Source organism: Rhinolophus hipposideros, assembly GCF_964194185.1.
Source record: "Rhinolophus hipposideros genome assembly, chromosome: 12".
In the NCBI taxonomy this organism is placed as follows: domain Eukaryota; kingdom Metazoa; phylum Chordata; class Mammalia; order Chiroptera; family Rhinolophidae; genus Rhinolophus; species Rhinolophus hipposideros.
The window spans coordinates 64,944,321-65,232,678 of record NC_138058.1 but is presented as its reverse complement, the minus strand read 5'-3'; the positions used below and the strand labels follow the sequence as shown (position 1 = coordinate 65,232,678).

Below are 288,358 nucleotides of genomic sequence, written 5' to 3'. Positions count from 1 at the left end.
TCATTAAGGTAGGAAATTAAAACTGTGAGTGCCATCTCATGGAGAAAGCAACCAATACGGCATCCAAGTTATTCTTGTCACAATCCTCCAACTATGTAAAGCCCGTGGTATCTGACGGGACATACAGCTACAGTGATACAAATAGTATGGAGCACAGTAAGAGCTGCTAGATAAATCACTCCGACATAAAAATATATGGCTGCATTATTTGATAAAGGTGGTAATGGACATTCGTGAGGAGAAGAAGAATTAAGTAAGTAATGGTTAAGTGGTTTACTTTTGAGGGGAGAAAAAATTCTCAATTCAGTTTTATGAGAAAGTAACTCCAGATGAAAAAAAGACTTTATCTGGAGTTAGATTAATGTTACAAAAAAAATCTACTTAGAAGAAGATAGAGAAAAATAGCAGAAAGCATTGAAACTCCATAAGAGCAGAGATTATTAGTCTGTTTTGTTTACTGCTGTATCTTCAGTAGCTAGAATAGTGCCTGCCACATAGTAATTGCTCAATAAATTTATTGAAAGGATGAATTAATGAATAAATGAATGAATGAAACTTTTTTCTCTATACATTTTCTGGTTATATTGTTTGTCACATTTTCTATTCGTTTTTTTTCTTAGTTACTGTAATTTATGTTTTGATCCTGTATCTTATATATTAAAGATGATAACTCTGTACATTATAATTATTGCAAATAATTTCCCAAATTTATCCTTTGTCTTTTCATTTATTTGAATGATTTCCATACCAATAAAAAACTTATTTCTATGAGGTCAGTCAATTCAATCAATTTTTTAAATAACTTCTTCTGATTGTTATTATCTGCAGAAGGATGTACAAATTGCTAGATATTAAAACAGTCACGGGATGTAAAGTACAGCACAGAGAATATAGTCAATAATATTGTAATAACTATTGTAATAACTACTAAACTTATTGGGGCGATCACATTATAAGTTATATAAATGTCTAATCACTATGTTGTATACGCAAAACTAATATAATACTGTATGACAACTATAACTGAAAAAAAATTTTTTAAATGAAAGTCCTTTCCTATTCCAAATTGTTACCGAGGCTAAGACCCTCAGTGGTCTGCTCTAAGTTGCTTCAATGCGGGGCTAGTGCATCCCCTCCCAGGACATGGGGACCTGCCTCAGAGGCATCTGATCCTGAGCATTTCATACCCCCACCAGATTCATCAAACCCCCAAATCTTTCCTTTTGCATAACCACAGGGTGAAGTCATATGTTTAGGACACCATTGTTCCGTTGCCATGGAGATAATGAGAAGTCAGAGCACTGGAGAGAAGCCTTCCTTGCAGAAAGGAGCCAGAGAAGGAGGGAAGAGAGGAAGAACCCGCCAATTAGCCAGATGACCAAAACGACCAAAACGTATCCCAAGGGGCTCATCAGGTCATGCGCAGGCACACGGTTTCCCAGGTGTCCCATATGTTTGGAAAGCACATGACCTTCCAGCCCCACCCAGCATTCAACTATAGCCCACAGGCAGAAGATGAGGTTCCCAACCTTTTAACCTCTGGGCCTTCCAGCCTGACTCTGGGCTGCCCGATGGCCTCCTCTCGAATTTTCAACTTAACTCTGTTTTCCTCAGAATATAACTTCTTGTTCCCAATCACTTCACTACATCATTCTTACCCTCCCTGCCCCATCCTGATCCAATTCCTCATCTACTCTCCCCTCTGCTTCCAGGACAACCTCTCTAAGGCAAGAGTCTGATTGCCTTACTCATCTTCTAAAATTAATTCAGTGATTAACCATTGTCCTAAGGGGGAAAAGAAAATCTAAATTCCTTAGGATGCTGTTCAGACCTTTTATAATCTGGCTCCTGCTTCTCTCTCCAGCCAACTTCTTACCACAGCCTTCTTTATACTCTGCTCCAACTATATTCTTTCTGCCTGGCATTTGAAAATGCTGCTTTTTTCCCCATCTAAATAACTATCTGTTACTGATACCACTGGGCTAGGCAGAGTTCTATTTATGTCTTCATATTTCAGGTAAGGAAATTAAGGTTCAGAGTGGTTAAACAATTTACCCAGGGTCACACAGCTTTTAAGTAGCAGAGCTGGGATTCAAACCCAGGTCTTTCCAATTCTAAAAGTTCTTATTCTTTCACTACCTAGGGTGGCCAACCATCCTAGTTTGCTCAGAACTGTGTCCATTTCAGTATAAAAGTCTTACGTCCTGGAAACCCCTCATTCTCCAGCAAACCAAGATAACTGACTACCCATGCTGCCGCCTTTTCCTGTTAATGCCAGTTCATCTTTAACACATGGGTTCTTTCTCTGTCTCCTCCAGGAACACTTCCAGAACCACCCCGTACCCACAGAAGTGTATTTCCTCTGGGCCTGCCACATTCCTGGGACTGCCTTCATCCAGAAAAAATCACATGTGTCCAAATGACCTTCCTAGAATCTCTTGCTGGAGGAAGAATTTCTGAAGGTTAGAACCAAGGCTCAGCTACCTCTGTGGCTCCAGGGCATGACAGGAAGCAGGGGCTTGATTAGCATTTGTATGATAAATGGGCAAATCAGATAAGAGCTGTTTTGTGGGTCACCTGGAGGCCATCATCTCCTGAGAAAGCGGTTTCCAGAAATAACTCTGCAGCTAAAAAATTCAGGACTGGATCATGTCTGGAGTCCCATATTCAGCAAAAATGACCCAAGCGTTTGTTCCTTTTGGCATTCATGGGCCCTCTAAAGGTGTACAGGCACAAATCCAACGCAAACCCCTCTGCTGCTGGTTTCTAAGCCCATTGGTATCGCCAATGCCCTCCTTACAAACCTCTGGGACTGTTAGATGATGGGAGCCATTTATGAAGTGTCCTGGGGAGGTGGAGGGAGAGGAGGAGGGAGAGAAGTAGATACGCAGAATTCCCACTTTCCAAATGATTACTGCTCTGAGGTCTCAGAAACGATGCCGCTTGTACAGCACCCACTGGAAGAAACTGCTTCTCCCCCTACACCTACACAAAACCTGTTTCATCCCAGCATGCCCTCTGAGAAGACCCGTGTCTGAGACAAGGAGAATGAGGGTGGCTTCACTCCAGCTTGGAGGCTCCATCTTGGTGAACAGGCAGACGGGAAATTCAGGAAGAGACACAAGAAGAGAAGTGCCACGGCCTGCTGTAAGAAGGAATTCAGATTCAAGCTGGTTCTGATTTATCCAAACATGTGCTACTGCAGGGACATGCACCTTGTGGAATGAAAACCACCTGCTGCGTGTCAAAACACCAGCATCCCTGCCCACCGGCAGCCGCGACATCTCTCTCGGTGCAGGAGGCACCGATCCTCAATTCAGCCACCACCTTCTCCTTCCCGCCTTGCCCGCGATGAAAGTATGGATGGGCTTGGGGAAGCATTCATGAATAATCAGAATCTTAGCTCTTGGGAGAATACAGAAGAGAAGCGATTGGGGGGTGAGAAAAGAGTAGAGGTGACAGAAGAGGGAAAAACTGGTGCCCAGAAAAGAGTGAGGCCCACAGCTGAGTGGGCCAAGCATATATTTACATCAATAATAATCAAGAGGACAATATTTCTGTCATCCCTCCACAGGCACAGCACCTGAAAGTTCACAAATGTTCATTAGCTCATGCTGAGCGCTACACCCAACGTTTGGGGTAAAAAGGACCTTGATTACTAGTATTATGGTATAGAGGCCAAATTCCAGGCACAGAGAGGTTAAACAATGTACCAGCATGTCCACAGCAGGTAAGAAATGGAGCACACACTTACATCCACTTCTGTCTTACTCGAGATTTGATTTCTTTAACAAGCCTTCTTATAGCCCTTCTTCCGTTCCAGGCACCGTGCTCGTCTTCTCTCACGTGGTCATTCAAATGGTCCTGGGCTCTCCTCTCTGCTCCACTGCCATCTTCTTCAGCTCCTGCCTTCTGTCTCCTTCCTATACTACTCAGGCATCTTCGAGATAAGTGAGCACTTCCTATTGAGTGCAGAGGGTCCCTTGGGAACCAGATGGGCAGAGGGAGACTCTCTATGTCCTAACTGGGCTTCTGCAGGTCATTCCACACACTTGAACAAGTATTCTGAACACCCACTGTGTGCCAGGCACGGAGCCGAGCGACCATGAAAGCAGAGCTCAAGCCCCCCATCCCAGGACCTTGGCGAGTTCCCGCCCAGGTGCCCTCTGAATCCCAGCGATCCAGTGAGCTGATCTGGAACCTCCCAGGAGGGACATGTGGGAAGTTCAGGATGCTGGGAGAGCCCAAGGAGGAAGAGAGGGATTCTGAGGTCAAACACCAGGTCAGGTCAAAGGATTACATGCAGTGCCCTGGCTGGCAGAAAATTTAGGTGCCCAACGGCCACGGAATTGGTTTGGGCATTCATGACCAAATTTCTCGCTCACACCACAGGATGTAAACATCCATTCAGCGACACAGAGCTTCTCACCACATTTGGAAGAGCTTCTTTTCTCTGAATCCCATTGGTTTTTAAAAATGTATTATACCTTTTCAGGTTCTTTAAAAGAGTTTAAAGCAGATGGACCTATGAACAGATCAATGGTCTCTCTTCTGTAAGGGCAGAGCAAGGGAACTTCTACCAGTAGATACGCAGTAGGTACCCACCCCCTGCAGGGGCTGCCGCAGCTTCTCGGGTGACAGGCATACTCCTGGAGCCTGGGCTGAGCCTGCAGGGCTGGGTGTCTCCTCGCCCCTACTCCAGTTTCCACCTCTATGCAGATACCCTGCCCCAGGGACCAGCACAAAGGACCGCATGCTGAAGAGCGGCTGGCAGGGCCATAAGAAGGGACATCACACCAAGAATGAAGCAGCCCCAGCAAGCTTTCCCAGCCCCATCCTCTCGGTGACCTGCTGCCTGTTCTGATCCACTGCGAATTACAGGCTCATACATAGCCTTGCGTCCTGCTCTCTGACTGGGAGAGCAGGAGAGCTCTTCTGGCTGCAGTGTCTCCAGCAATTAGAGAATGCCTTGACTTCTCTATGAGGCCACTGCGTGCGCAGGTGGGCAGGAAACCTCTTACCCAGAAAATGCAGAGGGCCCTCTGATTTGGGGCCCCCGGGGGTCTGCTAGGAACCAGTTCCAGGGGAAATCTTGGCAACTGAGTCTCCATCAGGCACAGTCGGGATACACGAATCAGGGCCAGATGGGTGAAATTACCCTTGAAATGTGAGCAAGATTACAGTCCGGGCTAGCAGGGAGGGCACAGGCATTCAGAGGTGAAAATGCCTGGGCCGTATGGTGCTGTGCACAGCCGTGGGAGAGAACCTTCGAATGTGGTAACAAAGCTCCCAGCTTGGCCAGATTTGGACAGTTAGCTCGGGGCTTTGCACTGGAGAGGCAGAGGGGGTATTCCTGGACAGCATCTGAGATTGGGGGGGGGGAGGGGCAAAGGGGAGCACCCCAAAGTCTCTGTCACCCAGGCCATGGCCTCCACGCCAAGCTCAGCCCACAGTTCAGCTCATAAGGACCTTGAAACATGCTAGAACTTTCCATTTGCCTTCAAAAGATGTTACTTCAGGCCAGGGCTACATCCAAGGTTTTTACTACTACTGACTCGGGGATTGGCTGTGGATGCCGAATCTCTGTGCAAAAGGAAGGAAAACTAAAACTCTGGGAAGAAGGAGCCCCGCTGTGAGCCCACTGGAACGCACCTGGGCCGGACACATGACAACGCAGGCAGGCCAGCCAGCAAGGAGGAATACACGGGCCAAGGGTCAGGAGGCAAGGCGGGCAGGAGAGTCTAGGTGCTGGCACAGAGCCTCTGGTCAGAGGTGGACGCTCACGAAGAGAGGCGTGACAATGGGTAGATAGAGGCAGAGGGCAGCTGCAAGGGAGGGACCAGCTTCTGAGCCAGAGGACAGCTGAGCCAGATGTCCTTCGTCTGGGACCCGGCCCCTTGTTGCCCCACTCACCATGCATTTGTTCCCCGATTCACTCACATTTCTATGTCTGCCCCACCAGACAGTGCTTGTGTGTGTGTCCCTGGATAGCAGCAAACATGAAGCCGAGCCTGTACTCAGTACAAGGGTATTGAACCCTGATTAATACACGAGTCCAAAGTCCTGGAGTCATCCTTGACTCCTCTCTCCCACACCCAACATCTAGTTCAACAACAAATGGTATCAGCTCAACCTTCAAATAATATCCAGACTGATGGCTTCCCTCCAGGTCCTCTGCTAGGCGCCCCCGTGTGGGCCACCGCCGTCTCCCACCTGGACGACCACAATTGCTGACTGTGCTCCCTGCTTCCGCCAAAGTCATCCTTTACAAACCCAGGGCATGTCCCCCCTCTGCTCAGAAGAACTCCACTTCGTGCATTTAAAGCTACCATCCTAACATGGCTCTGAACAATCTGTCTCGCACCTCGCCACACCTGTTACCTGTCCATCTACATCCGCATCTTTGCTATTCCTTGAACATGCCAGGCATGTCCTACCTCAAGGTCTGCGCACCTGTGCTCTCTCTTTCTAGATGCTCTTTCCTCAGAGATATTTGTGGCTCACTTGCTTCCTTCCTTTTGGGTTTTACTCAAAGGTCACCTTCTCAGCGAGGCTGCCTCTGACCAGTCTGTCTATAAAACTGAACCCATACACTCTCCCAACACTCCCCAGTCATTGCCTTGGTTTGTTTTCCATCAGAGCCCGTATCGATATTTAATGGACAATACATGTTGCTAATATTATTCCTGTTATTCCAACTAAAACACAACACCCATGGAGGACAGGAGGCTCCATCGCTGTCGCTCACTGCTCCATCCTCAGGCCCTAAACAGTGCCCAGCAGGGAGCAGGCGTTCAATAGACTTTTGCTTAACAAATAAGTGAACAAATGAACCAGCTACCTACATCCCAGCATGTATGAGGTGGGGGTCTCTTGTTTTCTCCTTCTCAGACCAGCATTTCCGTTTCTGAACCTGTATGGGTCACATTGATCTTCCGTTCCAGCCACGGGGCGGGGGCCAGCTCCAGGGCTGGACGGAGCCTTCCCCCCGAGTCTCATGCTTGGCGGTACGCCTAATCAAAGTTCCAAGTGTCACATGCACTAGTAATTAGCATCTTGGAAAAAACTCTTCACCCGCCCTTCTTCCTAATCTCTGGGACATTCTGAACACTCCGCTGGCAGTGTTGAACACTGAAGGGCCTTGATTGGGCTTTTAAAAACAAAGTGATGCTGACAATATGTGTTCTTCACAGCCCTCCCCCACCAGGCCCTGCCTGAGCAGCAGCTGAATTGCACAGCCCTGTAACCCTCCACTTCCCAGGAGACTGGGTCTTCCCTCAACATACGTTCTATGTGGGGAAAAAAAAAACACTGCATTTCCAAATCTCGGAGTGACTTTTTTGTTTTTTTAAGTCATCTTATTCTCTGAGGCAGGAGACACAGAAATACCCCAAGGCTGAAGAAAATAGCCAGGACCTAGGAGAAACACTAGAGACAGAATTTTAATTAATTTTAAACCAAAGTCCAAATTGTTCCATTTTATTCTGTACTAATAATTAACTTTTTCTGTGCTGCCTCTGTTGCCATGATAATCTGTCAACAAACAAGTGAATAGGAGGAACTGGACGGGCTCAGGGCCGAGGCTGGGCCTTCAGGCTGAGAAGAGCCGGTCTTCCTGCCCAGGGAAACTCTCCATCACACCCGCACCTGCTCCATGGGCCACCTGGGTCCCACACTCAGGCTGCAACCTCCTGCCTGGATTCTGGGCACTCTGGCTGTGCCGCACTTTGGTACCTTCTCAGCTTATAGTGTGGCTGGTGTCAGTAGGAGAGGGTGCTGCCAGAGTCGGGGGTCAGCTCAGACACCAAAACCTTGACTTCTGCTAACTCCATCCAAGAGCTGTGAGTGTCCAGCACCCAGCTGGCCCAGCCAGCACACACTACACTTTTGATGAGTGAACTATAATGGCAGCTAACATTTCCATGCACTTGGAATTCGCCAGACGTTTACACGTAATAACATATTTCATCTTCACAGCAGCCCTATAAATAGGGTTATTATTCCCAGTTTACGGATGTGAAAACAGAGGCACAGAAAGGCTAAGAAACAGCCCACAGGCACATGGCTAGTGGGTGGACTAGGATTGGAACACAGGCAGCCCACACCAGGAGCCTGAGTGTGCAGGCACCCCTCCGTGCTACAGCTCACAGATGCCTGAACCCATTGGTTGCCTGTGAGAGGCTCACTGGGCTCTACCCACAGGGCCCCCTGGTTTTCAAACCCCCAGGGCCCGCACCCTGAGTCCTCTCTCTGACTGGCATGCGCATGCCCTCTGATCTTCACTTAGCCTCAGTTTCAGTTCCAGGTGCCTATCCTCATTGAGGCTTCCCTGACCGTACTCCAGAAGTTTCTACTCCATCAGCCCACTCACTCAATTATCTCTACTTATCTCTTATTTTCTGCATTGCACTCATCACTCTCTGAAATGATCCTGTTTATTTGTCTGCCTACATATTGCCTATCCCCTCCAATGTTTGAGTAAACTAAGACACTTTTCTTAATGCACTGCCATATCCTGCCTCAATTAATTTCATCAAATGTATGAATTAATAATTGTTCAAAAGAGAATGAAAGCCTGAGGAGCAGGACTCTGGCCTCCTAGCTGCACATGGAACAGTGGGCAGTGAGACATAAACGCTGCAGCTACACCGAGGGGGAGGGGAGCACTCTTTGTACCTCTGCCTCCAAGCCCCAAATCACGTTTGCTTTAGGGTCTGTCAAGTGACACCCTACATCTGCACTGTCCAGCCCAGTCACCAACCACACGTGCTAAGGAGAACTTGAATCACGGCTACTGTGACTATGGAGCTGGACTTCTCATTCTATTTCAATTTAGTTCATTCAGAATTAAAAACTGATACTCAGGTCCGTTATTGGAAAACTTTTAGGTATGTTTTGAACAATTTTGTGAATCTAGTTTTTCAACACTCAATTTTATGAACTCTAAATCCAGATCCAGGTATTGCCAAGGAAAATTTAGCATCTGAATCAAAATGTGCTCTAAGGGTAAAATACACACTGGATTTTGAAGACAGAGTACAAAAAAAAAAGGAATGTAAAATATCTCATTAATGTTTTTGTACGGATTACATGTTAGGATAGACTGGGTTAAATAAAACATATTATTAAAATTAATTTCACCTGTTTCTTTTTACTTTAATGGGGCTACTAGAAACTTAAATTATATATGTGATTCGTATTATATGTCTACTGGAGAGGGCTACTGTCCAATACCACTGAACTTCTGACTTCAAAGCAGACCCAGTTTGAGTTTTAGTGGGAGCAAAACTGTAGGATCATTAGAGAAAAGATCCCTTCGTTTATGTTTTGTCCCTGGGATAGTGTGGAGAAAGCCAGGTGTGCTAAGGGCAGTGGGACAGCCTTGGCCCAAAATCCACACCATGGACGCGGCCCACACTAGCAAACTGACCAAAAGATTCATGTTCAAAGCTCAAAGTCCCTCTGGGATCAGGCCAAGTGTCCTACTGTCTCTCACAATCAGACTGTTGCATTTCTTCTCCTAAAAAAAAATTCTTCCCCATACGACTTGCTGTACTTTTTATTTAGCTTAAAAGGAACTCTCACATTAATCTAGCTATATAAAAATGGGCTTCACCTAGTGCCAACAGGTCTGTAGAGGAAATTTGACAGCTCCCCCAAAAGCACCATCTAAAGCCAGTGGAAAAGAACACCAGCCTTTGGAGCTAGAGCGCTCCCCGCCCTCAGTGGGGAGACTCCAGTCACAAGCACCTCCCCAGCAGCAACTAACGGGTGACATTCCTCCTGCTCTCAGCCTGCAAAGGACAGAGAAAGCAGCCACAAACCCATGAGGAATGTCTCACACTTTCTTAGGTGAAAAGAAAGCCAAATTATAAACTTATTGACGCTCCCATTCATATGAAACTCCTATTGTGCAATGGAGCTCTGAAGAAAATTAGCCACATAGAAGAAAAAATAAATAAACAAAACCTGAAATTCTTACAGAAAAGACTAGAAAAGAGGTTTGAGAGGCGAGAGGGGTCCAGAGTCTGGAAAACCTTTTATGGCATCTCTCGGACAATAAATTTTGCTGAGGAAAGGCCCCTTGTTTTTGAGTTGTTGACATTTTAAAAGGAGTTAAGCCTCACACAGCAGGGAAAGAGTTAACAGACTTCAATGGGTCTATTATGAGTCTCTCTGTGTGGAATGAATGAACTAAGTTCGCCTGCCATTTGGCCCTCCCACCTACCCACCCCCAAAAAAGGGGGTAATGGCTGAATGAAAGATCTCCTTCAGCCTGGGAAAGTTTGCTTTCCAGGTGTCAACAGCCCTGAGTACCCACAAAGGCTCGGGGTGTTCAATGGTGTAGTGACAGCCTTCCTGTGGGAAAGAGAGGTCCTGGGGAAGGCACCTGGCCCGAGGCAGGGCGAGCAGAGTGCCCCCAACTCCTTAGAAGGCTGCCTAGGAACCAATTTTGGGAATGAGGCCACTGTCACTGGGGCCCAGTGGCAGTCTGGGGTTGGCATTACTCTTTGCGAATTAACATCTGCAGTAGGCAGAATAATGGCTGCCCAAAGATGCGCATGTTCTACTTCCTAGGACCTGCTCCTGTTACATTGCACAGCAGAGAGAAATCAACTAGCAGATAGAATTAAGGTTACTTAAGTAACTGACCTGAAAATAAGGAGAGTAGCCTGGGTTATCCAGGTGGGCCCAGTGTGACCACAAGAGTCCTTACATGTGGAAGAGGGAGGCAGAAGAGTCAGTGTCAGAGTGGTGCTGTGTGAGAAAGACTCATGCCTCCATTGCTGGCTTTGAAGAAGGAGGAAGGAGCCATGTGCCAAGGAATCTGAGCCGCCTCTACAAACTGGAAAAGGCAAGGAATCAGACGCTTCCCTAGAGCCTCTCAGAGGAACACAGCCCTACCCATTCCTTGATTTTAGCTCAGGGAGATCCATTTTTGGACTTCCACCCTCCAGAACTGTAAGACAACAAATTTGTGTGTTTTTTAACCACCAAGTTTGTAGTAATGTGTCACAGCAGCAATAGAAAACTAACACAGCCTTCCTTCCTGAGATACCCCAAATACCCACCTTCCTCTGGGAGTAGATGGCAGAAGATGGGGACATTTCTCTGCATGAAGCAAAACCTGTTCAGAGGTTTGGTTGGATGTTGAATGCATCTGTTTTTGAGAGGTTCTCCCCTCTCCCACTAGAGTCTTGTTCCTAGAAGCCAGTTGCCATAGCCTGTGTGGTCCAACCCTGACCATTCAGCTTTATGCCGCAATGCCTTCCTATGTCTTTCATTTCAAACTTACCTTCCCCCTGTGAAACCAAGGGAGAGGGAAACAGTACGGTCAAAGAGAAGAAATATACCCATTCTATTTCCTCTACTGCAGTGGTGTGGACCAAGAGCCACTTTCCAATGGGTCCTTCAGAACATTCATTGGTTCTACAGATGAGGCTGTAATGTCCAGAACGAGCAGAAACTTCTTCAAGATCACACGGCCAGTTAAGGGCAGGGCTGGCTTAGGACCCTGGCCACCTGACTCTCAGGCCAGGACTTCACATTCCCCTGTTCTGTTTTCAAGATTTTTTTCAAACCAAAGATTTCCGGAATCTTCTGAGCCCCTCCCGCCGCCCCACCCCCCAACATAAAGGAGCTGCTCACCAGGTTAGTGTTTCCCTTGCTCTTGGTATAGGGCTCCTTCTCTCCTTCTCACCTGCTCACCCTTCCCCCAGCACCATCCACTAAGGGTCTGTCAGGCTCTGAGCCCCCATTCCACAATTCAGAGGCCTCACTTATGCAGGCAGCACAAAAGGCTGAGGACACTTTAGCTTCTAGCAAGAAAGAGCTGCTGCAACCACAGCCTTTAGTGGGAGAGCTCGGGTTCCTGTCCTCAGCTCTCCCACTTCACAGCTGGGTCAAGAGGAGCCCTTAACCCTCGGCACCCCGTGCCCTGACCTCCTTCAGGTCCCTGGCCAGGGCTGCACAAACCCATCCTCACTTCCCATGTGGCGGGTCTCTGTCCATCTCCCAGCACCAGGGAATTCCCTTCAAACATCATCACATCATTGGAGACCTCAGGATTCCTGTCTGCAGCCTGACCTCAGAGCAGAGCTCATTCTTTTCCAAAACTAAGTCCACCTTAGGGCAAGAGGAGCACTAATCCTTTGAAACCACCCAAACTTGCCTAAGGCAGGACTGCTTCCTCCTTCTCCTTGCCCTTCCCCAAGGAGCAGAGGCCGGCAGGTCCTTCCCTGTCAGCTTCAGTCCCTGGGCCCTTTGTGTCCAAGAGCTGAACATTTGACCTTGGTGACTGCTGCCCGGTGTTCCTTAGACAAAGGCATTCCAGTTATTTGCATTTGGCCTTCCCATTGCCTTGCTCCCCACCAAGGCTGCTCCCCCTTCCTCTTAATTATGCAGTAACGAACAACTGTGCTAACCGAAATTGGGGCGGCTACTTGCCTCTAAAAGTCAATAATTAGCCCCACGGGAACAACAAATACTTGCAGAGCTCCCCCACCTCCTCTTGGCTGCCGCTGGAAGCAGGCCGCCTCTCCCAGCCCAGCTCTTCGGGTCCAATCTGGAATGCATATGTTTCCTTTCAATCATTCACTCCATCAAACGCAGGGCAGGCCCGAGGGGCGTGGAGCCCTCTAGACGTCTCTGAAAGTCTCCCTTAGCATGAGCGTCCTCGTTATAAAGGGATGTTGTGTTCACAGGTAACCAACAGCCCCCCCACACCCCCCCACCCCCACCCCCAGCGCATCTGGGAACACTTTGAGTGATTGCTGGGGAGAGAAGAAATTTGGGTCATAACTAATGATCAACATCCCCTTTTAATCAAATGAAGCCGTCATAATGTGTCTATCCTCCAGGGGAACAAGGCCCTTTCACCTCTCCGAGGTCTGCGGTAGCATTAACCTCTTCGGGTAAAAGTCTTGCCCAGGTAGGAGGGAAGAGGGAGAACTGTCATGTCCTGAGCACCTACTGTGCCCCAGCCCTGGGCTGAGCAGCCGCCTGGGCGTTCTCTCATTTGTCCCTGGGCCTGTATCAGCTCAGTGGTTCTCAGCCTTTAATCATCTGGAAGGCGCATCAAAGCCCAGAGTGCTGGCCCCCACCTGGATTTTTGATCCAGTAAAGTCTGGGATGGAGCCCGAGTATTTGCATGCCTGACAAATTCCCACGTGACGCTGACACTGCCAGCTCGGGGACCACACTTGGAGAAACGGTGTTCGCAACCAGAGGATAAAAATATCTCTATTTATTGTCTTCTCTGTGCAACACCCTTTACAAATATCATGTAATGCAGTATAATTCTCATAAGAACCCTATGAAGTATGTGTTGTGGTCCCCATATTACAGAAAAAGAAACTAAGCATCAAAAAAAGGGAAGCACTTTCCTAAAGCCCTGTGATCACACCGCTGGTGTGAAAGAGTGATGATTTAGAACCCAGGTGTGTCTGATGTCAAAGCACTTGGTCCTGCCACAGAGACAAGAGAGATTCAAAGTGCTATAAGGGTTCAGAGAGGGGAACTCATCTCTCCCTATGGGATCGACGAGACTGGTCCTTGTACCCCCTCGCCCTGGAGCCTGGATTTGGTTGCCTTTTGCCCACATCTGTGCCTGGTCTACTTTAGCATCTGCATGTGGAACGCTGCAGCCCCGAATCCTTCAGGAAACACTTCTCAGTCTTCGCCTCCCTCTGATTTCCCCTGCTCAGAGACAGGCCTCCCCTCCCGCCCTCTGCACCCTATTAGTTTAGTTTCCTGTCCTCCTCCCACCCTCCCTCCGTCTGCTTATACCTGGGCCTCCCCACCTTTTCCCAGCTCCTCCCAGTGCTGCCTGTCCACCCTAACCAGTTCTAGAAGCCACTCCTCCCATGGGATCCCAAGCAGTCTCCAGGAAATGGCTTTGGGTTGTCCAATGTGGGCAAGCTTTGTGCGGCTGCCCAAAGCACCACTTGCTTTCCAGTGTGGTTGCTGAAAGAGCTGCTGTCCTCACACCCACGTGTGCCCAGGTCCCCACCGAGCCCCTCAGGCATATCACTCAACACTCTTGATCCTTCCTCCCCGTTGAGAGCTTGTGCGAGCCTGCTAAGACAAGGTGCTACCACTGCGGATGGAGGACAAGAAAGTCACTGTCACATGGAGCTCTGGCTGTGCGCCGGGGTCATTCCAAGTGCTTACCTAATGTGTGCTAACTCCCTTAATCCTCACAGCAACACCAGGAGGTAGGCATGCCATGAGTACCACGATTTGCAGGGAGGAAACTGAGTCACAGAAAGATTGAGTCACCTGCCCAGTAGTGCACAGCTAGTAAGTGACAGAGCAGGATGTGAACATAAGCAATCTGGCTCCAGAGCCCATGCTTGCAACCATGCTATATATGCAGGAAGGAAGGAAGGAAGGAAGGAAGGAAGGAAGGAAGGAAGGAAGGAAGGAAGGAAGGATGGAAGGAGGGAAGGAGGGAGGGAAGAAGGAAGGAAGGAAGGAAGGAGGGAGGGAAGGAAGGAGGAAAGAAGGAAGGAAGGAAGGAAGGAAGGAAGGAGGGAGGGAGGGAGGGAGGGAGGGAGGGAGGGAGGGAGGGAGGGAAGAAGGAAGGAAGGAAGGAAGGAAGGAAGGAAGGAAGGAAGGAAGGAGGGAGGGAAGGAAGGAGGAAAGAAGGAAGGAAGGAAGGAGGGAGGGAAGGAGGAAGGAAGGAAGGAAGGAAGAAGGAAGGAAGGAAGAAGGAAGGAAGGAAGGAAGGAAGAAAAGAAGGAAGGAAGGAAAGAAGGAGGGAGGGAAGGAGGGAAGGAGGGAGGGAGGAAGGAAGGAAGGAAGGAAGGAAGGAAGGAAGGAGGGAAGGAAGGAGGAAAGAAGAAGGAAGGAAGGAAGGAAGGAGGGAGGGAGGAAGGAGGAAAGAAGGAAGGAAGGAAGGAAGGAAGGAAGGAAGGAAGGAAGGAAGAAGGAAGGAAGGAAGGAAGGAAGGAAGAAAAGAAGGAAGGAAGGAAGGAAGGAAGGAAGGAAGGAAGGAAGGAAGGAAGGAAGAAAAGAAGGAAGGAAGGAAAGAAGGAGCGAGGGAAGGAGGGAAGGAGGGAGGGAGGGAGGAAGGAAGGAAGGAAGGAAGGAAGGAAGGAAGGAAGGAAGGAAGGAAGGAAGGAAGGAAGGAAGGAAGGAAACAGAGAGAATAATGAATTCCCTAATTATTCTTGCCCTCCAGGAGGTCCTGGCCCAACCAGGAGGGTAAGAACAGTAGCAGAGGGGCCTGTGTAGTGGTCGGTGTGGTCACAGCATTGATACTGAAATCATTACCATAACAACAGTGACAGTAAATGACTGCCATTTGTGGAGAGCACCTGGCAAGACAGGAGACGGGGTAGCACGGTGGGTAGCAGCACAAATCCCAGAGCCAGACTGGGATCAGATCCCGGCATGGATTGTATGATGTGAGGCAAACCGCTCAACCTCTCAGCCTCAGAATTCTTGTTTATGAACTGGGCTGAAACTACTACCGACCTCATGCATTTCTGGTGAAGAATAAATGAGAGAAGCCATGTCAAGTACTCAGTCCCTGGGACACAGTACCTTCTCCATCAATGTTGTGAGGCAGGAGGACGATAAAGGCAGACACACGTGACACAGGGCAGATGCCTCAGTGCTGGCAATCGAGACACATGCAAACACCATGTTCACAGAAGGAAAAGTTCAGAGAGGACAGCATGACATAAGGGCAGCTTCCGCTGTGTGAAGGACCTGGGAAGGCTTCGGGGGATAGGTGGGAGCTGAGCAGGACCTCGCAGCAGGGTGTGATGCCCTGGTGGGGACCCCGTAGACTGCCAGGACGAGGCTGTGGTAGACAGGTGCCGGTCACCAACGCGGGCCTGCACCCTCCCACTGCTGGTCCACACAGCCACCCCACCCCACGCGCAGCCTTTTCCCCACGTCTGCCCTCCAGAGCCTCAGCCCAGCCACCACCCCTGGCTCTTACTATGGCCCTATGCCCTCCTTGCCCTGATTTCATTATCCCTCATCTCTAAGAACACTCCTCCCAACCCCCAACCCCCACCCTTTTCAAACAGCTAAAGTTCATCATGCAACCCTGGTGTTCTTTGATGGTTTTGGGGGGACTCAGGCAATGCTGTCAGATCAGCTGGTTAAGACATTACCAGTCAGGCTCCCTATTAACTGTTTTCTGAGCCCCTGGGGCTAGGCCATGCTTTGGAGCCAACCTCTTCCCTATTCTAGGTCCTGTGGGGATGCCGAGGTACTTACTACCATCCAGGGCACAAAAACGAGATACTAACATCAGCGTTATGGACACAAAGCCTGAGTGGCACTGACTCAGCCTTCATGGGCATGGTTGTGATGTGGCAGGCTCCTAGTGCTTCCTTTGGAAACCCATCAAGGTTTTTTCCACGCAGTCATTCATCTGCTCAGGTACTTGGGCTGAGAGGCTTTTGATCTGCCTGCGCTGAGCATTGTGGGAGATCAGAGATGAGTTCCCACCTCTAAGAGCTAGAAGCCTATGAACAGGTTATCCTATAAGCATAATTATTTCAATGTAGTAATTGCCATAAGCCGAGAACCAAACTAGAAGGGCCATAAGGTGGGAAAGAGACATTCTGAGTGCACCGGCCAAGTGCTAGATGCTATGCTAATTGTGTTCATCTAAATTATCTGGACACAGAAATTATGCTGGACCCAGCAAACTGCAGTTGGTATGTATGTCCCCAGTGTACAGATGAGGAAACCAAGAATCAGAGAGGTCAAGTAAGTCACCTGAGGTCACGCAGCAAGCTTCAAACCCAGGGCTGGGTGACTCTTGCCAATACCCCAGTCGCAGCTCCACAAGGTCAGTGTAAAATCAGAGGTGGGGTAGGGAACGTGCATGGGGCTGAGAGGAACAAGGAAGGCTTTTTAAAAGGGGTGAGACTTGTTCTGGATAAGGGGTGAGCTGGAGGACAATGGGTGAAGGTGAAGGGGTGATGGAGAAGAAATAACAGGAAATGTAACAGCATAAACAGAGATAAGGCGGCTGAGGAGCCCCCGCGGTGGTAGGGAGACAGTAAGGAGGCCCCCGGGGCCTCAGGAGGCTCCCCACCTGGCAGATGGGCTTGGAAGGGCTCTGCGGGGCTGATCAGCAGGGTCTGACTGAATTGGCTAATGGCACTTTCTTCTGGATGCAGGGGGGAGCCATTGAAGGCTTTTGAGCAGAACTATGTGATGGAAGTAGCCCCTTAGGAAAATCACCACGGATGGGGCGGGCTGGCTGGGTTGGTGAGCAAGGATGAGGAGAAGAAATGCCACTTAGGGAAACTGCAATCATCCTGAAGTAGCAGCAGATTTGTTAAATAAATTTCAAGGTTTTTAAAATCTAAACTATATTTCATTAAGGTGTGATTTTCCAAATGTCAGGAAAAACAATCCACGTTAAACTCCAACTGTGAAGCAATTATACGGGTAGTAAGGCATCTTACTTCTGCCCAAACTGCAATAAAATATAGTTCTTGGTTCAAGAAGTCAGGGCAAGGAGTAACTTCTGAACCAGACTTCCACTTAGCCATGCAGCTTTCTGCTGGAGAAATTCAGTCTCCCTTCACTGGATCTATTTTAATAACATAATGAGGGCCCTGCAACCCCGTCCTCCAACCTTCCCTGAGAATGCACCCCTAAGTGCCTCAAGATGTGCAAAAAACATCAAAGGAAAGGAGAATTATTCTTTGGATATACCATAGGATACAAATCCTGATATCCCACTGTTGGAAACAAAAACCCAGGACAGCTCCCGCGGTGCCCATAAAAAATATGGACTCAGAAGATTAACTGGCTCCAATGTTACAATCCTTTAGCCAACCGTAACCTGGCATCTTACACTAAAGAAAGAAAGGGGGCGGGGGGAAGATGCCTTTATTAACACTGCTTGCCAAATTTCCCATGAGTCCTTAGGAAGGACTCACTTTAGCTTTCCTCTGCTTGGAGCCCCATGCCAAAAACTGCTGTCTCCTCTTTAAAGTAAGGCCAACCTGAGGTGTCTGAAAAAGGTTCCCCTTGGAAAATGAAGAGCCTCCTTTTCTGCCAAAATGTTTAACTCCTTGTTACTTCCATGCTGCATGCCAAGCTGAACACACAGACCAGACCTCATAACTTCTCGGAGCACGTCCCATGAGTTCATCGTGTCCCCACACTGTCCCCATGAAGTAGGGAGAAAGAAAGATAGGATGGGGATTGTTTTACAGCTGTGGCATCTGAGTCTCGGAATCACTGCTATTGAGATGTTTATAGAGACAGCTAGAAGAATAGCATTCCTCGGTGTGAGCTGGAAGGAGGAGAAGCAGGCCTGGCTTCAGCTGTCGAGGTGGCTCTCACTGTCCCAGTTTTAGAGATGGAAACGACGAAGTCAGAGAAAAGATGAATGCTCTGCCATTCCTGCGGCTGCTAACAAAGCTCAGTTGAGCTCTGGGACTTTGGTTCCTCCTTCCGTACTGAGATTCCAGCAGCCTGGAATAACACAGCTGACCTCACCTGGTCAGCATATCTTTCAGAATAGCCACTGTGCAGCAAGTTCCCCAGAACATGCACTGTGGACCAAAGGATGTTCCCAAGTCAGAGAAGAATAATTACCTTTAAAAGAATATATACTTTTAAAAAAGTGAAACAAGTAATACAGAACCTCCTTTAATGTGAGCCACTTTGTCCGAATGCCCAAATCCTGCAATGCTGCCTTGGGACTCCAAGCCTTCCCACCTGCCAGCCCACATACCTGAACACCTGCCCCTTTCAGGGGGACACCACACAATGATGGCCTTCCCTCTTATACTGTGGATGCCACTGGACACGAGCAGAAGAGGCCCAAGGAGCCCGAAGTCAATATTTCCCTTGAACTGGCAATATTTCCCATCCTGCTGGCACTGTCTTTCAAGTGCCTCCTTTCAATCCCACTCCTTTCCCTCCTCTCTTCCTCCATACTTGCGGCATTCCAAACACTTTCCCTGTGGAGTTAAGCATAGAGCTTTACTCCATTCCCATAGCCCTTATTGCCTATACCACTTCAATGGCATTCTGTAGTGGGCCCACTGAGCTCAAGGGCAGAGACTCTCTTGCCCCTTTATAACTCTAACGAGAGGATGGCACAGAACATGCTCCATAAATGCTTGCTAAATAAATGGATGCATGGGTAGAGGGATGGGCGTGTGTGTGTGGAAGGAGGGAGCGGGGGATTAATCCATGGGTCGATGAATGAATGCAAAGATGAATCCCCCTGGCAGCACCGAAGTCCTGATGGTCAGAAAGTTAATCCCCGAGGCTCATTCAGAGCCATACATCCTGTCTTCATCAAAAGGCCTTCCCCAGGACGTCACTACTTTGCCATGGCAGCAGCTTAAGGAAGGGAACAGCTAGTATTGCCCCGTCACACCAGCCTGGGACAGGTCTGACTCTGCTCCCAGAAACAAACGTGGTTTTTCTCTTTGGGGGCCCGCAGTCTCCTCAAGGGTCATCTTCTGAAACGGGACCTCCCCCATCTGTGCATAAGGTTCCTGGACTGTTTCTCATAGAGGTCAATGCTCACCACAAGTGTGGGCAACAGACAGGGGTCTTTACCTGGGCCTGCCCCTACCCAAAGCCACCTTCACCCACAACACTTCCAAGAATAAGAGAATTTGGTTTTGGAGGTAGTGTTATTTTCCAAGTGTGAAATGGAAATTCTTCCATAAAAGTAGCCTGTGAAAACACAGCTGCCCTCGAGAGTTGCCATATGACCGTGACAATACATGTGGACACTGAGGACACCTCTTATGATTGTCCCCTAGAGGACACCAAACCTATCCCTCCCACCAGCTCACCCTGCCAAGCAGGGAAGTGGTGGACATCCACCTGTCCTAGAGGCTTCTCCCTGAACTCCCTCAAGCCCCTGCCGTGAGGCATAGCAAAGCCAAAACCACGGTTCCCAGTCTGGGCCTCTCCAAATCCAAGAGTTCCAAACCAAAAAACAGCAGTGTCACAATATTTGTCTGTATCTCCCAATCCACACTCCCATTGTACAAATGGGGAAACTGAGACCTGGAGAGTACTCAGTGTCCCACCTCTCAGCCAGGCTCTCTGCCCCTGGAGGACGGCTGAGGCTAGACATGGCATACAGTGTGGGGATCACCAGTGGTCGGGGCTGGGGTAAGGAGGCTGAGAATCTTCGGAAGGCCACCATTACCAAGCACGGGCTTCCTGCTGAGACCACTGAGTGGAGGAAATAATAATGGAGATTGAAAGGCATTCTGCATTTGACCTTCTTCAACCCCACCGTTTTTCAGTAGAACCCGATAGGGATCAGTCACATCTGCTCTCAATAGCAAATGTAAAAAATGACCTGCAGCTTGAAGGTCTGAAAAACATAAACTTGTGTTAAAAGACTGACAAAAAAAAAATTCATGCACTCCATAGCATGATGTCATTCGACTGCACACACATTGAAATAACAATCGTCCATCAGGGCCCCGGCCCTGGGCTTGAGCTCTGCCCTCCTGGGAATCATAAGCTGCTCGGGTCCCCCGGCCTGTCAGCCGTGCGGCCGGTCACATAGCAGCCTGCGCAATCAGGGCTGGGCTGCTCGGTCGACTAGGCCCTGAGCTACAGCAGGTATCAACTTACCTCGCTCCCCACTTCAAACGCTTGGGTGACACTCGGGTGAGCTACAGGAAGGCTGACGGGAAGCACAATCTGGAAAGCGCAGGACAAGCTCAGCTCTGCCAGAGACCTGGAGAGCAGCGCAAGCTGCTCAGAGGTCAACAGGTCTTCAGAAGTCGGGAAGCTCCTCACCAGCCCATGGCTGAGGCCCTCCAGGCCACCACTGTGTGTAGGAGCGACCAGAATGCTCCTTAGGCTAACCTGAAGGCGGCCATTGCCCCGTGGAGGTACGGTGATGGCAACTTCACCCCCATACACTCCTGCCTCCCCACCCCCATGACCTCACGGCCTCACGTGGGCTATTTGAAGAGCTCCTGACTGACGGAAACTTAGGGGACTCCAGGTAGCTCATTAGATCGGCTCCAGTGTGGAATCTTCACCCCACACTCATCAAAGTCACTATCCTTGGCCAGCACTGTGCCCGGGGCCCGGGACTGATTGGCCAGGGTCTCGGCCTTCAGGAGCTCACAGCCCTTATAAGGAGGCAAGACTCACCCAGATCACACATGTCCGGGGCTGAACTGAGACATCCTCGGACCCAAGGAGGGAGAATGGAGAGCCACAAAGGAAAGAAAACTTACAAATTCCAGACCCCACCAAACCCCATGATCAGATCAGTTTTCTAAGCTAGACAACGCTGTTTCCCTGAATTCTAAAGCAGAACCCCCAGGGGGCAATGGGCATTTGTTCTCATTTGATTTCCTCAGGATGGAGGCAAAGGGAACCAGAGTTCTTTAAGCACCTACTATGTATCATATACAAGGCTGAGCACCTTCACCTGTGTTTCTTACTCCAATGCTGCTGACAACCCAGGCGGCAAGGTGGGACATGGACGCTTTGACAACTCATGAGGCAGCTGTTGGTAGGAACATCTGTTTCTGCCTCCCCTGGAAGAGCTCCCTCATGCTTCTCAAAAGAATCAGAGCTTGGCCAGACCCTCCCAGGCAGGAGCGCAAATTCCGGACCACCTATGTTCTCTCCAGTGCAGTTTGTTGGGCAGCACAGCTGTCTGGGTTCAGAACAACGTGTTGGCCTGAGAGTCCCTCTACTGAAACAGGACTTCAGCAGCCCCATACGCAGTTCCTCTGCCTCCGGAATATGGTTTGATCTGTCAGTTCATTACACAGGGACGCCAAGATGATTGAAAGTGTCGGCAGGATCCCCATTGTCTTCAAACGGTTCATAAGTCATTAGAAGGAAAAAAAGAAACTGTTAACAAACAAATGTCCCCATGTATGAGAGCTGAGAGAGGCATCTACGCAGAGAATGCTCGAGACACAAAGGACGGAGTGATCCCTTTGACCTGGAAGCAACCGAAACCTTTATGGTCAGATGGCTCTGAACCATTCATAAGCTTCTGGGAGGTATTACATGCCCAGGGCTGTTGGGACTGAATAGGGCATGGTCTCCATCCCCATAGGCCCCCCTCTCACTGGAGAGACAACACTCACTCATCAGAGGAAAGCAAGAAGTCAGCTGGGACAAACGAACAAACATCGCTAGAAGCCACAGTAGAGAGAGGCCAGAAGTCCAGCATGTAATAAGGTCACAATATGACTGCAAAATTGAATAACATTGGGTAGAGGAGTCAGGGGAAAGTTTCCAGAAGAGGTGAGCCTCCATGAGTGATGTTTAAAAAGGACTGATAGAAAAGGATTCCAGTAGGAACATGCTAACGGAGCCTACGCTGAAATGTCGATAGGTGGGCCCACCCAGGAGATGATTCAGGCATGGCCGTGGAGCTGTGCTAGAGACCCAAGCTCTGCTCTCAGCCCCTCACCTGGGTTACCTCAGCCAGCACCTCAGGGTTCACCCTGCAGTCCTGACGCCTCCCCAGTGGTAAGTAGTCTCCAGCAATTGACAGCAGCTGAGCTCTGCTCAGGCCCCCCAGGAGAGCTCGGGGGCCATGGAGACTTCCCCAAATTTGGATTAAAAAAACAGCTATTCACTGTCTCCTCCACAGGATACATAGCTTCTCTCCAAGTCAGCAGGAACCCATCACTAAGACTATGAGAAAATAAACAAAGGGAATCTAATTTCAAGGGACACTCAGGCTCCAAGAAGGAGAACAGCGTGCTCAGACGAGTCCTTTCCCAGCAGGGCACACTGACTTGGGGGAATCTCTCAGCTCCTGTGCCAGCAGATTCAGGAGCACTTGCTGCCAATGATGGAGTGATAGAGACATACTCAGGGCTCCCTGGGGACACGCCAGCTCTGGGGGCTCAGGAGTGTGTCCACGGAAACCCAAAACGAGAAGCCAGAAGGCTCCAGCCTTGTCCTGAGCCAAGAGCTGTCCTGAGCTGTCCTCTGTGTGTCCGAGACCTGGGCCTCCCTCTATCGGCCTCTTCAGAGTCAACTGACACCTGAACACCAACTGCCCTGCTTGTCAAATGCCTGTGCTCCCCATGAACTCACCAGCTTCCCTTTATTAGGTTTTAGCCAGGTCTACATGGTCAGCAGGAACCCCAGTATAGAATAGAACCCCAGTATTCTATTCTAAGTTGGGTCTCAGAAAAGATTGTGAGTCACGTGCATCAGTGACAAAGCACACATCCCAGGATGGGGGAGCTGGATTGGTCTTAGAAAGAAAGCAAGACTACAGAAAGCATCAAAGCCACCGGCAGAGCAGAAGTTACTTAACCTGGGAAGCTTTTTTGACGGAGCTGTTGGCTGGTCTCAGAATGGTGCGTTAGCCTGAGCGTTTCCCTATGGAAGCAGGACTCCAGCAGCCTGGTGATCCTGCAGCACGCAGAGGATGGTCCAGCTGTTGGCTCGTGAAATACAGGGAAGCCAAGGTCATTCAAACATAGCTCCTGTCCTCCAACAGCTCACAAGTTATTAGAAGAGAAGAGAGGGGCTGTGATGGTTTAACAATTTCAAGTCTATAGAGGGAGGTTAGCAAAGGCTAATGCTCCACGACTCTCTAATCCCACGGAGGACTCACAAATGTCAACAGCATCAAAGAGCATTTTGAGAGCTCTGAAACGCAGAGGGAAGAAGGGCTCCCTGGCTCTCAGAGAGTGGGAGGCAGTAAATGGCGAGAGCTCAGGTCCCAGAATCAGGCAATGTGAGTGGTGGTCCTGGCTCTGCCAATGACCTGGGGGCATAGGGAGAAGTCCCGCCCCTCTGTGAGTTCATTGCCTATGTCTGTATCATGATAGGCCTGGACTGGCTGACATCTGAGAGCCTGCTTAGTGATGCTCCATAGGTCTGCAGCTTAGATAGGAAGAGTACTGATGAATCTGACAGCAGGTTGGAAGAAGGGTCCCATGCCAGGCCTACTGAAGTGCTCAGACTGTGCTATCTAGCTCCTCGAAAGTGTGTGGTCTGTTAGGTAGTCCTAAACGAAGGGACTTCTAAAGACATTTGTGTAGATTAAAGATGGAGAAAGATAGAGATAGAGACAGAGACTTAGATATAGTAAAGATTTAGATATAGAAATATAGATTTTGATTTAGATATACAGATAGAGTTAGATGTAGATTAGATTAGGTATATGTACAGATATACAGGTATAGACATATATATGCACACGTGTGTGTGGTGTGTGTGTGTGTGTGTGACCCCCTGAGCACTTTCCATAGTTATGGATAGAAGCACAGTACTGCTGATTTTATTTATTCATTTCCGACATTCAGCACACCAAAATCCCCTTCATTCATCAAAGCCCATCTCAAGAACCTCCAACAAGGACCCTTCCTTCACCCACAGGAGCGGCTCTTCCCCTCTAAATTCCTACAGGTTGCCATCCGAGCCATCCATGACCCCAGAATAACAACCAATTATTTAATTATCACCTATGGAAGTGATCCCACAGGTAGAAATTATCTTACACCTGCAGAGGCTGACAAGGACAGCTGTGCTTGTGGCTGTCCTCAGTGAAGATGCCGGAGACCAGCCTGCTTCCTGTAGCAGCAAAGGTGCTCAGCAAATGTTTAGCTGCAGGATTCACCCTGCCCTCTCCATCAGAAAGTGAACTTTGACGTACCCCTTAGTTAACTCAAGATTTGTTTACAAACCTAAATGTAAAGCTAAAACCATAAAGAAAAAAAGAAAACATAGGAGAATGTATTTAGAACCAAAGACTAGACAAATTTTTTCTAGAGTGAACACAAGAAACACCAACTATGAAAAAAAAAATTATAAATTGGATTTCTGCTCATCAAGAGACGCATAAAAAATGAAAACCAAGTCATGAGAAAATATTCACAGTTACATATATCCAACAAAGAACTAGAATCCAGGTTATATTGTTAAAGTCCCATAAATCAATTTTTAAAAGAAAGCCTACAATTGGGAAGAGACGTGGGTGCTTTACAAAAAAGAAATTCACATGGCCAATCAACATGTAAAACGATGTTCCATGTTGTTAGTGATCAGAGAAATGCAAATTAGAACTACAATGAGTCACAACCCACTAGAATGGCTAAAATTAACAAGACTCTCAATACCAAATGGTGGCAAGGATGCAGATTAACTGGATCTCTCATACTTTGCTGGTGGAAAATGGTACAAACACTTTGGATAACTGGTTGTCAATTCCTGATAAAGTTCAACATACACCGACTTTACGATCCCGTCATCTCACCCCTGTGTAATCACTCAAATGAAATGAAACCATATGTCCACAGAGAGACTTATATGTGAATACTCTCAACAGCATTATTCACAAAAGCTCCAAACTGGAAACAACCCAAAGATCCATCAAAAGGAAAATGGATAAACAAACTGAGGTCGATTCACAGGATGGAATAGTATGCAACAATGAAAAGGAATGGACTGCTTATATACAACAAAATGAATACATCTCAAAAATAGTATGCTCAGCTAACGGAGCCAGGAAAAAAAAACAGTTCCTGTTGTTTGATCCAATTTTTCTATGAATTCCAAGAATAGGCAAAATGAACTTATGAGGATAGTATTCAGAATAGCGGCTTTTTTTTCCCATGGGGGAGGAGGGCATGCAGGAAAGGGGTACAGGAAACTTTCTCAGGCGATTAAAATGCTTATATCTTGATGGAGTTATTGGCTACATGGGCATCGACATTTGTTAAGACTCAATAAATTGTACCCTTAAGTTCTGTGTGTTTTATACTATGTAATTATACCTCAATTGTTTTGAAAAAGGAATTTGTTCACTTAATAATTATTTATAAAATGCCTTCTATGTACCAGACGTTGGGCTGGGGACGTGGCCGTAAAAAGGAGGCATGTTCTCCCTCAAGAAAGAACGTATAGAAAAAGAACGCCTTGGTATTTCCCACATGCCCACCTTCCCAGTGACTGAAGCCACATCTAGGCCTTGTCAAGCACCTTTTGTACATTCACACACACACACACACACACACACACACACGCGCGCGCACACACACGCAGGGGCTCCTGCCCTGCTGCCCTGGGTCTCTGAGGTATGGCAGTACATAAATATCTGGATCTCAAGGAACCCACCACAACAGGACTACCTGCCCAAAGTAACCTGGACAAGAAGCTTCCAGAATCAGTCTTCCAGGTCAGAAGGAACCATACTTCAGCATAATGTCCACAGTCTTCAAGCGAGCAGCCCTCCTCTTCCTGCCTTTCTTCCAGAGAAGGCACCAGCTCTTCTCCTTGGGCCCCGTCTATGGAGCCACAGAGGCCACGGGAGGAGAGGAGGGCAGCCCCGGACCTGCTAGATCCCAGCCCCCCACCTACTCCTTCAGGGAGAGAGAAATCCAAACAAAAACCCATTCTCACAGGCAGTCCTTCCAAGAAAAACCAAGTTCTAGAGATGCCGGGTCTGGTGTGAATAAGGAAAAAATGCAGAATTCCAAAAGACAAGGTCCAAAAAACATTTCTCCCACTGAGTGTGCTATGGAAAGAAAGGGGACAGGAGATGGGCGGGAAGGAACCCCAAGGCACCCACAGCCAACGAGGGTGTTGACCTCCAGCCATCACCAATTTTCCTGGCCTGAATCTGATACTTTCAAAATTGTAAATCCTACACGAGAGAAGTTCTTAGTTCTGAGCTTTGATTCCCCATCTGTGTGATGGGAATAACATCCCCACCCTGCCGGCTCCCGGGGGTGACACAGGGCTCCACAGGGACACGTATGTGAAAGCACTCTGTAGACTCTGAGACACTGCACCTCAGCCCTGATCAGCACGCATCCTGTCTCACGGTCTTTGGATATTTGTATTTTATAAAGAGAAGAGCCTGGGTTACACTTCCAGCTCCAACACATTCTAAGTGTGTGGATTGGGAGACTGACTCTACGTCTCTGACCAGACCCCATGTCTGTAGACCAGCAATTATATCTCCTGTGAAGTTTGTAGCAAAGTTTAGAAAAATGCCAATGGAGGCTTTAGGAGACTCCAGGACAGAGTCGGCATTTGGCGAGTGGAATTTGCTATAATCCTTACTATGGAGAGGGGTTTACCCACTCTTGCCTCCTGTAGCCTTTAGAAGGGGACAGTGGCAGAGTGCTCGGGCTGGCCAGATAAAAACCGCACACATAGGCTCAGATGGCTCTGAAAGCGTTTGTTAGGCATCCTGTGAACATTAGAAGCTGCTGCCATATACCGAGTCCCTGGTCTGGGCCAGGCAGTGTGCTCAGACCTGTGGCCTGCGTTATGGCACTCATGGAAACTAAAGAAGGCAGGAGGATGTCATCCCCACTTACAGAGCAGGGTGCTGTACCCTTACTCAGGTTCACAGTCTGGTGGCAGAGGCGGCACACACAGGTAGGACTGCCTGAGTGCACACATGTCCAGGGTGGGCAGGAGCTGCGCTGAGTCCTAAGGACAAATTCAGGGGAAGGTTTCCGGGCAGAAGAAACACTGTGAGTCCAAATAGTGAGCAGAAGAGCAGAGCTCAGTTTCCGGAAACTCCGGAGAGTTTAGTAGGGTGGTTCACAGAAAGCAAAGGGCAAGCTGGGCGACGTGAGTCAGGACACATGGGCAGGGTCACGTGGGTGGCACGGTGACGTTTCAATTTCCTTCCCTGAGCAGTGGGAGGGCATGGAGGCAGGGGCATAGCACGGTCAGATTCATGCATTAGGGCAGCACCGTCCAATGTGGTCGCCATCAGCCACCCATGACTACTTAAATTCACTAAAATTACATCAAATTTAAAATTCAGCGCCTCAGTGACACTAGCCACATTTCAAGCCCCCAACAGCCACCTGTGGCTAGCTAGTGGTTACCGTTTGGGTCTGCACAGATCTAGAATGTTTCTATCATTCCAGAAAGTTCTATCGGAAGGCACTGTTCCAGAACAGTCCCTCTGCCTCCATGGGAAAGAAAATGAATTGGAGGCCTCCAATTGAAGACGAGCAAAGGATCCGCCTGGGGCTAAGGTAGAGCACTAGATACAATCAGACTGGGAGGCTTTAGGGGTGCAGGGGTTCCAGGCTGTAAACTATAGATTTTGTGCTGCGTGTCTGAGGCTGTTGGGCAGGGGAATAAGGGTTATGTGATTGTGGAATTGTGTCCTGGGCCAATGGACTTAGAAGAGCCTCCCTCTTTCCCTGGGGTGGAAACTGTGTTTTTTGTTTACCTGGGTAAACCCACAGGAAGGACTCTTGCTGATAGCAGCCTGGGAGTGGGGAACAGATAGATGGGTGGATGGCGGGTTCAGGCAGAGGTAGGCACCCACTTTGGGGCACCTGGCTCTGTGACCTGGCCGGCCACTCAGGAAGGAGGCCTGGGCTAGAATCCACCTTGTCCCTACCTTGTCCCCGGGCATGGGGGGCAGGACACAAGAATGTTGTTCTCCAAAGCCACTGGGACACTTCCTGTCAGTCCACGTAATTGAGTATTACAGTATTTAAATTACAAATTGAAGATTATTTTTACAGGTGTCATTTTAAATATAACACGAAATTTCTTGACATTACATCAGCCCCACCACACAAACAGCTGCTCCGGGCTGCCTGCATGTGTGAGGCACATGGCTGAAACTGGCAATGAGGAGTGTGTGTGTGTGTGTGTGTGTGTGTGTGTGTGTGTGTGTCCAAGTGGAGTGTGTGTGAAATGGATGTGAGAGTCCCCGGTACTGTGATCAAGTGTGTGTGACGGGGGGTGTGACGAGGAGTGTATCACGTGTGGTTATGAACGTGTGTAAATGGATGTATGGTTTGTGTATTATGAATGTGAGTGACAGTGAACATGGGGTGTGTGTGTATCCACATGAACAGGAGAGAGAAGAGGGGAGGGAGTGGGGCACACTGCCATGCTCCTCGGCCTCAGGTGATAACCCTGACGGCAGGTTCTGCCGGGCCTCTGTCTCCCTCTAGAGCTGCCCTGCAGCGGTCCAGGAAGTGCACCAGCTCCACTCCGGGGCAGAGGGGCTGCCGAGGAGGCCCAAGGTGGTGCTGCAGTGCCCTCCAGTGGACACTTCCCCCCCAACCCCCAGCTAGATTCACAGCAGAAGCAAGAGATGCTACCTTGTGCCCTTCCTGTGCCTGGCCAGACCATGTCACAACTCCTTGTCACCCACCCACCTTGAGGGGTGCAGGAAGAGCCCACTCTGAGGCTCCCTGAGCCCGGAAAGGCAAAGACTTAGTGGAGCTTTCATCACGGCTCAAAGCCTTCATCTGGGGCCCTCCCGCTTTTCCCCTGCTGGGCCAGGCCCAGCCCGAGCACAGCCTACTCCTTTCCACCACGGTGATGCCCCACCTCAAGGCTGGTCCCCAGATAGGCCTCTTCACCAAGTTGTCCCTGAGCTCCCAGGTGAAAGGAGCTCCCTTCCATAGGACACAACTGGCTCAAGGCACCACTTTCTCTCCCACGGACTCCAGTGACCCTCCAGTCCCTCTGGGAGGCCCAGAGGATGAGGCCTGGGCCTGGCCCATCTCCTGCTCCCCCCACTGGGCATAGAACAGGCAGAATGAAGAGAAGATGCTCTACAAAGTAGAATCTGTCCATTTGCTCTTTCGGGTAAGAAACGGTAAGAGTCTTTGGAGAGAGAGAGAGAATGCAGGACTGGTTTCACCTAGTAAAGTCCTGTTCTGGACGCTGGTCCACAGAGGCAGGGCGCCGTGCTTGAGCAGTGAGTGTGTGTCTCAAATATAGCAACAGTTTTAAGAGGCTATTTTCAGAGTGGAAAAGAGGGAGCTCTCAGGGAGAGACTTAAACCTAACAAAAGAAAAATTCTCTGGGCTTCTACATAGCAAAATGATATTCATGGCAACAGCAATCTTAATCTGGCTGTGGGTGAAGTACAGTGTGAAGCACTGTCCAGACAGCTGCCTGGGTGCTGGCCGGGCCTCAGCCAGGTCTCCCACCGCGCAGGGAGCTGTCATTGTAATGCTCCAAGGAACAGGCATCACAGAGGGAAGCATGGCATCCAACCACAGGGAGCAGGAGAACCAAGAACAGCCACCCATGCCCTGACTGCCCTCTCAGAATCACTGGCTCCATTTGTACCAACACTGAGTCCGGTGCCTTCTGGAGTACCAATAATGAGCTTGATTGATACCCTCTGGGCCCACTCCCAGCAGCTTAACGGGCCAGGTCCAACCCACAAGGACCTACAGCCATATGGAGCCGACCACCTGAACAACCCACCCTCGGAAGGCCTAATCCTCCCAGAAGCCCAGGCTTTTCCCTGCCCTGACCCTTCTCCCAGGCTCAGCTGGCATTGTTGCACTGGGACACCAACATCCCAGGCTCACTTTAGGGGAAAGAGGGAAGCCAGAAGCTTCTGCTCAACGTGAGCAGCAAAGGAAAAGGGCAAAGGAGTCAGTTGTCATTACAATGCTCCAAACCTACGACACGGTTTGAGTGTGCAAGCCAAGGGCCTCCAGAGAGGACTTCTGGAGTGTGTCCAGAGTGAGTAGGGATGTTCAGCCCCGAGCCAGGTTACCAGCCTCTCCTCTGCAGGCCTGAGAGGGCCCTCTCCAGGCATCGGACCTGCATCTGACTGCTTCTGGCCCCAGCATGTCAGGGCCAGGCACTCCGCAGCCCATGGTTGCCTTGCCCACTCATCTCCTTGCATCAGAACCCCAGGAGGTCAGAGCTCAGGAAGAGAGATCCAGGGTGGGCCAGGGCGGGGCGGGGGGGTCTCAGAGTTCCCCACTGCACAACAAAAAGCCAAGAACAAGCATGAAGAAAGGCTCACTGAAAGCACAGGGCAACGTGGTGGCGACTACTTGCTCTGACTTCCGGTCCCCCACTATTTTCCAGATAGCCCCTTCCAAGTCTATGACCTTTCTCGCTGCCATTTCTGACTAAAGGCTTTTCTGCTTCTCTATGTTGCTGTCTCTTGTCTTCATCCATGTATCTATCCGGGGAAGTGCGAGCAAATCTTTCCGTAGTGCGAAGACATTCCAGAGGATACTAATCCAGGTCTGTCTCGACAGCGGCCTCCTCAGAAAGCTGTGATTCCTCATCATCGTCTTCTCAATGCACATCTCACTGCTTTCCAACAGGTATGAAAGTGGCTGACAGCCTCACTCCAGCAGTGATGGCTGTAAGAAAGGAGGCTAGAGCCACGGGACTGCAGGTGCTTTGACCGTCTAAGAAGACAGAAATCAATGTTGTCATCATCTCTGTCATCATCTCTAATAGTTCTTAATGCTTAGTATGTCAAGCCCTTATTATGCTAAGCACTTGACACCTATTATCTCATTTAAATTTTACAGCAAACCTACGAGGGGGGTCTGATTGTGTTCCCATTGGGCAAATACAGAGGGCAAGGCTGTGCCATCCCTGCCAGGCAGCTCAGCCTTGCCTGCTCTCTGGTCCAAACTTTCCATGTGCCTGACCTGCAGTTTTCAAACTGTGGAAAGCAACTCATTAGTAGGCTCATGAAATAAATGCAGTGGGTCACAACTGCTGGAAACATTTTTTAATGAAAGAAGAGAAGAGAATGTTCTGAATGCAGCCTGCACAGCAGCAACAAGCATTGTTTCCTAACACTTCTGTTTCACTTATATGTATGTATACATATATGGATATATATCCACGCACAGGATGCAATGGAATGTGATTTTAAATCTATTTCTAACTGTGGGTCACAGTCAGAATCTCTAAAGGTGTTGTGCTAGACTATCTGTGCACACTATCTGTATGGAATGTCTGTCCTGCTCTCCCCACTTTGGCTGTTACGGCATCTCCTTGCCACCCCCCTCCACACACACAGTTCTCTGCTGCCCTGGGCTGCCCAGGAGCCACCACTGGGTCCCAGGAATGCTGCCGAGCCTGTCATGGGGCAGGCTACCAGCCAGACCGACGGGGTTCAGTTCTAAGGATGCCTTTGCCGTCTGCCTCCTGCTTCGGCGAGGTGCTTCTGTCTGCCCTGCAGGACTGATGGTTCCCAAAAGAGGCGTAACGGCCCCTTCCTCTCTGAGCTGTCAGGTTAGTGCCTTTGTCTACAGAATTAGCACAGGTGCACCTGCAGGCTGGCGTCCTCATTAAACTATTTTCTACATCTCCATCCCATAAGGATGGCTCCAGGGGACCTTTCAAGTAAGCACTTCATTTGCAGTGGCCTCTCCAGATTGCAAAGGGTGGTCCCAGTTTCATCAACAGAGGCAGAGGGAGGCCTGGGCCTCTCTGAATTTTCTCTGCCAGCCAACTGCAGCTGGACCAGCTCTGGCACAAATGGAGAAGTCAAGGGAGGGGATCTGTCTATGCCTTCTCCTTGCCTTGCAGCTCTGCGCAGCTCCGATCCTGTTCCCCGCTGGCACAGCAGAGTTTCTCCTAGCCATGGACAAACCCCAAAGCAGAAGCCTACCTTCTATTCTGGGCTGCTTCTTCTTGTTTAAGACATTCTCAGTGAGAACATAGTTTCACTAATGTGGCATTCCAAGTGGAGGGGATAGTATTGAATGGAAGGTTCCTGAAATCACCCCATACCAACCACCCACCTACTCCACTCTGGGAACCCCCATCCCTGTCCTCTCTGCAGCTCAGGGCCCCACTTTCCCCGAGCAGCCTCCCATGGCTTCCAGTCCAAGGAAGGAAAGATTCCAAACGTCCCCTAACACTCATCAGGGACCAGGCTGAGGAGCCAGGGAGACACACAGGGGTCTTGCTCCAGCAATTCACTTACCATTCTCCTAGGGAGACAAGAATCCACAGGGGGCATTTATCAATGACAAATTGGGAATGCTGAAGGACAATGTGGAAGATCAGAGTCAGGACCACCAACATTGAGACGAGAAGGAGACTCGTGGGCAGGGGAGATATGGAAGTTTAGGGTTCCTAGAAATGGAGGCTCAACTAAGATCTTCGAAAAGGTAGATAAAGAGACCACACAGAAGCCAAGGGCAGAAACGAGTGCTCCAGGCAAAGAGGGTAACATGAGTAAGGACGAGGAAGATGAAAACTATGGAACATGTTGGGGATTTGGCAAGCTACAGTAGGGTGTGCTTATAGAGAAGGAGTAAAACAGAGACTTGAGTGCAGAGAGATACAAGCACACAAGATACAGAGACTGTATACGCTGGGCTTGGTATAGGAGTGCAGCAATTGAGCCCTGGGTCAGTGCCTCCAATTGACATGAAGAGGGTCTGCAAGCAGTGAATTAGAGCATAACATTGAGCTCACACTTCATTCCCTACAGCTGTCCCCCCAAATCTCTCTCTCTCTCTCTCTCTCTCTCTCTTTCTCTCTCTCTCTCTCTCTCTCTCTTTCTCACACACACACACACACACACACACACACATACACACAAATATATTGACTGAGTACTCCCTCTACTGGGTATTGTGTCGAGTGTTGGAATTCAGCAATAAATCAGACACCACCCCTATACTCAGAGGTATGTGGTCTAGTAAAGAAGACAAACGAGTGAAAATTCCATTTCAATAGAATGTACTCAGAGCTAGGATGGAAGTACCTACAGGACCTAATGGGAACTCACAAGAGTTGCCTCACAACCTGAAGGCCAAGGAAGACTTTCCCCAAAAGCTGATGATTGAGCTGAGTCAGAAAGGGAGATGGGGAGTCAGCCAGGGGCGATAGGAGAAAAGGACATTCCAGGCCAAGAAAACAGCATGAGCAAGGGCAAGGCAGCTGGGGGCCAGGAGAAGCGTGGAAGGATCTAAAACAAGTCAGGCCTGCTGAGTGACACCAGCACTGGGCGCCGCCCTGCTCGTGGTAGAAACACATTGGGAAGATGCAGGAAGTCTTCCCCAGAACCAGGTCTGTTCTTAAAGAAGAGAAATATACACCTGGACCCAAGGGAAGGTGGGCTTCCCTTGATGGGGTGTGGGTAGAAGTGGCACGGGGCCCCCCAAGGCTGAGACTGCTGCCCCTCCTGCTGCTGACACCCCAACTCCCCCAGAGGGTGAAGCCTCACTGAAAAGTCCAGGCCAAAGCATGCCAAGTGCCCTTCCAAACAGCTTATTTTTAGCAAAGGTTTTCCTGTGACCTTTCTTGGAGAGGAAAAGACAAACACTCTTTACCATAACTGTTCCCTGTCCAGCTTTCCAAAGAACTACTCCCCCACTGACCTTAAAAGGGGGTAAAACCTCCAGAGATCAGAGTTAGGAGTACTGAAGGAAGATTTCCGGGGATCAGGGAAGAGAGCTCTGATTAAAGTCTACCAACGATGAGGCTGTCCTCAATGCAATCACACCTGGCAGGCACATTCAGGTTCATTCAGGTGGTTCCACTGACAGACCCTTTTTAAAAACTAGGGGATAGAATAACCTCCGTAGTGTGGTAAAAAATGATTCATTAAGACCACCACAAAGCATTTATTGAATTTGGAGGGAAGGTGAGGAGAAAACCCCACAATTTCACACATAGAAAGGCAAAAGCACACATATCTGTATCTCTAATATCTAAGTAATCATCAAATCTAATATTTGAAGGCTCAATCTTATTTTTTTGAAAGAAAGTATAAAACATGGACAAAATCTGAATCAGTAAGAAAGGAAAACAAGAAAAGCATCCATAAAACCAACAATCACCAGGGAAAGTGGAAGTCACAAAGGTAGGTGGTTGCCTGGTCCTGAGCTCCACCATCTGGCTCCAGCAGGTGCCACCACCAAGAACATGTGGTAGAACTCAGAGATCAGAGAAAACGACCCCTGTCCAAGTTCCAGAAGTCCCCCACACCCTTCTCTACTCACACATCCATGTCCTACTTCCCAGAGGGATCACGCAGAGAAATGGGTCTATGTGGGTTTCCAGTCCTGACCTAGAAGCCCAAAAAGACCATCGCACAGACACACTTGACAAGCTGATTCTTCCTCCAGCCTTTCCGCCTGCTCCACAGGCCTCCCTCCTAGCACCAGCATCCTGGTGCCTGTTAAGCCCAGTGACATTTTCAGGTGGGATGCGCTGGGATAGAAAATCAGCTGCAATTCTGCACCAAGAGGAAGCCAGGCCAGCAGGGGCCTGCAAGCCTCCTGTTCATTCCACCCTCCTGCGTGGACCCCCTGATTCGAGACCGCGGTTTTGTTCAGGATATCTCTGAAAGCTTAAACAGCTCCTGCCTATTAGACCTGCTACTTCTTGTGTTGCACCATTTTTCCTTGCTTCCTTCATTCCACAGCCATTTTTTGAGTTCATTGTGGGAACAGAGTCATGGACACCTGCCTCCGCTATAGGCTGGTCCCAGTGAGGAAGTCGACCCGGAATTGGAATCCAGGTGGTGGATGGTGTCTCCTCCTTTGTAAACAGAAGTAAAGTTGACCCAAATCCCTGATCTACACATTTTGAAAAGTCCAGTGACATCTCTGAAGTTCCTGTTTATTCCAAGGAAAGCTAACACCCCTAGGTTAGTTCATCCACCTGTGTCATCCTTTCTCTCCTGAGTTCTGATTCTTTCCTCAGTGTGTTATGGCTGTTTGTTTATTTCCACCATGGAAGAGACCCAAATATGAACCCATCTCCCTTTCTGGGTTTATACTACACACCCACACAAGTCCTTAGTGTGTGGGCTAAATTTTACTGGAGATTTGGGGAAGGGTGTGGGGTGAAGGATGTTTATATCTCAAAAGTGCCTTGAGATGCATTGAACATGAGATGTTCTCGTCTTGCAAGTTATTTGGTCCAGCCCACTATGCTAATCAACCATCTTCTTTTCATCTTATTGCCCCAATCTGTTCTCATCAAAATCTATATTTTCATCCAATTCTAATATATAACAGTTTAACGATCTCTTTTGTTTCTTTGTCTCCTGCTAAACCAGGCCTCCAGAGTCCTACTTTCTAGCCAAGTGGCTTGTCAAGATATTTTTCTAAACAAATGAAATTCTGTACCATCTACGAAGAAAAAAAAAGTTTTCCACTGCACAGTCATTTATTATGTACTGTGATCAGTACCAGCATGGGAATATATTGAATGCCATGGGAACACAGAGAAAGACAGTGAGGGAGTCAGAAAATATATCCCAAGGGAAGCAACATCTGAGCTGAGACCAGGAAAAAGCGTCAAGATAACCAAGAGATGAGGGAAAGGGGGGCTGAGAAAGAGGAAAAGTACACACAAAGGCCTAGAAGCAAGCGAGAGCTTGGCACGTTCAGGGGACCACAAGAGAGCCACTGTGGCTGGAAGGAACAATGAGGAAAGCTGGAGAAGACGCTGGACCAGCCACACCTTATCAGTTAGGCAAAGAAGTTTGGACTTGATCCTGAAGGCAATGGGGAGCCACTTGCACTTCAGAAAGATAACTCTGGCTAAAAGATGAAAAGTCAATTATTAAGAGCAAGGCTAGAAGCAGACACCAGTGGGAGGCTACTATGGTCCACGTGGGAAAGATGACAGTGCCCTGGACAAGGGAGGTTCAAGTGGGAAATAAGAGATGGGCACAACCTCAAGAGATATGGAAAAGAAAGAGGACGGCCATCTCGTGACGTTGAATGGGGACAGGGGAAGGAGTCAGGGACAACACCAAGATCTCTCAATGGGGCAACGAGGTGGCAAGAGGTGCTGTTTGCCAAGATGGAGCACACAGAGGAGGAGCAGGAGCCTTTGGAAGAGATCCACCGGTCTCTCTCCCTGCTTTGCACAAAGGTACGTGTGACCAGTCCTGCTCACTGCATGTGCCACTTGGAAGTCACTTGACTGAAGGGGACCTAAAGAAGCCTAACCAGGAAAACACAGCTACATATTTTTCTCAAATATTATGTATGGGAAACCAGTAAAGAAGTCTGTTCCGACTCTGCCCAGGCTACCCACTCTGGCCCTAATCCTACAGCTTCCCTCAGAGGGGAGTTCCGGGTCAGACCACATCTGGGTCTTGTGAATCTAAATCACAGACCATGGCTTTTCCCCAGCCTGAGGAAGACGCCTTGGTTTGTTCTCTTGAACAGGCCTAGCCATTCATCAAGTCCAAGAAAGCCAAACACAAAGGTAATATCACTTAGCCAGGGTGCAATTAGCAGATTAGCGGCTTGTTGCTCTTGTCTTGTGTCCCACTCTATGACCTCACGAAGGCCCAGAACGCCTCAGCACCGGCTGCTCCAGGAAAGGGCCATCTACTTCTCTAGCAAAAAAAAAAAAAAAAAACAAGCCTGTCACCGTGAGTTTCCCCGTTGTAGAGCTAAACTACAATTGATGTTCTGTCTCTATCAATTTCTCAGGAATGCCGGGACGCGAGCCCAGTATTAATGAAGACAGCAGAAAGGAAGGCATGCGCTTGGCCCCACTCCAGAGCTGACGGAGAGCATGGATCCTGAGTAATTCCCGGAGACCTGGAGAGGCCCGAACAAGGCAAAACAAGCGGGCCCTCGGGTCACACACAAGGCTTGGTGGGGCAGACAGATGCCAAAAAGGCTCAAGAGAGACTTTCTGCTGGGAAAAATAGCCTCACGATCCCCCCATTTATGATCAGGTATCATTTTCACCATCTGAGAAAGGCAATTTTGCTCCAGACTAACGGGACACCCCCGTAGGTCTATGCATATGGTAGTACACAATACCACACATACGCACACTGTCATTCACCCTCAGACACTCTCACACATGTTCACACACACTCACACACTTTCACACCCAGAGTTTCTACGACACATTGGGGGACCAGGACAAACCCAGAACCACCTCTCAAGAAAGGGCGAATGTTGTACCCCCATATTTTGACTAAATCCCTCAGCACCTCTAGGAATTGCCTCTCAAATCAGAAGCCTTCCCAGGTCACAAGCGGGGGAAAGCCCTGATTAGTGTGGGAGGCCGCACTAGTATCAAATTAAAAACCAATAAAAGGCTTGTCTTCATCTCGGTTTGAAAAATGAATAGAAACTGGTCCCTGGCTCCTGTTTTTCAGACAGTGTCATTTGGGGGCTTCTGGTTTCAGAACGTTTTTTTTAATCACATATAATTCCTTAATCCTTCCAAACTGATCAGCTCCTTCTAAGTTTTAACTGGCTCCAGTGAAGCTGGAACCATTCCGCTAAGCCATCAATCACATCAAACCAATGTATCGCCCCTAGGATGTGGATCTCTGCAGAATTGGAAAACTACAGCAGGCTCCATGGGCATACGAAGTAACCAGGGGTGACGGTGGGACCTAATAGTGGGATCTACGGGGATGTCTATCGGAGATAGCCACACCTGCCTCACAAATTCTCATGAGAAGCAAAAGAAGTAAATGGAAGGTGCAGCTGCTACTCAGTAAATGAGAGCTAATATTATTAAGGATATGATCATTTTAACCCTGCCCTGAGGTGGTTGGGGAAATGGAATTTATTCATGTGCTTCCTGGAATGTATAAGCTGCATTAGAAAGAAGCGGTATGCCTTCCTCCTCTGAACCCCCTCACCAGGAATGTGCAATAAACACTAGATGGTCGTAATATTCAATGCCTTTTATATGTGCTGTTAAGAGACTTTCATGGGAATTTAATTTATAACATTTATAACTATCGCAATGGTGATGGTAGAAATGAAGGATGGAAAGAAAAAAGGATAAGAGCTACAAAAAGCAAGAAAGAAAAAGAGGAAAATGCAGAAGAGAACATAAGACCTTACACATAGTAAACACTCAACGATTATTTGACAAGTTATATGATCACACATATAAGAAAAACACCATATAATGCAAAACACTGAACTTAGGTTTTTATTCCAAGCTTGACCTCTGACCAGCCTGGTAACCTTGGAGAATATTTAATTTCTCTCTTATTGGGGCTGCCACGACAAGGTACCATAAACTGCGTGACTAACAATCAAACATATTTCTCACCTTCTAGAGGCTAGAAGGCTGAGACTAGGGTGCTCTCCCCAGCGTAGTCAGGCTCTGGCGAGAGCTCTCTCCCTGGTTTGCAGATGGCTGCTTTCTCACGGTGCTTGTGTGGACCTTCCTCAATACATGCACACAAAGGGAGACAGCTCAGGCTCTCTGGGGTCTCTACCTACAGGGCCCCAATCCCACCAGAGAAGAGCCCTGCCCCCACGACCTCACCACCTCCCAAAGGCTCCATCTCCGCATACCATCACAGTGGGGGTTAGGGCTTCCACATAGGAATCTGGGTGTTGGTTAGCGGGGCGGGGAACACAATTCAGTCCTTGGGGAACACAATCCAGTCCTTGGCAACTTCTTAAACTTCAGTTTTCTCATTTGAAAAATGAGGGTGATGATTCCTACATTTGTTTCATCTATTTCCTTCTACTCAAACATCTCTCGTCTGGGCTGCTATTGACAACAAACTCTGAAACTTCCTGATGGGTAGGACACGCGGAAGGTATGCCCCGTCTCTGCACTTATGTGTTCAAACGCTCTTGGCTGCTGAAACCCAGGGTCATGACGGAAGCAAGCACTCAGCCTCAGCACTGTGAGCACGGCTGAAGTCTCATGAGCTTCCAAGAATCTCTAAAGATTATTTCAAAGAGCAGATGCTAGGACACGGGAGTGAATGACAGGTAACACTTAGGAGAGAATGTAGGAGATCACAGACTTACATTCTGATTTCTGGGAGAAGATTGGAAAAAACATTATGTTAAAGAGATAGGGAATGCCTGGATGGACCCAGGACTATTTTTTATGGAGCGAACGCCTGAGCCAGTGTGGAGCCACACAGCGACTTCCTGCTGGCACCCTGAGCTATCAGAACGACGTGACAGCAGCCACTTTTCATGCCATTTCTGTAAGTTAGAGCTCAGTTCACCTGTGGGCACTAAACTTGGGGAATTCTGGGGTGTCTTAGTTGCCCAACCGCTGTTAGAGACAAAGCAGGACAAATATGTGCCCTTTCCAAACGGCATTGCATAAGGGAACTCTGTGAACGAAGACCGCCCCACCAGGACCCCAGCCCTCTGACCCCCATTTTTCACTCCCTCTGTTCAAATCATACTCCCCATTAGGGAGACAGGTCAGGTGAATGGGGTTGCACAGGGCCACCCCCTCTAAGCAGCACTGGCAGGGACCCCCCGTGGTTCTGACTACACTTTCTGTTCTCACTCTGGGAAACGAGCTCTCACCACGAGGATGGTGAATCCCTATCCTCCTTTAGCGTCGGTGACACTGGGGACGGCTTGTTTGCTTCCTAAGGCCGTGGATGTTCTTTGCCTCTAGTCCCTTACTGAAAGGACAATGGTTGCTGGTATGTGTAAATGTAAATACTGAAGGATGAGACCCAATGTCCTTCAGGCTAGAATTAGGGTCGGAACTGGGCACTTTCAGCTGTATTCATGCTTTCTTCAGACCCCACAGTGTGCCTCTATTAGAATTCTACTAGTGTCATGGTTGGTTTTTTTTACATGTCTCTTTGTCCCCCCAAGACTGTGGGCAACTACAGGGCAGAGCTCCCATCTTTAGCCTCTGTATCGCATTAAGGACTATTTTTGTCTTGAAGGAGTTACAATTTTGTTAAAAAATGCAAAATATGCAGTAACAGGATGGAGTGTGGGACTTCGCCTATTGTCTCTGAGTTGTGGCTAAGGCCCAAAGTGATGGACAAAGATGCTGAGTATCCCACATTCTAATTCAGAGAGTCGCCGTCTCCCCTCACTGTTGGCTTCAAGATACCAAAACCAGCTCTACACCACAAACTATCAACCTCAGTCAACATAAAAAAAAAAAAATTGGAGTGACAGATAGCGGTGGCCTGCATATTTAAGGTGCAGTATCCAGGAAGAAATGCCATGCTCTCCCCACAAAGGAAGAGAAGAAGACTCCAAGAATCACTTATAAAGATTGGAAGTTGTTATGGGCAGAATTGTGTGTCCCCCACCCTGAAATTCATATGTTGAAGTCCTGACCCCCAGTACCTCAGAATGTGACCTTATCTAGAACTGGGTCATTGCCAATATAATCAGTTAAGAATACTGGAGCCTATCAATATGACTGGTGTCCTTTAAAAAGAACATCATTTGAAAACACACACACACACACACACACACACACACAGAGAACATCATTTGAATATTGGAGTTATGGCGTCTAGAACTGTGAGACAATAAGTTTCTGTTGTTCTACAACACCTGATTTGTGGTGCTTTGTTAGAGTCACCCTAGGAACTTAATACAGAGGTATTTGCAAGAACAGGAGACTTGCATCTCATCTATTTGTGTGATGTCTGCTTTGGCATTAGACTTCCTGACCTACCCCTTTGTTACCTAAGCAAGGAGAAAGAAAACTGGAGAGAACTGGTTGGAAGATGCCAGGAGGAAAGGGGGGGACAGAACTATCTGCCCGACTCCCCAGGTTCCAAGAGGTACAGAAGCTGTTGGCTGCCCTGTGGTTGGCTGCAGAATAGATGAGTTCCAGAACCATCCAATGGGATGTAGCCTGAATACTACCACCTGGGAATGAGCCAGAAGGGCTGCCAAATCCTGGAGGGACCTCCAGTGACTAGTGGGCTCTCTTAGGAATAAGCCCTTGCCCACAGGACACATTGGAGCTACCACCCTTCCTCTTGGGACTCATGGTTCACGAGCTAGAAGTTACAGCCAACCTAGAACACCACACCTCACCCGGCTTAGGAAGACATCCACCCTTATTAGGCTCTCTTCTTCCCACCCCAAGACATCTGAGGGACCAAATGCCACCCATTCACACACACACACACACACACACACACACACACTCACACACACACACACACCACATTATCTTTTAAAGCCACTGGTCAGGACAGTGGGGCTAGACACCACTAGACATCTACTGAATGAGTAGAAGAGCTGTGAATCCAGCTTGAGACTGCACTATGTCTTTCTTTATTCATTACTGGGAATAAATCTTAAATCACAAAATAAGATTGTTCTAATACCATATATAACAGGAAAGTTGTGGCATTTCGGCTAGACCTTGCCACTACCTTGTATGAAAAGGAGACTCCAGATGGTTTCATTCAAAGTAATGACTGGAACAAAATAATAAAAAATCATACAGGGGTCACACTGAATGAGTGGAGACTCCTCAATAAATAAGTTACTTGTATACAAAGTGATAAATGATGATCTCAGCTGTTTCCGAGGCGGTAACGGAGCAGGTGAGACACCTGAGGGTCCGAGGGGGCCTAAAGAGCACCTGGACCAGAAGAGTCAGGACAAATGTCAGGCAGAGCGGGAGCCGCGCCTCGGATGGAAGGAGGGGCCTTGGGTGAGTGAAGGAAGAGGGAAGATGGAGTGACAGCTGCCTCAGTGAAGTGACTGGCAACGGCCTGGCTTCGGGTTGGTGCTTGTGCAGGACAAGTGAATAGTGTGTGCAAAGACCCAGAGGGGGGCAAGTATCGGGTCCTTGGGGGCAAAGGGGCAAATATTTTGGAAAGGTGAACCACGGGGGAGAAATAGGAGAAGGAAGATGGGGACCCTGGTGGGAATGGCTAGTGCCAAGCCAAGTGGAATGGATCCAACTCGTCTGTCCTCAGAACACAAATGGCCTGCCTAGGCTTCTGGTGACTGGTGGCTTTCCTGCCCTCACTTTGTTTTCTCTCCTTGCACAGGTCTGGCCACAGGAACGTTGGAGTGTCTCTAGGCCATGATGTGGTGGGTGAAGGAATAAGTGGAGGGCACTACTGGCCAGGTCTCAGGGACCAGCCAGAAGCCCCAGCTAGACTTCACAAAGCACCTGAACTGCCAGAGCCCTCGGGAGGAGATTCAGAGCCGAAAATGCAGGCCACTGCCCACAGCCCCACTCCCGGCTGGGGAGGCAGAATCGGCTGTTGAAGCCTATGAGACAGTGTGTTTTATCTGGCTTCTGGCCACCAGAGAAAAACACAACAAAGGAAAGAGGAGAAGATATGGATTATTGGCGTGGAAGGCCTAATAGCAAACACATTTGCATGTATTTCTACAAGGGGAGCCTGCCCTCCCTGTGGCCTGTGTGGTTTTTCTGCCGTACTCCAAAGGGCAAAACCAGGTGCTCGCTCCAGAGATAAGGTTTCTTGTCCTCCCAGGACCCTTGGTTTAACATGGCACCAGATCCCAGAATTTGAGCCATGGCCTCACATGCCTGATCAACCAGCTCCTACATGTGGTTTCTCTGTCTATGCAGAGGGTTGGCTGAGCTTTCCCAGAAAAGCATGGACCATACGAGGTGAATGGCACAGAAGACAGGTCCTTTGTTAGCACCATGAGCCAGGTACCATATGAAACACTTCATGTAAATTGTCTCAGTTGATCCTCACCATTCCATACAAGGCAATGAATTTTTATTCCCATTTTAAAGATGAGAAAACTGAGGCTCAGAGAAAATACTCTTTCTATGTCACCACACTGCCTCTCAGTGTGGGAGAAGAGCTGCAAAAATTACTAAGGATAATTACAATTAAGATTCATGGACTTCAGAGCTGAAGGAACTTCGAAAAATATCTTTCCCAATCTCATTACCACACAGCTGATGAACCTGAGGTCAAAGGGGGGAAACTGACTTACTCAAATTTGAACAGAGCTGGGGAAAGAATGTTGTGTGCACTCGGCCCCCAGCCCCATTGTGATTTGGAGGTATCCTACACAAAGGCAAGATATCGGATGGTGGGAGGGGCTGTGCATGGTGGGCTTGGGCAATCACCCAGCTTCCTAATCCTGCATGCCCCAAACCCCTGGGCTATGGACATTGAGAGGGTGCTGCTATTTGTGGGTGATGAGTAAACATCCTCATAGGGCGTCCACACATCTGTCACTTTGAGACCCCGGATTTCATCAACATCCCAGCATTGGAAGACCTGACCTTTGTTTTTCTCACTCTGTCCCATCCAACGCCAAGCACACAGAGAGAACACACTGGCCACAGTCAACAAATGGAAGGAACTTGCTAAAGCTGGAATGTAAATTACAAATTATAAACAGAGTGTCAGCTTGGATAAACTCTTTTAACTTACCAGCAGACCTTGTCCACAATGTCAATTAGGAGGAAAATAAAAGGATGTCAGAAGAAACAGTGAGAAAAGGGAACAGAGAAGCAAAGGGAGGGAAGACAGCAAATAAAAGACTTCAGAGACTGTCATACAGTGATAACCAGGAAGATGGGATCCAGCCTGGAGTCCAGCCAATGGCTTCTTATGGTGAAATCCCAAACCCATCCCATCCCAGGTGGACCAGTAAGCCTGGGCGGAGGGTCCTGGTGAGAAGCTGGCCCAGTAGCAATATTTCAAGGCCAGCAATACCACACCCACTATCCCCATTTCCCCCATCTAGCTCCTGTCAGTCCACAGGCACGCATAGCCCTAAGATCCACCAACTTCAGGTTGGCTTTGGCCAGGTCCTGAACTGATGAGAAACAGACAGAGCTGTGTATAAGGCCTCTCTATCCCATCAAAAGTTAAGGTCCTGTTGTCCTATGCCCAGAACCCAATGGGTCTGGGTGGGCCCCTGGTTTCAAGGATACAAATAGTGCAGACTAGCATGCGACCTAGTACAGACTAGGGGCTCAATACCTGGTGTTTATGACTATTTACTGTCCCATTTCCTCTGCCTCTTGGTCACACACACCCTACCCCCCAGCCTTCTTTGCAGTGAGGTGTGGCCATGTGTTGGAGTTCTGACCTGTGGAATGTGGGCAGAGTGCCCCCTCCACTTCTAGGCCTGGCCCATTAAAACCTTCCATGCGTAATGCTCTCTCTTTTCCCCCCATCTGTCAGCCAGATACAGACAAGCAGCAGAACTTCCACAGCCCTAGGGAAAGGCAAAACCACAGGATGGAGGAGTTAATGTCCCAAAATGAACACGTCTGAGGTCACCTGGAGACACACCAGGAACGTCATGCTCGACTTTGTGTGATGAAAAATCAGCCTTCTACTATATGAAGCAACCGAGATTCGGATATTTGTGTACTGCAAGCATTAATATTACTTTCCCTAACTAACACGCCTAGACCTTGACCTCTTTTTCCTGAGAACACCCCACAAGATTGGAGCCATGTTCTGTCTGATTCCTCCTTTTGATGAAGCTTCAACCTTCTGCCTGGCTTCTGGAAGTGTCTGTGTGAGGACTCACCCTTTTCCCTCTTCTCTAGACCACTGTCCACTGTCCTTTTGTCATTGGGCCAGACCTTCCTGGCCCTACATCTTTACTTCCTGACAATCCAGGAGCCATCTGCTGAAGGACAGACTCTCACATCGCCACCACACACAACTTCATACGCGCTGGACTTAGCTCGCTCCTGGGAATGCCTTACCGCTGAGGCTAGGGGTTAGAACCGCAGACTGTGTGTTGGCCATATGGGCAACAAGAAGTAATGAAAGAACGCTAGCTCCAAAGTCGGTCAAAATCAAAAGAAAAAATGCCAAGGCTGGGAGTTAGAATGTTAGACTGTGGGAGCACAGGTCATAATCCGGGAACAGAGCTGGGGACACATTCAATATGGGGGTCTTCTGGGGCTCCTTCCCAATCCTGATGTACCCCTCAACCCAGCCTCACAGGTACACCTATTTCCCATCTCTTTTTCAAGGCCCAGCACAGACTCAGTTTGACCTCTTTTGAGTAACTACTGCCCTAAGGATCCATTTGTTTACTTCTCTTTAACTGGAGGCGCTGCATGGCTCTACCTCTAAGACAGTTATAGCACTCAAATTCTGTTGGCTAACTGAGGGTGTGTGTGTGTGTGTGTGTGTGTGGCTTGCCTTCCACTCTAGACTGGCAAGGATTGTGTCATACACATCTTAGTGATTTCTCCTGTGAGCTGCCATGTATGGTCTGGAACAGGGGTTAACCAAGAAAGGACATTAAATACACCGTTGGAGTGGGAGAAACTAGGAGACCTCAGGAAAGACATGTTGCCTGAATCAAGTCTCCAAAAAGAATTAATAGACATGAACCAAACGTGGGAAGAGCATATGTAAAATCCAAGAAATGTGGAGCACCACAGAAGATGGAGCTCAAGGAGGATGGGCAGGGTGCGCCAGGGTAGGTTGCTGGTAGAGAAGGGGGGACACCTGCAGATCGGTAGATGTGTAGGGACAAGGTCTGCCACTACCCCTGACCAATAATGGAGAGAAGAGCCTGGAAATCATGACCTTCAGCTTGGCCTGCAGCTTTTTTGCCACTTCTAAATCCTGTGATTCTGTTACTCTTTGCCCCAAGGTGGTGAGTCCGAAAGTCCCTAAAAACCACCCTAGCTTTCTCCTGGGCAGCATCTGGCTTAGGCACAGGCCCAGGCAGAGGTGGGCCGCCTGGGCTGTCCAGTGGGTGCCCTTTCTCAAGTGTACTCTGTCTCCCTGCCAGCCGGAGGACAGCACCACATTATTTCAGCCCCTGCCTCCTTTGTGCTCCATATTCATATTTTCTTGACACAAACCATACAAAGTTTCAACACTTGGAGCCTGCAAAGTAAACCGTTTGTACATACCAGGTCTGGTAACACTTTAAATAATAGGCCAGTTAGTTAATGCTGCACTACAATAAAAATTCCTGTCCAAGTACACATTACATCCTCATTAATGCCAAGTGAGTTCAGCGTGATTAATGTTATGACAATAAATAACTGGGAGAACATGATAACCGCCAGGCTGCAGCACCACCGTGGGGCCCACAGCGGCAGGCTTCTGCCACCCTGAGCCCACTGGGGTGCTGCCTACCCCTCCATGGGGTGCCCCAGCCCCTCCAAAGCACAGCTCCAGTGAGGATGGGCCATGCCAGGGATCCCAAGCATAGCCAGCCCCACACATGGGGCCAGTCTGGAGGCAGCTGGGGAGGGGACAAGGAGCTCATCAGAGCATGTCCTTCCCTCCTGAGAAAAGAACACACAAAGGGAGCTGGAAACCATGCCCTTGTGTCCATGGGCAGAAAGAAGCCCTTCTCCCCCTCCTGGAGGAGACTGGGGCTGGAGGGCTGGGCAGCTCTAATTGCTTTGGACACCACCATGAGGGGCTCAGGGAAGTGGGTAGCTCTCTCATGGGGACAGTGAACACTGTGCTCAGGGAAGAGGCCACTCAGTCATCACCACTCTGCCTGAGAGGCCCAGGCAGACACAGGCCCTGCCCTCAGTGAGCTTCCGTCAGAACCCGAGAGGGAAACCTACATTATGGTTGGTCAAAGGAGGGGCCCTCTGCCCTTTCTCAGCATCTGTAAGCCACGTGCGGGCTGCTCGTTGGGATAGGAGATCAGGAGAGAGGGGATGGCTTTGAAGTCTGAGATGGTAGGCTAGCAAATAAGATGTTGACAACAGAGAAATGAGAGTTATATTAGGAGACAAGCACTCTTTCTAAACCATGGAAACTGCCTTCCTGGCCTTTGGAGGATGGAGAAGACTTAGTAACCCAAGGCCAACTTCAGCTCCTCCCCTAGTGCTCGAGAGTTGGCGTGGCTCGCCCCACAAGGCCCAGTCCACACTCACGGCCCAAATGGCTGTGGATTGTCTTGTAGGCTGTGGAAGCTCCTAGGCTATGGCTCATGCCAGACCCTACTGAGTGCCGGCTTCTGGTTTGTATCCTCCTCAGCGTTGCTGGGGTGGGTCTGGCCTGCTATGAGCTCCCCTAGGCTTTGGGGCCTCTGGGCTCAGTCAAGTAGATACTCAGTACATGAGGGAGTGGGACTCTGGGTTGGTGTGGGGGGACAGGACTCTCCATCCTTTCTTCTGTGACATGTACCACCACCTCTAACATCACCCCAGCCCAGTGTTTTCTCAAAGCTCATCCATCAAGGGTGGGGATCCAGGCTAAGACTGGAACCCCAGATGGACATGCAGAGGAGAGTGTGTGAGTGGTCACTCCAAGTTAGGAAAGACCAGCTCAGACTTTCCACTTTGGCATCAGAAGACACCTCCATTGATTAATGGGGTTGCTGGGTTGACCAAGAAGTAAGGATGGGAGCGGCTAGAAGTGGGTGTTGACTTTTCAAACAACCATAAATTCCAGGAGGGTGACAAAAGGGCCTGCTCTGTAATTGTGTTCACTATTTACACTAAAACCTAATTAAAGTCATTATACTTTTTATTCATTAAACACACTTACTGGCTCACACAGCTAGCCAGCACAAGTGCTGCTGGGATCACTGTGCAAGTGGAGGGCCTCTGGTCCAGCCAGAGCCCAACACCCGGCCATCTCCTGAGTCCAACTTTTTCTGGAAAAGAAGACTCAGAAGAGGGAAACATAAGAGGAGAAAGAAGAGACAAGTAAAGCATCACAGAGTTCAGCTGCAGCCTTTTTCCTGTCTCCTCCTCTGATGCAAGACAAACGATTCCTACCCAAGGACCATTATCACTGCAAGGAAACTTGTCCAGGCCATGATGGGGGCAAAGCCAGGCACTGCCACATAGCAAGGGAAGACCAAGGCCCAGGATATGGATAAGAGTCAACTTAACTGGCCAATATTTCCTGATATCTTCTATTATCAAGTTTCAGTGGAAGGCTCTTTTTAAAAAATGAGATCTATCTCTAAAGTCATTGACATTCTATTATGACGAATGGGAATTTAATCAATATATAAAGCAAATTGGGAGCTCTTAGAAAAATACAAGGGGCCAGAGGAAGGTAGAAATTTTCTCTGGTTGGGTTCAGGACAGCTTCATGAAGAAAGTTGTACATGACATCAGTAAAACGAAAGAGTAGCTGGCTCCAAATGTCCGTCCCTCTACAGAAACATTGAAAAAGCAGAGAACCATATGATTTCACTGACATGTGGTATATAAACCAAAAACAACAAAATAACAAGACAAACAAATGAGAAACAAAAACTCATAGACACGGACAATAGTTTAGTGGTTACCAGAGGGTAAGTGGGGTGGGGGGAGGGAGATGAGGGTAAGGGGGATCAAATATATGGTGATGGAAGGAGAACTGACTCTGGGTGGTGAACACACAATGGGATTTATAGATGATGTATTACAGAATTGTACACCTGAAATCTATGTAACTTTACTAATAATTGTCACTCCAATAAATTTAATAAAAAAACAAACAAAACAAAAAAAAGAAAAACTATTATAACCACCATCATCAGAACTCTGAAAAATAGTCAAAGCTTTATAGCTACTAAGCAAACACTGAATCAAGAAAAAAAAACAAAATAATAGAAAAACCCTTGTACCATACACACAAATCAATTCAAAATGAATTCAAAACTTAAGACCCGAAACCATAAAACTCCTAGAAGAAAACATAGGAGAAAACCTCCTTGACATTGGTCTCGGCAATGATTTTTTTGGCTCCGACGCCTAAAGCAAAGGCAACATAACCAAAAATAAAGAAGTGGTACTGTATCAAGCCAAAAGCTTCTGCACAGCAAAGGAAACAATCAACAAAATGTAAAGGCAAACCTATGGAATGAGAGAAAATATTTGCAAACCATTTATCTGAGAGGAGGTTAATATCCGAAATACATAATGAGCTGCTATAATTCAATAGTATAAATAAATAAACAAACAAACAAACAATCTTATTAAAGAATGGGCAAAAGACCTGAATAAACATTTTTCCAAAAAGCACATACAAATGAGTAACAGACATATGAAAATGTGTGGACCAGCAGGGTAAAAGGACATCCTTGTCTTGCTACTGATCTAAAAGGGAAAACGTTCAGTCTTTTGTCATTGAATGTGCTGTTAGTGAGTTTTCATCAATCCCCTCATGTATTCCATACCATACAGCTCAGTATGTTCTGCTTTTGTACTTGCCCGAAGTTCTACCTAGAGCAAATAGGAAACAACAGTAAACAAAAGGCATCCAAGTTAGGGAGAAAGAACTAGAACTATCTTTAATCATAGATGACATGATCTTACATAAAGAAAAATCCCAAAGATTTCACAAAAAAAGCTACCAGAGCTAATAAACAAATGCAGCTAAGTTGCGAGGTACAAGACCAACATGCAAAGCATCAGCGGTGTCTGACTACACCAGCAATGAACAATCTGAAAATAAAACGAAGAACACAATTGCATTTATAATAGCATTCAAAAGAATAAAATGTGTAGGAACAAGGAAGGTAAAAGACATGTACACAGGAAACCACAAAACATTGCTGAAGGAAATTAAAGGAGACCTGAATAAATGTTAGGACATCCATGTTCGCGATTTGGAAGACTTAATATCATTTAGATGTCAATATTACTCCAATGCCATCGACCTTCACATTCCTAAAGGTACCTGGAAGTTGTATAGTGAGCACCTGGTTCTCCAAAGTGTTCCTATCATTCGGTCTCTGCATTAAGCTTCTAACTAGAACCTTGGTGCATGTCAATAGATTTGTTTGTTGTGAAGTCTGAAGGTGATAGCAAAGTTGCATTTTAAATTGAGATTAATTTCTAAAGTCAGCATGTTACATAAATGCACATAAAACAAAAGTCCACTATTTACAATTTGAGACCAAGGGAATCTGTTCATATGCACACACATCTGTACATGTCATATACAGTAGGACTTTGTAAATAACATTATATTTCCAAAACCTTCAGCAATTCACAGATACACAAATGCAGACATGTTCGAACAAGCTCCTAACTTTCTCCTGTATTACATTTCTGAGCAGAGCTCGTATTTTCTATCCCCTCTCTCCCCACTCTGGTTAACAATCTTTCCGACTTTCACTGGAGTTTTATCTATCACTTGATAAGAGACAGGAGAATGATTTTCAAGAGCCTCCCAAATTCCTTTTCCGTTTGTCCAGATAAAGTATATGATGAGCCCTTCCACATCACAGAACTAAGCCAGTGCTAAGTTCAATAGTCTACGCTACACGTTTTTTCAAAATTCTATTTCTTGGCTAAGTCAGAGCTGATATGTTCAGCTGTGCAGGTTTTACACTGCACAATTTCAGGAGGGCCCATTCACTCAGAATGCAATGTGAGTCTCTCTCTCTCTCTCTCTCTCTCTCTCTCTCTCTCTCTCTCTCTCTCTCTCTCACACACACACACACACACACACACACACACACACTCCTCGGTGTGTGTGTCATGAAAGCAGAGCACACGATGCATGGAGATGTGGCCGTGGGTGGCCAGCTCAGCTCTGAGTCTGGCTGCAGGGTTCATATAGCTCAGGGTCTATTCCAGCCTTGCAGTGAGTCCCATTCAAACTCTTGTCTCAGAAAGATTATAAATGACTGCATGCCTTGGACCTCTAGTCAAAACCATAACTGTTAAATCTACAAGGGCATGCTGTAATCCCCAAGTGGTCCTGGAAAGAATCACCGATTCCCCCTCCTTAGGGCACAAGTGAAGGCCAAGACCAGGCAGGGCGGGGGTGCCATCTCCTGGTCCGCCCAGGCCTGGACCTTCACGCACATTCTGCACCTCCTCTGCCATCTTTGGTCTCCTGTTTCCTCTCTGCATCCACACATGTCCCCGTTCCACTCTGTCTCATGCTGATCCAAGTGTCTGGCTGCACTACACTAGTCTGTTCACTTCACTGTATCGGGACTGATATAATTATTGGACTGGGTCCTCGGTCCATCCGTCATTGCCCTGAGTTCAGTTGTGAAAGCACAAAGCCCTTCTGCCTCACTTACCCAGCCTGCCATACCACATCTGGACTGTTCCAGCTTTCTGTAACCAGACACTGAACACTGCTGTCCAAACCCACGCAGAGCAAGGAACACTGCAGGTGTGGCTTTCCTCCGGCTCACACTCCCTGTACTCATGCCCCTGTAAGAAAAGCATCTGGGGTCACAAGGCCTGAAACACCGTCTCCTACTCTCCAGAATCCCCTTCTTCCAGACTTGTTTCCTCCTCCCACTTTCAGACACCCCGTCTCCTACTAAGAGATGCCTTGTCAATCTTTCTATGTAATCGTGCCATTTACACAATTACACACTTGACTTCACCCTTCCCATACAGGAAAGTTGCAGAAGATGCAAATGCCATCTGTAAATGTCACTGTTTGTTCCACACTGAGAAACCCTCCCATTTCAGAACCCTGAGAAAAGAGTGTATACTGCAGGCTGCCTGGAGGGCCAGGAGGGTGGCCTGAGCCACATGCACTGGGTCAGCTTAGAAAACCCCCTTGAGAGGACAAACCAAAGCATGAGGCTGTGCTGGCAGGCCCTGAGTGTCACCTGTACCGAACAGCCTCAGCTGAAGGCCAACACTCCTGTCCCCAGAGTCCCTCTCCTCCCAGCCCCAGAGCGGGCCTATTTATATACTGGGAGCCCCAGTTTTGTGGCCAAGCTAACTATGACCAGGAAAGAAAGGGTCCCTCTGGAGATGAGTCCCTCTGGGAACCCAGGCTGTGTGGGTCCAACGTAGAACAGACGGACTCCAATAATGTTGTCAGGGACCAGTTTGAGGGTTATGAGCTATGAAGGGACCCAAGTGTCCTCTAGAGGCCACGAAAAGAGCCAACTCAGCCTCAACTTCCCGGTACGAACCTCACGGACACGTCTAGGTACTATTTTCCTATCACAACCATCTGGGATAGAGGACACACATCCCCTAAGCCACCTAGGGAAGAAATAAAAGCAGATTGGAAGAGTCTATCTGCAGAAATGTCTGCTGTTTAAGTGTAGGTGTTGGAGCGGGACTCTGGCCTAACCCCTGGGAAGAAGCGCCTGGGGAATGAAGGCAGCACTGGTTCAGGATTCAAGAATGCTGGGCGACGCCCTGCCTCCTATTAAGGATCTGGGCCAAGACCCTGTCCCCCCTGAGACCTCATCTCTTCAGTTATAGAAGCAGGAGGATGGTCTAAAATGGTGATTCTTAAGCATGCATCAGAAATAACTCAAGAACCTTTTATAAATCTGTACAAGCCTGACCCCCCCCCAGAGAGTACCAATCATGAGATCTTAGGTGGCCTAGGCACAGCAAATTAGAAAAGTTCCCCAGTTGATTCTATGTGTCCCAAGAGCCTGTAGTTCCACGAACAGAACACTCCACTCCAGGTGAAAATGTGGCCACAGCGTGTTTCCTGACACAGCCTAACTGAGGTGCTTGACTATGGCCAAGAGCAGCCTGCACATCAGAGATAAAACCACGCCTTCAGGGCTGATGCTGACCATCCTATCCAGTGGGGCCACAGCCACTTCTGCCCAGGTCTGCATAACGAGGCTGGAGGTGAGGTGTCTTTTGCCTGTACCCTCTTCCATGCCTCTCAAGGTCCCCTGAATTCCTCTCTCTGCCACATCCCACTGGACTGCCTATTCCTATGTCCCCTTTCCCAGTCACACAGTGGTGAAGGGGAGTCTGTGTCTGCCGTGTTTTTGGCACCACTCTCCATCTGGTCATCCAGACTAGAAAATTCAAAGTCTTCCTTCTTCACCTCCTCTTCGCCATCAGATACCATGAATTCTACTTCCGTCCTCTCCATCCCAATGACGGTATCTTTTTGGATCGCCTTCTCCCTCACCTGGAGTAATACAAAAGCCCACAGATGAGTGTCTTTCAAGACAACCCTTTAATCTACCCCCTTGGATGGACTTTTCAAACCAAAGTTCTGACTTTAGGGATCTCCTGCACCGGTATAGAAAATACAGTGTAGAGAGGTGTATTTGTATGTTTTAAAAGTGAATCCACTACTTCCTTGGGAACCTCAAAAGGTTAACAGTCCAAAAAAAGTGGATCAACACTGCCTACCATGCTGCCAAATGACTTTTCTGCACCACGACTTTGTGTTCTGGCCGAGATGACCTTGCGAGCAGGAGCTATGTCTGAACCACCCCTGTTACCCCATCATCTTGTTTGGTGTCTGTCACAAAGGAGGAAGTCCCATGCATGTTGAATCGAGTTATTAGTCACAGCCTAGTATGATTTCAACAGCATGGGAGTGACGCCTCCCTCATGGGCTAGAACCCAGAGAAAACTCTTGGCTCTCTCCTAGCAAGATAACAGCCTTTAACTCTGAAGGAAACATTCCATGTGCATCAACTTTGCCAATGAAAGTGAGTCAAGCAAAGGTGCCTCCTGCCCGTGGAAGGGATGGAGAACATGACGCCAGCTGCTGCAGGTGATTCACTCTCAGGCATGACCGTGCATCTTGTCAGTGCCAAACCATCTGCCCATTGAAACAATGACAGAATCAGAGCCCCCCAGATACCAAAGTTCCCACCAGCCCCAAAGCTTTCTGCCAATTATTACTCCAGTCTTGGGCTCCCCTACAGATGCCGAGCTGTATGCGTCTTATTCGGAGATGTTTATAGCTCAAGTTCCAAAGACAACTTGGAGGGCTCTCAGGCTGTAATCTACTTAAGACAAAAATTCATGACGTCTCCTTGGAATCCTGCAGCTTCCCAGGGGCATTCCAACCTGAACTTTGGAATATTTGATTTTCCTGCTTGTTGTGTGTCCAGGTGAAAAATCCTGGAGGTGAGCCAGAAGATGACCGGACATGCAAAAATGCAAAACATATATTTGCAAAGGGAAGAAACCAGGATCATGGAATCCCATTCCTCAGGGCAGTTCCAGCAGCACTAGCCAAACCCAGAGAGGTTTACAGAGGAACCAACATTTCCCTCATCTACGTGGTGTCTGGCCCCAGGTGGTGGTGGGTAGGCCCAGTTTCTCGATGCCCCAGGGCCCCTGAGCTCAGTTCCTCCCAGACCACAGTGGTGAGTAGCAGGGTCCCAGCTCAAGCCTCCATGGTGATCCAGGCAGACATGTTTGGAGCAAAAATTCCAGAAACCTAACTGCGTAAAGAACTACACTGACTTCAGGGAGAAAATTTGTCCTAAGGCTAAATTCAGCAGTATAGACCTGAATGTAAGGTTTCTGCACCTCAGCAAAGGAGTGTTCTGAATGCACCTGGTTCTGACCCTGAGATCTCTCTCCTGTCCAGTTCTGTGGATTCATGTCTGTAGCATTTAGATCTCTCAGACAAGCTGGTACCTGAAAAGGGCACAGACCAGCACATGGATGCCGTGATGGGCAGGACCACAGCTCCGACAGAGTAGACAGGGCAGCAGGGGCGACCAGCAGGAGGCCGTGGTAATCCACAGAACATGACAGCAGGCAGAAGCCACGCTCCGGCAACACGCCAGGGCACCAGGAGAGGGAAGCTCAGCAAGAGGTGAGCAGCTCCTAGAAGCAGTACAGGCACAAAGCAGCAGCCGGACATGCTTCCGGGCACCCACCCGTGATGCTGGGGGACCAGACATATGTGGTGGGAACTTTGCAAGGGAGTCAAGATCTTAGAAACAGACAGGGGGCAGTAAATTCAGATGACTGCTCTTAATATGACTCTGTATGCACAGATTGGGAAGCTGATAAAATCTCAAGTTATAAGAGAAAGAAAAAGAGTGGGTGATGGGCTGCGCCTGAGAAAGGCCAGACAAGCCTCCTGTGGCCTTCCTGTCCTGACCCAAAGATGGGAGCTGCTATTTGAAAGCACATGAGCTCAGGCTGAGCTGCTTCTCCAGACCCCTCAGTCTCTGAGTCATTCACAGAATCCAGTGGCTGGGCTGCTGAAGAGGACAGTCGGGGTGAGAGCCCTGGCTGCCAGCTCCATCACGGGGCACCAGAGGGGACTTCGGGGGCCTGTGTGGGCTAGAGGCTGAGCCCCTTACTGCTGAGCAGGAGCAAACCACTCATGAGCACTGTCTCCTGAGCCACCAGCCCATCATGAAGGCCCACCCGCATGACCTCATCAAACCCTAATCACCTCTCAAAGGCCCCACCTTCCAATACCATCCCATTGGGGGTTCGGGTTTTAACACACGAATTTGGGGGACACAAACATGCAGTCCCTCACACCACTCTCTCCCTGGCACACAGGGCTCCAGCTGCATAAACTCTTTCAGTACCTCGAACCCACCGTGCCTGGGTACTTTGGCATCTGCTGTTCCCATTGCCACAAACACTTTGCCCTGCCTCTTATCCTGGCTCACGGGAGACATACTATCCGTGATGGCCTCCATCTTCCCAAGTGCCCCCGCCCCCCGTCCCCTGCACCTTCCTGCTCTGGTATTGTTCGTTCAGGCTGTCCTCCCTGCTACACACTCCTTGCCACACAGCATGAACCTGTGCTTGGTTTGCTCACTTTGCACCCCCAATGCCTGGCACATGGTCCTACTTCACGCACATTTACTGAATAAAGACATGAATAGAAGTACGTATTGCTCTCAGCGCTTCTTGCATCCTCAAGAGCCAGGGAGAAAAGGCCAAGAGCTTGGAGATCATCTGCTAAATCAAGATCTATAGAGGGAAAAGGGGGTCAAATACATGGTGATGGAAGGAGAACTGACTCTGGGTGGTGAGCACACCATGTGATATACAGATGATGTGTTACAGAATCATACACCTGGGACCTATGTAACTTTACTAACCATTGTCACCCCAATACATTTAATTTAAAAAAATGTTAAAAGCTCTATAGTGGAAGATTCTAATATGAGAAATGAGAGTCATGGAAATTAACTGTGTGATTTTCAAACTTCGTGTTAGCATATTTGGTCTTACCGTCCATACTGCAGATTTCTAGGTGATAGACTGTCCCTTCCTCTTCAGAAAACACCCCCCTCCACCCCACCCCGGAGGGGAGCAAGCACACAGCACCACAAAGCTTGGCAACTGCAGCACCAGTGGCCACTTGGGACGGTCACAGGCAACCTCTCTGTGGGTAATTTGGGGTCTCATGAACTTCTTTTGGACACACATGTCCTAAAGTCCCATCAGTGGGACACATACACACACACACACACACACACGCCATATACATGTATATGTCACATATACACCACGTATATGTAGCACATATATATGTCATATATAGCATAATTATCATCATCATTATAATTGCTATAAACACTATCTCCCCTTCTGCTCCACAACTCCCTCTCATTCTTGCTCTCCAAGACTCACATCAATATCTGTCCACATTTGTTCTCTCATTTCCTTGCTTCAGCAGACATTTGGGGTCAGATTGCTGTCTCTGGAGGAAGGCAGCGCTTGGAGGAAGAGTCTTTGCCAAAAGACCTGGCTCTAGTGCTCAAGCTGGGAGCCAAGGCCGTGGAGGAGCCTCGGTCCGGACAACAGCCGCTCGCCGCTCCGACTACGTCTCCCGACGCGTCCTCTCAGTGCAGGCCAAACGGCAGGCCCTGTCACCCACCTTCTCTGTCCCCCCCTCAACCCCCTCACACCTTCCTTTCTTCCCACCCACCACCCTGCTCGGAATGTTCTCCCTCACCCTGTTTAAATCAGCCCCACATTCAGGGCTGGCCACTAGCTTCCCAGGAAGCCTTCCCTGACCACTGCCTTCCAAGGGCAAGCATGCATGTGCACACACACACACACGCACACACACACCTCCCACCGTCCAGGCAACACTGCTTTCCCTGAAATCTCAGCACTGACTCTGCTGCTCTCTAAAAAAATGATTCATGCAGAGCACCTGGAAGAGCGCCTGGCACAAGGGGCCCTCCTTTCTCCCCCCAAGGCTCTGAACACGCCTGCCTGGGCTGGAGCTGGGGTTGCCCAGAGAAATGATAAACGGCTGCAGGGCTTTGGGCAGAAAACGAATAAATGAACGCATTCTGGGTAATTTAGAAAACACCTAAGGGTGAGCTGTGTAAACTGAGCAGTGGTTTGCAGACAACAAGCAGATGACACCACACGCCCTGCGCTCACTCTTCACGCTTCAGAGCAAGCCCGGCCTCAACCGCTCAACAGTGTTTGATCCAAGCCAATGAGAGGCAGTTTCCTTAACGAAAAAAAAACCAAAATGAAAGCAGCCCGTGGACTGGGATTAGGAGACTGGTTCTAACCGGCTCTGCCGTTAACGCCCTGAAAGAACTTGGACAAGTCCCTTGAGTGCTCTGCTGCCCCACCGGCAATATGGAGATCATCTTTCTGCAGGGCTTCTCATAGGACGGGTGAGAATCCACAACGTAGGGCTTGCAAAGGTTCACGGCCTAGACAAATCAAGTCCCCCAAGGACAGCCTTTGGGGTGTCCTCAACCCCCGAGAGGTGACAAGGTAGATACCACCAGCTGGACTTACTTCCCCACCTAATTCCAGGGAAATGGTTCCCACAGTGCCATAAAGTGAGAAGGAATGGAAATGACTTTTCCCCTGAGGACTTGGAGCTAGGCATGGAGCCAATATACTTTTATTTAATGTCAGTCAAAACTCCTAGGACCTCCACACCCTTCACGACAGTGTCATAACTGGAGCAATCATAACACATAAATCACTTTCACTACCATCGTCCCCGGACATAAACCCATGGAGGGTCAGGTGTTTGCATGCTGAGGAACAAGCACCACAGGTCTCCTGCCTTGCTGGGGCCCCCACGAGCCCCACACAGGGATCCAAATCCCAGAGCCACAGCAGGGACTGACCACAACCTCTGCGCTTAGGAACACTGCCCTGAATGTCACCTACGTCACAGCGCCTGAGTCCACCACCGCCCCTGGACGTGAGGCTGATTAAAGAGGGTTACGTGAATTGCCGAATTAAGTCGTCCAAAATTGGATAAAGCGATTGTGAAATCTGTTTTGAGTCAACCTGTACATGTCTCATTGCAGGAAAATGTTTCGGTAAGAGTTCATGGAGGAAAAAAAAAAACCCCAGCAACTCATTGTTGGCTGACCTTCCTGGGCTCCTAATATTCAGTTCCCCAAAAGGCATCTTAGCCATGTAATTTCCAATATGGGAACAATTTGAGTTGCAATTAGGCAAATCTCAGAAGGTTCTGCCACTGATTTGTTCATTCTCTCAATATTATTCTATAGGACACACTAAAATACTGTGCCAGGTTCACGCAGAGGGCAATTGGGAACGGCGCATGTGGGTTACGAGGCCGGGTAAGTGCAGCGGGGCTCAGTAATGGTGCCGTCAGGCCCCTGGAGCTGGGCAAATGGGCCTCCGCCCCCAAAGGCATCTACTAATGGCCCTGGTGGGGGGCAGGGGCCATTAGCAACTCAGAGCTTTGCACTGTGGTGATGTAAGTCCAAGGCTCTGGGCAGTGAGTGTGGAGATGGTCAGAGTAGCTACCAGCTGCAATGCAGCCCCAGGGACTGTAAGTGAAGGAAAAGCTCACAGGCTCCTGGCAGCAACATTAGGTTTTGTTAGAAGCTACATCTTCCCTGAGCACCTCCTCTGGGCCAGGCCTGAGCTAGGTCCTCGAGACAGGGAGATAAAAAAGACAGCCGTGACCTCAAGGAGCCTAGTGGACCTCAAGCAAGCCCAATCAGAATGTAAGACAAAGAGTTTCAATAAAAGTATAATTTTCAAAAGTACCATGAAAGCACAGAAAGAGCTTAATTCTTCCTGTGGTGTGAGAATAAGTTTCACAAAGAAGGGCATGGATAAGAGTTTGGCAGGTAGGGAAGAGAGAGATGGACGTCTCGGAGAAGTTTCTCCTCATGTGGTTGGGAGGAGTTGCAACTCCCTGAATTGTGAGTGCTTCCTATTCACTGAATTAAATCATGGTGGTCCTTTTCAACAAGCCAAACAAGCTGGTCTTCACTGTTAAATTAATGGTTTCTTCCCTTGTCTCTTGTCTCTGGTCTCCAAGGAGAAGGAAAGTTCCTGATGCCTCGGCTTTCCCTGGACTCCTGCTACAACCTGCCCTTTAGCCCAGTGTTACTACTGGTTTGTTCCCACTGATGAGCAGTGCCTGGACCCGCCTCAGAGCTCAGTGCCCAAACTACAGAGGCTGCCACGGCCCCTTCCTGCACAGATCAGAGCTCATGCCTAAGACCAGATCCTGCCAAAACCCCAGCTGAGGTGGGGGCAAAATCAGCCTTCACGGGGAGGCCCTGGAGGGGAAGCACTGTGTCCAGTTGACTTTGTTTCTCCTTTCTCTCCAGACCTGCTCTGGGCCTCTTTCCAGCTCCTAAAGGAGAAAGTCACCTACCAGTGGAGGCTCTCTTTCTCCCTGCCCCTCCACCAGCAAAGGGCAGGCCTGGACTGCCTACCCCTCAAAGAGTCCTGGCCTTGTCATACAGTCTAACTGTTCATTATTCCATTTGGGGTACTTGTTTTGTTTCTACAATCAGATGTGAGCTCTGAGTAGGTAGGGTTGTATATCTAGCCACATGTACGTGCATGGAGGCACACACGCATACACTCCAAACATCATTGATTGGGTAGCAGTGAGCCCAGTGAGTCCTTGCTATCAGGGAAAAGAGCGTCAGGCAGTTGTGATCAGGGATGAGGACCATCGGCCTGGGACAGTGTGTGAGGCCAGGACCTAAATCCAAGCGGCTGGCACACCACTCGCCCGCCACCCATCCTCCCTTCCCCTCCCCGCCAAAGCTGGCCCCTGAGAACACTAGTCTAGTAGAGGATGATAGAGGGGGTGGAAGCCAGAGGCTTTGGGGTGGCGCTGGTGGGATCCGAGTTGGGATGGTAGCAACAGAAACAGATAGGAGCGAGAACTTATGATAGAACTGATACACTAGAGCTGCATTCTAGAAATGGCAGCCAGAGAAAGAAAGCAATCAAAGAGAACACCCTTATTTAGTTTGGGTGCCTAGGGGCATAGTGGTTCAATGAACAAAAATCAGGAAGAAAACATGAAACCGGGGAGGAGATGTTAACAGGGCTTGCCACATATATTTACCACATCCATATATGAGAGCCGCCCCTCTGCAGCTTCCTGCGGCTCCATGTTCCCTCTGGATGCTCAGAACACGTTATCCTAAATGTCAGAGTTACAGGAGCCCACATCCACTGTCTTCCAGATCTTACATGGAGCTGCACCCCAGCCCAGGCCCCATGCCTGGTACAGCCTTTGACAGGAATTCAACTCAGAAACACTTGGTCATTAATGGGTTGAGATCCATGAAGTCATTGTACTGGACAACAGCACAAGTGTATGTCCCCCTCTGGCAACCAGAGCCCAGCCCCCACTCCAGGTGAGCTAATGAAACACTCCTAGATAGCAGGGGCCACTTAGCTTCATGGAACCAAACTGTGCTTGCTTCATGGTCATACCAGGTGGAGGAGAGACATATCTGAGAGTCTGCTTACAGGCCTTTGCCACAGGGATCGTCTTTGGGTCAAGAATGCAGAGACCCACGCCATTATGATTTCTGGCTTCTTTCCCACTGATTAACAAGCCCTAAGAAAGGTCAAGGATAAAGTGAATGCTACCTCCAGCCCAGTAATCACAGATCCTCAAGTCCAAATGAGCGGCAGGTAAGAGGAGTACCATTCCAGGTAGCAGAGGACTCTCCAGTTTTAACTCTGAAAGTCTCACATCACAGGAAAACCCGCAGTCCTGAGCAAACTGGGACAATTGGTCACCCTCGCTGCTCAGACGGGCAGTAGCCCTCACAGCTGCGATGGAAACACGTGCAGGCAGCCAGCAGAAGCACTGCTCCCTGGGCTGCCCAACGCCCCACCGCACAGCCAGACCACCATCGCCTCGTCATTGGCAGCCACCGCCTGTGCCCACCCCAGGAGATTAGGCCAGTCTCCAGCTGCCCCTCAGAGGGCTGGGCACACAACGTGCTCCCCACACAGAATTTAGATTGTCTTAGAAAGTGTGTCCCTCATCCCTCCTGACCTTTGCTCTTCTCATCCCTGGAAAGGCTGAATGGATCTGTGTGGGCACCTAATTCCAAAAACCAAGAATCCCCAGGACAAATTCAGGTTTCTGTTTCTGCTCCATTGATACTCAGCCCATCCAAACCAGTTTGATAAATTATTTCCTCACGAAGTCTGTACAGGAGGGTTTTCTAATGAGAGTTCTTTTCTATCGGTTTTCTAAGAGAATAAGAAGCTGAGCATCTCCAAGAGCAAATTGATGGGAAGGAGCCCTGCAAAGGGTGCTTCTAAAGAAAGGAGACCACTCTAGGTCCTGTAAGAAGCAGCAAAAAGGGTAGGAACCCACAGGAGCAAGGACACAGACTCGCTGCAGATCCTAACAGGTGTTTTGTATCTTCTTTAAATACACTTTTTATTTGGAAATAATTTTACATTTACAGACAAGCTGCCAAGGTAGTAAGTATAGAGAGTTCACCCATTTCAGACAACTGTTAGCATCTCACATTTCCACGTATGTTTGTCAAAACTGAGAAACCGCCACTGGATGGTTACTAGTAACGAAAAGCTCCAGCTTTGCTTTGGATTTCACCATAGAGACATTTTTCTAATGTCTCTTTGCTGCTCCGGGATCCAATCCAGAGCACCCCCTTGCACTGAGGCCTCATGTCTCCCTAGGCTCCTCTGGGCTGTGATGGGTTTTCACGCTTCCCTTGCTTTTCATGCCCTTGTGGCTCTGAGGAGTCCTGGTTAGGTATTTTGTAGAGCACCCCTCCATTTGAGTTTGTCTGATGTTTGTCTCCTGATTAGACTGGGGTTATGGGTTTGGGGGGAAAATACCACGGAGGGGAAATGCCCTCCTCATCACATGAGATCTGGGTACATTCTATCAGCCTGACTTGCCCGCTGCTGATTCTCACTTCATCACCCAACAAGGTAGCGTCTGCCAGCTCCTCCGCTGTAAAGAGCAGTAGGATTTTGAACGTCACCCTTAACAAACCTTCTCGGGGGATGCCCCCACAGCATGTTCATCCAGTTCCCTGGGCCATGATTACTTGTCCAGGGGTGACAAGCATGTGTCATGTTTCCTCATGACCAGACTGGAAGTGTGATGGACCTCAGGCAGAACTTAAAGTGGGCCCACTCCATCAGGAATTGTGTACAGTTGAGGGTGGCCCTGGTCCAAGAGAAAACTATAGTTCAGGAGTTGACATCCTCAAAGAAAGCCTCCAGGGGCCCAGAATGTGTTCGCATTCACAACTCTATATTGCTTCATGGACGTGCATCTCCTCTGTCCTCAGTAGATACCTGTTGACAGAACTGGGTGTCTCCCTCTTACTCTCTCCCTGTGCCTCTCTCATCTTTATGTCCCTCTCTTTTGCTTCCTGTTCCCTGCCTTCCTCCTTTACATGGCTATTGGAGAACTGGAGTGTAACTTTTATTTTGGGGGCACGGGGATGGGGATTGACTGTAGGACTGATTGGTTGTGAGGATGGAGTGTAGTTTTTAATTACTGGTTGTGCTTATTAAATAGAGTTCACTCTGCTCTCCTTCATTTACAAAACAAAAGTTGGCATGGTCACACTTCCAGCTCCAACAGAAATTTCTTGGCTTGCTTTACACATGCGTGATTATCAGTGCATGTTTTCCGGAACCAGTAGCGGGGACACATTTTCTACCAAGTGGTCTGGCCAGTGACAGAGTATTTAGCACCAGGTTGTCTGGTCAATACCTTCAAGTCAGAGCGTCAAGTAAGGGAAGGTGCATTCAGGACGTCCCCCGCTGTTCCCCCATGTATCAGAACTCTCCGCTTCCCAAAGCTGGAGGGGACCACAAAGCTCGTCTGGTTCTATACACGTGAAAACTAAAATGTATTGATGAAAAGAGACTCATCCAAGGTCACTGAGCAAGTGAGTGACAGTGGGACGAGAACACAGGAGTTTGGACCACTGCTCTCGTAATCTTCCCACTGGATCATGGTCGATTATATCATGGAAAGAACAGCTGCCTTTCCCCACACTTCTATTCACGAGCAGGTTGGAACGTAAAAATCCCACACAGGTACTTTTCCTGTACAAATAGTGCCATGAACAGTTTCTGATCTAATCACAATGCATCTGAGAGTCCCCAAACTAGACAAAACACAGGTTGGAATCAGCTCCACTTTGGACATCAGACCCAGACATCCGTGGCTCCACCTCCCCCACACAGAGCCTGGAATTCAGAAGACAAAACTCATACTCAGGGATTATTACTCAGTAACATGACCGCTGTTGATGTGAGAATGCAAATGACGTAGCTGCAGGCTTTCTATGGCCTGGTAATGAAGGGGCTGGCAGCCACTGACTTCGTCCCACACCCAGCAGCCCACCGAGGTGTGGAAACCAGGCACAGCGTCAGCTTTCCCATCATCAGCAGGGAAGGCAGCATCTCTGCAGGGTCATTGCATGGGCCCTAGGAGTCATTCAGGCAGCTGAAGCTATGAGGTTCTCCTGCAAGTGTCCAGACGGCCAGCACATCTGTCTGTCTGTCCAATAAGCCCTCTGCTACTTCCTGTATTCAGCAAAGATGATGTAAAAGCAAGACCCAGATAAAAGTAGATGGAGCCTACGAATGACTCCAGCCAGGGGTGTGGGTAGACTTCCACTCTAAGATGTGGTAAATGTGGAAAAGCACATACAAACCCAGCCTGAGACTCTGCGTCCAGACACCCCAGGCAGGGAGGGCTTACAGCCACACTGTTACACACTGTACCTACACGTCCTCGGAAACTACAAAGATGCCAGTGTCATTGTTAAGTGACTTTGAACACAATACCCACAGGAATGGCTTAGTTTGGCTGCCTGATCCTTTGGCGAGCTTGTCCAAAGCCACACGTTGAAGAACACCGTTCAGATATTGTTATGGTAGAAACTCCTCAGTGCAGGTGGGCTCAACTAACCATGCGGACCCAACCTCACTGTCCCAGCAGACACGCCTGGATACTGAGTATGGCGGGTCCCCTGTGTACTTTGTACCCCTGGTCCCAACAGACAGCTAAGTCACATAGCAACAGCCTTCAGGGACAGCCAACAAATTGTCCTTTCAAAACGTTGATGCTTACACAGAGTTCTAAAAACCCTCCATTACTATTACAAACTTCATTTGAAAATCTTTCTGCAATCTCAGTTCAACCCTCTTTTTCAGCCTACGTCCCACTTGCTCCCGACAGCCACACCAGGCTTTCAGACAGGAATTTTCTTCCTCCATCAAAGCCAACATGCTTTGCTGATTGCAGAGCTCTCACTCATCCTCCAAACTCATCAAAACCTTCCTCTGAGAAGTCTTTTTCATCCCCCGATCAGTAAAGATTGTCTTCTCAAAATTCTCGAAGAATTTCTTCTGTACCTATCTTACAGCTGTGATGGTCAATGAACATCAAACTGTAATATCAACAGTTTCCCTAATTAGGAACTAAGCTCCTGCTTCCAAACATCTAGAAAGCAAAACAGAAAGATCTGAGTTCTCAAGACTGTAAGGATAAAAGACTTTCACGCTCTTCCATCCATACAGTGAAAATGCAGCTTCATTTTGGGTCTTAATAAAAAGCATTGGCAATGTTGTGAGTGTTCCTCTGGGCCTGTAAACATTTTTACTCCAAACATATCAGCTTCAAAATGCTGCAGCTCTCCTTGAAGAAAGAGCAAGAAGGCCAGATCTGTTCAAGCCAACAGCCAGGGGGTGGGAGCGGAAACCCCACTCTGAGTGAGCTACCCAGCACCTGGGTGGGCATGTGCAATTCACAGGCAAACCAAACTAGTAAAATGAGGGGGGAGGAGGAGATGGTTTTGTTCCTTTTTTTTAAAAAAAGGATCCCCAATGTTAAACATAAAGAAAGCCTCATGAAATATTTCATGGCTCAAATCAAAAAAGTTGAAAGCATCAAGATGTTTGGACCCCTCAGTGCTACCATGGCCCAAAGCAGTTCACACCTCTGCAACTAAAAACTTGGATGCCTTTTTTCTTCCTCTTAGCTGCCTGAAGGGTGGGGAGGAACCAATTAAATTAAAAATATAATGACTTTACATCAGAACGAAGTTTACTGGAGCCACACATGAAAAGCAGAACCCTGATTACATAGTCACACCTCTGTCCTCCATAATTAAAAACCAAATACAAGCCGTTGTAAAAAGTAGAGAGAACAATGAGCAGAAATTCATCAGTTTGTGTTTCTCTGTCCCAGCAATCTTTTGCCAATGTGAAGAAGTCTACCTTTTCTGAAGATGTTAGTGTCTAAGAATCATGAGGATATGTTTGGATTTCCTACATTTCCACTTTACCGGAGGAACCCTCAATAAATTAGGAGGTTTCACAAAAGCTGAGTTATCACTAGCTTTGACAATAGACCTGTAAACAGAAAACATAGGAATCATGAGTACGCGAATGGCTTCTCCTTGCGATAGCCTGGCTGGCAGTATGGAGGTTCCAGTCCTAGCTTGTACGTCACGTGGTGCCAAATCTAACCAGCTTGTAATCTTCAGCAGGAATCCCTACTTCACATGAAAACAGCGGTATGAATCACAGAAGTTACGGGAGTATTTCTCAATAAGACAAGTCTCCCTGCCGAACTCTGATGATTTAGTAGTTGGTAAATAGTCTCCCTAAAAAGAAGCAGTAACCTGATAGTTGAAAGGTTATGAATACAATAAAGCTTTCAATATTTTCAAAATTAATACATGACAGAAGGATGAATCAGCCAGCAGACATGTACGGCACCTTGGAGCATCTAAATAGGTCTGAACTCCACTTGAATGTAAGCTCCATGAGGGCAGGGACATGGGTTTTTTCACCACTGTATCTACCATGCCAAAAAAGAGTGATGGGTACATGGCAGGTATCAGTACATAACTGCTGGATGAATTGAATGATTCATTAATCATTAATTAAACTTTTTTTTTGTTTATTTCAGATCTATTAAAGCAGCCTTTAATCTGTATTCTTCTAACTGTATAGAAAGAAACTTTCTTAATGAAGAAGAACATTGTCTTAGGGGACCTCCAGCTTGTCTAGGAAATACGAGACTAACAAAATACATGGCATTCACTACGCAGAAAGCCAGTCCAGTAACCCTGCAGCAATTGTGGACAGTCAAGTTTCTCCATCGTTCATTCATTCACCCAACGCTTATCATCTGAGTACATACTGTGTTCCCAGCCTTACATCAGGACGGGAACTACAGAAGTGGCTGGGACACCACCTACAGAAGTGGCACCGTGAACCCATCCATGTACAATGATGTACGGAGCCCCAAATGGACTCCCAGCCCCGCTAAGGATAGGAGGCTGGCAGACGAGCACAGGGCCCATGTGTCCCACAGGAGCTGGAAATCCAGCCAAGGCGCAATGCAGACACGTGTCCCTTTGACTCTTGCTCTTCCTCACATCTGTGTGCTTCACCTCAGAGACATGCAAAAAGCTGGAGGACGGTCACAGCTGCTGTGCAGGCACAGAGTGTTTATGTAGAAAAGCAAAGGAAGGCATCTAGAACGCTGGCAAGGAGCAGGTTTCAAAGAACCTTGGACGCATGAAGAAGAAAAGAAGGAAGTATTTTAAAACTACAAGGGACTTTAGACAGAGTGGTTAAGAAGATCGACTTGGGATCAAAACGACCTGGCTTAGAATCCAAGTTTTACAGATTAGCAGTCACGGTACGTTGGGCAAGTTACGCTCGTTGAATCTCTGGGTCCTTGTCTGCAAAACAGAGTCAATGCTATGAATGCCTCATAGGGTCGTAAGAATTCACTGAGATAAAGCTGAGCACATTCCCCTGCCGGAGAAAGCGCTCAGTAGACTGCAGCTACTTTGCAAGCGGCAGCTTGGGAGGAGGGAGCTGCAAGAGCACCCTCCAGTCCTACTTCTGTTCGTGCAGACACTGCCTGAATCCCAAGTCCCCTGTCTACCATAATCAGTCTGTTTCCTGATGCCATCTGCTTTGCGAAGTCTTCCTTGGTTCACAAGACAGGGTGTGGTCTTCTCCCCTCTCTGGGAACCCAGAATGCCACTTTACCACCTCTCTGGCAGATTACTACACAATTTTGTCTCATATCATAGACACTGGTGTTCTCTTTAAATCTGCCCCATCAGACCTTTACACTATCATAGCTCCCATTGTGCCTCGTACAGAGTCCCTTAATTGAATCCAGGTCAACTTGAGTGTCACAAGTGAGGAAACTGGACTCAAAGTCTCTCAGCCCCTCATGAGCAAAAGTGGACCCACCTTTGGCCTCACACTTCCCATGTCTGAACTCTGTTTCCAGGATCACCATGGCTCCCTGTGAGGACCAGAGCAGCACTCCATGTCTATCCCATCATGGAATGAAGCAGTCGCTGTAGATCAAACTCCGTCCAGGCAGGAGAGGAGGACGTGGGAAAGGCTGGTGGCCCCACCATGGTCCAGGGGCAGCGACGCCAGGACCCAGCCAGCATGTTGGCCTTGGTTGCACCCCTGCTTCTGCAAACCAAGCCAAAGAAGGCTCTCCCTGGTGGCCAACAGGGCAGGCTGGGCTGCGCCTCCTGCCACCCGGGGATCAGCCACCAGCACGCACACAGTGTTCCCACAAAAGCCCTTCCCTCTGCACCACTCAACCACCTGCTCCATGTGGGGGTGATGTTTCTAAAACACAAGGGCAGCCACCTTACCTCCCTGGCTGCAAGCCCCCACCCTGCCCTGCGCCCCTGCACTGTGCACGGAACTGAACCAAAACAGTGTGAGGAGAAAATATGAGGGTCTCCATTTGTGGCCCAAGGATCATTCTGTCTCTACACACCTGGGCCTGCTTGACTCCCAGCCCTCCACACCTCTGTCCACCTGGATCCATCCAACCCATCTCTCCTAGGATGAGAATCTCCAGGATGAAAGCATTGGGGAACGAAGAGACGACAGATGCGATTTGAGCTGAATGACCGAGAAGCTGGATTCTAGCCCTGGCTCTGAGCTGACGCCATGAGTGGCCTTACACTGCTCCCATCTCTTTCTGACCTGTGGTTTCACGGACTTCTGTCGTCAGTCACATAAAGTCTCAAGTCCCATTACAAACCAGAGGTGTCCTGTATGAAATGGGGGTGGGGATGGAGACCGCCCCACTCAGCCACTCTCTTCCTCTGAGGGTCTTGAGGAAAAGGATCAGCCAGATTGCCAGGTGCCCCTGCTCTACCACTGGGTGCTGTGATCACCCATGGCCCCGGGCTGGTCAGAAACTTGACTCCTAGAGGACATTTTCAAGGAAGAGCAGGGGCTGGTGACCCACACAGCTAGCCCCAACTAGCATGAATGAAGTCACTCCTGCACTGACACACGCCCGGAAAACACATAAAAGATGCACAATGACAGTTGTTTTCTGCACCGCTCACAAGGTGGCCAATTGCAACCCCAGACCTCTACCCCGTGGGCTACCAGCCCCACCTGATCAGACCCTGGGTGGGCAACAGCCCTTCCGTGACTGAGAGACCCTCCCCAGGACCTGGGCAGCGGCCCGAGCACTTCCTGCAGGCCAGTCCCTACGGCAGGGGTCCGCCGCAGGGGTGGGAAGACAAGATGAGGGACACCTGTCCCGGCCCCTTGGAGCTCACAGGCTGTAACAGGAAGTCGTAAATGCATGGTAAATGCTGTGACAGAAGGGGACAGTGGGTGCTGGGGACAAGGCAAACTCCTCACAGAGAAGCAGGACAGAAGCAGCAGGGTGGAAGTGGGCACTCAGCTGACCTCCCCCCTTAGGCACAGCTCCTCCAAGATCCACAGCACAGTCTGCCTGTGACAAGCCACACAGAGGCCACTCCAACATCTCCACACTGTCCAGAGACCACCAGCCAGAGGAGCCAAAGTCCCCAGCTAACCAGCAAGGGACCCTCACCCTGAGCTTACAAGGACCAAATAATTAAAACATTCAGTGTCTTCCCCCAAAAAATGAAAGAAAACAAGACAACAGAGAACAATGGAAAGAGGAAACTAAGTTTGGGTCCTGGCTCTAATTATACCAGCTGTGTGACTAGCAAGTCACCTAACCTCTCTGATCCTTTCTTTCCTTATGTAATAGTAGTAACATCCCACATTTCTTTTTTAAATGTGTAGATCACAGCGCGCTTTTACACAAACTACCTTAATTTTATCCTCTCAAACTCCTGTGAGATAGGAACTGTCCCATTTTGCAGATGAGAAATAATGGGATCAGAGAGGTCAGACTTTACTTAAGTCAGTGGCAGAGTGTGGACTGGAACCAGAACTCCTAAATAGGTCCTGTACTCCAGGCTCCACCCACCCTCCCCTACCTCCCCTACCTCCTGGACCACATGTCTCGTCAAGGCTGCTCAGAACCTCTTGTCACTCATGGAGGCTTCCTCCTCTCGAGACTTAAATGTCTGGTTTCCTGTGTCCTGATTTTCTGCAGCCTGGCCCCCTCCGGCACAGCTGAAAGGACAGCCTTCCAGCCCCCAGGTACATTCACTGTTCACCCTTCACAGGCCCCCAAATAGAACATTCTCTTCTACCTCAGCTCTGCAGACCAAGTGCCACCACCAACAGATCCCCAGAAATAAAGAGTTGGGGAAGAACTTCCAGGTCAGGGTATATGGTCAGGTTGGGCAGGGAAGCTGAGGGTTTCATCTAGAAGCAGATAATCTTCACAGAAAAGGGCTGAGGGGTGGCGGGGGTGGGGGGAGGCGGGGGATGTTGACGACTGCATCAGCCACTGCTCAAGTTGGCCATGGCTGACAACACCCACAGTGGAACACATTCTCCAATGTCCCCCAGAGGGTGATGGGACAGCGCAGCTGCAGTTCCATGAGTAGAAGACCAACCTGGCTCTGCAGCCCGCCAGGCCAGCTGCCCATCCAGCCCTGTGGGCAGCACTGACTCACAGGGGGGCCTGAGAGGCCAACCTGGCCCGGCTCTCAGCATGTCTGACTCACCGTCTCCTGCCTGAGCCACTGTATGACATTTCTTCTCCCAGAAACAACATCCATCTTTTCTTTCTAACTGGCAAAGGAGCTTTTTCATGTTCTTGGGACTGTAAACTGAGCATCGAATTTTCCGCAACTTTTCCTAGTAAGTTGCCTTGTGGGAAAGTGAAAAACAAGTCCTTTTTAGGGTCTGAACATTTTTGTAACTCTGGAGCTGCCTAGTTTCTCCCAAGGTCATTCACCTGGGGGAGGCCCAAAGTGAAATGTTTCAGAGACCAAAGTAAGCACAGCTCAGGTGGCCAGATCTGCTCACACGAGTACTTACTAAACAGTAGCTGTCGTTCCCCACTTGTTCTGTTCATGTGTCTCTCCAATCTTTACAATAAGCTTGCAAAGTGAGAATTATTATCCCGATTTTACAGTCATGGAAACTGAGGCTCAGAGAGGTTAAGTAACGTGCACAAAGTTAAGCACTGGATCCAGGATTTGGGCTTGGGTCCCGAAGCTTATATCCATCCCTTGGCTAAACCACATGGCTTCTCCACTTTGAGCCCCAGTATGTCCAGGGAGAGAGCAGCCCATTTTTCTGCAATTCACACACACTCATAGGCGTGCCAAGGTGTTTCATTAAAGAGAATCTTCATTAAAGAGAATCTTCCAATTCCTGAGGCCACAGCCCCCTGGTTGCATCTACTGGGGAAAGGCAGAAGAGAACAGACACTGGTCATCTGTCAGGCACCACGTCCTCCTGGGAAATTAGTGACCTCTACCAACCTATCTGATACCCCTTTTCTAAGGTCCCTACATGAAGCCACCTGGGAGTAAAAGGAAACCCCTGTGGATGAAGGGATCTGTAGGGACACAGAGGGTCCTCAGGAGTACACCTGCTTATCTGTAGATGGGATACAGGTGGCCAGGTGGGCACTGACTAGGTGCAGTGAGCCCTCCTGGATTTTCTGTTTGCACCTCCAGTCCCACCTTCCACACTGCTCTGTGCTCTGGGGCTGCAGAAATGGGCTCCCTTACCCCCTGGCTTCCAGGTGGCTTTGGCTAGTGGAAGGTGCTAGTGCTAAAGCAGAGGGTAGGAGGTGAGTAAGGTCAGGGTACTTATTATTCCCTTCTCCCATCACCCCACCGCCAAGCTGTGGCCTCTTCTACCAGAGTCCCCAGCTCCTCTTGGGCAGCCTCCTCCCATGGCTATCACTGTACCTATAGCTTCAGCTACAGCTGGCCCTCCCTCCCCTTGCTGCCCATCATTGCTTGCCCCAGGGTGCTGCATCGTCTTTTTCATGGGCCTTGTCCTTCTCACACTTTGTAAACAGTCCCTTCATTAAACTCTCCGTGGTTACCGCTATCTGTTTCCTGCCAGGACCCCAACTCATTGAAAGTCCTTTAGAACAGAGGTGCTGACTTAAGTAGAAGGAAGTGCAGGGTAAGCAAAGACTACTTCTGTGGCTCTTCGTTGGCTTTTATCATCATCAGAGTCTGAACATTTTACATGCCGCTCTTAGCGCATTTGATGTTCGTTTAAATTATTGGATGCAATCTGGAAGTGCCCACATTCCTGTTACCCACGGTCTCAATCCTCTGGCAGGAAATTCTTTGAGACTTTGGCCTTGGAGCCTTCCCAAATCCACAGGTGGATTACACTCAGTCCACATGCCAGGTAACATTGTGACCCAACACAATATGCTGCCTCGAGCATGGTTTTGTATTTAAATACACATTTTTATTGAACTCCGGTATCTTCTCTGTCGCCAATAGAATTGAGTTGCGTTTAGCCTGTACAGGTTTATTCTTGACCGGAGAGATACAGCTGAGCAGGAACCACTTCCTACCCTCACAGCGCTCCCAGATAATAGAGTCCAGTGTGTTAGGAGCTCTACAAACAGAAAGGGGGACTCAAACGCTGCCTGGAGGTCACAGGGAAAACTTCACATGAGAGGTGTTACCCAACATGATTTCTGAAGGGTGGCAAGGAGCTCAGCAGGGGAATAAAAGGCATCAGGCCATGGGAATAGCACGGGTGAAGGCATGGAAACATAAAAGAGTATGTTGTGTTCTGGTGCCGAGACCAGGGCATTGGGAATGGAGCTTGGAAGGTGTATGGGGAACTGACAGTCATCAGACTGGAGACTGAGGCTGAGGCCTTGCAACCATGCTCATAACTGAGAAGGAAGCACAAGAGCACCCACAAACCGAATTATAAATGATTATGTCAGCAAAAGCCATGTGCGAGGCTCTGCTCAAAGACAAGATGGCCTTTTAACCAAAAGACTACATGGCTAACACATTTCTGCGCTCCAGAAAAATGAAACCTGAAAAGCAAGGAAACACAGGTTACATTGTTGAAGTTGTTTAAATAATAGATCTTGTTGAATATATGTATAGTCTATGAACTAGTGTGTATCTATGCCCACTGGTCAGAAATAGCTGTTAAAAATGGAAATATGGATGGATGGATGGATGGATGGATGGATGGATGGATGGATGGATGGATGGATGGATGGAAAGAAGGAAGGAAGAATGCATAGATGAATAGATGGATAGATGAATGATTCGTAGACAGATGGAAAAAAACACAAGAATGATATAGAATGAATTGATACATAAATCACAGATAGGTTAAAAACAAATAGATTTTCCCAAAGTATTCAGCATTCCCCACCATCAAGCTTTTTTCTTACTCAGTGCATGAGCTCTGCCTGCTGCTACAAAAACAAAAATAATGTGGGAATCATCAATTGAATTGGAAGCCAAGTTCAAAACTCCCAGAGCCTTGAGAACACAAAGTGCCGACCGCTGCGCCATCCCACACAAACTGGGGAGGGAACCAATGTACCCATTCTTGCCTTTCGTTGGCACCGCTGCCCTGGACAATGTGGGGATCACATGTGGGGATCCTGCAAGACAACAGTGCCCCGGGGAACGACACCTCAGACGATAAAATCTGAGGAACGTTACAACCAATTGAAGGAAACTCTTGCAACTTTGTGAGCCTCAGAATGCTCTAAGGAAATTCTGGTTCAGCTTTCAGACCTGGCAGTACCTTCCTTGATGGCAGAAGGGCAGGGACCATTAAAAAGCCAGTTTTTCCTTCCCTATTTGCCCAAAAAAAATGGGCCCCAAACTGGGAAGGCTCTATTTTCCCCACCTGTGGTTTTACATTCCTGCCAAGTCAATAAACTGAAATATACAACTTTGGTTCAGATGACCCTCAAAAAGGAAAACAGCAATTTTGCCTTCAAAGGGACAGACCCTGAAGCCAGGAAATAAGAGCTGTGTTTCCGGCTGCACAAGGGGAAAGCTGGGCCCCATGCTTCAAGGGGCCAAAGTTCTCCCAACCTCAGGAATGACGGGATGGCCCAGGCTTTGGTGATGGGGGTCACCTGTCATGTAAAGAAGAAATTTCACAAGAAATCTGTGGGCAGAGCAGAGACGGAAAGGAGAGCAGTGGGACCTTCTGGGAGGGGCAACTAGAACGCAGCTGTCTGCTGGTAGCTCCCAGAGCAGAGAACATGGAGCAAACCACCTAAGAGGGAACAGTCAGTCATACAGGTCATTGGTAGCGGTGGGAAAGGGGGGCCATGTGAGGAGGACAGAAGGTGGCCCTCAAGATCATGAGGCCTCCATTCAAAGCCCTGCTTGACCTCTGAGTTCCTACTTGTTTTCGGCCAGCCAATCTGGGTGCCTGGGCCTCCACGTTCTCATCCGTACTATGGACATCTTATGCTGAACTCACAGGCTCTCACAAAAGGAAGTTTATGAGATGTCCTCATGGTTTCAGCAGAAATCACTTTGTGTTCCAGAACAGGCAACCCCCCCCAATGGGACCTTGGTACCACTGGCATTTCTTGCGTCTTCCTTGGCGTCCACCCCCCTTGGCATCCAGACCCCTCTCCTCCCTTGTAAATAAGTCCAGCTGCATTCAGCCCTGCCCGGTTCCCCCCGTGCAGCCTGATTCTTAGCCTTCAGGCTGTCAGCTGTCCCAGCGTCCCAGTCCCTGAGGACGGTGTACAGCTTCCCCACACCCGACACTCAGCCACAACCCAAGAGATGACAACGTTTAACACCGACCCAGTCCAATGAATCACGCCTGGGTCTTCCTAAACACAATGCTACTTAGAGAGACATTTAATGGCTTGCAATACCCATGGGGACACATGTTCCCCTCCACCCAGGGAAAGTCTGCAAGATGCCAAAAGGTTTATTTTTCTAGGATTAACGCAATGACAGGGAATCAGCCATATATATTGTTGAAGATGACAAGCCAAATATTTTTCTGTAATTTTTACAATAATATGAGGGAAGCTGAAAAGAGAAAGAAAAAAAGTCACCGGTGTTAGGTTGGTCTTTGGAGGCGCCAGCCTCCAAAAATAACAACCATTCCTATGAATTACCAACAACACTGTTTGCAAGACAGTTGCTTGATACAAGAAATGGAACATATTAACAGGAGCTTCCTGAGAAGAAGGGGCTTAGGGAGGACAGACTGACCCAAGACAGAGGACTCTGGGGAGGGCGTGAGCTCCCGGCCACCAGCCCTGAATGTGCCCTCCTCCTCTTGCACCCGGACACGTCAGAGGAGATGCTTTCCCCAGTGCACCCTGAGTTAGAGCGTTTAAGCACGCACTGGGGGGCGTGGGGAATTCGAGCAGAGAGCAGGGCATCTGGTCCCAGCTATACATGTCCTGCAGCACTGGGAAACAACATACTAACTGGTTTCTCTCTCCAGACCTTGAAACCTGCTGAAGTGATGCTGGTGGGGCAAACGCGAGACTGAAATGTAAGAGAGACAAGAACCAGAAAGGATGTTCAGTGGGAAGAGAAGCCAAGGGTAAAACCAGACACGGTCAGGTTTCATGTAAAAGTCCCCGCACATCCCGCCTTCACCCCACCCTGGGCCTGGCAGCAAGGGATTCATCATCTAGGGCCACCCACTGTCGCTCAGCCACAGGAACAAGAAACCAGAGTAGGTGAGGTCGTCGTAGGGAGCGAGGAAGGGAGCACCCCAGTTCGGGAATCCCGAGTAGAGGTCTCTAGAGGTCACTTCCCCATAGGCTGCCTCTGTCGCCATGGACCAGCCTGTCCCTGCCCTGCGCCACGGTGTCCCAGTTCAGGGGCTGAAGTAGGAGGGAGAGAATTAGTGGTGTGCAGTGGAAGGCTGAAAGCTGGTGTCTGGGAGCCACGCCCCTCCATCTTCAAACCCCACACTAGGGGAGACCAAGTGGGCAGTGGGACAAGAGCCTTGCTGAACCCCTGCTCAGCAGGTCCAGGCCACTTCCAAGCCAGCTCAGAAAGTATTATCTGCCCCTGGCCCGTGAAGGCAGTGCCCAAGTTTATAAGCTAAGCAGTTTCCAATCTTGTAAGAAGCCAAGCAGCAGCAGCTGTGTCCCCCACAGACCCTCTAAGAAGAAGGTGACCACCAGGGCCCTCACCTGGGAACTGGAGCCTAGCTGACAGCTGCTTGGGTAACTGGTTCAGAGCCTTGGGGAACAGAGGTAGAGCCACGGGTGGGCACCTTCTGGAGTCAGACATCTGCTTAGTAGAAAGAAACTTCTATCTGTCAAAGTCATCAACGACCGGAGACAGCTTTCCCCATGCCCTAACTGGGGCCTCGTCCACCAACTTTGTCCTCACACTCATGCCCTTCACTCTCTCTAGGACCTTATTTTAGTCAAAGGGAGTCCGAAACCAAGAAGAATTTTGAAGGGAAAGGGAGGGAGGAGTTGCCCTGAATGACGGCCTGCGCTGCAGTAGTAATGGAGGAGTTGAGGCAGAGATGCCCAAGGCTGGCTCACGTTGAGACAGACGGGATGCCTTCAGGGGCCAGTGAGAGGCCCTCTGGCTGATGGAGCCAAAGGAATGAGAGAAAAGAAAGGGCCAGCCAAGCAGACTCCCAGCAGGAGGCCAGTGAGGACACAGTGCTAGCCCCAGCCACCCTCCCCTCTCCAATGGCGGGAATGCAAGTGAGATGTGACACAGAAAAAACGGAAGCACTCCGGGGATGGGCAACAAGGCCCTGGTCCATCCTGGATCGCCTGCACCCTATCCTCTCCACCCCATAGCATCCCCTCTAGCTGCCTCTCTTGCTCCCCCCCTCTGCCCGAGATGCTTGTCCCCTCTGTGCTTCCTCCAGGGTCCCAGCAAGGATGGAAACAGCCCCTGGAGCTCACTTGGCTGTGCTCGTCCATCGAGTCACTGACCACCTCTCCAATACGTGAACAAAGAGATGAAAGAGACCCTGCCAGCTCAGGGGAACTCCTGGTCTGTGGGTTCATGGGAGCCAGGGAGTGGAGGGCGGAATGCTGCCCAGCCTACCTCCTGCCAGCAGAAGGCTGTTTCCACCAGGAGCCAGAGATGTGAGCAAACCATGAGATAAACACAGAATGTTCTACCACTGGAATAAAACTGAAAATGTCCCTGGAACCCATTTTCTCCAGAAGTTCCAGGGAAGTTTGGTGCGAGTGAGTCACCAAGGACACAATGGCTGCTTCTGAGTGCCAGGCCAGCTGAGCTTGGTGGATGTGTAAACAGAACTTGGGCAAGAGATGGTCTAAGCCTTTGGGGCTGTGCCTGCCCAAAAGCCAAAAGGGTTGCCTCCTTCCTTTCCAAACCCGCCAACTGCGGGTGGCTGGGCAGCCCCAAGCTCCTCTCAGAGGCTGGATGAGGACAGGAGGAAACCCAAAACACAGAGCGAGCCATAAATCTCGGCCTGCCCGTGACAGCGCTCTGGCACGCCGGCATGCTTTCTCTCTCTGAAGGAAGAAAAGATACATAATGAATAACAATCCCCAAGATCAAAAGAGTTATTAGGGAACTTGGGTGTTGCTTCCCTCTCTCTTTCTTGCAGACAAAATGTAGGCTTTCCATCAAGGCCTCCAGCCAGTACTTCATGAAGTCCCAGTGACAGGCTCACAAGTCCCCTTCTCTTTTGTGAAATAAGCATGAGACACCGGTCAGCGGCAGAAATTGTCCTGTTCTGTTCCCCACACACACCTGCTACAGGGAAAGAAAATCCAAACCCCCCATGGTAGAAGGTGGCTTGACTTCTAAGAACATTTTTCTCTTAATGGGCCAAGAAACTGTTCCAGAAAATGAGAATGACAATAACGGTAAGTTACCACTAGACACCAACCATGTGCCACCATTTGAGCTGGAAAACAAGGCTTCCAGAAAGAATTCCCATTTAACAAATGAGAATAGTAAGGCTCTGAAAGACTGAGCGCCCAGACCCAGGTAGGTTCAATAGCGAGACAATGAGTGGCCGCTGAATGCACCAAAATCCTACGCTAAGGCCACATTCTTTCCATTTCTCTGCCTCTCATCCTACCTATAACAGGAGTGAGCTGTCAAAGTGCACAGACTCTAGTGGTAAAGATTCTCATATTTGCGAAGCATACTACAATATTACAGCCTAGGCGAAAAAACCAGGAAGTGGGGCTAATTCAGGCCTGATGGCCACTGTAAAAATTAATAATAATAATGATGATGATAAATATACTATTATTTCTATAAAGTCTTCCTTGGTGCAGCAAAAACACTAAGAAAGCTTCTGGATACCCCCATGTAGAGAGAATACAAAACTTAATACTGAGGTCCCCGCTCCTACTGCAGGTAAGGAAACACACTTCCTTCTAGTGCTGACTTTCCAGGTGAGATGTGCTGGGTGGAACCTGAGTATGCAGGACTCTGACACTGGCATTGGGCTGCCTGGTTTGTTACCTGCAGAGTCTCCCCTTTCAAGCCTCTAAGAGACAGCCAATTAGAGCACATTCCAAATGACTCTCCTGCCACCCCAGATCCACAAAGACACAAATGTGCAAAGCAGTGCCCAGCCATGTCCTTCCTAGGACAACCAGAGGAAAATCATTGTGCCCTCTCCCTTCCTGGGCTCCTCTGCCCTTTACCTGGCAAATCCTACACCTCCGTGCCCTGCACTGGTCCCACCTCCTCTGGCTAGCTTTGTCAGACTGCTTCACCCATGGAAGGTTCCCCTGGGGCTGGACCCCATCAATGATCAGAGCCCAGCTTGTCTCAGTCCGAGGCCACCTGGGGACAGTGACTGGTCTTCCCCTTCACAGTGCAAAACCTTGACCCTACTAAACATAACTGGCACAGAACTGGACACACAGGGACATAAGCAAACAAATGCCTGCTAAAAGGACATAAGCAAACAAATGCCTGCTAAAAGGACATAAGCAAACAAATGCCTGCTCTAAAGAAATTCAATGTTCATGGGGTGCACTGCCTAATTTCCTCAGGTCCTGAGCCTGTGGGCCAACCAGCTACTAGACGTGGCACTTTCAGAGACTGGAAAGTGTGGTAACAGCCGAGCCCTTCTATCTTCTCCATGTGTTATCGTCCTCCCTGAACTGGCCCATCCACTTCATAGAAGCCTAAAGCCAAGGAGATCCAAGATGGAAGAGCAGATAAACACTGTGCCTGCTTCTTTCCATGAGCACATTAAAATTACAACAAAATTATAGAACAATCAACCTGCAGAATCATCTGCAGTCTAGTTGAACAGAAGTTTTATAACTATAAACAAGAGGCAGCACCAAGACTGGTAGGAGGGGTGAAACAGGCTGGCCCTAAACCTCCATGTGGTGGTTAAGAATCAGAATATCTCGATGTGGAGGTACCAACCTGCACCCCCATCCCCGGAGGAATGAGGGACCCCCATCCCCACACCAGGTACCCCAGCCCAGAGTGCTAGTACCAGGAATAAAAGCTCCACAAAATCTGGCTGTGAAAAACAGTGGGGATTCCAACCATTCGGCTGGGACGGAGGCCTGTGGGAAACCGAGATGTCCTCTTAAGAGGCCCGTGCATGGTCTCACTTATTCACAGGCACTGACCCTGGGCTCTGGCACAGGGACAGTGACTTGGGGGGCATCAGGCATACGAGGGGCAGACTGAAGTGTGTGGCTTCAAGCGAGGGCTGCAAGACAGTCGCCATTTTCCCTATGAGGGGGACTGCTCCAGTGCAGCCTGCAGGAGGGTGCCATCTTTCCTGTTTTGAGCCATCCCCAACAAGGCCAAACCTGAATCTGATATGCCCAGTGAGCTCCAGTGCTCCACCCTGCTGACTCCACTGCAACCCCACCCCACCAAACTCCCCCAGCATCAGAGGCATTTTCTCTACAAGCAGGCGGTTCATCCACATTGTATTCTTTCTCGGAAAACTATCAGGGTCCTCTAGCCCCAGGAAGGTGACAACCAGCCTTGGTGTGCTCTGAGACTTTTGCTGAGTAGCTCCAGGCTCAGCACTGGCACCAAACTAGAATCTACATTAACTTGATGGCCACAACTCTTCCCACTCTACGGGCTCCCTGAGACCCTGTCTCACCTAACTTGTGTACCACAAGAGGCTTTATTAGTGCCTGAAGCATAAGGGAACAGGCAGGTGGCAGAAGGCATTGGGTGTTTGGGGTTCTTGCGGCACTACCCTAGTCCCAGTACTGGTGGCAACCGTCCTCAGTCTGGAGTATGGCCTCTCCCACTCACCACCAGGTTTAGCACAGGCAGTGAACAACCACTGATTGTTTTTTAGTTCCTACCAGGTAGTCACCAGCTGGTAACAGGCAGCAGGTGACCTGGGCCTGCACCACAGCCCCTCCCAAGAGGCCCCAGAACAAACATACTTATAGGTTGGCTTCAGACCACAGCAGAGCACCGTCCAATTAGCCCCACAAGCAGCACATACAAAGGGCAGTTTCAAAAGGCACCAAAGCCTACTGGGGCAAATATCACTCAGTGAAGCAAACCCCCGTCCACAGCAGCCTTTAAGCTATAGATGTGACCAAACCCCACAGTCAATCAGCCTAAGAGTCAATCCCACCCACTGACATGTCAATAGCAATCAAGGCTCAACTATAACAGGAGGGCACACACAACACAAGGGACACTCCTAGAGGACCCAGAGCAAGTGACCAGAAAGACTGTGCCAGGGTCTCACAGGGCACGTACTACATAAGGCCACCCAGCCAAGACTGGGAGATATAGGAGCCCTACATAATACATAGAAACAAACACAGAGAGGCAGCCAAAATGAGGAAACAAAGAAATACATCCCAAATGAAAGAAAAGAAGAAAAATCCAGAAAAATAACTAAACAAAATTGAGGCAAGCAACCTACCAGAGAGAGAGCTCAGAACAATGATTATAAGGATGCTCAAGGAACTTAGTGAGAACTTCAACAAAGAGAGAGCAAACATAAAAAAAAGACATAAAAACCATTAAAAAAACAAACTCAGAAGTGAAGAATACAAAAACTGAAATGAAGAATGCAATAGAAAAAAATCACCAGCAGACTAGATGAAGCAGAGGATCAAATCAGCATTTGGAGGACAAGGTAGCAGAAAGCACCCAAATGGGACAGCAAATAGAAAAAAGAATCCAAAAAATGAAGATAGTTTAGAGATCTCTGGGACAACATCAAGCATAACAACATTCACATCATAGGGGTGCCCGAAGCAGAAGAGAGAAACAAGAGATTGAGAACCTATTTGGAAGAAATAATGACTGAAAACTTCCCTAACCTGGAGAAGGAAATAGATATACAAGTCCAGGAAATATAAAGAGTCCCAAAAAAGATAAATCCAAACAGACCCACACCAAGACACATTATAATTAGAATGGCAAAGATTAAAAACAAAGAGAGAATACTAAAAGCTGCAAGAGAAAGTCAACAACTAACTTATAAGGGTGCTTCCAGAAGATTGTCAGTTGATTTCTCAACAAAATTTTGCAAGCAAGAAAAGATTGGCACAAAATATTCAATGTGATGAAAAGTAGGTACTTACAACCAAGACTACCCTACCCAGCAAGGCTATCATTTAAAATCAAAGATAAGAAAAAGCTAAAGGAGTTCATCACCACCAAACCAGTATTACAAGGAAAGTTAGACGGACTTCTATAAGATGGGAAAAAAAGATTAAAATTATGAATAATAAAATGGGAATAGCTACATATGTATCAACAATTAGTTTCAAAGTAAATGAATTAAATGCTCCAATCAAAAGACATGGGAGGGCTCAATGAATAAGAAAACAGAACCTTTACATGTGCTGCCTACAAGAGACTCACTTCAGATTGAAAGACATATACACATGGTAAGCAAAGGGATGGAAAAAAGTTATTTCATGAAAATGGAAGTGATAAAAACAGACAAAAAAGCTGGTATAGCAATACTTACACCAAACAAAATAGACTTCAAAACAAAGGCTATAACAAGAGACACAGAAGAACCCAGTCATCCCACTTCTGGTGTTTATCCAAAGAAACAGGAAATGCTACTTTGAGAGGCCATGTGCATCCATATGTTCATTACAACATTGTTTACGACGGCCAAGATGTGGAGGCAGCCTGGTGCCACTGGAAGAATGGATAAAGAGGAGGTGGTACAGTGGAATATTGCTCAGCCATGGAAGGGGATATGTTCTCGCCATCTGCAGCGGCATGGATGGACCTGAAGGGCACTGTGCTAAGTGGAGTGTCAGACAGAGAAAGACAGATGCAATGTGATTTCACTTATATGTGGAATCTAAAGAACAAAACAAACAAACAAAAGCCAAACAAACTTATAGATACAAAAAACATTTTGATGGTTGCCAGATGGGAGGGAGGTTAGAGATATGGATTTAAAAAGGGGGGAAGGGATTAAGAAGTACAAATTGGTAGTTGCACAATAGTCATGGGGATGTAAAGTAAAGCCTAGGGAATATAGTCAATGATATGGTAATAACTATGTATAGTGCCAAATGAGCACTAGACTAGTCAAGAGATCATTTCTTAAATTATATAAATGTCTAACCATAAGCTATACACCTGAAATTAACATAAAATAATATTGAATGTCAAATGTAATTGAAAAATTTTAAAAGGTGGGGAAAGGTGACAGGGAATAAGAAGTCCAAATCTCCAGGTATAAAACAAGTCATGGGGATGTAATGTACAGCATAGGGAATACAGTCAATAACATTGTGACAGAGTGGTACGGTGTCCGGTGGTTGCTGGACTTGTATGGTGATCACTTCTTTAGGTATATAAATGTTAAATAACTATGGTGTACCCCTGAAACTAATATAATACTGTATGTTAGCTATATTTTTATTAAAAATCTTTTAAAAATAAAAATAATAAACAATAAAATGCTATAATAAACGCATTTTTTAAAATAGAAGCCCATAGTCATAACCACAGAGCTAGAAATATGCTTAGAGCATGTAGTCACCACTGCAGACAAGACAACAGAGGCCGTGAGCAGTGAGGGCCTCACCCAGTTGACCTCAAGTACTAACAGAAAACTTGTATCTCCTCCCCTACGTTTCTATCCTGCACCCTTACTCCATATGGCACCAGGACCATCCATGGCAGCTTCAGTCATTGTGCATTTGCCGCTCTGGATGACGCCCAGCCCCTGCCAACCTGTGGATCAGGCTGCGGTGAGCTGAAAGAGACCAGGCCTCAGACTGTTGCAGCCCAGCTGACTGCAGCTGGAGAGCAAACTGCCCTTCATAGCCAGCACCTGGGCCGTCCTGGACACAGTCCCATGCTGCCAAGAAATAAGCTCAATCCATTCGGAAAACCCCTCAGAACCATTAGTTCCGATGTCCCTTAGCTCAGGGAGGGGCATTGTGAAAAAGGACTTCCTCTGAAACTTGGGGAAATACAAGAACTTCAAATTTAGAAATCGCTAGAAAGCAGAAGGCAGAAAGCCACAGGACATCTTCAGGCCTACCTTCCTGTAGCAGATGATCCCCTCAGCTGAGTAGAAGGACCTCAGGACTACAAGTATACGGAGGTGGGTGTCATGTCTACCACGTTCTTTCTCTAAGCCTTAAGCCCTAGGGCTGTTTCCAAAACACTGCTCCTCCCCAGGCTGCACCAACCCCCACACCCCCCAGTCTTGCCACACACAGTTCCTCAGGGCACAGCTACACTCAGAGGGGTCTCTTCGCTCTTCAGTCCCCTGCTCATACATTCATAAATTCAGCACATTCACTGAGCCCCCCCAGAAAGACAACATCCTAGGTCTCCAGCAGAACCCAATGGAGTAAACAATGGAGAACAACCTGGTCACAAGCGAGGAGGCAGGAAACTGCTGGCCATGCTCAGGAAGCAGCATGATACGCCCCGTGTCGCTGGGGCATAGGGGAGCAACAGGAGATGGAATGAAAACAGTAGCTTGAGGTCAGGTCACCAAGAGTGCCTAATACCAGGCTGAGAATCACCCACGAACGCTTGCAAAGCACAGGTTTGGGTTAGAGTATAAGATATTCTCAGAGAAGGTAGAGGCTCCCCCAGGACATCCTCTGGAGTCCTGGTGAGGTTGCAGATGTCTTCTAGGCCTACGTGGCAAACATGTCCTCACCTTTCAGGCCCCAGCCCAAGGGTCACCTTCTCTCTCAAGCTTTTTCCTACTTCCCAGCCCCTTCCCTGACCAACTGGACCTACATTATAGCACCCATGGCACTTCATTGTGCTTGATGGTTGGTACTTCTATCTTCCCCCACACCTTAAGTTTTTCAAGTGAGAGGACCATGTCTTGTTCATCTCTGTATCTCTAGAACCCAGCAAAATGACTGGCATGAACACTTACTCAAAGGATGGATGGATGGATGGATGGATGGATGGATGGATGGATGGATGGATGGATAGCTTGATGATGGACCCTGCTGTCAACAATCAGAATCCATAAAAAAGATCCCCATTTCACAGCAGTCATAGTCTCCATGAACATATCCTAAAATTACTACTTGCCAAAACGCTAAAATGAATAAAAGTATTTGACCTATTTATCTCAGTTTTCCCAGGCCCCCTTCCCTCTGTCTGTCTAGCCATGCTATTGGTGCCCAAAACCCTTGGCAGGCTCCTTGGTAGAGCTGAGCTGGGGCATCGGGCCCAGCCTCCCAGAGACATCATGGGAGAGGAAGAACCATGGCTGGATCCTGGCACCAGAACATCCGTCCGTAATGACATGGTTCCAGACAGACATAAATAGACAGATTAGCCTCTCTGCATTCTTCTCATAAAAATAACAACAGTTCCTAAGCACGCTGGCATGAGTGTGGACATTAAGCATTGCAACCTGCTGTTCTTGGCAGTCGCGGGCTGGCCTTCCTTACGTTCCCCCAGCACCACTACCTCCTCCTCGGGGCTCTTGGAGGGCTCCCCACTCCTGGCTTTATCCACCACTATCGTCCCAGAGCAGGTTGGCAGCCAAGCCCTGAGCCTGGCTAAGAACTTTCATGAGCATCATGTCTATGGTTCGCTGTTCTCTTGCCTAGATCTGTATCTACTTTGGGGCGTTATGTAACTAGAAATCCTGTACACACGGTGAAATAATTATATGTCCCATTCTGTACGACAGGAAATAGGAAGACCATTCGCTCTATTTCTACCCTAAACCTGAAGAAGCGCAGTCTCAAAGGGGAACCCCTTGCTTTACACACACAAATATATCATTTCTCTCCTGCCCTTCCCTTTTTCCCCTCATTTTTTTGTCCCTTGTCCTCAGGTACTTGCTGAACCTGAGTCATGACTGTTGTTAAGGACCACGGCACTTGCTCCTCTGGCTTCTCTCTGCCTTCCTCTGTCTTCCACATTTAACCTTCCCCCTTTTCAGGCTTAGGGCTCAATGATCAAAGGCAACGCACTGGAGTCTGAAGTGTTGATTAACAGACACTTTAAGGTCCAAAAATTCCCCCAAGATAAAAGTTGTCCCACGCCTCATCGTCTTAACCGTTACTCATCCAGTCAAGCCTCTGGCCACAGATCAGGTTCGGGAACTGGCTATCTGATAGCCATGGCTCCCTCTAGAAGACAAAAGATGACTGCACTGCTTGCAGGCCATAGAGGGCTTTATTGTTTTTCTTCCTGTGATGATATTACTCCTCATGGCCTCCTCCAGAAAGATCCAGAACGAGGTAAGGGAGTTTGATCAGGCTGCATGCCACACACGTAATCAACTATGCAAAGCATCTTGCACAAAGGCCATGCCGTGGAATGAAAAGAAAAGGGGTTTCGAAGTCCGAGGATTTAGTTTCAAGCCCCAGCTTTACCACTCACCAACTGTGAGATTCGGGCAGGTCTCAAAAACACAGTTTGTAATATAACATTTTGTTCATTGCCAAATCCCAGTGAAAAGTTGTATTCTGATATAACTCTTTATTCTTGCTTTTAGTGGGTATGAGAATCTTTTCATATTTTTGTGACCAGGTGTCACCCATGACTCTTCTATCTGTTTGTACTATCTGTCAATTGTTTTATTGAGTCACTGGATTGTTAGCATTTCAGGAGTTTCAACCTGGACCTTTAGAGGGTCCATAAACCTCCAAACATTTGAATGTACATGTTGTATAAGTAAGTGTGTATTCATTTTTCTGGAGAATGCGTTCATTGCTTTTATCAAATTCTCAGAGTTGCGAACTTTAACAGTTAACAACCTGTGTACGACATGGCTACCAACAACCCTCCAGGACTAAACAAGGATTCTCACAGATCCACAAATGCACCCAAGTTTAGGCCCTGAGCATCAATAAGCACTTATCAATGCCCAGTACTTGCTCTCTGGCGTCACTGGCTACTCTAAAGGATGGGCTTCGCCACCCTTCCATTAGCTGTCTATACAGGTTAGGTGTAATACTCCTTGGTGGGAGGGTGTTGCACGGGTTATAGTATTACCATTTATTTTTAAAACCATAGTTCCCGTAGGTCTAGAAATTGAATGAGAGATGACAACTTTCCATGTGTGATGCCCCAATTCGGGACTTTGTTCACAGATCTAAACTCTCTTCCAATCACACAGACGAAATAAAGCTTTCATTGGCTACGCATCTATTCAGCCCAGGGATACCATAATAAATGAACGGTGAGATTCTGACCACCACTCCCGGCCTGCTGTCAGTTTCGTTAACCATAATCACCTTAATTCTGGATGTTAAATACTAACCTTTGCATATGCCACTCTGGAATCTCATTATCCCCAGTGAAATCAAGAAACCCTTTGCGAGGCAATCTCTGCCCCCATGAACCCCTGCCTGCAGAAAACAGCCATCACAAAGCTTTTCAAGGATATTGATATGTTCGTCACCAATGTATTTCTCGATGTGGTAAAAAGAGTGACGTCTGGGCGGCCCTTCCTGTAAGGGGATGAGTGAGTGGTTACACGTGATCAATCCAGTCCAACATTCCAGTCTTTTAAACCTTTGCATGTCTTTGTATGCACGATACCGTGGCAGTCCTGGCATCTCAGTTGCATTTCGTGCAGGCCACCACTGAGTCCAGGTTTAAGTAAAAAAAAAAAAAAAAAGCAAACTGCTGGAATCACCCCGAGCAACCTAACATACTAAATCAAGACTCTCTGGTAAGTACATACATCTTGATAAGTTTGGCCCAATCCAAAACATTACGTAGCTTCCTCCCTAGTTTGTCACCTTGTAATTCTTCTGGTATGTACTCTTTCTCCTCCTGGGTCATACTTCATTCTCATCCCTGTTAGGCATGCTAAGATCCGCCTTAGTTATGGATCTGGGGGCCATGAGGGGAGTGAGGGGTGGTGAAAGTATGCCTTAGGGAGACTTAGCACTAATGGTCTTCTATCAAAGGGAAAGAAGCGCTCTCCGTTAGAAGCGGAGGAGGCCGCTTCTAACGGCCAAGTAAGGCACACAGAGATTGGGGGAGTGGATCAAGCTACTCTGAGTCACTGGAATCTACCCAAATGTCCCCAATTCTGAAACCTCACTGTTTCTTGAACAATGTCCTCACCATCCCACAAGAAACCTAGTGCAGCTGTGAATTATACTGTGCTATTAACGACAACCTTACGACCAAACGTCATGTTACATTAGGTTACAAGGCAGTTCCAACGCAGTTCGTTGAGGGCAGTTATAGACGCGCTCTGGTTCTCTCAGAATGACTTGAGCTGAGAAGGTAAAACTCAGGGATTATTCATTTCTTTCTTTCCAATGCAATCAGACATAGCCTGCCCAACCCACACCCCAGCAATCCACGCACTGCATTTCCACAACACTATTCTATAGCAGCAGCCATTTAATCTGCCAAAGCCTTGTCCTCTGTAAGTACTTTAATTCCAGGCAATTTGGGGTGATTTAAAAAAAAAAAAAAACCTGTTTACTTCTGCAGGTCACACATTATCAGAATGCCACTTTCTATTGACTGGGAAGCCATCCCCAGCTCCAAACCTAGCCTGCATAGATAACCAACCCATCTTCCCATCTTTGAAGGCCTGTTTCCTGAAAGCTTTTGTGTTGTCAAGTGCTGAATCAGGAGCCAGTCAGGAAAACAGAAATCACTCTAGGTATATCAAGCAGGAAGTAATTTTATACAAAAATGTGGATATTTCCAAAACTGTTATAAGGACTTAAAGTAATAAGATCAGGGAAGACCACTGTGAGTTCTTAGGGATACCAGTAGCTTTCAGAGTCAGGAAGTTATGAGAACCACAGGAAACTACAAAAGATGATCTGGGCAGGAAAATGCCCCCAAAATCTCCCTTCTCCCTAGGCTCAACAGAACGAAAGATGAATAAACCTTTCATTATCTATTATGATTTTTCTACTGAAAAATTAGCAATACAATTAGGAATCTGGACAGAGATCCTAAGCTATTTTAACATTACATGCTTAAAATTAAAGTATTATAAACTTTAGAAAAGCAGAAACAAAAATGACGAGGTAGTTATTGCAGGCTACTTTGGGTCTAAAGATTCGGAAGGGCTCAGCTTTCATAAATCTTAGAGTTGTTCTTTGTCACCTGCTTATTTGACTTTGGTTTCTGTTTTAACTTGTTTCACTTGGACCCACAACTAGTTTGTCCATGGTTCTGGAATTTCCAGCAACTTCTTCAGCTTTTCTTCCACCAGAGTTGTCACTTGAGAAAAGCTACGTCTCTGACAATCACTTTCTGAAAATCCTGCAAACCAAAGGTATCTGCTTCCTAAACCACACCCTTGCAGTGAGCCATCCACTGAGGGGCTCCCACAGTTCCCAGCCCTGCCACGTCAGTCACTGCTTCCCCAGACACTGTGAATCGTGCCAGCATATCCACTGCAAGCTGAGTCTCCTCATGTCCTGAGTGTCAGACAGACTTGGGGAGGGGAGTATAAGCATGCCATACATAGCAATGTGGCCATCAGCCAGGGACAGCCAGAGGCCAGCCCGCTCTATTTGTGTTGAAGACTGACCTGGCATTCACAGCAAGATGAGACCAGGTTGCCCCAGCAAAATCCAGACCTCTTTGCTGGGAGCCTTCCGAACCTCCAGGCTCAAATGTTACTGGACAGGTGTTTGGTGTGTGACCAAAAAGCCACAAGACCAGGAAGAAAAGAAGGGAAAGGAACTGGTTAGAGACTAGGCTGAGAGAGGAGGGACAACTCCCTACCATCCAGAACCCCGGACTCTGATGACGGAAGGAGCAAGCATTGCCCCTCACTGGCGTGGGGGCAGGAGGACAGGTCTGGAGTCCAATCTGCCTCATCTCCCGGGGTGACTCTCAATAGGTCTTTGGGTGTCCTGGTGACATGGTGGAGGACAGGCAGTCAGTCCTCCAGCAATTAAATGGTGCCTGGGTTTCTGCCTCCAGGACCAAGCTTCTAATTCTCACTGGAGAACTGGATGCAAGAGTCTCTGGCTGGCATACGGGTTACTATCCCAAACTTATAAAAAAAACTCACTCAACTCAACTCAAAAGAAAACAAAAAACCCAATTAAAAATGGGCAGAGGACATGAAGAAACATTTTTTCTAAAAAGGACATACAGATAGCAAACAGACATGAAAAAATGCTCAACCTCACTAATCATCATTAGAGGAATGCAAATAAAAACCACAATGAGATACCACCTCACCCCAGTCAGAATGGCTATCATCAATAAATCAACAAACAACAAGTGCTGGCGCGGATGTGGAGAAAAGGGAACCCTCGTGCACTGTTGGTGGGATTGCAGATTGGTGCAGCCACTATGGAAAACAGTATGGAGGTATCGCAAAAATCTGAAAATGGAACTACCTTATAACCCAGCAATTCCACTCCTAGGTTTCTATCTGGAGAAATCCAAAACTACAATTCAAAAATCTGTATGCACTCCTATGTTTATTGCAGCACTATACACAATAGTCAAGACATGGAAACAACCGAAATGCCCATCGGTAGATGACTGGATTAAGAAACTGTGGTACATTTATACAATGGAGTATTATGCAGCCATAAAGAAGAAAGAAATCTTACCATTTTCCACAATATGGATGGACCTAGAGAGCATTATGTTAAGTGAAATAAGTCAGACAGAGAAAGACAAATAACAATATGATCTCACTTATATGTGGAATCTAAAGAAAAGAACAAGTGAATGAACTAATCAGAAATAGTCTCAGAGACATAGAGGAAAAACTGAGGGTTGCTAGATGGGATTGGGGTGGGGATAAGGGGGAAGGTGAGGGGATTAAAAAGCACAATCGGTAACCACACGATTGCCAGGGGGATAGGAAAGTCAGTTTGGGGAATGTAATCAACAATGTTGTAAAGATTTTGTAGGGTGTCAGGTAGACATTTGTCTCATTAGGGAGACCACTTCAGGAAAGATGTAGATGCCTGATCACTGCACTGGACACCTGAAGCTGAAGCTGAATAATAATGAACGTCAACTATAATTTTATATATATTTTATATATATATGGTTACAAGAAGCGGAGTACAGCATTAGAAATAGAAACAATGGAAATGTAACAGCTGTATGCAATGTGAGAGGGGGAGCGGATGGGGGAAGGGGAGTTTTCACTGTGTGAGGGATATAAATGATAAAAGTTTAACTATTACATTGTTTTGTGCACCTGAAACTAATTTAAAAAGTTTAAAAAAAATAAAATAAAGGAAATACAAAAAAAAAGAGTCTCCGGCTGGCAAGGTGCTCCCTCTCACTCCCCACCCCAAACACCCCAACACTATAAATTAAGCCTCGGGCTGGGCACACAGATATCTTCATCATTGCTCATGGATTGACAAAGTGAGAAAAGGCTTCTGAAAAGGCTTCATGCCTTTTCATTGGCTGGTGGATTAATAACACAGGAAATCCCATGACCCTGAACTCTAAATCACTTCTGAAATGGGCCAGTGCTTTCCTTGATTGTGTTCTGATGGTGGGTTTTCTCTGGACCAAAGAACAGGACCTATACCTTCCCCTGTCCCACCATCTTAGCCAAAAACAGGACCAGTCACCAGTGGGATGCTTGATGAAGCCCAGGATGGAGGGACAGACACAGACAAATGGATGGAATGGGGGCCTGGCCTCTGCAGATCCTGCCTTGGGCCGGCCTGGATTTTTCTTTCCTAATCTTCATCTCCAAGATTTTGCTTTGCAGGGAAATATATTGGTAATCTCAGAACTGCACATACTTCCCGGGTGAACTTCAGCTCACTCCTTCACCATTAATCTCCAAAAGGCTGGCTCCCCAAGTGGTTCCATTTCCAGTTTTATCTGAAACAAAAATAGACTCTTGGAAACATTCCAGTCTTTGGGTCACCAGTTCAGAGGCTTCACCCAACCCCTGGCAGAGGCTCCTCTCTCTGAGCTTACTCAGAACACCATGGCCGCCTGGGTACAGCCATCTAGTTGACATTGTCACTTGATTCAACACAGCATGTTTTTCCTTCAGGCCTTTCAGATGGTCCTTGGATAGAAAACTATTTGGAAATACTGATGCCGACCAACCAGGCACCTCAAACAGCCAAGGTACAAACCACTGGTGCCAGTCATGCCCGCCTTGGGTATAATGCGGTCATCACTTAGAGAGCTGCCATACTTTCTGGGGGCTCCCAGGACTCATTATTTATACAGGTCTTTCCACATTTAACTCGTTCAACTCTGTGGGTGTTCATTTATTTATGTATCTTGCCCCGTCATTTGAGTAGAAGCTTCCGTCGGGCAGGAGCCAGGTCTGATTCCATTTTAGGACTTGACCAGAAAACATAACCAACATCCCTCCTATACAATTTTTCTCAAAAGAGCCCTCAAGTCAAGAGAAATACTTCTTGAAGGACTGACCAAAAGTCTGCACTCATGCTGTAGAGTCTATAACACTCGTGTTGAATTAGGCCAGGTGATCAAGAGCTATTTATTCAGGCAGTTTTTCTTAACAATCACCTTTCACATCAAGTCCCATTGAGTCTTCCTGAACTGAACACTGCCAACGCGTCCTCTGCTTGCATTGAGAACTGAGTCATAAGAGCCATGTGAAGCCATGTGAAGGAAAGTTGTCCAATATCTGACACAGAGTCCCTTTTTGTCTAAGGTTTTTCCTAAGCGTCTTATAGATACTGTTATATATATATGTACATATATATACATACATATATAAAACAGTATCTCTAAAGTATATATATCTAGAACATCTTAAAGTTTGTTGCTATCTTATACATACTATTACTAGTCAGAGTTCTCTATTTACCCTGGCCACTAAGATTACAGACTAAATACTAACCCATCAGTAGGAAATACACATGAATGCATTTTGAGGACTAACCTTACCTCTGACTTTATTTCCACACCTCTATTTTCCCTTTATCCACTATATTTTTATTTAATCCTGCTGTTTATAAACTACCCTGAAATTCTTGTGGAACAAATTGAGGTATACAGTGATGAAGTAATAGATTAACCTATTCAATAGCTTTATCAATTGGGGTAGGTTAAGTTTTGCCACAATAATAAATAATCCCAAAATCTCAGTGGTTTAGCACCACAAAGATCTGTGTGTGTACGTACGTGTGTATGGATGTATGCATGTATTTCTCACACACCATCATTTGTTTCTCACATAGTATCACTTGGAGCTATGCTCTTGGCCATCATCATGACAGGGTCCAACCTGACAGAACCTGCAACTTGACATGTGCTTCTATGATGACTGTAGCAGGACAAAGAGGATGAATTGTGTACTGGGTCTTAAAACCATCACACATCACTTCTGCTCGCATTTCATTGACCAAAATAAGTCATGCAGTCATGACTAACTACAAAAAGAGCAGGAAAGTACAAAACTACCATCAGCCTAAATAAAGGTGGGAAACCAGGAAATTTGTGAACTGTGCTAATGATAAATGTAATAGCAATGTGCATCCAAATTGGAACACATTTGAGAGCGAAAGAAGGAGCTGAAAGTAATAAAAATTATATATATATTTTTAAAATCCATGTATTGATTAACAAATTGATTTTATTTTATTGATGGACCATAAAATTGCTCGATTCAAAAACTAATTTCAAAAGAAAAAATTCTTTCAAAATTATAACTTAAAAATGTCTGCATACATCAAATCAAAAATATCTTCTTTATGGTGATAATCTGAACATTAAAAAATAATGTAAACAAATAACACAATTTAGGTTGCTAAATCTGTGTCTCCTGGGCTATAGCTCCTTTTGCTCAAATAAATGCCTTTTATTCTTTATTTTAAAAAATAATAATTTAAAAATAATAATGTAAACAAAACTATTCTCGGTGTATATTCATGTGTTTTAATCAGTTTCTTAGACATATCACTTTTTAATAGTGTATTATTGAATTTTTTGAAGAATATAATTTGTTTCAATATAACCTTACTATTTTAGATTTTTCTATAAAATTGCCTCCAGTTTTCTTCAGAGCTGCAAGTTATGATTAATAAATTTGAAATTGTTGACTTTTTCAATTGACCCTTCTTTATAGACCACAATTTTCTAATTGAGAAAACAGTCTGCCTTCTGCTGCCCAGATATCTTGGAGAAATTTGGCTAAATGCAGGATATTGTCAATTTCAATTATTTTTCATATTGAAATGAGTAAATATTTCACTTCAAATATTTTCACAGATGCTTTCCTTTTGCTCGAGTAGTTTTCCTTAATAAAACATGTCAAGTAAGTTGTCTCTATTTATGATTCTTTTGAACGGTTCACAAGTTTTAGATGCAGCAACAGCATAGGCCTCTTCAATTTTATTCCAATGAAGAGAAGAATGTGAATTCACTTTATTACCATATGACCACCTTCACAAGACTCTTCCCATAAACCTAGATATCCCAGATACTCTTACAGAATTTGAATATTAAATGCTGCACACCATTTGAGCTCTTGTTATTTCACTTTCTTCAGCTCCTTCATTGCTTTGATAGAGACAAATCTTCCTTGCTTTGATATAAATAAAACTTGCGACCTTTGTTCTCAATCATGGCAATTCACTAAAAAATTTAAAAACTGATGTTGGAGGGTAACCCATTCATTTAATTTTGATTAAATATTTCCAGCTGGTTTTGAACAAAGTGAACCAAAACTTAGAGGATTTGTTTACACAAAAGCTCAACAACATTTTATGTAGGACCCATAAGTTGATTCACAAAGCGGTTCTTTGAAAGTTCAAAAATTCCTAAAATCTGATTAATGATAGGCAGCAAAAGGAAAAAGTATATACCGCCATGTTGAATTAGTATTTTGTACTCAAAAATCAGTTTTGTCACAAAATTTTTGGAGTTCAATTTTTCTGAGTTTATGTAAAATTATTTCATTTTTTACAATTATAGCTTCTAATTCAATTGACAGAACAACATGGTTCTTAATTACGTGTATACCCACCCAACCAACTGCAAGTACATTCCTAGTCTATAAACATCTTAATTTACTAAGAAGATTATTTGTTCTACGACACTGTGTTCCATCAATATTTATACTTTTGTTATCACTGATAAAAAAGAAAAATCTTCAGAGTTCAACTAAACAAGTTATATTTGCATGCACTTCAGCTATTTCATCTTTGACGGAATTAACTTCCAAAACCTTTACTTTGATTCCATAAATTGCGTGAAAAAATTGAATCAGTGTTAAAATGAACTTAATGGATATTCTATTTGAAGCATATTCGGACACTGATATCATGTTGGATTCTTATAATTGTGTGAGAAAGCATTCTTCTGCTGATGGAGCCTACACATCCACTGCTATCATTTCACTTTCCATCCTACCCCAGGAAAATTTAGAATTGAAAAGGAGGATATTGACTCAGCAGAATAGTGATTTGGTCTAAACAAGTCATAAAAGGATATGTAAACACACCTTTTGTAGCTATTAGTCCTAATTATCTTTGAGTACAGCCTTAACTACAAACTTTTGAGAGGCTGATGCCTCTGTAACAGACACATTTGTGTCATCTGGTTTCCATGTGGTCAGTGGTATTACTAGACCCACAGTATCAACAAACACCTTTTGCAACTTACACATTAATCATTAACTTTCTTGGAAGAAAAACATCAGTACTTAATTTTCTGTTAAGCATGCACTTGTGTTTCTTAACTCATTGCTATGGAGAGAGTATGTCACAACAAAAATGTTTTTAAAGCATTACCAAATGATAAGTAGTTAATAATTGACACCAATAATATATGACAAAACCATTCTTGAAAGAGTATCCAGATTTATTCTGATTCGCTGTACCACAGAATTTCTCAGTCTCTATTGCCTACACATGTTTCACATATACCTCACATATAATTTCCCTCATTTCCAGTGACCCCACTTATTTGTGGCCTGGCAGATTTTGTGTATCTATCTCACAGGCTGAGGCACTTGCCCTAGCATAATTTGCTGGTGTACCAAATGAATTTCCCCCATCACCACCCAAGACCAGGAGTCCAATCGTGCTTTGTTGTATCAGGAAGTGAGAGTATTCCGCATGCTGCCAAAGAAAGGTAGGTGTTACATATGTCTGTCTGGAAAGGGAGCTGAGCAAATAGAAATATACTAAAGTAAAGGCCTACCCTTTATAAGAAGTAGGACGTTATTCATTCTAACTATAAAGTAGGAATAAGCTAACAATGTATATCGTGTTCCTTAAGGCAACCATTATAATAATAATAATGCAAAATGTATAGCTAAAAATTCAATAGGGAAATCAAAATGGAATACTAAAAAATATTCAGTTAACCCAAAAGAAGGAAACCAAGGAAGAAAGTGGAACTTTAAAAAGATGTGACAAATACAAAAGAAATGGCAAAATGGCACACTTAAATCCAATTATGTCGATAATTACATTGAACACCAATACACTAAACACTACAAATAAAAGGTCAAGACAGAAAGGATTTTAAAAAGTAAGTCTTAATTATATATTATCTACAAGACATACACTTGACACACAGAGACACAAATAGATTGAAAGTAAAAGGAAAGAAAAAGAGAAACTTTGCAAATACATATTTTAAAAAGCTGTAATGGCTACTGTCACATCAGATAAAATAGACTTCAAGACAAAGAGCTTTAATAGAGATGAGGAGGGACATGTTATAATGATAGAAAGTTCAATTCCACATAACAAGCCTAAATGTAGCTGCAAAAACATAAACCAAAACTTGACAAAAATAATGTGAGAAACAAATCTATAACCAGAGTTGGAGATTTTATCACCCCTCTTTCCATTACTGATAGAACTATAAAACAAAAAAAAATGGTACATATATAGAAGATCTGAATGACACTATCAGACACTGTAACCAAACTGACACAGAATTCTACACACCCAGCAACTGCAGACTATATAGTTTTATAATGCACATGAAATATTCACCATATGCTGGATTATAACAGATCTAAGTTTTAAAATATTAAAATATTATGGACTGTGTTCTTTGAGCAAAACAAAATTAAACTAGAAATCAATAATAATATGAAAGCTAGAAAAGCCCCTAAATATTCAGAAATTAAATAATGCCCTTTAAATATGTTTCAGAGAACTCACTAGGGATATTAGAAAAAAAATTTTGAACTAAATGAAAATAAAAACACAATGTATCAAAATTTGTGAGATGCAGTTCAAGAATACTTACAGGAAATTTTATAGCTCCACACACTTATATTAGAAAGGAAAAAAGGTATAGAATCAGTGAAATAACTTTTCACATAAGCTAAAAATAGAAGAGCAAATTGAATTCAAAGTAAATAGAAAGATAGAAATAATAATAAATTAAGAACAGACATGAATCAAATATGAAAACAATACCAAAAGTATTATCTTGGAGGAGATTAATAAAATTGGTAAATCCCTCACAGGAGAGACAAAGAAAAAAAGAGAAGAAATACAAATTATATACCAGAAATGAATGAGGAAATATTGCTACAGGCCCTATGGAAATCAAAAGGACAATAACGGAATATTATGCACAATTGTATGTCAATAAATTTGACAACTTACATAAACCTAAGTGAAATAAACAAATTCCTTGAAAAACACAACTTGCCAAAACTGATAAAAGGTGAAATTATAAATTTGTATAGCCCTGTATCTGCAAAAGATATTGTATTCATCAAAAATGTCCCCAGAAAGAAAAACCCCAAGCTCAGATGAATTTGCTGCTAAATTCTATCAAATATTTAGCCAATAAAATAATATTAATCACATGTAAACACTTTCAGAAAATAGAGAAAGGAACACTTCCCTGCTTATGTTATGAGACCAAAGCTTGAAAAACAATGATAAGAAAATTTTTTGATAAACACAAATGCAAAAATCCCTAACAAAATATTAGCAAGTAAAATCCATCAATATATAAATAGGATAATTCATCATGAAAAAGTGGGATTATTCTAAGAATGCAAGATTGATCTGACATTCAAAATTCAAAGAAATTCAGAGATCCAAGATGGTGGAGTAGATAAACACCGTGCCTGTTTCCTTCCGTGAACACATTAAAATTACAACTAAACTATAGAACAATCAACCTGGAGAATCATCTGAAGTCTAGCTAAACAGAAGTTTTATAACTAAGGATATAAACAAGAGGCCTCATCAAGACTGGTAGGAGGTGGCCAGCCCAGTGGCTCAGGCAGTTGGAGCTCCATGCTCCTAATGCTGAAGGCTGCCGGTTGTACTCCCTTAAGGGATGGTGGGCTGGGCCCGCTGCAACTAACAACGGCAACTGGACCTGGAGCTGAGCTGCGCCCTCCATAACTACAATTGAAAGGACAACAACTTGACTTGGAAAAAAATCCTGGAAGTACACACTGTTCCCCAATAAAGTCTTGTTCCGCTTACCCAATAAAATCTTAAAAAAAAAAAAAAGACTGGTAGGAGGGACAGAGACATGAAACCGGTCAGCCCCAAAACTCTGTGTGGCAGTTGAGAATCAAGAGGGATATATCAGCAGCAGCAGGTTTCCCACTGGGGAAATGAGGGACCCCCAGCCCCACACCAGGCTCCCCAGCCCAGAGTACTGGTGCTGGGAAAGGAGCCCCCACAACATCTGGCTGTGAAGGACAGTGGCATTTCCAATCGTCAGAGTGGGAAGGAAGGCTGCGAGAAATCCAAACGCCCTCTTAGATGGCCCACATACAGGCTCACTCGCTCACAGGCACTCACCTTGGGCTCCAGCAGAGGACAGTGATTCAGGAGGCTTCAGGGACAAATGAGGGGACAAACTGAGATATGTGGCTTCAGGGAAAGAACAGGACAGTCGGCATTTTCTCTGTGTGAGGTCCTTCTCCCGTGCAGCCAGCAGGCAGGCACCATCTTTAATGCGTTGAGCCTGCCCCCAACAAGGCCAAATCTGAATCTGATTGGCCTGGTGAGCTCCACTGCTCCACCCTGCTAACTCACCTGGGACACCGCCCCACTCAGCTGACAAAGAGAGAATCCTAAAAGCAGCAAGAGAAAAGCAACTAGTAACTTATAAGGGAGCTCCCATTTGTCAACTGATTTATCAATAGAAACTTTACAGGCCAGAAGGGATTGGCACAAAATATTCAACGTGATGAAAAGTAAGGACATACAACCAAGACTACTCTACCCAGCAAGGCTATCATTTAAAATCAAAGGACAGATAACTTTCCAGACCAGAAAAAGCTAAAGGAGTTCATCACCATCAAACCTTTATTACAATGAATGTTAGAGGGAATTTTTTTTTAATTGAAGTTTATTGGGGTGACAATTGTTAGTAAAGTTACATAGATTTCAGGTGTACAATTCTGTAATACATTATCTGCATCTCACATAGTGTGTTCACCACATATAGTCAATTCTCTTTCTATCACCATAGATTAGACTCCATTTACTAGAGAGAATTTTTTAAGATGAGGCAAACAAAGATCAAAATTATGAATAATGAAATGGCAATAGCTACATATCTATCAATAATTACTTTCAATGTAAATGGATTAAATTCTCCAATCAAAAGACATAGGAGGGTTGAATGGATAAGAAAACAAAACCCTTACATATGCTACTACAAGAGACTCACTTCTGATTGAAAGACACAGAGGCAGAAAGTAAAGGGATATACAGAGATATTGCATGAAAATAGAAACAAAAAACAAACAAACAAACAAACAGAAAACTGGTATAGCAATACTTATACCAGATAAAACAGACTTTAAACAAAGGCTATAAAAAGAGACATGAAAGACCCAGTAATCCACTTATGGGTATTTATCAAGGGGACATGTGCATCTATATGTTCATTGCAGCATTGTTTACAATAGCCAAGATGTGGAGGCAGCCTAAGTGTCCATTAATGAATGAATAAATAAAGAGGAGTTAATACATTGATACAGTGGAATATTGCCCAGCCATGTAAGGGAATGGGTTCTTGCAATCTGCAAGAGCATGGATGGACCTGGAGGGTATTTTGCTGAGTGGAGTGTCAAACAGAGGAAGACAGATGAGATTTCACTTATATGTGGAATCTAAAGACTAAAATAAAGAAACAAAATGAAAACAAACTCATAGATACAGAAAACATTTTGATGGTTGCCAGATGGGTAGGGAGTTGGGAGTGGGTGAAAAGGGAGAAGGGATTAAGAAGTACAAATTGGTTGTTACAAGGTAGTTACGAGGATGTAGGGTATAGCATAAGGAATATAGTCAATAATAGTGTGATAATTATGTATGTTGTCAGTAGGGTACTAGATGGGAGGGGTTGGGGGGCAGAGTGAAAAAGATGAAGGGATTAAGAAGTACAAATTGGCAGTTACAAAATAGTCATGAGGATGTAAAGTAAAGCATAGGGAATATAGTCAATGATGTGGCAATAACTATGTATAGTACCAAGTGGACACTTGACTAGTCAGGGGGATCATTTCTTAAATTATATAAATGTCTAACCACTATATTTTACCCCTGAAACTAATATAATACTGAATATCAAACATAATTGAAAATTTTAAAAAGGGGGGAAAGGTGAAGGGGAATAAGAGGTCCAAATTTCCAGGTACAAATAAGTTATGGGAATGTAATATACAGCATAGGGAATACAGTCAATAATATTGTGATAGTGTGGTACAGTATCAGATGGTTGCTGGACTTACCGTGGTGATTACTTCTGTAGGTATATAAATATTGAATGACTATGGTATACCCCCTGAAACTAATATAATATTGTATGTTAGCTATATTTTTAATTAAAATCTTTTTAAAAAAATAAAAGAAACTCACCATATTAACAGAATAAATGAGAAAAACTATATGATTCTCTCAAAAGATGGAGAAAAATCATTCGTTAAAGTTCAAAACCCACTTAGGGGTAAGAGAAAAAAATACTCTCAGCAAATGGGAAATAGAAAAAAACTTCTTCAATTAGATTTTTAAAGGCAGGAGAAAAATTAAAAAATCCTACGCTAGCATACTTAATGGTGAAACACTGGACACTTATCCTCAAGATTGTTAACAAGACAAGGATGTCCATTTTCAATACTTCTATTTAATATAATACTAGAGGTCCTAGCCAGTGTAATAAGGCAAGGAAAAGAAATAAAAACCATAAAGACTGGAAAGGGACAAGTAACATTCTCCTTTTTCACAGATGACATGATGGTTTAATTACTAAAATGTAAAGAATTGACAAAAAACTACTAGACGTAATAAATGAGTTTAGCAAAGTCAGAGAATAGAAGGTCAATACATACACTCAATTGCCTTTCTGTGTACTAGCTTCAAACGATTGGAAAACGAAATTAAGAAAATAGTTTCATTTATAATTTTACAATTATGCAAATAAAAGTGAAATTCTTAGGAAAAAATTAAACAGTATTGTCAAACTTCTCAAATGAAAATTTTAAAACACTGCACTAAGACAAAAATTTTTAAGCTTAAATAATTATCAAAAAAATCTTACGTGCTTAGTGTGTACTTTCTGAATCTATGTAACAAATTTTAATGGGTGCCTATTACATTCCAGGCACTGTTCTAGACACTGGAGATAAAACAGTTCAAGTCCTGCCTTCATTAAACTACATCCTAGTCAGGGGAAGCAGAAATTGCTTTTTTCCAAAAAAAAAAAAAAAAAAAAAAAGTTATCTTATAATACATCAGGTGCTGACAAGTGCTATGAAGAATAACAAAGCCCGAGAGGAGAGTAATAAGGGCAGTTTGTCTTACAGGATAGTTAGCAAAGACCATTTTGATGAAAAATAAATAAAAAATTGAGCAGAGGCCTAGGAACTATGAGAGAGTGAGCCATTAGATAAACCAAAGATGAGAATTCCAGGCAAAAGAAACACCACATGCAAGAGTCCTGAGACATGAGTGTGTCAGTTTGAGAAAAAGAATAATGGGTTGTGCAGCAGAAGAGCAGTTGAGTGAATGAGCAAAAGAGTAAATGAGAGCAGAGGGGTTAGGTTTCAGGGGCCCAAATCAGGCCAGGATTGGGGATTTTACGGAGTACATAATGCAAAGACATGGGAGAATTTTGAAAGTGAGAGTGCCCTGATATGACATGTTTTAAAAGGATCTCTCTGCTGCTATGAAAAACAATAAAGTGTCATGGCAAGAGTAGAAATGGAGAGCCAACAGGCTTTTCAACACACTAGTGAGAGATGTCAATGATTGGAGTGGAGTGCGAGCACAGGTGACAGAGAAAATTGTTACTTGAATTCTGAATACACACCAGAGCTCTAAATCATAGTTTTTTGCTAATGGACCAATGTGGGGTTTGAGAGAAACAGAGAAGTCAAGGATTTTGGCTGAACAACCAGAATAAAGCTATCATCTTTGAAAATGTAGAAGTGCATGTTTGGAACAGAAAATGAAAAGGTATATTTTGGACTTGTCCCTTTTGAGATGCCAACTAGCTACTCACATGGCTATTCTGAGTAGGCAGCGGGATAGACAAGTCTGGAGTTCAGGGGCAGAAGTCAGGACTTGAGTATAAATTTGAGAGGCCACCAAACTAGGACATTTTTTGTTTATGAGAATGAAATGTCGTGCTAAATATCCCAAGCAACAAGGCAGAAACCAGAACTATCCGAGGCCAACCAGGACCTACGGCCATCCTACTGCAAAAGGTGGTAAAGCCATGAGCTAGGTGAACTCCCTGAAACAATGAGTGTGGACAGAAAAGAGAAGCACTCCAGTGTCTGGAAGTCAGAAGATAAGGAGGAACCAGCAAAGAAACTGCAAGACTAATGGGTAGGAGGAAAACCAGGAGACTACTGTCCCACAATCCAAGTGAAGAAAGGTTTTTTAAACAAGAGGCAATGATCAGCTACATCAAATGCTACGGAAATTCTGAGTAAGACGATGAATGAGAACTGAATGAGAATACAAGCTAAACATCCACAGAAAAGAAAGTGTTCAAGGAGCATATGGTTCATTCTTTTTAATGTTCAGGGTTTCGAAAATAGAAAAATATTAGAGATTATCACATAATCAATTTTTACTTCAAAGAGAAAATTCAGTTCCTTCTTTAATAATTGAGCCTCTAAAACGAATTGCGTTTTAGGGACAGTTAAGTAAAAGATATTAGAAAACAGCAAAAAATAATGATAGAAAACATTTACACAGCACAAAATATGTCAGGTACCTTTTTAAGTATGTTACATGTATTAACTCATTCAATCCTTAAAAGATAGGAACTATTACTCTCCTCTCTACTTTACAGGTGGAGAAGCTGAGTCACAGGAGGGTGAAATAACCTACCCAACGCCCATGACGAGTAAGTGGTACACCTGGCATTTCAACCTAGGTAGGTTAGCTCCAGAAACTACACTCAACCCTGTGCCTATAAGACAGTGTGTACACGGTAGGAGAGAGACTTCTCCGCCATTGACCTAAGGTCGTTTAAAACAGTTGCATTTCCAAAATGACAGGCTAAAACGCAGGAGTGCACTTGGTATTTGCCCCCCAATGGATGAATTAAGTCAAAGTCCAGAGTTTTCTCACCCCACTCACCTCCCTCAGAATTTCATCTGCAGGTACCCAAAGTCTGACACTACCCAGCACCCCTCTGTCCCTGGGTCTCTGAGAACATACTTTAGAGACACCACTCTTCCTGAAAGTGCCACTAACAGGCTGCTCACCTGGACCATGACATCCCAGGATGGTTTTGTGAGCCAATGATGTGCCCACATTGGGGCAAGATCCATCTAAAAAAGTGGTTACGTCATTGAGGTGGTTTGGTCTAGTTTGGGTTTTTTTTCACTCAAAAATATTATCGTGAAGTACGATGTCAGAGGGGTAGTGGGGGGGGGGCGGAAGGGGGTTATCACTGTGTGAGGGATATAAATGATAAATGTCTAACTATTACATTGTTTTGTGCACCTGAAACTAATAAAAAATGTTAAAAATATATATATACATTATCGTGAATATTTTTTCTCTCCAATTGATTTGAATATACTTTATTATAGTTTTCCTTTGTAGTGTGGGCCATACTTCAGTTAACTGGTCCCTTAATAATGGACACTTAGGGGTTTTTCCAGTTTTCCATTAATCAGAATTAATGAATATTCTAGTGCATTTTCATACCACTTTCCCCACTTAAACAGTTCCCTTCTTATGGTAAATCTTTCAAAGCAGGATTGCTGGGTCAAAGAATATGGGCATTTTATGTTTTGATATTTGTTGTCAAACTGCCTTATGAACAGGTTGTACTAATTTATACTCTTTTGAACTCAGAATTTCTCAGGACACTGACTAATACTGTTACTTTTTTTTTTTTAACTCAATCTCTTTTCTTTCACCCATAGGCAAAACATGATACCTCCATTTTTAATTAGCATTTTTCATCATTAGCAAGGTGGAACATCTTATATGTTCTGACCCCTTTATTTCTTCTTTTTGCAAACTGCCTATTTACTTGTCTATGTCTATGTGGGTTGTTTTTCTTTCTTCTTTTGTTTTGTAAGGGCTTTATAAATATTGGGCTTATTAACTCTACCAGAAATGCTGCAAGTATCTTTCCCAGTTTGTCATCTGGCTTCAAATCTTGGTCTGATTTTCACAGGACAAATGTTTTCTAGTTTTGTTAAGTAAAACTTACATATTAGGAATCTACAGAGGGCTTTTCTGCTTAAATAATTAAATATTTAAATTAAATCAGATCTGTATCTTCCTAATTAGCCCCAGATAATGCAACCTTCCCTTCAGGAGCAATGATCGAAGCTCTGAGGAGAATAAGACAATGATTAAATGTCTTCTAGGGACACTGTGCTTCTTGCCTTTCTACTTTTCCCCTTCCCAGCATTCTTCTTCTTGCCTCCCAAAGCCCTCATTGAAGCATGAAGGAAGCCATCTGCATGATCATCCCCTCCCAAGGATCTGGCTTTTTAAAGGTGATATACATTCAAAAGTTTAGTTTTAGCCTTGGACTTAGGCCTCTGCTTTTGTGGACTTGTTTGAATCATCCTGAAGAACCACCAATCACCCAGCATAGGTTTGGCCTGTGTTGGATGGCAAACCTGTTGAAGGGCCTCTCCAGTTGATAGCAGAGTTGTTCTGTTTCATCCCAAAAAAGAGAAAAGACAGGAAAGAGAGAGGCAGACAGATCAGCAAGGGGAAAGTCCATGGCAGAGCTCTGCCAGCTCGTCTTGCCGCAGCTCGTCATGGCTGTGCTTGATATGGCGGTTGTCATCTGTGAGCCAACCCAACCTTCCACCAATAAAACCCAATCACTGCCAAACCTCAAAGGCCTCCAAGCAAACTGTGGCAAGAGTCCGCTCAAAGCAATGACTTCACTAGCAGAGGGTAAGCCAAGAACCAAACTACTTTGTCTTCAGCTGTTTATTTTAAAATCATGACTATGTGTTCCCTTTTCTTTCAGGGACATCGAACATGTAGGAACATTGTGCAGGGACTTCTGGGGCAGGGGAGGGCGGCTGGCCATTGGCAAGAGCACAGAGGAAATTTCAGGCAGGTGCTGGGAACAGTGTAACCATGGCAGATGTTCAAAGGCTGACCACACTCGGCTAGACTTGATGTCCAACAAGTGTGTCTAGTTCCAAGGCTGTGGTCATCGGGTAAAAGTCATAGGGTACATGGTTCCCCATCCCCAAGGACTGTACTTTCCTTGTTGCACCCTCCAGAGCAAGCTTCTTATCTTCAAGATCAGGAGGTGGGGTTGACATCCTCCTTGACCTCAGGCTCTTCCAGAGAGACCTTCTTCACTCTGAGCAAATCCTGGCTGTTTGGAGTCTCATACCTTCAAGCAATCTACCTACTACCACACCCTATCACTGTTCATTTATAAAAAAAACTTCAGTGTCAGCTAAACAATTATCTCCACCAACCAAAGTCCTTGGGTGACATCAACATGTACCAGCTAACACATGGGGACTTCAGGGGAGACTCCAAGTAGAGGAAATGAGTGCTGGACAGGCAGACCGTGGTCTGCCACAGTGTGCTGCTTCTGCAGGCGCATGGCAGAAAGAAGGGTGGACCCCTGACGTACATGAGAAGTGTATTCTTACATGGTTATGAACCCCCAGAGTCAATGATGTACGAACATGTTGGTACTGCATCCAGGCTTCCCTAAATCACAAGGAACGACTTTTCCAACTTTCATTAATTTTCTCCCTCTTAGTGACCCACTTTGAACCAGTTAGAGAAGTTGTTGAAATGGTTTTAGGAAGTGCCTGTTCTTTTCATATAAAACATATGGTGAATTCATTTACACCATCGCTGCAGCTTCTGCTGAACTCAGTATTCCATCCTCTAATTTGTCCAAAATGTCTACGAACACTCATTTCCTTAACCCACTTCAGTTTTACTGCACATCTATCACCAGCATTAGTTTTTGGCATTCTTTAGAGTGGTCATCATTTTTCATAGAAACCAGGTTTTCAATCACCTCACAAGAGGTGTCTTCCACCTCACACTTAGTGTCTCCACTGCTGACTAGAGGACATGAGAACTGCCCTGAGAGGTTCCAGGCAAACTGCTGGGTGAGAAAGTTCTACATCGGTGCATTTTGCCACCTGGCATCTTTTCACCCTCGTGTTAATTGCATCCTCTCACCAACTCTGAGATCCTGGCTTTTGGTGGGCTTCATGCCATCATCAGGACTAGAGCCTATACGCCAAGCTTAAGCCAATTAAATCATCACATCCCCTGGCCACAGTGATCAATTTGGGGATAGATATGGAACCCAATCTGAACCAGTGAGAAGCAATGAGACCTTGGATAGAGTTTCTAGGAAAGAGACTGCTGTTATTTCCTGCTGGACTTACATCTGAGGGAATATAGAGCTGGGAGCTAAGGAAGCCATTTCGCACCCTGAGGCAAGGATCCTGCTTCCAAATGGAGTCAGCCCAAAGGAAGCAGAGTTGAGAGAGATGGGGAGAGAGACTAGAAAGTTCCTGGATCCTGGTAACATTGGTTGAGTGAGGTTCTGCCTGAAGCCAAGCCTGGAACCAGCCCGACCTCTGCTCTTTGCAGAGAAGTGAGCTGATATGTGGTCCTTTTGCTTTAGTTGGTTTGGGTTGGGATTTCTGTCCCTGGAAAGCAAAACAGCCAAAATGGATACAACCCTACCATAGCTCAATCCCATCTCAGACATTATCATCAATGACAGGCTTCTGGTCACATCAACAACAGTATGGTGGCTCTTAGTTTCCACCTGCACCTAAACCTCCAGGGACTCAGCACCACCACCCCCAAGATGCCCTCAGCTATCTCTTGGGGATTTCCCCAGTGGGTGCCTCACATGTGTTCAGGAGCAGCTCTGGTCATGTTCTCTTACAACATACTCTTATGAAATGACTCTGGCCAGAAAGGTGGGCTAAATCGATTGACCTCATTATGATCATGGGCAGAGGCGGGAGGACAGTGAGTAGAGTTGGCAGCCACCACTAAGACCATTCAGTTAACATGGAGGATTTTTTTTCTCCATAAAAAAAGGGAGAAACAGTTGTCAGAAGAAGTAGGGAAGGAGAGTTAGGTAGACAAAACAATGGGGCCCACCACGGGCAAGGAGGGCCATCATCACCAACTGATGTGGAAATGAAGGCCTAGGGAAGGGAACAGATGTGGCCACAGTGACAAGGAGAAGAAATAACAGAGCTCAAACTCAAGCCCAATGGTCTATGGTGCTCCCCCTGCTCACCCATATTTTTTTCTGGAGAGTTGGGCACAATTAAGAAAGAAATAGGAATATTTACAAGCTCACATGCAGTTCTTTCCAGTCCACTGTGAAGTTTGAGCACATTCCTGAACAGTGGGGCAAAGGCATTATCTGTTGGACAACCCAACATCGCCCCAATATAAGCTGCAGGCTCCCCATGAGGTTAACTGCCATGGAACAGGGGCCTACCGCAGACTTCCTACCCTTTGAAGCTGCCTTTTTATGGAGTTAAAATGTGATCCTCTTGCCCCAGACATGATTCAAATACTTCCTGACTCACCCACATTTCAACTATCCACTGTGACTCTAAGATCCTGCAATTCTCTTGCATCTTGATAAGCAAATTCCCTTGGTCATTTAGATTCTCTCTCTCTCCCATTATCCTAGAATTCCTTTTCCTGTTTTTATGAGGTAAGGGCTTCCTCTCACTTCTTTCTCTACGATTTTTGTTCTTCAAACCAAACTCTAATCCAACCTTCAAATCTCAGACTCCTCAATAGAAAGTAGCCTGAATTGAAGGCAGGAGACCTGAGGGGAGGAGGCAACCCTGAGTCTGATTCCCTTAAGGCCGTGGCGTCAGTTCCTCCGCCTCGTAGGCTTCAGTTTGCCCTTCCCAATGCCATAAGATGCAAATGCTAAGATTCCCACATCATCAGACCCCCTGGAAGCACAAAAGATGCCCTCTCTTTTTCCTTCCCCAATCCCAGTCCTCACAATGCCGAATGCTCCTGCTGCATTCTGCTCCCAGGCTAGACCTGAATGATGGGAAGAGATGGGTTTGACCCCAGAGACATGGGAGTCCATGACTGTTTTAAAAATAAACCATCTGACTCTCAGATTTGGGGGCCGAAGAGCAAAGAGAAAGGGGATATAAGAGAAGCTTCAGGGCTGATTGCCAAAAATGTTCCACACCCCCCAATTTCTTTAACTGGGAACATCTCAAGGGGGAGCCGACCACATGGTCTTGATTTATTACAACTTCACTCATCAGGCTGGTATCCTTTCAGGCGTACTGGACAGCCAACAGGCAGGAGCCTTTTCAGAGCCCCTCCCCCTCCACCGGAGACTGGCCGGTGGCCAGGAGAGAGGCCCCAAAGCAGGAGTCTGTGCAGCCTCCCAGGAAGCTGCTGCTGCTGGGTCCCATCCCCCCATCGAGCCTGAAAGCTCTGTAGAAGATCACACACTACTGAGATGTGGTGACAAATGTTAGAGTCAAAGGCGTGGGACTGGGTCCAAGTGTGATGGACACGTGTGTCCGTGGGTATGGATGTCAACACGGACAGCACCACATACAACTCACCCCCATGGGGTCACCTCCCCACGCACCGGCTCACACATACGTACATACATGGACAACAGTTCCTGCGTGCTGGAGAGGCCTGTCCCTGTGAGCTCAGTCTCTGCTTGCAGCTAGGACACCTCTGACTACCCAACTACCTGTAAATGGGGTGTTGAACCCATGCAGAGAGAGAGAGACTCCTGAGAAGTCCATCATCATCAAAAGTCATTTTAGTTAGCCAAGAGTTAGCGTCCCTCTTCCCACTCCCCAGTCCAGATGCAGAGTTCAAGTAAATGCATCTGTTCCCCACAACACAGCTGCCCGCAGGAGAGGGTCTGTTTTCACTGACACCCTGTTCTGTGACAGAGCTTTGCAGCTGGCACTTATGTCCCAGGGAAGTATGTGTCTGCAACAACAAACGTGTGCTCATTGAACACCAAAGCCCTCAGACACACAGAGAAGAAATGTGCCCTGGGAGGTCCAGCAAGTTTCCTCTGGAGTTGGCTATTGGAGGTCAGTAAAAGCGGGGATAGTGAAAGCGGGGGGGTGGAGGTGAACCCCCATGGCTCCTGTGGGCTCCTCTCTCCATTGCTGACTTTTTTCTAAGCGTTATCCCAAAGCCAGCAAAAGCATAATCTTAGCCGGAATCCAGCACCAAGATGCATTTTCCCACCAAAGGATCCTCACAAGAATGTCCTTTCCGGAGAGTGGATCGGGGCCATGTGTGCTGGCTTCTGAGCCAAAGCCACCCGAGCATGTCTTCTTTCCCAGATAGGAGTGCCTGGACCCCAGATGTTAAGCCTTTTCACACTTCCACCCACAAGCTGCAAATCAGCTCATCAGCTCTGTCCTGGGGCTCAGCCTGGCTGACGAGAACTTCTGGAGCTCTCAGTCTATAACCAACACTGCCATCCCAGGAGACCCGCTGTGGGTGCAAAGGACCAGCTAGGCAGGGCATTCTCCAGGGACCTGGCCCATCCCTGGCTTAGGGAAAGGAGCATAGTGCCAAAAATAATACTGAGGGTCATTTTGTGATTGGGAAACACACCAATGGTGACAGAGAAAAGAGTCAAACTTTTCTGGGGAACAGCAACCGGCTGTTCCCCAGAACAGAAAGTTCTAGAACAAACTGCTGTCTCGTCAGAAAGGGCCCCCCCTGCTTCCCAAAACACCTCCCAGCTATATTCACTTTCAGGAAAAATCCAGGGTGAGATTCACAGATGATGACTCTGGAAAGGGGTGTAATCTAATACCTCATTTTCCAAATGGGAAACTGAGGCCCAGCGGAGAGCAGGCAGGCTGGTACAGCAACTGAGAACACAGTCGTTCCAAACAGGTGGTCCTGAGTTCAATCCAAACTCCACTGTGGCCACCTTCTCTAGGATAGCATCCTGACTGGTAAGATAAGAGGACCACTAGCCCAAGGAGGTAGGTGAGTGTAAAATGGGACACTAAATAACAGTTCAGCACACAGTAGGAGCTTAATAAATGCAGAGCTCCCCCCCTCTTCTCACTTCCATGTCTACCACTCTGAGCACAGTCTTAGATACTTCCTGACAGTTTGACTAAGTAACGCTTTGGAGATCTGACTGAAACTGAAAAGGTTGCCCCAGTGGATGGGAGCATATCAGCTCAGCCCCTGCCAGAGCTGGTGCCAGGTGGAGCCCAAGATTCCAGGAGCAACAGAGAGAGCCACTACCTCCAATTAGAGCCCAACACCTGCTTCACCTTCCCATTGTGCTCTAATCCTGTCCTAACAGCTGTACCAAGAGAACAGACCCCTCCTCATCCGGTGCCCCTCCCAGAGCAAAGGAGGAAGGAATCCTGATTCGCAGCATTATTCAGGCCCAGGTGTGCCTAAGGGCCCTTAATGTCTGCACATCCTGAAGGGCTTTCCTGGACCAGAGGGAGCATGACACAGGCTTCATGGCCTCGGAAGGCAGAACCAGGACACAGGGGCAGCTACAGGTTATCGGAAGACTGAAGGATTAACACAGCTGTCATGTCCATATCACTCTTTAGGTTATAAGATGCTTCCTTACGTAAGTTCTCAGCTCAGAGCACAAGGAGCCATCTCAAAAGGTGGTGCCTCCAAGACAGATCCTAGCAGAGGATGACCAGCTGCCAAAGATCAAACTAGGAATTTCTCTAGTGGGTAAGGAAAGAAGGAGGTGGCTTTGAGGTCCTTCCCAGACCCAGGTGTTTGTGAGGCCACCGGAGGGTCAGGGTCCAACTTCATCAAAGGTCCAGGGCACTGAAGGACAACCCCAAACACCACATAATAAGCAGCTGGTTGCCTTTATAAAGTTCAGAAAGGATACCCCCTAGGCCAGTTATGCCTAACAAGTGAGTTGCCAAGCTAAAATGCCAGGCCTTCCTCCCCAATCCAGAAATTGGAAACTCTCTTGCAACGTGAGCCTAGAGCTGCTGCACTGACCCAGTGAGGGAAGTAGGCCACCCAGTGGGGGGCTACCTGTGATTGGCGCCTGCAGTGAAGCCTTCCAGGCTAAGCCTCCCAGGACACACACATCTCTGTCTGCTCAGTCTCCACACCATTAACAAGCATAGATTTCCCTAGGCTGGTCCTCACCAGGCTCATTGGGCAGGGGCAAGGCAGCTTTTCCGGGACAAAGAAAGTCACTTTGTCCAGGAAAACTCACCAGAGCCAAAGTGGGCCATCTGTCTTCTCTGAATTCTAAGACCTCCATGCCGGGGGTCGTGAGGTAAGAAGGGACACTGAGGGGTATTCTCGTCCAAGCCCCATCCAGTGTTCAGCCTCTTGAGCCTCTGTCACGGGACTGACAACCACTGAACCAACACTGCCAGCCACTGGGACCCCGAACAATTGCGATCTAGAAACGTTCTTCCACGTATTGCAATCTGCCTTCTTGTTTTCCCCGTCCATGCCTCCATTTACTCCACAGAAATTTATTAATTATCCACTATGAACTAAGCAGCCTGCCTAAGTGGAATTTGAAGGGAACAACTGCACCCTCCTGAATCCCCAGCTGTCAATCCCCCGCCCTTCCCCTCACCCTCAGCCACTCCTACCGTGGAGTGGTTTCAAAGCTTCTGAGGAGGAGGTAGAAAACTTTGAAAGCACAGCCCAGAGTGTTCCATCCTGAGAGTTTCAAGGACTAGGGTCTCTCAGGTCACAGGGAGCTCTGCGACCCTCCCCTTATATCAGTGGAGGGGTGACCAGAAGAGGGTGCGCCCTCAAGGGTCTCAACAAACCTGCTTGACTGACAAAGGAAGGCCCAAGGAGTAAAGGCCACCCAGTGGTCAACAAATAGTACTTCAAACCACAAAAGAGAAAGAGGAAGCTCTCCTGAAGACACCAGCCCCATCTTCTCTGCATTAATTCTTGGGTCTTATGGGAGCTCTGTAGCCATTTTGGTTTTATTTTGTTTTGTCAAGGCAGGGATGTGGTAGGTAAGAATCAGAATGTCAGATATCATTCTGTCCTTACAGATGACTCACCTGGGAGTTTTCAAACTACGCTTGATGAAGCTCTTCGGGCTGCACAGAGCCCTTTAAGGGGTGCTTGGGGAGTAGACAGTAAGGGCCAGGTAGGACCAGGGACATTCTCCTGGCCTCTCAGAGAGCACTTGTAAGGTTACCTATTGCGCTTATGGGGCTTCTTGTTTGAAGAAAGCCTCCCATAGATCTTTAAAAAAGATTTTTTTTGACACCTCTTGCTTTCAAATAGAGAAAATAAAACCAGGACCCAAGGAGGGAAGGGAATTGGCAAATGCCACAGATTGGGATGAGGTGGTCTCCTACTGTCCAGCCAGAGTTTTTTTTATCCAATTCACCCAAACTTTAGAACTACGTTAGGGCATAAGGTGCTACATAAGAATATCAAAAGTGAGAGGTGAGGGGCAATTCCTCCCTAATTGTGAACCAAAAGAGACGCAAATAGGTGAGCTTTTTCCATGGGTAGAAACCACACACAATCCACATTTGGCCAGGGCATCTGGGACGCAGGCAGGCACCTGTGCTGGATTGTTCCCGGGACACACTGATGGACTCACATCGTCAATCCCACTTTCGGGCACACTACAAAGTCCTGCAAATGCGTCACTTTCCAGAGCCTGTCCATGGGCTGGAGCATACAGTTGATCTTAAGAGGAGTTACCTGGCTCAGGTATGGAATCCTTCCAGGTCCCAGGCCAGAGGATCTGGGCAGGGCCCCGGCAGGGGCTGAGTCAGTGCAAGGAGGAGACATGGTGTCAGTGTCTAGCTAATGCTCAAATAGATCATGAATAATTTGCTGGAAGCAACTGAAGGCCATACACATTGCACAGCCATCAAATGTGGAGTGTACATTGTTTTTAAACTTATTTCATTTTCTTCTTTGCCAAAAAAGGGAACAAAGACACAAATTTTGGGCCATGAGAACAATTCTGCTTCCTCTGCACGTTGGCTCTGCTTTTCTCTGGGCCTGGACTTTTATTGGTGTTTTGTCTGCAATGGACTTTGGCCACGAAAATGTGAACAAAATGAGGTAACTCTCAATTCAATCTTCTAGCTCTATTGTGGCTGATGGCTAGTGACTGAGTGTCAGCAAGATCAGCAGAGATAGGCAGGCAGATAAACACCCAATTAAGTGGCCATGGAGTCAAGAGCCAGCGTGTCCACAGATCACGGAGCTCAGACCAGAGGTTTGGCACGGGAAGGGTCAGGAAAGCAGGACAGACCCCACCGTAGCTCTAGGCCCTAGGCTGTGGGGGTCCCCATTTTGAGTGTAGCACAGAGGTAATTCACTGCCTAAGGACCACCCATCCCCGAATAGACTACACAGTCCTGGGCAAGCGGAAATGGCAAAAAGGACACCACAGCTTGCTTTTCTGTAGCTCATTCTTATTCATCCCTGCAGAAGTGAAGAAAGAGAGAAGAGGAGGAGAAAGCTGGGATGAGGAGGACATCAATAATGACAAAAAAATTGGACATCCCAGCAGCCAGAAGGCTGGGTATTGAGCCAAATTGGATTTAGAAAAATAAATGTGACACTTCTTACACCCAAATGACATGACCAAATTCATACTGGTAACACATGTTTTTTAAGTTTAGCAAACTTAAAGTTTACCAGAAGTCCACACCCAGATATTAAGCACCCACTTTTTATCAGCTCCTCTGCTACAATTTTGCTCAACCCCAGCAGATCCCCTACCCTTCCACCCAGAAAGGCCTGGCTCACAGACATTCCCAACCTCACAAGAGGGGATGGGTAGAGGCTTTCTGCCACAAAGGAAACTGGGGCCTGGCTGAGGGCTTTGCATTTAGAAAGCCATCGACAAATACTTGAAATACTTCCAGGTAAAGTTAAACACAACCTCCTCTAGATAAAGACGTGAAGGCATGGTAATTTTCCTGCCTTCCATTTATGCAAGAACTAATTCTGGCCAGTGAGTTAGGAGCAGAAGTAATATGTGTCACTTCCAAGCTGAAGCATAAAGAGAAGTTGGGGGTCCCCTTTTTCATTCCCTTCTCCTGTCACAGTAATCCAGACTGTGTGCTCTAGGTGGTACAGCCACAGGTAATAGACGCCCCATCAACTTAGGACCTTGAGTGACTGCATGGAGCAGAATCCCCACCCCCTGATCTCTGATGGACAGGTAGGAAGAAATAAAACATTGTATTAAGCCACTGGGATTTCCAGGTTAATTTGCTACCTAACTTAGCCTATCCTGACTATGGATAACCTAGCCTATCCTAGCCTATGGCCAACCCCATAAAACCTGTCTCCCCCAAAAATGAGTTTGGGGTTGAGGAGTCAGAAATTAGCAGAATGTAGAGAGCCTGAATGGAGAACACATGGAGGAAAAACTGCAGAAAGAAGGATCTGGGGGCTGCCAAGAGGAGCTTTGCCAACTTCACAATCTCTGGAGGTCCATCTCACCCTATCCCATCCCAGCCAGCAACTACCCCCGCACCACCCGAAAACGTTCTCTGCTCTGCTCCTTACCCGATTCTCCCCAGTATGCATCTGAGCTGCATGAGGGGTGGGAAAGACTAGGTAGGGGTGGGGACAGGTCCGTACATAAATCAGGGGCCCCTCTCTGCCACCGCTGGCTCCTCCTCTCCTTTGTCCAAAGAGGCCACATGAGGTGGGAGAAAGGAGTCCGGTCTCAGCCCCACCACTGACCTAATACGTGACCGTCAGAAAGGCATCCCTCCTTTGATGAGCCTGTTTCTTTCACAGTAAAATCCAAAGCTGGGGCATTTGATCTCAAAGCATCGGTGACTCCAACATTATGATTCTTCCTAAGAGGACTCCTACTCAACAGGGACAAGTCACATCAGCCATGGAAACTGAACTTCAGGTCCTCCCTGGAATAGATGGGGAAACACGGCTGTGTGACTTTACCTCCTTCCAGGCTTTTCTGGAGCTGACCTCCTTGTGGGATCCTGGGGCCTCTCTGCCCAGGTTGCTGTAGTGCGATTTCACTCTGTGGGGGCCGCTCCAGGCGGGGGCTTTGCCGTGGAAGCAGCCAGAAGCTGCTGTCCAGCTGGCAATATGTGGATTCTCAGGCCAAGGCCATGTGTAAATCACCCATAAAATCACTCTCTTGCTCTCCACCCAGCGCTAATGGACCCCACAAAATAATTTATGAAGCCCAAGTGAGAAAGACTTCATCCACCACCCAGAGCCATAAAGCCCAGCGTCTCCTGGTTACTCCACCAGTGCCCCGTGGGCCACAGGCTGGAACACTCACGTGCTTCCAAGTTCTAACACAAAGGGGCTGTTTCACTTCTGGGAAGGCCTTTCTGGCAAGGCTTGAGTATCACAGCTTCAGAATAAGGACATGGGCAGAAGCTCGGGCTCCCAGGGCCATGTGTCATCATCACTACCCTCAGGATACAGAGCAAAGAGTGACCTACTCACATAGCATTTCATCAATTTTTCCAAGGTTTCTGTTTTATTATGAAAATCAAAGCGATGCCTATCTGGAGTTACAAAGTCAAATAACATACAAAGTTATCCAGTGAAACAGAAAAGGCCCTCCTCTAACATTGAAGAATCATCCCATGAGTAGTATATTCTAGTCCCCACTCCACAGACACAGAAACTGTAGGAAGAGAGGTCAACTGGCTCGCCCAAGGTCACTCAGCTGGTCTGCCATGGAGCCAGGCCCTCTGACCTCCGGAGATGACTGGTCCCTCGAGATGGCACTTGCTACACTCTGCACTCAGCGATGGCAGGTTCCCAGTGTCTCCTGTCTGCTCCTGAGACCCACGCAAGCCCTGATGCTCTGCTCACCGTACAGAAAATGGCAACAGAAATGGTTTCTGGTCCTTCCTGTATAGGCGCGGGGCCTGACGGCCTGCACCTCACCTACCAATGGGCCCCTGTGCTCCCGGCTCCTCATGCAGTTGGCTTCCTCTGACCCCACACGCTGACAGGGTCTGAGCTAAGGTCAGTGTGACACGGGAAGGGAGAGGGAGAGCTGGCACTTTGGTCCTGGGGCCTTAACAACCATAGCAGACTCAAGGGGAGAGCAAGACGCACAATGGTTGCTTGAATGTCAAGAATCAAGAAGTGAGTCCCTCATTTGGGGCACAAACTGACATGCAGCACCCTAGCAGGCCAGGATAAAGGCAGCCTGGAGACCACCAGGGTCTGACCACCTGCTAGAGAAGCGGAGGCCACCCCAGTCACGGCAGAAAGAAACTTGTGTCATCTGCACCTGGCCCAGCCAGAGCTGTGTGATCTGGGACAAGTCCCAGAAAGCACCCAGAATTCTAGGGATATTGAAATTTAGGAGAGCCCAGGACAGAACATTGCATGGCCTGAAACAGAGTCACAGAGATGAGCAGAAAGTCTCTCTATGATCAAAAAATTCTCCCCGCCCTAGCACAAGAGTCCTCTGAGAGCTGCCTCCCTGATGAACAGCCATCTCACGTACTTTAAATACTTCCTCCAAGGACATTCAAACCCTTACAAGTCAGCTAAATCTTTGGTCGAAATTTGTATTTCTTTGAAAGTTTTTTTATTATTATTATTATTACACCAGAATCTACCTTTTGTAATTTCTACTAACTGGCTCAAATCTAGTCTCTTAAAGCAGCTTTTTGCTACTTTTTTTCCATCAGAACATGTAACTGATGACTTCCAAATGCATATCCATGGGCATTCGTTCATGCAATCATTCAACACATTTTATGGAGTGATCAGGGAAGGCTTCATTGAGTAGAGACCTCAAAGAAGGGAGGGAGCAAGCAAGCCATGCAGAGGGAGCAGTAGGTGCAAAGGCCCTGGGGCAGCAAAGGCTGAGGCACAAATGGCCTGGTCTTCAGGACAGGCAAGATTCTGTGGAGTCCAGGTTAACTCCACCCTGAGCTTTCCACTCCATAAAGAACTGGAAACACAAGGAAAGGAGAAGGACATTTTAGAGATGAACCTTGAATCTGCCCTAACTTCTTTTTAAAGTACACACGTACTTTCTTATTAGCAACAGATTATGCTGGCAACACACCTAACAGCGAAGACGACTCCCCAAGGCACGGCTGCACTGTGTTGAGAGCACTCTCCTCCACAGGACAACCAGCCCAGCCTTCTCTTTGGGGAAGAGGAGAGAGCACTCACCTCCCTCACTGTCCTCCTGTCCTCCGCTGAGAACCCACTCCAGCCTGTCTAGGCCAATTAATCAGTCTCCATCCTTTTCTAAATCACGCTGTGCAGCTCACAACACAAAAGATGGAGAAAAGGCACGCGGCGTATCCGTTCACACACAACTCAGGTTGCCTTAACCCAGACGTGTGACCTGCACGTCAGGGAGTCAGTGCACGGGGGCCCCCTCCCCTTCCCATGCACATCACCTCCAATACCAGAAACATGTATCACTCGGATTGTTTCCTTTTTGTCTATAAGATGTTCCCAAGAAAATCTGTATTTAATTTAGGGGCAATTTATAATGGAAATAGAGCATATAAAATGTATACAAATGTATAGGGCTGTATATAGGGCTGGGAAGGAGACAGTCGAGCTTAATGATAATTAACGTGAAGGGTCTCTTCCCGGCTGCCAGGTACACGTTGGGATTGTCCGGACTTTTATTAAACTTAAACCAGAAAGGGCTCAGGGGCGGAGGTCCAAACATTCCTCAAGTCTACGGAGGACGGCAGGACACGGAGCCGACGACAATACATTTCACCAGGATTGCCAAAGCCTTGTTTAAGTTTAGAAGATGCCTGTATTGCATTACTCGGACAGAGGCAGCCAGCCTGTGCGCCACAATCAATTTTCCGGAAAAACAAAACCATTTCCAACCAAACCAACCCCAAATCAACATGAGGCCGCAAGGTTTGCAAAGCGGTCAGCAGGTACCGGGACAGCCATCTGTCCCCACCCCTGGCTCTTCAGCCTCCAAAGGCTGGATGGCCGCTGCTCCCAGTGCAGGGCCGCCGGGCTCGAATCAGAGAAGAGTTGCAGAGAACCTCAGAGTTGCCAAAAGCTATTTCTAGGGGACTTTGATCAACTGATGCTGTAATCTCTGAAGGGAAACATACTTCATTTAGAAGGTATTCTTTGGTGTCATTCCCAAGGAGAAGGCATACTTGTTTTTGGAATAACGCAGTTCTCTCTCTCTCTCTCTCTTTCTCTCTCTCTCTCTCTCTCTCTCTCTCTCTCTCTCTCTCTCTCTCTCTCGCTCTCACTCTCGGCCATGAGCACTAATTGCAATGGTGCACAAACAACCTTGCTGAACACAGTGAGAGATCATAGAACATTCTGTCGGCCAGAAAAGCATGTTTTCGACAATGCCCAATTAGGAGCCAAATCCTAGATGGCAACAATACCACAGCCTAAGGGCCAAACCCCAGGCTCCAGCCTTCCCCCCTCTGGCCTCCCCCAGCCTCCACCCCTGAGGATTCCGTGTCTCTGCCCCCATTCAGGGTGAGACTCCATAGTGAGGTAGGCGGGCCCCCCTAACACACATACGGGTCCTTCGAATCCCCTCAATACTATGGTAAAGGGTGGTACATTTAAATAAGTTTTTCCTGGCATATTCTAACACGGCTTAGATCATTTACCTCATTTTTCAACAATGAAAAGATTAAACAGTTGTTAAGGGTTACAAAATGATTTAATATGCTATTAAGTGGAGATGTAAACTATCGAAGTTTAAGTTTCCAGAGAGAGACTTAAATATCAATTATATTTCCATCCAATTTGTATGCAGCTGCCCCCACACCCCCTTTCAGAAGCCCACGTCAGAAACAGTCCCTGTGCCTCCGTGGGGACACACAGACCCCTCCAAAGGTAGCGCTGACAATCCAGTTCCTGTGTGCTGTTTCCATGAGAACTTGTCATGCACAGGGAAACTAGGCTCAGGCTGCTCAAAACACTCTTTTTTTCCCCTTGAAACAGAGAATCAAATCAAATTTCGGAGAAATTTCTGGGGATATGTGTTTGTGCTGAATGATGGGAAAGGACCGTTAAGTACCTTATTTGAAACCAGAGTAGGACGCTAACTTCTGAACTCTCACTGGTTTTCACTCATTCATCGCTGGCAACATTTCAAAGGGTAATTATTTTTTTCAAATTACCTTGTAAAGGCAAAATGAAAAAGAATGCTTTTCTTCATCTGTCTCCTCTCCTAGCGTTAACTTTTTAAAATACTAGTTCTTCACTCTCATTTTACTCCCCAAACAATTCAGCCTAAACACCTGCAGCCCCTGATAGGGACATTGCCTCCATTTGCATAGTGCCCGGTTTCCATCATCAGTGGGAGCAAAGCATGCATTCTGCCTCAGTTCACCTCCTGGCCCCTGGACAGATTCCGACACTGTGGGCCCCCTCAGGAGGATGAGTCAATCACCCACTTTATCAATTTCAACCGCAAGAGGGAAGTCAAGGCGGGCCCCGCTGTGTGAGGAACTCTGGGTCAGTTTTCATAGAACACAGATGTACCCTCACCTTCCTGTTGTCTCTTTCCCAGTTCACTCCAACTAGAAAAAATCACAGAAGAATGGCACCCGGCAGGCAGGCTCTGCAAACTGCCGTGTGGTCAAACTAGACTTCCTGTCCTGGTCAGACCCCCAGACCCCCACCTCCCTCCACTGGGCCCCAGCAAATCTTTAAATATGATGAAGAAGGAATCTAGCGATGGGAAACAGTGAGACCCTGCTCCTGATAAGAGTCTGGGGGAATTAGCTGAAAGAACACTTGGAAAAACTGTTTTGCAGAGTGACTATATCCCCTACTGCTACCCGATGTCCAAGGAACCAGAAAGTCCCTATCAGGGCAAGATTTGATTGCAATTATTAAAAAGTGCACATTCCATGCTTTTCAAGGATTATTCAGACTTCCCAAATTAACAGTACATCAAAATGGCCCAAACATGGAGTTTCTCACGCTACTTAATCATACAGTGTAGTTTAGCCCTTACAAGAGGAGCGTGCCTGGCTGGGCGTCTGCTGCCACGCTCAACACAGCAGCCCCTGGTGCATGATTAAGTGATTTTCTGAGTGGGGCTCACAGTTACTCACGAGACAAATGAAGCAAGTTTCAGTGTGAGGATGGCTTTTTTTTTCCTTCACAAAGAAGAAAGCCATGCATGTGCACAAGGCAAGCATGGAGTTGTTGATGAGTCTTGAAGCAAGAGGCTTTCCACACCCACTGTGTGTGCAAGGACTGAGCTCACAGTTGGCTTGTCAAAGGCATGACACCTGAGTCGCCAAGTGTGAGGCCCACGGGGCTGGTGAGAAGCAGCCTGGTGACTTCCAACTTTCTCCTTCTCTTCTTCCCCCAGTCTGCTACAGATAAGGGACTCCAGGGGCAATTTCTTTTCACTTGTTTTTCGTTTCATTTTTTCCAACTGTGCTCCCGGGCAGCTTGTGATTGGTGGGGGCAGAGAAGGGCCTCAGGAAGAGCTTGAACCCTTCCATTTGTTATCTAGCCCAGCCTGCTGCGCCTGCCAGGCCTCTGGCACCAAAGGACGGGCATGCATCTGGTGAGGTGGAACCTGGTTCTAGAAGGAATCAAGGTGTATCAGTCAGTGCATCCAGACCATCTTTGCCAGAAGCCACGGTAGATTCATGCCATTAGAAGGTCTCCTCTCCTATTTCTGAAGAGTTGAGTCCCCAGTGCTCTTTCTGCAGCAGAAAGGTGCTTTAGCAAAGGCAGGGTACAGGGGTGGAATGGGGTATGGGGAAGGAAAGCTGCAAGCATTGGCAGAAAGCCATCCTCCAGAGCCACACGCTCTGTCCTCCCGGAAAGGTGGCCTGCACTCATGTCGGAGACGGTAGGTAGGAAGGCAGACGCATGGTTCTGTTACGTGAGATCAAAACCTAAGTCAAAGTGATCCAAATTACAATGTTCAGCACTTCAGTCAGTTTGGGCCCTTTGAAAACTTATCTGGTGTGTGACAAATGGTGGGGGCAGGACTGGGGAGTTGGGATCCCAGCAGAGGCAGATGAATTGAGGGCTGTACACCTTGGAGGGGCCCTAGCTGGGGTCCCCAGTGCCCTCCGCCACCTGCCCAGGTTTGTCCCACCAGCAGAGCACCCACGAGCCTCAGAAGGAAAGCCTGCACCCTCTTGGGGCTGCAGGGGCCCAGATTTTCTGACAAGAAGTTTCTAGAAGTGACTGCAGGTTTCTCTCCTTACCAAGGGCATCCAGCAAGGCTGAGTGCGCTCCTGAAATGAACTGAGCACATACTAATTGTTAAAGCTAGACATTGTGTTAAAAAGAAAAGAAAAATGGGATCAAACTGATGTTTTGAATATATGGGGCTATAAAAGTTGCCCTGAATGGTCTTTTCTCCAACAGTCGGCCTCCTGCCAGGAGCAGAGATAGTAGCAGCCCTTGCTTTCCCTGCCTGGCCGCTGTGCACCAGAGAAGCTGCCTGAAAATCGAGTGACAGAGAAAGGTACATGAAGGGCCCCTGGTGCACCCCAGAATCCATAGCGCCATTTGAAAGATCCAAAGACACCGCCGCCCCACTGGTTACTTGACACACCTCAGCTCCCAGGAAGCGCTTCCAGCATCCCCAGGCAGACCTCGTACCATTCTCCTCCACTATTCATGCACATATATCACCGAAACCTCAGGTGACCCCCACACGAGGGGACTGAGGTGACGGGTCACGCTGGCAGGAAGCCCATTTCTCCCAACTCCGCCATCTTCTTTCTCACACTGAGCAATGGGCATGTGCACACACTCACACGTACACACACGCACATTCTCTACACTCACATTCACACACATGCACATTCTCATACATTTATACTCACACACACACATTCTCACACTCACACATATGCATATCCTCATACACACACACACACACATCTCTGTGAGTGATGGTCCCTGACACACCCTGGTGGCTGCTTACCCGCAACCTCTGCTTCCAAAAGATCCATGACTCCCTCAGTTATTTCCGGGGGGAGAGCAAAGGGCAGCTCTGGGATCTAAATACTATAAATACCGGATCGCCACACTCAGATCATCTTGTTTCAGTGCAGCCACAATCCCATGACCCTTCATTAGTCTCAAAACCATTCTTGTCATATAATATATGAACTATGCATAAACAACTCTGGGTTCTGAAGAGTTTCCTAAAACTAAGAGAATTTCAGCCATAACACTGACATTTTGTTTCTGGAAATCAAAGCTTGGGAACAGTGGAAATAAAGTCCATCGATTTATGAATTGCATTTCTGCACATACTTCAATTCCCAACGCTGCGGGGGAACAGAAACGCGATCTTGTTTCCGATGGTTTGCGCAGAGACCAGTGACTCTCGTCCCAGGCTCTCCAAATGAGGTTCCTGCTGAATCCTGTGACCCAATACTTCAGGAAACAGCAAGGACACTCCCAAGCAGCAGGGACTTGCTAATTGCTCCTGAGAAATGGGTACTCCTGCCACAGCCCAATCATGACAGGAAGGGTCAAACGTGTCAGAGATGCTGAGAGAGGTGGCCAATGCTTCTCTTGGGACCCCAGCTTCTCAGAGGCCATTATAAACCAATACTGGCCACACTCCATGGGGACTGGTTTGTGCTTGTGTGTCTGCCTGTCCCCTGACTGTGACCTTCTGCAGACTGGGGACAGATCCCCAATGCCCAGCAAGCTAGAGGCCCTACCAGTGTTTGCTGAATGATGACAGCGAGATGCGGGGGGAGGCAAAGAAGGAGTGCCTTCCGGTGTGGAAGGGAGGGATGAGAGAAACCGGGCAACGTACAACAAACACAGTGGGGGGGAACCGTGTGGCAGAGCAAAGGGGGCAGGGCCTGGAATGTGCAGAGGGAAGAGCTGGAAGTTCAAGGTGATGAGCAGGGAATAGAGAGGTGGGGTGCAGCAGTTAGGACAAACAGATCCACGGTTATATTTTCTGTGCTGGAAGGGCTCCAGGAGGGCCTGGGGGGGCAGCCTGCTGCCCTCACATCCCATATTCACTCCTCCCTGGACACCTCTGTCTGCAGGGTTCCCTCAACCAGGATGCCCCTTCCTCCAGGACAAACCCATTCATCCCTCAAAGCTCCGTTCGATCTCCACCTCCTCCAGGAAGCTTTCCCTGAACTCCTCAATGGACAACAACTCCCTTCTTCCTCTCCTGCTTCAATTTCTACTGTACTCAGTCAGTTCTGCCCGGCCTAGCCACCAGCTCAGGGCCGTGACAAGGTGGAGTAAGCATTTCAGAGGTTCACAGTATCCCCAGAGTGGACCACATTTTTCTGGATAAGGACCACTTCCTGCACCATGACCATCCCCCACGGTGTGGCTTGTCCCGGGCCAGGCAACCAGACTGCAGGGAGGGACGTGCCAATCCTGAGGGAGACTGGCATGGGAGAGGGCCAGCCAGCCAGCCCACTCCTACTCACCAGGGACTCTGCTCGCTTTCCCAGCCCTTGGCCCAGTGGCCAGAGCTTCCAGCCCCTCCTTCAAGGCTCCTAGAGAAAGAGAGCTCTGCACTTGGGAGGGGCCCTGGCCAGGGGTCCCAATCCCCTTCAGCACCTGCCCAGGTTTGTTCTACCAGCAGAGCAGCCACACCTTCCGCATCACCTCCCAAGAACCCTTCGGCTCCCCCACCTCACGAGCCTCCACAGCTAAAGGCCATAGGTCAGCACTCATGAAAGCCAGGCAGTGGGTCCTGCCTGGTGCCAGTACTTTCTCGACATTATCACATCCAGCCAGCCCCGCTCCCAGGAGGCCAACAGAGCCGGGCTGCCAGCACCATACATCCCCAGGGACAACTTGCCTGGTCAGAGTGGCTGAAACAGCCCTACCCCAGGGAGCAATCCCACTTTCATGAGCACAGAGCAGAGCTGGTGGTTGGCGCTGGGCAGAGCTCTGGTCTTGGTCCTTCCCACTGCGAACGGAAGTGAGAAGACTGGCTCTTGCCTCCATGGCTGGGGTGAGAGGTGGGCCTGCACAGGGTCCTCCACCTGTGAGGAAGTCAAAACCAGGCTTGGGCCTCCAGATGTCAGTAGCATGGACACAGGCTCCAGGACTCGGCCCTTGTCACAAGGAAAACACACACCATGTTTAATGGATTACTTAGGGGCAAAGCACTCGCATGATAAAAACATTCTTCATTGAACAAAGGGTCCTCTTCAGGAGCTAACAAACGCCTCTCGAATACTTAAGTGACCCTGGCGAGCTGCGTGAGGCCTTTCCCTGGGGTCACACCACCTGGGTGTCCGTCATTCAGCTTAGACTGAGTCAGCTTCATCAGCTTGCTGTCCCAGTGCCTCCTGGTAGAATTCAGCTTCCTGAAAGAATAGGTTCTATGGGGGACTGACACAGGTGGGTCATTTTGGAGCAAGGGGCATGATATGAGACCGAGAAGAATGAGGAAGACAAAGGGCTGAACAAGGAGATGAAGGAGGCGAGCTGGCCAATCCCAGGAAGAGGCCCCAAGGAAGAATCGAGGATCCGAAACAGCCTTTCAGTCTCGGGCGCTGTGTGGGTGTGCTAGGGCTGCCATAACACGGCACCACACACTGCCTGGCTTCACAGTAGAAATTTACCGTCTCCCAGTTCTGGAGGCCAGAAACCCGAGATCACAGTGCCGGCGAGGTTGCTTCCTTCTGAGGGCTGCGGGGTGCGTGCTGGCCACGTGTGGCGTCACGGGCGCGGAGTGGCACCAGCTGCTGTCTGCATATTCACCGGGAGTGCTCCCTCTGTGCTTGTCTCTGTCCCAATGTCTCCCTTTTATAAGGACACCATCATATTGGATCAGGGCCCACCTAGTCCAGTACGACCTCATCTAACTACTTACACCTGCAACAGCCATGTTTCCAGATAAGGTCACATTCTGAGGTACGGGGGGTTAGGACATCAGCACATACATTCGGGGGGGACATGATTTCACCCATAACAGGCACTTTTCTGGCGTGGAACTGCCCAGAAGAGAGCAAAGCTGAGTGACCTTGAAGAAGACACTCCCCATCTGACCCTCCATCTACAACAAGGACATGGTCCCTCCCTTCCCCCCTGCCCACCCCCTCCCCCAGCATGTTGAGAGAGCCCATGTGGACAGGCCTGCATTCTGCAGGCATCAGGGCAGTGGTAGTATTTCGGCAGCAACTGGCCTGACGAGATCTTCAAGGCACTTCCAATCCCTTAGAAAAGGTCATGGGTTCAAAAGTACCAGCCTGACACCAAGAGCCCTGGAGACTTAAATGGGTAAGCCTCAGAGATCACGGGAGACCGCCACAGAAACGCATTCCATTGAACTATTCCAGTAAGTCCCTGATGTTGCCTACAGTTGGTACTTTCAGAGGCCAACAGCGCTATCTCCGGCCTGGGCCTCGGGGCACACAGCCTCCGAGCACAGCCAGACAAGGAGCATTCCTCCCAGCGCCAATCACAGGCCAGCACACAGCAAGCCCTCAAGGAGCCAGAGCCTCCAGAAAGGAAGAGTCTCTCGTGGAGCGATGGCGACGCCCAGTGGCCATGTGGAGAATGGCACTCTCAGGCCCTGTGGCTGGGACACCGGATGAGAAAGGGTACACGATAAGTGGCTGTGTTACATTTGAATCCCATATCCCTGGACTCAAAGTTGAGACTCCAGGTGCTGGAAGGGACAGCAAGTCTTCCTCCACCTTCCCAGGGCAATCTGACCACTTGAACAGCTATTTTTTTTTATTAAATTTATTGGGGTGACAATTGTTAGTAAATTTACATAGATTTCTGGTGTACAATTCTGTATTACATCATCTATAAATCCCATTGTGTGTTCACCACCCAGAGTCAATTCTCCTTCCATCACCATATATTTGATCCCCCTACCCTCATCTCCCAACCCCCACCCCCTTACCCTCTGGTAACCACTAAATTATTGTCTGTGTCAGTTTTTGAACAGCTATTTAAAAGAACCAAACGACGCACAAGAGTGAGGCAGCTAAGCCCTTAGGTTCAGACCACTCATACCAACTGAGAACAGTCAGGGTTCCGCCCTCTTCCCCTCCCCCCTCAGCAGGGCTCCCAGGCACCTCCCAGCAGGCCCAGCGTCAAGTAGTATAAGGAACTCAGTAGTGACCTGGGCTCCAGGCCCACTCTGCACCAAGACCAGGACAAGCCCCTGCCCCTGCCTGGACTCACACTCCTGGTCCCTGAAGTGGGGGAATGATGGGGTGATAGTAAACCACTTCTGAGCATATTCGTGGCTCAGATGTCTTTTGGGTCATTATGAACAACTTACCTTCAACCCTGAGCCTTGGTGTCAGAGCTGGGTTCAAACCCTGCCTCTGCCCCTAACCAGCTCTGTGATCTTAGGCAATTCACTTAACTCCTATGGGCCTGTTTCCTCTTACCTAAAACAGGTTTTTAAAAGAACTTACCTCACAAGGTCACCAAGAAGATTCGATGACACGGGGCAGGGAAGCACCCCTTTCCTGTAACAGGTGCTCAGTGGTAGCAGGCTCTTATCTTAGCGTCTGCTCCACTGCATGTGTCTAAGACAGCCCATGGAATTAAGTCATGATGAACGCAGAGACATCTGCTTCCTCTGCCCTTCCGCAGAGCCTCCTGGCCGTGGGCCTCACGCAGCGCTGATCACACACCCCCATACAAGCTGCCAGGGGCCGCTCTCTGACTGCCTCAGGATTGAGTCCACATTGATTCCACCCAGCATTCCAGCCAGGAACCCCAATTATTCCTCCTGGAAGCTCCTCTGCACCCTTGCCCTCATCCCCACCTCTCCAGCTTCCTGGAGAAGTCTGGAAAAGCCCAGAGAAGAGCAGCACAGGATCCTTCTGCTCTTTCCTTGCTCGGCTGACTCAAGGCAGAGCCCTGAAGCCCAGGGACAGGGGACAGAGGAGGGGACCCTGCCACAGCCAGGCTCAGAAGCACTCAGCAGAGAGGAAGGAAAGGCTCCAGAGAGAAGAGACGTGGTTATTACTGCAATAGATGGAACAAACCCCACTTCCTTAGGCAGTGGGTATCAAGGAAATCTGAGTTTCAAGCCCTGGGAGCCCCTACTGAACGCTTTTGCTGGAGAGGCGGGACGGCAGCATTCCTGTTGGGCTGGCGGCTCAGACACTGCCCAAGGCCCAGCCTCCTTGTGTGACAAGAGACCATCCTCCCACCAAATGTCATCATCAGCCCACCAGCCTCAGAGCTAGGCACAGCCTGGGATAAGCCCAAAGGGTCTTTCAACTCAGTGACCTTAGACAAGGGAAAACAGAGGCCCTAAGCTTTTAGGGGAATGGCCCAGAGCCAGGAGCCAGTAAGTGCTATGAAGTTTAATTGTATTGCATTTGACCTAATATATCCAAAGACGTCGACATTCTGACACGTAGTCAATATAAAAAAATTATTCATGAGATATTTTACATTCTTTTTTGTACTAAGTGTTCAAAATCTGGTACATACTTAACACAGCACATCTCAATTTGGACACTAAATTTTCATCAAAAATATTTGATCTGTGTTTAGATTTTATAAATTGCAGCTGGGAAAGGAGTCACATACTTTAAATGTGAATATGTTGTTCCAAACACCCTTTAAATTTTTCAAACCACTGAATTGAGTGTCTTTTAAAATTTAAACTAATTCAAATAAAATTTAAAATTCAATTCCCCGTAGAAATCCAAGATGGCAGAGTAGATAAACACTGTGCCTGCGTCCTTCCATGAACACATTAAAATTACAACTAAATTGTAGAAAAATCAACTTGGAGAACCATCTGACATCTAGCCGAACACAAGTCCTATGACTGAAAATATAAAGAAGCCACACTGAGAATGGTAGAAGGGGCAGAGACACAGAACAGGCCCCAAACTTCCATGTGGCAGTTCAGAATAAGGAGGGATATCTCAGCAGCAGAGGTTCCCCATGAAGGAGCAAGGAACCTCATGCTCCCACAATAGGCTTCCCCGCTCGAAATACTATTGCCGAGAAAAGGAGCCCCACAAGATCTGAATGTAAAAAACAGTGGGGATTCTGACCATCCGGGTGGGACAGAAAGCTTCAGGAAATTCAGACGTCCTCTTAAATAAATGGCCCGCATACAGCCTCACTCGCACGCAGGCACTCACCTTGGGCTCTGGTGGAGGGACGGTGACTCAGGTGGCCTCAGAGACATACAGGGAGCAAATGAGGTGCGTGGCTTCAGGGGGAGTATAGGAGGACAGTTGGCATTTGCCCTGTGTGAGGTCCTTCTCCCGTGTAGCCAGCAGGTGGGCACCATTTTTCCTGTGTTGAACCCGCCCCCAACAAGGCGAAAACTGAATCTGATTGGCCTGGTGAGTATTGCTGCTCCACCCTGCTGACTCACTGAGACCCCACCCCACCTCACCCACTTCCCCAACACCTGGAGGTACTTTCTTGGCAAGCAGCCAGACCCACCCACATTGAGCTCTTTCTTAAAAAACTATTGAAGTCTGGCAGACAGCAACTGGCCTCTGAGTGCTCTGAGACTTTTGCCGAGTAGCTCCAGGCTCAGCACTGGCACCAAACCAGAATTTACATTAACCTGCTGACCACAACTCTTCCCACTCTAATGACTCCCTGAGACTCTGCCACACCCAAATTACATACCAAACCAGGCTCTATCAGCAGCTGAACCTTAACAAAGCCAGCAGATGGCAGCAGGCTCAGGGTGTCCTTGGTTTTTGCAGAGGTACCTCAGGCCCACTACTGGTGGCACCCATCCTCAGTTTGTAGCATGGCCTCTCACGTAATTCCAGGTTTTGCACAGGCAGGAAACAACCACGGATCACTTTGTAGCTCCTACCAGGTAATCTCTGAACAGTAACAGGCAGTGAGTGATGTGGGCCTGCACCAGAGCCCCTCCTAAGAGGCCCAGAACCAACATACTTGGAGGTTGGCATCAGATCACAGCAGAACACCACCTAATTAGCCCTACAAGTGGCACACACAAAGAGCAGTCTTAACAGGCACCAGAGCCTGCTGGGTCGAATACCACTCAGTGGGGTAAGTCCTCACACAGCAGCCCGTATCCTGTAACGTGGCCAAACCCAACAGCCAGTCAGCCTAAGGGTCAGTCCCAACCACTGATGTGCCAATAGTAATTAAGGCTCAACTATAACAGGAGGGCATGCACAACACACACAAGGGACTCTCCTGGAGCACCTGGAGCAGGTGACCAGGGAGACTGTGCCACTGGGCCCCATAGGACACCTACTACATAAGACCACCTGGCAAGACTGGGAGACATGGCAGAGCTACCTAATACATAGAAACAAACGCAGAGAGGCAGCCAAAATGAGGAAACAAAGAAATGTATCCCAAATTAAAGAACAGGAGAAAACTTCAGAAAAAGAACTAAACAAAATGGAGGTAAGCAACCTACCAGAGACAGAGTTCAAAACAAAGGTTATAAGGATGCTCAAGGAACTTAGTGAGAACTAAGAACAAAGAAATAGCAAGCATAAAAAAGGACATAGAAACCCTTTAAAAAAAAAAAGTCAGAAGTGAAGAATACAGTAACTGAAATAAAAAATGAACTAGGAAATAAATAATCACCAGCAGACTAGATGAAGCAGAGGGTCGAATCAGTGATTTGGAAGATAAGGCCACAAAAACCACCCAATTGGAACAGCAAAAAAAAAAGAATCCAAAAAAATGAGGAGAGTTTAAGAGATCTCTGGGACACATCAAGCATAACAACATTTGCATCATAGGGGTAACAGAGAAGTGAGAAAGCAAGAGATTGAGAATGTATTTGAAGAAATAATGATTGAAAACTTTCCCAACCTGGGGAAAGAAATAGACATACAAATCCAGGAAGCACAGAGAGTCCCAAACAAGATGAAACTAACAGGCCCACAGCAAGACACATTATAATTAAAATGGCAAAGGTTAAAGACAAAGAGAGAATCCTAAAAGCAGCAAGAGAAAACCAACTAGAAACTTACAAGGGAGCTCCCAAAGTTTGTCAGCTGATTTCTCAATAGAAAATTTGCCGCCAGAAAGGATTGACACAAAATACTCAACATGGTGAAAAGCAAGGACCTACAACCAAGACTACTTTACCCAGTTAGGCTATCATTTAAAATTGAATGACAGATAAAGAGCTTCCCAGACAGGAAAAAGCTAAAGGAGTTCCTCACACCGAACCAGTGTTACAAGGAACGTTGGAAGGACTTTTTTGAGATGGAAAAGAAATCAAAATTATGAATAAGAAAATGGCAATAGCTACATGTCTATCAACAATTTCTTTCAATGTAAATGGATTAAAAATGCTCCAGTCAAAGACATAGGGCTCACTGGATAAGAAAACAGAACCCTTTCATATGCTACCTATGAAAGACTCACTTCAGATTGAAAGACACACAGAGAAAGTAAAGGGATGGAAAAAAGATATTTCATAAAAATGGAAGCAACAACAAAAAGCTGAGGTAGCAATACTTATACCAGAAAAAATAGACTTTAAAACAAAGGCTATAAGAAGAGACAATGAAGGACTCAGTAATCCCACTTCTGGGTATTTATCCGAAGAAACCCAAAATGCTACTTCGAGGGGACATATGCTTCCTTATGTTCATTGCAGTATTGTTTACAATGGCCAAGATTGGAAGGAGCCTGCGTGTCTGTCAATGGATGAATAGATAAAGAGGAGGTGGTACATATATACAATGGAATATTGCTCAGCCATGGAAGGGAATAGGTTCTCACCATCTGCGGCACATGGATGGACCTGCAGGGCACTGTGCTGAGTGGAGTGTGTCAGACAGAGAAAGACGGATGCAATGTGATTTCTCTTATATGTGGAATCTAAAGACTAAAATAAACAAACAAAACAGAAACAAACTCATAGATACAAAAAATATTTTGATGGTTGCCAGATGAGAGAGGGTTTGGGGGTGTGCATGAAAAAAAGGGAAGGGGTTAAGAACTACAATTTGTTGTTACAAAGTAGTTATGGGGATGTAGGGTACAGCATAGGGGATATAGTCAATGATATGGTAATAACTATGTATAGTGCCAGGTGGGTACTAGATTAGTCAGGGGGATCACTTCTTAAATTAGATAAATGTCTAACCACTAAGATATACACCTGAAATTAATATTAAATAATACTGAATGTCAACTGTAATTGAAAAAATTTTTAAAGGGGGAAAAAGGTGACGGGGAATAAGTGGTCCAAATTTCCAGGTACAAAACAATCACGGTGATGTAACGTACAGCATTGGGAATATAGTCAATAATACTGTGACAGTGTGGTACAGTGTCAGATGGTTGCTGGACTTATCATGGTGATCACTTCTTTAGGTATATAAATGCTGAATTACTAAGGAGTACCCCTGAAACTAATATTACATGTTAGGTATATGTTTAATTAAAATCTTTAAAAAATAAAATTCAGTTCCTCAACAGCAGCAGTGACATTTCAAGTGTTCAGTAAACCATGCGCTAGTGTCTATCAATAGGACAATGTCACGCTAGGTCCTTTGTGTAATTCTTAAATGAGTCACAGCCAGAGACACATATAGGGACCTTCTGGGAGTCCCTGAACAGAACAAAGGAGAGGAGACATCAGACCTCTAAATTCTGAACCCGTTCTCTCTGTCTCTCCCGGCTCCGTTCTGTCCCACTGCTCCTCCCGTTGAGCCACCACCGCTCTGCCCACCAGCAGGAGACGTGTGCCGCAGTCCCACCAAGACATGTGGGCCCAGCCTCACTACTCAACTCTTACCAAGTTTTCCCTGGGACTTGAGAGTTTTCTTGTCCTTCTTGCAGGCTGATAAATGTCAAGGTGTCCGGGTTTATGGAACCTGGGGAAGAGACCACCTACAGTGACCCCATGTTCTGTTTCTATTTCCTGTGGGCCCTGAGGGAGATTGTCTGTGAAGAGAACCACGTGGAGGTGAGCATACCTGAAAGGGGTGTAGAAGGCAAGAGGAACACCTGTCAGAATGGCTGGGTCTCCAGGCACTTCATTCATGCATTCGTGCATGCATGCATTCCATGAATGTAAGCCAAACTCAATATTTACACGGAATACAGTCCCTTAGTACTTAGTCTTTACTGGCCATGAAAAGATCAGCTAGATCCTTCCCTAGAAGCAAGATTTGATCAGGTTAGAGGGAAGCAAATAGAGTACTTAAGGTGAAGGACACAGGCCTAAAGGTAGGTGGGCTATATGCAATCTCTTCCACCAGGTGACTCTCTGAGGTTGCGTTGGTCACAGAAGTAATGTCAAACCTGGTGTCCCAACCAGGCTCTCAGCCCTTAGGATGTCTCAGGAGAATCTAGGTCCCAACAAGAAAGGCTATTCATATGCATGACCCGTCACCTTGGGCCAATTCCCTGTCCTGGAAGATGTAACTGGACCAGTGTGGGTATCTGCTGGGCCAAGTCCTGGGAATGTGTGTGTGAACACAACCTCTGCACTGATCTAAAGGAGAGGCTAAGATGTACGTGACTGTGAACAAGGGGGGCTTGTGAGCTCCAGAGCTGGGGCAGTCTCTTTGAGTCTTGTAGGAAGGGTGTTATCCGGTCAGAGATGGACGAGGCCCCCCCCCCTTGTGTGTACCTACCATATGAGGAACACTACTTGGTGACAGGTGTCCATGAAAGCAACGTACCCACTGTCTCTGAAGCCCAGGACCCTCAGCAGTGGATGTCGGAGCACTGGCTGGCTGCACTCCCAGTGCTGGTAGGACCCACTGGTAGGACCCAGGACTGACAGGCAATCCCTGACCAGCATAGGATTTGATTTCTCTGTGACAAAAAGCAACTAGGGACATTAGGCAGGACTGGAGTGTCTTCTTTCTTTCCTACCCAGAGCACCGGATTGTTCAGTCTTAATGTAAACAAAGCTCTAGATCGGGTCATATCCTCTTGGATGTGAAAGTGTAGACTTATCATCTCCAGAGGCCTAAGCTCACCGGTGAGCACTACAGAAGCAGAGGTGCGTCCAGAATAGCAGTGAGCAGGAGAACGTGGAGCGTGGTGTCCACCCCGACTCCTGCTTTTCAGCAGGAAGAGCCACATTCACTACTTTCTGTCCACGCACATGGTCTGGCAGTCACAGAAACCAGTATAACCTGGATTCAGTTGAGCACCTTCAGTTTAGAAAGTGAAGTGGCTTCCTGATCCTAGGCCCCCAGGAAAGCGAGCAATTCCCAAAGGTCTCGGACCCACCAGGCATGAGTTGCCAAATCGGCCTCTTGTGGTGAGGACTGTTGGGTCTCAGCTTCCTCATCGGAAGCTGAACCCAGCTGTGGGATGGGTCTCAGTATCTTTCCCTCCAGAGGTGGTTTGAGGTAGCTCTGAAGAAGACAGATACACTCTAGAAACCTTCTCTGAGGAATGCGTTTACCCCTCTCCAGACTTCACTGGTGAGTGAACAGGCCTCTGGGCTCTCCACTCAGGAGGACTCCTATTGGCCTCCTGGGACCGCAACAGCCTCGTGTACTATTTGACCCGTGCTCTCCATGCTGCCTCATTCCATCTTTCTGTCTTCTGGCCCACTGTGGGCTCTCCTCTAAAATTACAGCATCCGCTTCCTTTCTGAACCTAGAGGGTTTAAGTGTCTGTCTGGATGGAATCCCTTCCCAGACTCACTGATCTCTCTACCCCCTGGGGAAGAGGAATTAGACTGTCACAGCTCCAATTTGCCTCATATCACTTCCACACCCTGTTCATGAAAATTATTTCCATCTCTTTCTGTGTGAATTCTCAGGCTTCAGAGTCCATTTCAAATGCTGCCTTGTCTACACACCTTTCTGATTCTCCCTTCCCTCTTCTTCCTTAAGCTCTCATAATCAGTGTTGTAACCACATTCTACCTTGTATTTGTTATTTGTGCTTAACTGTTTGTCCCTATTTCCCCTTCTAAATGGATTTCCTTGAAGTCAAAACCCATGATATTTGCCTCTGGTAGCATGTAGGCTTTGCAGTCACCTCCTAAAATGCAAGTAAAAAATAAGTAAAGTCCAATATTTTCCATCACCTACTCGAAGACATAAGGATATAACCCAAGACAGTATGCCTGAGGTCACCTGTGAGAAGACTTGTGGTAATGAGCCAGCCCCAGCTCGGAGCAGCACAAGAGATCCTGACTACAGGTAAGATGGCCACTCTGAATGAAGGTCAGCTGTGTCCTGAGCTCAGCCCCACTGCTCCCCCACCCTCATCCACAGGGAATCCCATCTGATTAGGGAAGGCGAACACCCAGGAACAGTTTGTAGAAATGCCTCAGAACATCAGAATGCTTCGATTTCTATAGTGTTTGTTTCTTTTTTGAGCTATATTTTATCTTATTTCCTCATCAGATACCTATTCATACTGGAGGTAAAATATAAATTGGAGTTATATTGAGAGACTCTCTTCTTTAGAAGACTAAGTGGTGTTGCTAAAAACAAATTATCACACGACTAGATCATGGTCCATCAAGAATATAGCCCACCAACCAATGGAAAAGACCAGTAGGATAAATCTCTAGAGTAGGGTGACTATATTGGACTCAAACTCCAACTCTGACATCTTTGTCATTCATAAATTGAGACCTTTGTGAGGTCCCTTCCCCTCTCTGGTCCTCAGGTCCCCTTGTCCGTGAAGCAGAGTTCCCTTGAGTCTCCCTTTCTCTGCAATTTGGCAAACCCAAGAATCTGCTCTTGCGTCCATGCCTCGTCCTAGGCTAATGCTATCCTGATACTATTCTGTTACAGAAACACTAATGCACGTGGGCAGGCATGGTCACAAGCCAAGAAGAAAGATGTTCTGCCACTGGGGGATGGCTCGATGGCGTTGCAGTCCCAGATGAGAGGTCAGTGAGTGGCTGGAGGACTGAGAGAAAATGTTCCTTGAGTATTCGTGCCTAGTTGCTGCAGGCTTGACATTCTCATTCAGCAGGCTCTAGGAGAGGCAGACAGACACTGGCAATCCAGGCAACAGTAGCTAAAGGTAAGAGTATCCTGGGCTATATTCTTGGCACAGGAGAGCAGCAGAAGAAAGTTCTCCATGAGTACACCAAATGCTTCCCTTCCTGAGATGAATCCTTCACCGGGTTCTACAATGGGGAAAGTGACTCAGCCATCAGAGTCAGTGTTCTTTGTTTGAAGTGGAACTGATGAGCTTTGCAGCTACCACAGAATTACTCCTGGACAAGTGTTGGGTGGGTCACCAGAATTTGACAGCAGCCCCCAGTGGAACATTATCATAAATGGGCAAGTACCCTCAGCAAGAAGTTTGGGGGACAGAACCAGAACCCCAGTCCTACCAATGTAATAGCAAAGATATCGTTAGGACACCTCGTGTGCTAGATAGAGCAAGACCTCTAAAGTGGGGGACCCCATCTCCCAGTGGATCTTAGTGTCCCCTGAGCCTATCCTTTCCATGTACCTTATGTCAGGATCTTCCCTGACTTCCGAGCACTTCCCTCCAGCCCTTTACAGGCTTCCTCGTGTGTAAGAAGGGGCCAGAATGGACTGAAGGCAGATGCTGATGGATGCAAGTCTTCTCCAGAGTACCTCACACCTTGTTTGTCTCCACATTCTTCCTGGCAGCTGCAGAAAAGATAGTAACCTGTTGGAGGTAGACTTTTACCCCGTCTCCCAGAGTGAAAGAGTCCTGTACCCGTGCTTGGTCACGAGGCTGGTGGTGAAGCACATGGCATCCGGAGCCAACGAGGTGAGCTCTCGGAGAACCAGAAAGGGCCAAATAGGAATGTAGACTCCCAGTTGCATGGACAGTTTGGGGACACTGCACAAAGTCCCTGGGAGCCACAGGCCCTGCTACATCTTGGGTTTTCTGGAAGAGAAGTGGCTCACACATACTGCTTGCTCAATTGACATCCATGTCCAGAGGTCAAGCCCAACGGATGATAACTAATAACTGAGACTAAGCATGGTGGAAGAAGTCTGGCGGAAGTTGGCCCTCTAGCTGATTCTCTCTGGTTAGCCAGTTAGTAGCCATGTGACCTGGACCAGTCATTTCTCTTTTTTGAACTTCACTACCTTTCCTGCAAAATGAGGACTTGAAGCTCATTAAGGTTATTGAACTTTCAAAGTAGTGATAAAGCATCTAATTCACAGACTTCCTATTCAGGAGCCTCCACTGTATATCTACACTGCCTGACTCAAGTCTGCCTACTCTTGGACCCTAATGGGTATTGCCCAGGCTGGAGGATGTGAGAGCCCAGCCCTGCCACACTGTATAGTAATGGCTCTGAGAAGTCCTGCCCAATGGTCCAGCCCATAACCATCTCCACCTCTCCCTCTCATTGCTCCAAATGAACCCAACTTTCTGAGAGCTGCGTCAAGTCCTGACCAAACTATAAACTGACCCTTCCGCATAACTCTCAAAATGGCACTCTGTGTATCACATTTTGTTCTCTTGGCCTGAGAACCTGTTGAAGAGGCCTTGCCTGCATATCTGGATGAGTTCTGAAGTCTTTTTGGCCAAAACCACCAGGCTCTCACCCATCAAGCCTAGCTGGTGTCTGTCTATGCTAATTTTCAGGCATTTCATGAGACATTTAACAAGTCTGGTTACCCTTCCAGAAGAAGGAAGTCCTGGAGAAAGTCCACAGGAACCCAGAAATCTTAGTGTTCCTGCATCAGTGATTTCCTCACCCCACATCTACCTTGAACTCCAGCCATGAAAGTATACTCGACCATCTGGCTGAGGTTCAGTGACTCTGGGGGCTATGTGCCTGCTAGACAACAGGTCAAAATCTGAGAGTGAACTTTAGAAAGCATGTCATTTGAACCCCTGGCCACCCTGAGAACGCTGCCCTTTTCCTCCTCAGAGAACAGCCCTCAAAGGTCCAGCCCATGGGCCTGGTGGCTATGTGCTTCCTCGTCACAGTGGTGGCCACTGTGCTGGCACTGCCCAAGATGGCACGTACGTCATTCCATAAGTGACAACAGATTTCAAGTATAATAAACACATTTAACCAAGCAGATGTTGACCCCGCTGTCCTGTCAGTGGAGGTCTATTTCAGGGATCTCGTCCCCTGCCTCAAACGAGGGAGAATTCTCAGTGTTCCACAGCAGAGGCCCTCCAAGCTTGTTGCCCTAGAATTTGTTTTATAAAATGAGACGAATGCTTTCAGCCATGCTGTCTGGTTTCCTGTTAACGAGGAAGAAACATACGGACAACGATAGTTACCATATCCTAGAGTCCTTCCGTGGAGGAGAAAACTGCCCAGAAACTGAGTTCTCAATGAGCACTCCCACAGCTCACGCCATCTGTCACCACTGCCTCACGAGTCTGCCTGACCTGCTAGGAGCACAGCCATGTTCTACACGGCACTACTTGTTCAGCCCAGTTGCCCACTTTTCTACATGAGAGTGTTTTCCAGTAATGCTCACCTTCTTCACCCACTGGGGGTCAATATTTACCTCAACTCTGGGAGTTCACAGAACACTCTCGGACTCTGGAGATTTTCTTTGGCATAGCTTTTTTCCTCCACACATGATCTCATGGCCTTAGATGTAGGTCTATTGTTGTGGGGCCCTTCCTGGCCAGTGCTGAAGTGGTCTCTGAGGAGAATGGTCAGAATGTGTCCCTCAGGCCCAATTACAGGGCTTGTCTCCTTTCCAGATCATGCTATAATGGGCAAAGCCCTCAGTTTGGCCCACACTCTCCTTCCTGGCCCATGTAACTGTCTCCAAAGGGCAATGTTTCTCAGTCTGAAAACGGGTGGTCCATCTTGTTAGCCCAGCTGAGTATCATGGGTTGGTTAGCTGTTAGGGCCAGGATAGGGGGAAGGGAACTCTTGGCCTTGGAGATAAAGAGCCCTGGCCCCTGCTGAGCCATAAAGGCTTTAAGATGCTGGCTTTTCCCCACTGAGGACCTCAGGCCCCCAGGTCATTATCAGGATTTTAGAAACACCAAGAGCTTCAAAGAAAAGGAAGAACACAGTTTTAAGTGTTGGCTTACATAAAAGAAGACCCTTATAGGGCCACTAAGAAGATAGGATTTGCACGTAAAGCGTGTTGCAGCTGGACTATTGGGAGGGAGAAGACTTACTCCCCCATTCCTGACACTTCCTTCCACATGGATGGAGCTCTATTAGTGTGACACCCAGCATCTCTCTAGCCTTGCCCTGTCTCCATGCCCTATCCCTGCAGAGTGACTTCCCTGATTAGTGGGTTCAGAACTAAGCTGCAGAGCTAGGCCATTGCCTCGCTTCCCTTACATCCTGGGAGTATCCTGCTTTCAGCGTGCTCCTTGTTTCCTCCTTACCACGCATGTTACCTGGATGGCAGCAGAAAGCCCTGTCCTCCCCCAACATAACAGTGCAGTGATGGGTGGGTAAATTGTTTTAATTCTAAGGCTCTGTTGTTGGAAAAGTGTTCCACACCCTCTAAACTATATCCTCTTTCCAAGAAGTCCAACAACCCCTCTAAATCTGCTTGCCTGCATTAGCAGTTGGTTCAAATAGCCAGCTCCATTTCCTGGGCCCCTCAAGATCCCAGCAAGCCTGGGCTGGGGAGGGCTGGCAGGGAGCAGCTGCTCCCACACTCTCCGCCTCCAAGCCTGCTCATGGACCTGGTTCTTGGATTCCATGAAACTTGTATCCTTAAAATAAAGTCCCTTTTGACTTGAGCCCATGTGTTTGATCCTTGCACCTAAACTTGCCCCAAGGCAGAAACAGCAGACATTGGCTTTCTCAATGGCTGAGTCACTGTCTTCCTGTGTGTCAACCTCTCAGTCTGGGCCAGGAAGACAGCAATCTCCTGGTGGTGACTGGTGCTCCAGTCAAATGCTGTGTGATAGGAGCTGGCTGAGCAGCAGCCATCATGAGGCCGTGGATTCCACACCATCTCCATCCACCATAGAACCAGGGAGCTGGCTGCCTGCCCTGGCGCCTGGTGCCAATCAACTGAGCAAAGCAGCCCTGACTCAGGTCCTATGGGGGCCAGTATGGCTCCCATCAAGAACGCCGGTCCCCCGGGATGGAGAGGACCGGGTGTTTTATCCCAACTGATACAGGACTACCAGTCTCAAAACCAAGGAAGTCCTAGACAAACTGGACAAGTTGGTCACCCTAAAGGGAGCTTAGGTGCAAGAAAAAGAAGGATCTGGGACTCTCTGTGAACTTTGACTCCAGTTTAATTTACGTCTAATTTAAGTCGGGACTTATCCCTTTTGGTAAAACAGAAATAATGTGAATTTGGAAGGGATATCAGGAAGCCTAAATGAGCACACATGGAAGATGGCAGGCATTTGCCTTCCTGGAAGGTTCTCTTAACTAGTCCCCCACCCTACTCCCAGTTGCTTGCCTTCCTCTGTACCTTGGGTTTTATGGGAATTTGCCATTCTCCTTCCCATACTTGCAGGTCAACTTAAAACCAGCATTTAAGTGGGTGGAAGCACACTGTCCGGTCTCCTCTCCTCTCCCAAAGTTTTTGTACCAGCTTCCTTTCCTGCAGCCCCCAACTAGGGCCCCACAACTTACCTTTGCCTTGGGGTGAGATTTTGGAATCTATATACATAATGCTTCTCTGAGTTAGGCTTCTGGGCCTTTGCACGATTCATCATAGGCTGAGCTCTCATTCTGCAGGATGGTCCTGGGCAAAGAACTGGATCTTAAAACAGGTCTAAGTTTGGTGTCAGGATTAATGGAAATAAGCATAAACTGAGGTGCTTCACTACCTGGAAGTCACTGTTTTTCTTAAACCGAGAGTTTAAAAGGGCTGGTCCAATTATACTCGTAGTTCTGTTGTTTGCCAACTGCATAACCTTTTAACCAGAACCTTCCCGTTTGTCTACGATAAAAGAGTATGGGGTGGGGGGTAAATAGGCAGCGCACAGAGGACTTTTTAGGGCAGTGAAAATACTCTATATGGTATTATGATAATGGGTGGATGATATCATACATTTGTCCACACCCATAGAATGTACAGCACCAAGAGTGGATCCTAATGTAAACTATGGGCTTTGGGTGATTATAATGTGTCGATGCAGGGTCAGCCTTGGCAGAAAATGTACCATCTGGTGAGTGACGTAATAATGAGGGAGCCTATCCATATGCAGGGTTAGGAGACGTCTGCATAATCTCTGTACCTGCGTCTCAGTTTTGTTGTAAACCTAACACTTCTCTAAAAATAAAGTCTTAAATAAATAAACAGCAATAAATAAAAATAAAATAGGTGATTTCTCAAGTACTCTTCAGCTCAAATGTCACAAGACTCTGATTAAAATCATATGCCCATACACAGGACCGGAGCAGACACTTCTTCCAAGAAGACATACAGCCAACAGACACACGACAAAATGCTCAACTTTACCAGCTATTACAGAAATGCAAGTCCAAACCACAATGAGATACCATCTCACACCTGTCAGAAAGGCTATCAGCAACAAGACAAATAATAATAAGTATTGGAGAGGCTGTGGAGAAAAAGGAACCCTCATCCACTGTTGGTGGGAATGTAAATTGCTACAGCCACTGTGGAAAACAGTATGAAGGTTCCTCAAAAAATTACAAATAGAATTACCATATGACCCAGCAATCCCTCTCCTGGGTATCTACTCAAAACACCTAAAAATACTTATCCATAAAGATACTGGGTTTCCCCGAAAATAAGGCTGGGTCTTGTACCGTTATTTCCCCAAAAATAAGACCAGGTCATATATTAATTTTTGCTCCAAAAAACGCATTAGAGCGTATTTTCACGGAATGTCTTATTTTTTCACATACAACAATCTACATGTATTCAAATATAGTCATGTCATCTTCTTCTGGAACATCGTCATAATGTCCTAATGCGTCCCTCTGGCTGACGATCTTAACCGGGACTTATTTTCAGGGTAGGTCTTATTTGGGGGGGAAACATGGTATATGTTCATTGCAGCATTATTTACGGTGGCCAAAACATGGCAATAACCACGGTGTCCTTTGACAGATGATAGGATAAAGAAGATGTGGTATATATACACAATAGAATACTACTCTCTCATAAGATAAAATAGTGCCATTTGCAAAAACATGGATGCATCTTCAGATTATGCTAAGCGAAATAAGTCAGACAGAAAAAGTCAAGAACCATATGACTTCACTCATATGTGGGGTATAAAACCACATATGAACAAGGCCACAAAGGAACAAGATGAACAAAGGAAGAACAAACACTCATAGACACAGACAACAGTTTAGTGGTTACCAGAGGGTCAGGGTAAGGAGTAAAAGAGGGAAAAGGAAATCAAATATATGGTGATGGCAGGAGAACTGACTCTGGGTGGTGAACACACAATGCAACAGATAGATGATGTATTACAGAATTGTACACTTGAAACCTATATAATTTTACTAACCAATGTCACCCCAATAAATTTAATTTAAAAAATTATATGCCCATAAGCAATTCAAAAGGAATTATGTCCAGAAATGTGAAAGCTAGCAGCCAGCCTGAGGAGGAAGAGCACTTAAGCCCAGTACATTCAGCTCCATGGCCTGGGACCGCTGGCCAGGGTGTTAAGTGATGGTGATGGAACCCAGCAGTGCTTTATGAGAGCCGTGAGAGGAGGCTATACATTAGTCATGTCTGAAAATCCTTCTTGCGACATCGTAAGCCAGAAGAGCTAATCACTGCTACTGGCCCAGATGAAGGACTTATTGATCCAGAAAAAGGAACAGTTAGCCAGCATTGCATTATTTGCTCAACAGCAATGACTTTTGCAGGAAGGAAAACCCACATAAATCTATTGGAAACAGAAGTCTGGATCAAGTTACCCCGATATGATAATTCACTATTACCTATTATGCAAAATTACATGATATTGATTTGGTATCCAAGGCCAAAGTGAGAGGAAACATAACGCCACCCCAAGAAACTCAAATCCTTGAGGGACTCAAGAGAACAAAGGGAAGTCTTCCTGCATCTACCCTGTCCTCCTCTCCCCTTCTCCCAGCCCCCATATGCTTGAATAGAACAGACAGGCAGGAGACAGTGACCCGCTGGTTACCCCTGGACATCAGTCACCACATGCTTAGACCTGGGCTAAGTGCCAGAGACACACACACACACAGTTCCTGTTCTCAGGGTACCCAGCTTGAAGGGGGAGACAAACACACAGGAGATGAAAGAGCATGATTAGATACTTGGCTGAATGATACAGACAAGTGGTCCTCAAACTTGAGCGTACATCAGTCTCGTGGAGGGCTCCTTAAACACTGAAGACTAGACCCCACCTCCAGGCCGTCGTGTTCTGGGGCTCTGGGCAGGGCCGAAATGCTGCATCCTGACCAGTTCCTGGTCATGCTGGTGTTGCTGGCCTAGAGACCACACTCTGGGAAGCAACAGTGCAGACCAGTGCTTCCCATACCTAGTGTGCAGATGGACTACCTCAGGAGCTTGTGGAAACGGTAACTCTCATTCAGTAGGTGTGGCACTGGGCCCGGAGTCTGCATTTCTAACAATCTCCCAGCTAATGCCAGTGCTGCTGCCCTGTGGACCACATTCAGTGGCAAAGGTGCTCCGTCCAGACTATAATGGAAAACTGAAGAATACAGAAATGAGTTTGGGCTGCTACTGGCACTGAAGGTTTAATGGTAGTTGGGACTTGGAGGACAGGCAGGACTTCAATAAATGTGGGAAAGAGGGCATTCTGGGAAAGAACTTGAGCAGAGGCAGGGCGGTGCAAGTAAGAATAACAAGGGTAGGTCGGTGGACATTGGCCTTTGTCCCCATTGTCATGTGCTGGCATCAGTGACAGATGGAGGCTTGGGGCTCCACATGCAGGCACCTCATTTCATTCACCCTTCACCTCCCCCCCCCCCCCCCGCTCAAGAAGCTGCTCCAATTCCAATAAGTCTACTGGCAGCTGATCTTCATAATAGAAATGATTATGGTTTTGCAAGCTACACTGACAGCGCCCAATCCGGCCTGCTCCGCCAACTTGGACGGCATTTCACCTGGCTTGTTGCAATGGCTTGTTGTTTGGCAGCCTGAAATGACTCCCACTTTTGTTTTCCAGCTTCAAGCCAGAGGAGCGTCAGTCCTCCAAGAGTTAAGTGTGTTGAAGGCACACAGGGTGGTTATGAAGTTCTTAGCAGGCAGCCAGGGCAAACCGGTATGTTTTGTAGGGTGCTTAGTCATGAGCACCCCTCCCGATGCAGTCAGGGTCATGACCAAATAAGGAAATAAGAGCCCTCTCTTCCCTCCCCAGCCCTCCCTTGGAAATCGTTAGTTTATAGGTTTGTTCTAACAAAATGTTCATCCCTTTTCCCACAGAGCTGCATTTGTGGGTGCAGGAACACAAAGGCATGTAGTGCAAAAGGTCTTTCATTTGGAAATTGAACTAATATTTACTGCATACTGTCTGTTTCCCTGGGCTGCCGTAACAAAGTACCACAGACTGGGTGGCTTATAAGAACAGACATTTATTCTCTCACAGTTCTGGAGACCAGAAGTCTGAAATCAAGGTGTCGGCAGGGCCGGGCTCCCTCAAAGCCTCTCGTGCAGGAGGAGGCTCCCTTGTTTCTTCCCGCTTCTGGCAGCCCCAGGTGTTTGTTGGCTTGTGGCACCATCAGTCCAACCTCCGCCTCCCTCTTCACACGGCATCTTCCCCCATGTCTGTCTGTGTCCAAATTTCCTTCTTATAAGGACACCAGTCGTGTCAGATGTTATCATATAAGGACAGATTGGATTAAGGGCCCATCCCTCCCCTGTGACCTCATCTTAAGTCATTACATCTATAACAACCCATTCCCAAATAGGGTCACATTCTGAGGGATGGATGGATAAGATCACATCATATCAATTCAACCATAACAGGCACGTGTTATAAAGCTACAGTAAAACATAAAGTCCCCACTGAATGTGACCTTGTCTTTGAGAGGACTTTCCTTCTCTAAATTAAACTAGAACAATGAGCTATTTTAAGTAAAATGAAAACTTACCTGTAAGTCAGGCCATATTCTCAAGAACAACTGAAAAACAAGGGATTGAACACTTGTCCATCCCACACTTAATAGCCAGTGATAAATCTGCAAGATCTAAATAGCAAGTCAGTTAACAGATTTGACAACTAATGCATCTATCCTTTCAACATATTTGAGGCCCTTCTGAATGCCAGGTACTGTTCTAAGTGCTGATGACACAGCAGAGAATAGAACGGACAAAAATCCCTACCCTGACATAGCTTATCTTCCTGTAAAGAGAGGACAGGCAGACTGAAAGAATAAATAGGTGGTATGGCTACAGAGAGAAAAAGAAAGTGAGATGAGCAGTATGATTGGGATTTGCACTTTTCAACAGGGTGGTCAAGGGCCACAATAAGGTGACAGACAAGGGAAGGCCTCAAGGAGAGGAGGGCCTGGCCATGGGTGAAGGGTGCACGGAGGACACAGCAAGTGCAAAATTCCATGACACAGGCCCTTGTGAGAACTGCTTCGTACTCTCAGCGATGACAGAAACCATTGCTTTCAAACCTTCTCTGGTGGCTGTGCTGATACAGACTTGGGGGTGAGGGCCAAGGCAGGAGACTAGTTGGAAGACCTGCAAAGAAGAGGGGTGACATCTGGGCCTGGAGTGGGAGCAGAGGTGAGAACTGCTAGACTCTGTGCCGAGGTTAGAACCCACGCCATTCGCTGCTGGGGGCCCCGGGATGGAAAGAGTCTGGCCTCAAGAAACAGGAAAGTAGGGACACTGTCAGCAGAGTGCGGAGGCCCACGTGCTGAGTTTTGGACATTTTAAGTTTGTGTTATAGCCATTCTGTAATCTTAAAAAGAGCACTCTAATGAGGTGGCAATAAGCTTTAAAAAATGCACTGCCAAAGGATATATTCAGAGGTATTCCTAGTACAAACTGGTCAAAACTGCCTAGAGGGCATAGAGCCACAAAGGTGGTGAAGGAACTAAAACTAATTTTTTAAAGATGTGTCTAGCAGGAACAGGAAAATGAGCCGTGTAACCTTTTGTTTCTAGTTGCTCTGGTTGAAAGTGGTGAGCTCTGGAGGGGAATGTGGAGGAAGAAGGGGGTCTTACTCTTCATTTATACCTCCTGCACCGTTTTAATTTTTACCACCATATGCATGTATTAATTTTATAACAAAAAATTGGCAAGCATTTCTAATGTGGCTGTAAAAATCATGGGTCTAAGCACAATGAGGTAGATTTCTATGTTCCTACATGGAAGAATGTCCAAGATAATAAATGATTTAAGTTACTAATGGTATGTGGACCGTGATTCTGTGCATGTATATGCATACATGTGTCTATGTACTTGTACATAGGAAGAGGTCTGGAAGGACAGGTATAACTTCAGTGGTCACCCCTGGAAGGTGAGAATGCAGAAGGGTCTTAACAGGGTAACTCGCACATTTTACAATATTGCATATTCCTCAGCCGTTTTTGCCAACTTAAAAGTACTTATATGTGTTTAAATTTAAGCTTAAGGGCTTCCCTATACTTTTCTTCAGTCAGAGCTCAATTAAACCTCCACATTATCCACACAGGAGTTACTGAATATTTTAAACAGGCAGTAGGAACTTTTCAGTCCCCCTTCTCTCTTATTCCTGCAAGAAAAAAACTTAAGTGACTATATTAATGATTAACTCTATTAAAGTTGTTTTCTTTTCCTCCACAGAAGTGTCAAACTATTATCTTTTAAGGTAAGCATGACTCTTCTAAGAATACAGAAGGAACACATGACAAATGTGAATTTAACTCATGAATGAGAGAACCGCCAGGACAGTAAAAAAGCATTTGAGGAACTGAGTATTTATGGCCCATGAAGACAGAATTCGGTCCTCAAGTTGCCAGGTTAAATGAGTCAAAACTGGTCAACGTCCTTCAGGCAATAAAAGCATAGCCCTTAGGGTTGTTTGCACTAGACAGAAATCATTTGCATCTCCTCTGGGCACAAATCTACAAATTACAAGTCATCTCACAGGGCCCAAAGCAAGAGTAAATAGAAAATCAAAGAAAGACGCAGCCCCAGAGAGTGAAATCATCCCTGCATAGCAGCTCTGTTAGGCTGTGCTCAGTATGATATTGAAAGGACTTGCAATCCTTCCTTTGCCTGATTTATAAATGTTGGATATCTTTCTTAATATTAGATACAAATTTACTATTGGCGGCTGTGGCTTTCAATCTTCCAAATAGAACTTGCTCTTAATATTAATCTACTTTTCACCATCTTTTGTGTCTGTTTTCAATCAGAAGGGAAAATTACCAACAAGTAATTCTGGAACTGCAATAATGTTCCATTATAAAAACTAAATATATTTTAATATTGTTTTGATACTCACCTTCATGGGTACTAAAATATTTTAGGAGCAATTTAGGAGCAATTTAAATTTGTATCAGGACAAAAATAAATAAATAAAAAAGAGTCCGCACATCTGCTTCAAATTGATGCCAGCAACAACCAAAAAGCACAATTAATACTAACTGCAGTTTACATGGGTTTTGGACATAGCTTTGGGCAAGTTACTGAATTTCTTAGCCTCAGCTTCCTCTTCTGTGAAAAATAAGACCTTCTTCACTATACTACTGCATGCGTGATTGGATGCTGACAGATAAAAAATTGGGATTCTACTGCTGTGCTCTTATTTCGTTGTTACATGCATATTCACAAGTCAATTTCTGCTTTTTAGACTTCCCTGTAGGTTTCTTTTTTTATTATTTGTCTTTTGCTACACGGATGTGTACTTTACCTTCTTATGATTTAAAAAAGCATAAACTACTTTTTAAAAATCTTACCAATTGTGTTTCCACAAAACAAAAAATGAAAATTACATTGTATTTCTCAGCCTTCTTTCCTCTTTATAAAGAATGGTCTTTTGATGACCCCTAACATTAGATATGAATTGTTTTTAAAGAATTACTCTCTCTTTCTGGCCAAATGCCATTTTAAGCTAGAATCTCTTTCACATAATTTTCTATCACATTTATGAGAAACATAGAAAACATCAAAATGTGAATTTATCTAGAAGCTATTAAAATTACACACTTATCTCACACAGCAGCTGTTCAGCTCTTCACGAGGCTCCTGAAAAGTTAGTCCATGTGTGTCAACAATTAGTGTTTTTTTTTTTTAAAAAAAAAAAAAGCCTGCTCACTCAAATACATTAAATAAATATGCCATAAGAAGAAAAAGTTCAATGTCACAGCTTCAGAAAGAAACATACCCTTCCATTTACTCAACACAAGTTTCTAGACAGAGGGTATCCATGAACCCAAACTGGAGTTGTGCTGCTTATTTAGGTGAAACCAGAAGAGGCAGCATTTTCAGGACTCTCCCATCTGGTTTATGTGTGGGTGTGGTTAGGTACACCCTAACCACATTTGGAAGCACTCTCATATTTAGCCTTTGATTTGCCCAAAATAACTTCATTAAGTGTAGTCTGCATGCAAGAAGACTTGAGACCCCAAAAGCTTGAAAAATTAGTTTTAAAAATGGTACAGAAACTCTGAACATATTTAAAGCTATTGAATTGTACACTTTAAATGTGTGAATTATATGATTCGTGAATTATACCTTAATAAAGCTTTTTTGGTACAGAAAATAGAAAAAGATGAGTAAAGAGTCATGCCATTATAGTTGATGTAGTTGTTGTAAATATAATTACATAATTTCAAATTGTTACTGCTTATATAAAATTGTTTTCATTACTCAATTGACATATTTTTCTATCTGTAAAAAAGTAGGTAGTTATCTTGGGCTAAAATAGAATTTATCATTTTTCCAATTAAAAATGAATAAAAATATTTTTTCATTTAATGGCTTTTCACTTAGTATAAGTATTTTCAGGGACAAATTAAAGTCATTAAGCAAGAGATAGGTTTAATTATTTGAAACTTAAGAGTTAAATTTGACATTTAGATGAGTGTCCGTGTAAATGCTGAATTGATTTGGCAGAGTTGAAATATATTCTGCCCATTCAGAAAGACTTAAGACCCGCAAAATGTCAGAGGCCAAGACTATGGATAGTGTTCAGAGAGTAGAGAGGCCAGTGAAAGACAGAAAAATCAGGAAAGATATAAAAAAAGGGCAATTAGATAATGACTAAAAGCTGATTTGAAAATCCAGATTGCTATTTCACCAGCCAGACTATAGACTGCTATCAAAAAGTCAATCAATTGGCTTCATTCAGTTTGAGATTTCAGGAAAAAAAAAAAAAAAAATAACTCCATGCTTAAGAGTTAAGATTAATTTGCCAAGCTTAAAAGTAACTTAAATCCATTTGTCTCTCTTATCTTACTTTGTGAATGACAAACCTCATAGCAAACCACAATTTTCTGCCTTGTTTTGGCAGAAATAAAAAGTGGAAAACAACATAGTGTGGGTAATTTTCTGGTAAAAACAAGGAAATGTGGGAAATCTGAATGATAGCAAACATAAAAAAAATCTTTAAGACATATGTGAAAGGTATTATTTAGTCAACCATAAATTTAGAATCTGAATGTGTAATGCCCAAAATTTTGAAAAAGACAAGTAATGAAAACATATTATTCTTTAGTTATTTCAAGTAACTTAAGACAAAAATAACTTAAGAGAAAAATAAGTGCCTGGCTTCTAATCAGCAAATGCTGATTCTGAACTTGAGTGAATTTTTTTTCTGATAAAGGATGGAGAAATGTTGAATAAGAAATCCAACAAACCAAATGAAATTGTTAATAAGTTTGGTTGTGTTTTTTTTTTTATATTACATCTGATCCCAGTCAAGAGGAAGGAAAAGAGAATATGAGCCAAAAGAAAATAAAGTTATTGAAGCATTATTTAAGTATTTGATGTTCTGGGTTGAATGGTTTGAAGCTCTCCCAAGATCTAGGGACTTTGCTTTTTAAATAAAAATTTTCTTAAGGGAGATTTTTGTACATTTTAATGCAACTTCACAAATTCTTTTCAAGACATTTCCAAAAAATGGGACGATAAGTCATATTGGAAAATGTGAATAATTCCAGAAATATAGAGACTTTTAGTTTCCTTTCAAACTTCAATTCCTTTTAATATTCATTCACCGGCAGCCCAAATTCTCCATGTATTTTGCCAGATGTTATTTACTAACTACAAACTGGGTGATTACTTCTGCTTCATGAGATCAGTTAAACTCAAAAAAAAAAAACAAAACACATAAAACCTTTGAAGGCTAACGATGGTGACTGATTCTGAGAACGCCGCCGAAGTTACTCTGGGCCTTTCTCTCCTGAGTAGGGTAATTTCCACCCAGAACAGTTTTTCCACAGCCGTAACAAACTAGTTTGGGAGACCCCAAGATGCAGGATCTGTATAATTGAAAGTCAAACCTCAACAATGAAAACAAACAAAACGATGCAGATGAGACACGGCTGGCTTTGGTTACAGTACGCCCTTCAAATTCTTCCCAGTCTTGGTCGCTTCACCATAACCTAATTATTGGCTGGCAGCGCTCAAGTAAAACAGGGTTTTTTAAGCTTTATATTTACTAAGTGCTTTTTGTCAGTTCCTCACCTCTCTACCCACCCCAATCCTACTCCCAGTTAATTATATGAAGAGTTTGAACAGTGCTGGACTTATAGTAAGTATTCGGTACATGTTGATGACAAAAATTGTCATTATCTAGAGACAGAAAACTATGTTCAATGTTTAAATCCTAACCTATCTGAGCAATGTCTTCTAGAGAAAATCAAGGGTAAGTTGAATTCTTTCAAATTGCTCTCATTAGGACATTTGTTTATTTTTAAGCCTAAAAGTTATATCTCTCTAGCCTAGCTACATAAAATTGCTTTGCTCTCAAAGCAAATGTCATCAGGAAGAAAACGTAAGGGGACTATACTAGATTAAAAGAACTCAGAGACATAACAAAATGCAATGTAACTTGATTGACTCCAGATCCAGAAATAAAAATCTACTCAAAACATTTTGAAAACAATTGGGAAATTAGAATATGGCCTGGGTATGGATTATATTATAGAATTGTTAATTTTATTAGGTATTATAATGGTATTGTAACTATAAAGGGGGATGTCTCTATTCTTTTGGGGGGGATGTCTTAGAAGACGCAGGCTAAAATATTTAAGGATAAAGATTATGGTATCAGCACTTATTTTCAAATAGTTCAACAAAATGTTATATATTTAAATATGGAGGAAAAAAGCAAATGTGAAAAAATGTTAACTGGTAAATCTAAGTAAAGAGTTTATAGGTGTTTTTGTACGATACTTCAATTTTTCTTTTTTTTTTAGTTTATTGGCGTGACAATTGTTAGTGAAATTACATAGATTTCAGGTGTACAATTCTGTATTACATCATCTATAAATCCCATTGTGTGTTCACCACCCAGAGTCAGTTCTCCTACCATCACCATATATTTGATCCCCCTTACCCTCATCTACCACTCCCCTCCCTCCTTACCCTCTGGTAACCACTAAACTATTGTCTGTGTCTATGAGTTTTTGTTTCTCATTTGTTTGTCTTGTTCTTTTGTTGTTTTGGGTTTATATACCACATATCAGTGAAATCATATGGTTCTCTGCTTTTTCTGTCTGACTTATTTCGCTTAGCATTATACTCTCAAGATCCATCCATGTTATCACAAATGGTCCTATTTCATCTTTTCTTACCGCCGAATAGTATTCCATAGTGTATATATACCAAAACTTCTTTATCTATTCATCTATCGAAGGACAACTTTTCAGTAGATGTAAATACTTTAAAAGTTGGGAATAAAAATATAGCAAAAAAAATTGTTTTACTGAAAAACTACCACACATTTCTTTAAATGTTTTACTGTAATAATATATAATTATGCATTATTATTACTTATTTACACTTTATATAAAGCATACCTATTCATCATAAATTGTTCACCTGGAATTAACTACCTTAAATACAGAGGGTGCCCAAAAAAATGTATACACATTTTAAGAAAGGAAAAAACTGTATTAAAATTGTAATACTCAATACATACCAGTAACAAAAGATGAATACAAGTCATGTGTATACACTTTTTTGGCACCCCCAGTATATTATTTCACTTTCAGTGTTAATGCATAAATGTCTTTATCTTCAATATAAATCAAAATAGCTCAGCACCTACTTTAGAGACAATGAGATGCCAGGTGTAAGGATCATGAGTTAATTGATTCAATTAAGTTGAAATTTTCAATAACTTTTTTCAGTAATTTCTTCTTTGTTTTTCTTCTTTATCTAGCATAGTCTGTTTTAAGCTCCAAGTAGCATCTTGAAATCCGGGATTTAAGTCTAATACTTTCTTGAAATCTTCCAAAGCATCATCAAAGTATCCTGTACCAGAATCCAAAACAAAAATGGAAAAGAGAAAAGAAGCTGAGTACTTCCTTCTATTATTCATAGCAAAGTTTGGATACACATACTTTTGTTTTCACGTTTACGAGCTTTCAACCACTCCTAGTGAAGAATATTTTTCCTCTTAATAATGATAATTATGATTAATTATCAAATTAATTTTGCCTGCCCTTATAGAATAATATACTTAAAATTAGCTATGGGTTTGTTTATTGAGATTTAATAGGTAAATAACATAAATCATCATCAAATTTCAACAATATTATATCACCTATTTTACATAATTACAGGAAATTAATATTCTCTTTAACACTTTAAATGAGAAACAGTACCCGTATTCCCTTGATCCCAAAGATCCAAAACCCCTTCACGTTATATTGTCTCCTGTGCCTTCAAAGATTTTAACTCGGAAAAGTTTCACAGGTGACCATCAGCATTACCCTCATTTCGCAGTTGGGAACATACAGGCACAAAGTAATGGGGTCACCCTCACTCCTGCGCCCGGGTCCAATTCCCACCCCAGCGCTCTGCTGGGGTCTGTAATGCCTATCGAAGGCCCAAAATAAACTCAGGAACAACTCCTTTGTTACAGGCTCTAAACCTAAATTTCACATAACTTTTAAGACTTAATAAATACTACATTCGTGTTACAACATTCGAGAGCCCTAAATTCAGAGAACATAGTCAAGGACAAAGGGGGGAAAAATTCTTACCCAGCCTATACAATATCAACCCTCTGTTGTAATATGGAACTTCAAAATTGGGTTGGACTTCTATGGCAGATGTGTAGTCATCCATGGCGTCATAAAAATCAACCCTGAAGTACTTGATTTGCCCCCTGTTGTTATACGCGGTAGCCAAATCCTCAGGGCTGCATTTGTTTTAAAGAAAAAGTTCACATTAAAAACACCGTGTTACCACATTCCTCTCATTTCCACTTTCATTCTCTTTTGGGTATTGTCAAACTTCATAGCCTATATATAACATGCAGTTTCCACACTGAGAAACCAAACTAAAGAAACAAAGTGCGAAGAAATAAAGCAGTGGAATCCATTTTTGTTTAATCCCGTTACCTACTTTGCAGGGTGATAGCACTACAATGTCAATTGGAAAAGCACGTTCATTTTATAGTGTGCTCAAAGCCCCTGTTCATTGCCAACTTGTTTTGCTGAATATAATATTAAAATCATTGTTCATTTCTAAGCATTGTTCATTTCTAAGCCAGCAGGGCAAAGAAGACAGATCAGATTCAAGCTGAGCGAGGAGAGGAAGCCAGCCCAAAGTTCCAGTTTGCTATGGACATGTCACAAAGCAAATCATCAATTTTATTCTCTATATTTTTAAGTGATCCCAAAACATGAGATTTGAAATCACTTTCCACCAATAAATAAATACAAATTAACCCTAAGTGAAAATTCAACACGCTGGTCCCCAGGGAGTGCTTTCTGCGGGGAGAGTTGCCATCCCTCCAGTTTCGTTGGGATCCTCCCCAAGGCCAGGCTGGCTTCCTGCCAGGAGGGTATCAAGGCTCCAGTCCACTTTGGGGCTCCTGTGTGCAGACTCAACTCTGCGTTTGAGGGCTCCAGAGGCTGCCAAAGGAGCATTAAGTGAGCAGACTTTCCTGTAAGAGGTCAGACACCCAGGCAGCTCTGACAGCCACCGACAGCTCAATAAGTCACAGCCCTCCCCAACCCATCCCACCCCAACCCTGCTGGACAAATTTGCATACAGCACATTCATGAGCTCTGCTCTATGTCAGAGATGATTCTGTTTTCCTTTCTTTTTTTTTCCCCAAAGGGATTCTCAAATTCGAACCAAACAGGGAAAATGCAGCCTAAACTTAGGTCATTGCTTTGTTATACCCCATAGTGCAAAGTACAGTCCTCAGAAAACACAACACTGCAGTCAGTGTTATTAAAGTTATGTCCCGTTTAACATCTTGATCCTTGAGATGTCAGACAGGGACGGTAACTACTACTGCCATAAAAGGTACGTACAGCCTAGGGGTCTCTTTCAAATTCGCTAATGATGGAGAGGAACCATGGCAACTTCAGAAAATGTCTGTTTCCGTGAGCTATGACTAACAGAGTGGGTACAAGAACAGTTCTGGATGCCATTAGCACCATTATCAAAACCTGGAGAACAAGAGGGCACACTCCCTTCATCTATCTCTGTTATGATACTAGGTAAACTGCTACCCCATTAAGAGTTTTAAGAAAAATGCAGCCTCAGGACTCCAGTAAGGTTCTAGTAATTAAATTTCTAAGCTTCAAAACTTTGTTATGAAGTTCTTACATTCAGAGGCTCATACAATGTTTGATTTAGAATTAGACCTCATTACACCAAATTCTAAAAGCCTATGTTCATGTGGAAGTTGTTCCATATTTTAAAGATTTGGGCGAAGCGCTGAAGCCAAACATTTTTCTGTAATATGGAAATTTTTATAATAATAGTATTTAACGTAACGTAATTTAACCAGGTTACCTAATCCAAATGTGGATTTTTAGCCTTTGCTAACTTTAGCAAAGAAAAAACATTTGGAAATCAGGTTATGGCTAAGGATGCACTTTTGACTATTGAAAGGAAATGTTATAAACCATTCAGAGTGAAAGGCATTCAAAGACCGCAAATACTGTTTTAAAACGATTCAGGGACCCAATATTTTTTTTAAATAAATTTAAACGCTAAAAGATGCATGTAGGGGGAAAAGTCGGAGAAACAGAATTCAGTTTCAATCCACGAGTTCCTAGAATTTCAGAACTGTAAGGACACTGAAGGTTTGTCTTATAGATGAGAAACTGAGACTGCGGAAAGGCACGAGCTATGTGGCCGGGAATTCAGACACGCGGAGCTCCCTTCCTCTAAACCATGCAGGTCTGTTTCCTAATGTGGCAAGGAGCAGAAGTTATCTGTGCTACAAGCACACACTGCGCTCTTGGGCTGAGATGAGCAGAGGAGGAGGAGTAAGATGAGATGGCATCAACATACCTGTGGCTGGTGGACACTGCGCGAAACCTACTAGGTAAGTCTATTCCTCCAGCTTGAAACAAGGATGGAAAACTATGTGTTCTATGGTTACTAATGTGTGGTGTTTTGTGGTTTTTTTTTTGCGGGGGAGTGGGAGGGGTACCATTTTATTGCCTGTTCAGAAACTTGTATAAACTATTATTTTGGTATACTATGCAAATGAAGAAGCGACTTTGTTTTCCTGGCTCAATGCATATGAATTTAACAAATAAGAATCTTAAGCCTCACGCGAAAGACAAGCAGACGTCCTCTCAAGAAAAACCAAATCCTGGAAGGGAAAGGAGGGTGATGGTGCAGACAACTCAACATGCTCCGAAAAGCTGTTCGTTCAGACCTTCTCCGTTCTGTCTTTCCTCATCCTGGTCCACTCCACACCATCAACAAGAATCAGGCAAAACGTGGAGTAAGAACAAACGCCACACCTCCAGGCACAAAGCCAGGACGTTGGGGGCGAGCAGGTATCGGGAGGTGAGGCTGCTAACACCACAAAAGTGAACGACAAGCAGGCACGAACCACGTCCTTTCTGGCGGAAGCACACACCACGCAGTGATTTTCTCGCCACAAGGCTGAATGTGAATCGGAGCCAACGTCAAGGTTGAACTACCGACGCCCGGGCGTGGTTGCAGCCAGAAGGCGACGTCAAATGACGTCAGAGGGACGGACTCAGCAAAGGCAATACGCGGGGACGCCCGAGACACACGACCCGTGTGCCCAACAGGTCAACTACCGGGGGGTTAAAGGGGAGCCTGGCGGGAAACGGCCTGAACCAGCTCAAAGCGAACCCGCCCAATAACCCAACCACCTGACACCTGACGGGGGGACGTCAGGCCGCAACGCTGGCTGGGGGTCTGACACGAGGAATTACGCGGGAAGAACGGCACTGCGGGGGCGGCTTTCTAAGGATCCTTCATCAGAAATGCATTCTGAACCGTCTGCACGTCACGGGCAGTCTGCGTGAAGCGGGAATGTGTCAGCACCACGTTCCACACGCGGAGAACAGCGTGTGTTCTCAACACGGGAAACACCGTTGCTGCCCGTGAGGTTGGGGCCGGGGTCGCCGTGCCGTGTGCTGGCTTGGCACGACCCAACGTGTCACGTCGCCCTCCCCAGGTCTCGGATACCCCGTCTGTGAAAATCACGGGTGGGAAAGCCCCCCCCCCCGCTCTGAGTCCCTGGCTACAGAGTAAGGTGAAAGGCGGACACCCGGGGTGAGAAACAGCTGGCGCTGCGGGTGTCCCCAAGGAAGGCGCTCCAAGACTCTCTCCTCGCCGCCTGTCTGAGACAACGAGCATCTGTGCGCGGGTCCTCGGCGCCCTTGAGCTCAGGTGGCTCCGCCCCCCCGCCGGGAACGCGCCGCGCGCCCCACTTCTCGCGATAGTTACCTCCCGGGAGCCCCCCCTGCGGGGCCCGCACAGGCGCACTGGCCGATGTAAGCGGAGTAGAGCGCCTCGGCCTCGGCGTATTCGCCCTTCTTGAAGTGAGCCTGGGCGAGTGCTAGGGTTGCGTGCGCGTCCTGCTCCCGCTGCCCTTCCATAGCGGTCGCAGGCCTAGCCTTCCGTAGTGAATGGCGTGAACTTCTGAGGCGGCACCACCAGGCCGCTTCCGCACCCTGGAATTTAACCTGACAGCTAAACTTCCGCGTTAGCAAAGGGGGGAGGTTTGTGCCTCACGAGGAGCCGTCGTCTCGCGAGATCCATGCAGTGTTGCCGGCCGAGAACGCGAGCCTCGGGAAAGCGGGACGGCGCCCGGAGAAGTGCGGTTCCCTTGTTGTCGCTGCTGGTCCCGTTTGCCCCATTTCCCAGGAAAGTAGTGGACCGAACTCGATTCCAAATCCGTGGCCTAACGTCGCGAGGAGCTTGCCCTTTGTTACGGTGAATGGGGAAAGGGGACTGACTGCCCGAAGCGAAAGAAACCTTGGCTTATGAATGGCGAATTAGCCAGTAATTGGCCGTGAGTCTGTTGTAGCGCCTAAAGGGTTCCAGCGTCCACCCTTAGCAAAACACCCCTCCGAGGATGTCGTGACCAGGCTGTGCTTACTATGAGTTTAGTTGCCCAACGGTCCTGACGCCCCAGACCCTAGACTGCAAACTTCTCAACCTTTTTGATCCTCTGGAATAGTGTAAGCATTCGATAGTATTTCATGTTGACAGCCGGTGGTCCACGATGTTACTTTACATTCCCTGGCTGCTCATGCCAAAGGGAAACCCAGACATTAATTTAAATGCGTTTAATTCTAGTAAAAATTATGTAAAATGAACAAGACAGATTAAAAAAAAACAATTCTATTTATAATAGCATCAAAAGGAATAAAATGTTTAGGAGTTAACTAACCTAGGAGGTGAAAACTTGTATAATGAAAATTATGAAACATTGCTGAAGTAGACATCCCATGTTCATGGATTGTAAAACTTAATATTGTTAAGATGTTAATACTACCTAAAGCGATCTACAAATTCAATGGAATCCCTCAAAACCCCAGTGATATTTTTTACGGATATAGAAAAATCTATTCTAAAATTCACATGGACTCTCAAGGGATCCCAAATAGGCAAAACAATCTTGAAAAAGAACAAAGTTGACGGATTCATGCTTCTTGATTTCAAAACTTATTACAAAGCTATAGTATTCAAAACAGCATGTCATAAAGACAGTCTTCTCAATGAATGGTGCTGGGAAAACTGAATATCCACATGCAAAAGAATGAAGTTGAATCTAACACCATGTTAAAAAAAAAATTAACTCAAAATGGATTAAAGACCTAAATGTAGAACCTAAAAAATACAAAATTCTTTGAAGAAAACAAGCTAAAAGCTTCACGACATTGGATTTGGCAATGATTTCTTGGATATGACACCAAAAGCACAGGCAACAACAGAAAAAATAGACAAACTGGACGTCACGGAAATTAAAAACTTTTGTGCAAGAAACGACTATCAACAGAGTAAAAAGACAACCCAGATAATGGGATAAAATATCTGCAGATCATGTTATCTGATAAGAACAGGAAATGCAGAGATGGAGGTTCCGTGGGGCAGGTGGGGCTGGTGTGTCCATCTAATAGTAGAACACACCAGGGATTCTGACATGGTATCTTCATCACACTTGAGATCTCTAGTCTTTAGGATACTGGAGGACCCACCCCTGCAACTGAGGTGCTGGAGCCAGGTTCAGTGGCTGTACTTCTCCAACTCTCAGGCCTGTCTTCCTGAGTCCACCTGCACTTGGTACCTCACCTGCAGAGTGGCATCATCAAGCCTTCCTTCCACCAGCTTACCCAGAAATACAACTGCAACAAGATCAGCCAAAAGTGTTTTGCCTGCCTGCAACCCCATGCTGTCAACTGCCACAAGTGTGGTCACACCAACAATCTGTGCCCCCAGAATAAAGTCAAATAAGGGTCCTCCATGGGCTCCTCCTTCCCCCACCAGGTGGCCTTCTACCTGAGCCCCGTGAACCTGGAGCCTCAATAAAACTTCCTTTTTGTTAACTGTAGCAGTATAAAAAGTAAAATAATTTTTCTAAAAAATACACACAAACACATACACATAGACATATGTATATTCCAGAATATATAGGGCACTTTTAAACTCAACTTTTCCGAGGTAGCTGTACTCCTTTGCATTTCTACCAGCAATGTATGAGGGTTTCAGTTTCTCCACATCCTCACCAACACTTGTCAGTTTTATTTTTGACTTCTGTAAGTATAGTGGGTGTGTAGAGGTATCTCATTTTTCTCTAAATTCCTCTAAATTTTACTAACTAGAAATTTAAACTATACCAAATAAGAAATGTGTAGTTAAAAGTCTCTTAATGTGTACTCTTTCTTTTAACTTTAGAGAAATCTCAAGAACAGTTCTTTTTATGAAGAAAACAGTACAGCAATTTCTTCAGTTTCACCTAGTTTTTTCTTCTCTTAAATTCAATTGAAATTAATGCATTTTATTTTTAAAAAGGTTATTAAAACTATTCTTACTTTCTCATCTATATGTATTTTTGAAATTTTCTACCATGAACATGTTACTTTTACACTCAAATAACTGTTAATTTCTTTTTTTTAAAAAATGAATTGAGAAAATAATCATAAGAATAGACAGTAGGGGGCAGCATAATATTGCCATTTGCATTTTAGAAACTCAGTACCAATATCTTGGAGCTATACCATCAAATTAAGGACTCTTGATTTTCTCTTAAAAGTCTGGTAACATAAAATTTATCCCATTTCTAGTGAGAACTCTGTATGACTTATAAGGATTAATTCACTTTAACCTCTAGTCATCTGATGTTTGCCTAGTACCTTTATGGGTGGTGGTTGTTGATGTTTTTACTGTTTGGTAGCAAAAGTGATATTGTACATCTATTGTACCTCCTGTCCCTTTCTTCCCTTATCCACACTGGAGCCCAACACCGTCCTAACCAACCACCACCAAAATATTTAAATCAACAAAACAAATACCATGATATCTGTAAGTTCTCAATAAAGAAAACAAGATAAATACAAGTCATTTTTTTTACTTCAATATTTATTATTTTCATATTTTTTCACTTAATGACACAGAAAACCAAACATCTCAGATCCCGGAATACAAAAAGATAATTTCAAAGTGTATTTTAGAAAAAAAATGTATAATAAAGTCAGCATTTGTACAAAATAGCATACAGGTCAACAATGCTATGTTGCATATGGGATTACATCAAACTAAAAAGTTTTTTCACAGTATAGGAAACCATCAATAAAACAAAAAGGCAGGCTACTGAATGGGAGAAGATATTTGTCAATAATACATCTGATAAGGGGTTAATATCCAAAATTTATAAAACAATCAACACCAAAAAAAAACAACCCAATTAAAAAATGGACAGAGGACATGAACAGATATTTCTCTAAAGAGGACATACAGATGACCAACAGACATGAAAAAATGCTCAACTTCACTAATCATTAGAGAAATGTAAATAAAAACCAGAATGAGATACCACCTCATCCCAGTCAAAATGGCTATCATCAATAAATCAACAAACAACAACTGCTGGCAAGGCTGAAAAGAAAAGGGAACCCTTGTGCACTGTTGGTGGGATTGCAGATTGGTGAGGCCACTATGGAAAACAGTATGGAGGTATCAAAAAACTGGAAACGGAACTACCTTATGTCCCAGCAATTCCACTCTTAGGTATCAATCCAAAGAAATCCAAGACGTTTATTCAAAAAAATATATGCACCCCTATGTTTATTGCAGTGCTATTCACAATAGCCAAGACTTGGAAACAACTGAAATGCCCATCTGTAGATGACTGGATTAAGAAACTGTGGTACATTTATACAATGGAGTATTACTCAGCTATAAAAGAGAATGAAATCTCACCATTTGCAACGATACAGATGAACATTATGCTAAGTGAAATAAGTCAGTCAGAGAAAGACAATTACCATATGATCTCACTTATATGTGGAATCTAAAGAACTGAATAAATGAGCAAAGTAAACAGAAATGTCTCAGAGATATAGAGGAAAAACTGATGGTTGCTAGATGGGATGGGGGGCGGGGATGAAGGAAAAGGGGAGGCGATTAGAAAGCACAAATTGGTAACTACCAATATTGCCAAGGGGATACGAAAGACAGTTTGGGGAATACAATCAATAATGTTGTAAAGATTTTGTAGGATGTCAGATGGCCACGTGTCTTATTAGGGAGACCACTTCCTGGATGGTGTAGATGCCTGACCACTGCACTGTACACCTGAAGCTGAAGCTGAATAATATTGTATGTCAACTATAATTTAATATATATATATATATAGTCACGGGATATGGAGTACAGCATAGGGAATAGAGTCAATGGAATTGTAATAGATATATACGATGTCAGCGGGGCAATAGATTGGGGGTGGGGGGTTATCACTTTGTGAGGGGTGAAATGTCTAACTATTACATTGTTTTGTATACCTGAAACTAATAAAATTTTTAAAAAGGGCCTCTTCTATAGAGCAAGTGTGACATCACTGGCCTCAGGCACATTCCATCACTGTGACCCCGGGCTCAAACCTCAACTCTGGTCCTATCAGGGGAATTGATGAAGCAGAATGAGAGTCAAGACATAAGAACAGTACATACATAACTCAGGATACAGGTACCATAAGCTTTCTACCCCACTGACACCCTACCAATAATGTTAATCTACCCCACCACTATCTCTTTGTTCCTCACTGTGTATTTCAAATTGATTCAATAAACCATGCAATTTGAGAATCCGCATTTGGTTTTTAACACTTTCTGTTCCATGACCTCTGGAATAGCTTGCTTGGTAGTGTATTTGGAGGCTACCATTGTATCAAGGTAACTTCCCACAAGGCAAATGAGCACAGAGACTTCTAAGACTTCTGGTCTTCTCATTTTATTTAGGCACATGAGCCTGCTATTTATTGTAAACTCATCTAGGCTCTAAATCCCTTCTCATAGCTCACTATTCTCAATCAGCAACAGACTTGTCTCTAAAGGACCAAAAACATATCACATTGAGAAAGTTAACTAACCTAAGTATTGCAGCTGCAATAACAATGTTGGATATTTCCCTTTATTTATTGCCTCTACTAAACATTAGCAAATAATATTGATGAAATAGTGCTAGAGTTTGGTGTCCAGCAACAAAGTGACAGGACATAAGTTCATGAGAAATAAATGGAGAATATTATTAGCTATATAAAACAGGGAAGAAATTACACATTACTGATTACAACATTTTCTTTTTTAAATTAATTTAATAACTCAAAATAGACACATATCAAGAATCACTCCCCAGTGCATGAGAGAAGGGTCCAGCTGGGGACAATGTTTCAACTGAAACTATAACTGTAAATGGATGTTTTTGCATAAATTTATATCATTATAAATAGAGCCAAGTCTTCTGTACAATAATATGAAGAGCAAATGCCAAATGCCATCTCTTAGATTAGACTAAAAGGGTAGATAAAAAAGGAAAGGCTATAAAAAAAAATAAGTCTATTAGAAACAATTCAAATTATAAAAAAAAGTCTTAAAATGCCTTTTCCTCACTTCTGAAATAAAATATAAAAGACATTCAATACTTATTTAATTAAATACAGATAGTGATAGAGCAGATTTCAATATTACAATTAAGCTCCTTCTGATACAACTTTACCTCACTCCAAGCTTCCCCTATCCCTCTGCCAAAATTTTTTAGTGAATTAGTGACCGTGCACTGTAAGAAAAAATTCTTTTTGAAATATGTCCATTGTATTATGTAACCAACTACAAGATAGGTAGATATATAGATAGATAGGAAATAAGGTTTATTTCCATACATTTTGTATGAAAATCAGCATCATTATTTCATAGTTGTAATTTTACATAAAATTTTTACACAAAATTGTATAAAAATACAACAATGAAGTAATGATGCTGATTTTCACATAAAACATATGGAAGTCAACCTTATTATATACAGTTATGGCTATGTATATATGCTACATATATTTTACAGTAACACGCAATTTGTCATTTCTTTATCCTACTGAGCTATGGCATAAGGGACAGAAGTTGTAGTTACTTATTTCCTGAGCCAGAACACAGTGCTTGCATACATTGCACATCCAGAACTGATACTCAGTGATTGGGCTTCCTGTGGCAACGCATGTTGGCAGTTTCCCTTCCCCTCTGTAAAATTAAGAGGAAAACCAATTAATTACACTTTAAAAGCCTTAATTACTTAAAACTTTAGTACATTAAAAAACGGAGGAATGAAAAACATTTCAAGGTAAACGTCAAATAAAAACTTTTCTTACGATGAAAAAACAAAGCATTAATACACTTGTAAGGCTAAATAAAATAGGGCATAAAATTAAGGTAAATTACTTCAAAATTTAGTGTTTCAATTATTACATCACCCTATTATACGTATAGAAACCCAAGTTTCTAATAAGGTAGAATGACATTTTCTAATTACAATTACGATTCACTTACCCTTCAAGAAGACTGTCCAATTCTGATTTTCTGTTATCTTTTGGAGTATGTTTGGTAAAGATTTCTAGAGCAAGATCTTCATATTGCTGTTTCTGTTCTGAACTGAGGCTCTCTAAAGATTCAAGTTTAATAAAAGCTTTTGAACAAGTACCAAAAGCTCTACTGGCACATGCACAGAGTGCTAACAGAGAGTAGATCTCAACGGCAGGAATAATGTCTTCATAGTCTCTCAGGTGAAGAGCTAGGAAAGAGAGAACAATTCGGATTTTGAAAAGTAATCATGATAGTTCATGGGAAGGACTCTATGCTAAGCTGCTTTTGGTTTAACCTACATGAATGTTAGCAAACCTGAAGAAAACAATTGTGGGAGATGGGAGTTCTAGCAGGAGGAAGCAGACTATATGATCACCATGGTTCCGTAAGGCCAGCTAACAGCTCAGGTCCTAGTAACATGGCCACCAAAGGATGCACATGGCCATGTAGAAGTATAAACACAAATAAAAATATCCGGTCTCAAAACACACATCTTTTTTTCCCATATAAATATGTTAGAAATTTCTGTGGCATTCCAGAAAAAATAAATTAATATTATACTGTTAGTCATACTTCTCAAGACTAAAATATCATGTTTCTTTCTATAAAAAAAAAGCAAATTATAAAATATGTTTTCTCTTTGTGTTCTTTGAACAAATTATTGCTTTTCTGTTTGTCTTTTTGTAACAACAGAAATTTGAGAAAAAGGAAGTGAAAATGGGCCTGTAAGTTGTCAGTTTGGACAATTTATTTTGATAGCTATCATATCTATTTTAAGCTTTTCTATACTGGAGATATAATCTCTTTCTTAAAAATGCACTGTAGAATTAATATCAGATTGGTAACAAAATTGTATCTTGTTCTTCTCTAGACTTTGCAGTCTTAAAAATATCTTCTTATAGTATAATATTGGAAATTTCATAAAACAGTTTAAAACAATATATTCACATATTTTACAATTAGATGCCTATAAACTGGTTTGGGGCCAAATGTTCATAACAAAGTTCAAGAAATTTACAAAAAGTACATTCATTCAGTTATAATAAAGAATACCCTCCAATTTTACAGGTTCATAGGCAATAATTTACAGGGCATATATTGTTTCAGATCATTTTATCTCGGGAAAACAAAAATATTAAAGCATATGGATATCTTCACTCAGTAGATGAAGAATCTCAAGTTAAAGGTCTAATTTATCTTATAAAAGTCTAGAAATTGTGCACAAATTACATAAAATGTAACTATTTTAAATAGTGTATAATTTATATCACATATTAATCAGTTAAAATTACATGAAGGTCAGTTATAAAGTAAACATAAAAATAAGAATGATTTCTATGTATCACTGATAACAAATTAGAAAAAAATCCAGTCCCATTGCTAACAATAAAAATAGGAATAAACTGCAAAAGAAATGTTCAGAACATATAAGAAAACTACAGAACTTTAGACAGAAACACAGACATACAAAAGGTTTTTAAAAATTGATGTTTCTGGATGGGAAAACTCAATATTGTACATATATCAATGATCCCAATATTAATACATTAAAATAATGCGATTCTAATTCAAAATCCAATGGGACTTCATTGAAACTCCTCCCACCCTCAAAAAGATTCTAAAGTTAATCTGGATGAACAAATGCAAGAGAATACCCAAAATTTTTTTCAAAAAAGAAGAGTAATGAAGGTGATCTGAAATTCCAGATATTAAAATGTAAGAAGTAAGGTAAATTACAGGGCAGTAGAAATTCATGACTCAAAAATAACAGTCTAGGAAGAGATTAAGAATATGTGTGAATTTAGTTTCATGAAGGAAGAATTTCAAATTCGTGAGGAAACAGTAAGTTTTCAATAAATAGTTTTAGGATAACTAAGAAGTTATAATAAAAACGCAATATTTAATAACCTCGAAGTGAAGAACTTCCTGACCATGACTGCTGTCAAGACTGATTGAGAGGACTGAATCAGAAAACACTATGCATATGTATCATCACATGTTACCACTTCTTGAGGGCTCCCACTCGCTGTTCAAGCACTATAAGAAGTGAATTTTCTTTTTGTGAGTTTCTCACTTACTCCTCCAAAGAACCCTATGGAGGAGATAGTATCCCCACTTTTCACAAAGAGAAACTGAAACTTAGGGAGTTTAAGTAATTGTAACTAATAAATGCTAGGAAAAAATCAATATATAGGGCAGAGGGTTGCTATATATGATTTCTAAAGAGCTCTTACAAAAATAGTAAGAAAAGAAAAAACATCACTATAGAATTCCAGAAACATTAAAATCAAAGAATTTCTCTCACAGGTCTCTTTTAAAGGTCATGCCATTATAACAGAGATTGATGATCTGTTGGGGGTGATGTGTGTTGGTGATGAAAGCAGCAGCAGACTGATGACTTCACAGTGACCCAACCAATGAGACACAGGAAGGCAGGGGCGGATGGTGACAGTGCCTGCAGTGCTGTCATGGCCCATCTGAAAGCACTGTAATGATTTAGTCATTCATATGTTTTGGTTGATAAGATAATGCTCATAATTATGCTCTTTTGGAATTAATATATCTAAACTTTAGGATATGATTGATCCAGAAATAAAGACTCTGATACTGCATGTAAATAATCTTCTCTAGGGGGTGGCTCAGAGGTTAGAGAGCAGTGCTCAAAACACCAAGGTCGCGGGTTCAATTCCCACATGGGCCAGGGAGCTGTGCCCTCCACAACTAGATTGAAAACAATGACTTGACCTAGAGCTGAGCTGCACCCTCGTCAACTAGATCGAATACGATGACTTAACATGGAGCCGATGGGTCCTGGAAAAACACACTGTTCCCCAAAATTCCTCAATAAAAAGAAAAAAATTTTTTAAATCTTCTATAAATTATAGTATATAAATATGATGGCATATTATATAGCTATTAAAAATGATGGCATAGATCTGTTTACCAACGTGGAAAGATAACTGCAATATACTGTTAGGGGTAAAAAAGCAAGTCCCTGAACATCATACATTGTATGATATTATTTTCAGTAAGACTGTATACAAATGTCAAATGGAGAAATGTCAAAAAGGAAATTCACCCAAATGTTGGAAATTATTTCTGAGTTACAGGATTATTTTACTTTTTTCTTTGTATTTTTTTCTGTTCTGGTTGAAACTGTTACATAAGTCTAATTTTTATTTTAAAAAGTTAAATGCTATATTCACTACGTTGTTTTGTACACGTGAAACTAATAAACAAAGTTAAATGCTATGTAGAAATCTACTAAGGTGGAAATATTTTACAACATATTACTGTTTTTTAAAAAAGTACACAAAAGTATAGTCTGTCATACTCCTAATATTGTAAAAAAAAAAAGTATTTAAAAATATATATCCATTTTATACAAACTAAATATATATTTACTTAAATATATATTTTATGTAATATATATGTATTATTATACAGTATATATAAATATTTATATAATATATATGCACATACACACAAAAGGACATGGACTGGGCTATTAAGTGTTTAACTCTGAATGAATAGAATAGTGAATCCTATAAATGTTCATTTTTCCTTATCTCAAACTTCTCATTTTTCTATGTTTTTCTATTGCTTTCTATGTATTAAAAAATAAAAAGAACTTTAAAAAGGGGAATGCACAAAATGAATTATAGATAGCAAATCTCTAACATGTGAAAATAAATGCAAAGGGAAACAATGTTGTTGAAATTAATACAAGGGCAGATTGAAGGAGGTGCCCTTTCCTCCTGGATTTATAATTTATAGACATCCCATACACATTAGGTAATCTGCCCACCTGTCTTCAATGCAGTGTCAACATATCCCTCATAGAGCTGCCTCTGTGCAAGTATAAAGAAGTGGTAAGCCTCAGCCCCTCTCCAAGCATTATCAGTGAAACGACTAGTTGTAGACAGAACTTCTTCTTCCAGCAAACCAGCCAAAGCAGAAGTGGCCTAGAAGTAAAGGAGACCATGTTGTCTGTCAGCACAGCTGTAACAATGGTCCTTCCAATGAAGATAACATCTGAAATTGCTATACATTAAAATATGTAAGTTAGCAGATTTATTCATTACAAAACTGGCAATACAGATGTAATTTCTCCATTACAATTCATATGTTTTCTTCAGTTTTATTGAGGTATAACTGATAAACAAAATTGTTAAGATATTTAAAGTGTACCTCAGGGTGATTTGCTATATGTATACATCGTGAAGGGATCCTCCCCCAATGTATGACCAAATTTTAAAATAAAATTGATTAAACTTTAAGTTATTAAGAGATTCATTTTCACATTAAAGTCATATACATATTCTAGGCAAGCTTTTAGGACTCACTGATTAGAAAGGATTTACTAAGTGAGGAATTAAAGAGAAGCTATAGATTCGTCTTTCAGAAAAAATAATTTTCAGTATTTCCAAGTAGAAATTTCTAAAATTTGATTACTAATTTCAAACCAGTCATTCCTTTTCCTCATATCATTAAGAAAATAAATGTAAATAAACAAATTAAATAAAGAGAAGTCTGTTTTTTTTTTCTTAAACACTTCAGATGATTTAGCATTATTTAATGTTCTACCTTACCTCTGAACTCTTTCCTTTAACTTTTCCTCGTTGGGCATTTTTCATTTGTTCATGGTACTTCTCTATAAGTAAAGCTGATAGTACATAGAGCTTCTTAACACGTAAAGGTTTAGTTCTTTTCTTTGCCTCTTCGTCTGCAATCTTTAAATATTTGAAGAATTGGGGGAAGATATTTCTTAATCTATATGTGTACAAATATAATAATTTATGAAATTTAATCCTCTAAAAAAAGGAGGAAAGCCAGTAGGATGAAATATAAATACCAGCCACTTACAATAAATATTTTAAAACCCATTTTGTTTTCCTTAGTACTGACAAGTACTTAGTTCTTTCTTGGTATTTAGCCCTTGGAGTCAGAACTCATAACAATCTTAGAAAACAATAGAGGCTGTCAAATAAATCAGAATGAAGAAAGCTTTTGTGGACTGGGTAACATTTTCCATAACAAAGAGATTTTTTAAATAATGTTCCAAGTACACAGAGATAAGATGGCTTTAACATGGTACATCCTCCAGAAGTTTTAATTTATTTAAACATCTCTGAGGGAGAATTTTTCTTTTACATTACAGCAAATGGGAAAAGAACAGAATAGAATGTAAAATTTGCATACATTAATACTGCACTAGTTATCCTCTTGCCAAATGCATGTTTTAAAAAGTGCAGTGTCTTTGAAACATGTATTTAAAAGAACTCAAAACTGTATTATCAACAGAATTCCCAGTTAAGGAATTTTGTACTTTATGGTCCCTAAAAATTCTATAATTCTTTGTTAATGTCAGTATTAAGTAAATAAATTGTTTAGGTATCAATAAGATATTAATATTAATAAATAGTCTTGTTAGTAAAAGGTTAGTAAAAGGTTAGTAAAAGGTTACTAGTATTAATACTAGTAAAACCAGACGGGTTTGCTATAACAAATATTTGTTTCTGGAGAAAATGGAAAATGTGTTCTTTAGTATGTAAGAAAATACTGGTAACTAGAACAAACCCAATACTCAGCAAGACATTACATTACCTTAAACATCAGTTTAGCAGCATCATAGAAGTAACTGGCTTTCCGATAGAGTTCTATGGCATCAAGAGTTTTATTCTTTTCCAATAAATGAGACGCATACCTCGCTAACAGGGATCCAATTTCTTTCATACTATGATTTTTAGCCAATTCAACAGCTTTGTTCCACTGAGGGGGAAAAATATACCATGCAGTTACCCAAGCATTTAGTCACATAGGTCATAACATTCACACAATAAAGCTTTAAGTTTATAATAATAAATAATACTATATTAAAATTAAAAACTGGCATGTTTTTTAAAATCACTTAAATTAAAATAAGAGCAATTAAAAGTTTCGTAAGTTAAACATGTATCAAAATGATTAAATGATCTAAGACTCTGCTTTATTTACGAAGTACATCTGAAAAGGAAAGCTTCAGAGTTTATAATTACATTGATCTTACAATTCTAATTTTGCACAAACTATGAGCAAGAAAAAAATATATTTATAGTAAAACACACAATTTCAGTTAAGAAAATGTCCTATCAGATTTAACATTTATTTTTTAAAAGTTGTTTTTCTAAAGCAAATAGAGATTTATAAAATACTTCAAGAAAATACTTAAAAGAATACATTGATAGTAATTTCAACAACAGTTCTATATTTTAGTTAAATTTCAGTCCTTAAAAATGTCAGGTACACATTTTCTATAAAGGGAAAGGCATATAGAATTGCCAAAATAAATATTGATAAAGTAACTCAATTCTTTCCTCTGGCAATGACCATTACTTGGTCCTTCTTTGGAAACAAAATCCAAAAATGCAGAAAATTATGAAATTACTTCCATACAAAAACTTGCCAGACAAAACTTAACGAACACTGACATAAATAAAAAAGCACAGGGTTTATTCATGTTCCCACATTGAAGTAGCGGTGACTGGGTCATCCCTGACGGTGGCACTTCAAGAGGTAAGTGTAAACTCCAATATTTTCTCAGTCCTCAACGAAGTAAGAGACTACCCGGCACCTTTCACAAAATTCGTGTCAAGCTCTCTAACCCTTATGATGGCAATGGTCTGTAAAGGCTGACGATGGAGACTTTAATTTTCAGTTCCTTACTTGGTTGAGATGCACACAAGCATCTACTGCTGCCTTTGGTTGATTACATTTCAAAAATGCAGTCACTGCTTGTTCACACATTCCAACTCTCACAAACATTTGTGCTATTTCCTGTAAGGTTAAAACAATACTATCAGATTTCACATACCAAGGAAATCACTTATATTTTAATTTACGAAACTCCATGGGGACCTATTAGTATTAAATTTACTGGTGGTTACAGTAATTTTTCATTTAAACAGACCCAGGGACAGAGGCTACAAACCAGAATGGATGCCATGGCATCACCTTCTATAAAACCAGGGCTTCTCTGGCTCACATGGGGATCTGGTTTTTAACAAGGTCCTAAAGATACTGCACTCTTTTCTTCTCTCAGTTCAGTAGCTGGTTTACAGAAACATCAAGCTCTAACAAACCCCTTTAAGGCAATAGATGGCATAATCAAAAGTAATTGTTAATTTGAGGCTTAAGGGAAATCTCATATTCACAGAGCTCTCAAATCTCTCTCTAAAGAATGCCCCAGACAAGTTGGCCATTCATTAGGTCCCGAAGCTGGACCCCAAACAGAGCTCTCTCAGAGAGTGGTAGCAAGGAGGGAGAAACCCATCATAGCCATTTGGCTGTACTCTCCATTTCCAGATAATTATTATTTTTTTTAATTTCTGAATATCTAATTGGCCAAAGATTTTCTCTCCCCAAACCTACTTCTAAAATACTTTGGGAAATATCACAAAAGTATGTTTTGTATCCAACTATCTTTTCAAAAGTAATGTTTATGTTTTTCTGATTATAAAGTAATACATTCTTATGGTTAAAAAATTAGAAAACACAAAAATGCAAAGTTACTCATAATCTTACTATCCATAGCAGACCTCTCTCAATAATCTGATATAATTTCCTAATATCTTTGTCCTATGAATATATATGTGCGTGTGAGGGGGTATGTATATTGTGATCATACTATGTGTAGTTTTGTATCCTGCATTTCCCACTTAAATATTATGTACATTTTCCCATACTACTAAAAACTCCAAAACTTGATTTAAAATTTGCAGTACTACTTAAAATTTTTAATCATTTAATTATTATTATTATAGCTATAATTACTATTTACTCTGTAATATTACGATTCTGGATACTCTACAGCAATTATCTTTCATCACCAGACACCCCTAACAGACGAGAGATAACTTGTGCGAGATACACTGTCCCTATACTCAGGGTAATAAGTAATTTCAGTTTCCCACTCAAGGAAACACAGAATTGACAATACATGTGCATGAAATGCCATTATTACTTTTATTATTATTATTATAGAGGGATAATGGCTTTAATTCACAATAGGGAAAGCTGAATTTTATACTCATCTATTAATTAATACACAACATTTTTGTGGCAGAACTCACAACTGATATAGTCCACACCTTGGTTGAGAGCTACTAACTCTGTAGGTATTACACATCTCAGTAATTTACATTTTAGATAACACAAATAAAATACTAACTCATTAACATCATTCAACAATTAATTCAGAGGCTTAACAAAAACATTCAAAACAAAGTTCCAGAGAATTCTGCGTTTAGTTTCTCTTTTTTAACATTAAACACATACTTTATTTTTACTATAACCTAATAAAAGTCAGGTTATCTTTTTAATTTTGTTATAGAAAATTTCAAACATACATGAACACACACACTAATCCCCAGACCTCGCCTAAGGATTTTGAAGCAAATCTCTGACAACGTATCATTTCATCTGTAAATACTTCATGTGTTCAAGCTAACATTTAAAAGCTATTTTATAAAACTGCAAGAGGACACAAAACTGTGATCCTGCGAAAGTGGTAGGAATATGACTAATTTCCCCTCCATTGTCAAGCATTCTGTCATACTGATACACTGTTTTAACAATTAAAATAAACACATCATTCCATGTCTAAGAAACTATACAGGTTAGTTTTAAATTTTCTTTGTTACAGAGGCTACTTCATGACTATGACACAAAAACCTTATAATGTAACCTAACCTCAAAAACTAAACTTTCCACCACCTACTGGAAGCAACTTGTGGTTTTCCGGAAGTGAACTGGCAAGATTCTCCAAGCCCTCAAAATCTTCTAACATATAATAACATTCAGCTAAGCGTTCCGGGTTTTGGCCTTGCACATAATATTGTACAGCATTCAACCTATGGGGGAGAAAGAAGAAAGCTTTGTAAACTAATGTGAATTTCCTGATAAATAAGCACTTTCACCAAAAACTGTTCCTTCGTTAGAATTACTACTACTGATCTAGGCATCATGTACAGTTGCAGAATGTCTTGGAAGCATATAAATTGGGGGTGGGGGGTGATCTAAAGACTGTGAAACATATTTTAGTTAGAACGTTCTTTGAATAGTCAATATTGTTTTAATCTGATACACAGTTGCACTTCCAAACACTGTCATAAATCAAAAAGCATATTGATCCTAATGAAAACTTAAAAATAGAGGCCAATGATTTCTGAAAATAGTCTATAATAAAATAAGCCAATAGAAAATATTTTCTCAGAAATACATCATATAATGTCTTAGAATTGCACAGTGTCGTCTCAAATAGTAGAGAGCTGCCTGGAGCTAAGCACAAGCTCTGTGAGTTTGGAAACCCTAAGTGGCACAGTGCTTATCTAACAACTTTGCGGATCTCATGCTCCTCAGCATGAATCTAGAGTGGTCTGAAGTTTAGGATCCAGGATTCCCTTGCATTATTTCATAGGTCAGTCCTCAGGCAGCCACATTTCAAGTGCCAGCGAATGGAGGTGGTCCAGACAGGTTACCTACCACTTTTGTCGATCAGCAAAGTAGTCTCCGATGGCATTGTGGGCTTGTTCTAGAAGACTGTCATCTGCATCTCCAGACCCAGTTTTCAGGAGTTGGAGTACTCTAAACCAATCTCCTAATTTCTGCCGGAGGCCAATAGCAAGGTCTCTACAAACAATGGCATTCATTCATTCATTTATTCATTCACTCATTTGACAAAGATTTATCAAGTGCCTACTATGTGCTAGGTTCAGTTCTAGGGCACTGAGGATACAACAGCAGTGAACAGACAGGAGAGGTAACTCTCCAAACGTTTTAGAAACAACCTGCCAGGTAAGAGGCCATGGGGAGAAGTTGGAATTGGGCAAAGGAAACAACTTCCGGCCTTTTATTGTCCTGGGTTTCCAATTGCCTTAGCGAAATAATGATCTAAATCATAATCACTTCTTTTCATCAGTTTCTTAGACATGATCAGGCTTATTTAAAAACCAAATACATATAAACACATTTGGGTTTTTTTTATCTTTCTTTTCAGGGCTTAGGTTGTATTAATGATCGCCTGGAAGTACAAATAATATTAATGAAAATTAGGCATGATGTTTACAGCTATGATATGAATTTCATACATTGTTTTACATAAATCTAAAATGAAACATAAAGAATAAAACCCAATCCCTAAATATGATTCACTTTGATTTCATGCTCCTTGACAATAGAAAATTAAATAATGGTCTAAACCAAAACAGAGAACCCAAATAATGAGCTGTGTAATAAATGATAAAAGCCCCGAGTCTGAAGTCATATGATTTTTTTTTCTACCAAGTGAAAAAAATCTCCCATCGCCAGCCAGTAATATATGTAAAAACTGAGACGAACACTGCCCCCCAATTACAAAACATAAATTAATGAGGGACATGTGGAATATCTAGGTTGTAATCCAAATGGACATTATTTTCTAAAAGAAATGATATGATACAGTTGGTCTATTTTACAGTCCTCATTCATAAAAAATAAATAAATACATACATGAATCGTGAACTCTGGAAGTACTCCAGGATGCCCGAACCTTCGTTACTTACCTTCTATCCATATCAAGATACATTCTTTCAGCCTCTTCGAACCTGCCAAAGTAGGCAGCAACTTCCGCCTGCTTCATGGGCTCACTCTGCAGGTTGCCCAGGCACTTCACAAACTTAATGCCTTGGTAATCTCTGCAGCGCACAAAGGCTTGCTCTGCAGTGTGCAAATCCAGTTTCCGAAGAGCTGCTTCAGCCAGTAGGCGCCTTTATAAAACAAGAATCAGAAAAGCCTATTGCAAATTACTGATAAACAAAAATTCAACTGTTATGGTTTCATGTGAAACGTGGTGGGAAGTGATTATTTTAACACATTTATACAGGTTTCAATTAATATCCTGTAATTAATATCATCTTGAGCACTTCCAAACCTAAAATGAATTTCTGTATCTTAGAAAGAAGAGCAAGGGCGGAAGTCTATCCCCATAGAGGCTAGCAAGTATGAGATCAGAGACAGCAAAGAAGAAAGTGTAAAAGCATATACCAGACACGTGGGGGGATTTTTGTATTTTTAAATACCAAAGTCGGGGGTGTGGATTGTCCTCTATGAATTGAGATGCATCTTCAATTCCAACCTTCTCAATCAATGCTCGACTGTCTCTCAGGGACCGGATCTCAAAGTTAATTATACAATCCTTGTTTGGATGTTCTGGATTCTAAAAGTAAAGATGAAAAGAAAAGAATTCAAAGTGTTGCCTTTAGAGTATGTGTTCGGTTTTTATAGTTTAAAAAAAAAACTGTAAGGAAACAATATATTGTAAGGAAAACCGTGAAGAAAAGAAATTCTCCTGTGTGGGTCTTCTGAGTATATGGAAAACAACCACAATCCACAAGTGAAGTCTCTCCTGAGGCTCTCAGGCTACCTGTGGGCAAGTGGGGACATTGGCAGAAGGGGTCCCTGAAGTTATGCAGCCTTGTCTCCCTCAGCTCAATGGTCTGTTCCCCAGGCACTGTTCTCTTCTCACCCAAAGTGCTGCAGCCTCAACAAGAGCAGAAAACATGGGTGCAGGGCGTCTACCCCTCACTCTTTCATCTACTCTTTCCCTGACAGGGGCAATGAAACTGTCGCTTCATGTGCTGTTAGGCAGCAAACAAAAGAAATGGAGCCAGTTTTCATCACCTCTTTCCTTTTGTAATTGAGCTGATCAAAGAAAGAAACTGAAGGCAAACCTTGCAAGAAAGAGCTAGCTAATGTTCAAAGAAAGAAAAAAAGCAGTTATAATGACCTCACCAATATTCCACATTCCAAGTAATGAAAAAGTGAAGCATACGAGAAAATTAGAGCCCCCGTGTATAAAACAGCAATGACCCCCAGGGACCAGAGTTCTCTGAAAAGGTGAACTGAGCCCCCAAGTCCTCCTGCTCACCTTGATGACACTAAACCTCTGTATCTAGAAACTGACAAGTTCTTAGGGAACTCCTGGGTACAAAGTAAGAAGTGGTATGGAAAGAGCATGAGGTTGGAATTCAGACAGACCTAAGCTCAAATCCTAATTCCATCATTTGCCAGCTATGTGACAACTCTTTCTAGAACTTGCCGTACCTTCGCCTCTGCCCACCCAAGAAACCAACTCTTTCTAGAACCTGCCCAACCACCTTCCCAAAATATAAACCCAGTCATGTCACTCACCTGCTTTACTCCCCACTGACTCCAGGAGGAAGTCCAAATTCCACAGTACTGCATACAAGATCCCTTATGACCTGGGTCCCCTTGCCCCATTACTTCTCCCCTTCCTTATTTCTGCCTCTGCTACCAATTACACACACCAGCTTTGAAGCCAGACAGCCCAGAGTCAAATCTTCTCTTTGCCTACTGCTCACTGGGTGTCACTGGCAAATTAGTTTGTCTCTAAGCCTCAGATTCTTCATCTGAACAAATGGAAATCATAATCAAACTTGCTTCCTAGAGGTATGAGGATTAAATAAGATAACGTGCCAAACATTTAGCACATTGCCTAGCTGTGCTACTCATAGTATTCACAGTCTCAGAACTGACCCAATGCTCTCTTGCTTCAGACCTTTGAAGAGCTATACCTACTAACTGAAAGAGAGAAGGCCCAGCCCTTTTCTGGTGGCTCAGCTTCTTGTTTATCTCCCCGACTCTTCTACTTGCGGCCAAGAACTGTGTCAATAAACATTTGCTGAGCCCATGAACAGATGAACTTTGGGTAAAACATTTTAGGGGACTTCTACATCTAAAATGAGCTCTATGTAATATCTGCCAGGAACGGTTGTAATAAAAAATGAACAATATTTGTGATGACAAATGACAGACGAACATCTTATATGAAGATACTTTACTAAATGTTAATTCCCTTCCTTTTCTTTTTGTATTCCTTCTTCCCTGTCTTCCAAGAGATTTCTCATGTTGTTTCTTTTTTTTCCCTGATTTATTGAGATATAATTGACATATAACATTGTATTAGGGTTAACACTCATGTTATTTCTTACATTCATGTTATAACACTCATGTTATTTCTTAAAACTATATGCTTGAAAAAATCTACAGTTCAGCTAAATATTTCCTAGGTCAAAAAGGCCTCCCACAGGGGGGCCTTCTTTTCTTTTCTTTATGACTTTGCATGTAGGAAGTCAGATAAATAACAAAATTATCACAGAGAACTTGGTTTCTCTTATAGTTTAGCACCCCCTGCCAGGAAACTGGGCAACGATACTGTAGATATCCTTTATCCTAACATTAGATATACATAAAATGTGTCCAATTGTCAGATTCTCAAAGTACACTTACCTAGTTTAAATATATATATATATATATATATATATATTTTTTTTTTTTTTTTTTTTTTTTTTTTTTAAACCCAGATATGTCTGACTCCTCAATCCACACTCCTAACTGGACACCACACTGCCTAGTACAAAAATGAATCCCAGTCAAGCCAGCAACAGAAGTATAATCGTTTTTTAAGAATTACCTTTAATATCTCATCCAAAAGAACAGATTTAATTTCTAAATCCTCAAAGTTACAAATATATCCAGAAGTCTGAATGGGTTCCTTTAAAGACAAAAATAAACGTTATATTTAATTTTATAAAATTTTCCTTTGTTAACATATTATGAATTTTTGCTCCAAAAGCCCTGACTATCCATTCAATTTTAGCACACTGTGATATATCGAAGTTTGTATGTACCTAATTAAATGGATTTAGGGATTATAGAATCTAATTTGAGTTAACTCAGAAATTGGACAAGTTGTTTAAAATGCTTCCTGCAAAGAATTTGTGAATTAAACATAGTATTAATAATATAAGCACAAGCCAACAAGAAAAGGCAGAACTGTCATCTCTCTTACTCCCAGCACAAATTCCTGAGTCAGCTACATTGCATAAAGAAAACAGTAACATCCTAATCAGGCCTGGAAAAGTCAGCTAAAAATTCAAAATTATCAAGTAGACTACTTGAACATGAGACTTGTATTTACGAAGTGAATAATTCCTCCCTCTAAAGTGTGCGTTATGCTGAGACACTAGCTAATAGTAGCATGAACCATAAATACTAAATGGCATTTTTAAATAAAAGTTTATTTCACCCTGTCAAAATTTATTTTTTTCTCATTCTTTTAAAATTTCTAATTTAGGGACGTAATCCTTAATGTATTTGTATTAACATGGTAGGTGACATGTATAATTTTGAATTTCCGAAACACAACAGCTAACAGTTGGTTCAGAGTACATACACTAAGTGACAGAAAAATTCAGAGCCATGTGAGCAACAAGTAGAAATTCAAAAATACAGCTTTAAAATTAGTGAGAAAGGGACTTCCTGATACCCCAGAGAAAGTAGATTAATCACAGTCCACACTTGCATATTTGTAAGATTATCAGGGTGAGAAAGAACATGGATTAGTGGGTGGAGAGCCCTTGTAAAATAAGACAAGATAAGCACAGAATAAGGTGGACAAATAGGCAAAAGAGAATGAAAGGACATTTCTAAACCACATTTTTTGGTTACGTTGTTTTACGCAATTGTGGTAAATAAGACTATTGCTCTTTCTTTTTTTTAACTTTGACTAGGAGAAAAATGAAGACACTATCATTCGTGATCATGGTTCCACCTTTGAAGAAGAACAGATAAAATGTTTAGGAAGTACCTTTCAGAGAAAGTACAGAATATTTAAAGGATGAGTATTAACACCACTTAAACCCAAATATTTTTAAACTCTACAGAAATGTTTCTATTCATTTTCAGAAATGTGTGCCTCCAACACCAATAAACCTCTTGAATAAACAAAGGGGAAATATACAGGTTTTGATACTTGGCTCATTATTTATGTACTGTGAATGCTCATTTCTTGTTTTTTACCTCAGGATCCAAGTTTCTGAAAACGTACATTCTTGTCTTCTCCATCATTGCAAACAAATCAGGATTATCTTTGGCCCACTTCATATCCCAGACATCTTTTCGCTCCAGTTTTAGCAGCTCACCAGTAACTTGCTGTCCTGTGCTGTCTGTGACCCGAGCATCCAAGTCAAAGAAAGTCAGAACTCCTGAGATGTCGATGATAGCAAGACGACTACAAATAATGAAATTGGAGAAAGGGAAAATCGTAAAATTATTACCGGCAATCACGAATACCATTACCTATAACCATTCTTCTTCAAAATCCGTTCATCAGACCTTGAGAAGAAGGTAGAAATGGCTTTAAATAAATAACTGGCTTTAAACAAATTTTATAAATTTGATAGAAGACTTGGTGTACTCTCTATTTTGCTTCCTTTTGAGGAAAAACTATTCAGGGGGATTAAAGCAGCAGGTATGCAAATAATTTAAAATATTATACTACAATTTCTATATTTTGCCCAGTTACAGAAAGACAGCTAAATCAAATATAGTAAATACAAATATTTAACGACAAATACAGTATAGTAAAACTACACTGACCTATTATAAGACAAGTTTAAAAGAAACACACATCTTTGCATTTATTACGCACATCCAACAATCTTCTAAATCTGACATCTGCGTGAGGAGAGTTTTCAGACTTACCTAGAGTTGCAATTCAAGGACAACTGGTAGGCTCGACAATTAATGGAATATTTTTGAATCAAACCAACATTAGGAAGGCTGTATCTCTGAATGGTGCCAGATTCACGACCCTATGAAAATCACTTTTGATTACTAAAGCAAATTGACCATAATAACTACAAGTCTCTCTATACGTTCATATATTTGTTTTCAAATCCAAAGTGATGGTGTCACAGCGAATTCCCAATTCTGATACTGAATCATGTTACTGAGTACATGTTTCTCTCCTAACTTAATTAAAACCTTTTAAACGTGGAAGAAGGTGATCCAATTTTTTTTCATGTAACATTCAAAAAAGAAGTCAGGAACCTAGCTCTTTAATAATGCACACTTTCTTACATCACAAGGAAGAAATATCTAGGGTTATTTATAGTTGCTGTCTAGGTTAGTATTCAGGGTACATTAAAAGCTAAAATATAAAGCACTTACTGAATTAAACTTCATGTATATGAAAAATGAATATAAGATCACCATGTGAAATAGTTGCTACTGAAAGTCTATGTTTCTATCCTATAGCCATTGATCTGATAAAGTTTTGTGGCAAAGGGAGAAGATGATCAGAAAGCAGAGATACAGTACGTAGTTTAAATGTATTTAAAGATAAAATAGAATATAAATTTGTATGCAAGCCTTAAGGCTCACAGATCAACAGCACAACAGACAGGAGAGATGTGAGGTTCTCAAAGCCCTCTGTGCCTGGAACCATGGCAATGGCACAAAGTGGAAGGTTCCACTCAGCCAGTCAGTCTTTCTCAGTCCCATTTGTATGGAGCAGCACTGCTTTTGCAGTGAGATTCTCAGGATGGCAGGGGGGAGAGAGATTTTTTTTAACCTTTTCACTGCCATTAATTGATTTCAAGTTTGTTGTCCAAAATGTGTCAGAAATCCACAGAAAATAATTACAGTATTTATATTTTAAGTAAATACAGTTAAGGTGCTACATTTTATTAAAATAATTTTTATACTTTAAAGTATAAAAATGTCCTATTATTATTCATTCTTGAAAAACACAAAAATATAGAAAAATGTACACCTGCTTTCCTAAACTTCCTTCCTGGAACACTGAACTCGTGTGGTAAAGTCAAACACCGCCGTCAGAGCATGGAAATATCATTCAACTAAGACAAACGATGCAGGGAAAAGTTAAAGTATAAAAGAGACACATGGACTTAAAAGATTCAATACATTGGGGTATAAAATAAGATATTGTTTTTGAAAAAAGGGGTCCTGTGGCTTAAAAAGCTTGAAAAAGAAGTAGTTCTAAAAACCGTTTACATTTCAACAATGAAAAACAGTTTTAAATGTAGAAGATAAATTCTCCATTAGAACTTCTGGCTGGTATTAAAACTATTTGAGTGCATTTCTTATAGTGAGACTCTGTCACTTAGGAATTAAGTCAATTTTTGTGATTGATCTGAGTTGCATGTCATTTTTTTTCTGCAAATGTCAGAAACACAACAACAACAAACAACACTGCCATATGGCAAAAATCTGAAAAGAAAACGAGATGGACAAATCTGTGGACAGACCTAAGACAAACTGCTTAAAATATACGCTATGTTCATTTGGTGAGGAAAAATTAAGACTATGTTCTTATTCTTTTTCCCTTAAATTCGCTCCTGGCTAAAGAACGTACCTGGAACTGGAAATATACACTATTAAGGCTCTGTTTACATAATTCAAATTCAATGACTCTACCAGCATTACTATATTAAACATGTATCTTGAAAATCAGTATTTTCAAACGTCAAAACTCAAGAAAAGACACTATAACATTGATTTTATTTGAAAAACTCAACAAAATTTGCCACATACTTCTTTATTTTACTGGCCAGCAAACACACCACGTCTTCATTCTAATTCTTATGAAAGTAGCTGAGCCAAAGTACTTTCTCCAATATAAAATAGCAAGCCACAGAGACGAGGAAACTCTCTAAGACCTAACACTACCCCATCCAGTCGGCCCCATCTGTGCCAACCCTTTAGCAGGCGCATTCAACCGACAGTGTCAAACTCTCCCCCATTCTACTGCTTTTATAAACAGCTAGTTTTGCAAATCATTAATAATTTGCAAGGTAACCTTTGAAACTTTTCGTATTTCTTATGTTAGACTTAGTAAAACAGGATACTCAAATCCAAAACACATTGTATTTTTATATGTAATTTTTATAATGTAAACAATTGTTATTCATAAAATAATTTTTTTTACAACTTACCACAATCAATGTCTTATCAGAGGCAGTTATGGCACAAATTGGATCCCTTGTGCCCTAAAATAAATCAATTGTTGTTCTTTAACAAATATTTATTGAATGACTAATCTGGTATAAGGTAGTATGCAATTCATTAAGAAAACTTCAATAATACATTTATTAATTTAACAAACATTTACTTACTGAGCACCTACTATGTGCGAGACAACAAACTAAGCACTGGAGAGACTTGGAAGAAATCTTTACCCTCAGGGATTGCTCTGGGAAAGAGAGTGGACAGAACACCTAACTACAGTACAGTATGCTAGAAGTACAGGTACGCACAGGAGTTATGAGAACACAGAGGAAGGAGCATCTAACTTATACCAAAATGGGCAGGGAGGCAAAACCCTGAGTTTAGTCATAAAAGATGAACAGACAGTAGAAGGACCAGCACATGCCAAAAATGGGGAAGGGAGAGATGACATGGCACTGCCACAATCTGGGTGGATCTCAAGAGCTTATGCTTAGTGAAAAAAAGCCAATCTCAACAGGTCAAATGTTATGCGGGATTCCATTCATTAAAACATTCTCAGAATAACAAAAAACTCTAGAGGTGGAAACAGATTAGTGGTTGCCAGGGAACAGGGATGGGGGTGGAGAGTGGGTGTGAAAATGAAGAAATAACACCAGGTAGGTTCCTTTATGGTGACAAAATCACATGGAACTATACACATACATACATGTAAAAACTAGTGAAAACAATAAAAAATCAGGTAGTAGTTTAACAAACAGTATCGTCATCAATGTCAATTTCCCAATTTTGATATTACACGAGTTATAGAAAATGTCACCACTGAGAGAATCTGGGTAACGAGGTTCTTCTATATGCTACTTTTGCAACTTCCTGTGAGCCTACGATTATTTCAAAATAAAACGTTTTTTAAAATCAAAAGAAGAAAAATATAGCAAATCTAGAAAAAGCTTTTCAGAATAGAAAATTTTTAAAAGAATTACTAGAATCATATGCTATCACTGAAAACAAATTCTTTTGTAGGTCTCAAAATAAAATCACAGTATTTCCAAGTCTATAGATTTTAACATTCGCCGGCAATAACATCACCTACTTGAATGGCTTTACTATAATCAAGCACGCCATCCACTGATCCAGGAGGAGCATCGTCAACGTGATAAATTCTGGGGGGGAAATCAGAATTTCAAAGATAGTATAAAGGTTCTACTATTTCATCATCTCTAGAACAGTTAAAGGATTGGATGACAGTAACGAATATTGTTATTTAACATAAGTGTCCTTACGATTTTTTGAAGAGTTCTTGACGAAGTTCAATCTTATAAAGGTGGAAACTATCTACCAAGTGTTTACTAGCTATACAAGTGATATGTTCATGAAAGCTGTGCCAAAAATATACGTGAACATTGGATCACATATTTCCAGTGAATGTCATTAAGTCCCAAGAGATATCTTGCCTTACTTCCCAAATGAACGTCAGCCAGTAGTAACTTCTAAGACTAAGTTTCTCTGTTGTTTCTCTATAACTTCCCTTCTGTCAATGTGCTTAATAAAGGTAAAACTTAAACGTATTGGGAAGCTCTAATTAACAGAATTTTTGTTCTGAAGTAAAAATCCTTCCCTACAGTGTTACTAAGATGCGCCACTTTTGGATTTCCACCACTCCCTGATACTTTCATTGCAATACTTATTCACTCCACAGTGTCACTGCTACTTTACTTCTGTCTCCCACTAAGATGGTGAGTTTCCTGGAGACAAAGACTATATCTCCAGTGCGTACGTAGCACACTGCCCATTGTCAGTTACTCTATAATGTCTGCTGAAAAAATATTAAAATGAATGGAGGTAAATAGAGTAGATACATCATAGAGTAGCTATGAGGCCCTGGTTACTTAACTTGTCTGAGCCTCCATTTCTCCATCTGTAGAAATTCTCCCTTTACAGGGTTTTTGAGAGGTATCAATAAAATCGTGTTTGTAAAGCACATATACTTAAAAAGGGATCAAATAGTTGTAGCTGTAATATAATCACAGGACAATCAAGCCATTTTCCATCTTTAAAATGTAATGAAATTTTATCACTGCTAAATTGAAATCATAATTGTACTTCCATCAATGTAACAAGATCAAATGTTAAATAAACTTAATAGAAATATATTCAGTACAGGAAAGTGGGCCAACTGAGAGGTACCATGTTTCTGCATTTTAGTACATTTCTATTAAGTATATAAGTTACTACTTCTACTTAGTCATCACAAAATAAAAGTCGAAGATTAGAACAGGTCTCTCAAGAGGTCATTTGACCCACCTCCCTGTCTTAAAACAAGTAGGGTACTATAAGAAAGGTCAATCTAAGTAGTTCAGAGCCAGATAAACTGGCTTTATGTCCCATCTCTACTGATCAGCTCATGACCTTTGGCAAATAATTTAAGCTTGCGTCTCAGTTTCCTCTCCGTGAAACAGGAATAATAGGATAATTGACGAGACTTAGCCAGTGTCTGGCACACAAGAAGTACTCAGTATTGCCTATTATCATCATCATCAACTGTACTTTACAGATAAGGAAACTGAGATCCAGAGAGAAGCAACACAAAGTCACTAAAATTAGTAAATATATCCCAGGTGGAAATAGAAGGAAATGTCATCTTTACTGACACAAAAGCCAGAACCACTTCAGCCGGCTCACAGAGGACACTCACTGTATAGAGGGGCTAGACTTTTCTGCTCCCCCCGTCCTAAGATCCACCTTCTCCCCCAAACTGCAGGTCTTTTGCTGTTGCTGCCACTGCCACAAAACTGTCCTCAAATGGGCCAAAGATTCTTCATGCTGAATCTTTCAGAAGTAGCGAGAAGACAAGATACAGTATTTTTCAACTGGTTTTTTCTGCTTCCACGTGAACTCACATATCCAAAATACTTTTACTGGAGACATTATCTCCTATCTTAGTACATGAGTGAGTCTTAAAGGGAAGGGAAGATTGTATTAAGATTCAAGTTATGTGGGAAGAAGATGATCTGAGAAAGTAACCTGGGATTTCTGACATGACTGCCCATCAACACAGGCCTATTAAGAATCATTAGGTTAAAACATTCAACAAAATGCTTTACTTAAAGGCTTAGGATAATAACAAAAGGGAAACACACCTAGAGTATCACTAAAACAGACAGTAGAACTTACAAAACACAGTAAATGCATCTGCACCTTGACACGTACTTACTCTTATTATAGAGAATCCCTCCATCCTGGCTCCTAACTTCTCTATGTGGTAGAGCCCTCTTTATCCCCAGTTACCAGTCATTGTTCCAAACCCAGACTCCCTGGAATCCAGGGTAAGAAAAAGAACCCAAATGACCACTTTTCCCCACCTAAGGCCTCCTCAGTGTCTAAGGACCTGCCTCTCCTATGGTGAACAATACTAGAATCGCCCCCCATCCTCCTGAAAAGACCCGCCACTAACACATAGGAATGAAGACATTCAGACCTCAATGGAATAATCACATGTCAGTAGAGCATTATCACTGTAATATGGTGAGATCATATGAGTGAGAATAGCCATTTCCTTATAAAAACACAGATTTCCAGTCTTTACCTCTAAGGCCTTTCTTTTATTACACTATGCTTACCTCTCTTTTATTTTGATAAATTTAAACAGATACATTTGAAAGATATTCAAATTAATGGGAAAGCATTATTTCTATTAAAACAATTTAAGGTTCTCAAGCATGACAACTTACAATTAACTATGTCTGATTTAAATGTGATATGGTTGAACTTCTAAAAAATATGCATCAAAAGATATACCTTTCTCTCCCTTCTTTTCGAGACCGTGTGATCTGATTAATCTCCAACGCTGTAAGCTTCTTTGCCACACGATATTGCCAGGTATAAAATGCTTCTTTTGAAGCTGCTATTACATGAGTTTTGTTCATTGCAACAAATAATGGTACTATTAAAAAGCACATAAAGACAATTAGGTTACAGTTACACAGAATCACAGAATGTTTGTGCTGCAAAAGGACTTCAGTGATCACTGAGCCCAACCCCCCTCATGTTACAGACAATATACCCCACACACAGTTTGGGAAATCAGATAAGAGTCAAAAGCTTGAAGAACCACACAGAAAATATTAACTCAAAATGGATCAAAGAACTAACTATAGAGCTCTTAGAAGAAAATGTAAGAGTAAATCTTTGTGACTTTGGATTAAGTAAGAGTTTCTTAAATATAACACCAAAAAGCACAAGCTACAAAAGTAGACAAATTTGACTTCATCAAAATTAAAAACATTTGTGCATTAAAAACATTAGCTCTTCAGAGGATACCATCAAAACAGTGAAAAGACAACCCACAGAAGAGAGAATATATTTCCAAAGGACATGCATGATAAGGAATTATATCTAGACTATGCAAAGAACTCTTAAAGCTCAAAAAGACAAATAGCCCAGTTGAAAAATGGGCATAGGATCTAAACAGAAATCTCTCTGATGAAGAAATACAAACGAACATTAAGCAAATGAAAAGATATTCAACATCATTAGCCATGAGGCAAATGCAAATCAAAACCACAAGGAGATACCGCTTCATACCCACTACAATGGCTAGAATCAGGAAGTCAGGCAACACCCGAGTATTGGCAAAGATGCGGAGAAATGGTAGGGATGCAGAGTGGTACCCCCACTTTGAAAGCCAGCTTAGCAGTTCCTCAAAATGGTAAATATAACGTATACTCCAGCAATTCCACTCGTAGTGGAAAACCCAAGAGAAATGAAAACATATGTCCACACAAAAACTCATATACAAATGTTCGTAACAGCGTTATTCACAAGAGCCAAAAAATGGAAACCGCCCAAATGCCCACTGAAGACTGGATAAATAAAATCCCATTCCTTCCCTCCAGCCCCACTACCAGTACCGCTTGATTCAGGTATTTGTCCTTCCCTCTGATCCCATGTGTTTTATAGATCCTCATTTATTTAGACAAGAAAATTCTCCAACGTTCCTTCCTAATTTAGGAATATAATTCTCCTAAATGTGTAACTTTTTTTCATCTGTTGTTTCTTAGAGACATTTAATTAAGCTCCTACTGTGTACCCTTTGAAGAAACAGATAGTCTCATCAAATCCCTCTTACAGGTAAAGAAACAAAGAACTAAAGAAGTAAAATGAGTTGTCCAAAGTCACAAATTAAATAAACAATATAAAATTAAACCAATTCACACAAATATATAAAAACAAAAAACTTTACAAAAGATCATTTTGGTACCTAATTTCTAAACGTATGATTAAAATAGTGCAAAACTTATTATTTATTCTATTCATAAATATTTTGGAAGTCATCATTTATATATATGGCCAGAATAAACAAATAGTGTTAATAGCAGCTGCTGTGTATGGAATTCTTGCCACAGGTCAAATAAAGAACATTTAAGGCAGTAAGAGACTTAGAAACTGAACAAAGGATTAGAAACTAGACCGAGGGTATGATGTTAATTGAATAGATTAACAACTTGGGAATTGAAATTCAAGAATTTTAATATACTAAATAACTAGCATAGTTGAATCATATTTAAAAAATTATTTCATTACAATTGTCAAGATTTTTCTATTCAAATTGCGTACTATTACCAAACTCTAGAGGGAGCCAGAAGCCTTTCCCGCGGGGAACAATTCCTTGATTGGCCATCCAGGAGAAGGGTGGCAAAGCCTGTGGGGAGCTGAGTGGGATGAATCAGCACGCCAGGCCCAGACTTTGCTCAGCTTTCCCTGACCCCACTGACACTAAATCATAAGACATTTGCTAATACTTAGTAAATTCCATTACGGAGACTCTGACACTAATAACTATGATGAGCTCAGTGGGATGCCAGGTTCACAGACCATAACTGCTTTCCCATACAATATTTTTCCTAAGCATATAAAAGCATTTTGCTAACCAATGTCTACCTATGATTATAAATTATACTCGCGTCCCTTTCTTTTGATACATCCTAAACAATCACAAGAGTTTATCATCAGCCTGATTAACTCAAAATTAAAACGTTAGTGGTTCACAATAAAAGTCAGACTACTTCAATTCAAATCACGGAGTTAGGCATTTGCTAACTCTGTGGCTTAGATAAATTACTTATTTTCTCTGAACTTTAGTTTATTTACTATAAATTGAAGATAATAATAATAGTAATAATACCAATCTTATAGAGCTGTTTTAAAGATTAACAGAAATAAACACAAAGCATAAATCAGTGCCTGGCATAGAATAAATGCTTACTAATAACAATTTTAAAAGCCAATGTTTATTGAATTTTTTAAAATTATGTCAAGCATATATTTTAATATAATTGTATTAACTATAATTATGCAGTTATAACATATAATCATATTAATATATTATATATATTAACTCACAACCACCCTAAAAGGTAGACATTATTATTTTTATCCCCTCTTAGCAGATGAAGAACCTGAAGGATGGAATGGTTAGATAACTTCCGGAAGCTGCATAGCTAGAAAGTGGTAGAAGCTGGAACACAGACCCAGTTAACCTGGCTCTAGAATCTGTGCCCTTAACCACTATGGCATATTGTCCCTCATTAAGAATTAATTAATGTTAAGTGTGATTGATTATTGTTTTTACTTGTATTATCTACATAGGTTTTTATAATAAAACCATATATAGATCCACTAGTCAATATGAAAAACAAGTACATACAAATATATCTGACACATGTTCTTTTGAATCAGTATGGCAGTCATTTCAGCAAATTCACATGGGTAGCTAACCCCTATCTACATAAATTATGCTAGATCTTTATTAAAAGATCCATCCCATCCAGGTAGATTAATTCTTAGAACTAAGAACTTAGTCCTAGAACTAAGCCTCTAAGGAAAAGTCAGAAGACAAAATTCACACCCAGGATAAAAGCACTCCATGTCCTTCTCAACTATTCAATATCTGGAAAGAGAAACTCATAATATCAATAAAAGATTACTGGGGGAAAAAATTTAAGAAAGTAATTAAGCTTTCATTAATTGAACTTTATAACACTAATAAGTAGTAGTTCCTAGCCAAGCAAGCATGTAAAATAATTTAAAACAACCAATGAATTTGCATATAAGTACAACCTCCTTGTAATATTTAAATGCTGAGGCCCGAAATAAATGTCTATATCTGATGTTCCCCGCTTTTCCACTTATTCATTTCTCAGCCCTTTAAAGAGCTGGCAAACTGAAGTTGCACTGAGATGTTTCATATTCAATTTACCTCTCTTGAATATGAATAAGAGCCAGGGCACGTGTCACAGACCATCAGTAGGACACTCCCACATGCTCCCACCAAAAGGGCTGCAGCACAGGCACTTGGCAGGCCTTCGTTCCTCTGCAAATGCTGCTTTCTCTCCTTAAAATGTCACCTAGGGAAATACTTATCCTGCAAAACTCAGCTCAGATGAAAGCTTCTCTTGGTAGAAAAGATGTCCCTAACATCCTTATGCACTAATATCCATTTATCTAGCACCTAGCACTAAAATAGCTAGCACAAAATAGTAGGGGAGCAATAGTCATTGTTCAATGGATTAACTATATTTTAATTATCTCTTTAGACATCTTACAAGAAATATCCTAATTAATCTCTCATCCCTTCGGGTACCCAGTATAGTTCCTGAAATAGTATATGCTCATTGATGATTTGCTAAATGAATGGATTATATTTCAAATATTTTCATCTATTCAATAAAGATTTGCTACAGGACAAACACAGTGTTAGACAGTGAGGATCCAGAAATGAATAAGATATAGATCTTTAAGACGCTCAAAATCTTGTAGGGGAAGATATACAAAAAAATCAAGAATCACAATGCAGAGTTAAGTACTTTGAATAAAAACATACCAAAGGTATTTATTTTGAGAGCTCAAAACAAGAACACCAAAAAGGGTACCTAACTTCTCCACGTGCAGTACAACACAGCCTCACAAAGTAAAAATCTATGACAATGTACAAAGTTATTTTTTAGTTTCTATAGTGTTTGTCAGGAGGAAGAGTGAGAAAAAAATTACACTTTCCAGAACAATATCAGTTACATACTTCTTTGCTTTAGCCTCTAGTCCTCATGAAAATTTGGCATAGAAACTTTAAAAAAAAAAAAGGAATTTTACAGGATATGTATGAATCAAAAATGTTGAGTCTTGGCTGAGTTTACTACAGACCAATGAAAGAACTGTTTGTTAAAATTTCAGCCAGCGAGACTGCAAAAAAGTTTCAAGACTAAAAATACAAATAATCATGCCCTCAAGCATTTGCCATTTTATGAAGGTGAGGGACTTACATCTGGCTTTATTAAAAAATGAACTACCTGCAATCAAAAATGCTTTGAGGCTAACCCTATCTGACTATGATTCTAAGTTAAAACTTGATGTTAAAAGAAAAAGCATATAACAGAATTTACCCCTTAGATTATGTTTCTCATAAATAGAAAATATTCATTTGACAAGTCTGTAATAATTTTAAGATAATCCTTTAACATGTATATATATATATATATATATATATATATATATGTATGTTCATATACATAGAAACATATAAATATGTCTAAGTAACAATGAACATAAGACATGAGGTTGAAAAGTTTCAAGATATAAAAGTGAGTTACCAAGACCCTAAACATAAATATAAAATCTCTGAGGCCAGTAAACATTTCTCACAGTTGCTTGTATTACCCAAACAGCTTAGCAAAATAAAACACTTATAAAGCAGGCATTAATATCTGATTGTTAAAGCTAAACGTAAAATCTGAAAGAAAAAAAAAAAGGACTAGTTCTCAGATTCCGAAAATAAATCAATGGGTCTTCAATTTTTGAAATCTCATAATTTTTATAATACTATATCCAATAAACTACCATATGCTTTAAAAGAAAACTATTACTTTTGGAAATTATAGTGAAATGGCAACAAAACATTTGGTAATAATTTTTAACAAAATACTTAGAATAAGATTTAAAGTTTTTTAATGGTTATTTTCGTAGCTGTTGGATACAGGGAGGGGTAAATCTAAAGTAACAAATGTCTTCTGAAAACAAAAAGTCAGGAATTTTTAAAATCTGTCCCTATTAATAGACTGATTTCATTAGAAAATTCTGGAAAGGGCAAACTCACTTTTACAAGCAGCTAAAGTGTTTTTTATGGAATTGTGGTATTTACAAGCAGTTTATTAATAATAAAAGTGGCTAAAGGGCAAAATTCTTCCTATAATCTTCATTTTATTACACACTAATCATTATACTGCATACCAATTCCTATACAATTATATTTCCCATTTAAAGCAAATGATGGAAGTACAGCAGTTGTGAGATTATTATGGATTTTAGCTAGAGTAACCTTATAATTGATTGTATTAACCAGAATAATTCTGGCGAATACAGTGAAATGGAGCGTTAATTACTGTTCCATGACAACAGTATAAAGTGGACCTAGCAAACCAGGATGTATGCTCACCCTTGTTTTGGAGAACACCATTCTAATTAATAATACTACTGCTAGGTTTTTTCCTTAGTTTTACAAATACAACTTGATTAAAGAGGGAATAAATATTAACATTTCCTTACCAATTTCAATGTATTTGGGATCCAAGGGTGTGCCAATAGAATTACAAAGAACTAGCACAAACTGTGAACAAATAAAACAAAAAGTATCAGAACTCCTGCTTATGTGCAATAAAGGAAATAATGTCTATCAGGTTTATCTCTTTTTCAAGTATCACTAACAAATAACTGATAAAATTGTTAAGTCAAACAATAACAGATATAATTTACTGCATTAAAAAATAAAGAAATATGAATTAAAATTAAAACCAGGGCTGATTTCTCAATAATGGAACAGCGTGGTTTTTAAGAGACCACTTAAGAAACACAAATACACTGGCTACTTTTCAATATTTCTAGTTCTAAAATTCCTGATCATCTATAACCTCAAAACTCATTTTTATCCTATAATCAGCTAAATAAGAGCTTATTTAATTTGTTACCGTTGCACCAAATGTTTCCATCTCATTCTCCTCCTTTGAAGCATGACATGAAAAGCATGACATGAGAAATTCAGAAAAAGTCAGTTAACTCAGAAAAAAAACATAATCCAACCTAATGAAAATAACTTAAAATGCCCATTAGTCAACATACACACCAATAATTATCAATTAATATTACAAAAAGTAATCAAGCGTAGTGCATACTTTATGTCATATTATTCTAAAGTGATCATTTTATTTTTCTTACTGTTAATCACCTTTTCTATATCTTGTACTAAGAATACTATTTAACTTAGATTCTTTCCTGATTAGAATGATTTCAAGTTTGTCAATTCTCCATGTACTATTACACATAGACTTTGTCTTACTTTTTCAGCATCTCATATAGTCTAAATGACAATAATTATACTAAAATATCATTTATTCTCCCACTACTTAAAATAAGCTTACTTACTGCCAAAAAATACCACAAATAATTTGTTTTTTTTTAATTTACTGATCATTGACGTGCTCAGTTTATAGAATCAAATAGTTCCATGAGACTTCTTACTAAAAATGCGAGTCTCCCATAACTTTCCCATTTCTTGCTCCCTAGAGAAATTACTTTCAGCTCCTTTAACTCATCTTTTTGAAATTTACCTCCACAAATCTAAATAACTGTGTTTGCAATGCTACTTCTTTGTTTGGGGCATTATTTACTGACTTCCCACTATTAAAGCTACATACTTAGGTAGCTCTCTTTCACCCCTTTCCCAATGTGGCTCCCACCACACAGGAATAAACTTTCATCCCACCACCTTTCCACTTGTCACTTTGTTGGATCAGAATTTAGAGTTTAACACATTTATTATACTTCAACTAAAAGTTTTTTTATTAAAAATCCAGTGGGTATGTCATTTTGACTACACAAATGCCAGTCACAGCTGAGTTGTCACCTCTATCGTGATCTAGTCTCCTTTCAAGCACATTTTGCTTTCCCTGTAGTTGATAATTGTCTCTATTATTTCTCCTTGCTCAGCTTTCTCTGTATTTATTACCTCCCAGTGATGCATTATGTCTCCTCGCAAGGGTTCCATCACATAAAGAATTCTATTAACTTCATCTTGAATTTCTTCTGCAACCATGTGACCTGCTGTCATCTCATGACTCCCTAGGCAAGTGCACAATGGTCAGCAGCTACCACTCCTCACCTTGTTGCTGGATTATTCTGTTCCCTCCTCTTTCTTACTTTATTCCTCTGTTTGGTAGACCAATCCCGAAGTATTATAACTTTCCAAGGTAAGGAAGCTTGGAAGGCAAAATTCTGGCGACCTTGTACATCTAAAAATGTCTTTATGATACCTTCATTTTAATTAGTAGATTACTTAAGATATAGAAATCAAGATGGGAAGTCCTATTCTCCAAAGTAATGCTGTTGACAAGTAGAACACCATAATGATACTCAATCCTATGAAGTCTGTTTTTCCCCTCTGAGAGCTTGTAGGATCTCCTTTTTATCCCTAGTGTTCTAAAATTTCAGTGATGTGCCTTGATATGGAAATATTTTTATTCACTGAGCTAGACACTTTCAATCCAGAAACTCAAGAAAATTTTTCTTGAATTTTTTCCCCCCAGAATTACCCTTCTTCCATTTGCATGTTCACTCTTTTTAGAACTATTATTCAAATGCTGATCTCCCAGGATGGTCCTCTAATTTTCTTATCTTTTCACTCCTATTACCCATTTCCTTGTCTTTTTGCTCCACTTTACAGGAGTTTTCCTTTATTTGTCTTCTAACGCTTTTGTTAAATTTTTGTTGTTATCATATTTGCAATTTCCAAAAGCTTCCTTTACTGTGGTACCCTTTCCTTGTTTTATGGATGTTAATAATATTCTCTGAAGACACTTTGAAATGATTCTTTGGAAGTATTCTTCTTCCTCCCAGTTCTTTTCTGCCTGTGTTTACTCTTGTGTGTCTGTTAAAGCACGACGTGCTTTCCTCAAATGTCCAACGACCCATGTCTATCTGCTTGTATTTAAGAGTGTGAAACTGAAAGGCCATTTGGAATCTATTTGTCTGTGAGTCTCACTGACTCTGGTCTTCACAGTAAGGTTACCAGGCAGGAATGTTTCCTTAGGGGGGCTCCCCATAGAAGTGATTTTAGACGTTTTTTTCTCTGAAACTGCTAAGATTCTCCAGAAAGGACTCTTCCACTCTCCTACCTGGAAGCTATATACTTACCTGCCAGTGTTTTGGGAACCAAGTGGGAAAATATGACTAGGGGACACCGAATAGCAAACTTTGAATTTAATTGTCGTCTTTTCAGCAGATTTCCTCCACCCTTACCTATACTGGGTGCCCTTCAGTGCAGACTTTTGTAATCCTCTCTGGAGAGTAAACCCCAGTCTCCAGAGGTGGGAGAAGGACAGCTGCCCATGTGCTCAGTAGAAGAAAGGGGATCTAGGAAACAGTTTCTCTATATGACTTTTGCTTGTTTGTTTTTTGGGTTGGTTTTTTTTTTTAAGTTTTCTCCTTCCTGCATAATTTTCGGTACATCCAAATTGCTTTTCTGTTTGTTTCTTTCTCCTACCAGGCACCATCCAGTCCCCTGTCTTTTCAGGATTCTGCGATGTAAATTGGTTGCTTCTTTGTTGTCTCTGCTAATGGCATAGGATTCAGCTTTCTTAGGTCTGCTAAGGTAATTACCACCAATCCACCTACTCTCTAACCTCCAAAACTATGTTGCCATTTCCTCTCTCTTTCTAGTCCCTATGGGCTTATGACTTCATTAAAAATACCTTGCATAATACTCTTGCTTTAGTAAGTTTCAGGAGAGAACAGAGCCACATGTGGCTTTTCAAATGACCACTTAAACCGAAAACTGTATTTTTAACGGGATAAAATAATTTATAACATAGCCAAAGACAATGGTAAATCCTTTTTTGGAAAATGTGTGTGCTTCTGCAAATACATAAATTGTTAGCATGCTTTTTACAAAGGCATTATTTATGTTATTTGTTTTGCACTATAAGACATTGATTTTGAAAGCAATATAACTCTAAATAAAAGTATATTTCTCCATGTCAAAGCTATCCAAAGTGTTATAATGGTCATTGTTATATAATTTCTTGATTATTATACTAGACATCTGGATATTTATTTTTGCTTGTGGAATTTTATCTTGGAAACAGATTGTGGTTTTTTAAATATATTTCAGAGACAAAAAGCTTCAGTACTGAACTGGTTAATATGAAATGTCAGTGGATTAGATGATTAAAGAAAAAAATCAAGGGACATAAAACCAATGGGGTCACATAATTTTCCAAAACAGAGGTCTAGACAGACATGACCAACAAACCCATTCTTCACTGTACCTGCCTGTACAGGGACCATACTTGAGAAGTTTCATCTACATATAGCCCAATTCTGTCAAGCCATTAACCCATCCAAGTTTTAAAATATCAAGGAACACCTACCTGAGGATTATTTTCATCAGCTTTTGTGGCCAAAATGCAGAAATCTCCACAGGTAGTAATAGAAATGAGGCTCTTCACATATTTAACATATTTCTCATTGTTTTTCGTATCCCAAAATACAACACAGTACTCTGGACGATCAGATCTAGTATAAGCATAAACTACAGTATTTGAGCAATAACCCCACTAGGAGGAAAGAGGGAACAGGAGGAGGGAAGGGAAGGAAAGAAACAAAAAGGGAGAAAGAACATTTAACATTGGGAAATATAATAAAAATCATATTATTGTATTTGTACTCTAGAAATATTACAGGTATGTGTTTTATCAGTTCTGACAAAATATTTCCTTCAGAAAACGGAAGACAAAAGGACTGAACATTCAGCTTAATACCTTTTCTCATTAAAATAACAAAAAAATCTAAGTGCAATACATATATTTATAAAACATATCATATACTGCAAAGATAAATTAGTTTGTTTAACTATCCTTATTTTAACTTGTAAGATTTAAGCTTAAGTGGTGAAAAGTTCAGATTTTTCAATAGTCAATAATAGCTGCATGAGGAACAAAGGGAAAAGTGATCCCTGTCAAAAGTTCAAATTCAAAAACAAATGCTTTGCCTTCCCCATCCCTAATCTACATTTTTTATATATGATTTTTATGAGAGTAACATACGCACATAGTTTATAGTCAAATAATTCTACATGCTTATTTAAAACAAAAACAAAAATACAAACCCTCCTAATTTCCTCTCGGGTAGCCATTTATAACCCTTTTAGCTGTAACTGTTTGAGTATTTATCTCCATATCACATATGTATTGATTAGAACTTAAGACACTTGGAGCCTTCCCTTCCATCTAACTCTCCCAATATATTTATACGTCATCTTGAATAAATCAATATTCAGAGTTGACATTATGACTGATTACTATTCAAAGCTAAGCCATAGTTTACTTCTTGTACCATGATTTTTTAATTTTTACTTTAAAATAATTTTAGATTTACACAACAGTTGCAAAGATAGTACAGAGTTCCCTATACTCCTTTCCCAACGTCCCCTACTGTTAACAACTTACATCACCATGGTATGTTTCTCACAACCACGAAACCAACATCGATAAAGCCCTATTAACTAACTCTGTAAAGCTTTACACACATGTATCCATACTTTATTTGGATTTCATTAGTTTTTCCCTAATGTCCTTTTTCTCTTCCAGAATCCTATTTGGGATACATTATATTCAGTCATCATGTCTCCTTAGGCTCCATGCTTGGTTTTGATAACCATGACAGTTTTGAGGAGTACTGGTCAGATATTTTGTACTGTCCCTCCATTTGGGTTTGTCTGATGTTTTCCTCATGCTCAGATTGGGATTATTCGTTTGTAGGAAAACCATCACAGAAGTGAAGAGCTTCTTGCTTTTCTGACACTATGCTTGTTTGCGTTTTCTACTATTTTATAGAAATGAAGGTATGCAGTATGGTTCTTTGCCTTTTGGGGTGTTTTTTTTTTTTGGTCTGGCTTCTTTCATTCAGCATAATTATTCTGAGATTCATCGATGTTGCTGCATGCATCAATAGCTCATTCCGTTTTGTTCCACTGGCTATATGTACAACAATTTGTATACATACAAAAAAGGTTGGACAATTAAGTTCGCGAACTTAAGTGTCTGACCTTGATGTACAACACTATGTATTCATTTACCCATTGATGGATATTTGGATTGTTTCCAGTTTGGGCTATTACAAATAAAAATGCTATGAACATTTGAGTACTAAAAGAAAAGAAAGAAGTGAAGCGCTCATCTCATCATGTCACTTCAGGGGTACGTGCTATCCATGTGACACCACTGATGATGCTAACTGACCTCCTAGACATGTCAGTGTTTGTTAAGTTACTTTCTTCCTTTCTCCTTCCCATATGCACCTCTTTGGAAGTGAGTCACTAAATGCAACCCACACTCAAGTTCAGGGCGGAGGGGACCGTGCTCCACCTCCTGGAGGGGGTGGTTTCTATGTAAAGTCCGATACCCCTCTAAGGAAGATTTCTTTCTTCTCTCCGATTTATTTATTTAAATCATTCACTTATATCAATTTGTACTCTTGGACATTTATTTTATAATTTGGACTACAATCCAATGTTACATCATTTATTTTGTTGCTCAACTTGTTCCAGCTTTGGCCACTGGAAACTCTTACAGGTTGGCTCCCTTGTCTACTTGGCATGCCTCCATCCTTTTGATTTTGAGCACTTCCTTACTTTCTAGCACTGTAAGATGTTCCAGGCTTATCTTGCACTTTCCCCGGTCCCAGAATCAAGTATTCTTAGTAGTTTACCAGATCAACTTCATAATTCAGAACTGGCTTTTGATCAAATGTTAAAGTTAGGATAAAATACTGATTAGTTATTATGCTGTTTATTCTCCTTTTCCCCTTCTGATCCATTCTCTGCCGTTCTCTATCCTGCTCTATGCCCTGGAGGCCGACTTCTATGAACTTCATGCCCTAGGCTATCTTGCCTTCTAGTTTGAAGACACCAGCAGGTGGAGAAGACTAAAGTATTTACTAACTCCCTACCCCCCACGCTGTCTCCGCCTGCCAGCAGGGAGTGGCTCTGCTCCTGCAGGGTGGCCCCTCCTGCACAGCCATAGCTTTAGTGGATTCCACCAGCAGCAATACTTCCTAGCTTGCTCACTGTTGCTAGTCTCTGGGTGCTGCTTTGTCATCCCTTACGGGTCCCCTTAACCAAGCTCATACCCCTGTAATGAACGCTTCATCAATCTCTCTTCAATGACTTCTTTGAGTGTGCCACCTGTTTCCTGCTGAGACCCTGACTATTGGAATAATGTTACTAATTACATATAGTATTCCAGAAAAGCTTACTAGGTCTAAGCTCTGCACTGAAAAAGCCTCCTTTCCGCTGGTTTCTAAAACAAAACAGATATGACTATATGCAAGAAACATGCACTATACTTTGAAGTATAACAAAATTATTTAGTGAAAAACAGCTTTTTGTCAACTGCTCATAACACTCACCTTATAATCAGGTCGAATATTTGCAAAATATATAAAAGAATCAACAGCTAGTGCAATTTTCAGTCCGCCTCCTTCCCAAGATAGTGCAGACATCTGCTTTCCAGGAACCTTCAAAGTACCCAGATGCTGTAAAAACAATTACATTTAACCAAAGTATCACAATTAAAGAAAATACATATTACCACCAATCACTTCACAGAAATCAAAACCGATATGAAAATTATTTTGCGAAAGGTGAATACTCATTTCAAAATCATTCCTTAAATTTTTATAATGAAAAACTTATACATGATAGGAGAAATTTACAAACCATAGCCAAAGAATTCAGTATCAAATTTCATCAAATCTAAGATACCAGAGACTTAAACATGCATCTTGAGTCTTATGTACAACTAAGGAAAGAAAAAACATATTACTAATTAAAATAAGGCAACTTTGATGATAAGATACTTCCTAATTTTAGAGTTGCAAAAAATTGTGCTTCTTAGAATCAATGAATTATCGTAATAGTAAACTCGGTCCTTAAGTCTTACCTCTCTTTCATCCACCGAGTCCTATTGCTTTCCGTCTATCGACCCCCCACAACTTCCCCTTCTTGAATGAACTATGGTAATAGCTTCCTAACTGCAATTTTCACCTTTCATCTGTTTCCTCATTCCCACCCCCTACTCCCAAATTCAATCTCTACTCTACTGTCACAATTATCTTTCTGGAACACAAATCCGGTCATATCCTACCCTGCTTTAAAAAACATGTACTACTTTTTAAAACTTAATAAATCCCCACCATCACAACCTTAGCATAGTACACAATGCCTTTTCCCGTCAGAGACAAAATTACACTCTCTGGCTCAGTACCGCACTATCTAGCCGACACACTACAATTCCTGTGCGCTCACTCACGAGGGAACTACTGTGCCTCCACACCTTTGGCCCATACAGTACCCCTTCTGCCTGAAATCCTCCATTCCTTCGCCCCACACTTCCCTATCCTCGCTGATACTTGTCCTCCTGGAGCTCATCCTTCAAAATACAACTTAAATATTATGTCCTGCCTCTCCCCTCCTCCTATGGTTCCGGAGAATTTAGACGGTGAGCTGCTGCTTGAGAGCACTAACCTTATCATATTCACATTTATTTCCCTATGCTTTAATACAGTGCTTGGTAAAGAGGCACTCAATAAATGTCTAGTAAATAAATAAATGTGTCATGCTTTCACATGACTTTGTTCATACACTAACACAGTACATTTCATGGCTAAATTAATAAGTAGATAAATGAATACAAAGGCTTTTTAATGTGCCCATTAAATGTGCCCATAAAAAGAAAACATTTTAATCCATGCTTATTTGACAGAAGAGTATAATCCTGAGAATTTTAATAAATTATATTGGTATCCCTTGTTGTTAAGTAGATATGCTATAAAGTCAAACTTAATGTATTACACTCCATTTGCCAGGGAAACTAAGGGTGGGGGGGAAAGTTTTAACCTGGAGGGTCCACTCTACCTGTTCTGGTACCTGTACGAAACCACAGGGAACAAAGGGACGCTCACAACAGCTCTCTTGGTATTCACAACCCACACTAGGAGGAGAATAAGATCATCTCCTCACTGCACACCAGCCAGGTGGTAGCAACAACAAGGGAAGAAAACGGACTCTGAGTAAGCATTCACTCAGCACCGTGGTAGACAGGCATTTTCTCATTGTTATCTTCTTTAATTTTCACAGCAGAGCCATGAGGTATTACCTTTACTTCAGAAAATAAGTGAACTGAGTCTCAGAGGTTAAATACCTTCTCTAAGTGAAACTACATGGTGGAAATGGAATTCAAAGCCAAAGCCAGGTCAACCTGACTACAAACCCCTTGCTCCGTTACTCCCTCCCATGGCTAAGACCACAGTGCAAAAACCAGAAGACCTTATCCCTCAGAATCGAAAGTGAACTCTTCATTCTGGTTTTCCTTAAGTTTAAACCTTTTGATACCTTTGTTCCAAGTTATCTTCCCTATCTTAATAACATAGGTCCAAAAATAAATCCCCCATATAGTCACCAGATACTTTCAATTACAACTATACCAGAAACCTCTCACAGTTTTCAATTTAACACGTATCACATTGTTTTGCAAGATAAAGCAAATAAGGCTTTAGAATCCATGTTTTTCAGTTGGAGAAGGCTGAATTAATGAAAATAAGCAGATAAAACAATATAATGATAAATAAGCCAATGGCTATGAACAAAAAGAATGTAAATTAAGGAGGAAGTTAGAAACACTGAAACAAACATCAGATTTTTAATTATTTAGAAGCTTTGAGAACTATGCTTTTGTTTTTCCTTAGCTTTTACATCTACCAGAAATATTATTAGCTAACAATGTATAGAGAGCATCTACTCTCTAGAGCACTTTCTTCTGGGTAACTTTGAGATATTGATTCAAAAGCGTCACTGACACCATTTCTTACTCTTACAGAAATTTTTAAACCACATTAATATTAAAATATTAAAACAACTGGTGAAGCCTTTTGTGTAGCCAAAAACACATATTTTTGAAATCTATGGTCAACTTATAAAAACCAACAGGACATCCAAAAACGGACTGAATATAGTCTAGAGTTAGAAAAAAAATAGGTAAAACATTATTAAGCTTAGTTACTCATAAGTTCTCATTTTCTAAATTTTTTAAAATTCAAAATATATTAATTCTCCTATTTGTTATTTTCCATTACTCCTTCAAGAAAATTCTTTAAAATTAAACTTATTAATAATACTGAGAAGGATAATATATAGACTTATGAAAACAATGCTTATATTTTAATGTAGTATCTAAGATTAATTATTAAGATAGATTTTCTTAAAATAGTTAAATATTACACAATAAATTAAAAAAAATAGAAGTTTGGGGGAAGGAGAGACAAACACTTATGTTTAATATCTATAATAATAATAAAATTTAATATGTCACATTAAAAATCTAAAATATTAATCACACTAAAAACAACTCTAAAACTATCTGTGAAAATAGGTGCATGTTCAGATCATAAAGAAAATATTCTAAATAACTGTTCCATAGTGATTTCTTATATGAAACGTGTGGTTTTTCTAAATGTACAGATTATAAAATAAATTATATGATAATATACAAGACTTACGAGGATTATTCAAAGACATACATCTGACATTTCATCATTTTTTACTGAAAATGTCCCTTTTAAAAAACGTGACATGTTTATACCCTTTCCTCAATTCTTTTTTCCCATTCCTTACTCACTGCATATTTAAATAAAAAGAAGACAAAATCTTTAAACATTCACCTCGCCAAATGGAGTGTAAAACTGCACAATGTTTATATCTTTATCCTGAGTGACAGCCTTCTGGGAGCCTCCCACAGCTAACACGCTGCCAATGTGGTTCCACTGGATACTTACGACATACATGCCAGTATCAATTAAAACAGGATCTAGTCAAAAAGAAAAAATGAGACAACTTTGGTAAAATAGCTAACCTAGAGAACTTTATTATGTTAAGGACAATTTTAAAGTATTTTTTTAATTCTCCACATTAAAAAAAGAAGAAATATTACATACTTTGGTCATTCTCGTGTCTCATTATCTGGCATCTCCCATTGTCAAAACAAATAGCAAGGCAGGGGCAGTCTGGCTCCACGTAGCCTTCTGTGCCATGGTACCAATGAATTCCAGCAATACTGATGGCTCCAGTGACATTCACCAAACAACTCAGTTTCATTTTCATCTAAATAAAATCACTTAGGTTAATATTCTATATTTTAAAACAGGTCAGTAAGAATATTGTAGAAAGAACACGGGAAGCAAGATTTAAAAATCTGATTTCAAATGCAAGCCCCATCCCTTACTAGTTTAGCAACCCTGGACAAATCACTTGAGTTGCAGTTTTCCCCATTTGCAAAATGAGGATTTCAAAAAAACAAAAAAAATCATAGAGTTTTTAGGAGACCCAAATAAGAGGTATATGAAAGTACTTAGAAAATAGCAAAGTGTCACATAAAAAGTTGACTAGTATCAGTTTCAGTTTTGTTTTTATGCAATGTCCTAACCCTGACTAAAAACAAAACTGCCCATAAGATCAGATATCCATCATAGCTACATCACGCAAAGCCACAGATTTTCTTGGGATTATGCTACCTGAGCCTATTCTATTTTGCCTCTTTTCCAGGACCTGATTTTTGTCCCTTACTGTTGAAGTCTTCCATTCTTTTTATAAGCAACTGGTAGTTGCTTGCTACAAAAATATTCTTGGTATCTCATGTAAACTTTGGCTTCAGGTACCAGACGACACAAAGATTAAACTGCACGTCATCTACTCATTATCCCTCAGCTTCAGTACACTGAAATCTTGTCCTTTCCAGCTACCAGAACATCAGAACTAAAAGCATTAATTGAAGCAACCCAGGCTTTTTTTTAATAAAACAAAATTTTAGACGATTGGAAAAAAACTTGAAGACTTTCTTGATTACACAAAGCATCATAATAAATAAAGGTGTATACATATATCAATAATATATAAAGAATATAAAATTATATAAATAAAACTAATAAATACATGGATATATATACTTACTAAAAAATTCCCTTGATTATCATAAATGTGTATTTCTCCATTTGCCATTCCAAACAGTAAGATTTTACTATCTGCAGACCATGCTACATGCCATAACTGTATACCTTTCAGGTCTTTTCCCCAAATGCGATTCCCTAAAACAAAACACACAACATAATTATTTCATTAAAAGTTCAAGGTTATGATTCTCCACCAACTGCTCTAAAAATCTTTGTTTCACCAAAGAGCTCTCACATTCTTCACAGCATTCATACGTTTATTCACTTTATTTGGTCAATAATTATTTGTTGAGCAACTACTAGGATGTCAAACACCCTAGTAAACATTTGAAATAGCAGTGTTTCCAACTTTCTCCCTTCTCTTCTAAACTCTGACCCAGGATCTCACTTCTAATTAGCAGATGAATTCATCTACTACTTTGGAAAGAAAATAACTTTCCAAAAAAATCCCTCATTTCCACTTTCAAACATTCAGAACATAACTGAATACACATTTATCCTTTCTGCTAATCCCCATCTAAAGCTAATCCCTCCACCTATTCTCTGATCTAATCCCTTCCTAGCTTTGCAAAGATCTCCCTCTGCTGATAATCTACATTTTCTTTCTCTTTAAACTCTTCTTTTCAGGCTCTTTCTTATAAGCATTTAAACATACTCAGATCTATTCCTCTTCAAAACTACCACCTCAAACAAAAGTAAACAAAACAGGGCCGGCCCAATGGCTCAGGCGGTTAGAGTTCCGTGCTCCTAACTCTGAAGGCTGCTGGTTCAATTCCCACATGGGCCAGTGGGCTCTCAACCACAAGCTTGCCAGTTCAATTTCTCGAGTCCCGCAAGGGATGGTGGGCTCCGTCCCCTGCAACTAAGATTGAACACAGCACCTTCAGCTGAGCTGCTGCTGAGCTCCCGGATGGCTCAGTTGGTTGGAGAGCATCCTCTCAACCACAAGGTTGCCAGTTCAATTCCTCGACTCCCGCAAGGGATAGTGGGCAGTGCCCCCTGCAACTAGCAACCGCAACTGGACCTGGAGCTGAGCTGCGCCCTCCACAACTAAAACTGAAAGGACAACAACTTGACTTGGAAAAAAGTCCTGGAAGTACACACTGTTCCCCAATAAAGTCCTGTAAAAAAAAAAGTAAACCAAACAAGAAACAGTTCCTCAACCCTAAATTCCCCTCTAGCTACCACCTATTTCTACCATTACCTATTTCTACCATTCCCTTCCCAGCCCAACTTCTTCAAAGAGTTATCTAGAGTTATCTATACCTGTAGTCTCCACTTCCTCACCTCCCACTCAACCCTCAACCTAACCCAATGTGGCTTCCGCCACTTCAACAAAAACACCTTCGTAGAGGTCACTAATGGCCTGTTGCTAAATCAAGGATACTTTTCTTTTCTTTTCTTTTTTTGACCATCCCTTCCCTTCTTGGTTTCTATGAATCTGTGTATTCCTTTATCTCTAAGACTTCTACTTTTTTGGTACGCTTTATGGAATTCTCTTCTTCTGTCCATTTATTGAATGACACTGGTTCTTACTCCACAGACGGCCTTTAGGTTTTTCATCTATTCCAACGGTTTAAATTGGAATATATCACCTTCCATATACTGGTGATTTCCAAAATTATGGCTTCAGCCTATATATTTCTGAAATGCAGACATATATGCCTAACAATGGTCTAGACCAGGAGTGTCCAAACTTTTTCAACGTTTTTCACCAAAGGCCATATGCTGTAAAATACACAAACAGCCGGGCCACTCACTCAAGGTGAAGTACGTATTGCCTCACCTAGTTTATTTAAGTAAACTAAATATATTTTTGGAATTTGCTGCAGGCCAATTAAAAATGGATTGCGGGCCGCAGTTGGCCCGCGGGCCACAGTTTGGACACCCCTGGTCTAGACGTAGTTACTTAGATGTCCCATGGCATGACAAAGTCAACAAGTCCAAATCTGAAATCTTCCCTCAAAACCAGTCTTTCTCCCTCATCCCTTATTTCAATGAAAGGCACTACCATCCATCCAATTGTCAAAGCTAAAAACTTGGCTCTCACCCTAGATACTTCAGTCCCCTCATCCCAATTCCAATCGACAATAAGGTCCTAACTATTCTACCTTGTAAGTATCTCTAGAATATGTCTACTTACTTCTTCCTCCTCGTCATTACCCTGGTTCAGACTACCATCCACCACCATCGGACACCTGAATTAACGTACTAATTTCCTAATTGGTACACCTGCCCCCTTTCTTTCCTTTCTCCACTCTTCATATTGCAGTCACAGAGATGTTTCTAAAGTAAATCTGGTCACATTGTTCCCACTCATACAATCTTTCATTGGGTTCCCAATGCTGTTCAACTTAAGTCCAAACTCCTTGTATAACTTATAATCTTCATGGTCTGGCCTCTGCTAATCTCTCTCATTTCATCACGTACAACTCTCCCCCCTAGTATTATACTATATTGATTCTCCAAATAGTATTGATTTTCAATACCCCAAATGTGGCTAAGTTCAACCTCTGTGGACCTCCTCAAATGCTATTTCTTAGACATAGCCCATTCTGCACACCAACCTCACTTGTGGCTAATGCCTCAGCATACATATCCCCTCCTCCAGGGTGCCGTCCCTGATTCCTCCAAGTCTGGGTTAAATACATACTTATTCTACATGTTGCTGTGTTTTCCCTGTCTAAACACTTACCACAGGCATTGTAATAATGCTTGACTGCTTACCCATTTCTCCTGGTCTAGAGCGGGAATATTTTTTTATTGTACCTAGTGCCTAAAACTACAGCTGTGATTTTGTAGACTCTCAGAAACATCTGTGGAATACACAGAGTTACACACACACACACACTCACAAAAATGAACATGACTTAAAAATACATTTTTTCTCTATAGACAGTTTCATACTAAAACAAAGGCACAGACTTTCAGAAGTCCAGTGTTACCTACAAACAAGAATTTGAAAGACATAGGTTTTAAGACTATAAAACACAACTAACAATAACATGTTCAGCTCTTTTAAAAAAATAACCAGATGAGCATTTTGCAATATATAGAAATATCGAATCATTATGTTGTACACCAGAAATTAATGTCCTATGTCAAATACACCTCAACTTAAAAAAATAACCAGACATTATTATATCTCTATATACTTTTTGAAACAAAAATCTACATATTTATAATACAATATAACGAGTGTAAAGATAAATTGTATAGTAATTAGGCAGACATCCTTAAAATTATCCTGAAAAATTAATTCACTTTTTTCAGTGCCATTGTAAGAAACAGGTTTTTATATTTGAATAGATTTAGAAATAAATGATTCTTGAATGTCACCAAATTATATATCAACTGTTTTCTTTTTACTTTGCTGTCAGAATGCTAGCATTTGATAATTAATTTAAACCTGTAATCATAAAAATGTCAGCTAAGTCTTGATCTTAGTTCTGTGTGCAACAGGCATTACCATCCACTGAACCAACAATCACAGCCCCGTCTTCATACACAATGCAGATCTTCTGTCCATCAGCATTCCAGCTCATACTTCGAACCACGGATTTATTTCTGTTGTTGATCATTTCCTCATACCAAGAGCCTATTATGACAAATTTAAAAAAAATTACAAGTCAAACTTTCGCATCTATTAAACGGTTCTTAAGAGCTGAAAACATTCCATAAAATACAACGCGGAATAAATAACTGCAAAGTTTTCTACAAAATCAGAGACATCCAACTATAAAACCTTCACATCCAGCACAAACAAATTTAAAAATTAACTTAGTCTTTGACTAATAATTCCTTCAGATTATCACAGAAAACATACCAAAAGTCTATCTTTTTTTTTCTTCCTCCCTTTCTTTCTGTCAATTAATAATAAAATTTCATTTGTTTTTGAAGGGCCAAGACAACTGATTTTTCTCAAAGCCTAACTTTTCCCATTTGAACACACTTCAGATAATAACCAAGGGAAAAAAAACAATAGCCACAATAACTTTAAATGTATGCATAAATCCCCCAATGATTAATTATAAGCAAATTAAATACAAGCATATTAGGTAAAAAGTCTAAACCTGATTGAAAAAAATTTTAAACAGTTCATATCACATTAGTGATACCACATCAGTGTTGCTGAATGACCAAAGAAGTCTTATACACAGGGTCGGCATGAGATGTGACTTCTCAAGGTAAAGCCAAATGTGAGGCAAACTGCAAGGCTATTTTGTTGAGTTTTTGTTTTTCAAAAGGTGTTACTGCATTGTGATGTAGGGAACTCTGGCCTAAAGCGAATAATCGTGTAACCTGAAATTAGTTAGAGCAGGGGATTATCAGTCAGAAGTGAGGCCCAGGAAGACCGACGTTGGGAAAAGACAAAATTTCTCCCAGACTTTCGTACTCTACTCCCTACACTCACATAAACTTTTTAAAAAACAATAAAGATGTGTACTACAGCAGATTTTTTTAACTAAGAATTTTTAAATGGTATACCCTGAACGTCTTCAAAACAATACACATGAACTAAGGTACCCTTTTCATTTAAAGATGAGGGTTACAGGCCTCAGGAAAACATGTATTACGAGTTATTTTTCCCAGAACAGTGATGTACCTAAATTAATCCTTCTCTCGCTCTGTCTTGTGAGCAAAAGGCACAAATTGTGAGCCAGGAGTCAGAGCTGAGATAAAATCTGTATCCATGAAAGAAAAGGAAGCTAACTGACTCAATAAAAGAAATGAATTACTGCCTTTGACTTCTTAATAAATGTGTTTTTACTGTCTTATCACTGACCACACAGAAACTACCTCTTATTGGAAACCTGGAAAATAATATCTCAAGCAGAAACTATTCTGCTAAGAGTCTAAGTTCATTCTGGAGATAACCAACAATCACCTAATTCATTTTGCTAAGTAAGGTCACAGTTCAAAGGAAATAAAGTTAAAGAGATAAATAGGCAGCAATAAATCCAGAAATATCATCCCTACGCAGTCAGGATGAACTGTTGCTGGTTAAAAGGGACCTATTTCAAAGATGTTATTTCCATATCCAAATACTGTAATTCAGACTCCAATTTGTGAAAAATAAAATAAGCTCTCCTACTATATATACCTTTATATAACATCCAAACAATGATAAGCCCATTTTGATCACTGGTAGTCAGCTTCTGATATTGCTCATTCCATGTTACAACTTGAACAGAACCTACAAAAATACAAAACAATTTAGAAAGTACAAAAAGGCTACAATTTCAAAATTTACTATAACACCAACAGCATGTTAAAATCAATTACCATTCCTGTGCAACTAACCAGTTTTTAATATTAGTCAAAAATATTCATAGGACGCAATTGTTGTTATCACTCATTTTCTATAAGAATGCATAATACTATTTTTCATGTTTTTTCCTATTTCATGGCAACAAAGGCACCTGCTATGGTCAGCTACCACAGCTACCATATATCTGATGACAGAAACAAATGTAAGATTTACCCCATTGGCCAGACTCCCAAGGATTACAATGCCCAAAGGACATCACACTAGGTACTTGGTTGTTTGTCATTTTTTTGTTTTTGTTTTTCTTTGGCGGGGAGAAGTATTTGTTGGTGGCTGATATGTCCCCTAATCTCTCTTCCCCCTTTGTTTTCCATTTTATTAGTAACATACTCTGGAGTATATCTTAAATCTCTGAGTTATATAAATAATTGATTTTGTTTTTTAGGATTTTAATCCCTAAATATTTAAGTGTGTATTTCTTAAGAATAAGGACGTTCTCTTTCATAACCACATTACAAATTAGGAAAAATTTAACACTGATGTGATATTATTCTCTAACCAACAGTCCACATACACATTTTATCAATTGTCTAAATAACGTCCTTTAGATACTTGTTTTTCTCATCCCAAGAGCCAATCTAGAATCACAAAGTGCATTCAGTTGTTGTCTCTTTCGTCTACTTTAATCTAGGACCATGGGACAGATATTAAGAATGGATTATATCTGTGCATAGACAGGTAACAGTATTTTCTAATATATAAAATAACAGCTACTTTTTTTCAGATTTTTTGAAGATACATACTCATGTAAAAGTTGTTGAATGACTGTATGCTGTACTGATTATGACTCAAAAATGATTTCTACAAATATTACCATTTTTTAAGTGATAACAATTCAGCATTAAGTAGATGGTTTCTAAGTGTCTAAAGATAATACTATTCAAATACGATTTTAAAAGTTGCACGACTCACCACTATGACCTTCAAGATTTTGGTTCATAGAAAGGTTACTAGGGGCTGCAAGACCCCTCAATTTTGCATCATCTAGAAAAACAAAAAAAGAAACAATATGGCAAATATTTGTAAGTGACAGATTGTAACACTTTGATACGTCTTGCAGTTTTTTGAAAGGAGTTCCTATTCCTGGATGATATTAGAAAGATTTTTTTTTTAAAGTATGCCTCATGATGACCTATTTTTCTCACGGGGGAAACATGGACAATACACACCGCCTTGCAAAGATATTATTCTGGCAAAATAAAGCAAAATGTATAAAAGAACATTGCTTACATAATATATTCAATATTTAGTAATTGTTATTACTATTTATTCCTTCCCAAAAGATCACAAATAGAAATATTTACGACCTATAAATTTAAAACTCTAAAGCACAAGAGGGATCAAAAAGCAAAGACTTTGAAAACTGGTTTTTACTAGATTTGGCAGAGTCTTATATTCATTCATTCATTCAACAGATATTTATTGAGTGCCTACACTGTGCTATTTATTGTGGAAGTTTCTGGATATAAAATGATGAACAAAATAGTGAAGGCCTCTCCTCTCAGAGAGCCTGTAGTTTACTGAGGAGTCAGATATTAAAAACACACTCACATACCCACATAAATGTGTCCGTGTATATGTAAATATAAACTGAAGAAGTAAAGGCATAATAAGAGACAGTAAAAGAGGGGGATTAATTCAGATCGGAGGAAAGAAGAACCAGGGAAGGGTTTCTGAAAAAAAAAAAAAAAAGATATTTAAACTGAGACTGAGGCATAAACTGGAGATAAGCACAGCAGGGTAGGGAAAGGAAGGATGTATTCCAGGTGAGGAAACAGAAAGTGCAAAGGCGCTGGGTAGAAGTGCAGAGACTCTGACAAACTGAAAGAAGGCCCTTGTGGTTGAATTAGAGCAGAATCATACATGATGAGGCAGGAGTGCTAGGCACAGGAAAAATTACGAAATCTTTGTAAGAATTTTAGATTCCTAAAAATTTGTGAGAATGGGAAACATAAAAGTTGATGCTAAAAATTTCTACTTTCACGTAACATGTTTCTTTTAAAAAGTATGAAAAATGTAGTCTCTGCTCAAAAAAACATCAGGAAAAAATAGCTGAGTTCCTTAAAAACCACTGATTCGAGTTATCTAGTTGCTGTCTTGGGCAAGACATGAATACGCGTCTATACCCCCACAATAATGTGTCGAACGATTAAGATAGAATAAATATTGACAAACACATTAGAGTGAACATTATTTAACGTAGGGTTCTTTCACTCATTGAATCTTTTTAAAATTATACTATACACTTAAAGCTTATTGTAGTATTCTAAAAACTTTGATGGAAACATTTTTCTAATAGCACTGAAAATCCATTCTAATGCCTTCAGCAACGGTCACTGTAACCAAGTAAAATTAGTGAGAATTCTAATGGCTTATAGGACCAAATATATTTGAAAATGTGATCAAGTACATTGTTTCATCTTTCCATTTGTTTATATGTCTGAATCGCAGCTCTGCACAGCGGACATGTTTTCTCTGTTAAACCATAAAGCACAGGAACTCTTCACAAAACATATGCTGACAAATGAGAAGAATCAGTTTTTGAAATTCCGCTTTACATGCTGAAAAAATATCCACATCTGAACATTGTCTCCTGCTGGCAGCAACTCTGTAACTTGATCACACATAAGATATTTGCAAAACCCATCTGAAAGTTCTGATTTCCAAAAAAGGCCAAAAGTTTTAAATGAAGAAGATTAAAGCCACCAATATCCCAGACTACAGTGAGTTACCTTACTGGAATCCCCGTGGCCAATAAGGTAACAAACCAAACTGGCACGGGAACGAAAGTCTGGTAATACTGACATAATTCTTTGAAAAGCACATGCCAGTAACCTTTGGATGTAAAAGGCCTGATGAAAGAAGGCACCAATAACATAAGGCCTTTAGAACCAGGCAGCGGAATTTCAGAACGAAATCAGTGATTCCAACAATCCAAAGTTATCTCCCAGAAACTCAAAAGTCCACAGGACTTGAAAAGGTAGAACTGTAATAAAGTGACTGAGAATGAAAGGTATAAGAGAACAGAAGATCCTGCTAAGAATACCAGTAACCAAGCACACTAAATCTTTGCACACCTTTACCTTAGGAAAACCTGACGGATCTTTGTAAACATCAGTCTTTCTTTGCGTTTTGCATGCACAAAAGTTGTTAGCTTTTATTTGCATCCGTAAAAGTTGTTAGCAGCCTAATTACAAGAGAAATTCCTATTATATGCTACACGATAAGTTTGACAAGCAGAATCAAAACATATGGAAGACACTGCAACACTTGAAGAGAGAGTGGAATTCTGAGAAGGAGCTGCTACCAGTTCTCAGTTCTCCAGACTGAGATCACCTGGCTGCCTCGCTTCTCTGTGTGAATGAGTGCAGGTGACTGCGGGCACATCCGCGTGTGTCTACATTTCCAGCACATCTTTTAGGTAGGAAATTGGTCTGGATATGAACACCTCTAGAACGAAGGCAAGAACTTTCTCCTGTCACTCTTGCTGCACAGGCACATTGGAGGCTGAAGCATTCTGCCTGCAGTCCCTGGAGGACTGGCAGATGGCTGCCGTTGGCTTGCATGGTCTTGGAATACATTTTCTCCGATCTAAATGTTTGTTTTAGGGAGATATCTCCCCTCATAACAATGAATGGATGGAGACCTGGGCAGCAGTGGCTGGAAAAGCAAGAGATGCCATCTCAATTCTGGTCAGGGCCACTACCCTCAAACCCCATCACAAACAACTCTGGCCCAGGCCAGCAGCCCTTCAGACTTTTGCCAGGGAAATGACATGATCTGGTTCCTTTAAAAAAAAAAAAGAAAGAAAAGAAAAGATCACTCTGGCTGGTGTGTGAAGAACAGACTAGAAAGAGACAAGAGACAATGGAGGGAGGGAAACTGATTCTCATCAGCAGTCCAGGTGAGGAATGACAGTGGCTGACGCTAGAGAAGTCGCAGGGAAGACAGAAAGGATGGATTCAGATACACTTTGGAGATAGAAGCAATAGGGATGTTGATGAAGGTGGCGTTAAGGAGGGAGGGAGAAGGGGCTTCTAGCTTGAGCAAATGGGTAAAATTAAGATACATACTGAAATGAAGAGAAGTGAAAGATTTGGGAGAAGATCAAGAGTTCAGTTTTAAACACAGTAAGTACGAGATGCCTATGAAAGATTCTAGTGGAGATGTCTACGTCTGAAAATCAGGACCATGCTGGAGAGATACATTTAGGAATCATTACCCCATAGGTGGCCTTTAAAGCCATGGGAATGAAAGAATTAGTTTAGAGAGCATGTAAAATGGAGAGAGTCCAGAGCCAAGTTCTCAGGAATTCCAACAGTTAGAAGAGAAGGAAAATCTAGTAAAGAGGCTGAGATCTTACCAGAGAGGAAAGGGGAGAAAGCAATATGTATAAATACAACAATGATTGAAAACATTTACATTCTCATCTTGTCTTGACAAATAATGGTTCAAGGAAGAAGCAATGCTGATAAGAACCCAAGAAAGCTATCCATTAAATTTGGAACATAAAAGTCACTGGTGAGGGAGAGGAAGGACAGAGAAAATAGAGTCAAGAAGGTAAATAGTAATGAGGTCCCTGAGAAGGTGAGAGGAGATGGGCTCCAGCAAAACTTATGTAAGTTGCCCTATGGGAGAAGAATTACCCACCTTCCCTTCTTAACCTGATGTAACCAGATGGGGGAAATGCTGTTCTAGTTCCTTTCCTTCTAAAGCAAGGGAGTGGACACGGGAATGCTGCCAGTGGGAATCAAAGTAGTGCAAACTTTCGAGAATGTAAGTTGGCTAAACTATTCAGGACCTTTATAAATATGCATGACCTTTGATCTAGTGAATTGTATTCCTAGCAATTTATCCTAGAAAGTAATCAAAGGTTCATGCAAAGATTTAGACACAAAGATATTGCTGTTTTAATAGTAAAAATGTGGAACCATCTAAATGTCCAACATTATATCTGGTTAAGTAAATTATTATATACCAATATAATGGAATACTAAACACCCATTAAACATGACGCTGTAAAAGACGTTTTATTGATGTAGAGGGTTGTTGTACGGATTGATGAGTGCTCATCACTTAACTACCCTGTAGATAAGCTCCACAACAGCATTTACAATGTCACCTCTTTACCACAGCACAGTGCTTGTCATGTAGAAGGCACATGGCAACTGGTGGTTGTTCCTGGAGGGATGTGCTACAGGACAACTATTGTTATTAACTACAATACACCGATCTTGCTAGAATTTTCCGGCCATATTTCTCATATTTATCTCTTTCAACGTGACTTACACTCATTATGAAGTTCCCAAACAAATAATTTACTCCATTTTCCACTTCTGTCAAGAATTTATTGTTCTATCTTGCTCGCTAAAAGTGCGGAACAGGAAAAGAACTATTTTTTTTTTCTTGAAAAGCCTTCATTTTTAAACATAATGAATGCATTTCTTAACATAACTAAACTTTGCTACATATTTTAAGGAAAATAAAAGCGTATATATAAATACAGTAATACATACGTACATATACATATACTTTTGAGAAACATAACAAAGAAAAATTATTTTCTTTTAAGATAGTTAAGAAGAGAGATTAAATTATTAAACATCAGAAGCCAAACTCTAATTGGTACATAAGTATCTACCTTCCAAATCTGTCTTTTACTTCATATAATTAATCTAGCACATCAAAACAACTATTCTCTGTTCGCTTAGGCTGTTCATGAGCCCTTGTGCACTTGTTAAAAACAAGGGCTTGAAAGTGAGACAATTCGTTTCGAATCCCAGCTCTGTCTGGGATTTTATTGGCTGTGTGACCTTGGACAAGTTATTAACTGATCGGCACCTCAATATTCTTATCTAGAATACCTACCTCTCAAGATTATTGTGAAGTCAAATGAAACAGCAAAGGTTAAACATCCCGTGCTTAGAAAGTAATCAATGAATACTTATAAATACACGTTCAAAGCTGTAAAGCAGTGTTACTCAAAGTGGGGACTGAGAACCAGCATTATGAGTATCACTAGAAATGCATATTCTCAGATCCCACCTGGGGCTGAAGCCCAGAAATCCATTTTAACAACATCAGCAGATGTCTCTTATGCCTGATAAAGTTTAAGAAGCAACGTAATTTAGTTCAATCCCTCATTTTACAAACGAGTGAACTAAAGCCCAAAGATAGTCAGCAACTTGCTGAAAGTCATTCAGTAGTCTTATGGCAGAGCTGAGATTCCAACTCCAATCTCCTTATCTGATCTCCAATTTGAATTGGGGATTGTCTAGATTTCCAATCTAGAACACTAGGGATGCTAAACACCTATGAAACTGTTTGCTATGATATCAGAGAACTAGAAAAAGAGGAATCAAGCTGTAAATACAAGAGACTTAATAATAAAAATGGTTTTTTAATCCCATTTTCTATTCTTGGGAACGTGGTACATAATCAACATATCTGACAAACAGAAAGGAGAACACAGGTCTGTAAAGAATCTGCCAAAATGTACGATTCCGTGACCTCACTGAAATACTGACTCACCACATTTTTATTAGACTCCTAATAATATAGCCCAATAAATAGACATAGCACAGACAACAGTGACAGTTTTCATTCTTCATTCCTTTTCATTTTCCGTTAAGAACTTCAGCAAAAGCCATCTGACGTTTATTTTCAATATTCTCTGAACTTTATTGCAAAACTACTCTAGTAAAACACCACCAAGTGTTCGGGTTTGGGGGGGGGGGGAGATGCTTTTAAAAAATTAAAATTGCATACTGACAATAACACGAGCAACTCTCAGACAAATGAGCCCATGTTCCATCAAGTTCAGACATTTGGGCTTGCACGTACTTACCTGTCTGGGTCTCTAATTTCAAAACTTTCAGTAATCCATCTTCCCCACCACAGGCTATGAACCCTTGGTCCTTGTTCCAAGATACACATTTCAGGTTGACGTTGTTGGGAATGGCGATCTGAAAAAGCAACCACAGCCACTGTCACAGTATTTCCCGAAGGAGCTGGGAGGTGCGAGTCTGCAGGGGAGGAAGGCTGAAGAAAATGCCCCCACCACGAAACTCGGTCGGCCTTGCAGAAGTGTGAACTGTTACGGAAATGGACCCCGTCCCACTGAACTGCGCGGGGCCCCGACCGTTCGGAAGAGAAACAGGTGCACACGAGACGAGGGCAGGGACGGCGGGGCAGCCCCACGGGGGAGTCGCCTGATGGGTTTGTAAAAGGGACGAGGGGGACACGGAGATGGAATCCAGGCCATCAGTCCAAATTCCCTTTCCACCCACGACACGTAGGACACCCCTGGGTGAGTATTTTTCTCGCGCTCGGCGGCCCGGGATGGTGCAAAGGCTGTGAGTCACGTGGGTCCTCACCGCGTGTTGGAAGGATGGGGAAGCACGCAGTGGTGAGCCCGCTGGCGCCGCAGCAGGACCCAGCCAGGGGCGGGGGTGGGACAGACTGGGACGGGGTCGCGCGAGAGGGCCGTGGGCTCCGCCGAGGACACGCTGGGACCCGGGCAAGGATGCCGGACGTCCGGCAGGAAGGTTGCGGAGGGACTGCGAAACCGCCCTCGGGACGCCGGGCTTCGCAGGCGGGGTTGGGTCACTCCCGCAAGCGGCGCGAATGACGGAGCAGAGAGGGAGCCCCCTGGAAAACTCACTTTCTTGCTCAGGTAAAAGAACATCCTGGGAGCCCGGAGACGACGACCCCCGCCGTCTAGGCCCGCCGGTGGAAACTCGTTCTAAGTCGCCGATCGCCGGTACCAGCGGTTCTTTAAAGCTCCCGTCGCCCTGGCAACGGCCGCCGCCCAGTTGCATCCGGGGCGCCGTGAGACACTTCCGGTGTCGACCGCGCCTCGGCCGACGGGCGTCGTGCGCCTGCGCGGACGGCGGCGCTCCTGTGTCGCCCGGTGGATGCTGCAGCTAGCCCCGGTCTGTGTTTCGGGGATTTTCTGCTCTGGCTTGGGCCCGGGTCGCGGACCTTCAGCGCCTCGGATGCCCTCGGTCCCAGCGGGCTAGGAGCACTCGCCACACCTTGGATGGTCGCGGTGAAACACGCACGAGGTGTCAGAATCAATTTAGGAGGAAAGGCGCTCCTTCAAATGAGGTCACAATGATTGGGTATTTTGCAATCCCCAAAGTCCCAACATTGTTGAAAGGGAAAAAAGTCATTAACTGCATTGGGTAGGCTGGCGCCTTCGGGCAAATGAAAATGCAAACGTGCGTTTTCAGAGTTTGCAAACCTACCCTTAACGCCTTTGGGTGTTGGAGAACCCCCTGGAGCACTTGGGGAGTAAGAGTTTGTGTTTATTCTGTTTGTTTTAGAAATTTTTAACAGCTTATTTAAGCTGTTACTGCAGCCCAAGGGTCCTTATAAAAAGAATATATGAGCTTTGGGCCATCACAGCATATAATTGCCATTGGGGCATGCATAGCTTTCCATTTTTAAGTAATTGAGGTGTTTGTTATTTTCTCGCCTGGAGTTAACTGTTCTATATTCTCCTCTACCTTATTTCTTCCTTCAATTCTCCTTTGTCCTCTTTGAATCCCTGGAGAGTTAGAACGCGCCACAATTTCAGGTAGAGGGCACAAACTCCCGTGAAATTATATCTCACCCATTTTTTATTGATCGCTGGTTTTCCCTTTTACCATATTCTGTGACTACCACTGTTGATTTGTATAATCTAGTATGTACTTTATGCACACATGGTGTAGTAACTAATTCCCCCACCTGGCCTTTTCCCATCTCAGGCAAATAACGTTCCAATCTTTGACCTGAGTCTATTGCCTCCCCCAGAACACTCAAAAATTAACAATGGTCCTTTTCTATCAAATCTAAACCCCAGCTAAAATCAGATCTTCCTTCAGTCTTAAAATGTGTTTACCATGGTGCCCCCACTCGAAGAATGCCAGTATGCTTTCTGCAACCCCCATTCCTCTCTGCTTCCAAAGCCATTTTATATATCCTATGATGTTCCTACCCTATTGGCCAATTGTGCCTAGCCAAACACCGCACCAGTCATGTCCCCCTAAGAAATTCTTTCCAAACTTAATCCCCATCCCATTCAGATAATATATGTATTTGTTTTTAAATGTATGTGTATCTTTTTTCAGCACCAAACTAAATTTCTAAGGTATGTTGACACCTACTCACAGGATCCTTATACTGGATTCTTGAAGCAAATGAGTATTATCTAAGACAGGATTCCAACCAACTGGTCAAGTTTAAGACATGATTAATTGATGCTAGTTACTAATGGTCACACTCTTAAAAAATCACCTCTAAATACCTTTCTCCCTAGTTCTTGCATATGAGATCTCATTTATTCCTTCTATCACACCATCGTTCTGTGATATATTATTAATAATATATATTATTGGTTCTGTGCTCAAATAAATTTGGGAAATAGTACTGCTGTGTCATGTCCTTTCAACATTGTTGAGAAATGACAATATATGTTTCATACAATATACCCTGCCTTTGATGGATTTAGTTTTCATTTCTTCCCCTTAGAGTTTATATTTTAGATTTTTGGCTGTTTCTGGGTTTACATCTGTAGGTTACATTTGCTTTTCAGGCATGTACGTACTCTCATCATTTTATCTAAATTTAGATAATTTTGTTTTATTCCCTCTCCCACAACTTTCTTGATTAAAGCCTTTCTGTTTAACCTGAACTTACATTTTTTAACTTTAAAAGCATGAGAAGAAATTATAGAACAACATTGTGTTCTTTGACAAGAAACTGTTATATTTTTAACCAATTGTTAATTCAGTTTAAGGAAATATGTTAAAAGACAAAATTGGTATAATAAGTCACCAAAAAAAAGCATGACAATAATATATGAAGATACTTTTTTATTATACTAAAGACAATACAAACAAAAAAAATTGAGTAGTACACAATTTAAAGGATTGTTTTCTTCTAAAAGTTATGAGCTTTAAAGCTGAAAAAAATTGTAAGTATCAAATATGTAAGTAAAAAGTTAGGCTTATCACATTTAAAAAGATAACATTAAGTTTTCTTACTTGTTACAGCAATATTTATAAATATATAATTTCATTGACTGGACCCTAAAGTAAATTTAGGATTTTTTGTCTTTGGTAAGAAGTTATAACACTCTTAATTCATAACTAAAGGCTTTAGTTGTGTATCCTTTCTAACATCAGAATGAATTAAAAATGGCATGTAATAGTCACTCGATCTGTATTAAGTAGTTGTAGATATATGTATATCATCCTCTGATCACAGCTTCAATAATTAGCAAAAAATGATCAAAAAACAAAAAGTATTAAAGAAACAGTTCTAAATCCTCTTCATCTCAATTTAATTAAAATTACTTTTATGTGTAAATACTTTGTACAATTTATACTGTCAGTAATAAGACTGATTTACACTATAAATACTATCAAGAGAAAATAGATCAAAAGTTCCCATTGTAAAAATACAACAGTTATCTTACTAATATAAACATTTAAAAATTAAATGGCTCAATTAGTAAAGAAAGAAAGAAATATTAAACTTCTCATTTATTTCCTACCAACCATTTCACAGTCATAGATTAGAGACACTGAAGTTTGCTTTTAATAAGGATCTGGACATTTATTGCCTTAGAAAAATGATACTGATTCTCCAGAAGATCCTCAAACTACTTATCCAGTAATATTCAAGCGTTTGTAATGGCAAATTATTAACAGGAACATAGGAGTATGCAAAAGTATTAAATACACAAAGTTCTCCATATTTCCAGGTGAAAACTTTGAGCAATTTAACGATGTATTTGTCCATATTCATTTGCTTGCAACTTCGCCAAAATGTCATCAAGTGGCTAGTTGTTAAGGCCAACACCATTTATTTTTAGACATTAGAAAACATAAATACACTTTTAAACACTTTAATACAAGATAAAAGAGAATAATCATTATACATTATATAATACATTATACATTATACATTATATTGTAAATAAAGAAAAAGAATGAAATTGTTTTCTCATCAAAAGTCTAATGTATTCTAAAACTCAGAAATTCTATTCCTTAGCATGATATAAAGGAGTAGTCTTCAAACATTTTTGCTCATAGGTCCCCTAAAATAATTTTGACAAATAAGCGATGTTTTGTGCATATTTAAATTATACGAAAATTTTCATAAGTTTAGTAACAAAATACGAATTTTCCGCTGTTATAAATATTGACTCTCTAAAATTTAAATTTTATTGTATCCCATGTAATATTAATACCATACTGAATTGATACCTAGTCTCATTCTTCTAAAATAAAATATTTACAATAAAGGAATTTGTAATTCCTTTCTTTCTCCACAGAAATTTATTCTACTTTTAATCTTGGAAATCTTTTCTTGATCACTCTATTATACTTCTCTGAAGTAAACTTAAACAAAAAAAAAAACAAAAAACCCACACACATTTATATTGAAATAACCTTTAAATTTTCTTTGTCCATAAAAGACCCTAATTTTTTTAAGTCATCTGGATTGAGTTATCATTATAACTATTATGAGCACATAATGGATCCAAACAACAAATAAATTACAAGTTTTGACATTAAAATAAAAAATAAATGATAACATTTAATTTGAAAGGTATCGCTTAATGGGATTGATTGGGGGAGCAGTATTTATGAAGCCTTGATTTGAAAATCTGTTGAATTGTCCTTTGGCTCTCTGGAGAGTTTACTTTTCCGAGAAATTCACCTTAGTAAGATTCAGGCTACGGGAGATGTATGTATGTCTTTCTCACATAAAGTTAAGACAATAGTGATACTGAAGTGAGAGATGGGAAAAGAGAATGCCAACTGACCCCAAGTAATATTTTAGGCAGATCAGTTTAAGGAAGTGAGGGATTTGGAAACCGATCCCTTTAAAACTTTTGTCCCCCACTTTGCCTCCCTCTCCACACACAGCATACCTCTTCAAAGTCTGCATACTCCTAGGGTAGCCCTATCACAATTTAAATACCACTCCTCTCAGATCCCTAGAAGCAGTGTCCTTAACTTGAGCTGTGCTAAGAAAAAGTACTTTTCCTGATTTACTCCTTTTGGCTAAAGAACTAATTTTGAAAGTTTCTGAGATGGTACCATGTTACATTTTGAAATCTGATTTTTGACCACTTGTCTAGCCAAAGTATACAGCTACGTGCCATCTGAGCTATCACACCCCATCAATCAGTTGACTCATTCTGTGCATGTACAGACTCTGAACTAAGAAAGGCATGTTAAGTAATCACAGCAGAATAGCTCCATCTGTTAATAAGAGCTCAATTAGGAGCATATACTGCATGAAAAAGCACTAAAGAAAGAAATGAACAGCTTTTCCAACTAAATATTAAATGGGTGGAACAGTCTATTAAAACATTTAAAAAGAAGTCTAAATTTAAAAACTAAAAGCTGTACAGGATTACTACTGCTCATCTTAGCACTTAAGGAATAGGGCCCTTACCCTGTGGAATATCCTAAAATGTTTGGCTCAATTGTAGTACCTAAAACACCCCATAGAAAATGGACAATGGGGATGTAGCACAATTGGCTTTAAGCGAAGCAGAGAACTTCCCAGAAAGGATATTTTTGGTGTTCAGCCTCTGCAGGTACGAGCTGACCTTATCCTGGAAGGCCAGGGTGGCTTCACATCCACAAGTATCTTCTGTGGAGATGAGTCTTCGTGCTTCTTCAATGGCTGATGTCAGGGACAGTACACAAAATGTTATAGCTAATTAGAAATAGGAAATCGGGAAATCTACAGTTCACTGCTTCCATTTTTAAGACTTATCTAAATGAATTTTCCAGAAGGTAAGAGGATGTAAGAGCACACAAAAAGGAGAAAATAGTTTGGAATGTTAATGTCACAGAAACAATTTAATTATGAGATGTTGAGGGCAAGTTTACAATTGTAAACTTATATTGTTCTCTATACTTTGGGGATTATCTGAAATTTTCCATGATACAAAGTAACATTTTTAAAGGATGGTACATACAGCAGAAAGCCAAGAATGCACATAAGACAATTAATCTCGTGATACTGTGTCCTCATTAAAAAATGAAAAGGAGGAAAACCTTTATATGTGTGGCCAAAATATTTCAAGGATTAAAATTTGATAATTCTTGATTTTCTATATAGGCTATTATTCTATTGAATTGTTTAAATTGAGAGTTCTAGTTCTTACCCGTAAATGCTTTGGAACTAAAATTCAGGTTTGCATTGACATTTAAGCAAAGAACCTAGGAGAATGATGCTAACTCCTATTTCTTTCTGTAATTCACTGAGGCAGCTATTCCTACTCAGTAGTCCCTAAAGTTGCCTAAAAGAAATGAGAGTAACTTCCCAGGTCTGAAGACTGATGTGTAATCTCCCAATTGAGTAATATGATTGCCTGAGGGAGTGATCCTTTGCTCCTACATTTTCTTCCACAGTCTACAAAGATATGATACAGGGCTATGAGGCCATAAATTCACTTGATTAAATATAATCTATCTCCCTGTCCAAGTCCTACTGAACCTTTGAGGGATGGTCAACTCAAATCCCAACACAATCAGTCAGTTAGTAAACCAGAAAGTAACTACTGAATACCAAGTGCATGCCCTTCGTCCTCATACAGAGGATAAAACTGATACTTAGGATACTTTCCCAGTGTATCTTGCCCAATAGACTGTAAGCTCAGTGGGATATTCTAATTAAAACACCCTGTAGGAAATTGGACAACTGGGAAGTAGCACGATTGAAAGTGGAGAGATGGATCCATTCACAATAGCATCAAAAAGAATTCAATATTGAGGAATAAATTTAGCAAAAGAAATGCAAGACTGGTACACCACAAACTAAAACACACTGGTTTATCTCCAGTTCCTTCCGCAGGACCTAATATAGTACTAGATATGCAATAGTAGTTCCATGAATAGTTGCTGAACAAATATTAATAAATAAGTGAATGGCTAAACAAATAAGGCCAGAACCTACACCATTATAAATCACGCTGGAATCTCCACCTTCCAGGAATAGAAAACATGCTCAAGAGTGATTTTTCTTTCTAATTAAAGAGAGAGAGGGTGAACCAGATCACGGAGGGAAGAACGTCTGATGGAGGAGTAGAATTGTTTCATTCTAATGACAACTGGGAACCACTGGAGGATTCCAATCAGGAGGAAGACCCAGAACTGTGTTTCAGACCTGGAGAGACGCAGGCTTCCTCCTAGGTTGTCCTACCAAATGAAATAGGATTAAAGGGACGGTCTTTACCTGAACATGTCTTCTTGTCTTCATTCAAGGTGAAGCCAGTGTAACAATCACAGTGGTAGGACGCGGCCCCATCACTCACACAAATGTGCTGGCAACCGTGAGAGCCCAGAGCACACTTGTCACGAACTGACCAGGAGCGGTGCAGGGAAGGAAACAGTCACACAAATTACAACAGGAAACTAAGCACGGACTTCTGGGAGAAAAATGCCTTTGTTTGGTCCCAACAAGTGTTGAGAACGAATCCTTCAACTCATCAACAACAAGTCTCCCATGTTTCCGAAGAAGCTTCCTTTCCTTTCCCATATCTCACATCCCTTTAGCCTCACCTTTTATTGCATACACCCCTTTCCTTTGTATTTCTAGCCAATATCTGGAGGTGCCTTCTCAGGTTTCCTGCCTGCAGCACTGGGGCTGCCTGAGTCTTGCTTCTATTCCAGAATTTACCTTTCGGCCTTCCCTGATGACCATCAATGCCTGACATCTCCACCATGCATCTTCGCCACCATCAAAATTATTATTAGGGACCGACGTGCACCTGAAGCTAAATTTGATGCTGCACAAACAGACTCCAGTGACCAAGGGTCTACCTTTGACAGCTTACAAAGTAGGGCAGCAAACACCGATGTGCACACACGCACACACACACATGCGTGCAGATAAAGAGAAAAATGATGGATTGGATTGGATAGTGAAATATTTTTAAATGTCATAAGTAAATACGTTTCATGGAGGGAGACAGTTTGCCCAAATTTGAGTGGGGAACAGAAAAAAGTGCGTACTAGTCCCCTGACCCAAGTGACCTGGGACAAATGAAAACAGCAGTTCTCCTTCAGCAAACCCAGAAAGGCTTCCTGGGACACATAGGTTTTTTCCTCTACCATCACAGGGGCCAAACTAGTTGATTTGTTCCTCTCCAATTCTTCTCTTAAATGCCATTCCATGCTCAAAAACCTTCCAAGGCTTACTATTACCTATAAAATAGCTTTGCACGAAACAGAAGAATATATAACCTATCCATAAAGTGTCCTTTCAACTTTAACACTGATATTCCCCTTCATCACTATAATTCAGATTATTCCAGCAAAATGTCTAATGGGACGTTTCACTTGTCCCCTCATCCCAGCTTAGCAGCCAACTGTAGAGGTAACAACTGGACATGCCTCCATCCCTGGCCGCTGATCTGGGCCTCTACATTTAATTTAGAAGCCTTCCTACTGCCCAGCAAGGGGAAAGCAGGCCATTAGAAGGGATCTGACCCGTGGTATGTACCCCAGCTTTAGAGCACTATCCATTATCATTCCGAAATATATAAATACTAACTTTCTGCCTTCTTGCCTTTCTCTTCTCCCTTTGCTATCCTGCGCTGTGTACCACAAGACAGTATAGCTTAGTGTTTAAGAGCATGTGTAACCACCAGAGCAAGTGCCTGGGTTCAAAGCCTGGCTCTACTACTCATTAGCTGAGTGACTGTGGGCAAGTTACTTAATCTGTCTGTGCCTCGGTCCCCTCATCAATTTGCTGTGAACGTGTATGTCCAAAACGCCTAGAATCACGCATGCATACTGTAGGCTATTATTATCTGGGAGTATGTTGGCTATTGTTATCTGGGAGTATCCCTGGAATCATCTGCCTAGATTGAAAATTGTCTTTGATGTTTTCTGGAATTTTTTAAACAAAATGTTCCATTTTATTCCCTAATATCTGTTAGTTTAAATGTAAATTTGTTTTTGTTTCCTTTTCCCATGTCTTCAATATTCCTGGCAGCTTAAAGTACCAAGTGGGATACTTGTAACAGTTTGAGAAGTGCAGCCATGAGTCCTCGCTACCCCACCTAACTTAGTCCTACCCCCTGCACAAGCCAACGCAAGCCACTCCCCTGGCCCTCAATGTCTCCACTCCTTGACCTAACCTTCACCATCCTCTAAGGCCCACCTCCAGTCCCCGCCCCTCTGCATCGCCTTCCAGCCTCCACAGCCTTTAGTTACTGTCAGTCTCTTTCCCTGGCTACTTAATCTCTGCTTTTTTAAGGCATTGGTTCTCTTTGCCCCCAGCCTGTAAGTTGCTCAGAGGCAGAAACTTATGCTTCTTTATATCCCCACAGTGGTTAGCGCAGTCCTGGGAACAAAATAGGTGCTCAGTACTCTGTCATCAATCTCATTTTTTTAAAAGATGGAATTGGTTATATGCCATTTCCCTTCATCCCTCTTGAAAAGATCACCTAATATATCTTGTCAAGGGAGAAGAAAATACACGTAAAAATCTAAAAATAAATATTGAATATGTAAAACTGAACACCACCTGGAGAGCTAGGAATTTGTCTTCGGAGTGTTTTCACATTATAAATGTCACCCCGTTCTGCCAGTGAGTTTAAATCAAATTAATGAGTATTAGCGTTCTGGCATTGGCTCACTAGCCAAGTCAGAAGGCTCAGATTCACCAAAGATTGATCATCTAGAAACCGTCAGGGAACGACTTGCTTCAGACTTCCTGGAAGATCTGTGTGGGTCTAATTCAGTCATTTATAAAGCCTCCTTTGCTAACACGATCCAGCTTTAAGATTAACGCTACAGAAAAGTTCCAGGCCAAGTTTTGACTGGAAAAAGATCAGTTCAGCCTATCACACCAAATGGTTACTGTCCAACCGACTTCCTCTAAAGTTTCCTATTTGCTTAACAAGCCCCCAGTGTCCAGAGCTATAAAATTTTCCTGGAGAAGGATCCTACATTCAATTAGATTTCTCACATCCCCCACTGCCTAGCCATTTCCATGCAATTTTCTGAAGCGATCTATGTTTGCAGAATCTAGTGAGCTCATTGCCTTCTGAGCAATATGTGCCTTAGTCTAGAAGAACAGTCAACTGTCTGAAGCCTGATTCTTTAAATGACCTTGAAGTACCTCTGTCTGGGTGAATTGCAAGTTGGTTTCACTACAATAGACAGAGTCCAGTAGAAAAGAATTTGTTGAGTGGGCCTTACCTGAGCAGGTTTTTTTATCTTCATTCAGAGCGTAGCCCTCATAGCATTCACAGTGATGGGACCCAGCTCTGTCACTCACACAAAGGTGCTGACAGCCATGTGTACGAGAAGCACATTGATCTTGGGCTGCCAGACAAAAGTCCAGGAGAAAGGAAATTAAAAGTGGGAAAGTCTTTTATTAACCATACATAGAGATCTTATTTACAGCTAGAAATATGTAAGAACAAAGCATACTAGAAACCTTTCAAAGCCATTAGTACTATCTGCTCTTACTAGATGTTAGCTGAGTCACACAAAATCCTACACACACAATATTGTTCTACTTTCCCCAACTCCTTTTCAAAGTCATCTACATTTCTAAATGTAGTTTAGAAAGTTTCTAGAGCATTCCTTTTATGTTTATTTGTATTTCTGATGAATCAGAGGAATACTAACAGTCATACGGCTAACTACACTAGATTGAGAAATACATAGAATTATAGTTGGAAGAAAGTATAGTTCAGCCCTCTCCTGTTATAAATGAGGAAACTGAGTCCAAAGGAGGCCAACTGACTCAAGAGCAACATCAGAACACAAGACCCAAATTGTCACTCAGTACTGACATATTTTTAAACTGTTTTTTATTTTTAAACTTTTCATTTTGAAATAATTTCACCATATGAAAAAGTTACATAAATAATACAAAGAGGTCCTGTTCTTCATCCAAATGTTAACATCTTCTGTATCCATGGTATAAATAATCTAAACCAGGAAATTAACACTGATGCAATACTATTACGGTGTTTTCCTAAAAATAAGACCTAGTCGGACCATCAGCTCTAATGCGTCTTTTGGAGCAAAAATTAATATAAGGCAAGGTCTTATTTCACTGTACGACCCGGTATAATATAATGTAATGTAATGTAATATAATATATACTATACTATACTATAATGTAATATAACATAATACCACAGAAGTGCTGTTGTGCCCTCAGTACATCTTGTCAGGAAATGCTTGATGTCACTATGTCACTACTGTTGACGTTAACTTTGATCACTTGGTCAAAGGGATGTCCGCCAGATTACCCCACTACAAAGTTACTGTTTTCCCTTTGTAAGTAATCAATATCCTGTGGGTGTTATTTGATTTTCACTTGTTAAATTATCTTTAACATTTGGAAAGGACTAAGCCTGTCCAGGGAGCTAGGTAGACAGCGAGGTAGCAATAGTAAAGCCTCCTCTTCCACTTACCTGAACATGTTTTCCTGTCTTCATTCAAAGTGTAACCTTCATAACATTCACAATGATAAGAGCCACTTCTGTCATTCACACAGATATGTTCACATCCATGAGTGTTAAGAGCACACTTATCGACAGCTATCAAAAATGATCAGGACAAATGTGAACACATGGAAACGTGCTAAACAAGTAATTACAGACCACACTACACACACCCACACCCACACCCACACACACACACACACTCTGCTAACAAGCGGCAGCCTGGCACCAGAGGAAGGCTACTGGCCTAGAAGTTGGGAACTGACTTTCTAGTCTTGGCTCTTTCCCTAACAGACCCTAGGACATGGGTAAGTCTTCTCCCTTCTTGGAGTCGCAATTTCACTATCTATAAAATGAGTAGGTGGAATTAAATGGTCTCTAAGTTTTCTTCCTTTCAAAACCTTTTTCTAGGGTTTTTTTTTTGTTGTTGTTGTTTTCAAATGGCCTAATTCCCATTCTTTATTGACTGTATGTGAATATTCCTATACCGGATCGTGAGGCCCTCTCTAAATTGTCTTCTAGATTCTATGACCACAGAGAAGAAAGGGTAGCTTGTATTTAATTAAACAAAATCCAGGAAAAATTCCAGATCCTCAAAAGGACTGAGAATTTTGGCCCCCTTCCTTACTAGCCCTTTTCCCTACTAATTCTTTTCTCTAAAACTAGTAATAAGTACTATGATACACTGATTTACATATTGTCTCACTTTTCATGTTCCTTTCGAGGAAATTTTTGATAAGCAACAGGAAACCAGCCAAAAGGCAGTTAGAAGAAAAGTATAAGGCCAGTCCCAAACCAGAAGAGCAGGTCCCCAAATAAGTTCTAGTCAGCCACTATGCAGTAAGCAGGCCTCACCGGAACATGTCTTCTTATCGGCGTTCAAGGAATATCCTTGGCTGCACTCACAGTGGTGCTTGCCTTCGCCGTCACTAATACACACATGCTGGCACTGGTGTGTGCCCAGCATGCACGCATCCACAGCTGCTGTGCAAAGGAAGTTGACAACCGTCAGTGTCAACACGTAAGAAACATTTCAGGCACTTTCTCCCATGTCAAAAAGACATCGCTGTCTGGTTTCTTTCCAATTCTATCTTTAGTTTACTGTAAAAACTGGCTATTTGTTTCTGCCTCTAGCTTATTAGAAATACCACTCTTAAACTAGTAATGCTACTAATTTAAAATCACAGATCTTGTTGTCGACTTTCTCAAAAGAGAACAAGAATTTTGAATTTGGAGCTGAAGCCAAACATGTACGTGGATCAGGCAACTTGGTATTTATTCAACTTATCCACCTGCTCATAAAAAAGACTTTTGCTTCCCCAAAGCAAGAAATGGGGAGAACAATAAGGTACTTCCTGAAGTCCTATGAGCTAGTTGGCCCATTGCAGCCAGAATCTGGTTTCCATGGGTTCTATAGTTTGTGTCTAAACAGAATTGACACACAGGCATTCTTCAAGGCCTGGTACTCACTCACACTTGGGCAGCAATGCATATTTGCATATGCAAATGATGGAGGGCAATACAGGTAACTGCCTTGTGAATATGCAACAACTGTATACCTACACAACTTCAGGGCCTCTAATATCAGCAAGGAGAATAAACTCATAGGCTATATGAGAACACGTAAAAAGAAAGAACAAAATAAATGAGACTACATTAGCTAAACTGCATCTCCATCTTTTCCCTTCTGGAGCCAATTATATCGCATTGGATTTTTTTCTTAGTGAGACATTTTGAAAGAAGAATCAATGAATTTAGTCATTTCTGAGAAACCAAGGAGGCCTGTTGGAGGAGGCTGGCACCCCTGCGGCAGGTAATCCAGCCTCCACCGTTTTGGCAACAAGACAAGGCTAATATTTTCCCAAGAAGAGCCATTTCATGGAATGATCTTTCCAGCCGATAGACAAGCTTCTCCTCAGTCTTTTTTTCCATAGAGAGGACATTTTGCCCCCCCAGAACAAGCAGGTCTTTTGTACCAGAAGGAAAAGTTTGCCACTCACCACTTGTTACTTTATGGCATTCAGGCCCAACCCAAGGTGCTAGCTTTGAGACCCAACTTTGCCACAGACCAGAGACTCTATGGAAAAGTTCTCACCCACGAGGTGTGTGTGGGGGGGGGAAGGGGGATGGCGGGGGGAGAGAATGTTCCTGGGAGAAAAAAAGCCATTTTCTTTTGGAAACCAATGAATGCCAAGTGCATGCCACCAAAGCCAATGACCGCTTGTCAAAGCCCCGTGTCCTGGGACAGGAAAGACAAGGGGATCCCAGCCATGTCTCCCTGCGATAAGGCCAAACTTTGCTCCAGACCAAGACTTCATCTCCCATTTCCTGACAAACTGGTGATTGCTGAGTTTTCCATTAATTTAGACATAGTCTCCTTGAAATTTACAGTTGTAATTATTGGTTCACTCGTTTGTCTCATTCCCCACCCCGAGACTATTGTTGGATGGTAGAGAGGGATTAACTATATCTTTGTGTCATCAGCAATCAATAAATGCATGTTGAATAAATAAATGTGGAATAGATTATACAGCAAAAGGTATTTACGTTTTAAAATTCACCTGAACTAGAAATTTGTCCACATCTGCTTGGGAAATTCTATAGAGGGTTTCAGAAGATTATCTCCAAATGAAAGAAAATAAAGCGCGCACACGCACGAGAGAGAGAGAGAGAGAGAGAGAGAGAGAGAGAGAGAGAGAGACAAAGAAAGAGAAAGGAGGGAGGGAAGAAGAGAGGGAGGGAGGAAGAGTGGGAGGAGGGATGAAACAAGTTTAAAAATAAAAATAAAAAAGTGTGAGTTCCACAAATTCATCATTTTGATCAGTGACTAACAAGAAACTCCAGCCTTGAATGGATTTCTATTCATGGTTTGGCTAATCCATGCTAAAAATTCCAATTTCAAACTCCAGCCTAAAAGAAAGGAGTAGAAGGACTGTAACAGAATGATTGCAAAAAAAAATAAAAAGAAAGAAAAGAAAAAATCCTGCTCCTTCTACCTCTGATATGAGCTGAAATCCCATTTGTCCTGGGACTCCTAACCCCATCCCTCCATGAGAATAATCAGAGAAAGAGCCAAACTTGAAAACTAGGTATTCACTAAATGTCACTCTGATTGCCAGTTACACTGGAACATGGGCCAGCTGATCCTTGTGGGCAGACGCAGGGCCCTGTCTTCTGCAGGAAAACAAGCTGAGTTCTGTGAAATCTAGAGATGGTAAAGCTAAAGAAAATAACTGGGGGAAAAAATGTAGTGGTGGGCAGAGGGGAGAAGAGAGGCGTTTTGAATTTTTTATTTTTATTTTTTTCTGACCCCATCAGAGAACAGCAGGATCATTTATCCTGGATATTTCCAGACCTGCACATTTCTAATGCAAACATGGAGATTTTATGAGCAAACCAAGTTATATGTAAGGCAGCTCTATATTCCTAAACCAACAAAGTGTGTTTAAGTTGGTAAAAAAAAAAAAAAAAAAAAAAAAAAGCATTGCTTATATTTCAGTTTTCCATAAAATTTCCACACACACACACAAAAATTCTCTTTTTCTTTGGATTCATACTGTCTGACAATAACATCCTTTCTAATTAGAAGCAAAGACCTACCGCAAAAGGTTTCCTGGAATCGAGAGGAAAGTTTCTCAATGACCCCGTAGGTCTCCACGTAGAACACGTGCTCATCCAGGGGTTCACTGGCAATCATCTTGAGGGACTCCATATCGGCCCGGCCCACGCCCACGGCGTAGAGTTCAATACCGGACGCCCGGGCCCGAGCTGCCACCTCATTCACCTGGTCCTGGGGCCGCCCATCTGTCACGATGATGGCCACCTTAGGGATGTTGGAGCTGGGCCCCCGAGCTCCTGCCTCCATGGTGAAGGCTTCCTCCATGGCTGTTTGGATGGCCAGGCCCGACATGGTGCCTGTAGACAAGGGCGTGATTCGCCCCACAGCCTGTTTCAGCGACTGCTTATCTGAGTGGGCCTGGAGATGGAACTCGATCTTCACGGTGCTAGCATAGTTCACCACGGCCACCCGCGTGTTTGCCTCCCCAATGTCCAGAGTATCGATTATTCGAGAGACAAAGGTTTTCACTTTGGTGAACTCCAAGGGCCGTACACTGCGAGAACTATCGATGATAAAGACCAAGTCCAAGGGCCTGCTCTTGCAAACACCTGCAAGGGAAGGTGTGGGCAACAGACATGACTAAGCAGTGATCTGACCATCATCAGAAATGGGACAATTGCTCCCACGCGGAGACCGCTGGGATTGGAAGTCAGCCAAGCACCAGCCCCTTAACCTCCAAATGCCCACTGTCTGCTATGTTCCCCAAAACCATTGCCTGTGGATGTCACAAACACCTGGGCCTTCAGAATTTCCGAGTGAGAATTCACATAGAAGTATGAAGTGTCCCCAGATATCTCACCTATAGGCCAGCTGAGCTTGGAAATTTCACTTAGAACCTGCTTCAAGTTTTGATCCCAAGGTTCCTCTTGACTCCCAGGAATGAATGAATTCCAGACCTTTCATGGTTACCTCTGAGGTGTCCCCTCCACAGAGTGGAAGGTGGACAAACTCCCAGGCAGCTCCACTACACACTACCCTGCCCACTTCCCTGGGGGTGAACACTACTCCAGAGTAACCCAAATCTCCCCCGTCTGGTCATTCACTCATGTTTCGTGAACTCCGGGGCACGACCAGCCTGAGCTAAGTTGAAAGCAGAAAGAGGGATAACAATTTAATCGGATCCATGTTTACTGCACTTCCAATTTTGTGAGTTGACTTGTCTTAAGAAGCAGAGATTGCGACTTGATATCTATTCTACGGCCCCATCAAACTCTTAGTCACCTCTCTTGCATTTTTTCATTCAACAAAAGTTTTTGAGGGCCTACCATGTATTAAGCCCTGGGGCTGAAAAAGCAAATAAGCCTGATTCCCTACCCTCAAAGAACCTCTTTCCTACACAAAAGTACTTGACACGTTGTACTGTACACATTGTCTAACCACTGCACTGTATTCCTGAAGTTGAAGCTGAATAATATTATATGTCAACTATAATTTAATATATACATAGTCAAGGGATATGGAGTACAACATAGAGAATAGAGTCAATGGAATTGTAATAGATATATACGATGTCAGAGGGGCAATAGATGGGGGGGGTTATCACTTTGTGAGGGGTGAAATGTCTAACTAGTACATTATTTTGTACACCTGAAACTAATTTAAAGAAAAGTACTTGACACAGTGTAGTAACACAGTAAATTTTTGTTTTTTTATCTATCTTCCTTATCCTTTCTCCCCACAATCTCATTCTGCACTCCTCCCTCTCCTAGCCACCAAAATCAAGTCCAAAAGTCAGGGCGGTCTAAGAGAGAAGCCAGTTATTAAATATCTTTTTCAAGTCATTCCTCCTTCTCTCCCAACACATGCACACACACACACACACACACACACACTCACACACACACTCATCATACACACCAAGCCTAAATAAAAATAAGATCCTTGTGCATGAAGCAGCAATCAAAGATCTTTCTTTCATAATAGGGGCTGGAAATCAATGCTACTCTAAGGCAGTTCACCCAGTGAGTCGCGGGAAAGGGTGGATTCAAAATAAATTCCTATGCTAAGCAGTTTGTGAGAGAAAAAGCCCTATCTGAGACAAGAATTATGTCTCCCCATAGTTTTCTTTAAAAAACTGAACAGTATCCTTATATCCTGCTTCCTGGAAGTATTCAATTAAGAAAACAAATAGTATCCTACTTTCAATAACACTTCAGAGATCATAGGGAACCAACATAACCCTGTAAAGTAGGAGGTGCAGAGGTCGTTTTTATACCCATTTTACAGGTGAGGCTCAGGGAGGCGTACGAGCTAGAAGGTGGTAGAACATGGATTGGTCCAGCTTTCCTGACTCCTAGCCTAGGGGGCTTTTTACTGCATGGTTGCCTTTCTCTGAGGCAACATTTTCCACCACAAAAATCAACATTATCTCATGTACCTAGTAAACATTCTGCTTGTTGACTTTCAGCCACTACCCTGAAATATGCTGCATGTCATATGTTTAGCTAAGTCAAAAGGAATTAAATCTTTTTCAAAACAACAACTCCAGAATTTCCCTTCACCCCTTGATTACCATAGACCAGGAGCAAGGAAGAAAACTCATGTTAAAAGGTCTTCCTAAAAAAAAAGGTTCTTCCTAGAAATGGATCTAGGTATTTTTGCATACCTGGAGTAAGAGGAAAATTGCATGATGATATGAACCCCATATTTGACAATGTTTTCCCCAACACGTAATTGGTGCCCTTATTAATATCGAGGTCATGTTCTTATAAGAAACCATGTCTGATTCCTTCCTTCTCCACTTGGTTTTTCACACAGAATCTTCTATGTGAAGTTACAAGGGTATGGTGGGCTGAATAATGCCCCCCACGAAGATATCCATGTTCTAATCCCTAGAACCTGTAAGAGTGTTACTTTAGGTGGCAAAAGAGACTTTGTCGGTATGTTTAAGTCAAAGACCTTAAAATGGGGAGGTTATCTTGGATTATTCAGGTGGGTCTAATGTAATTACAAGGATCCCTAAGAGCGGAAGAGGGAGGCTGAAGAGATTTGAGTGATGAGATGTGAGAAGGACCCAACCTGCCTTTGGTGGATTTGAAAACAGAGGGGAAAAGGCCATGAGCCAAGGAATGAGAGCAGTCTCTACAAACTGAAAAAGGCAAGGAAAAAGATTCTCCCCTAGAGCCTTCTAAAACGAACACAGCCCTGCTGACATCTTAATTTTAGTCCAGTGAGACTGGTGTCAGACTTCTGATCTACAGAACTCTTAGATAATAAATGTGTTGTTTTTAAGACACCAATTTCATGGTAATTTATTGCAGCAGCAATAGAAATACAAGGGGGCTTGACACGGATAGCGGGAAATTGTGATCGTCTGGTTACTTCCTGATTGGAATCCTCCTGGAAAGTATTAGTTGCCCCATCATTAATTGCTTTTGAAGCTCACTCCCCTTGAATAGACAGTAGCACTTTGATTCTCAGAAACCAAGAAAGTGAGAATCTGAATTTCCTAACATGTTTTCATACTCACAATATTGCCAATTTCTGATAGTTATGCTAGAAATAAAAGCCCAGAGCAACCAGGTAGCTCAGCTGAATTTAACTCTTGTGAACCCTGGCACTTCCTGGCTCAATGACAATGGTGTCGCCATTTCAAATCCTGCCCACTGGGGCTGGTGCAGGAAAGAATCCCTGTGATGTTTCTCAACACTATCCAGAAAGAAGGGGACAGACAACACAAATCAATCGCAGGCATGCAGCATCACTAGCCACATGAGACTAGACACCCAGAAAATGGTTTGGTACAGCCTCTCTCCAGCAAAATTAAAGCTGGAGTTTGGGTATTGAAGATTACATCTCATGTAAACCACATTAAGAAGTTGGTAGATTATAGCAGTGGAAAGACGCTTTCCTGGGATTTCCGACCCCTGAGTTTTATTCTGGGCTCGGACACTGATTGGCTGGGTCCCTCTACTTTGACAAGCCTGTTTCCATGTGCCCTTAGGGATTGTGATGTGACCGTCCAGCTCTGCTGCTCTAGATTTGCTCAGTCACAGAAACTAACTACTGACCCAAAAGGGAAGTGGAATTGTTCACCAAAGACCCAAAGTGTCTTGGGTGTTTGAGGACCTGAGAGCACAGGTTGGGGTTGGGGCCCAGTCAGCTGAAGCAAAACTCTAGCCAACAGCAGAACAGAGGTTGAGACCAGGATGGTTACAGGACAGGTCCCGGGCATCCAAGGGCAACTCGGGTTTCATCCTGGCCTCACACCCCAACCCGGGACTACAATGTCTGAATTCTGGCCCATATCCTAGACGGGACTGAGGCGGCCTGAGGGCTTGCAGGTGGGGAGGAAGGGTCAAGCACTGGTGTGGAGCGATAGAGACGGAGCTATTTCTACAGAACGAAAAGCAGAATCTCAGAACGGCTTGTTCAGGTGGGCCACAGGTAAGCACTGGGACAGAGAGCTGAGAGGCGCCCGTGTTCCCACAGCTGCCCTATACTGCAGGGGGCAGTGACTGGGGTCGGGCCTTCAGGAGACCCAAATCCTAGCCCTGACTACGAGTGACCTCAGGCCTCTCCCTTCCTTCTCTGGACCTCAGTTTCCCCATAGGATTCATCCGGGAGGGGATTTTTTCTCCTGCCCCACGCTGGCTCAGGCTGGGATGGAGGGAACACGTCAAGGCCCGGATCCCAGCCCACCCACGCCTCCTTCTCTGCCCCCTGCCGGCCGTCCCTCCCCGGTGCGCCACGCCCACCGCGCCCGGGCCGTACCTGCGCCGCGCGCCCCGCCCGGCAGGCTGGACCCCGAGGAGGGCGCCCCGGGGGGGGCGGCAGGAGCGGGAAGGCGTCCTGGGCTGCCCCGCGGGCCGAGGGTCCCCAGCCTCCGGAAGACCGAGCGGGCCGGGGGGCCGGGGTGCGCCGGGGCCGCGGGGGGCGGTGGCAGCAGCAGCGGCCAGAGCAGCAGGAGCAGTCCTGGGAGGCGTTGCGGCATGGTGTCCGGCGTCGGGTCGTCCCTCGCTGAGTCAGTCACCGGCCTGGGCCCGGCGCCGGGGCGGCCGATTTAAAGGTCCCGCGGCCGGGATCCGCCCCGCCCCGCCCCGCCCCGCCCGGCGGCCGCGAGCGCGGGAAACACGCCCAGGGCCACAAGGAGTGGGCCCCGCGCATTCCAGCGGCGCGAGCGGAATGTCTGGGCGGAGCGGGCCAGCGGCGCGATGCCCGGACCCCACCCGCCCCGGCCCTGCCCGCGGCCGGGCCTCGGCTGAGCGGGCTCCACCGACTCCACCGGGCCCGGCTCTGCTTCTCTCCAAACCATGGCGGGGCCTGTCCGGGGCCGCAGCCCGCCTGACCCTCCACACCCGCTCCTACCCCTGCCCGGCCTGACCCCCGGGCGCCTCTGGCCCGTCCCAGGGTCCCAGCGAGGTGGCCTAGGCTCTGCCTTCCCGCTCCGTCCAGCTCTGACCGCCTCCAGGTTTCATCCTGCTCCTCACAATACATTCCTTTCCCCAGCCAAATAAACCAAGGTTTGCTGTGGGCTCTCGGTTAAAAAAAAAAACCTCACAGATTCTAGCAGCATGAATAGCAGTGCTTTTATCCCTGCTTCAAACATCCGTAAACATTTGAACTTATATTACTGGGAACAGAAAGTCAAACACAAATTCCTCAGAGAGCCCCCTGCTAGCTGGAAGGACAGCCTGTACCCACAGAAGCTTCAGAGTCTCTCTCCCTACATCCCATTTCCTCTCTGGAAGAGTGGTCATGGCAGCACACGGCTGGAGGCTGCCCAGGAGACCCTCCAGGAACTCAGTCTACTGGGAGAGAAACAAGGATAAATGGTGGACCTGGCTAAGGGAACATGCTGACTTCAGGAAAGAGACTGGCTCTGCCAGAGAACCCCAGGAAGGCTTCTAAAAGCAGGTGACATTTGAGTGGGATCATAAAACATGACAATGAACGAGAGTTCCAACAGATCCTATCCGGTCTTCCTGCTTCCAGACTGTTGCCCTTTAAAATCCACACTCCACACTGTAACCTTAAAGTCACTTCACTTCTTAAACGTTGAAACTTCACTTCCAGGAAAATCCAATCTGACCCCACTCGATTGTAGACTCCAGGAGTGCAGAGCCTGCACTGTTCCCTGCTGGACCCCGGTAAATTCTACCTTACCCAGTGCAGGTTCACAGTCTAAAGCCGGACTGAGACTTCAGGAAATGGGAGATCATCGAACAGAGCTGATACTTAGCCCTGCCTTGGCAGGACCATAACAGGCATGATAAGACTGTAGAAGAAATCGCCTGGCATTGCCTTTTCAAGAGTCAAATAATGCCAAGGAAATGGCTGTGCTGTTTCACTTCACTGCCTGACAGCAGACAGCTCTGTGCTGGTCATTGGCTCCATGGACAGGCCTCCTCCAGTGGGGAGTTGGGCCTCCTCCAGCACCTGGCTCTTTCTGTGAAGTTCAGAAGCAACGTAACATGTACTGGTCTTTTTCAGCACATTTGCATGTAGGCATATGTAAAAATTAAAACTATTTGGTTAGGCTAGGGAATTAAAAATTCACTTTAGTACTGCTGTTTTGTTTTTACACTTCTAAAAGGCTATTTAGTCAGCTCTGGCTAGCTTATGCTATGGTAACTACTGACCCCGGGGTCTTATCACAACAAAGATTTATTTCTTGCTGTTAACGTGTCCTCCGTAGGTGGCAGCAGCTCTTCTCTATGTCTTCATTCTGGCACCTGGCTTAAGGAGCCGCCCCAATCTGGAACATGCTGGTCTTGTGACAGAATGGAAAGGTGGCAGAACCAGATGACAGATTCTAACATTTCTGCAAGGAAGTGGTTTACATCAATTCTGCTCATGTGTGATTGGCCAAAGCAAGTCAAACAGCCAAGCCTGGTGTGGAGAATATAAGCCTTTCAAGAAAGGGACAACAAATTGGTGGAAACCACAATATGATCTAGAACAATTTCTTTATGCATCTTTTATAATGGGACGGGTGGGTCCTCCCTGAGGTCTCTGCTCGTAATTCAGTAAGAATCTTTTGTCTTTATCCACACAAACCTTTCATTAAGGGGCCTCTTGTTTTGGCTCATCTAACCACTTTCTAACAGCTTTTCAGCTTCATAGATAGAGTCTCGACAGATGGAACTCTTCGTTCTTGCCTCTGACATCCTATGAGTAGGGAGCTGCACTGGACATCAGCTTAGGCCCATGGGGAACCTCAATGAAGGCCTCTTCCAACAGGCTCACTCCCGGGAGCAAAGTCCTTTCTTTTTTCTGGTTGTGTACTATTGCCCAGCTTCAAAAGGCTCCCAGGACACATGCAAGACCATGGTGGATTCAGAGATATTTTTTTCCACATCCTGAACTTACTGATTTGTAACCAAAACCCCCAGTTGTACTACCATGTTTCCTCGAAAATAAGACCTAGCCAGACCATCAGCTCTAATGCGTCTTTTGGAGCAAAAATTAATATAAGACCTGGTTTTATATTAAAATAAGACCCAGTATATATTACATTACATTATACCTGGTCTTCTATTAAAATAAGACCGGGTCTTATATTAATTTTTGCTCCAAAAGACACATTAGAGTTGATGGTCCAGCTAGGTCTTCTTTTCAGGGAAACTATTTACAGAAACTCCCAGGTTCAGTCCTGATGCTGTGTACAAAAAAAAAAAAAAAAAAAAACCTAGAAAAGGAGGTCTGTCACTTCAGTGCCCTACTGCAGAGGTTCTGGCACTTGACTGTGCATAAGAACTGCCGAGGAGGCTTTTAAAAGGCAGGTTCCCTGGGCCCACATCCCAGATATTCTGATTCAAATAGTTTGGGACTAGGCCCAGGAATCTGCATTTTATCTCTGGAGGCAATGAATACACTGCGGGAGTCTGTCAAGTCCTGGTTCTAACAGTCTCACAACAGGCCTGCATGTGAGTCCACTGCAAGGGCAGGTGCAAGAAAATGGCTGCCCGGTGTGAAAGATGACAGGGCTGCGTCCCAGCACAAAATGAGCCTTCCTGAGGGACTGGCTCTATGGTCACGAGACATCTTGGGCCAGGGAATGACTACCCTCTCTCCTCCATCTCTCCTCCACACTTCTCAAGAGCAGTCACTAATGACTCAATCGTCAAATCAAAGGCCCCTTCTCAAAGTTCAGATAACTCCCCTTTTGGCTGGTGCCCATTCCCCACTTCTTGCAGGGATGGTGTACAAAGTATCTATTTCCTTTGCCACTTCCTTTTCTGATTTCCACACTCCACATAATCTGGAAATTCACAGGCTTTTTTTCTAGATGTTTTTAAAAATTATATTTTTTGCTTTACTAAGAAGGTAATATAACTTACTGTAGCAAATTTATAAAATGTTGATAAGCAAAAATAAAAATCATAATACTACCACTCAAAGATAGCTATGTAGTGTTAATCTCTTTTTCTCTGGTTACAAATTCATATATTTTTCTTGAAAATGAGATCACATTGTATATTGCAGTCCTGTAACTTACTTGTATTTAACGTATAGTGAACATTTTTATTGGCTGTATTTTTCTAATACGTTACTTTTAATGTCTATACTGTATTCCATTGTATATTCTACTTATTTAACCAATTCTCCATTGTGGGATATTTAGTTTCTCTCTTTCAAATTATAAACAGTTTTTTAATGAATCTCTTATGAATCATTGTGAATTATTATTCTTTCCCTAGAATAAATTACTGTAAGTGGAATGTCTGACTAACTGGGCCTTCTTTGGTCCTTTGTGTACCATCTGTCAGGAAGTTTATCTAGTGTGGTTTCAGCTACGTCTCTACTGGTAATTCCCAAATCTGTATCTCGTCCCAATCCTGCTCCTGGGCAACAGAACTACATTAATAACTCTGCCTATTGTACTCTCTATTCAAAGGTGACAAAAGCGCCTGAAGCTCAACCATATCCAAGAATGAATTCAACATCCTCCTCTTTAATGAACTCCCTCTCCTTTCATCCTCCTCTGCCAGTGGTACCAGTATTACCCCCACCACACAGGCATGAAATTTTGGTGTCCTCTTTTCTTTTTGTTCCTTTTATATTAAATAAGCTACCAAATCTTCTACCAGTTCAAATTCTGTCCAATTCTCAAGGCCTAGGTCAAAGCACCTCATTGTAGGAGGCTTATCCTTCTTTCCAACCAGACACAATCCCCAAAGGAGAGGGAGGGGAAGACAGAAGAAATATTTGAAGAAATTTCCAAACTTAATGAAACCTAGAGATACGTAGCTCCAAGAAGGTCAAGAAACATTGGGGGTGGAGGGGGGGCAGAAACCTACATTTTAAAATTCACGTTATATATTCCATTTACATTGTATATTTTTCTAAATGTGCAAAGAACATCACAAACAAATTGCTCAAAACCAGTGATAGAGAACAACTCTTAATCACCAGAAGGAAAAAAAAATGTCCCAACAGAGAAACAAAGTTAAGGACAAGAGCAAATTTCTCAGTAGAAACAATGTGTGCAAGAAGTCAATGGTACTGAATGAAAAAACCCTGACGACGCAGAATTCTATACCCAGGGAAAATATCTTTTGAAAACAAAGGTAAAATACATTTTCAGGTATACAAAAGCCAAAAGAATTCATCAGCAGCAGAATCACACTACAAAGAACATTAAAAGATGTCCTTTGCCAGAAGAAAAATGAGAACAGGTAGGAATGTGGACCTACAAAAGGAATGAAGAGCACCAGAAATGGCAACTAAATGGTTACACATGTAGGTTTTTAAATTATTTTCTCTTCAAAAGATAATTAACTGTTTAACCAAAAATAAGTCTCGGATCAGAGCAGGAAAGAATGTGGTCAGCCACTCATTTTCAATGAGTTATTTACTAACGCCATTCAATAGGTGAGAGGGCTAGGAATATAAATTAGCTTTCCCGATGACTTGTCCAGATTTTAAGCTACCTAACTGAATGACAGACACAAAGCGCCTTTCTAACAATCCAGAAAACAGTTACTTTCTTTGGTTTCCAGGTCAAACACTTCTCCCTCTTCAGCCCTTCCTCTAGCCACACTCCCTCATAATATTTGCAGTGCTTTACAGTTGCCAACCCTTCCATGTGTTACCTCACTTGATCCTAAGAACAACTCTGAGAAACGGTCTGCATCTTCTTGATTTTACAGATGCAAAAACTGAAGCTCAGATCCCAGTTAAATTTCCCAGGATGAGGGAGCAACAACTTGGTGAAATTAGGAACTGAATCTCAATCTTCTGACTCCAGGTCTTGTGCTCATTCCATCAGCTCCATACTGCCTCTCACGTGTCTGAACTCCCTGTTGTTTGGCAACATTCATCTTGCTTCTAAATTATTTTCTCATACTTGAAGCCATAACTTTCATAGAAACACAAAGCAACCTCAGAAAAGCAAAGGTACAACTTTTTCTTTCAGCCAACTCGAGTCCTAACAGTGGCACACCTATCATTTGCTTACGAGGAACACTGGAACAGTTGGATTTAGAACAAAAATCAAGTTCTATGGTGATTGCAAACAAGTTAGGCACAGGCTGGAAAACAGAGCGATTAGTACATCACCAAACAGAGGGAAGAAAATGTACACTTCATCAAAGGCAAATCTCTTGGTTTCGTAATTCAAGAACCTTTCAACGTAGGAAAGCGATGCCCTCCATTTAGATACCCAATTCATACTGAAAACAATCTCTTGGCAGTATAAAATTTGTGCAAATTGTTTCGTTCAGTGAATGTTTACTACCCTCCTCTCCAGCAGCTTTGTGCAGATCACTGCTGAGATGTAAAAAAGAGGAGGCCTCATCTCCAAGTTCTTGACTAATAGGGACAGATACAAATATATCATGAGCTGTAATGGAGGTATGTCCTAATTGCTGGAGGGAGAGAAAAGGAAGCAGGTCAGTTTACCAAATCGTTGTTCAAAGCTAATTCACTGAAAGCCCATTTGCCAAATGATCAAGAAGAGAATGACCTTTTACAGAATTCACCAAAAATTCTAAGTATTTTCAGTATGTCATACGAGGTCTGACAATTAAGTTCGAGAACTTGTAACGATGTTGCTAACCTTTTTTGATATCAGAGGGATTATTCATTATGAATTTGCATCAGCTGGACAAAATGTTAACCAAGTTTACTATTCGGAAAGATGAGTGAAAAAGTTAGATGACCCGAACTTTTTGCCAGCAGTTCATGCCTGTTGCATCACGACAATGCACCAGCTCACACCGCACTGTCTGTGAGGGAGTTTTTAGCCAGTAAATAAATAACTATTGGAACACCCTCCTTACTCACCTGACCTGGCCTCCAATGACTTGTTTCTCTACCCGAAGATAAAGCAAATATTGAAAAGAAGACTTTTTGATGACATTCAGGACATCAAGGGTAATATGATGGCAGCTCTGATGGCCATTCCAAAAAAAGAGTTCCAAAATTGCTTTGAAGGGTGGACTAGGCGCTGGCATCGGTGCAGAGGTTCCCAAGGGGAATACTTCAAAGGTGGCCATAGTGATATGCAGCAATGAGGCATGGAGCACTTTTTCGAGGATGAGTTCGCAAACTTAATTGTTACTCCTCATATATGGTAGATGTGCATAATGCCACCACAGCTGCATTCTTAGCATGATTCAAAGTGGGATATTTTCAGGAGAAAGCTTTAGTGGTGGGGTCAATAAGCTGCTATTTGCTTCTGCTTTCTCTTTGCTTCCCCTCTGGAGGTCAACTGATGCACTTTAACATGAATTGTTCTTGATGAACTCATTACCTACCTAAATGATCTTGACATAAAAATATAGCTTGCTACACTAGCCATCAATATTAACTTCTGGCCTGTGATTCAAGTAATACCTTCCCCACAACTTGAAACAATACTTCAGAGTTACTGCATTAAAGAAATGCTTCCTAATGAAAAGCCTAGCGTTGTATTCTCCAAGTATCAAAAACCCTGGCAATCTTTTATTGCAATGGAAAATGTTAGGTTTCTTCTACCAAAAAAAGGGCAATAGATTTTTTAAAAATGACAACAGTAAATTTTAAGAGATTTATTAAAGCATCTTATCACAAAGATGGAAACACATACAAATTAGAAACATGCAACCACCATCTTCTACAGTCCAATTAAAATGTTATACATTTTCCCTGTTTTCACAGCTCAACACTTCAGGTCTTGTAACCAACTCACTCACCCTGAATATTTACTTCATCCTTCCTCGAAGTCCCCAGGGCACCAAATAACCAAAACGCAAACTATTATATAAAGAAAGTGCGAAGTTAAAAAAAGAAAATGTGTAGAGAATACCCTGTTCCCACCCCCCAACCCAATGAAAGGCAAACAATGGCACTTTGCTCTTGCTTCACCTAGATTGTCTTCAAAAACTACTAAAATATAATAGACTTAACAAAAACAAAAACTGACTTTTAATACATGTCCAAAAAGCTTGTTAGTGTTTGAAAATAAATGCTTAAACAAAGGAAAATGTCATTTATATCAAACAAGTTTGAAGAGCCCTGTATTGCAGTATTCTGTAAAATAAACAAGACAAAAAGCTGGTATAGGGTTTATTGACAAAAGCAGAATTTCTTCACGCAGGTATGTAAGGAGGCGGCGGTTCTTTTTCAGGCATCTTCACTGCCATTTCATAGGTTGGCAAAACATACTGAAGAGAGAAAAAAATTGTCAGATTTCAATCTCCTTTAAATCTTATCTGGAATAATTTAGCCTTCAGATTTTACATCGTATACAGGAATACATGAACCCATAGAAATGAGCTGAAGAAACTGGTAGCTAAGTAGTTCCTAAGAGGAAAGATGACTAGTAACCTGGAAGTTTACATTCAGGTCAGATGACTGATCCAAGACTGCTAGGGAGGGAGAGAGGGTACAGTTTTGCTTCCGAACTGACGCTGAGGGGCTACCAGGACACCTTGGCAGGAAGCCTGTGCCACTGCTTCCCCTTCCGGTGTGATTGATAAAGTACAAGTACCAACTACATCTCAGAGGTTGCAGATCTAGGTTAATTGCCCACTGAACCACTCTTAGGAAGCCTTCAATAAATGCTGGATCCTGAACTTCATCATCTGTCATCAAAGGATCAGGTATCATTTCTTCTGGAGTAAAGGACACACCTATATGTAGGAGAGTGGCATTCTAACTTAAGAGACTCCAAGTGTGACAGGCTGACCCCATATGGGCCACATATATTCTACATGGTGAAAACCTGGGAAAATAGTACAGTAGTAACTAGAGGGCCCTGAGAGGTAAGCCTCCCAAAGATTTGTGGAGCCCAGTATATTCATCTCCCCCACAGAAAATCAGCTTCCCCTTTGGACCATATGGATGTTTTCTGAAAGCAACACAAGCTTGAACTGATGGTACCCCCCCGCATCCTTAGATGTTCCAGAAGCCATGAACCTGGTATGGGTCATACTGCTGTTTTCCTGTCTGATCTTTCCTGAAATGCAACACTCTTGAAGTTCCACTTAAAAATCAAACCTAACAGCCAAACTGAATAAGATGAGCAGTGCAGGGTTTCTCTTGCCCAAGTTCCCAGGATTCCAATAGGGAAAACCTGAATCTTGTGGATATAAATCAGTCATGACCTAAACCATAGCCGTGGCACTCAAGAGAAAGTCAAGGTCCAGGTTCTCAGGAATAATCAGTAATGGCTAGTGAAGTGTTAATATATCAGAAGGTCACTCACCTGTGGAGGTGCTTCGAAGGCAGGGTACACGGCAATCTCGGGCGTATTTCTGTTGTTGATATATTTATAGCAGTTCCAAACACAGTTGATTAGATAAGCCTAAAAGAGCACAAACAAAATTTACATATGCTAGAACTCAACAGACCACCTGTTCTATTAGGTTGGTGCAAAAGTAACTGCAGTTTTTGCAATTATTTTTAACCTTTTAAAGCACAATTACTTTTGCACCAACCTAATACAATTTTTTTAAAACTAACTTTTGGGGTGACAATGGTTAGTAAAATTACATAGGTTTCAAGTGTACAATTCTGTAATACGTCATCTATACGTATCTGTTCTAAAATTAAGGTGACATATAATGCTTTCCCTCACATTTTCTCTTGGAGAAAGGAACTGACATTCATTTCGACCTACCTACCTAGCACAGGTCAGGCCCTTTCCCTACTTGTTCTCATTTAAATGTCACAAGTTTTATTATCATTTTACAGAGAAACCAGAGTTGAGGTTTCAATTCAGGCCAGATAACCATTGTGCTGCAGAATAAATCCTGTTTCTGAGCCTTAGGAATTTTAACAGATTCTCAATCCAAATCGTGAACCACTCTAGACACGACAATCCTTACACTTAGGAAGGATCCTGGCATTTCCAACCCCTCTCTGGAAACAAGAGGGAGGATATTCCCTAGGAGCTCTTTACTATTGTGTCAGAATCAACACTGTCACTTACTGTGAATTCCAGGGAGGCAGGTAACAAGGTTTAAATGGACAGTGTCAGTCTAAACGGCCCCCCAGATATTTAATCAGCAACTCACCTTAAAAATGATGAATAAGACAAAGAACACAAGAACAATGAACAGGAGGCAGCTGGAGTCCAAAGCCAGGAGGTCATCTTTATAAGGAAAATCAGGCTGTAACAAAAGGGATGAAGAGGCAGAGCAGAGAGGCATTTTAGGGAACTGCGAGTATTTCCTGATACAATGATGGATCCGTGACGTTCCACACTTGTCCACATCCATAGGATGTACAACACCGAGAGTGAGCCCTCATGTAAGCTATGGACTGGACGATAATGACATGTCACTGCAGGTTCACAGCTGTAGCAAATGTACCTCTGTGGTTTGAGATGTGGATGGCGGGGGAGGTTTGGGAGATGCAGGGGGTATATGGGAGCTCTTTGTATTTTCCATTCAATTTTGCTGTGAACCTAAAAGTGCTCTAAAATATATGAAGTTTAATTAAACACATACACATACTTAAAATTCAGCCACAGCACTTGTACTTTGTGATAATCTAGACAGCACATTAAGAATATAAACAAAAGGTACCAAAGTCAGAACGGATTTTCTGATAAAAACTTACACAGAATTTAACTCAAAGTATTTTAAGCCTCGTCAACATTAATGCATGCTATTTATCACTTAAAACACATTTGTTTGAATACCCAGAATACTCCTAAAAGTCCAAATTGAGCTCATTTTCTCTTTACTTTTCACTGTTGTACATTTTTCTGCCTTTTAGAAAACACTATCTCCTGTACAGGACCCCAAATTTTCCCTTGGTCACTAAGTCATTAAGTTAGGAGGTGCAGATATTTATCTAAATTCCATGGGACATTTAGTTCTACACAGGGAAAATGATTTTTTTTAAAAGCCAATTGTCCGTCTCAATGCTCATCAGAAAGGAGCAAAAAGAAGGCATGCAATGCCCCTGGTTATGAAGCCAGGCAAGATTATGTGATTTACTGCAGATATACCATGTTCTACTGAAAAGGATCAGCTATATTCATTCAAGTATTTATTTAGCATTTACTATGTGCAAGACAATGAGCAAGGCTCAGGGAGAAGGGTATCACAAAAGAATAATTTCACATTTATAAGCTGGCCGACACAGAAAATATCTTCCAGGCTGAGAGACCAAGTGAATAAAACAGGGGAGAAACCACTGAGGTCTATAAAAAGGGTAGTAAAAAATTAACTTTCATGCTTTTCTACAAAGCTCATTTAATTTTAAACTTACATCTTTATTTAACAGAAATGTTAATACAAATGCCAACATAAATAATCACATTTTTATAAAAAAGCAGCACAAAGAAATCCCAAAGGACCAAAAAGAAAGAAAGAAAAAAAGAAAAAAGTATCCACACACCAACTGCAAACACTAGCGAAGTGCTCCCCTGGGACAAAACTGTTCTTTAAGCCTCTGTCTATAAATACAAGGGACCAGCTCATGGGGGAATGCTGTGGATTTTATTGAGAAGGCTTCCAATTTCCCAGCCAGAGGTGACATGCTCAGAGAGAACTATGCTTAGGAAGCTGCAGAGCAGGCCACCAGCTACTTCCCTCCAGCTCATCTCATGCTGCTTCCCCTCCCTTACTCTGTGTGCCAGCCACCATGGTCATCTTTAGGCCCCTGACTCTACCATGTTCCTTCCTGCCTCAAGGTGTCTCTATTATCTGGAACAGTTTCTTCTGTACGTTGTCTATCTTAATTCCTACTTGGAATGAAATCTTACTTCCCAGCCCAAGTCTGATATCACGTGTGAGATCCACTCACGCAGCAGCCTACATTTCCCCTCATAGCTTTTCTCACAATTTTAATTCAATAACTGCCAGTTTTCCAATTCCTTCACTAGAAAGTAAATTCTACTGATGTATTGCTAGGATTTAAGCAGAGTGCCTTACACATAAGAAGCAATCAACACGTTTTTTGAATGAATGATCAATTTGGTGGTATGCAAAATGGAATAGGCAGAAGAAAATCTGAAAGTGGGGAGAAAATTCCTAAAAGACAGTATTTTTGAAATGAACTTTCATGCATCTGGACCCCATCCCTCCATCCAGACCTTACTTCAGCCCAGTGTTCCCGTCCCTCCATCATATAGTATTTAATCTAAGCTCCTCATTTACTGCTGTACTAAGACATTTCTAGTTCATTAGCATAGATAACATCTTCATGTCTTGACTCCCCAAATACATGGCTTACTCCTTTGAGAGAGAAGTTATCTTTATATCTATACCATTCACCCAACAGTTTGCCTAGAACAGAGCGAAGAAAACAATAGACACTCAAATACCGCGTTTCCCCGAAAATAAGGCCTAGCTGGACAATCAACTCTAATGCGTCTTTTGGAGCAAAATTTAATATAAAACCGGGTCTTATATTATATAAGACCTGGTACATTATATTATATTTATTATGTATTATGTCATATTATATTATACCCGGCCTTATAGTAAAACAAGACCGGGTCTTATACTCATTTTTGCACCAAAAGACGCATTAGAGCTGATGGTCCAGCTAGGTCTTATTTTCGGGGAAACACGGTAAATGCTACTGATGCCTGCAAAAACAAAAAGCTAATACTTTAATGAGTGCCAAAAACAGTCAAATTATCATACTTTTAGTATACTCAAAACAAAAGTTGAACTACTCCTTAAATTCTGTGATATCCATTTTTAGGGACTTTTAATATTGGATTATCCAAATGGTACGGTAAGAAGATAATTCTATTTTTACCTTACTGGTTTCAACATGGTAGTTAAGAGTAATTATATTATTTTAGGACACTTTAAAAAATAAATAGGGTAGGTAAAAATAGTACCTAAAGTTGACTCAGAATTTAAATTTAAATATTTTATTTAAATTGGAAAAAATTTAGTTTACTTAGTGTATACACTTACTAATTGATCCAGGTATTCTTTGATTCTTGGTAAATAAGTGAGTGAACTGATAGCAACCAGGCAGCTGAGAACGAAGTCGAAAAGCCGGTAACAGAAGAACGGAATAAGCCAACCCACTTGATACTGAAGGAAAAAACAACAAGTACAATGTCACATCACGTGTATGAAATTACTAAGTACCACTCAATAAAGATCAAACTCCAAAAGTTGAAAACAGGATACTTACAGAAATTGCTCCATATACCAGCATTGAACTGATTATAAACATAAGAACAGAGACAGCAAAAAGAACACAGGCGTTGTCTAAGAAAAGAAAAAAACAAAGATCTAGTTAAGCTACTTACCTAAAAAGAAAAAAACTCTTCACGACAAAGTAACATTTTAAAACTAGCTTAAAAACATCTAAGTAATTTCAAGATTGACCATGAAAAAGTCTAAAGCCAAGAGGGTAAAAACAAACGAACAAACAAAAAATCTGCCTCTGCGTTAAGTAATGAAGCTTAAGAAATTCACGCCTTTGTTTTTCTTGTTTGTTAAACTGCTACAACTCACACTTATTAGATCTCTGCCCAGAGTCTAAGAGTCTGAAGACCTGCAAATAGATAATTATCATCCAATGTGGCAAGTGCTATGACAGAAGCAGAAACAATTAGCTTTGCCTGGAAAATCAGGAAAAAAATAAAAAAGAAATAACACAAGTTGGGTCTTGTGAGACAAGCAGGGTTCATCTGGAAGAAAAGGCTGGTTATTTGCTTAAAAGACAAATGTATTAAACACAGGATGCTCCAGATGCACCCTCTTGCCTTAGATAAAATACGTAATCTGAAATGCAAGGTTCTCCATTACTCCCCTCGCCCCTTTCCTAACACCCAAACTCAACACTCCACAACATCCCTTCACCTTGGCCTCTCCGTTATACACAGGTCCATTTTCTTGTTTGTTCCTCAACTCATTCTCAGAGGTGGTTCCTTTTCTCTACATTAATCCATGATCACTAATTTCCTTACAAAACTCCAAGTAATCTCAAACAATACTATAAACCACATGTCGAGTTTCTTAGCACAAATCTAAAGTTGAATCTGAAACTCGGGGTCAGTATTAAGAACCTGAAGGGTACTAATAATGATGAACAATTAGAACTGCTAAATATTCACAACACTGGATAAATGTTATGTATCATCTTTTCACTTGGCAATACAAACACCATCGATATTTGGCACTAAGTAAATAAGAAGAGCCCTCTTTAAATTTTGCTAGAGGATACAGGACAGCTCAACGTGAAGGACTTCCTCCCGCAGCACTGTGTAAAATGGCACTTAGAGGGAGGAATTCAGTAAAAATATGAACTCAAACAGGTACCTCAAATAGGTACTATCAAAGAAGAAAACTTTGTAATTCAAACAATCAGCTTGTAAGAATCTGTTACGGATGACTACACATTTATTTCGATTTCTTAAATTATTGAAATAAAGTGAAGTTCAACGTCTTCCACTGGAGCAACAAATAACAAAATGAGGAGAAATAGGGTGGTAGGTGGGAAAATACATGTAACGCCTGGAACAAGAGATATTCTAGTACGTGTGAATCAATAAAGCAAACAAAATATGAAGGCTAGAGGCCCAGATATGAACCTCAGGTTTCCATCCACCAACACATTTAGGAATCTCCTTTAGGTGACCCCCCCCCCCCAAGTGTTCACCCATTCCCAAGGTGAGTGTAAGTAAGGGTAAATTCATATTTGAAGAACAGCTTGCATTTTGCAGAAGTATTTCATATAGTACACTGATTGTCATAACCTTTCTAGTTGATTAAAAATAAACTAGTCACAAACCTTATTATTTAAAATCGACCATCAGGCCAATGATCAGAAAATTAACTTGCCATTATAATACAAGATATGTAGGAAAATCAAATTTCAACTTCCTTAGAAAACACAAACTATCACACGACCAAGAACTATGTATTTTTTATATTCTCCCAACAAGGGCTTTTGTAGAATCATAATCAACAAAAAATAATAATGAATCCATCCAATTCTCTCGACAGCAGTCATAATACTCATGCGACATACAATAGTTGTGACTTCATCCCTGCATCTAGCCAAGGCTTAGAGCCAGATGTACACCCAAGTAATCTCAAACAAGAGAATCTACAAGATTCTCAATAAACCTAAATGTTTCTATGTACCTCAATTTTAAGAGAAATATGCACGACAGTGGAAAATGCTGACATTAGCAGGTTCAGTAACATTTTACAGCCTAAAGTAAAATTTTGTAAATACTAAAACAGCAATTAGAAGCTAAAATTTTATTTGTTGTTCTATTTTGTTTTTTTCCTATTTTGGTTTTTAAATAAAAACAGACTACCAGAAAAAAACAAATGCTAGAAGGGACGTTTCAAATATGTCCTTGGTATTTTTTTCTATCACATTTGACAACAAAATTAAAGGATTATATTATATTTGAAAAGACAATCAGAAGACTCTTGAAAACAAAAAGCACTTTAGAAAACAGTGTGAACAACTGTTAGTGTTTTCACGTAATGTATGACCGATGATCACAAAACTCTACCTGTCTCCTAGAAACAGAAGTTAGCCCTGTGGGACAACGAATCATTTGAATTAACAACCAAATTTTAAAAAAAACACCAAAAAACAACTTCATAAATGAAGCAGAACAGGTCATAAATGTAATGAAGCATAGAACTTTATAATAAAAGCTAATAAATCTAAAAATGGTAATTAAGATCCTTTACTATTATAAATATGTACATGTGAACTGGGAACATTTTTCTGAAGTGCAATTTTTAAAAAAATCAACATGTAGAAATTGTTTACATTGAAAAGTCTGAGATATAATTTTCTGTTCAAATATTAAATCTCTAACATAATTTATAATAATAATATTTTAACTAGAATTTTTCTGCACCTGTATTTTAGAGAAAGATAAATAATGAAAATACTGCTAATGGAACAAATAGGTTTAATAAGGTAATTGCCACGAAAGTCCCAGGGTTACTCTATTTTTAACTCTAATGTTGTCTTTCTTCATCTAAACAATAGAAATACATTTAGAATTACGAGCCTGAGCAAAAGATATCACCAAATATTCAAATAATTCATATTTTACATTTTATTGTATGTCTATTTGTCCGGTGAGCAAATCGCCCACCCTCTACTACAGCCTCAAAGGCTTACAGTCTTTTTGTAATTCCTTCTTTCCCTCTCAGCTCCACAGTACCCAACAGGAGTCAAAGTATACAATACCAATTTCTCAAAAGTTTTCTACTAGCCCATGACATTTTCTGGCTAGAAATGCTCCACTATAATCCTGAGTAGCTTTGAAAAATCCAAAAAAAACACTTTTCTACCTCAGCAAGTAGAATAACTTAATACATAATTTAATTAGTCCTCTTCTGAATAACAAGTTTGTGTGTAATTAGCAGGAGATATTTTCAACTAAAAGCATACCAGCCATTCTCTCAGACGAATAGTAATTGCCAATGACTTCATACTGAATGTTGACAGCTGGCATTGAGTTTGGATGAGTTACTTCCACAGTAAGCAAAATTGCCATCAATAGGTTCACCACCTGTGAAAGACAGTATTTTATTAATTATATGATTAATCAAGAGGCAGTCTTCAGCACAATCTCTACATGTCTTTGAATATTTAAAATTGTTTTGCTTGAAGATATAACATACGAGACTACCTGTAAGATAAAATAGTACACAATACCACTATAAGAATACTTTTTTCTTTAACTTTTATTTATTTTTTTAAGTGTGTTTTTCCAGGACCCATCAGCTCCAAGTCAAGTAGTTGTCTCAATCTAGTTGTGGAGGTTGCATCTCACAGTGGCCCATGTGGGGATCGAACCAGCAACCTTGTTGTTAAGAGCACCGCGCTCTAACCCACTGAGCTAACCGGCCGCCCCTAAGAATGCTTTTCAAATAATATCTCATAAAGTTAAAGTATAAACTTAATTGTTTCAGAGAAAAGATGACTGATTGATTTGTTTGATTCAATACAACAGAATAAAAAGGGCAACAATTAAAAATAGGGGATCATTACAAATTGCTCATGTTCACAATCACATATTTATTTGTATACCAATCTCAGAATTTCTGGGTTAGAAGAAAACAGTTCATCCAATATACTTACCCAATAGATAAATGTAACACCCATCAGATGAACATATGATGATCCATCAGATAAGCCCCAAGTCCTCTACAGTGTCTCCTATCCAGCAATGGAGAACTATTTCCTCTTGTCTAAATGCTTTAAAGACTAAAATGCTCTAAAGACTCCCAGATTTTGACTGTGTCACTTGACTCTCACCTACTAGTATTAACTCTACCTTTTGATATAATCAGCTCCCCCTCAGAGGAGTAAGTGCTCCTCTAACACCTAAGGGCTGCTGACATGAGCCTCCAAATATTGTCTTTTCTGGAACACATACTCAGGTACTGTTTCTCCCACTAGCACACTGTCCAGGTACCTCCTTACTTCCTCTTTGCTCCAGTTTGTTGGACATACTATTAAAATGAGCTAAAATCGGCCTGGAGAGAACACACTAGGGTCTCAGTTCCCACATCCTGGCTATAAAATTTCAATTAATGCAACATGAAATCAAACTGGCTTCATAAAATTTTTTAATGTCACATGGGACTCCCTAAAGCCCCTAATTCTTTTCCACACTCGATCCTGCTAAGCTACCACCTGTATCTGCACAGATGCATTCAGAGGCCCAAGCATAAGCCCTCATGTATGTGCAGTCGAATTTCATCTTATTACATTCTTGCCTGTCAAGATTTTCTAGATCTAGATTCTGACACCCTACAGATTTCCTCTCTCTCTCCGTTTCCTGCATTTGAAAATATAAACAGTAATCAGCGTGCAATCAGTATCTCCATCTGTAAGTCACTACCAGCAAGAGAACAGGGCCAAGGACAAAGCTGCCAGAGGCTGTCCAAACTAAATCAACAACATTCAAATAAAATTCTTTATCTGGTCCAGACGAACATCTTGAGACTTTGGCAAACATCTTGCTGAAATCCCATAATATCTGGTGAATTTTCCTAGTTTACTGGGGCTGTAATTCCATTTCAAAAGGAATGCTTTTAGTTTTTAGTCCCTGCAGCAGCCCAGGAAGCACCAATTCCTTTAAGTACTCAAAACAGTCCTGTTAATTAATGATTAGATAAAAGAAATCTCACCCAGGCCTGGAGTGAGGCTTCCTGTCACAGTATCTGTCCTCCCCCCCTTTTTGAAAATCTGAATGTTTGATACTTTCAAGGGATATTTGGGCCTTATCATCAGTATTTTAAACAAGCTCTATTATGTATCTCTTTCCTATCCACCCTGAAGGATTAACACACAGTTTTCAGGGCTTAAATTTTTCTAGAAGTGTATCAGTTGAAGGCACTACACATTCTCTAAGACAAGCAAGTTTTATCTTTAAATAAGGTAATGTTGGGTAATCTAAACAACGTCGCAATGTCAAATTCATAATCAACCAATGTTTCTAAGGAGACACACTATATACCAAGTATATTTACATATATTACTTCATTTATTTACTCAAATGAAGTAAATATTACTAACACCCATTTGCAGATGGGGAAACTAAGGTTCAGAAAAGAAAAATAACTTGTGTAAGTTCATTGCGCTGAAAAATGACAAAGCTAGGGTACAACTGTTTCTTTTTAAGACATCCTGCTTCTTAGCACTACGTAACTACTTATAACCATTCCTAAACAACTCCTATTTTGAGTTTCCAAAAGAAACCATTATCTAAGGCTATAAAATATTTATACTTCACTCTCCAAATAAAGTTCAGTAACATGCTTTTTTCCTTGCACTGCTCAAAGTCAAAGTACTTTATCCTTCCAATCCTGAAAGACCTTGTTTACAAGGGAAAATCATATTGCAAGGTGGCTCGCCAGTTGAAGGCTGATTTTTTAATCGTCCATTTTCACTGCAATGGGTGTGACCAATGTATGTAATGTATAAGTTAATACAATTAGGTGAATTAATTGTTGGAACAATCAAATATATCTACTGAAACATTATATATCTGAATAAAACATAGGTCTAATCAAAAGGACTAAGTAATGGTAAAATGAATTTTAGTGTTACTTCATTAAAAGCTCACACAATTTCTGAAATCTTCATCGACTTATTTATACAGGTAACCCCCGTATAACACTGCTCTTCTGTAACATGGTTTCGCTCTAACACGGTTGGAGAATTCGGGAAAACCCTCATACAACACGGCATCCTAGAACATGGTTTGAGAATTAGAGAAATCCCCGAACAACACGGAACATAATAAAAGCTTTTAAGAGCAAAAGATATTGCATTTGAAATTTTTCGTTCGAATATGGATGTCGTATCAGATTTCACTGCAGAATTTTAAAATTTATTAGAATTTTAAAACCACAAAGTTCAAGAGAGAACTTCCAATGCTTAGCACCATGTAATGAAATTTATAAAGATCTCTCAGCTAAAAGCAATCTAAAAATAACAGATTTTTTGCAAAAAGTACAGAATAGAAGATAATGCTGAAGAAAGTTCAGAGGATGAAGGTATCTTGTCAAAAAGAAAACGCCCTCAGTTAATGGTGCTTAGCAGTGATCATGAAAAAAACATTATTTAATACATGTTAATATACTTTTGGTGAAAGTTGCTTTAATACAGGTATGTCTCTTAATTGTAAAAATATAATAGTATGTTTTTTTTAATTTTTGGAAACTAACCCCCTTTTTTGTACTAGTTCTTACACGGCATTTTTAGTAACCTAACAACCGTGTTATACGGAGGGTTACCTGTACTCCATTAGGTCACCATATTTCATTAGAACCCCAGCTTACATTTTAAAGCATTAACCTGGACAACCTATCCTTGTGATCTTAAGATTCACCACTGCGTACCTATCCTGTGCTCAACTACAGGCCCTGCTATTCACTTTTGATTACAGTTGGTACTTCTATTGTACTAAGTCCCATGTAGCATTTTTCGAAAAATACATAAAACTGACTTCAGTCTTGCAATATAAAATTTCTCTTACAATATCAACTGCATACAATTCCAGAATATTTATTCCCAATGCATTTTTCCTTTTATCGTACTTAACAAAGAAATTTAACAAAAATGTAATAAAAATAGTTAACTTCTAAACCTAGTAATATGGAGAGGTACAGAATGCAGCAACTATGCAAATAAGTTAATAGCACAGACAATGGACACACCACTCAATTTGGGAATGCTACTGTACATTTAGTGGGTCAAACAGTATGGTTTGCATTACTTTTGAAAGCCTTTCGCATACCCTATATAAACAAACAACAAAAACCAGATGCAACAATTTCGCTTGTTACAAAGAAACAGAATCAGATCCCTGGGAGCACTCAGCCTTGGGAGAGTAATTCCTCTTTGCTTTCTCATTTCACTGCCACACTCATCTCAGAAGATTCTTTTGTGGACTAGTTTTTGGGTTTTAATTATTATTCTTTAGTTTTCCCACAGCATATTTTGCCATAACCCAATATCTGCTGAGACTATAATTAAAACAATGTTTGCTTCAGGACATCCTGGGTCTCAGAGGCAGAGAAAGGGGGATTCACAGGGAGCCAGTCTACAACTCCCAAGTCAGCAAAGAACTGTCATCAAAGATCAAAACAGACTACCTTTAAAATTCAATTATAAAATTTAAATTACAATAAATGTATATTATATATATTTTTGTTGTTGTTTGCCCTTATGGGCAGTTACAAATGAGTTATTCCTACCGTTTTTTGGGGGGAGGAGACAATCCACTTAACAAATACCTAACTAATACTTCAAATGTTCTAATTAGTAAGTTAGTTATTGTACACATTTTATAGAGTAAGACATATCACCTTCCTTCCTGAAAAAGAACATCGTGTGTGAGAGAAAAAAAGATAATTATACTAATATATAATAAGTACTATTTTAAAAAGGGGGTTAGGGGCAGGGTGAAAAGGTGAAGGGATTAAGAAATACAAATTGGAAGTTATAGTCAATGGGATGGAAATCAAAGCATAAGGAATATAATCAGTGATATGGTAACAACTATGTATAGTGCCAGGTGGGTACTAGACTAGTCAGGGGGATCACTTCTCACATTATACCAATGTCTGACCACCATGCTGCACTCCTGACATAAAGTACAGCATAGGCAATATAGTCAGTAATACTGTGGAAGCGTGGCACGGTGTCAGCTGGTTGCGGGACTTGTCATGGTGATCACTTCTGTAGATACGTAAATGTTGAATAACTATGGTGTATACCTAAAACTAACATAATACTGTACGTCAGCTATATTTTAATAAAAATCTTAAAAAATAAAAGTACATATATAGAGGTATGTAGAAACTCGTCTAAGTACACAGTGAGGAAGCCAGATGCCTCTGGCTGGGAAGCAAGGAAACCTGTAAGCTAACCATTACAAAATTAGCCGGAAATGGCAAAATGTTAATAAGGGCTGAAGCTGGGTGACGAGTAAATTTGGTGTATATTTGTGTATTTGAAATTTTCCTTAATCAAGTTTCTTTAAAGTGACGTGGTGAGAGAGGATGATTTCATGGAGAAGGAATAGCATATGCAAAGGCACTGAGGCACAGGACAATGTGTTTGGGGAAGACACTAACTTTGAAATATAAACAAGCTATAGTGATTTAAAGAAGTCAGGTGTGAGGGCTGTAAAGGAATGCAGCTTGAGGAAACCTGTCTACTTCTCTCCCAGCGACCTAACTTTAGACTGTTTATGGTTAAGACACTCATGAAAACTTAGCCATATATTAAATCTTTCCAAGACCTAAATTATTCCAAAAGTTCAAAACACTTTCTTATAGTACACCATTATCATGAAGGAGGACACCTCCTGCAGAGAATTTTAAGCCCATTTTCAGTCACTCAATCAATATTACGTGTTAAGTATACCATATAGGAAACCATTATTTAAAATCATCTGGCTTCAAATTTTAAATAAATAATAGAGAAAGCAATTTAAGGAATGCCAGAATTTAAACTGGAGCTCACTCGGAAACTTCATATATTACATAACCAGGTATTAGTAAGTCAGGCATGCTTCATTAAATTCTGAAATGCCAATGGCTAACAGAGGCCTGGTGCATAGAACCAGGCTGGCTTCTCCATATCCCACTGTACTGTTTAATACCACACAATTAATACTTCAGTATACAGTGTCACAATCACCTTAACACTAGACTGGCAGAAGCAGTTGCTAGAAGGCGATGACACTGTATCCGACACAAAGTCACCGATATGGTATCTGGGCCCAGCAGGCAGGAGGGCAGCATGTCCAGGTTCCAAACCTACACAGAGGCAATCTAAAGAGAATCATAAATATCTCCTTCCTGGAATAGAGGCAAGTATCTTGACAAGGTAGACAGAGAAGTGACCTTCTACCTCATTCACTCCCCTATTGTTTCCTGCCTTAGTAAAGAAGCTTCTGGCAACAAAATGCACTTTCTGGACAAATCCTCTTTGTTTAGAGATACTATACTACACTTTGCCTAGGTGGTCTTGTTTTCTAAATGTTACATGTCTCCCCAGTTAGTCCTTATATTGCTATGGTACTGAAGCCACACTTTTAAAATCACCAGCAATATTGTAATTAACGGAACCAATGGCCTTTTCAAGTTCTTAATCTGATTAGAATCTGATGTTACTGATTATCTTCTCCTTCTCCCTTGTTAATAAACCATGAGTTTCATTTTCGTCTCTGTACTCGAAAGTTCTTTGTAATACTATACATATCTTAACGGCAGATGCCACGTTCAAGCCAAGAAATATTTGAGAACATCTATAATATAAAAGATGAATGACACATGGTTCCTGTGATTTATTCTTTTCATATATCCACCACAGCCTTTTCTATTATAGATGATCAATAAATCTCTTAATTTCAGATTAACTGATTTAAGCAGCTTATAATGTTCTTCTAGCCAGAAAAGTTCATGCCAAGTTAAGAACTGCTATGGTTAAAGCATGGAGAAAAGGAGATATGTGAAATGTTTCCACATCAAGTGCTTCCACGGGGCAACAGATTTAAACTCCTCGCTCCCTATTCTGGGAGAATAAATATAGTTAGTAAAGTTTTTCTCCCTGCATTTTGAGTTTTGCTGTTTATAACTCCTGTTTCCCTACTATTCTTTTCTTTTCATTTTTCATGAGCTGAGCCCACAGCATGAAAAAAAAAAATCTGCCTTGGAAAGAAAAACAGCCAATTATATTCAGATGCTTGAAACGGATGGTGATTATTTCTTCCAGAGGAGTTAGAAACCCTTTGTTCTGTTACTGGAGAGAAGGATCTGAGAAGAAACAGGAAGACTGGTTTTGCATGCAAGAGTCCCAAGTTACTGGACTCTCACTCTCAGTTAAGAAGGGAAGTCATCTTCTAGCGATGAAGGAGGCAGGGTGGAGTAAGAGACTTGAGGACTAAGGATGTAAATTATTCCTTTAGGAGAAGGTAGGCAGAGCTAAGGACAAACAAAAGACATTAAAGACTCATGCCCTTAGCAAAATGGATCAGAAATAAAAGAAAGTTAGAAATACAATGCTGTTATTGCCATTAACTGATGGATGTCCAGTATTACAAATCAAGTAAAATACAGAACAAAAGGGAATCTTTTTCAGGGAAATGTGATAGAACTATACCAGTAAGATGTTTCTGAATATAAAAGTACTGGAAATATTAAAATGAACTTAGAAACCAGCAAATAAGCCTACGCACTTAAGTTTTGTTGTTGTTTTTAAGGTACACTAATGAAGCATGACTGTGAAAACAGGGCAGCCCAGAATAACGTGGAGGTCGAGTAGTTCCCTGGGGGTGGGCCATGAAACACTATCTCCTAACTGAAGATGATTCTCAGCTGGTGTTTGTCAAACAGTAATGATTTCAAGGCACTGGGTAGGGAGATAATGAGAACAGAGGAAGGCAGAAAGGATGTATACAATACAGCTCTTCCCCTTTCCACGTACGTTATCAGAAACGGCACAGTCACACTAATGCCACCACCTCCCCCCCCACACACACACACAAATTCAGTGTCCAAGTCGACAATATGAGAAGCTTGTCCAAGTTCTGGAACGTCATCATAACCTAAAACTACCTAAACACAACCATGTATGTAGAGGTCACAGGCAAATTAGCTTCCAAGTTGTACGGATACTGGAAATGATGATAAGGAAACATCAGAAATAAGACTAGAGAACCATCAAGCAGCACCACTGTCAACCTGGTGATGGCAAGGAAGCCCGCGGAACGCTGGCTAGCACACGTGGCCCGGAATAGAAGAGACTCTCAACTATGGTCTCTTAAAAGTGAAAAAGATTTAAAACTATTAAAAAAAAAAAAAAAAACACGGAACGGGTCTGATAGGAAAAGCGTCTGACGTGCAGGGCGTCGCTGAACCAGGAAAAGGCAGGTCGAGTGTAAACCCCGACAAATGGTGTTGCCTCCGACAGAAACGTCTGGACTCAGAGCCGACACCTTCCTGCCTACGCGACAATCACACGGGAACAGGCGAGGTCCAGGGGCCGCAGACTGGATCTTCCGCTTTCCTTTCAGGCCAGACCTAACGTGGACACTGGACCGTGTTTGTCCAGGTCCGTGCCCCATTGTTTCGTTAGGGGGGGAGAGAAAATGCCAGGGACCAGGAACGGGGGTGGGAGCCGTGCAGATCACGGAAGGACAAAAACAAGGGGCACCTAGGCGTTTGCAGGAGTCCCCACCGACACCTGACGCGCTCCCCGCTCTTCTCCCCTAATTCTCCCCCGTCCCGCCCACCCCACCCCCGTTCCGGGACAGCCGCCTGCCGCCAAGTTGGAGCACCCTGAAACGCAGCTCGCCTGCGCCTCCCCGCCCCACCCCTCCCGCGAACACTCCCTCTCCGCCCCGGCACCCCCATCTCCCGCTCATGCGCATTCCCCCCAGGGCCGTACCCTCCCGCCCCGCCGGCCCGCCCTTACCATGTACCAGGTCCCCAGGATGATGGTCCCGGTGCGGACATGGCAACAGCCGCAGCACCGGGTGCTGTAGAACCGGTCGCTGCGGCTCCGCTTGAAAGTCATGGACACCATTGGGAATCTCGCGGGCCTTGTTCTCGGCCGGGCCCCGGACAAAGGCTTTTCGCCCAGCGGTTGAACCCAGACGGCTCTGTCCCTGTGTTCAAAACCAAACGACGCGTCTTCAAGCCCGCCCCCGGCCAGGACCCAGCCAGCTGCTTCGCACCTGCGCACTGAGTGGCGAGCGCTGCTCTCGCGCGACCTCGGCTTAACCCTCTTCCTCGGGAGGACTCCGCCCCTGATTGGAAAAACTCGGAGATTGACAAGGTGTCACATCCAATCAGAAGTGCAACTCGCCTCAGTGTTAAGGGATTCCCCACCTCTTAAGTGAGGGCAAGGGCTGGCTTGGAGGCCTACAAAGTTCGGTTTGGGGGTTGACGGGTAGTTTACCGTCCCTCAGACGAGAGCAGCAAGAAAAGACGCATTTAATGGGAAAAGGGAGAGACGGGTTGGGTGGCTGGCAGAAAGCAGGCGCGAAGGACCTTTCTGAGTGACGTCTCTGCCACGTACTGCTTGGGAGGTGCTACGAGACGGCGGCTGCTCACGTGACCTCAGCGCGCAGCTCCATTATTAGGCCGCCCGGGAGGGGCCTGTGGGGGCGGGGCGGGGCTGCTGCCCCCTCGGGGCCTCGCTGCTGCGGCGGAAGTGGGTTTCCCGGAGAGGGGCGGGATTAGGTGGCTTTTGCCCCTTACCCTGCAGTCTCTGGTGAAAACAGACACCCCCCGACCCTGCCAAAGGCGAGTGAAAGGCGAGAGGACTAAGTGCAAGCGAGATAAAGCCGGAGAGCTGCTGAGGGGCTGAATGTTTACAGATAATAAGAGCGCTTTTTCTAGGGAACAGTTGTGAAACATTGAAATGGACCGAAAGATGACTGGGCGTCTTCAGCCGTAGTCTGGCACACCTTGCAGGGATTCTTGAGTCGATGGGGCCTCCCCATTTTCCTCCGTGGGGTTCTGAACAGCTCGAACCGACGCTCAGACGAGCCGCGTTTGTCCATTGCACTTCGTGTGGACCCTTCCCCCTCCCGGGCGAAAGCCATTGCACGTGTTTGTAAATGCGGTTCCTGTTCCTGATTCCATAACGTCGGCGGGTACTTGACCTTCTCCTTTTAACAGTCTAACCTCTTACGGGTCTCCCCGTTAGTGAATGAGTGAATAAAAGCTTTGACGTGTTCATTTCGTTGGCTTAAGAAACATCCAAACTTGCAAAGAATTTCCGTAAGATTTTACTTGAGCCAAACTGGCGATGATTGCCAGGAAGCAAGATCTCAAATGCCCCGAAGAAGGACAGTTTCGCAGTTTCTTTTAGGTTTTGGAATTAGGGAGGGAATGGAAGGACGATTACAGGAGGGGGAGGAAAGCCAGGCCAGGGTTGGCTTACAGGACAGTGACAACGTGTGTTCTCTTGACAGTGGTTACACTTACTTCAAAGATGTGTTAACCTAGGTGCACAAAAACAATGGGCACGGTTTGCTTAAGGCAAAGATAAACCTTTTACTAAAAAAGTCACATGCCTGCGGTGGGACTGCCCACCAAGACCTGCGGGGTAAGGAATTTATGATCAGATCACCCTGTGACGTTACTTTCCAAAGAACCCCTTTTTCGTCCACAATATAGTTTAATGTAGTTGAACACTTTGGAAACTTCTATACTTCCTTGCAGGGACTGGAAGGGCCTTCTCCTCTGCCAAAAATACACTTACCTGGAGAGAACACAGTGAATTCAGAGTAAAGGTTTTTGCGTTGCCATGGCTTCAATGACCACTGCCTGAAATTATATATTCACTTGTTATTTTTCTCGCCCACTGAAATGTAAATTCTGGAACAGCAGAGACTTTGTTTACTTCTGCAACACTGAAAAAACTGTCCATGGACAATTATCTTAGTTTGAATGATACTTCCAAACTATCTGGGAGGCCATACGCCAAGCTACACCAAAGAATGGACTGGAATGGTAGTAATTTAACTCATGATGAATTAGGACATTACTTATCAGGAAGTAGACTACATATAATAATCCCCCCCAAAAAATATTTCATAGCCCATACTGTGTTCTATGCATGGATCTAAGCACTTTGTTTATTTCTAATCATTTCATCCTTACAACAACTCATAAGGCAGGTACTTTTATATTATTAAACTACACAGAGAAGTTATATTACATGCCCAAGCTTACAAGGCCAGTCGGTATGTGTCAGCACTGAGATTAAAACCTACACTACAAGTGGTTTCCAAACTTTGCTGCACGTTAGAATCATCTGAGGATATTTAGAAACCACTGATACCTGGCTTCTACCCCGACATTCTGCTTTAATTATTATTGAGTAAGATCTGGACATTGAAATTTTTTAAAGCTCTCCAGGTGATTCTTATGTGCTGCACTGTTATTCTGTTTTGATATAAAATGTGGCAGACAAAAATCAATACTATACAATCAAATAAAAAAATAATAAGATAGAACAGAAAGATAAGATGGGGGAAAGTTATCTGGTTTCTCTAAAAGCCAAAATCAATCCATATTCTAAATCAGGTATATTTAATATGGCATCAGATCAGCTCTTAAGGTTGGCTTCCCCTGTTTTAAGACTATGCCCGGAAAGGGACCAGGGGACTGTGGCCTAGTGTGAATCACTATAGAAGATATATCGCTGTGGATTAAGGGGGAAAATATGATTATAGAGTTCTCTCTGCATAATTTTTATCTAATATACACACCATTTTATGGAGAAAATAATTTTAAGATACTATTAGGAAACAGCTTGTCCTTTTTGGGGGGACAGGACAGTAGTTCTAATAGAAAATAACTTAGAAACAGCCACAGCAAAAGAAATTCGGGTGAGACTCAAGTTTTTCTAGTAGCACAGTTTAACCTTTTCTCTTAAATAATGGCTTAGCTTTATTCACATTAGTTAATTTTTATTGAGGATCGATTATATATCGTGTAATGAATGTGGCTACAAGAATGAACAAAACAGACTTGTGTCATCCCTCCTCTTTTTTTATAGCCTAGAGGGGAAAAGCTAATCAGCCATTATAGTAAAGGTGATAGCTGCTATCACAGGGTAATGAAGTGTGTTCTGGGAGCATAGAACAAGAATACCTATCAGGATAAGATTCCTGAAGGAAGTGGCTGACACCTAAGCTGATAGTAGAAGGAAACTAGGCTGGCAACGGAGAAAGGGTGAGCTGAGGCAGAGGGTATAGTATGGGAAAAGTGTACTGGAGAGGGGGGACAAAATGGGGGGATGATTTTGTGGCAGAAATGGTGCCTGCACTGCCAGGGGCTATATTTCCTAGCATCTCTTCTCCAGCATCCCTTATATCAAGGTGGCTGTAGGAATAGTCATTACTAATTAAATGTGAGCAGAAATGACATGAATCACATGTCACAACTGGGTCAGGGCTTTCAATGTTTGAGAACTGAACTATCTTTTTTTCACACAGCACTGTTTTTACTTGAAAGAACGATTGACCAGCAAATATTAATATTTAGATATGCTTTTTTGGCATTCAATTTTTTGAAAAATAAATGAGGTAAGCCTGCCTTACCTGGAATATTTGTTGCCAATGATAAAATTAGGGATTTTTAAAAAAATAGAGAAAAATTGTATCCACCACCGTGAACTTGATAGTAATAGAGATTTTTCTGACAAGAATGGAAGTGAAATAAACTGTGATTTTTCTGATGTTGTATAATATTGTCGACATTTGAATATCTGCATAATTCAATGAACCAACATTTCCCAGGCAACCAATGTATAACATTACAAAATCATGCATAATAAAAGAGCCAGTCAAAATATAATGTAGACCAATAATTTTTAATGTCACCATATGAAAAATTCATTGATATGGTTTCATTTTCTACTTTGTAAATGAGTTTTAAGGAATTACCACTTGCTAAGTTTTAGTGTAGAATCAAAGAATAGCCACAAATATCTAAAAGGGTTATTAAAATTCTTTTTTTCCAACTACATATCTGTGTGCAGCTAAATTTTCTCTGTATATTTCCACCAAAATAACATATAACAACAGATTGAACATATTAATAGAAGCAGATGTGAGAATCCAGCTATTTCTATCCAGCCAAACAATAAAAAGATTTTTCAAAATGTAAAACAATGACACCCTTCTCACTACGTTTTTAAATTTTAGCAAAATGTTGTTTTTCATAAAATTATGTTGTCTGTGTTAACATATCATGGATTTTCTATTGTTATTTTAAAATCAATTTATAATTATTTTTAAATTATCTCAATTTTTAGTTCCTAATATATGTATTAATAGCTATATTAATAGCTATTTTATATAAATACAAGCTCTTTGATGTCCTTTATGATTTTTAAGAGTGTCAAGGGTCCTAAGACCAAAAGTTGAGAGCCACTAACGTAAGCCTCCTAAATACCACTGTGGACAATGGTTACTGATATTTGAAATGGAGACTTGGCGATACTAAGAGCTGCCATCAGCAGATTTTTTTTTTCTTAAACCAGAAGACGAAAGTGCATTTAGGATTTTCAAAATTCTTAATCCTGTGGGATTATACAATTCTCACATTAACTTCAGTTTAGAATATTGGCTAATCCATTTTTGCCTGAACAAGAAGCTTCTTGTCTGAATCTGTTTCTTCACCTGTAAAATGGAAATAAGATTTGCTTCCTAATGAAGCTTTAATTTCTTTACTCTGATGAAAGCAGGAGGCAGTCATACCTTGAAATACTTCTACCACAATTTAATTATTCATCTCGAGTCCCTCAAGGTATTTCTTGTCTGCTAATATTGGTAATTATCTCCTTTAGTCAAATTAAATATGTGGCTTCTATTTATAATTCCTCCAAGGTATTGGAAGGAGTAACTGGTAAGTGTTGCCCAAGTACCTTAAAGATAAAAAATACTCTGTAATTATCACCATGGGAAAATTACTTTCCATGCACTTGGCTAAAATCACTACTTGGGCTGTGGAATTAAATTTTAACCTGAGGACTTCTGGTATGAATATGGTGCCATAGGTTTAATATCTTTCTGTTTCTTCTTTAAATCGCACAAAACCATCAAGAAGAATGACAAATCAGTGTACTTGATGTTCAGCAAAATTGGGATTAGATATCCATAGCCTTCAGAATACAAATCGAGGCTGCTAAGAGCATAAGCCACAGAGAAGGAAGTGGGGAAGAGATAGGAGGCCCAAGTAGCAACACAGTGTAAAAACCATCAGCAAACATACACTTCCTAAGGTGAAGGACTTGCCTTGAAGGGACGGTGTGTGTCTTCTCACGTCAGTGGATTTTGGTGAGCAGGACTGGTGGCAGTGTCCTCTTGGAACCAGACCTATTGTAAATTAGCTGAGGAGGTGGTCTACACAAATAAATAAAAAGAGAAGCCATAGGCTTTAGTGTGCTATACTCCCGGCTCAGTACCACAAACTGAGTGGCTTAAACAACAGAAATTAGTCTCACACTTCTGGTGGCCAGAAGTCTGAGGTCAACACGTTGGCAGGATTGATCCTTCTGAGGCTATGAGAGAGAATCTGTTCCATACCTCTCACCTAGTTTCTGGTGATTTGCTGGCAATCTTTGGTATTTCTTGGCTGGTGGAAGCATCACCCCAATCTCTACCTTCATCTTCGTGTGGCATTTTCCCTGTGTGCATATCTGTACCCAAATTTCTCCTGTTTATAAGGACACAGGGCCCTTGGGATGAGGATCCATCCTAATGACCTCTACTTAACTTAGATAATTACATCCATAAAGTCCCTATTTCTAAATAAGGTCACATTCTGAGGTACTGGGGGTTAGGACTTCAACATATGGATTTGGGGGAGACACATTTCAGCCCATAACATCATACCTCCAGGAAGCAGTCTGTTGCTGCAATGGCAGCACAGAGCCTTCGCGGAGGAAAACCTGAAGGACCGCCTTTAGCCTCTTCCCACAAGTCAAATTACTGTGTTTTAAAGTAACTTGAAGTAATTCCTCTGTGTAGTATGTCATCAACTGAATACACAGCTACTTTTGTTTGACTTTTTCTTCAACTTTTAAGGACTGCTTTTTCATTTTGATTTCTTTATAATTAAGTAAAACTGACATGTTTTCAAGGTCAAATCTACAAAACAAAACATATTCATAGGTATCCAGCTTTCATTCCTGTTCCCTGTACACTCTTCCCCATCTCCTCCATAGATACTTTCTTAATTAAAAAAAGAATTCTAATTTAAGTACATACGTTTTTATGTTCCTGTGGCCCCCATTTATCGGATAAATAGTTGCATAGTCAACTCTTCTCCACCTTGTTTTTTTTCAGTTAACAGTCTATTCCGGAGATCACACCCTACTACGGTGATCAAGAGATACCGCTCATTCCTTTCTATGGCTGCAGAGTATTCCATTGGGTGGATGTGCCATGGTTGATTCAACCAGTCTCTTACTGATGGATTTTTTGGTTGGTTTGCAGTTTTTTGCTGTTACAAATAGAGCCACAATGAGTATCCTTGCAGACACTGTGTGTGTGTGTGTGTGTGTGTGTGTGTGTGTGTGTGTGTGTGCTGGTGTGTCTTTGGGCTTCCTCTTCAATATTACCACCAGTTTTGAAAAATATGGCCCCATACCTTCTGCTCTGTTTCTGCCCTTCATTGGACCTTCTGCTTCCTCTTCCCGGAGTGCCCTGTTCTGTGCAATCTATCTACTATCCCAGCATTCTCCTTAACATGGGGCTTTGTCTTGGAAGGCATCTTAGGTTGGTTAGTTTTCAGAGTTCATAGGGTCCAGGTTGTACTAGCGCCATCCAACCTTACCGCCACTTTCCCACAAACTGGAGCCTGAAAAACACCCTCCCAGCTTTGGTGCTGTCTTTGGGGTGGCCTGCTAAGCGTCCTGTGAGTATCTGTTGCAAGTGTGGGCTCTCCAGCATGCAGGGCCCTCAGCAGCCCCTCCCCCTCCTCCTGTGTCCCCCTAACACAGGAACCAATACCACACAGGTCTCATCACTCTCAGTGATTTGTCCCACCGCCTGCATTTTGACGTCCAGAGGAACACCCTGCATCTAGCTTTGTTGATGACATCATCAGTAAGATCTTAGGCTTTACCCCCAACTTCATGTTCAATTAGAAGAAATACAAATTAAACCTCAACCAAGAATATATAGGAAGTTTTTGTATATTCTTAAAATTTTTGTCATTTTTAAATTGTACTAAAATGAAAAGTTACCACCCTTCCCCCAAAAAACAAAAAAATTAAACTGAAACCTAGTTTTACTTAACAGCTTGGCAAAAATCCCAAAGTTTGGTAATACACACTCTTGACAAGGCTGTAGGAAAACAGTCCCTCTCATACATGCCTAGTGGGAAAGCAAACCCCTGTGGAAGGCAACTTGACAAAGTACATCAAATTTCAAATGTGTTCACACCTTTTGGTCCAGCAATCCAAATTCCGGGAATTTATAGCACAGATGCATTTTTGCATGTGTGAAATGATGTATGAACAATGTTATTCATCAATGTGGTGTTAGTAATAGCAAAACTTTGGAGACCATCCAAACTAGTTTAGATGGTCATCAATTGAGACTGGTTTAATAAACAGTGCTACATCCTTTTAACGGAAAGAATGAAGTTTTCTGCGTAAACAGACACAGTAACGTCTCTAAGATATTAGAAAAATATACAGAACAATGTATCATACCATTTTGTAAACAAAAACATAAGGGAATAAAATACACATTTGTGTTTATGTGTATTTGCATAAATATATTCTGCAAAAATATATACAAAACTAATAAATAATAATCTGGGGGAGGAGAGCATAGAGTACTGGGCATATGCGGAAAAAGGGTGGGAAAAAGACTTCACTGAGTACTTTTGTAGTGTTTTGATGATTGAACCATGAGAGTGCGTTACCTAATCAAAAATGTAAAAACACAAAAAGTTTGGAAGCTCCTTTCATCAATGTATTTGTTAGCATCTGATTCTAGACTTTAGAAGAAGAGCAAGCAACGAGGTATGATCTGCTTCTAAGTCCATCTGAGAAGCAGATGTAATGTCATTCAAGTTCAGCATTACAAAACTTGTGTAGCTCAAGTGGAATCGGACTCCTCTGAGTTGTGACAGCACCACTGCAGGAGGCCAAAGGTGGCCCCAGGGAGCCCAGTTAGAGGCCCTGGGCTAAGTCCATTCATCCACACGCACAGCATTTGTCACCAGGTCCCCATGGCATTGAGCTCCCCGGCTGAAGTGGATTGGACTGGAATGGACAGGATATTGAGGAAACCAGAATGCAGCCAGACCCAAGCATGTCTCTGGAGAGTTCAAAAAAGGGGAAATTAATTTTGGGAGCAGCTTTCTGATAGAGTTGTGCCTTTCCCTTCATCATCCTTACTTCCCTGTGTCAATCTCCCCGCGAGTCTGGTGATGGGACGTGAACATGAACGGGTCCCGCTGTGCAACTCCACAGTGCAGCCTCTGCAGACGCCTACTCCCCTCCTGTCTGCTGCCCCTGTAAAGTGCCTTTATGGTCTTACAGTTCTGGTCATACAGCGTCATTGTGATTATTACAACACCTTTTGTCTCAAAAATGGCGTTTTTTTAAAAATCAGGAAATATATTCATGGTTCAAAATTAAAATAAATTGCCCTTACCCTGTCCTCAGAGGATGAGATTTTGACTCTCTCACCTCCCTGTTTTCTTCTCTCTTTTGGACATAGGACAGCATGTGCACGTCTCTGGGAAGGTGAGCCTGACTACACAGACTGATGGGGTCACTGCCTGCCTTTCTGAAGACCCTTTTTCCATGGAAACAGTTAACCTGAACAAAGAATTCACACTACGGCAATAACGACTTAAGTACCCCCACCTCCTTCCTGGTGTTTCAAAAAAGGAGGCTGTAGAGGGTGCCACTTAACTCTATGGGAATTAAGCTCTAATGGTAAAATGTTTAGATAAAACTTCCCCTCTGGAAAGGCATTCCGGGAGGTACTTGGGAAGGCTAGAGAAATGGGAAACGGGAAGTGGCCTCAGTAAGCATGGTGGCGAGCTGCCCAGGCCATCCTGCGGGTGGGCCCTCACCAAAAGGCCAGGGCAGTGGACTGATGCCTGGCCGGCTGTGATAGGTTGGTGCAGTGGACAGCCACAAGGAAATCTGCCTGAACGCAGAACGTGGCCTGTCAGTGGGCCTCCCCTGTCAGGCTGGAGCCCTCATTTATCCAATGTTTCACCAGGCTGTCACCAGGCCTCCTACCCTCTGTCATTGACAAAAGGCCCATCCAGTGACTGCCAGCAAGAGAAAGAAAGACGAGGGGTGTGGACACGGAATAGCCTTCTTCTCTGACTGGCCCTGCCCACTGGGACCTGCCCCTCCACTGAGCTCTCCGGCCTCAGCCACAGTGGCCAGGGCTGCCACTATGCACAACTGCAGAGGGCGCCATTCACGTGGCATTCTACGTGCACGCTTGGGCTGGTTTTCTTCCGTATCTGTGTGTGAGTTTGTCTTATTACCTCCACTAGACAGCTCTTGGCAGGCTGGGACATGTTTAGAAATCTTTTAATATACCACACCAAATCACCTAGTGCTAAGCCTCGTTTGATAAATATTTGCTGATGGATGGGCAATCCCAAAATGGGCTTATCAGCTCCGAATCACAGATAAAGGGACTATTTAACCTGGTAAGAGCATCTGTGTTAGAACTCTGCAAGCCTGATTCTGCCCAGCTTTGGCATCTGGTCCTTACATTAGTCATTTAGAAATGTGACCTCTCGTGACACGGCGTCTCCCAGCAGCAGTGTGACGTGACCCCTGGCAGCTTTCTGTTCCTGCTACCAGTGTCAGTTTCCTCCTCCCTAAAAGGGTTCAGTTTTAAACAGGGATTTCACGAGCCACTGGGAGAACTGACGCCCTCTGCAAAGCCCAGAATGGGGTTTGGATTAGTCATGGTCATAACCGCTGTTTGTGCAGCTTCAGCGCAGGCCGAGGCTCACATTTCTCCCAGAGGCCCACACTATTTCTGTGTGATTTTTTTAAAGCATGAGACCTCAAAACCGTACTGGAATACTTCTCTGTAAGAATTTGAGTAGCTAAATTCTACCGTTTGGGCCCTCTCAAACCTGCCTACCTTCCATCTGGCCACTAACCTGCATAAAAACCGTAAAAACACTTACAGGCGCTTTCGTGGCATTGTGAAACACAGTGGGGGGAAAAAACAAAAACGAAAACAAGGACATTGACTTGAGAACGAGAGGACTAGAGTTTTTAGTTGGTAGCCTGTTAGATTTCCTTGAGCCGATTATTTCTCTGTGTCCCCTGTAGTATTTGTAAGGCGCAGGAGACAAACAAGAGGAGGGTGTTTCTGCCCTGCCATCCTCAGGACACCTGTCCTGAGCCATGTGTCCCTCTGGGGATGAGAAATGGGGAGGACAGGATAGGAGTGGCCTTCCCGGAGCCACCCAGCCCTTCCCTGGTGCCCTCAGACTGAGGTAAGGATGTCACCCATGGACACAGGACAGAGGTGATTGTGTTGTTTTAGGACAGAGACCTTGAGAAAGTCCCTTCTCCTTTTTGGGCCTCTGTTCCCTATCTGTGCAATGAGGGGTAGAGTTTGCGAGCCCCAGCTCTGAGCCTTGAGGATCTGTTTGCCTTTTCTTCTCCATCAGGCCTTTTTCCTTCCTTCCTTTTCCTCTCAGTCTTCTAATTCCTTTCCCTGTTCTTGAAGATGTGAGACCTCAATTCTTTTTCTGGCTGGGCTTAGCTATTTCATGATCAGGGCCAGTTTTCTCAATGGACAATGAGAGAATTTGACTAACAGTCTCTAAAGGCTTGCCCATCTCTGATCCTCTGGTCTTCCTGGGAGTTAGTGGCGCAAGTTCCCATATGGTATGCAGCTGGGTAGGACTGGCTCACCTGGGCTGGAGCCCCTCCATTCACCTGCCCCAGCTGCCACTCACCTACTGGTCCATCAGACTTCTCAGGAGGACTCCATGGAAATGAACTAGACTGAGGCCAACAGGTAGAATATGTTGTAATGGCTTTTTTATGTGTCAACTTGACTGAGTAACACTCTCTACTTATTCGATCAAACACTATCTAGGTGTTGCAGTGCAGATATTTTATAGATGTGATTCAAGTCCATAATCATTTGACTTGAAGTAAAATAGATTATCGTAGATAACCTGGGTGGGCCTGATTATGTCAGTTGAAAGGCCTCAAAAGCAGAGCTGAGGCCTTCCCTGAAGAAGAAATTCTACCTGGGGACAGTAGCTTCCATTCATGCCCCTGAGTTCCAGCCTGCACTTCCCGATGACCCTCTCTACTGATTTCAGATTTGTTCAGCCAGCCCCCATATTCACATAAGTCAATTCCTTGTAGTACATCTCTGTCATGTCTCTGGTCCCACTCCCCACATAAGAACACAGGATATGGTGAGGCCAAAAAGGAACACCCACGGAGCCATGGATGGAGGGTTCATACCACTTTAGTCTCGCTGGCGGCTGGGTTGGAGATACAGGAAGCAGGCTCCACATGATGCGCAATCCACCATCCCTTTCTCTGTCAACCAACCCCCAACCAACCCCACTTACTAGCTGCAATCCGCGCTTGCTGGCTTAGCCACAGCAGTTATATTAGTGGCTAAGGGCTAACTGGTTACAGCTGATGGCCATCTACTACCCAAGACAGTACCTTTCCAGGTGATGTCAAGAGCCTGGAAACTGCTCTCTGGGAACTCTGTCCCCACAATCTTTTAATAGCTACTTCCTATTCATTCTGTTTCTCTGGTTGAACCTTGAACAACACACTGTCCTGTGCTACCTCTGGTCTGACTAATGGTCTCCAGATTATTTCTGAAAACTATGAAACAGGGCTCCCTAGTTCTGCAGTCCCAGCTGTCATGACCTTGACAAGGTGTGCCAAACATTTCCTACCTGGGCAGAATAACTTTGTCCCTACTCTCAGCCAAATTCTGGCTGAGGCAAAATGAAGCTCTTGAACACTTTAGTCTTTGCTGTTTTTTTAATAACCTCACAATTACTTAATCTTGGCATTCTTTGTACATTTTTTTACAAGATATTACTTTTAATGATAGACTCTTCTAAATACATCTTACTGAGAATGGAATATTTCACCACTCTCCCCATTCAATTTAACAGCTCTTCTCAAATGAAGACATATAGCCAAGTATAACTAAGTGTATGGGTCTCCAGAGAATACCAGGATCCTGCATCTGTGAGCTAAAGCAATCCTGCAAATGAGGAGTCCACAGACTCAAGTGCTGGGAAGGGATCTTGGGCAAGTGAAACTAGAGAACCCAGACTCCTTTGCCTTTTTGTTTTCAAGAGCTGAGCTTTTAAGCATCTCTCTCTTCATCCTGCAAATATGAACTTGACAAACACCTAGATTATCATTTTAAAAATTAATAAACAATGCAGATTCCATTCATGTTTGTCCCTGCTGGGCGAGCAGGAGATGGTGATGGGTAGGATGTGTTGATCTTTCTTGTGCAGTTCATAAAATGGAGAACATTGTCCTCTGAAGTCCAAGAGAAACATGAGTCCAGCAGATCCTTCTTTCAGGGGTTGGGGGACTGGGATGGGGAGCAAGAGCGTCCCTTTCACCAACAATGGACATCAGTGAAAGTTACATAGAAGACAAGCAAAGTTTGCCAGAGTCTTCAGGTTTCAGAGAAACCTAGGCCATGGGGTTCAGGGCTTGCTGAACTACAGTGAGCATGAGACTTAGAAAAAGCTTCTGACCCTCTCTGGTATGCAGCCTCGAAGGGGGTGCTGAACCCTTTCAGTCCTACCTGCAGCGTAAGGCTCTTCCTCCTCCACTTTCCTCTTGCTTCCAGCAAGAGGAATCCACTTTCCTCTTGCTTCCAGCCTGTGCTGACAAGCAGAAGGGACTGGATGCTTTCATAACAGGAGCTTCTGATTGCTCATCCAGCCCTATTTCTGGGGCAGCTGCTGAGGGCCTGTCTGGGCCTGGCAGGAGGGCATCTGCACAGGCTGCCAACAGTGAGGGCTGCCCCAGTCTCTCAGCTGGCCTCTTGCAGGCTGCACGGTGGCATTGTCTCATCTTTCTCTTCCCAGAGTTTGCAGTCAGGCAAGGAGAGCTCAGCTCAGAGCAGGGAAGGGAAGGGTATCAGCCCCTTGACTATCCTCAGGCTTCTCCTCTCAAGGGGACAGCGAGCTCCTGCTCTGGAGACTTTGCAGCTGGACCCAGCTTCGCTCGCTGTACAGGTCACAGTGACCATAGCTGGTGTATCTGGGGAACTGACAGTTCAGAACGGTGTAGCTTAACTAGCCTTTTGAGTGTGATGGGGAATGAGGCTGAAGGGCAGGGTGAGGGGTAGGGGACATACTCACAATATAAATTTGAAACTAACTGGGGTGATATTTTGGAAAAATATTAATATGCCTTTCTCCTTTTTGCCTTTCTAAGTACGCGATGTTTACATGGGAGAGATTAGGACTGTTCTAGAAGGAATACAGAAAGAAAACCTTACTAGTCACCTTTTGACATTCAAAATAAGATTTTTATAGCTTTGTTGACATACAATTGAAATACAATAACTGCATGTATTCAAAGTATACAATTTGATGACTGTTGACATATAAGGTCAGACAATTAAGTTTGCGAACTCATCTAGAAAAAGTGCTACATCCCTCATTGCTGAATATCACCTTCGAAGTACTCCCCTTGGGAAGCTATGCAATGACTCCAGCGCCTAGTCCACCCTTCAAAGCAATTTTGGAACTCATTTTCTGGAATGGCCATCAGAGCTGTCATCACATTACACTTGATGTCCTGAATATCATCAAAATGTCTTCCTTTCAATATTTCCTTTATCTTCTGGTAAAGAAAGAAGTCATTGGGGGCCAGATCGGGTGAGTAGGAAGGGTGTTCCAACACAGTTACTTGTTTACTGGCTAAAAACTCCCTCACAGACAGTGCCGTGTGAGCTGGTGCATTGTCGTGATGCAAGGGCCATGAATTGTGGGTGAAAAGTTCAGGTCGTCTCACTTTTCCATGCAGCCTTTTCAGCACTTCCAAATAGTAAACTTGGTTAATGTTGGTACAAATTCATAATGAATAATCCCTCTGATATCAGAAAAGGTTAGCGAAATTGTTGCAACAAGTTCGCAAACTTCATTGTCACACCTTGTATGTATACGTCTGTGAAACCATCATCGCAATCAAGACAGAGAACGTATTCATCACCCCAAAGTTTCCTTACTCCCCCACTCGGTTCCCAGGCAACCACTGATTTGTTTTCTATCACTATAGATTAATTTGTACTTTCTAGAATTTTGGAGCCATACCACATTTACATGTGTTTTGTCTGGTTTCTTTCACTCTGCATAATTATTTTGGGACTCATCCTTGTTCCATGAATCAGTAGGTAATTCCTTTTCTTTGCTAAGTAGTAGTCAATTGTATGACTATCCCACAATATGTCTGTTTACCCAACGATGGACATTTAGTTGTTTCTAGTTTGGGGCTATTACAAATAAAGCTGCTGTGAACATTTGTGTACAAGTCTATATGTACAAAATATACGTTTGCATTTCTCTTGGGATGGAAAGTCTGGGTCTTATCAATCAATGCATTTTTATCTTTTAAGAAGCTGTCAAATTGGTTTACGAAATAGTTGTAATATTTTATACTCCCACTAGCAGGGTATGAGCGTTCCAGTTGTACCACATCCTCACCAACACTTAAGATGGCCAGTCTTTATAATTTTACTCATTTTAGTGGGTGTATAGGGTGTTTCATTATGCTTACAATTTGCACTTGCCTAATGACTAATGACGTTCAAAATAAGATTTGTGGCAAGATATTGCCCAAGCTAGCCTGGCTATTGCTTGGGGTGAGGATTCCCTAAATTCCTTCATACTGAAGCAAAATACCATAGTGGTTAAAACATGGGGTTGGCATGTGCATAAAGACATATATACAAGAATATTCCTGGCAGCATTGTCTGTAAATAGCAGAAAACTGAAAAATCTAATTGTCCATACATAGAGACCTGGACTAATAAATTCCAGTATTGTATTAATCTGGTTCTCCAGAGCAACAGAACTATAGGATGTGTCTATATAGAGAGAGACTTATTTTAAGGACTCGGTTCATGTGATTATGGAGGTGAGTCCAAAATCTGATGAAGGAGACCAGCCTGCTGAAGGAGACTCCAGAGAAAGTTGCGTTTCAGGTACAAAAGCAGTCTGCTGGCAGAATCCCCTCTTGCTCGAGGGTGGTCAGCTTTTCATGTTATTCAGGCCGTCAAACTGATTGGATAAGGCCCACTCGCACTGCGGAAGCCTTACTTGAAGTCTACCAATTTAAATGTCAATTTCATCCCCAAAACACCCTCACAGAAACATCCAGAATAACATTTGACCAACTCATCTGGGCACCGAATGGCCCACCCAAGTTGACAAGTTGTGATGACAATTACCCATCACAGCTATGAATGGAATACTGTGCAGCCATTAAAAATGAAAGGAGGCTCCATCGGTACTGAAATGACCTTATTTCTAAGATATTAAATGAAAAAAGTCTAGATACAGACAACATGTAAAATACGCTACCGTTATAAAAAAGTATATATATATATATATATATATATATATATATATATATATATATATATACACACACACACACACACACACACACATATTTAAGATTGTAGATGCCTAGTATACACCTTAAACAACACACAAGATACTGATGTAAGGTGGAAGGAGGAGGTTGCCTGTGAAGAGGAGAACTGAGTAGTCAGGGCCTAGGAAAGAAAGGAGACTTATTTTTTATTTCACTCTCTCTCCTTCTGTATTTTTGAAATTTTATGCCATGTGCAGAAGAAGCCTTGGTTTGAAATCGCAGCTCCATTGATGAGAGATGTGTCCCAGCTTTCCCCTGGAGGACTGCAGGCACAAGGGGCAGTCCTGTTTGAGCAAAAGTGACAGCAAGGTGAGATGGGCAGGGATGCAGGCCAGAGTGAGCGCCAGAGTGGACAGGATCCAAGAGTGCAGGCCACCCTTTTATCGTGGTGGACGGCCCAGGCCAGGAACTGGGCTGGCGTGTGGGGAAGCTGTGAAAGCAAGGACGAAGCTGAACTGCCAAGTGTCACAGTCTCCACCACACAGTGCTTTTTGTTTGCGGTGAAGTCTGGCCTGCTCGCTTCTTGGTCCGAGGATGGGAAAAATGACATAGGTCCCATGGGCCTTTCACCCCACCCAAGGAAATCTTTTCCTGGCTACAGACTAGACTCTGCCCTGACACTTTGGGTTTATGAAGCTGTGTAAAGAGAGATGCCCTCCTCATAGGGGGGCTGAAGAAGAAATCCCTACATGAGGTGGACAGGGAAACCCTCTGCTTTACCAGCTCTTTAAGATGCAGACTCTGTAATAACAGGGCTTTGCTTAAAAAAAAAAGAAAGAAAGAAAAAGAAAGCAGCATGTGTTGCAAATTCATGATCAACATATGGTAGTAGTTAATAGCGTGCTGTCATTGCCGTGTAATTCCAAATTCCTCCATTCTTCTCTCCTCTTTCTCATGCTCCTACCTCCCTCTTCCCCTTCTCCCACTTCCCCTAATTTCTCCCCCATACCCTAGGCTGCCTTGATTCCCTACTTTCCCATCTCACCCTGACCACCCCGCCCATTGCTTTGCCGGATGTCAAATCAGACGCAAGTTATTTACACAACAGTGAACAGAACCTCAGCCCCCACTGCCGCTCACTTAGGCGGCCCACGAGCACATTGTAAAGCTATGGTTTGGTTTGGTTTTTTGTTTGTTTTGTTAGACTTTCTTTTGGGAGGTGGGGGGAAGGGGATTCTTTAACAGATTGCTTTTCTCTTTTTCCCTTTGTTCCAGAAAACCAGCCACTCATGGCTCAGGACCCAGTGAAGAATCAACTGCTAAGTCCCAATAAAATCAAAAGGAAAAAGTTAAAAAGGAATTTGTCCCACTGGTCAAGCTGTCTTTGAAAATACAAGGTTGTGGTTTTCTTTCAATGTGAATTATAACTAAAATCTTGTTTATTCCCTGAACTCTTTTAAGAGGTTTAAGCACATTTTTGTGCATTTTTGAGAAAAGTACAGCTTGTATCTTTGCTATCGTGTGTCAGGCACCACCTCTGAAAGACAGCTAGAACCAAGGCCTCTGAGAGCTTCTGAGATATAAAACTGCTGGTGGCAGCTCATTCACGCTGCTGCAAGTCTCACGCTCTGCTGCGGGAACATAGCTGTCCCTCAGATGAGCAGCCCAACTCCACACCCCCTGCCAGAGCTTTCCAAGCTCAAGGCAGAGACACAGTGCCTGCTCTATACTCTCCTCGGCTGTGCACATACTTGCCCCTAGTGTCCAAATCAGACGCAAGTTATTTACACCAAAGCTCAGCCAAAAGGATTATGCAAAGCGTGACCCTTGAGTCCCTCTGTCCTCTCATCTCTCACTTTCATTAGTACATACTGTTGGTCCTGTTTCCAAAATATGTTTTATAAGTGTCCCCTTCTCTCCACCTCCACTGCCATCACTCTAATCCAAGCTACCATCTTCTGTCACCTGGAATATGCAGTAGCTTCCTAATTTTGTGTCTCTGCTTTTGCTCATGGCAGAAAAAAAATCATCTAAAAGTTCTCTATTTTTGCCTCCTTTGTTTCACTGCCCTACCCCACATTTCATATTTCAAGCAGGTAGACAGACTTTATAATCTCATGGTTTGGGGATTATATAGGAAGGCTGCAGAGCAGCCTAACGCTGTCTGTGTTTTTGTAGAAGCCTGAATCAGAGGTGGCTTTTGCTAGATGCCCTAGAAGCCTGGGAGAAAGAGTGTATCTGGACCCAGAAGCAGAGCCAGAGATGAGATTTTCCCAGACTGGGAAGAGAGAAAGTACTGTGGCTCCGGAGAGCAGTGAGGAGCCCAGCTAAATTTCCAGGGAAGGAGGTAACCAGATCAGATCAGGCAGCCTGGGGTGTCAAGGACTTTACCCATGCCTGGGGCACAGAGTCATTTAGGGGACCATCCTCCTCGTAAACAGTCCTAGTACCTGTTGGAATCTCGCCAACTAAGGCCCTTGCCCCATTTCCTGAGTGCCTACTGATTTCCCTGTTGTCCTGAAAGGGCCCGGGGACTCAGTAATGACCTGTCCGGAAGGAAGGGGCTTAAGGCAGAATTAGGCTGAGCTACTAGAAATAAAGTAATGTTTCTTGAAGACCCGAATGTAGACCAAGATGCATACCGTGATACACTTAGGGTGACCATTTTTTCCAGTTTGCTCAGGCCTGAGGGCTCTCTCAGGAATGGGACTTTTTACTACCAAGAGGTAATCTGGGAGGAGTGGTTCACCCTATTCAAAATTCCATCTACAAAATGGTAACTTAAAAAAAATCAGATCATGTTACATCCCTTATTCAAATCCAAATTTTTAACCATGACCTCCAAGCCCTTCAGGATCTGGATCTCTCCTCCCTCCTTCCTCATCTACTTTTGCTCTTGGACCATTCTCAGCCTCCCTCCCTCCCTCCCTCCCTCCCAGTGGAGGCCCCTTTGCCTCCATTCTGCCTTCACCAGGTCAAGTTTATTCCTAGCTCTCAACCTGCAGCCTGTTGTTCCTTCTGCCTGTTCCACTTCAGCTCTTCCTACTGACCCTTCCCAAGACACCGCCTTCCCTCCTGAGGATCTCAGCTCAGAGAAACCATCTCTCGTCATCGCCTTTATATAACTTCCTTCCCCATGACCCTCTCCTTCTCTCTAATATCACTCTATTTACTCTGCTCGTGGTACTTACCACATGCAGAAATGAGCATGTCTGTGTACTTGTCTATTGTCTGCCCCCTCCCCCTTTAGCATGGAAGCTCCCAGACTGGCTCAAAGCTTTACACAAAGCTGAGGCTCAATGAATAGTTGTTGTCTGACTGACTGCAGCTTTTTGCAATTTTTAATTTTTCCTCTCTTCTTTTTCTTAATTTACTAAAGAACAGCAGTGACTAAACAGATTCAGTTTTTTGTGTGTGTTTTTTTTGAGACTAATACTTATTTTGGTGGATCAAATGAAAAACACTCAGGCTGCTTAGTGTTGGAGTTTAGTAAAATAAGTATTGTTTTCTTCTTCTTGGCAAACATTATAACCTATTTTCCTTACTCTGAACCTCCTCTGGAATTTTCTTTCTAATCTCTATGACACATATAAATGAACCCATCAAAGGTATTTCAGGAGGAGAGGAAAAAACACAACAACAGAACAATGGGGCGGATAGCACAAAGTAAGATGGTTAAAAACAAGTCCAAATGTATCAAAAAGCATAATAAAGTTAATTGTTCTTAATTTTCCATTTAAAAGATTGTGACTATCAGCTTGAATAAAAACAATTCAGCTATATGCTCTCAACATGGCACGCACCTGGAAATAAGGGTGTGAAAACCAAAGGATGGGAAAAGATATGTCAGGCAAATAGTAACCAAAAGGAAGTTGACATCAGACCAAATAGATTTTTAACACACGCACGCACACACACACACACACACACACACACTATTAAGAATAAAGAAAATCACAACTTAGTGGCAAAATGTTCAATTCACCGGGAAAATAAAACAACTCTAAACCTGTATACCATCTATTTAAGTAGCCTTTAAATATATAAAGTAAAAATAAGAGATGGAGAAATTAACAAATTCACCATAATGGTGAGGGATTTTGATATACCTCCATCAAATATTGATATGTCAAGCCCAAAAATAAAAAATTAGAACGATTTGAAAAAGTAATGAATGACTGATTTGCTATACCTACACAGTATTGGGAGACAATTCTCCATCGATCTGTCAGACGTGAGCACATCATGAGTGCAGCTTTTGTTCTGCTATCAGTTCAAGGATCCTCGTGTAGTAAACTGCTTTGGAATAGAGACACAGTGTCTCTCTCTGGAGCAGAGGAAGATTTGTTCACTGACCAGAGTAATGAAGATAAATGTCTCCCTGCAAGGGGAGTTTGAGCAGATTTGCTTGCAGCCCATTACAAAAAGTTGGGGCTTCCTAAGCTTGGGGTTCCTCACCTGTGAAACAAACCCACTGCATGTCCCCCATCCATCTGGGCCCCTACTTATAGCCCTTGGGGGAGTTGAGGGGCAAGGAGAATCGGCACAACCATGAAGCCCCTGGCGACTGCTGCGCTGTGAGTAGTAAAGTCTTTTGCCACTGATCCAGGAGTCTTGTGTCTTTTGTCAGAATCCACAAAACTATAGAAGGCTAAGTTGCTAGATTGCAAGTAGGATAAAATATTAGACCCTTCACAGTTCTTGATTCATAGAACCTTGCACCCAACAGTGGACAATACACCAACTTCTCAAGCACTACATGGGACATGTACAAATTACCTAGCACAGTGCCTGCCACATGAAAAACATTCAATAAATGGTAGTTCTCACTTCTGTCCAGGACTCCTGCTCCTCTTACTCCCTTGAGCAGTCAGCAGCCACAGGGAAGTAAAGAACCAGGTGAACAGAAATCATAAACGAGTATTAAAACAATCTGAGAGATGGTTCTGTCCATCCCCAGCATGAAATGAGGGCACAGGAAGCTGCGGGGATATAAAACAACCTCTTTTGTGTTGGCCCTACACTGTGTGACTTCATTATTTAATTGGAGGCAAGACCATTCCCAGGAAAGCAAATATTGTATATTTATATTCAAATGTCAAGACACTTTCCCAAGGTCCTATGGAAATTAAATCTATATTATTAACCATTTTCTTATAACTCAAGTCAGCTATATTCTGACTAATTAAACCATTATGAACTCATGTTTTAAGGACCTTCTGAGAATCACATTTTTTCATTCTCTTTCCTCCTAGAGCTACAAACACTTAATTAATCTTGGATTAGCTCTATTTTTTCAAAACTGGCTTCTTTTGTTTCTATAGCAACTTTTAGCACCTACACACTCAGATAGGGAGGAGTCATGTTTGCATTAGGTCTCAATCCTATACCTGAAATCTCATTCATAACTGACTAGGGCAGGATCTCCTGGTGGACAAAAGTCTAGGTGTCTACAAGAAACTCAAGGTTCGATCCCTACTCTGCCGCCATAGTTCAGGGAGGAAGTGGGTCAAATGGAGCTTAGAATACATGGAGGGAGGGCTGTTATGCTCTGTTACCCGCCTGCTCTGCTCCCTTCCAAATCATCCTAGCCCTGTGGAGCCCAGTGTCATTGGACCTTTTGGGTAGTCGTGCTCTTCATCACATTCGCCTTGTGACCATTCTCAGCTATCACTGTAACCCCTCAAATTGCACATCCACCACCAAGGCACTGGTGTGCAAGGTTGATCTCACTGAGGATTTTATGTGCAAGAAGAAATGTTGGTTTGCACTCACTCAGAGATGCCTACTCTACAACTGTTCTGTCCCCAGAGTTCTTCTCCCTAGAACAGCTTGTCCTAACTTCTCTGTCTCTGCCTCCCAAATCTCCTCTTTTTTACCCTCAAACCAAACAGCTCCAGGTCTCTCTGCAAATCTCTCTCTGAATCCAGACATTGGGCAGTTTGTGAAATTCCACTCAGCAAATCCAAAGCTGAGCCCAAAAGTCCATCTGCTGTTTTGTTAGACACATTCCTAGAGGGCCGCGATTCTTTTCTACTCTTGCAGCTTCTGCAGGGTTTTTAACACTAGGACTCTCTCAGCTGTTCTCTTACCCTTACCAAAATTCCTCATGGGTGCAGGCTATCTGACTCCAGGGGTTTTCTGCATCCATGAGTGTATTCAGTTCTTGCAAATGAGGAGACTGAGGGGCAGAGAAGTGAGGTCAGTTGCTGACGGGGTTACCCAGCTACAAGGCATGTAGCCTGGATTTCAGCTGAGGTCTCCTGTCTTGAGGTCAAGTCCTTCTTCCACTTATTTTGCTGAGATTTCAGCAAAGGAGTTGCCTAGGAAGTGGGTAAATTTTCCAACCACTGAAAACCCTAGGATGTTTCTGGTTCCCACTGGTCTTCAGGAAAGGCAAATGAAACTGATGGGTTGAATTTCTTGGTCTTGATCTTGGACAAATTAAATTTCAGACGTGTTTGGTAATACCTACTCAGTGACCATCTAGAAAATGTTGACTTGCCTGATCCAACCTATCCATGGTTTAGTTTCTCAGTCTAGTAAGTGGAAACTATCCGTTCTCTCATCCTTTCATTCGACTGGTATTGAGCAGTGAATGAAATGACGTCTGTTCTTGAGGAGCTCCCAATCTTGTCGGGGATGGCGATGGGTGGGAGGATGGGGATTGGCAGGTAAACCACAAACACAATATGATAGGCCCTCAAACACGAAGGGAGCACAATCCATAATTAATTCTGTTGAGGGAAGGAGACCTCACAGAGGAGGTGACATTTGAGAACTGAGCTGGGTCTAGAATGATTTTGTCAGGTAGAAAGTGAGCAAAGTCTCAGCTTCCAGTTTGCAGGTGCCCAAGGTATAAAGTTCCCTGGGTTGTTCTGGAGTTCAGTTCACCCCAGCTTCTGCCACATGTCACCCGAATTTGACCCCAGAGCTATTCTAGTCATGTTTTGAAGATAGCAGTGGTAATGGTGGCGATAAAGGTGGTGCCATATCTTCCCAGGGTCGTAGGATAGGTCCAGTGCATCTGTCTCCTAGAAAGGGTGCAATGATTTACCAAAGCATGCAGTGAGTAAGGAGGGTCTTAGAATTAGAATGAAGGTGACCACTGTGTGCATATAGGCCCAGACAGAAACCAAATCTTCCAAATTGTTTCAGATCATCAGATGTCTACAAACCTGCCCAAGTGGTGGGGAGAGGGGAATTTGAAAAAATGCAACAGAAAGCCTCAACATTGCCCAACAGCTGAGACCCCGTCTTTCACCTGGGGCTTTTCCAGAACCATTATAGAGGCATGCCTGGTGTGTTAGAAGCGGAGTGAGGAGCTCTCTAAGGCTGTCTTCCTGGCAAGAACTCATAAAGGACTGGACCAGGGTCAGAGGTGTGGATAAAATTAAGGGAATCAAAGGGATGTCAAAGCACCTAGAACGGGCATCACAGGAAGTGTGAAGGGACGGAAGGCGGGAACTGTGTTACCTGCAAGGAAGGGGTATGTGTGTGTGTGTGTGGGGGGGGGGGATGAATACCTAGCTCTTACTCTCCGCCTGCCCTGCCATCTTCTGCTGGTGCCTCTCATTGACCAAACCCAAGTGGAAGCCGGGAAGCATGGCATGCGAGTGACACAGTCCATATTTGTCAGCTTTCCAGAGCAGATCAGGGCAGAGAATACGTGGCAGATGGGATCCAACCAGCACCCCCAAAGTGATTAAATGGAAAGGGTTGAGAGGAGAAACCACTGTTGAGTGAGAAAGCTCACAAATTGGTAGGGGGAAAAGACATAGCACATGATCTCCAAGGTCCTTCCTAAAATAAGCCCGGAGGCAGTGCGAGCGTCCTTCTCCCTTTGATGAAACAGGTCTCTCAGAGTTGCCGCCAGACACCAAAATGGGTCTAAGATGACAGACTTCGGAGAGAGCGTGGGGTGTGGGGGCTGTTCAGCCGTGGTCAGCAGGACCCCTTCCAGCTCTGCAGCAGGTCTAGAGCCCTTGTCCTCAGAGCTGTGGCCACCTGAAATCACACCCCGGTCCTCTGGCTCTGACATATGGTCACAGAGAGACAGCTTGTTGCTGAAACAACTGAATAGGGAGAACTCAGAAGATCTCTATGTCACAGCTTAAGTCCACTTTGTAACAGACGTCAAGTATGCCGCCCTGGATGTCAGCCTCAAACTTGTCCTCAAATCACCCTGGGTTCCCTCAGTGGCATACTGAGTCTGGTGGAATACTTTACTGAAATACGTTCTTGACTTTATTGAAATACTTTCTTGACTTTACTGAAACACTTTCTTCATAGTAGATCTACCTCACAACTCAGACATGTGGAGAAAACAGCTTTGTAATATTTATACAGGGTAGATCCAAAGTTCCTAACAAGCTACCGTCCACCGAGCAGAGAGAAATGCAAAACACCTTTCATCCGTTCCAGATAGTTCATCCGATGCATTCGTTTAAATTATTCCTCTAGGTGATGCCACACAGATAGCTCGGTCTCAGATTTCCATCCCCTCCTCTGCCTCTCTGCAGAATAGCGTCTGGGACATGGAGGGGGGTGGATCTGTGGCTTAGGTCACCATGGCAGAGGGATGGGCCCTGGGATAGGCCAAGGGGCTCTGCTTCTCCCTGGTCTGCACTGGTTTACCTCTGGCTTGGCCTGGCCTGGCTCCAAGCATGGGTTTCTGTGAGATGGGCGCACAGGGAGCTCTGGGGTCTGAGTCAAGGAGAGGTCTGCCCTTTGTGTGGCCAGGTGTCGCTAACTGAATTTATTTTGCAAAGCCCAGATGAGGACAGCACTGGGTGGTCTGTGACGCAGCCCACACCCAGCCCTACGTCAAACGAGGAGTCGGCTAGCCCCAGGGTCCTCAGGAGCCACTGTGTCACCTGGGGGTAGGGGTGTCTGAGCTGTACTTCTCGGCTTCCTAAATGGGCCCTTTCACCCCACCCCTTCTATAATCCATCTCAAAACCCCTGGGCTTCTGGCCCAAGGCATCCCAGAGCTGGTCACTGAGCAGTGGCCAGGAGAAACCAGCCAAGGTCAGGCTTGTTCTGCCAGACTGTGGCCTTTGAGGAGACATCCTGGCTCTCCTAAAGAGCAGTCAGTGCCAGAGGGCTGTAGGAGGGCCTGACTACCATCTGACAGGAAGCCCCGAACCCCCAAAATGCCCTGCCCCAGTGTTACCTCTAATGAATCACGTAATAAATAGATGAAGCTTGTATTTAACACATCAAAGCTGGGTCACAACACAAAAAAAGATGGTGGAAAAGGGTATTGATAGCTGAAAACAAAAATCATCAAAATGAGTACACTAACTCCATTCTACTTCACAATAGGCTTTAGGTCCTTCAGAAGTTCAAATCTAACCCCTCCTAATCAGCTCTCCCTTCTCAGAAGCCCGACGCAGAGCAGCAGCCCTTGCTCTGCCCATTCTGTGACCCTTGTCAGCCGGTGAACGCGGCTTCACTCACACTCCGTTGCCATTTCTGAGCACTGCCCTCTGCCAGCCCTGGGCAGATGCTGGAAAGACAGAAGTGGCCTCACAGCAGAGACAGACATGGACCACTAAATATAATTACAATAATTACTATTTTTGGAATGTCTTCTATGTGCCAGAATTTTTACAGACATCATCTTTTTTCTTCCTGAGGACCCTGGGAGGTGTCTATACCACGAAGCTCTGGATGAGAAAACTGAAGCTCAGAGAGGTCAGGACAAGCCAGCCAGTAAGTGGCAGAGCCTGGTCAAGTACATGCATCTGACCGCTCATTGCTTGTGTCACCTCCAGTCACAATGCCTCGGGCATTGCGGGGGTCTCCCCCAAGATGTCCAGGCCTGTGGGGGAAGCTGAGTCTGTTCAGCTCTCACTCTCAGGCACAGGCCGATGTAAGCCCTGCCCCATGCAAGTCACCAGTGACTCTTCAGTGACATGAGTGGCTCTGAGAAGGCAGCAGAAGGGGGTGCATGCTGGCAGACCTGGGCACCGGGGGCTCAAGGCCTGGCAAAGGCCCCTCAGTGTGGGCTAGGGCCTGCCGCTGTGGCTGCTACACCCAGAACCTCAGTGGAAAGCGGAAGGCTTGGGTGAGGCCAGAAATGGCAGGAAACTGAGGACCCGCCACAGGGTTTCCCTGAAAAGGTTTACTGAAAGGACCACTGCAGAGTGTGGGCAGGTTTAGGGGGATTAAAACAGGGTTACCAGACAGAGCACATAAAAATACAGGATGCCTAGTTAAATTTGAATTTCATATAAACTATAAATTTTTTTAGACTGAATCCTTATAGCTATACTGTTTGGGACATACTAAAATCATCCATTGTTTATCCAAAATGAAAATCTAACTGGGCATCTTGCATTTTCTTCTGGCAACATGAAGTTCAGGAGTCTCAGACTAGCTACAGCAGGCAACTGGGAGTGGGAGTGGGGTGGAAGGAAGGGTGGGGAACTGCCCCCCAGGATCTGCTGGCCTGGAGCTTCCCATAGGCAGAGGAATGCAGCCAGCCAGCGCCCTAGCTCAGCAAGGCAGGGAGGGAATGGGCAGAGGGGGTGGTGAGGGGCGGAATAAACACTCCCATCTCATTCTCTCCCCACCTCTGAGCTCCTGGGTGCCTTCCTTTAGCAAGGGAGTCCCTCATGCAACCCTCTGCGGTTCCTTGGCACAGAGCTCAGCCGAAAATGGATGTAGGCAGAGAGACAGACAGAAAATATCCAACATAGCACATGCAGATTTCTGTGTTCTCCTCACTCCATCCTCAGCGGTTTGGATTAATCTACTACCTCTCCCCTCTAGCACCTACAATGGCTTCCACTGCCTATAGCACCAACTTCAATCTCCTCAGCATTCAAGGAGTCTTTCCCCTTCTCATCCTCTGAAACACATCCACTGCTCTGAGACAGGACTCCTGGGAGAACAATGGCTTCACTGTGGCTCAATCCAGCCTCGGAGCCTTTGCTTATGCTGTTCCCTGGGGCAGTCATAGAATTTAGAGCTGGAAAAAGGCCCTGGGGGGGAATCTGTTCTCCATCCCCTTATGGGCCAGACAGGAAACTTCAGGCTTGGCAAGGGGAAAGTACATATTTAAAGCTACTTCCTCTCCAGCCAATCAACAATCAACCCTCCCTGGGCTTTAAAGGGCCCACCACAGTCTGTTCCAGGAAGCCAACAAGCGCTGCCCAGCCCACACTCAGACACGCAGCTGTGGTTCTCTCCCTTTCATCACCAACTGCCAGGTTCCTACTTGCTGCCGGTCTCTATGTCCCTTTTCCCTGACCAGAATATGAGGTTCTTTTTCTAAGGTTTCCCTTCAGCACAGTGCTGGGAATGTAAACCCAATGATTTTCTTTTTAAATTACATCCTTTGATTATAGTTCAACAATTTAATCATAGTTATTACATAACTAAAGATCTGCTTAATTTGGTACTCACAGTATAATGAAAACACACACACACACACACACACACACACACACACACAAACACAGGCTTTGGAATCAGATAACCTGGGTTTGTTTACTTTTTTTTTCTTTTCAGTAAATCTTTTGTTGAATTTATTCTGGTAAAAGAAATTCTTACTGCAGCTGGAAGTGTCACATGGGCTCAAGGATCCAGTGTCCTGTCCTGGTAGAGGGAGGAAATTTCTGATGGATGTTTAAACTCCTGCTTTCTGCACCACTTCCCCTAAGACATGACAGCATTTGAACAAGGGTAATGTTTCAATATAAAGTTTACTTTTTAAGTTAAAAAGTCAAGATTACAAACATCTTTTTCATATATTTCTTTTTCTTACAGGGACTTGATTTATGGTTCTTTTTCCATGGGAGAAAGCATTTTCTCTAGTTTTTGCTGTTCTTAACTTGGGTCCCTGGATGACTTTCCAGGAGTCTGTGAACTTTTCAACAGTACAGAGAATGCTGTGTTTTCGTGTTCACTGCAGCCCCCTCGGACTCTCCCCTCTGCTCATCTTGCACACCCCCAAGAACCCCTGTCCACTTAGGGTTGTCTGCTGGCACCACACACATGCCAGAGCACCAGCTTGGGTGGGGTTAAATGTATATAGTTTACTAACAATATATACTTACACATATCAGTTATTGATTTATGCTTATTAATGATATAGCTTTTATATTTTTATTTTTTAGAAATAGTTCTTTTAGTTCAAAACAATGTTATGCAATTATCTATCTGCATGTGTGTGGTGTTTATATAATTTGATTTTTATATCCCTGAAATAAAAAGACTTTAAAAAAAATCACAGAATGTCTGGTGTAATATAGCTCCTATTTCAGCAATCACCTATTTCCTCAGGAAAAGGCAACAGTCATGGTATAGTGTTGTCATCTATCCTACATGCTTCCAGAAGCTTTCTCCTCCCTTCCTTCTGTGCTCCACAACCACCCACACACATTGCCAGCAGCTTTGGTGATATATTGTTCGGACACATCCACATGCAATCCTTTTTAAGTTAAAAACTTGATCATTTACCCCAAAAACAACGGTCATATTATATTTATGGGTTTCACCCTTTTGGGAAGGAAGGAAGGAAGGAAGGAAGGAAGGAAGGAAGGAAGGAAGGAAGGAAGGAAGGAAGGAAGGAAGGAAGGGCCCTGAAGGCTAATTGAAGCTGTCACCTCTGATGTCAGAAACTACTTACAACCCCTTCCCCACTATGGAAGTATTGAACGATTAGGGTTCAACCTTAGGTAGGAGTCCTACACACAGACATGAGTGTGCAGGTGTATGATATTAGCATGCACGTAAGGTTTAGGTGTGTAGCAACAGTGTCCAGGGTTACCCTGCCATGTTCCAAGGGTCCACCTCCTCTGCTCACACTGACCTCTGTGCCTAAAATATCCTTCCTCTGCCATTTCCATCCCTTGGGAAACTAGCCGTCCTTCAAACCCACCTTCTCCTTGGAGCTTTGTCTCACACTTTCTTTCCTGCCACTCCAATCGATTTCTGTCATCTGCAGGGAACTTTAAGATGATGGCAGGGCCTGGTCCTGAGCCAGTATAAAGGATGTCACAGGACAGAACAAAGCAAAGGAGTATTATGGAACCTGTATTGGGAATGACTGCTAGAGTAAAACAACATAAAACAGACAACTGGCGAGCAGTCTAAGTATCTCGTGATGGGCGCTGCCAAAAAGAGCCAAGGCTCTGTGCAGGAGGGGCAGCTGCAAGAACGCAGAGCAGCTGGCCTTACTGGCAAAGGGAGAGAGGCCCAACCAGTCATTTTTACACACTGTGATTGTTTTTCCTGAGGGTAAGAACGGGGCAAATTGTTCAAGAAATATTCATGAATGAGAATAAATCTATGAATGGTTTCCCAGAGGTTGGGGGATTTCCAGGGGCCATGAGCCCCCAGACTCCAACCCACTGAGTCTTAAGAAGAGAAATGGAATTCCTGAGTCTAGGCTGCCGAGGAAACTAATGGTTTTCAGCCCAACTTGTTTGTCACCATGGCAGGGGCCTCAGGCTGGCAAGGGAACAGCTCCAGCAAAGGCCCTGGTTTGGCAAGAAAAATGCCACATCATCATCCAAAGGAAGGGCATTAAAGGACCCTCTGGATCTGATTTCTCTCGGCATCAAAGTTTCTGAGGCTTGAACATCAAATATTGACATTACAGCTGATTACAATTTTCTTTATACTTGTCTAGATTTTAAAAACATTTTGCTCTGATCAGGGAGTTTCACCAACTTCCCACACACACACATCTTTCATGACAACTCCCATTCTTTTCTCTGAACGTCTGGCTCTCCTATGAAATTTCACTAATGTCCAGAATCATTGTCCAAAAGTGCCTGGCCTTGGAGAGAGGCCAAAATTCAGCCTGAGCCTCATTTGTCAAGCCCTGCTGCAGGCCACAGGAGGGGTGCCTTCTTATAATTCATCTGCCCAGAAAGAGGGCCTGTCTCTAATTCTCATGAAGGTACTCTATGTGCTAGCCAAGGCCAGGCTGATACTCCCTGGGGCACAACTCTAGACAAAGGTACCTGCTGCTGCCACTATCGCCCACTTGGGATGTGTTGTCAGATCCCAGTGGGCTGAGCTGCCTTTGCTAGGCAGCCCTGCCATTGCTGGAAGCATGGCCGTCACTCCAGGACACCACGATGACAGTGAGCGATGACAGTGGCACTATGTCCTCTGGGATTCCCAAAGCCACATTACTCCAGGGAAAGTGCTACACTTTGCCACATGTCAAAGCCTGAGCCTCAGTCACTCAGAGCTCTAGTGAAGCCATGCCACTACTTTAACTTAACTATGGGATTCCCTTAACTGCTGAGGACAGGGGTGCTGGGAAAGGGAATAAATCTGAGTGACAGCCACTCTGCTGATCTTCAATCATTCCTCCTTTTTCAGGGCTGAGGGACTCATTGATCCAAACGTGTCATGTCTGGGCTCTTTGCCTCAAATTTGAATTCTTTCCCAGAGGCTCCTCTGTCCCCCAGGCAGACAGATTTCTGGGGCTCTCCCCACCAGTGACCCAGACGGGCCCCACACACAGGTCTGCCCCAGGCTTGGGGACAGCCATGCTCCTCCCTCCTCCCTGTGTTACTTTTATAACCAGAAAGAATGGTTTGGTCTTCTTTCCTTCCTCCCTTCCTTTCAGATTAAATGGCAACATACAACCAACTTCAGAAATTCTCAATGTGGAATACATGGAAACAGATGTGAGCAGACATGGTGGTTTCCTATCCAACAGCCTTCTCTGTACACCTTTCTGTCTTGGTCAGGTGTCACACAGCCCTGAACTCAAGGACCTCTCCCCAGCGTCAAGAGACTCTTAATTAGATTAAACCATCTGTGTTGATCCCTTTCCCTTTGCCAGTGGTCTCGGCACTTCTTGGCACCCACTCTCTGGTCTGGCCCTGCCATCCTCTTGGGCATGGCTGCCCCAGGAGCAAAAGTCTTCCGCATACAGCGCCCAGCCCATTCGCACCCAGCTCCAGGCAGGCCCTGAGATCCACATGGCTCCATTGACTCATGTCTTTAATTCTTCCAAGTGAACTTTAATCCCCCACAAGCATTCTCACACCCCCACTAGGACTCTGTGGAAACTTCAGGAGCTTCCTCCTGTTATCAGTTACTGGCCTGCATTGTTTACTATTGGGATACCCACTGATTTAGGAGGTCTGGCAAGGACCCTTCAGGTAACGCAGCTTTGTGCTTTCTGTACAATATTCCCAGTGCAGGGACATCTGGCAAGGCTGCAAGCTCCAGGGTCTAGTGTCTAGAAGGCCCCGGTTTACCACCCTGCTGGCCTTTGGTTCAGGCCTCACTGTGATCTCTCTCATGGGGAGGAGTGGGGGGGAAATCTCCCTTTTATGCTATTCTCAAAGGCGCCCCCTGCAGACCATCAGCGCTATCTTTCCTGTGAGTTTGGGCTATTATTTGAGAGCAGTCAGGTCTGCTTTGCAAAATTCTC

General features: G+C 43.2%; 5 protein-coding genes across 7 annotated transcripts; 1 reads left to right on the top strand and 4 right to left on the bottom strand.

Annotated features, from left to right (window-relative positions):
* Positions 1–142,629: 142,629 nt before the first annotated feature.
* On the bottom strand, positions 142,630–157,031 carry TTC32 (tetratricopeptide repeat domain 32). 2 transcript variants are annotated; one of them, XR_013994692.1, is made up of 4 exons: positions 154,929–157,031; positions 151,232–151,389; positions 150,292–150,497; positions 142,630–143,765 (listed from the first exon to the last, which is right to left on the bottom strand). XR_013994692.1 is itself a non-coding variant. In XM_081069723.1 (3 exons), the coding sequence occupies exons 1-3, from the start codon at positions 155,078–155,080 to the stop codon at positions 150,370–150,372; spliced, it is 438 nt and encodes a 145-aa protein (XP_080925849.1). In that variant the 5' UTR covers positions 155,081–157,031; the 3' UTR covers positions 149,436–150,369. The 2 variants fall into 2 exon arrangements, 1 of the variants encoding a protein (XP_080925849.1); XM_081069723.1 differs by lacking the exon at positions 142,630–143,765 and having other exon boundaries at positions 149,436–150,497.
* Positions 157,032–158,056: 1,025 nt separating this feature from the next.
* On the bottom strand, positions 158,057–213,664 carry WDR35 (WD repeat domain 35). 2 transcript variants are annotated; one of them, XM_081069721.1, is made up of 28 exons: positions 213,496–213,653; positions 212,680–212,797; positions 206,745–206,816; positions 205,608–205,700; positions 203,973–204,101; positions 200,505–200,638; positions 199,493–199,658; positions 199,220–199,365; positions 195,911–196,036; positions 192,874–193,059; positions 189,418–189,450; positions 188,999–189,059; positions 183,200–183,344; positions 180,495–180,564; positions 179,392–179,445; positions 177,137–177,246; positions 176,453–176,663; positions 175,065–175,145; positions 172,651–172,787; positions 172,135–172,338; positions 171,077–171,223; positions 170,313–170,445; positions 168,260–168,370; positions 167,162–167,326; positions 166,147–166,287; positions 165,363–165,519; positions 161,522–161,762; positions 158,057–161,215 (listed from the first exon to the last, which is right to left on the bottom strand). In XM_081069721.1, exons 1-28 carry the CDS (start codon positions 213,517–213,519, stop codon positions 161,065–161,067), a joined length of 3,546 nt encoding a protein of 1,181 aa, XP_080925847.1. In that variant the 5' UTR covers positions 213,520–213,653; the 3' UTR covers positions 158,057–161,064. The 2 variants fall into 2 exon arrangements, with proteins under 2 accessions (XP_080925847.1, XP_080925848.1); XM_081069722.1 differs by lacking the exon at positions 189,418–189,450 and having other exon boundaries at positions 213,496–213,664.
* LOC308506351 (uncharacterized protein) lies at positions 212,958–216,105 on the top strand. Its single transcript, XM_081069725.1, has 2 exons — positions 212,958–213,141; positions 213,508–216,105. Exons 1-2 carry the CDS (start codon positions 213,081–213,083, stop codon positions 213,759–213,761), a joined length of 315 nt encoding a protein of 104 aa, XP_080925851.1. The 5' UTR covers positions 212,958–213,080; the 3' UTR covers positions 213,762–216,105.
* A 498-nt stretch (positions 216,106–216,603) lies between these two features.
* Positions 216,604–232,871, bottom strand: MATN3 (matrilin 3; the record flags this gene model as incomplete). Its single annotated transcript, XM_081069720.1, has 8 exons — positions 216,604–216,663; positions 218,419–218,525; positions 220,083–220,208; positions 223,058–223,183; positions 224,290–224,415; positions 225,175–225,300; positions 227,920–228,486; positions 232,652–232,871. The coding sequence occupies 8 exons, from the start codon at positions 232,869–232,871 to the stop codon at positions 216,604–216,606; spliced, it is 1,458 nt and encodes a 485-aa protein (XP_080925846.1).
* Positions 232,872–239,898: 7,027 nt separating this feature from the next.
* Positions 239,899–257,876, bottom strand: LAPTM4A (lysosomal protein transmembrane 4 alpha). Its single transcript, XM_081069284.1, has 7 exons — positions 257,270–257,876; positions 248,720–248,840; positions 245,477–245,553; positions 245,251–245,373; positions 242,383–242,478; positions 241,572–241,670; positions 239,899–240,528 (listed from the first exon to the last, which is right to left on the bottom strand). The coding sequence occupies exons 1-7, from the start codon at positions 257,378–257,380 to the stop codon at positions 240,454–240,456; spliced, it is 702 nt and encodes a 233-aa protein (XP_080925410.1). The 5' UTR covers positions 257,381–257,876; the 3' UTR covers positions 239,899–240,453.
* Between the last annotated feature and the right edge of the window lie 30,482 nt (positions 257,877–288,358).

What these genes read in the sequence shown, in the direction of transcription:
- TTC32 (XM_081069723.1), bottom strand. Translation starts at nt 155,080, where the DNA reads ATGGAAGGGCAGCGGGAGCAGGACGCGCACGCAACCCTAGCACTCGCC. An exon ending in GCAGGGGGGGCTCCCGGGAG is followed by an intron (nt 151,390 to 154,928) that starts GTAACTATCGCG and finishes AAACAAATGCAG; the next exon opens with CCCTGAGGATTTGGCTACCG. An exon ending in GTTGATATTGTATAGGCTGG is followed by an intron (nt 150,498 to 151,231) that starts GTAAGAATTTTT and finishes ATTCTGGTACAG; the next exon opens with GATACTTTGATGATGCTTTG.
- LOC308506351 (XM_081069725.1), top strand. Translation starts at nt 213,081, where the DNA reads ATGGAATCCAGGCCATCAGTCCAAATTCCCTTTCCACCCACGACACGT. An exon ending in GACACGTAGGACACCCCTGG is followed by an intron (nt 213,142 to 213,507) that starts GTGAGTATTTTT and finishes TTTCTTGCTCAG; the next exon opens with GTAAAAGAACATCCTGGGAG.
- WDR35 (XM_081069721.1), bottom strand. Translation starts at nt 213,519, where the DNA reads ATGTTCTTTTACCTGAGCAAGAAA. An exon ending in GATTGTTGGTTCAGTGGATG is followed by an intron (nt 200,639 to 203,972) that starts GTAATGCCTGTT and finishes GTTTTGTTTTAG; the next exon opens with GGAATCGCATTTGGGGAAAA. An exon ending in TTGGACAGTCTTCTTGAAGG is followed by an intron (nt 161,216 to 161,521) that starts GTAAGTGAATCG and finishes TTAATTTTACAG; the next exon opens with AGGGGAAGGGAAACTGCCAA.
- LAPTM4A (XM_081069284.1), bottom strand. Translation starts at nt 257,380, where the DNA reads ATGGTGTCCATGACTTTCAAGCGGAGCCGCAGCGACCGGTTCTACAGC. An exon ending in AAGAATACCTGGATCAATTA is followed by an intron (nt 242,479 to 245,250) that starts GTAAGTGTATAC and finishes CTTTTGTTACAG; the next exon opens with CCTGATTTTCCTTATAAAGA. An exon ending in TCTTATTCATCATTTTTAAG is followed by an intron (nt 241,671 to 242,382) that starts GTGAGTTGCTGA and finishes GTGCTCTTTTAG; the next exon opens with GCTTATCTAATCAACTGTGT.